This window comes from Eulemur rufifrons, chromosome 20, assembly GCF_041146395.1.
Source record: "Eulemur rufifrons isolate Redbay chromosome 20, OSU_ERuf_1, whole genome shotgun sequence".
Lineage (NCBI taxonomy): Eukaryota > Metazoa > Chordata > Mammalia > Primates > Lemuridae > Eulemur > Eulemur rufifrons.
In genome coordinates, this window is record NC_091002.1 from 42,938,955 (window position 1) to 43,151,152 (window position 212,198).

Genomic DNA, 212,198 nt, shown 5'->3' on the forward strand with positions numbered 1-212,198 from the left:
TGGGAGCTGCTTTACTGGCGTGTGGGGCTGTTTCTTTGCATCTGATGCCGGATGCTCGAGTCGGCAGGGCGACCGCGAGGAAGGAGGGGTGGACGGGACGTGAGAAAATGAGGACAAGCCGGAGCAGCTTGGGTGACAGCCTGGAAGTCCCGTGGTCTCTCGCCCCCTCCACACATCCATCTGCAATGACAGCTCAGGCGAGGTGCAGGAGAAGGTGGCATCCTTCATCACAGAGCTGGACAGGCCCCTGCACAAGACGCTGACGGAGGAGCGGCAGGAGCCGGGAGCGGCAGGCTCGGTGGCTGCCCCGCCACCCTGTGCCCCACGCCCACCTTCCAGCCCTAACGACAGCCTGGCTGCCGCACTTGCGCCTTCCAGATCTTACCCAGACCGTCTCCGGCGGCCCACACTGACCAGACACTGCAGGGAAGGGGACTCTGCGAATTCCAACCTAGCAAAGCTGACGCGATCCCTGCCACAATTATTTAGTATTACCTTAAAAAGGAAATGACAGTAATTGACTGGGGCTTTTATTAGAAATGTCACTTCCAACTGTTAGTTTAAATGTAGACATTTAAAACATCTATAGGAAAAAGTTATGGCACAGTAGGAAAGGCTTACGGGTTAGAAAAACCTACATTCCAATGACTGGCTGTGTGGCCTAGGACAAGTTACTTAACCTCCCTGAGGTGCTTCACTTGTACAACGGGGATTAAAAATACTTACTGCGAATAGATGATGCGTACAGGATTTGGCACAGTGGCTGCATACAGTAGGTGCTCCATAAATAGACAGCAATTCATCGAGGCACGTAACAACAGCGCAACACATTGTGTGGTGCCCTTTTCGGAAGGTGCCAAGCCACTGGAGTCTCCCTCTAAACTGGGAGCGCTATGAAGTCAGCGGTTATGGTTAAATGACCGACGTGAAGGAATGAATGAACCACATTCTGGGGTACTGGGCAGAATGGGTGTGATCACTGCCATTTAAATATAATAGACTGCATTTTATCGTATTAAGTGGCCAGGCCAGGGCCAGACGTCTGACCTTCCGATATCTAACCCAGTGCCTTTTCCAACACGACCTGCCCTGTCTCTCCCGCATGCACAGGTCTCCCATGGCAGAACATTCGGCGACTGTCATGAGGAAGTGGTTTTGTGTTCAGAAAGTGTTGCCTTTTCTTTTATTTCCCCAGTATCCTAAAGTTGCAGCAAACGCTCGGAATTCTTCACAGGCTGCCTGGGAGGAAACTTTGTGGAAGGGGCCACGTTTCATCGGTCTTCAGGGAGGCCCGTGCATTCTGCTTTCGCTAAGTTCCGCCTTGTCCTGTTCGGTCAGTCAGTCAGTCAACAAAGCAGATTAAGAGTTTATCATGTGCCAAGCATTGTTCTAGGAGTTGAGTGGACAGCAGCAAACAAAACAGACACAGTTCTGCTGGCATGGAACTTACGTTCTGGTGGGCTGTGGTAGCTGGCTTCCGAGATGGCCCGAGGGTCCCTGTCTCCTGGGGTTCCTGCCCTGCATAGGGATGACTGTGACCGTGACGTCAGATGCAAGGCCACGTCCACGTCGCACCTTCCACCTTGCTCCCTCTTGGCTCACTCACTGTGCGGGAAGCAGCTGCCACGTTGTGAAACACTCGAGCAGTCCTAGGGCGAGGTCCGTGTGGTGAGGAACGGAGGCCTCCTGCCAGCAGCCACGTGCAGGAGCCACCTTGGAACCAGACTGTCCTGGCCCAGCTGAGCCCCCAGGTGACCACAGCCCTTGCTGGCAGCTCGACTGCAGCTTCGTGAGACCCCGAGCCAGAGCCACCCAGCTAAGCTGCTCCCAAATTCCTGACTCACAGAAGCTGTAAGATGATGGATGTTTGTTGTTGTACGACTCTACGTTTTTGGAGTGATTTGTTATGCAGCAGTAGATAACTAATACAGGAGGAGAGACAGACAGTGCCCCAAATAAGCAAAATGTATGGCGTGCCAGGCTGTAGGGACGTGCTCTGGAGGAAAAGTAATCAGGGAAGGAGGCTGGTGAAGAGTGGGGTTGCACCCTTAAATAAGGTGCTCGGGAAGGCCTCCCTGAGAAGAGCCAGTTGAACAAAAGGCTGGAAGGAGAAGAGGGCATGAGCCGGGTGGGAAAGTCTTCCAGGCAGAGGGATGAGCAGATGCAAAGGCCCTGAGGCAGGAGCTGGAGTGTGGCAAAGGACCAGCAAAGCGGCCACTGTGGCTGGAGCAAGTGAAGGGCGTAGACAGCAAAAGATGAGGTCAGAGAGATGACAAGGGGCTGGATGACGGGGCACGTAAAACTCCGTGATGAGACAATGGTCATAGTGGCCCATGGTTCCAGGCACATCTCAGCACCAGGCATGGTCCTTCCTGTGCACTGCCACCTTCAGTCCTCACCAAAGGGGGTAGAAACTGTGACCATCCCATTTGCCAGGTGAGGAAACTGAGGCCCACAGAGTTTGAATTACTTAGCATAGGCCGCACCATGGAGTGGCAGAGCCAGGATTCAAACCCGGGTCTGAGACGCGCCGACTGGAATCCGGTGGAGTGGGGGCTCTGTCTGTTTCCCGGGGAATCATTATACCCTGCGGTGCGCTCCGTCTGAACCGGGAGCTGTGGAATCCACGTCAGAGGAGGTCAGTGCACGTAGCTCAGGCCCCGGGTGGAGCACAGACCGTAAATGACCCTGCGGGGTGGAATTCGGGTGGGCCCAAGGTCCTGGGCAGGAGCAAAGAAGCTTGGGGATGCCCAGCCCCGGGAAGGCAGGACCCGCCGAGGTCTACTTGGCAACCGAGCCCACCGGCTTCGGTCCCAGCCCCCACGGACGTGCACGGTGCATGAATCACCGGGGGCCGCACGGAGCAGCCTGCCCAGGACGCGCCGTTCTGTGGGGACCGCAGCTCCCGCTATGAGCGGGGCCTGCCAGGCAGAGTGTATGGAAAATTGCTGCGGTGGGTGCACCCTGGCACCCTGCTGCATTCTGTGCTGCCCCGAATCCGTCCGTGGCCGCCTGCCAACCAAGAGGGATTCGGTACATTGGTTTGAAAAAAAAAATGCCACTGGAGCACTTTTGGGGAAGTTGAAGGCCCAGATGTTAGATTTGACTGCTTTTCTTCCCGTAGGGTATAAAAACAGCAATATTAGGTGACACTAACTAATTATGTACCAAGTGCCAGGTGCTATACCTACACTTACGTTGTTTTGTCACATTTAACCTTCGTCAGAATCTTGTAGGGTATGCCTTTCTTATTCCCATTTTTCAAGTTGTGAAACTGAGGCACAAGAGGATAAATAATTTGAACAAGATTAAGAGGGTGGACCCTACAATGACTTCTCATACTGTGTGGTGTGGCTCTAGGGACCTCCGGGTTCTTCAGAGTCACAGTGAGGGGCACAGAGGGAAGCTGCCCCTCTAAACACACACACACACACACACACACACACACTTCAATCAGAGCACTCCCGCTTCATATTATGTATGGACCTTCTGGTGAATGGTGTAAGTGAACAAGCGAAAATTGAGAAAGATTCCTAGTTGCCCACTCGATATCCATTCTTCCCTTCTTTACAGACAGAACCCCAATGTATTGTGTCTAGCTAAAAGACCCCAATCCTAACTCTGTTTACAGCTAGAGGTAGCCAATGAGATATAAGCTGAAATTACCAGATGGAGCTTTGAAAAAGGGGCCTTATAAAAACTTTACTCAGTTACTGTCAGTTGAGCCCTTTTTGTCTTTCCTCCCTCTGCCCTGTTTCTCTTGCCTGGAACTCCAATGTGATGGCTGGAGCTCTAGCAGCCATCTTGGGCCATTCTTTCTCATTGGGCATGGAAGCTAGCTGCTGAAGCTGGTGGAGCATGAACCTGGGATATTAATGACATCATGGCACTGCTGTGCCAGCACTGAGCTGCCTTCTCTGTGCAAGGAAATGAACCAACCCCTCAACTATAAGCTGTAGTTGAGTTTCTGATGTATTCAGCTGAAGTTAGACTTACACAGCAATGTTTTCTGAGCCTTTACAATACACAGAGCTAGGAACTGTGTTTCCACTATCTCATTTAACTCCGACAACAACCTGATAAGGTAGGTGGGCTCTGGACCCAGGTAGCCTGGATTCAAATCCTTGCCTCTTTCGGCTTAGCTCTCTACGCCTCACTGCCCTTATTTCTGAAACAGGAATAGCAGCAGTTGAGTCTACCTTACCAGGTTGTTTAGAGGATTAGATGACATTATACACACAAATGCTTAGAGTAACACCTGGTACATAGTAGGTGCTCAATAAATGTCAGCTATAGTTCCTAGCATACAGATGAGGAATCTTGGGTGGATACATAAAATAACTGTCCAAGTTTCCACAGCCAGTGGGGGATCGGGGAGGGCAGGAATTTCTGTTGCTAAAGTAAAATAAGCTAGATACTCACTCTTAGATGATCTGTTTTAAATTCTGTGTGCTCTGTTATCTGTATCTATAAAATAATGAATATGGAAATAATATATGTCACTACTTTTCAGCTAATAAAAATATAGTCAATTAAAAAAATACTGAGGCCTATGTTGTGCTCAGGGCTGGCAGGGGCTGGGGACGTGGTGAAGAGTAAGCCAGTAAGATGGAGCACCCGGCCTGGTGAGCAAAGGGGCCTGTCAACAGCAGTCACACACAGCAATGTCACACGTGTCATGAGGGGAATCCCCAAGCTGTGTGAGCTCAAAGAAGGGGCTCCTAGCCCAGGAGTCAGGGAAGGCTTCCTGGAGGAGGAGACATTGGTGCTTAGTGCTGACAGGTGTGGGAGGCCACTTTGGCCATGGCCCCTAATGGTCCCTGCTCATCATGTGGTACCCACACTCTTGTGTAGCCACCTCCCCTGTGTGTGGGCTGGAACTGGTGACTTGCTTCTGAAAAATAAAATATGGCAAAATAATGGGATGTCACTTCCATCTGGTTGGGTTGGAGCACAGGCTGCAAACGTCTGCTCTCCGAGGGCAGGAGCTCTGCCTCACTGGCTGACCACCATGTCCCCAGTGCCTACAGTGTGAAGGGTGGGCATTCAGTGGTGCCAAGAAATGTGCGTGGGAGGTGCAGTCAGGGAGGCGAAGGGCAAAGGGAACCGTGAAAGGAGAGCTCGGGGCAGGTAGGGAGGCCCGTGAGCCGCGCTCGGGGCCTGCACTTGGCCCTGGGGCCGCGGAGCCTCAGCGCGCATTTCAGCAGGAGGACAGGAGGGCTGGCTGCCTGGCGAGCGTGGCCTGGACGGAGGAGCCAGAAACAAGAGGCAAACCAGAGGAGGAGGCTGTCCTGCCAGTGACAGATGGCCTGGACCAGGATGGCATGGCAGAGGGGAGACACACGCCCAGACCTTGGACGTCTGTTGGAACTAGAGCCACAGGACCTGGACAGGCCGTGGGGGCTGAGGGGAGTGGGGGCACCGAGGGACGCCTATGATCGTGGTCCGAGTGACCACGTGGAGGTGGGGCTGCTTTCGGTGATGGAAACCGTAGGGGACGGTGGACACCTTGAGCAGGTCGCTTAGCTTCTCCGTGCCTTAGTTTCCTCATCAGTAAAGTTGGGGTGAGCAAAACCTACCTAGCAGGGCCGTTGCAAAAATTACATGGGATAATTCATAAAAATACCCAAATCAGAAAAAACAAGATTTACACACACACGGTATTTGTGATTTCTATATGTGATCCATATGACAGATACAATTTCAGCATATATGATTTTTATATCTGTACCTGTATTATCTTACAGCACTGGAGAAGGTGCCACCTGGGGGGCTCTCGGGCCACCAGGAGAGGTGTTCACGTTTGCAAATTTTTTTTCCTCTCATTCTATCCGTGGGAAAAAACAAGCCACTCAAAGGAAATCAGAACCTTCTTGATGAAAACTCACTTTTGCCAGTTGTGGCAAAGGCAAATTGCATTCTGTTTTTGCTGCCATCTGCAAATGGCACCCTCCCGAGAAGCGGCCTCTGCTCAAACCAGCAAAACCTCTGAAATAGGACTCTCCCTGCAGTGACTCAGCTCAGGCCCGGCTGCGTCTCGACATCAGCGAGGGTCTGGATGTCCTGTCTCGCCACTACAGATGTATGGATTTCAGGGTTTCGAGTGCTGACGGGGGAGTGCAGCATACTTGTGGGCTGGAGTCATTTCTCAGTTTTCGGGCCCAGTGCCGCTCGCTCACGTCACTGATATTTCAGGATCTTGACATAGGTACCGGCGACTCCATGTTTCAAATATGTGCCGTGTCAGGCACTCGGATGCTGGTGCGCTCCGGCGGTTACGTGAGTTTCCGCGGGGTCATTCTGCACTCCAGACCGGCGGTTTTCCCCTGGGAGTGATTTCCACCCCAGGGGACATTTGGCAACGTCTAGAGATATTTTGGGTTGTTACAACTGGGGGGGGGGGTTGGGGGTTACTACAGGCACCTGTGGGTAGGGGCCAGGGGTGCAGCTAAACGTCCCATGGTGCACAGGACACCCCGCAACAAAGAATTACCTGTTGTCCTCAAGTGTCCATAGTACCGAGGTTGAGAAACTCTCCCTAGATTGACTTGTTTACTGAACAAATTTTGAGCACGTGTGTGTGACGTCCCGTCAGGCCCTGAAGGTGACACTGTGAATAGACCGGCAGGTTCCGCCTCTCCTGGGACTGACGTCCGGTGGAGAAGACAGACGCAGAAACTGGCGTACAGATAAAGGTTATTTCCTTAGACAATTTCAGATGATGAAAAGGGCTGTGAGGACGGAGACTGCATCTGCTTCCACTCCGTTGAAACAATCTAGGCAGAGAATGCAGGAGGGGAGTCCCCCGAAAAGACAACCAGAGCACTTTCGCCAGAGGAGCAGCCAAACAGGCCCCCTGTGCCCTCTTTTTGAGTGTAAAATCCAAGGGCTGGAGTCTTCGACTCTTTCCATCTCAACCAAATGTTTGTCTTTGACGCTGTCAGCCTGCTTTTTGGTGAGCAGACGTCAGCATGGGTGGCAGGAGATCTTGCACAGGGGACGTTAAAAGACAGAAGGTTTCAGGGAGGGTTAGCGATCTCCTTAGTACTGGCTGCTTCCTAGATACCAACCACGGACACCTCCCACCCCCGTCTCTCACCTCTGAGAGACAAACCTCTCTTCTCTGCCACCCCACGAGCAAAAAGCCCCTGGGATCCCCTCCCTCCACATCAAACTCACCTAAATTTGGAGGCAAACTCAAGAAACCAGTTTAGTAATAAAGCATCCTCAGGATTGAACCTGACTACGAACAACTTCTTTTTTAAGTGGGAGGCTTGGATATTCCTACCACTATTTTGTTGAGTTGTTTAAAAAGTTTAAATCCATTTTGTTTAGATGCTTTTAAAATTTCTTCCAACATTATCTGCTTTACAATAAGAACCTGAAGTGAAAATGACTTTCCGAACTTTCTCCTTGTTCAATTTCTAATGGGATAAATATAAAATAAAAAACATACAAAGTGTCAGGAAATAAAAACTCTTACCAGGAGGCTTAACTTCAGATAGAATCTGTGTCATTATAGTAATAGTAGCAGCTCTTGTATATTGCACGTCTACTATGAGCCAGGCATTGTTCTCATCACTGTATCAGCGTGAGCAAGGTCCCACTATTGTGCCCATTCTACAGATGACGGACAGAGAAGTGCAGTTACTTAGCTAGGGTGACCTGACTAGGAAATGACAGAACAGGGATTTGAAGCCAGCTACGGCTGGATCCCTAACCACTGACCCATACGACCTAGGAGGACCCAGCTCTCGCCCATCTCATCTTAAGAGGACCTCAGTCTTTCTAGATGGCTGAAAGGGAAGCCGCCCGACTTGAGTCTCCGGTTGGGGGTTCATTCGCCAAAGGCTGCGCTTCACGGCTGCTTGATGCTTTTGCAGTTGAGGCTGAGAACCTGTATGGATAAACGGTGGGTGCGCTCAAAGTTTCTGCCTCCTCCAGAGCTCTGTTAGCCCGCGATCCTCAAAGGCACTTCGCATATACGAACTTCAAAACCAATTACATGCAGCCTGCTGTGACCCAAGGGCCCGGCAGAGACGATGGTTGGCAATGGAGCTGTTTTTAGTGATGTTTCATTGTGATCAGACCAGAAAAATGGCACAAATACGGTTACGCAAAGGCTATTTACGAACTCCAGCTGTGGCCACTGATCTGAATCTAATTCTGCTAATCACATAAACACACGTTCGGCACACGTTCGGTCCCCACCTGTGGAACACATTTCAAGCTCATGCCCACCACCCACTTTCTCCCTGTTCCCACCCCCAGCCCCACCCCCAGCTGAGAAACCCGTTTTCTGTGCCACTCACAATTGCTGTAATTAACACTGTCCACACAGCCATACCAGGCCTGTTTCCTTTGTTGCTCCCTGTCGCAAACTGAGCCATTAAAACAGAGCTTTGACTTCTAGTGAAGTCTAAACGTTTAAAATTTATAGGACTGCATTTATAAAACACTTCAGAAGAGTCCCACTTCAGATTTCCAGTTTTAACCAGTTATATCTGTTAGGATCAAGTGGGAAAACATGTTATGGTCTAAATAAGATAGACATTTATTATTCGCTCACATAAAAATATCGTCAGAGATCTAGATGACTGTCTTTTTTTCTGCCATCCTCAGCATGTGACCTCCATCCTCAAGGTCATCTCGTGAGTCAAGGTAGCTGCTGCAGCTCCAGCCATCCCAGCCACATTCTAGGCCAGCAGCCAGAAGAAACTGAGGTAGCAAAGGGCCCTCAAAGCATCTTTTTTATAGAGCATCCACCCGGCCCCGGATTATAACATTTAAACACTGTACTGCCCCTACAAGGAAATTGAAGGTTCCGTGCAGAGGCAGAAGGTGAGGCTGCCCAGAGAGAAGCAAACAGCAGCCCGGGTTGCTAAGCCCAAGATGTCCTGACAGCCTGCCCAGCGGATCCTCTTCCCTCGTGCTACAGGAATCGCTCATCGCAATGCCACACGCTAGGTTGCTTGAGATCTGGACCATGCCTTTCTTGACCCAGATTTCTTGTTTGTTTTTGGCCTCACCGAGAAGGAATGGAAGTAGGTAGGAGGAGAGACCATTTGGATGCTTCCAGAAAGAGCAGTCTAGGCAGAGGGAAAGCAAGTATGAAGGCCACAGACAGGGGACAGACAGCCAGGGCTTGCCGTGATGCAGCTGCGAGCCAGGGAGCACCGAGGATTGTGAGAACACCGGAAGCTGGAGGGAGGCAGGACGCAGAGTCTCCCGCAGAGCCCCTCCCCCCAGGGGACCAATTCAGCCAACACCTTGATGCCAGGCTGGTGGCCTCCAGGACTGTGAGAGAATAAGCTTCTGTTGTGTTTGGCCACCCAAGTAGTGGTACCTTGTTCAGGTGGCCCTGATTAGGAAACAAATGTGACCTGGAACGATGGAGTTGCCACCAATTGAGATGGAGGCTATAGGCGGTGGCAGAGGAGGTTTGTGCAAAAGGGGGTGGGGGTGGGATCCCCAAACTCCTGCGCAGGGATGGGGCGAGGACCACAGAGGCAACTGCGTAAAGCGCTCACCACGACCTGGTCTCACCGACGACTCCTGCACCTGGCGCCTCGGCCTGGGTCTCTGCCCCACGCCCTTCCCTTCTCCTACGATGGCCCTGTGCCCCCCTGTGCCCTTCATGCCACTCTCTTCCCTCCCAGCACTTAATACTTGGACTTGGAAGTCCACGTTTTTAACAAGATCCCCACATGGTTCTCGTACGAGTGGGCTGGAGGAGGCACACGTTGGAATCCCCATCCCAGGCTGCTCCGAGAACGGCACAGAGTCCAGCATTGCAACGGAGACCCCGCCCTCCTTGGACGCTCCCGCCTGCTGGAGACGTGGCAGCTCGGGGATTGGCAAGTCACTCCGTTAACTTGAGGGTCCAGCGTTCAGACTCACATTCAGCTTTATGCCCTTGACCGAGGCCTGGCCTATCGGCGCGGGGCTGCACGCTGACACGGTGCTTCTGCACACGTCTGACTCACACGACGCCAGAGCGGGCCAGGAAGGAGCTCCCCGACAGACGCCCACTTCGGTACCAGCCCTAGGATGTGAAACTCCAGATGCCTGTGACTAACTCATGGCCCCAAGGGCGTCTCTGGGTGGGGAAGCGATGAGGTCCAGCCTCAGAATTTAAAACCAAACATCTCCAGGCTATTTATAAAAGCACGGGGGTACAGGGGGGGCGGAGTTCAGGTAAGGGCCGTGGGGGGATGGAGAGAGGGAAGGGGCCAGGAGACGTGCTTGCAAGCATGACAACTTCGGCAGCCTTAGGACAATTGACCTTCAAAACAACACTTGACCTTGGGAAAGGGATGAGTCACAGCAGCTCCAGGGCCTGGTTCCCGATGGCAGGGCTTCCAAGCTCTGTGAGTCCCGGAGCATCTCTGCCCCGAGAATGAAATTCTACTTGGCAGATGTCAGCTGCTTCTGCCAAATGCAAAGAGGCGTCTTGCCTTGCGAGCTGATCTTGCTGGGGTTGAGGGCAGCTTCCTGGGGAGGACCCTGGGCTGATAAATGGGTCTTGGCTGGTCCCAGTGGATCCTGGATCCATCCATAAGAATAAATCTTGTTGGCCCGTGGAGACAAGGCCAAGGAGAAGCAGAAGCCAGAGGGCCAGGAGGCAAGTGGGGGCCCTGTCTGTACTTCAGCTCATGCTGAGTAGTGATGGGAGCCGAGGTTTCTGGAGCAGCTGTGTGCCGGCCTCGGCCCTGAGTGCACTGCCCATGGCTCCTCTCGCTTCTCCTCAGTAGAGGAGAGGAGGGAAGAGCACTGGACAGCCCCAGCACTGGGCAGCCTAGTTGGAAAACCTAATTGTCCCTGAAGTGTTGGGGGTCCTTGGGCAACTTATGACGATAAGAATAATAACCAGCAGTGACAACAGCCCCCATTCATTGAGCACTGGGCACATGCCAGGTGCTGGGCTGAGCCCTTTCCACACATCATCTTATTTAATCCTTGTACTTCCAAAGCCAGGGGCTTTGGAACACACAAAGCTGGAGTTTAAGCAAAAGCTCTGACACTTATGAACTATTGACCTTGAACACGTCATTTAACCTTTGGGGGCTTTAAAAAAACAACCATTATTATTATTCATCATACAAATCCTCAGTCTGGACAGGGTTTGGCAGGAACAGCTTGTCTGTGACTCTACATGGTGTCAGCTAGAGTGGCTTGAGGAAAAGCTGGCAGCTGGAATCCCTGAAGGCCCGCTCTGACAGAGGATGCTGATGCTGATGCAGATGCTGATGCAGTTGCTGATGCTGATGCAGATGCTGATGCAGATTCTGATGCAGATACTGATGCAGATGATTCAGACACTGATGCAGGTGCTAATGCAGATGCTGATGCAGATTCTGATTCAGACACTGATACAGATGCTGATGCAGATACTAATGCTTATTCAGATACTGATGCAGATGTTGATGCAGATGCAGATTCTGATGCAGGTGCTGATGCTTATCCAGATCCTGATGCTTATGCAGATACTGATGCAGATGTTGATGCTGATGCAGATACTGATGCTTATTCAGATACTGGTGCTTGTTCAAACACTGATGCAGATACTGATGCTTATCCAGATACTGATGCAGATGTTGATACTGATGCTTATCCAGATACTGATGCAGATGTTGATACTGATGCAGATACTGATGCTTATTCAGATACAGATGCAGATGTTGATGCAGATCCTGATGCAGAGGCTGATGCAGATACTGATGCTTATTCAGATACTGATACAGAGGATGCTGGGTGTCCACTCAAACAGCTGGGGCTCCTCAGGCATCTCTCTCTATCTCTGGGTGATCTCCTCATGGTATGTCCAGCATGTTGGCTTCAGGACGGCCATATTTCTTAAATGGCAATTCAGGGGTTCAAAGGCATTTGTCTCAAACGAAACCCATAGAAGCCATGTGGCCTCAGACATCACTCTGGCACTTCTGCCACATTCTTTTGGCAGAGGCAGTCAAGAGTTCATATAATGTTCACATGTCATAAAATATTAGTTGTCTTTTGAGTTTTTTCAACCACTTAAAAATATGAAAACCATTGTTAGCTCATGGGTGGTACAAAAACAGGCAGTGGGCCAGATTTGGCCCTGGGGCAGTTGTTTGCTGACACCTGAACGAGATATAGATAGACAGCCTCAGGGCCTAGCCCCTGGTTTGGGGTGCAATGAGAGAGAGTGGGGACTAGCAGGCTACCCCAAAGGCCACTGCCAAGTTGGAAAATATGGAACTGTCACCTTACCCAGCCTTACTGCTCCTTCCAAAGACAACAGCCTCTGCTGCTGGGAATGGGTATGCCGGGTTGAAGACATGGGCACACATGGTCAATCCTCTATGGCCTCATGAGTAAGCCATGGCCCTAGGGTTAGGGTACCAGCTGCATTCAGAGGTCAGCATGTTGGAAGGTTCTAGGTGAGAGTTGCCCCTTGGGAAATGCAAAACTCTTCTTCAAGAAGTAGGCATCCATCAACTCACCTCACCTTACCTGTAAAGGAGGGTAGGTGGAGAATGTTTGCATTGTAGATACACTGGAAAGATTATGTGAGTTAAGATATATAAAGGGCCTTATTGAGCCCTTGGCATAGAGCGAGCACTTAAAAAACGGTAGCATTGCTATTTTGGGTAGACAAACAGTGTCAGTGTTAACAGTGTTAGCCTCACATAGTCTTGAGCTGAGCCTTGCTAACGATGTTACCCTGGGTGACTTACTTAACCTCTCTGAACCTTAGTTTCCTCATCTGCAAAATGGAGTTAATAAGACCTACCTCTTGGAATAAACTAAGTCACCTATGAGAAATGCTCAACCAGTGATTGTAAGGGAATAAGCAATAAATACATATCAATTGTTGTTAGGCTGAGTAGGGACTGCTCACCTCATTAGGCAGTGGCGAGTCATGGTGCAAGATGGTAGCATTTCTTGTTGCCATTTGTACCACTCTGTCCTCCAAGCTGAGGACCTGGTGAGATAGAGACACAGAAAGCAGTTGGGGACCAGAAAACCAGCCTCGCCCTGGCAAAGCAGCCAGAGGAAAGGCATGTCCCTTCCCACTGCAAGTCACTGTCAGGAACATGTGAGTGCCCCTTCCACATGCAGCGAGACAGCCAGAATTAGTCACGTGACCATGCCAAACCGCAGTGTGGGCGGGAAATTCGGTCCTTATTCCAGGCAGCCACATGCCCAGTAAAAATGTTCAGTTAGACCAGGCACGGTGGCTCACACCTATAGTCCCAGCACTCCGGGAGGCCGAGGTGGGAGGATCGTTTGAGCTCAGGAGTTCAATACCAGCCTGAGCAAAAGGGAGACCCTGTCTCTACAAAAAATTGAATAATTAGCTGGGCATGGTGGTGCACGCCTGTAGTCCCAGCTACTTGAGAGGCTGAGGCAGGAGGCCCACCTGAGTCCAGGAGTTGGAGGCTACAGTCAGCTACAATGATGCCACTGCACTCTACCCAGGGTGACAGAGTGAGACCCTGTATCTAAAAAAAAAATCAGTTAATTACTATGAGAGAAGAGGGGAATGAATCCGAGGTTCAACTGGCAGTCTGTCTATCCACCATACAAAAAACAAACTAATGACTGAATAGGAGAACACGTCTTGGGTCTGTGGCCGCAGTTAGGCTTCTTTCTGCTCCCCCGCCGAGTTACAATCGCCCACCAAGTTGGGCCATAGTGGCCGACCAAAGTCCCTCCCACAGGGAAAGGGAGGGAAGGGGGCAGGGGGAGGGAGAGTTCCAACAAATACTCTCGCAGGCATCGTCACTTTCAGACTTTGCCTGTCTGTGTGTCCTAATTTTTCTACGATAGACATATCATATTTGAGTTATTTGAGTATGAAAAATAAACATGTTATTGGATCAGCTTGATGGTGCGAGACCTGTGCGATTGCACACGGCCTCCTGCTCAGAAGGGCCCCGAACTCGGCGTAATACTCCACTTTTGCCATCTTGAAATGCTTAACAATTTTTTATCTTTGAACTTAGGTTTTGTAGGTGAAGTCCAACAGGACGAGGGAGCGTGTACCGGAGCAGAGAAGACAGGCACAGTACACGGTTCCTTGCCGCCCCCGTCTGCAGAGAGTGTTCCGTGTCCCCACGATTTCAGCATTCCGTGCGAGTTCAGTGGCACTCAAAGCAGGTGAAAGGTGAGTGTCACGGGCGCAACTCAAGCGCCACCGTGCTGCAAAAGCAGAAAGAAGGCGAGTGCAGAAAGAAACATGAACGACCCGGGGACCCTTCGTGCGTGTGTTGTTTCCCTGTGGCGTTCACCATCTCTGCTGCCAGGCAAGCAGGGTCCTGCTCCTCTCAGCCCTTCCGTCTTCATGGGTAGGCTGGAGGCAACGTTGGTAGCATGTGCGTGTGTCAAAAAGTGAAACAAAAGCAGTAGAGGTGGTTTTGTGCGGTGTTTCCACTATCCTGGTAACAGCAGCATAGCTCTGCGTGTACAAACTCCGGATCTGAGTTGCAAAATTTCTGTGATTCTGCTTACGGGTTAAATGCCCTGATATTTGCATTTAAGATTTGGGATTGCACAACATAAAGATGAACAGTAAAACTTCGTGCTAATAGTTTGCAATTTGTTTTTTTACTTTGAACAACATTAAACAGCAAAGGAAAAACACCACAAGACGTCAAGAGAGAGCCCATAGGAGGAAGGAAAAAATCCTCATATGTTAGTACTGTTAGCGGCACTTTTCACCATGCTTTTGCAAACAGGGGCCCTGCGCTTTCCTCTTGCAGCAGGCACCACGCGTCCTGGAGCAAGCCCTGGGTATCCACGGAAAGAAACAGGAGGAGAAAGGAGCAGGGCGCAGGCAGTGTTGGGCGGGCGGGGCTGGCTCTGAGCCCAGGCCCTGCCTCTCCCACCCAAATTTGCAGAGAGGAAGGAGCTGTGAGATTTGTTTGCACTCAATTCAGTTAATCAAGTTGCCCGGTGAGCGTCAGCAGTAACTTAGACTTTATCACAATATTTTCTTTGGCTCCTGGCCTCACCTTGAAGGTGAAGTTCGGTGGGAGGCGTAGGGGTGTGGCTGCTCTGAGCTCACTCCCTGGGGTCGTTCTGGAGGCGGGCAAGCATGGAGAAGGCTCATTTTTCTGCTCTTAAAAACAATCAGGCCCTTTCCTTCTCTTATTTATTTTTTCATTTTAAGTCCAATTTATAAAGGGCCGGGGGCCGTTACTCAGTCCTTCCTTGTGCCCCTTGGAGAGGCCGAACACGGGAGCCTGGAGCCCGGCTAATCTCCGGAGCTATATTTATGACCCGCCGCCAGGCGACCGAACCGCCGGGTTTCCTGTCGGGGCAGCCGGGAGTCGTGGCACGGGGCAACCCGAGTCCAGGTGGCCCTGAAAGGCTCCTCGGCTGCTGGAGCCAGTGGGAGGGGCTGGGGGGCCAGGGCGAGGGGTAACCGGTGGCCTTCCCAGGCCTGGACCAGGGCTGGTGCCAGCAGATGGGAGAGCCGTGTCCTGGAGGGCAGCCTTGTGCCTGGCAGCCCTCGGTGATCAGGAAGGAAGGAGCAGAGAGAGAGGGAACCCAGTCTGCCACCTCCCCAGTGGGGCCTGTAGAAGTTACCAACTGGGCCATTCCAGAACTGTCTCTAGGATGGTCGTTCACCACACAGGCAGGAGGAATTCGGGGAGGGAGCTTGGTTTTGGCGCCATTTGGATGTGAGTTTAAACACCAGTTGGGTGATGCATAGCACCTCCCTGAGCCTCAGTTTTCCTTCTCTATAAAATGGGGTCGGTAGGGGATGATGGATATAAACATACCTGGACCAGCCAATAGATATGATACACCCACTGGCCACTAACATGGGAGCCGGGATGCAGGTGGCAACATGGATGGTGACCCACTCTGGGCCAGGCGTGTGCTTGTCATTGGAGATGCAAAACTAAAGAAGCCTGGTCTGTGTCGTCTTGTTATTTGGTGTCATCTTCAAACATCACCTCCCCAGAGGGGCCTTCCCTGGTGGAACTCTCTCTGGAGCCCACCAGACCTTTGTGGCTCACCTGGTGGATTCCCTTCATACGCCTCATGGCTTCCGTGCTCTTAGGTCATGTCTTTGCCTGCTGCGCCCACCAGAGGTTTAGGAACTGGGTCCAGCTCGTTTATCTCCATGTCCTCAGTGTCTGGCAGAGTTCCTGGCACGGAGTAGGCATTTGATCGATATTCAGTTTCATTGATTGACCGACTCATGGGACCATAAGAATGTGAGAGATGTGGTCCCTGTCCTCGCAGCTGCACTGTCTTGTGTTTGCATCTTGGCCTTGCTGGGGGAGCTGCGGTTCAGAAAGCTGCCACGGACATCTTCAAAACTTCAAAAGGATCCATCTCAGCCTCTCCCACAGCGGGAACTCACCCTGTGCTTCTTTCAGCCAAATATAAACAGGAAGTGAAACTTACATGAAATACAGAGCCATGTGCAGCAGATCTCATGCACAGCATAGATTCTCCCCTCCGAGTCCCCCCAACATGGGTGCAAGTGCCGGGCTGCCACCTACTGGCTGCGTGACCTTGGGCAAGTTCTTTGAACCTCCCAGGGACTTAGTTTCCTCATCTGTAAAATGGGGACAATGGCAGCCCACCTCACAGGGTTGTCATGAGGATTAAATGAGATGTCATCTAGTTGGTGTTCAGCCATGGTGGGTGGTTGTGGGTGATTCCACATCTGTGGCCTTGGAGAGAGCCTTGGTCACCTTGCTGCCATCTCTACCTTCAAATCTGAACTTCGCCAATTACTTCCCAGCTGATGCTCGGCACGGCCCCCCACCAGCTAAATCTCAAGCCTCAGTTTCCTCTTTGGAAAATGGTGATGACATTGGGGCTCCCTGCAAGGTTTGTTGTGAGAGTTAAATGAGACGCTGAGCCTTAACTCTGTCCCCCACCCCAGGTCCTGGGACCATCCCTCTGAGTCTCAGCCTCAGAAGAAGGCAGGAAGCAGGGGAGGGACCTTGGCCCCCTCCAAGCCAGGATGGACTCCCCTTCTGACTCCTCTCGCTGGATGCGAGGCCTCTGGGGGTCCCCCTGTGCTCACAGACCAGCCCCCCACAGGTAAGTCACCCGGGCACACAAACAGCCCATGGCTGGGTTTTCACTGGAGAATCACGGCCACCCTGGTGGCCAGTGGTGTCGAGCGGGGCTCTGTCCTCCTCCCCACAGCCAGCGGGAGCCGAGCAACAGGGAGGAAACCCCACCCCACTGCCCGGTTTTTCTCCAAGGCTGCAGGGGTGGACGGTGCGGTGCTGGGACACCTCCTGAGCTCCAAGGGGAGGGTGACTTATTGAAAGGACAGTTGGGACTGTCAAAGCCCTCCGTGGCTCCTCACCTGGTCAGAGAAGTACCCAAAGTCTTCCCCACAGTCACAAGGCCCCGCACGATCACACGCTGTGGAGGACTGTCATCTGTAAGATGGAGGTGACAGAAGGGGCTGCCTCACAGGTTGTGAGGATTAAGTGGGGTCACGCAGAGGAGGCACCCAGCGCGGATGGGGCACTCTGCAAAAGTCACTTTCCTTTTCTTATGGGACACATTTTCACCAGCATGTCAGTTTCCTGTCGCTGCTGTTACAAATCACAAAACGAACAGCCTAAAACAACAACAAATTTAGTATCTTACAGTTCTGGAGGTCAGATGTCCTAAAGTCAGGGTGTGGCAGGGCTGTTCCTCTCTGGAGACTCGAGGGGACAGTCTGTTTCCTTGCCTTTGCCAGAAGGCAGCCCGACTTCTTAGCCTCTGCCCTGTCCTCCATCTTCCAAGCCAGCAGCGGGGCACCTGCAACTCTCTCTCTGTCTCTCTGCCGCCATCGTCACCTCTCCTGCTCGGATTCTCCTTCCTCCCTCTAGAGGGACCCTTGGGATGATGTTGTGCCCACCCGGGTGACCAGGGTAATCTCCCATCTCAGGGTCTGTGCTTACGCACGTCCGCCAAATTCCTTTTGCCAGATAAGGAAACACAGTCCAGGTTCCAGAGATCAGAATGTGGACATCTTCGGGAGCCGTTGCTCTGCCTTCCACACTGGTGATGGTGATTTAAAAAGGGGTGGCCTGAGAAGACATCTTAGGGTGGCTCTTTGGGCCTCATTGTTTAAGGTATTTGCAACAAAGACCCAAACAGCAGTGGCTCAAACGAGATTAAATCTTTCTCTCTCTCTCTCTCTCTCTCTCTCTCTTTCTGTCTCTCTCTGTCAGGATTGGGCTGAGGTGGCCACTCTGCTCCACAAAGTCCCCAGGACTGAGGAGGTGTCCGTCACGTTAGGTCCCCTCTCCCTCCGCCCTGCTGGTCCACCAGCCCCGGGGTGTGCAGACAGTTTCTGCCACGTGGCCTGGCCGGAGGGAAAGGTGGTGGGGGTATCACGCTCCCTCCCTTCCTGGGTACGACCCAAAGTGGGCTCCTTCGCCTCTGCCACCGTCCGGTGGGCTAGAACGTGGTCACGTGGACACACCCAGAGGCAAGGAAGGTTGGGGAATGCGGTTATTCTAGGTGGCTGTGTGCCCGGTGACAATAGCTTTCTTACTAAAAGAGCGGGAGAGAATTGGTGTCGGGGAGGAAATTAAGCCCCCACCACGGCACGGGGCTGGGCGGGGCGAGTAAGCAGCTCCTCCCGGGGGCGAAGGGTACAAAAGTGCCCCTCGAGCACACACGTAGCTTGCCCAGTATCTATTGTCCTTCTTCCTTTCCAAGGGAAACTCTAATTTGTTCAAGGTCACAAAACACTTCACTGAAATCTTGATCTCCCCGTCTCCCTTAAGACCAGGGGTTCTGCTGGGGGTTTCTGGAATAGCTTTTGGCTTCCTGACCTGTGCCCCCTCCTCACCCCCTTGCGTCCTCTTCCTACCAGAGGCTCAGGGAGAGGCTGCAGGGCTGACAACCGTCTCGTCTCTCAAGTATGGGGAGGGGGCAACGAGGAGGAGCCCGGGACCTCGCTGCTATCTCTGAGCAACCCCCCTGCCGGAGAACGGCCTCCCCCCAGGCTTCCTTCTGCCTGAGAAAAATGAACCCCATGTTGATTTAATCCTTTTTGCTTTGACAATTTGGCGTCTTCCTGGGGTCTGCCCTGTGTTCTTTCTGCCCTTGGACCCTGCAGAGGACCCTGCTGGTCAGTGTCCCTGCCCATGGATACACAGCCCGTGGCTTGTCCTGCCATTTCAGGGAGAGGCCCACTGGGGAGTGAGCCCTTCTAAGTTGCCAGAGAAGCCCATGCTACTTATAGAAACTAATCAACTTGATTATTTATTTCTAAATGTGAAAAACATTCAGGACATCGTAAGACATTTGGAGGAAAAAAACATCACAAAAGGAAAGGATCAAAGTGAATAAACTGAATACTTCACATTGGAATAATCAGAGATAATTCCGGGGAAAAGAAGAAAAAAATTGTTTTTATTCTAGTTTGTATCTTCAGGAGGATTTGAGAGACTATCACATCAACAAAATAAGAGATTATTGTAAAAGTAGTCAGAGATGAAGGAATAGTTCTTGACAATGGGAATATGATTACTTTGAAAATTTCAACGAGTGGACTGAAAAGTAAAATAGACATGGCTGATGATAAAGTTAGTAATATGGAAGATCAACTTGAAGAATATGGTGTAAATAGACAAACTAGAAAATAGAAAAGTTGAGACACAGGATAAATCCAGGAGATCCAACCTCTGTATAATGAGAATTTCAAAAGAAGAGATGAGAGAGAATGCAGGGGAAGAAATAATAGAAGAAATAAGAACATTTTATTGTACATCTTGAATCTTCAGCTCACATAGTTCCACCTGGTACGGATTGCAATGCATATCTACAGACATCAGAGAAAATTTTAAATCTTTATGAATAAAGAGGTTACCATACAGGATTTTGGAAATGATAATTTAAAAAGTGGCCAACTACAAAAAATTGAAAGTCAGACTAATGGATAATGAAGATATGTCTTCCATGTTCTGAATGTAAAATATATTCAGCTAGGATTCTTTATATAGATAAATGAATAAAGATACTCTAAGACATTCAAGAATTTGGAAATTTACAAACCATATACTCTATATGAAAAAAACTACCCAAGGTTATATGTCAGTCTCTTGAAAAGCAATCTAAGAAAGAGGATGGCATAAACATTTTTAAAAAGTGTCAGTTAATGATTATGCAGAAGAGGCAAAGGATCCTACTGGAAGATTCTAAAAGCATCTATTAAACCTGACACTTGGAAGATTCTCCTTTGAGCAGTAAAGGTTCTGTGACTCAGGATCACGTTTTCTTCTTCCGGGGTCCACTCACACTCAGTTTCTTAGACAACACTATTTACTTGGTCATGTTGTAAATGCTGTTTATTGGTTTTGAGAATCAACCCACTGACAACTCAAAGATTTCATTCTAAACTTTAGAACAGTATGATGAGAAATAATAGCTAATAGTTATTAAGATGTCATACGTCAGTCACTGTTCTTCTAAGCACTTGCCACAAATTAACACGAAATATGTTCATTCCTCATCTTCATGGCAACTTTATGAAGTAGGTACTATCATGATCTCCATTTTTACTGGTGAGGAAACTGGAACACAGAGAGGTTAAGTAAGTTCCCCAAGGTTACACAGCAAGTAAGTGGCAGAGGAAGGAATTGAATTCAGACTACGCTCAGGGTCCACAGTGTAAAATTATACAACTAACACGGATGGGGGAGTCGGGAGAATATACAGAAGTCGGAGTAACTACACTTGCTTCCTTACCTTCCAGTGGAAGGGATTGTTCAGGACCCTCTGAAGTTGATAAATCGGGAAGCAGAAGTAGATACACCGTTAAAGGTAAACGTTACCACAAGAAACAAACTAGAAAAACCAAAACCAAGAATTAGTATCACTGGGGAGTGGCTTGGGAGTCGTCTGCTTGGAGACTTCGAGTTATACTTCTCCCTATTATTGAAAACAAAATGTCTCGCCACGTGTATATATGATTGCTGTCATCTTAGAAACCAAAATGATTGTGTACATGCGGCGAGTTGTCTTGACTGTCCTGGGTGGGAGGTAAGAACACTGGCCTGACGGTCGCTGTGGGGTCCGGAGCATGCAGCGCCTGCCCCTCGGTTCTGTCTGGTCCCGTCTCCCTCCCACTGCCGGGGAAAGTCCGTCTGACAAAGAGCCTTCCAAGCCCAGGACCTGCAGACACAGCATTGCAAAGGAGCCCCGGGACTCCCGGGCAGTGGCCGTGTTTGCCCTGCCCTCCCGGAGGGAAGGGGACCTGGCTGACGGGCCCTGGGAGTATTTGGAGCAAGGATCTCTGGCACTGAGAACAGAGCCACCAGTGGATATTTGTAAAACCCGAGTCTAGGTCTGACGACATCCTCCAGGACCCGGAAGACACCATGGGGGTCCAGTTGCTGCAGCTTTGGGGGCTTTTCCTTCTCCTCACCTACTTCTCAAGTGTCCCCAGTCCTTGGGCCTCCTGGCAGCCCCGCGAGAGGGGCCGTCGCTCCTGCCGCAGGCCCTTCCTGGGGTCCCGGCTCTGCCCGCCTGGCGGTGGCTCTGTGGTTCCCGCCGTGAGTCACGGTGGCCCGGCCGTGCCGTCCTTGCTGCTATCTTGGGGAACCCGAGAGCCCCCTTAATTCCCTCCAGCTGTGTCTCTGCAGGACTGAGGTAATCTATTCTGGCGAGAGAGGAAAGCAGGGAGTTTGTTGTGTCTTTGTTTCATTCAAATGGTTTGGACGATGACTCACTCCGTTTCTTCCTTCTTTTCTTTCTAAACCAGGGCACCGTCTGGGAGTCATTCTTGATTAGAAGTTGACCTCAGAAATATGCTCACATCATTTTGAAAACATCTCCCAGCACCACAGAAATCGACTCCGAGTGAGAAGGGACACTGAGTGGAGGGTGGCCAGGCCTGGGCGTGTCCGCCCGCCTCTGCCCGGGACAAGGGCCTCCCCACTTGCCGCCCTGAGTCAGAGCGAGGACGCCGTCCTCGTCACACGTATGTATTGACCGGGCCAGCACTGCACGTGGCGCTGACCGTCGTCATCATCATCGTCAACGCTAGCCGCTGTTACCGAGTACTTATTCCCAACCTCACGGTTGCTAAGGAAGTCACATCAAGGGCCCTCATTTCATTCCTACAATGTCCTGTCAGGCAGGTGTCATTGGCATTTGAGGTCTGAGTGGTGCTGTCGGGACCACGCAGGAGCACGGAGGGTCGGCTGCGAGGCCACGCCCTTGACCCACTCGGGGCCACCCCCCAACTCACCCACCTCTAGCGGGGGCAGTCAGAGGTCTCATTATAAACACGAAGCCCCAGAGGGCTTCTCGGCCCCAAGGCAGGAGGTGCGACCCCGGTGAGGATGGGACAGGAAGGTCAGAGGTGGTGAGCTGGATGTGAGAGGGGTCAGAGGTCAGTGGTCAGCTGGCTGCACGGGGGTGGAGGGCAGCCGAGAGCCGCGGCTTGCCAAGGCCGTTACTGTCTGTTTTCACTGTTCGCTATACCACTGCTGTGTGCCCACCGGTGTGCGGGGACAGGAGCGGCATGGAGTGTCCACTTCCCAGGGAGCCCGCAGGCTGCTGGAGGAGACAAGGCCAGGAGGTAGAGAATACCCTCTACCTTGAGACAGAGAACCAGAGCGGGGAATCCACAGGGGGTGAGGGAAGCTCCTGGGGGGCGGGGGGCAGCTTTGGAGCTGGGTACAGGGGTGGCGGGGGGACTTCACACAGGAGTAACAGGGCACCTATGTGTTTGGGGAAGGGAGTCGCTCCATGTGGCCAGAGTGCGAGCTGAGGGAAGGGGCCACTAGGAAATAAGGTCTCATCCTAGGAGCAAGGACGATGCTCAGAGAGAGACGCGGCATCTCGTGCCTCGGAACGGCGAGTGGCAGACGCCCAAAAGGCAGGAAGAGCCGAGCCGGCCGCTGCCCCGGCGACAGCAGGTCATCCTCGGTGCTGGCGACTGGTGAGTATTGATAAACCTTCTGTGGTTGGTCAACGTATCCATCTCCTAGGGCTGCTGTGACAAATGTCCACAAACCAGGGGACCTAAAACAACAGAAATATATTCTCTCACAGTTCTGGGAGCCAGAAATCCCAAACTGCTATGTGGGCAGGCCGTGCCTCCCCGGAAAGGTCCACGGGGGAGTCTGCGCTGGCTTCGCCCGCTCCTGCTGGTGCCAGGGCTCCTCAGCTGTGGCAGCAGAACCGGCTCTGCTGTCTTCTCCCGTCTTATAAGGACAGTACTCGCTGGATTTAGGGCCCACCCGGATGATCCGGGATGATCTCATCTTGAGATCTTTAGCTAAATCACATCTGCAAAGACCCTTTTTCCAACTAAGGTGACATGCACAGGTTCCTAGTGGATTTGTCTTTTGTGGGGCAGGAGTGGGGGAGTTATCACTGTTCAACCCCCTACAGCCGATAAGGTCTACTCCCGCGCTGAGCGGGCGCTCCTAGAGCACAGAAAGCGTGTGTCTCGGTTCATCCCTTCACGCATTGCACTCTTGTTGATGGAACACCTGCGTGTTCCAGCCGCACCGTGGGGCCCTGGGGTGCAGGGACCAGCCCAGCAATGCTGCCCTCGCGGGGCCGACTTTGCAGCGGCGGAGGAGGCAGATCCAAGGAAAACAGAAACTCAATCAGACTCTCCGGGCCGAGCTGCAAGGAGAACAATTGAGGGGTGAGAGCAGTAGGGTTGGGGCGGCACGGGGTGGACCAGCTCTAACCAGGGAGGTCAGGGAGGGCCTCCCTGCAGGTGCAACCGGTCAGCGGAGTCCTGTGTGCTGCGAAGGAGCAGCCATGGGACAGTCCCCTTTATGTTCTGCTGTTCTCTGCACGCCAGTGCCTAGCGCGGGGCTTACACAGACGTGGGCGCTTCCCACCCCTGCGTGTGGAGAGGTCCCAAACTCAGCTGCCCACGGGGCCTGGGCAGGTGGTAAGGACGAATGAAGGGGGTCGAGGGTACTGAAACGGCGAGGGGTGGGCGGCGGCAAGTCGACCACACACGCCCCCATCAAAGGGGCCATCACTACTCAGCTCCGACTCACGGTTGCCAGGAAGGTTATGTGGCGGGTGTAGACAGATCATCTAGTTCTTCAAAAGGAAATGGAAATCTAAATGTTTTGGTGAAGAGTTCTGAATTTCAAATATTTTTTTTAAAAGAAGAAAAAAATACTGTGTTGACCAAACCAAACATGCCCGTGAGCCAAGGCCTGGCTGCGGGTTGCCGGTTGCAGCCTTGGGTCAGGGCGAGGTGGGAGGGCAGCAGCTTGGCACGGGGGGCACGGGCACTGCAGGGAGAGGAGCCGGCAGGGGTGGAGGCCTGGAGTGTGACCCTTGAAGACCTGGGAGCCACGTGGTGTGGTGGGAGCACCCTTTGAGTGTGAACCCAGAGCACGGCAGACCGTGACCAAGGGCCTTGCGCCTTGGTAGAGGGTCCTCTTCCCCAGAGGTGCAGCCCCCACGGTGCCCTCCATTCTCTGTGTGTCTAAATTCTGCCTCTTCCACGAAGTCCCCCGAGTTCCCCTCCCTGCCCCACTGAGATGGGATCTCTCCCTCCTGGGAGCCCCTGGTGCATTTTGCTTTCATTCATTCATTCATGTGTTCGCTTACTCAGCCAATAGTTACGTGCCTGCTCTGTGCCAGGCAGTGTGTGGGGGGCTCAGGGACTGGGGACACAGCAGGAGCCCAAGCAGAGTCCCTGTCTCCCTGGGGCTCAGCGACCAGCAGTGGGGAGACAGGCCACGTGATCACACAGCACATGTGAAGGCACAACTACAGTGAGTTCTGGGAGGAGAAGTGCTAAGGGGGGCGACGGGTGAGGTCAGGAGGGCTTCCTGGAGGAAGTGACGAGGGCTGAGCTCCGAGGGTGTGTTCGAGGTATCCTAAAGGTTTATATGGGCAGGCCACATACTAAAGTGTGCCCCTGGGAAGCATCGTTGTCTCAAAGGGGCTGGAGGGGCTGTTGTGGCCATCAGGTGGGACAGGGTGGGGTGGGACCACGTACAAGCAGAGAGAAGCGTGGGCAGAGTCGAGACTCAGAGGAGGCAGGAAAAACATGACCTGTCTTTGCTCCAACTCCCTGGGCTCAGAGATGGGCTCCCCTGGGTAACTCAAATCCAAAATGGAGAAATACGGCCTAACGGTTAACGACCAGACTGCTCATGTTTGAGTCGCCAAGTCTTCACTTTTTGGCTGTGTGATCTTGGGGAAGTAGCTTGATCTCTCTGTGCCTCAGTTTCCTTGTATGTGATGGTGGCAGCGACAGCAGCGCACCTTCAGGGGCGGCCTGAGGAGTCAGGGAGTGAGCTTGGAACCGCGGAGCGTGTGATGCCAGCTCACTAAGCAAGGGCCAGCCGTCATGAAAGAATACTCAAATGTTACGGCAGAGAGGAGCACCCCAAACGTTCTTGTTAATAATTTGAAGGATATTTTATTCATAAAAAATGACATCAGAGCAGTCATCACACAAAACTCTAAAGTATCCTGTACCTTTGATTTTACAGCTTAACGTTGGGTTGGTTTTGAACTGAATTGGGGGCATGGGGCACCCCAATCTCTTCAGGATTTGTGGCTTTGAGAGTCTCTGGGGGGCCTGGCAGAAGGTCCCGCGGTGTGCACCGTTGTTTTGGACGGAGCCAGCTGAGGTCCTGAGCTTCAGTCCACGGCCCAGACCTTACTTGGCAGGGTCTTGGGGTCTCCTGCAGCTTAGAAACTCAGCAGGTGGACTGGGGTCAGGGGAGGGTGGTCTGGGGAAGCTGCTCTCGCAGGGGGCGTGGGGAGAGCCCCGGCCCCAGAGCGCAGCGTCCCGCCTGGGCCTCCGGAATCGGTTCCTCTAGGGGGCAGTGGGGCTCCATGCGGAGTCCCTGCCTCCTTTGTCCTCCCTCCCGAGCCGAGCCAGGAAACGCTTCTCACCTTAGGAGGAGCCTCAGCGTTTGGTGTAAGGGGAAATCTCTGCCCACACTTCACCCGGACGATGCATCTTTCACATCCGGATGTTTGTGCAGGGAAAGCTCCTGAGGAAGGGAAGGATTTAGTGTCACAGTAACACATGATCATTTCTAAAAATGGCAGTAGGACAGCTGTGCCCACTTAGGGGGCCTTCTGGGGGCCCAGGTGACACAGAGAGAGCCACCTCCCTCCAGCCTGACCCAGGAAAGGGAGTCAGATTTCAAAGCCTTGTAACATTCACGTGGAGAAAACGTGCCTTTTCACGCTGGTGTTCTTGGCCAGAGTCAGGTTCTTAGATTCCCAATAACAAATCTCCTTGAGCAGTTTCTCCCTGGTCCTCCTCCGAGTGCTTGCTTGGCACACAAGGAAGTCCTTGCGTGCGTGTGGGCACCGAGACCCCCAAGATCTCTGAGCCCCCCGGCAGCACCCCCGGAGCCATGTGATCCCTGCTGGGGACAAGGGGAGGGGTTTCGAGCGCAGCCACCTTGGGTGCAGAGACCCAGGTTCAGGTCCTAACTCTGCCAGCTCAGCACGTGTCTCCCCTGAGCCACCCAACACCTGAGAAAGGAGGAGGAGAGACCCACCTGGCAGGGAGGCCGCGGGGCTCAGCCACAGGGTAGCGGGAAGGGCACAGCATGGCACCAGGCACATCACAAACCCTGCAAGGAACACCGCCAGCCACACGCCGCCCGCCAGGTCACTGGCCTGTGGAAGTGGCAGCACGGAGCCCTGGGCTGTCTCAGCGGTTCCTCTGCACAGAGCGGCTGGGGGCTCCACAGGGGGGGGGGCCATGGCGCGTGACAATGTCCCCGTGACGGCTGAGACCAAGGGCTCCCGAGGCACACAGGTGGACCTGGGTGTGAGTCCCTGCTTGGTGTCTTACTCGCTGGGTGGCCTTGGGAAGGTGACTTCACACCTCCAAGCCTCAGTTTCCTGTAAAGTGGAGGCGATGGCCAGCCCTCCCCACAGAGCTGCGGTGGGGACGTCACGAGCCCAGTAAAGGTGAGCTGTAACTGTGCGGGGCTCAGAGCCAAGCAAGGGAGCGTGGGTGTCAGCATAACGGCCACCCAAGACGCCCACGTCCCGGCCACCGAGCCCGTGACTTTACGCAGTGTGGCAACGGGGAATTAAGGTCGCTGACAGCTGGCCTGATGGTGGGGCGGGTGTGTTGGATGACCCAGGTGGGTCCAGTGTAACCACAGGGGTCCTCAAAAGTGGACGAGGGAGGCAGCGTGAGAAAGGCTGAGCCGGACTTCGCTGGCTCGGAGCTGGGGGAGGGGCCCCAGGCAGCGTCTCGAGGCCAGAAAAGGCAAGAAAGCAGACAGCCCCGAGAGCCTCCAGAAGGAACACAGCCTGCTGACACCGTGCCTTTAGCCCAGTGAGACTGCTGACGTCTACAACTGTGGGAAAGTAACTGTCGCTTTAAGCCAAGAGTTTGTGGCAATGCGTCACAGCAGCAGCAGGAGACTGACAGGGGAGGCTGTCACCAGCAGGCGCTGTCTAGGCCTCCCCCGAGAGCACAGAGTGATGGGGTGAGTCTCAGACCTGCCCACGGGGGCTGCACCTCACAGGATCCTGGCGCTTCGTGAATGACAGACCTTCAAGGTCCTCTGGTTCAGCCTCTCGGAGTGCGGTGCCCCAGCATTAGTCCTGAGCTCGAAGTGGCCCCGTGGGCCAATCAGTTTAGGAAACGCGGCCCCCATCAGCCCCTTTAGGTCATCGCAGTGCTCTTCATCTCAGAGGCTCTGATGCGAAAAGCAAAAAACGCTCCTAATCTGAACTTGGTACCTCCAAAGAAATTGTGTCACAAACTTCCCCCCACACTTTCCCCCTTAACACTTGCTAACAACTCACAAAACACGTGTTTGGTGGGAGGGCTAATCCAATAAAATCTATTCGTGTGACAAATGGGGGCACTGAAGCCCCAGGGGTGAGGGCACCAGGGAAGCAGTGTGGCTCAGTGGGAAGAATGTTGGTGGCATCAGAATTAAGGGGACCTGGGTTTGCCACCTGGCTCAGCCACCCGCTGTGTGACGCCAGGGAGGTCTCATCGCCTCTCAGAACCTGCGTTTCCTATTTGGAAAGACGGAGCCAAGGACAGCCCTGGCTCTGCAGAGCCCTGCGAGGGGCCAGGCGGTGCTGGCGCCACCTGGTAGGTAGTTAGGAAAAACACGTGACCATTAGTTCCCTCTTGTTGCCGTAACAATGTACCACAAACTTAATGGCTTCATCCAACACAAGTTTAGTACCTTACAGCTCTGGAGGTCAGAAGTCTTAAAATCAGGATGTCAGCAGGCTGCATTCCGCCGGCGGCCTAGCGGGGAATCTAGTTCTGGGCTTTTCCAGCTTCTAGAAGCTGCCTGAGTCCCTTGGAGCACACGGCTCTGACCTCTTTGCTATCGTCACCCTCCTCTTCTGACTCTGACCCTCCTGCCTCCCTCCTACAGGGACCCTTGCGACATCGGTCCACCTGGCTAACCCAGGATAATGTCCCCACCTCAGAGTTCTTAATCACATCTGCAAAATCCCTTTTGCCTTGCAAGGGGACATATTCACAGGTTCTGGGGATTAGGACATGGACATCTTCAGGGCCACACTACTCTCAGGGCGCCTCCTTTCCTGGCCCCGTGCCCCTCCCGCTGCCATGGGCTCGCCCTTTTGCTCTGGCCTTGACGCCAGAGGGATGACTGAGTTCTAATCTGGGTTCTGGCTGGATAAATCGCAGGGAAAGCTTGTGTCTGCTCGCACACCCTCGTGACCCCCAGACCATGCAGGTTGTAGTCAGGGGGCTTATCAGAAGGCGGGCTGCGGCCAGGCGTTCCAGAGAAAATGGCTTGTGAAGTGTCCCTACTCATTCACCAAGTGTTGCAGAGCCTGCCACGTGCCGCGGCTGCCAGTCCCTGTGGGATCCTGCACTGGCTCCACTTTCCCCTGAAGCAGAAGCAAGGGCAGCAGGAGACAGCGAGGGTGGCACGGGAGGCGCGGGCCCCCGAGCAGAAGGAGGAGGTGCGGAACAGTCCAGCACAGTTGAGAGCGGACAGAGAAGGAGAAATGGACCCCGGATGCCAGGCAGCGATAGGCGCCCACACGTCGTTGGCACCCGTGGGTGGGGAGCGTGTTCATGCTCCTCTGTGGCCATGCTGAGCTGCTGCAGGGGTGCAGGCGGAAAGGGAATGGTGTCGGATCTAACCGGCTCGGGCAAGGTGACAGTGCTTGACCCTGGGATTGAGCTGGGGAGGGGGAGAAGAGAACAGCTCAGGGCAAGGCCACAGCAGAAAGGTGGCAGAGTGGGAGCACTGTGGCCTTAGGCGGGATGTGGGATTGTCGGAGTCAGTGCTGGAGAGAGACAGAAGACAGTGTCGGCTCAGAACTGAGAAGACGGTGGGGCTGCAGAGATATGTAAGCTCCAGGTCTAGGGCAGTGGTTCTCAAAGCAGTCAGGACTGGTAGCGTGAGCATCATTTGGGCCCGGTTAGAAATGCAGATTCCTGGGCCCCTCCCCAGACCTGCAGCCTCAGAAACTCTGGGGTGGGGCCAGCGATTGGTGTTTAAACAACCCCAGGTAATTCTGATGGCCGCTAGCACGTGCGAGCCCCAGGTAGGGTGTGATGGCTGGAGCAGGAGGGCAAGTCACAGGAGGAGGCGAATTTAGGAAACTGAGAAGCTGGGATGTGGAGGGAACCTCTGACGGATGAAGAAATGGACAAAAATTCAGATAGGAGTGCAGCTGAGTGAAGTCCCCTGCCCTGGGAGCGAAGGTCACCAAGAAATGAGGACGATGGCTCGGGAAGAAGAGTCTGCAAGTGGCAAAGGGACAAGGAAGGCACCTGCCCCTCGGGGCCCAGTGGTAGCTCCTGGGAGGCGTGGTGGGCAGGACAAGGGTTCCCCCTCCCCAAAGATGCCCACGTCCTAATCCCCAGAACCTGTGGCTATGTCATCGTACACAACAGAAAGGACTTTGCAGGTGAGACTACTGATCGCGGGTGGGATGGGCAGATACTCAGGGTTGCCCAGGTGTGCCTGATGCAACCACAGGGCCCTTAGGAAGAGGCACGAGAGTCCGGCGGAGGGGGAGGGCGGGCTGGGCGCTAAGGAACGAGGGCAGCTGTGTTTATTTCCAAAGAAGCCGGGAAAGGCAAGGAAAAACAGTCTCCCCTGGAGCCTCCAGACGGAACGCAGCCTCGAGTGACGCATCTTGGATTTCTGACCTCCAGGACTGTAAGGTAGCGACTTCGTGTTGCTTTAAGTCTCTACGTTTGTGATGGTTGTCTCGAGGTCTGCAGGGGAAACAGGGCCTCAGGGTCACAGTGGGTTTCCGTTAAAACAAAAACACCCAGGCCTTGTGGGGGGAAATTGAGGCCATGGGGGTTTTGTGGGGGTTTTGTTGATGGTGGGCCTTGAGGGGGGAGTGGGGTCCCAGAGCCCCGTGGGGTTCAGAGGAGGAGACACGGGGGGCCTTGAGTCTGACATACACAGGGATAAGTGGCAGGAGAGACTTGTTCTGGAGATGAGGCCTGAGCCTTGGGAGACGGAAGCAACGGGGCCTGGGCCCCCCGCTGCCCGGCTCTCAGAGGAGGTCTGACCTCCCCTGGACAGTGCTGGACTCTCGGACAGGGGTGGTGTCCGGGGGCAGGTTCCAGGAAGGCTTTCTGCCCTCGTGTCTCTGGATCCTGGAGCCCAGGACACGGGCCGAGGTCTGTGTGGGGACCCCGGTGGCGTGCAGAGGACGCTCGGCTTATTCGCACACCTGGAGGGTAAACGAGATCATGGGCTCCCGGGAGGCCCAGGTGGAGGGCGCCCAGCCAGGCCGAGCTAGCACCGTCTGACATGGCAGGCGGCCCTGGTCGCACCTCGCTCTGCTGCAAACAGCCCCGTTATCCATCTTGTCAAACAGACGCCTCGGAGAGGTCGGTTGCACATTTGGCTTGTAAACGGCAGCTGGCCGGCTGGCCCTCCTCTTGCCTGTCCCCAAGGAGCTGTTGAGCCACAGCAGCGAGCAGTTTACAAGCGGGAGGGCCACAGGTGACTGCAGGCAGATGACTCTGGCCAGGCAGCCTCCGGGATTCCAGGGAGTCTGGTCTTTATGGCTTTCTGCAGTAAAGGCAACTGGCTCTTTCTAGAAGACAGACTGGAATACGCTCACGTGTAATTAGAAATGAATAAACCAAGCCACGTGGGACAGAAGAAAGGTCTCTCTTGAGTCAGTTGTTTGGTTTTTTAAAACGTGTTAGATGTTAGAAAGTGATTAATTTTCCATGCGTGCCAGACGAATCCATTGTTCCCAGGGCGACTTGTAGGCGGGAAAGGAACGCGCGACTGTTCATTTCACACCCGGTGCTGAGGGCTCCCGCACGCCGGGGTGCGCAGATACCGCACTGCACGGAGACGAAACTGTCCTTGCCCTGATGGCATTTACAGGGGCAAGAGACAGACAGTAAACGAGCAATGCTTGTCCAAACAGGAGGATTTGCGTGCGCCAGGGCGTGTGAGCGGGCGGTGGGGGTAGACCCCACATGACACCTGGCGGCCCCTGGGGACAAGATGCTTGGTTGGAGAGCTGAGACACAAGGAGGAGTCAGGCCATGAGAAGCAGGGCCAGGTGATTTCGGGTATTAGGAAAAGAGATAGAGGCGGGAAATGCTGAGGTCTGGGCAAGGAACGGAAGCGAGGCCGTGGCGGGAGGTGAGTGTGGATTGGTGGTGGGCAAGGAAGGTCACTGAGCATCTCGTCTGGAATTAGGATCATTCTGAGTGCAAAGAGAAGCCGTGTTGGGCTGTAAGCAGGTGCGTGATGGGACCTGAGGCTACTGTACCCGCAGGCCGGCTGCCATGTGGCTGGGGAGGCCAGGCGTGCACCCGGGAAGCAGAGGGCGGCTCTGCCGTCCAGGCAGAAGATGAGGGTGGCCCGGTGGGTCTGATGCTAGGAAGTGGGATGGGTTTTGGAAATGGACCCTCCCTCTAGGACTTCTGGTGGGTGGGAAATAGGGACAGTGAGGGTCTGGCAACTGCTTAGATGGTGTTGCCCTGAGCTAATGGGGAAGGTGGGGTGCGTGTTGCAGGGGGGCAGGGAGAGGAGACTGGGAGTCGGGAAATTTGGGGACGTGCTGAGCTGAGATGCCCCACGGTGGTCAGAGTGCAGTGGAGAAAGGCGCACAGGCAGTGGCAGGTGAGTCCGGAGTGTGTGGCGGGGCGTGTGGAAAGTCCTCTGCCAAGACTGTCCCGTGAATGCTTTCGCCCCAGGAACCGCCCCCGTGGCATTAAGGGCAGAGGGGTTTTAATCAGATGTCCTCTGACACTTTGAGAAGCAGCAGAAACTGTTGGCAATGTGTTTGGGGGGAGTCTTGTCTGGATCCCCTAGAAGGCTGGGGTGTCCTCCCTCTGCCCTAAAAAATTAAAAAAAAAAAAAAAGTTAAGGACCACTGATGTAACAAGTACAGCCCTTGGGAATCGGATGGAATTGTCATTGTACTTTGTGTCCTCAGCCCCGTGCAAAGTTTCAGAGCTTGAAATTTGTAGTAAATGAGGAACTCCTGGGTGCCCAGGGCAGGGCAGGTGCGCGGCCAGGGGTTTCCCATCTCTTCGGTGATAACTCCGCGTGGGGCCGTTTTCCAAAGTTCTGAATTTCACCAGGAGGGCGGGGGAAGAGACAGTTTAGAGTGAGAAGCCCATTTTTGTACCACAAAAATGTCATGGGGTTTATAGCAAACATGTCCCATATACCTCGTCACAGTTCCCCAGGCTGCTCCAAAGAAACGACTTCACTTTCATTTTGTGACGGTCTTGTGCATGCTGCCTGGATGCAACGCCCCCGTGTCCTCAGCGTTGTTTTACACTCGACCTGGTCCTGCCAAGAAATCGGTTTCCTTCCAATTTATGAAGCCAAAGAGGTTGCATACGGGTCAGCATTGTTAGTTTGTTCCTGTCTGACAACTATTTAAATTCCAACCTAGTAGACCAGTGTTCTCTTTCTGCTCCTTAGCATGAGACCACACCATGCTGCGTAGAGCAAGGAATGTTCTCGGGTTCACTAACTCACCCTCAGGTGTTCCTCTTTGCCACACGTTTTGAAAATTGGATAAACTCAAGTTTCTGTCTTTAATAATCTAGTTAGGAAGATTCAAACCCCATTGTCAGAGCTCTAAATGTTTTCTTCCAGATACTGGGAAAATGAGGTCCCAATAGGAGTTCAAGGCTCAATAGTAAGCCTTGGCTGAATCTGGAATCTGTTTGTTAAATGATGGTGATAGTAGATCAATTGCTAATATTTATTAAGCCCTCATGCTTGTGAGGCCGGACTCTTGTCCTCGTTTTCCATCTGGGGAAACTGAGGCACAGGCCAAATTTGTGTTTGACAAGTGTGGCTCACATACAAATGTAGAACAGACTTATCTTTTAAAACGACTGTGTAGTTTCATCCTTGTCTTCTGCCTAAGTGATTCTGGTTCTCTATTCAGAAGTAGTATAAGGTTTTCCAGAAAGTGAGTTAAAGTCAAATGAGCTGCAGCAAACATCTTAAGGGGCCAGAGTTGCCCCTACGGTGTGTAGCCCTGGGAAGACATTTCTTCATGGGGTTCCTGTCCACATAAGCAATTTGAGTCATCCCCAAGGCAGCAAGGTAGTATCATTCTGGTGGCCCAGTCTCACCTGATCCCACAAAAATCAAAATCAAAATGCTGCACCAGTCATCAGGGGCAATCTGCTCTTCTAGAGACTGGCCTGGATCCCGCAGGTGCAGGTCCTGGAGCTCTTTGGGGCATCTGAAGGGCAGGAAAGGGGACCAGCTGGTCCCAGCCACCAGAGGGAGACCAAGGACATTTAAAGGTAGGTGATTTCAGTGGCCGGGACCCATGCAATGCCCTTTCTGGGCTTGGCATACCTGCCCATATGGTACTGCTGGTTCCAGGCACTGGAAGGAGGCCTAGGAAATTCCCAGGAAGGCAGTCCAAGCACAAGGCTGTGGTGGGGTGGGGTGAGTCCCAACTGCATGGGGCCTGGGGCAGAGACCGCATCTCCCTGGGGCTGAAGGGTGGGAGAAAGTTTGAACAACATTAAGACTTTAAAAAATAGCAGTTACTCCCAAATCTCTTAGGTGCTTTAGCTACACAGTGGGGAAAGCTGTTATTAAAAAGGAAGCCAGCTAAAAAGTTCTAGTACTTACAATATCTAATCCTTTTTGTGGGTTTGAAGGTAAAAGGTGCCTTTTTTTTTTTTTTTGTAATCTTTGCATTTTGCAAGATGCTCAAAAACAGCTGTTTTTGCCTTCCAAGTGACAGGCTTAGCTCAATGGGTTGCGAATGCTCTGGGACCCTCTGAAAGTTGGTCTTAAGACAGATGGCCCCTCAAAGAGGTCCAGAGACGCAGATACAGAAGAGCTGTGTTGGGGAGACGACAAATCCAGGTTGACCTCGTGGCTCTGTCATTTTGGGCAAGTGATGTTGTAAGCACAGTGGGATGGTACCCGCCTTCTAGGGCTGAGATGAGGAGTAAAGGTACACTCGGTATGTGCACACAAAAAACGTTCCTCGCTATATGAATGCCAAACATAAGGGGGACATCTGAGCAGCCCCTCTAGAGAAGAAAAGAGAGACCAAAGTAGCTGTTGCTTTCAAACTGTTTTATTGCTAAACTATCATGATACAAGCCGTATAAAAATACTTTACATATAGCAAAAATAAACTACATTAAACTGGAGATTAAAAACATTTGCATAGGAATGTAATGTATTCAAACTCCCTTAACAGTCAGGATTTTCCAAATCTAGGTCTGCCAGCACCACACTATTGGAGAGACTTCTATTTGTTGGAGAATTATATTAGGACTGTCAACATTTTCTCCCCTCTTAGGGCTGTCGAGGCGACAGGGGTGAGTGAGGTTCTTTGACAAGATGCCCAGGATGTTGAGGGTGGGGGTCCCAACAGCCTAGCTCTGCTCAGGCCAATCGAAATGTTGTAAGTGCCTCCCCCGGTGGAAGCAGCATCATTGCTGTCCATTCCCTCTGGACCTGAACTCGGGGGAAGTTTGATCAGCCAACAGCTGCGGCATAAAGGTAGGATGTTAACCCTTTCACTTCCAGCTCCCAGGATCCCCTCTCACTTTCAGAGGGGGTTTGCTTAAGGAACATCTCTCTCACCAACCACCAGAAGAATTTGTTTTTAAACAAACTAAGTTACGATGGTGATGTTGGCTGTAAGTCAAGGAACTCATGAAGGCTGAGGGAAATTGATGTTTGCGATCAGTTTCTTAAGCATGCAGCTGGAAGGCAGAAAATCACTTGCAGTGCAATTGGCTGGTTTGGTTTCATGAGACTTAGTGCCCCAGCCCTAAGCCTGGGAGACCCAAGGTTAAGATGTGTGGGGTCCCTAAAATGCTGTCCCTCCAGAAAATGAGTTTGGGAGAGGGTGCCCCATGCGGTCAAGAACGCCACAACCCCATGCCTCTTGTAAACACAAAGTGAACAGAGTTGTTAAGTGGACCCCTGACATTCTTTCAATTCTGAACAATAGAAAGCACTCGAAAAGGTTTGGGTGTTTTTGTTTTGACATGAAAACAAATTCAGCCTCACGTTAATCCAGAGTGACTATTAAAACACATCAGCTTCTGATCTGCCTAAATGTGACAGCCTCTGTCCCAGCCAAGGTGGCTTGCAGAGATGGCCATCTTAGCTACTGATGGAAACAACAAATGCAGTATCAGCGCTTCCCCGTTCTTAGAAGGAATCGGTTCATCCTCAGCTGTATCTGTGCTGGGAAACTGCGGCTGTCCTTTGGATAATGTCACGGGGGTTATCTGCCAGGGCGTGGATTCGGTCAGCTTTGTGAATATTGACCTGCACCTGTGGTTGCGTGAATAGGAACTTTCTGAATCCCATTACAATGCAACACAGGGTTTTGGTGGTGGTGGTTTTTTAAAAATCAAAATCACCTACTAGGTCACTTATTTCATGGGGGATCTAGACACTTTACAATATAATCCTTAGTGACAAGATCCAGCCTCGGGGTGAATAAGCATCATTCAAGCAAGAAAAAGGTGGTTCCTTCTTCCACAAAGCTATCCCCCTTCTCCTCCTGGGATGCTTTCTTCTACCACATAAGTGACTAACAGGCTCTTAGGTAGGGTTTTTTTTCCCTTTTTGGGGGGTGGTGGTCGTGAGGAGTGTTTGTTTCCTGGAATGATTAACAAATTTTTCAAGAATACATTATTTCTCTTAAGAAACCAACATATATGTAAAAAGAGACACTTAAAAAGATTTCTGACCATTTATAAATATTTTCTAATTCCAACAGGGGTGCAGTATTTTGAGGATAGATAAAAAGCATAAAAATACAGTTAAGAAAATAAAATTTAATATACTAATTAATTTGGATTGCTATATATTATCAAGCAGCGGCATTTTTGTACAATATAGGAAAACTTGGGCAGACTTGCAAACTTTGGAAATATACTACATTCAGCAACATGGTATATCTGTCGAGTGCTACATATTTACATTAACTCGGACATAGCAAGTGCAAACCTTGACTAAACTGATACCTTCTGACACACGTGCAACACACCCATCTTTACTATTTAGACACCCGTACCTTCTCGTTCTCTTAGAGGATCTTATTGCCTCTTCCCATTCTGAAAATATCTCATGAGCAATTACTCTTGGCAAAATTTCCTCCTGGCATCTGTAACTGCCAAAACTTTCTTGATAGCTGTCAGTCCCAAATACACTTTCTCTTGCCCGTTTATGTCTCAAATCTAATGCTTTTGTTTCTCTTTCCTTTGCTGTTTGGTATAGTGCTTCCTCTAATATCCAGCTAAGATGTCTTAGAAAAAGAGAGGTTTATTCGTGTGTGCATTATATACGCACACACACACATATATACGTACAGGAGTTTGAGCTACCAGGAAGCCCTTCTCACTAACACGGTTAGAAGATTGATGGAAAATGCATTAGTCCTTTTTCACCCCGTGGACAATGAGGCTGTGCTAGTTTGCTACAATAGCAGGAAGGCACTTGGATAAAACATTCAGATAACTGAGGAAAGGCCAAATTCCCTCATGTGCAAAAAATGGCTCCTGGCCAGACCAAGTGAGAACAAATCACTCACCAACTACCCATAACTCTTCCATGGTGAAGTCAATTCTTTAGGTAAAGCTGCTAGTATAAGGGACTTTCTTAATGAGGAAGTGTTTAGTTTAGCATCCCAGAAGCTCTGTGGCAGAGGTCAACTTCTTACTGGCATTGTGTTTATTTAAAAGAGAATTTTGTTAAACTCTGTGCTTGGAAAATAAATACTAGGTATTGACCAAAAGGTTACACACAAGCACAAGGGCCTGAACGGGGCATTTGTCTACTCTCTGGAGTGACAACCATACCTGGCCCCAACTCGCAGGAAGGTTTTACCTCTGGGTAACCCTGACAAGAGAAAACCCCACAGGGGGCAATGAATGGCCATGACTTTCACCTTGGGCCTTCTGCCTAGCAGGCTGGACTGAGAAATCACTCTGAGTATGGTCTTTTGAAGAAGATTTTCACTTTGATTACTGAGGAAACAACCGAACGGCTGAAAATGAAGCCCCAGCTTGTCCTGGGGTGTCTGCAGTTAATGCAAACAGAAACTCTGTGTGATTAAAAACTCATCTGCCAAAGAACCTCGAGGGTTTTGTTTGCAAAAATTGCACCAACAGAGGAAGACTAATGAGGCCTATGGGTGCGTTCAGTGGAGAGAAACAGCTGGGGGAAAATCACGTCCCACTGGTCCGAGAAGAGCTCGTTCAAGCTAAGGACGCCTCGGAGTAGATGTGCTTCTATTAGAACGCGTCCGCCAGTGCAGACAGGTCTCGAGGGCCAAATCCTGAACTTGGCTTTAAACTTCAAGTTTAGGGAAAAGAGGGAATTCAGCCCTGTTCCTCTATCTTGGTAGAAACCCACTTACAGAAGCACTTTGGCTGTTTTGCTTAACAAAAATACCTATACATTTTTTACTGTTGATTTAGCTCTTCTGCCATTCCTCCCCAAAATTCAATGCACATGCTTGAGATTCCTAACTACGTTATGGGCAAGCGCTCTGGCTGTTGGGAAGAAAGCAGGGACTTTGGAAAGCACCTAGGTCCTACAGCGGCAGCAGACTGGCACTTGCTCTCTGTAGCCTGGGTCACCCTCCCCAGTCTATAGAAACCACTCAGTACGGACCCCGGCCCCAGGGGTTAAAGAGCAACTCAATCGCTAGCCGCCTTTGCCAGCCTTTTGAAGCAGAGAAAAAAGTAAAAATAACAAACGTGTACACGTCATAACTTAACGCCAAGAAGTTTTAACAGGTGATCTTGTCTGGGCAAGACAGTCTTGTTTTGGAATGAGAATTCAAAAATAAAGCTTTAGCTGTTGGCCCGGCTGTGGCATGAACTAGGTGACCGCTAAGAACCGACAGTTCAGTCTCTGTCTCTACCAAGAGGGATTGGGGTTGCTTCAGCCTACAAGCTGGACTCTTGGGCCACGTTCCTTTGGTTGCTCCGAGAACTCCTTTCCTTCCAAAGATTAGGAGCGGCATCTGTGACCTGGAAAAATGAATGCGAGGGCTGGGATTTAATCACAGCACCCACGTCTTCTGTCCCCAGCCCCCCAAGCTCCAGCCACACAGTTCTCGGGTGAGTTCCAGTGTCCTGTCCTGTGCAGAATGTGGTCTTGGTCAGCAGGCACTTAATGTTCGCATGTAAGATCAACCAGGATGCTCTTTGGGATGTACGACAAAAGCAAAGGTGTTGACAGAGCGAGGTGGCGAGCTCCCTAGCCAGGAGTCAGCTTTGTGCCCCATCCATGCATGGTTCCGCGTGTGGACTTCGGGCCGGGAGATGAGCAGAAAAGGAGACAGCGGCGGGGGCTCCAAGGGGTCGGATACGGAAGGTGTCTTGGTATAATGGCTTCTTCTACGTCTGATTTCGCGTGGGAGGCCCTGAAAACTCCTTCCTGATAATTTCATTAACTACAAAAGAAAAAGGGTGGGGAGAGAATGGAGCGCGTGAGAGGGCACCAAAAACACACATCAGGTTCACTTTCTAGAGACTTCCACCAGGCTTTTTAAAATACTTTTTTTCTTCCTTGTGATAATACGTTTGATCATTTTTAACGTAAGAAATTCCTTTCTAAGTCATGATTTTTTTTTTTTTTTGGACAATAATATTTTGTGCTACAAATCTGTTAGTGAAAATTGCTCAAATGGTAACTTTTTCAAATCTGTTGTGGCAGAAATGGATTTGGGTCATAGGACATGTGTTAAGTAACTTTCTCCTGGTCTGCATTTTATTTCATGCACATTAGGGCTATTGTGTACCAAACTATTTCTATTATGACATCTAGAAAATACCTATGCCGTGCTTAAGTCTGATAAAACACAGTTCTTCCTCGACTCATAAGAGTTCTCAAAAGAGGAGCCCCAAGAAAGAGCCAGTGGGAGTCCCACAGCCAAAGACTATTTCTTTCAGCACAGCCAGGAAGGGATCAGGTTGGCAGTCTTCAGAAGGAGAAAGTGTCCTCAGAGCGGCTCCAGTCACCTCCTCCCTCCCCCCCAAAAGCAGGTGTGGAGATCAGAGCAGGGACACGGAGTGCAGTGCCGGCCGCTTAGCTAAGGTACTAACTGCTGGAATCAGGGCAGTGGGATCCTGGAATAGCAGATCCTGCCAAAAAGGCTCCCTTCAGCGTTCTTGGAAATAGAAGCTGCTGTCAGTAGCAGTGGGGTGCACATTCCCTAACGTATGCATGGACCTTCCATTGTGCAGTTGGATTGTGGAGGCTGGTCCTGGGGCAGAAGGGGGAAGGAGTCTCGTCAAAGGCAGGTTAATCTCCCCTTTCCTAGTTCTGTCACTGAATTCCTCCCACCTCCCACAATCTCCTTATGCTTTGTTTTCTCATCTTAGCCTCATCTTGAAGCTACAGCGATGGAAAACTTGGTACCGTGGGTTAAATGTTAAGAATTGCCCAAAGTCTCCCCAAGCTCAAAGCGGGGCCCTCCTAGGTCGAGGGTGCTTTCCCCTGGAAAAACCCCTGCCAGATGGGTCTGCAGCCTCCAGGGGCTGCCAACAGCTTTAAAGAGGGTAAGCCAGGTTTGACTCTCAGCGCCCTCACCTAACTGGCCGTGTGACTTTACCTCTCTGTGCCTCAGTTTTCTCATCTGTAAAATGGGAATTGTAACAGTGCACATCTTTTAGGGCTGTTGTGAAGATGCCAAGTGTTAACATACATGACTGTGCCTGGTGAGTGGTGTCCAGTACTGTGATGGTCAGTACCATCCCCCGGCTTCACGTGGGACTCTGAACTCGGTGCTTTGTGCCAGCAGGCTTTATTTTGTGCCAGAAAGACAGGCTTAGAATCCTACCTCTGCCACTTCCTTGCTTGGTGAACCATGCCTCAGTTTCCCCATATGTAAAGTGTGTCTTAAAAATATTACCTTCCTCCTAGGGTTGCTGAGGATCGTAGATGAGATAATGCAAGTAAAGAAACGATTACGGTGCCCGGTGTGCAGCCGGTGTGGGTTTGTAGAATAGTACAGACGTACATAGGAGAATGTGATGCGTATGTTAATGAGAATGTGTGAATTAGCATAACATTTCCAAAGTGTGGGAAAGAATCCATTAGTAGGAAGTCGGATGAATTCATAGATTTGGCTAACCAGCACTAATTGCATACCGACTGTGTACCAGGTACCAGCTGCCTCCCAGGGCCCTAAACCAGAAGCTGAAGGAAGCCGGTCCCCCGGCCCCGCCCCTCTGCACCCTGCAGGGCAGAAGCCAGGGCACCCGCGGCAGCTGCAGCGAAAGCAGAGAGCCGGTGGGAGGTGGGGTCAGGCCAGCTTCATGTGAAGCTTTTCAAAGCCCGGATTCTGAAGGGCTTCCTGTTTTCTCAACCTAGGAAACCAGAGGAGTTGATCCTTAATGGAAACTTTCCACAGCCTCAGCTTTCTAAAAATAGCGGGTAGGCAGAGATGCTGGCACCGAGGCCGCACAAGAGGGTCGTTTCCTTTCTCAGAACACGGGTTCGAGGGTGGGGCGCTCCTCAAGCAGGCAGAAGCCGTTTTTCCCTCCCTTTGGATAAAAAACGTCCCTGCTTTCTGAGAGCTACTTTCAGGTAGAAGCGAAGTTGCATCTGGAAAATTCCATGCACACTCTGTATTTAGACCCTGTCGCTGTTGGGGGAGGGGGCATAAGGCAGCCCTGAAGTTTAAACCCCACCAACACCTCTTAGGTTAGGAACCAAGAACCTCTTCTTTCTGAAACCTCAGAGCTTGCTCCTCGGGCTGTGAACAGGGAGAAAGTTCTAGAGCAGAAACACTGGCTAGGTATTGACTGGAGCTATGTCAGGCTGTTCTCGGGGCGGGGAGGGGGGTTCTCAGCTGCTTCATACAGACTCCATCTCCTGCCTGCAGGGAGGTCCTAAGCTTGTAGACTTGAGTGTCTGGGTGGAGGGGAGGCCTCACTCCCTTATGAATTAATCCATGATGTCTGGCATGACATTTTTCCCTTTCCCCCTTTACAGTCCCCCCACTCTGCCCCTTTTGAGTATTCAAGGTCTCCCTTATCCAAAAATCCTGCCCTGGGCCATGCCACCCTCGCCCTCCACCACACTGGTATCCTCTGCCCTTGCTGGAGCCCCCGCCAGGACCACATTTTCCCTGGTGGCATCTGCAGGGGCCACCCAGTTGGGCTGTGTCCCCTTGTCTGCTCTATTTACCGATTCCTGGCAACTAAGTATCTGTTGCTCTGTGTGTGTTCTCATTCCCAGGGCAGTCCCAGCCCTCAGACGGTGCCTTGGGGCGTAGGAAGTACTCGGTTACACTTACTAAGGGACAAGAATATGGAAGTTGAGAAAAGGGTACAGAAACTTCAGGTCACAAGGTCAGAGTTGGGACTGACTCCAAGTCGGAATCTGAGGTCTGGGTGCTGAGCCATCTCCTCTATGGTTGCCGTCAGCATTTCATTCATCCGATAAACGTTTTGAGCATCTACCCTAGGCCAGTGACCGCACCTCTTCCCAGACTGGGCCACATGCAGTTCTCCAAATAAATCCCTTCCCCTTGTTCAAATCCTTGCTTCTCTTCCAACACCGTCTCTTCCTGGAAGCCGCCTCCACGTTCCTGCCCTGGTGCCCTCGCTCTGCTGCGTTCTCGGGTATTCCCACGCCACCAGCCGGGCACCGTGCGCCCAGCAGGTGCTTACTCATGCCTGCGTCTCGGCCCACCGCCAGGACCCTCCAGCATCAGCCTAAGTCACTGGGCTTAAGGAGGCTGACTGTCCTGTCATCCGACTGACAAAGGGGTTGCTGATCTGGAGCTTTCTTCTCTACAGAAAGATGTGAGCCACTCACATTTACTGAGGGCTGTGGCTGAGCTCTGTGCAGCACCAGGGGCTATAAAGTAATTCTCACGGCAGCCCTAGCAGTTTTTCTGGAGGGGGAAGTAGAGACGGGCAGCCTCTTACCATAGCAGGTGAAAAGGGATTGGGATTTGAACCCAGGATTTCATTAACCCATATGCTATATGGCCTACACAACCAGTAGGCGACTTTGCAATGAAGTGCAGTATTCATCAGCTTTCTTCATGTGTGTTATGTGAGACTGGGGAAAGGCCAGGCAGCCTGTCCTCAGTTAAAAGCACAGAGCGAGAGGTTGCGTGGCCAGGGGCTCAGGCAGGTGCTCTGCCTGGGAGAACATCACTTCTTGGAACAGAATCGAGGCCAGTGGTGGCGAGTCTGCCAAGCACTCTGATGGAGACTGTGTCATAACCATAGGGTGACTTCTAAGCCTCAAGCCAGAAAGGCAAAGATGGACAAATTTTTTTGAGACAGGATCTTGCTCTGTCACCTAGGCTAGCGTATAGGGAGCTGTGATCACACTACTGTGCTCCAGCCTGGGGGACAGTGTGAGACCTTGTTTCTTAAAAAAAGTTATATATATATATATATACACACACACACACACACACTTTTTAAGACTCTAAATATTTTAATAAAAATGGCTGCCGCAGGCATAAAACGAAGGTATTTTTTTCTGTAAAGGACCAGATAATATTTTCAGCTTTGTACGCTCTGTGGTCTCTCTTTCAACTACTCCTCAGTGTAGCATGAAAGCAGCCGTAGGTGATATACAAGCAAAGCCGTAGGTGATATACAAGGTGACATGGAAATGTCCCAATAAAACTTTATTTACCAAAACAGGCGGGGGGCCCAGATTTGGCCTGAGAACTGTCGTTTGCCAACCCCTGGTGTGTACCAATGGCAAAGAAGAAAAGGAAAGCAGGGTGTTCTGCCTACCTTTCGGGGGTGGCAATGCGATGCCTCTTGTAAGTATTGTTCAAGCAATTCGGGATCGATTGGGTGGTCCATTTCTAAAAACTAGACCTGACTTCTGCTAGCATCCCACTCTGCCCTGGGAATTTTCTGATGTGCTTGAAGGCCCAGACACCTGCATTCTGCCTCCCTGCTTTCCTTTAGAGAGGTTCTCAAATGTCTTCAGCTTGCAGAATGGCTGCTCAGGGTTACGCAAGACCACGGTAGTTTAGGTGCAATTTAAAGGGCCATCAAGGGTGACTTTTACTGTAGGCCCTTTCCCCGTAACTGCTGACTCTGGAACTCGGTCCCCTGGGAAAGCAGCAGGAAGGAGCGGATAGGACCAGTCCTCAAGCATGTTTTACAGAGTCTGGTGAGACCACGTGAGTGCCCACGAGAGCCTGGGCCCAGCCACAGATGCCGCAGCCAGAAGGACACTCCTCGAGCTTGGAGGGGAACCAGAGGCTGCGATCTCCGGGCCAAATCGGAGCATCTGAGAGTCCACAGGGGCTCAAGGCACTGCCCCTCATCCCCACCAGCGGCTTCCTCTCCCTGCAGCACCTTGCCAAATTCACTCCCCAAACCCCCACGCCTGGGTCAGGATGGGTGACCTGAGAGCAATGAAGTACCCTCTGGGCTTTTCTGCCATTTGTCCCAACTGGTCTGGGGGAAGCTACAGTGAAGGCCAAGAGGGAACTCCAGGGTCAAAACTTTGTTCCCGAGTGACCAGGCCTGCGTTCCCCAGGGGTGCTGGTTTGAGCCTTCCCCTAGTGATTCCTGTACCACAACTGAAAAGACGTGTTAGCGAGTGCACAGCAGAGCCTTGGGAGGGGTGTGTCCTCAGCTAAGTAACTTCCCAGCCTTTCATCCACTCCAGCTGTCTGAGCCTGCGGGAGTGCTGGGGAGGACTGGAGCCCAAAGCCGTGGCGGTGTCTGAAGCCTTCTGCAACCGAACATCCCCTTGCAGGCCTGAGCCTTCTTGCGGCGCTGCCCGGGCAGCACGTTCAAAAGGCACTTCCCTTTGACAAGCTCCCGAAGTGGCTTACACTCTCAGCACTGATACTTTACTTGCATTTTTATCATCCTAACTCCTTGGATGCAAAGCCCTTAGAAGGGATGGTGGCACGTGGTAGGTGCTTATGTTTACCAAACATGCACTGGTAGCAGCATTGCCTGTTGCCAGGTTTTGACAATCACTGTTGAAGAACGTGCTGGAGCACCACCCTCCCACTAAGGGTTCCTTCTGCTACTGGGACAGGTTGGTACATCTCAGCAGGCCCCATCCTCTGGGAAACATGGTGCTGAGATGTCAGCTAAGGGGGTTCTGTTAGTGGCATTTCACATTAGACCATCAAGGTGACGCTGCCCAGGACTCTGGACCAGGATATAACGAACCCACTTTCACGGGCAAAGGGAACATTCAGTGGCCCAGTAAGAACACTGGCCTGCCCTGTGCTCAGCCCTGAGTGTGCTGATTTATTCTGATTAGAATGTGGAAAGGGATTAAATACGAGCCACAGCGTCTAAGAAGCTGAGGCACAGAGAGGTAAAGAGACTTCTTCAGTGTCTACTCAGAAAGCCGCCTAAAACTTCCATCCTAAGGTCTGTTTCAGCTACTGGACTCTTCTGTGGAGGCCCCATTGCCAATGCCAAGCAAGGTGGATCTACTGGTTGTAGCTGGGGAGGGGCTCTAGACTCAGTTCGAAAGGCTGATTTCAAATCTGGAAACTGAGTAGCAAATTAAAGCTGTCAAAAGCACATGACAAGAAGGCACGCAGAAGGAGTTGAGGGGATCAAGGATGGAAATCAGCGAAGACCAGGTGCCCCGACTTCTATCCCACGGTGTGGTCCCCAGTGCAGAACGTGACACCCCACCACCAAAGGACGGCCCGACCAAACTGGACACAAAGCGAAGTGTACAAAACCGAGAAGGAGCAGGCTCGAGGCTCCACCAGCAGTGCCACCTTTTCCCGTGTGGGACAGTGTGACAGGGCCCCTGGGAGAGCATGCAAGTCCCCCTCTTCTCCCACCCCAACCCTGAGCTCCAACCCCAGAGAGGAGGTGGGGCCCCACCCTTCATTAAGAGCAGGAAGAGGTATCTGTGAGGGTGGTTGGAAAATGAGAAGAGAGGGCCCTTAAGGTACTATAGTAAAGTTTTGTTTTACCAAAAAAGAAAAAAAAATCCAAGTTAAGGAAACACACAGCTGGAAAACAAAAGGAGAAGCAGAAGATGTCAATTACCTTTAACTTTGATTGCTTGGATCAAAGATCACAGTCACTCTGTTTCATAATATGTTTTGTATCCAGCTAAGGTGTGTGTCTATCAGCTCTGAAAAAGATTTGTAAAACCATTTTTGAGAAGCAAAAAAAGGCACCTTTGATCTCTACTATGCTTCCAACTCATGCCAATATCATCCATTTAATGGGTATCTCTTAACTTGGAGCCACTCAGAACCCAGGAGAGAACTTAACCCTTGGCTGAACAAATTCAGCCACACCTTAGCATCTGTGCCAGAGTTAACCCCACACCAGGGAATCATCATCTGCGATGAGGGGCTTTGTGCAAAGTCAAAGTGCATCAGCACGATTCTGGGGGATCCATGTGTCAGCCAGACAGTATGTGACGGAGCTTCAGGCCAACTACAGAGGGAGAATAAAGCTGCTGCTGCTGCAGTCAAGGTCAGTGTCACGGGGGTCTATGCAAATGTCATCCCCCTTCGGGCTCCTTACATATATGAAATTTGGCCCCAGATTCCCTTTATTAGTGATAGCACCTCAATGGTTACGTAAATTCATAAAACGGCAGATTTTCTTACATTTTTTTTTCTTTTTTGGATGACCAAAAAGTAGCTCCCACCTAATCAGAGCAATGAAGACACTTAAAAATAGACCATCCAGGTCTCCTTTTCACGCCATCCTATCATGTTTTTCTCCTCAATGTTAAATAATCAGCCCCTCCTTCCATCTGTACCAGGCCTACAGCTTTCAGAACTCTGAAGGCCCGAACCCCCTCCCAATGCCTGACTTAGGCATGTTTCAATTTCCTACAGGAAATGATGCAGCACAATTAGCATCATGGTCAGGTAAACCAGGACGCTCTTGCAAGGACAAGTGTGCATGCCCCGAAATCTCGCCTTCAAGGGGAAGAACATTCGGTAAGTGAGATCTTTAGGGGTTCTGCAGGGGCAGGCCCGAATTTCCAAATGTGGGGCTCTGATAGGAATGGGTTGGTTACAGGCTGCTGCAGCCTTGGGGCAAGATAACAAACTCGTCTGTCCTCCTTAGTAGCTCTGGACTGTACATTTCGGGCCATCTCCTAAAGCAAAAATTCCAGATCCACGTGGCCCTAAGGCAGCTCCCTTCCTGCCTCCACTATAAAGTAGCTTGTTCCAAATCCAAGAGCAGAAGTCATGGTCAGATAATTCACTCTGGCCTCAAAATACCACCTGTGTACTGACAATGGAAAAATCAATATTTGTAGCCCAGAGCAGCACCCCTGAACTTCACATGTAGGTATCTAACTGCCTGCTGGGCATCTCAACCTTAGTGTGGCCAAAACCAACCTCTGGATCCGCACTACTCCCGCCATCCTTCCCTCCTCCCCAAATAACCCTGTTGTACATGTTCCCAGTGTAGGAAACACTCCCTCCTTCCGGTTGTTCAGGTCCACCTCGGTGTATTCCCTGACTCCTTGTTTAACACCCACATCCCACCCACACTTAAATGCTCTGGGTCTACTGGAAACCAGCCACCTCCACTGCTGCCACCCCGGCCTCTGTGCTAGGTCGCCCGGCCCAGTGGCAGGGTGATGCGTTTGGAACTTAAGTTAGAGCATGCCACTCCCCATCTGACTCAGTTGTTACTCCTAGAAAAAGACAGCTCCAAAGTGTTATAATGGTGAAGATGAAGTGAGCTCGGGCAATTTCACCCCAAAATATGACTGCTTGGTATAAAGAGTATTTTCAATTGAAGGCCCTTAAAAATCAACAGACTTTGGAAGGGGCTTTCTCTCTATCTGCATAAAACCAGACGTACTCATCAGAAAGAGCAACTGCCTTTCCTCCCCCTCCCTGCTGTCCTCACGACACTGCAGGAAAGAGGACCTGGCCCAACCCATTTCAAAGATAGCATCTGTCTCTCAGGTTAGTTCAGTTTCCAGAGAGACTCATTTCCAAGTCAATCTGTTTCCCCCCATCCATCCATTCTCCCTAGTAACCATTTATCGCCATTCAATAGAATTACTTACATTCCTCATCTCCCCTCTAAGATGAAATTATAAACTTTTGGACCCCATTGGGTAATCACTCTGTGATTCTCCCCCTGCACATGGTAAACAAATCTCTTATTAGAGAATTTTCCTGTCTTATCCACACAGACTCATTCCAGTAGCCCCTAGTGTAAGTATCAAGTATCACGCACAGGTCTGAGGTCACACCCTTATAGAAACAATTCAAATCCGGGTGGAACCCAGGGACCGTGCTCTTAACGCCATGGGGCCAGAACTGCGTGTTGCCTGGTGTTGGCATGGCGGGCAGGAGCACTTATTCTGCCTCAGTAGACTCAAAAATCCCGAGAAGCCCAGCCCTGCCCCCTTCTCAAAGAAACAGAAAGCATCAAGCTGCGGGTCTGCCTCAGCGTTCTGACGTGCAGCTTCCTGTTTGGTCATGGAGTTTCGGTCTTTGCTTCCTGGTGGAAGACGGGGCCTCGAGAGCCGGAGGAAGGACCTGTCTTACTTGGACTAAAGCCCCAGACCACCACCCTGCTGCACCCGAGGCTGCTCCCTGGGCCACCTTCACAGCTGCCTCGGGGGAGAGGGGTGTGAGTCCCGTTTCTCAGGTGGAGTTAGTGAGGCAGACAGAGATGGGGTGACTTGCCCGGGAACAGCCCCCGAGCATTGGGTGCCAGTCCCAGACTGGGGTTTCCCCACATCTAACAGATCACCAGGCTGCCCTGGGGGCCTTGGCCTCAGAAGCTCCTAGAACAAAGCCCCCCCTTGCCGAGGATGCGAGTCTGTGTGAGTCTCGCTGAGCCTCAGTTTCCTCAGACACGAGATGGGAATGAGAACACCCGGCGAGGTCACTGTGGGGATTACACGAGACGCCATAGCTGGGTCGTTGCCACGTGTTCACTAACTCTACAGTGTGGTTCCCTGAGGAAGGAGGGAAGAGAAAGATGTGAAAGGAGATAAAGACCAGTCCCAAAGGGGCCACTGCAGTCACCAAGAATACAGTTCCATTTTCCTACACATTGAATGGGAAGCGCCATGATCCCTGTGAATGTTCTGGTCAGTAACATGAAGAGGGTCATGGAGAGAAAAGGCAGCGCTTGGAGTTACTATGTGCTCCTTAGGTGCCACCTACAAGCCCTCCCAGAGCCCGAGAGGGGCACCTCTGCTCTTAGAATCACTGCCTGCATCTTGTGGGCTTTGATGAGGACCTGCGCAGTGGCTGTTACCGCCCAGACGTAAACTGGTGAGTTACCTCACTCATCCTGCGGTCTAGAGGGCTGATTAGCTCGATCAACCCTGCTCACTATCACGAAGGCACAACGGGTCAACACATGGCCTTCACTGACAAAAATGCAGACCTGAGAATCTGTCACCTTAATGAATTGTACAATAGCTTCCCAGACATCTGAGATCACAGGCACGGCAGGAAGCCCTTGAGCGCCTCCATGTCATGGAGCTGGCACGGATTAGGGACTGGGCTAGGGGACGTCCAGTCTCAGGGTTCTACGGTGAAATACAGACGTCCCTCTCAGCCAGTAGAGAAGATGCGACCTCCTCCTCCGTTCTCTGGAGAAACAAGTCATGACTTTCTCTAAACTAAGCTGCCCTAGAAGGAAGGCCCGCCCAACAGTGCAAACTCCCAGCCTGAGCCGAGGTTACCCCTTCTGCCCGGCTCTACTCCCCAGTTCAGCAGAATTTCTTCTGGTTACAGGCAGCTAAGCTACACCTCCCCTATCAAGCAACCACACGGCTTCTCAAGCAGCAACCGCAGGCAGGAAAGCACTCTAAACACAGGGCTGTTTGCTTCCTTGTCCTTCTGTTGGTCTATTGCCGCCTTGACCCAAAACCTCTGCTAAGCAGCATCAGCCGCAGAGCGAGCACAGCAAAATAACTTGTGTCTTCAAAGGAAAAAAAAAAAGGCGAAAGGAAAGCACTTGTTACTACATTGAGTTGAGATTTCAGGAAAGAAACAGTGATCCAAACCCGAAAATCAGCCTGCGACCACAAATGAGATGATAAAATAAATACCTAATTGTTTAGGAAGCCATCTTTCTCCTTGGGGGTTGGAGGAATTAAGCGAACATTTATTTTAAGACATTTGAGTTTACTTCTTTGCTTATCTGTGAGAGAGAGAATCAAGGCCAGAGCCACTCCAGGTGGATTAGCAGGTGGAAATAAGAAAGGTTTCCACCCTAACCCACTTTCCTCACGTCACAGAATCCCGCAAAGCTTCCTCCTCACCCAGGGACCCGGGGGGAGTTCTGAAACCCCTGGCCTGGCTTTATGAGACCTTTCCTTTCCTGGGAACGCCGGCTGCTGGGAAAGGATTCACTGGATAGCTACTGGCCCTTCCAACCCAGTCTCCATCTCTCCCGCCCATAAATTCACCATCCAGATCATTCTATGTCCTCCCATGTATGCCATGACCAGCTCACAGCACAGCCCCAACACGGGATACCCACGTACTCCCAAAGCCCAATGTAAGCCCATGTCCTGTAAGAATGTGACCACGTCACACTCCCTCCCAGAACACCTTCTGATCTGTCTTGCATATTTCAAGTCTTGAATTTACTGCAAAAGATCTCAACCACGTCCGCCTCCCTCCCCATCTTCCTGACTCACAGGCAAGAGAAGCCACGAGCGGCCTGGAACAAAATTCCTCAGGGTCAGAGCAGGGAGCAGACTCTGTCTTAAATTTCTCTAAGTGAGACAGGCCCGGTCCAATCAACTCAAAGGCCACCTTGAGTGACCAGCAAGGACCATGTGTGTGTGTGTGTGTGTGTGTGTGTGTGTGTGTGACATTGCACCAGGTGTCTCTAAGAGACAGGAATTCCCCCAGGACACACCAACAGAACCTTAACTCCTGATTCACTCCCTGCTATGGGCTGAGTTGTGTCTCCCCCAAAGTCATATGTTGATGCCCTAACCCCTAATGTGGTGGCTTTTGGAGATGGGGCCTTTGGCAGATAATTAGGGTCAGACAAGGTCATGAAGATGGGAGGCCTCCTGGTGGGATTAGTGCCCTTAGGAGGAGAGTCAGTCTCTGTCTCTCTCATGGTGAAAAGGTGGCTGGCTGCAAGCCGGGAAGAGGGCCCTCACTGGGACCTGTTCTTGTCACCCTGTGTCAGACTTCCAGTCTCCAGAGTTATGAGAACGTCAGTTTCCACTGTTTAAGTTACCCAGTCTATGGCATTTTGTTATGCAGCCCAAGCTGACCGATACAGTTCCTAAACACATTCGTCTTTAAAGTCTCAGCCTATGCGCACGTGGCAGGCATCAGCCAGCAAAGTCATGAGGTTAAGTGACTTGCCCAGCGTCTCACAGCTGGTCCACGGCAGGGCTGAACAAGGAGCAGATCCCGATGTCCCCACAGCCACACCTTTGTGCATCCTGGCTCCACACCTGGGGGTTGGCGGGGAGGTGGCTCCCTTCTCAGCATCCGAATCCTGCTGCTCTGCCTGCAGCCGGCCTCAAGTCTCCCCCCGGTTCCTCTGGCCAACAGCCCCTCTCCCTCCTTAGCTCTCTGCTGCTCTCACAGACTCAGCCTCTATGTTTCTGTCAGGTTGTTATTCTCTGAGGTGGGGGCTTGGGAGAGGGGCCACGCCCCGGGGATGAGTCGCAGGGAAACACAGACTGCTTATCTCCAAACCCCAGCTCTGCCATGTCCTTTCGTGGGACTTGAGGCGAATCCTCCAGCTCTCCGTGCCACCTCTGTAAAAGCTGGGCAATGATTGTTCCAAACTTTTAAAGCTTTTAGGTGGAGCCAGTGAGTCTACACATGCTTCAAACACGCAAGGCATGAGGTAAGATCTCTGTCTGTAATTACTCATCGAGGGGATGGGAGCCAATCTTTATGTCCTTGAACTTCAGTTTCCTTGTCTGTGATATGGGAATGCATCTACTTGGCCCAACGCCAAGCTAAAGCTAACCAGAGTGTTAGCAGCTGTTCCTGTCACCATCAGTAACACGTCCTCGCCCACCGCAGAGACAATCTGCTGAGCAAACTGATGCGCCGGCCAGTCCACCTCTCCTACCAAAGCACTTTCACCCCGGTCGCCACCTCTGCATTTTCAGGGTGGGTGTGCGCGAGGTCGCTGCGCTCTCAGAGATGCCTTTTCACATCCTGCCGAGAGGGGCCCTCCCAGCCCTCGCTGCACCCAGCCAGCGACACAGAACAGCACTCTGAGTCACCAACACGCTCTGCACACCAGAGGCCTCCGGAAGCCAGCCCAGGCAGCAGACCCGCACGGCACCCAGCTGCCAGACGGCTTATGAGCAAGGCCTCGGGGCTTACGAGAAAGATGCCACGCCACATCCCAAACTGTCCCCAGTTCTCAGGATGAGTAAACATGGCAGTTCTGAGACTCTGGTTTCAAGAAAGAGGCAAAGGTGATAACTGAGAGGACAGCACGTCAATCGGCACATGGGTGGGACAGACCAGCTTGTAGCTGAGAAGGCACCAAAGCCCTGAGGTGACAAGAGGAGCCGCCTGCCTCCAGGAAGAGACGCTCATCCTACTCTGGTCAAGCAACACGAGACAAGCCATGTCCCCAAAATCAGATCCCTAGGGCCTTAATCCCAGCATCCTCCTTGTCCCTAACTTCCCTAGGACCACCCTCCACCACTGGATTTCAATGATGCCTCTGAGAACCCCAAATCCACGTGCAGTGTGACTCCACCAGGGGCCGAGGGAGCAGCACCAGGGGAGGAGACACTGCCAGACAGACGGATGCAGGTGGCCAAGGTCACCTCCAGAGTTCCCAAGAACCGTGGGTGTGCAGGTCCCAGGATGTCACCTGTATCATCTCACTGTGCCCACATAGAAGCCTGGCGTTAGACGGGGCGGAGTGAGCCCTGCAGACACGCTTTTGGGAGCATAGCCTCTCAGCTGTGCAAGGTCAGCATGGCAACGAGTCCTGGTTTCTTGGGAGACGGTAGCACGGCTCAGACCCCAGGACGGGGTACCTGGAAGCCTGTGACATGTTAACGCCAACCCCTCACTGGGTTGTACTGGCCTCATAAAGGCAGGGACCTCGTCTCTCCCTTCCACTGATGTACCCCGGCACCTAGGACAGAGCCCAGCATACAGCAGGTGCCCAGTACAAATTTCAGGGAGGGATAATTGAGTGAAAGAATAAAACCCACCTCCACATTGATTGGATTTCACCAGAATTTTCCCTGCCTCCGAGAGCTGGTCTGAAACCTGGCGGGAACCTTGGTGGCCGAGCCCGAGGTGGTTGGACCGGGGCTGATGTGGCCGAATGGCAGTGAGGCAGCCCCGCAATGCCAGCCAGTGGCCAGAACTGCCCTCCAGAGCGTGTCCTCCACTCGCCCTCCACAAGCTCCTCGGCCAGCCTGGTTCCCGGCCCCTCAGGCCACAGAGGCAGGACACCAAGCAGAATGAACACGACCAGACAGGGGGCTGGGGGGAGGGGGAGGGTGGGCAACAGAGGCTAATAGACAATGTGGGTGAGACAAAGGAAGAGACTGGGGGTGCTGGGCAGTTGTGGGTGCCAGGGAATGGGGGGAGGAGGCACAGGCTTTGTGGGGGGGGGGCTTACTGTTACTATGGCAACCACTGCCCAAGAGCCCTTTCCTTCCTAGCAGACCCCAGGACCGAGGCCACCCACACCAACAACTTGCTTCTAAGCCTCTTTGCAGCCGGGACGGGCATAGTGTGCAGTGCTGACGGGCGAGACAGCAGAGTGTGCAGGGCGCACGCTGGTGAGAGAGGGGACGGGGAGAGCTGCCTGCACTGCCTCTGGTGTTGGCGAGTGAGGGGTGACGCTCGGGACTACAGTGGCCACCGGGTGTCCATGTGGACAGGTGCTGTCGTCACTCAGCAGAGGCAGGGGAAGAGACGGGAGCATCCTGGGAGACGGGACATGGCTGATCAGCTGTACCAGCCTAGAACCCTCCCCCCAGCCTCACCTCTTGTGACGTCTGATGTAACAAGCCCCTTTTGTCAGGTGTTCTATTAGTTACAGATGAAACCTCCTGATATAGAATAATAAGCATTATTTTGTTAACTTATGTGGTACTTTCTATAAAACATTTTACATTTATTTAATCTTCATGGTAATCCCATGAAGTAGGTATCAACTGTCCCCATTTTACAGATGAGAAAACTGAGCCTCAGAGAGATTAAGTAACAAACCCAGGCTATCCAGCTTGAGCAGTCTGGCTTAAGCTACCTGAAGCAAGAAATTCTTCTCTAATTACCACCTGGCAACCAGCATGTGATTCTTTGAATGCGACTCTGCACAAAGACTGGTCCTCGGGAGACCCCATAGTTTTTTTTCTGAGAAATCACCCCTATAGCACATGAGGAAAAACAGGTGCACTAATATATATGTTGTTAGCCCTGGTTAACCCAGAGGAGGGGATGAGATTTAAGAAGCAAAGTGTGGCGTGGCCCAGGGTGCACCTCTCAAAGGGGAGAAGGTGCTAGTATGTCACAAGAGTTAAGTAAAGCCAAGGCCTGGGCCCCAAGAGGAGTGACGGGAGACCTCCCGGCTTGCTTCTATTGGCTGCGTTCTCCAGCAGAAGAGGAAAATTTAAGCTCGCTGCCCCCAAGCCCACCAGCACCTTGTGTTTCTAGACCTAACAGAGCCCGAACCTTCCAGCGGTATCATCTGATTCTGGCTTTGGGCTCGGGTGGCTGTCTAAAGAGCACAAAAGTCACCCTCTCTCCAGAGAGGGTGTCACCACCTCAGCTCCACAGCTGGAGGCCAGATAGGGTAGTCCAGGTTGCTCCAGAGGGTGACAGGAGTGAGTGGCCTTCACAGCAGGGCCTGGGTGTCATGAACACCCACTGGCCTCATCAGAATCCCATTTTGGCTGGCTCTACCTCACTCCCTGCCAGCACTAAGCCACTGCCAGGACCCAGGGATGCCACGTGGCCTTGGGAGAGGCCACTCCTTTAAAATTGAAGATCACAGCCCTCTCTCTCTTGTCCCTTCTGTAGTGCACTCTGAACACGCCAAGCGTGCTCACGCCTCGGGCCCCTCACACTCGCTGTTCTCTCTCCCTAGAATGCACTTTCCTTAGACATTTGCACGGCTCTCTCATTGAGATCCCAGCTCAGGTATCGCCTCCTCTGAGATGCTTCCCGTGCGGGCCTCCCCAGCACAGGCCGGCCTGCTTTCGCTTCTCACAGAGCACTTGGCGCCACCTGGATTTATCATTTGTATGTCCACACTGCACGTTCTACGTGGGCAGTGACTTTCAGCCCTTTGTTCGCTGTGCCACCCCCAGCAGTGAACGTTGGGGGAGTGAATGATTGAACAAAAGAACGAACAAACTACGGCTTCCGGTACTGGCCCAGCACTGGCTTCGTTGTGCCAACTGTGGACTCCGGTGATGCTCGCCTTCGCAGAGCAGATGCCAAGAGAAATAGTGAGAAGTCGTGCTTCGTGGTCCCAAAGGAGAGGACGGGGACTCTGAGCTTTTGGTCACGTGGTCCTCCTGCCTGGCACACCGGCTCCTCCTCTGACTAGCGAAGTTCTGGCCTGAAGGCTCCACGAGGCCCGCATGGCCCAGAGCGCCTGGCGCCACGCATGGTGCCCGGAAAGACCGTTAAACCACACAGCAAGGCCGGGCGCGGTGGCTCACGCCTGTAATCCTAGCACTCTGGGAGGCCGAGGCGGGTGCATCGCTCGAGGTCAGGAGTTCAAGACCAGCCTTAGCAAGAGCGAGACCCCGTTTCTACCAAAAAATAGAAAGAAATTATCTGGCCAACTAAAAATATACATAGAAAAAATTAGCCGGGCATGGTGGCACATGCCTGTAGTCCCAGCTACTCGGGAGGCTGAGGCAGTAGGATCGCTTGAGCCCAGGAGTTTGAGGTTGCTGTGAGCTAGGCTGACGCTGCGGCACTCACTCTAGCCTGGGCAACAGAGCGAGACTCTGTCAAAAAAAAAAAAAAAAAAACAAACACACCACCTAGCAAACGGGTAGGACGAGCACCGTGGAGTCTGGAACCCTAAACCTTCACTTTCCACTCAGGAGGAGAAAGTGTTTCTCCGTCTGTGAACCTCTCTGTCTCGAGCCTATTTCATAGGCCAACTGGGACACGGCTAGAAACCGTGTTGAGACCGGGCGGGAAGCAGGTTTTAAGAGCCTCGGATCCTCAGGAAACCGGAGCTGCCAGGGGTGGGAGGGTCGGCGTCCCAGCGGAAGCCCCCACGGCCCTCGTCATCCTGACCCTACGGCTGAGGCCGCCCAGCCTCCGGGGGAGGGGAAGACAGGCTGCAGGGCCACCGCCAGCGCCAGCTTGCAGGTGTCTCCCAGCCCACTCGGCAGGGCGGGTGGCTGGGAATGGCAGTGAGCCCCTGCGAGAGGTGGTCCTTTATTTCTGTCATGAAAGACAACCTTGAGCGGGCTGTGGACAAACCCCACAAAAACCCAACACTGTACAATGTCCCTTTGTCCCTAATTGAGCCAGAGATCTAACTGGTCTAAAGTTGATCTAAAATTCAGTGCCATTTGTAGAGCCTGGCAAGCTGCCTCTGACGCGGACACGGAAAAGGCCACGAACAGCCGGGACACTTGTGAGGAGCCCAAACTGTGGCTGGGTCTGCCAGAAACCAAGCGTTTCTGCAAAGCTGCCGCAATACAGGCAGTGTGCACTGCGCCCCCGGAAACACGGACAATGATTTGTCAATTTTTTAAAAAGGCAGTTGTGTTACCGGCTGGACACAGACAAACCGACCTATGGAACAGAGCCCGGAGCCCAGGAGGAAGCCCACGCCCATGTGGGGTTATAGGCCGCAGGGCAAGGATGGACTTTGCAATAGGTGGCCCTTGACAAGTAGTTACCTAGACGGAAACAGTGAAATTAGAACATCCCCCACACTGGATCACAAACTCAAGTCGGCAAGGCAAGACTGCAACATGTTTGGAGGACAAAATAGAAGCTCTTCGTGACATCGGGGTAGAGAAAGATTTCCTAAACTAGTACTCTAAACTGCAGTGTGCCTCAGAATCAGCTGGAAGGCTTGTCAAAGCACAGACTGGTGGCCTCACACCCCCAGTGTTTCTGATTCAGCAGGTCTGGGGTGGGACCAAGAATTTGCATTTCTTTTTTTTTTTTTTTTTGGAGACAGAGTCTTGCTCTTGTTGCCCACCCCAGAGTAGACTGCAGTGGCATCATCATAGCTCACAGCAATCTCAAACTCCTGGGCTCAAGCAAACCTCCTGCCTCACCCTTCTGAGTAGCTAGGACTATAGGCACATGCCACCACACCTAGCTAATTTTTTCTATTTTAGTAGAGACAGGGTCTTGCTCTTGCTCAGGCTGGTCTCGGACTCCTGACCTCGTGCAATCCTCCCGCCTCGGCCTCCCAGAGTGCTAGGATCACAGGTGTGGGCCACAGCACAGGCCTAAGAATTTGCATTTCTAATAAGTTCCCCAGAGACATGACGACGACACACTTTGGGTGGCACCATCATAAACTATACTCAAAAAACTCACACCTTTCAGAAAATAAATTTAACTATATTAAAAGTTTCTGTTCATGAAAAGATACTATTTTACATACACCCACTAAGCCAAAAACTTAAACCACCTGACAGTACCGAATGCTGTGAGGACGCAGAGCAGTGAATTGCTCATGTGTTTCTGATGGGAGTGTAAACCTGTATAACTGCTGCAGAGGACAATTCGGCGCTGTCTGTTGAGGTGGGATCAAGCGACTGCACTTGTCGGCATAACCCTGCAGACATGGCCCTGTGTGCACACACCAGGACACAGAGAAAGAGCACTGCAGACAGCACCGTCAGTAACAGCAAAGAGGAAAAACCTGGAAACAACCAAACGTCCCCCTCATCAGCAGAAGGGATAGATAAGCACAATGGAATACTATGCGGCAGAGAAAAGGAAAGAATTATAAATACAGCAAAGACAATGAGTGCATTTCAAGAACACAGTGTTGAAGGAAAAAGCAAGTTACAGAACACTACTTGCAGAATGACTACATTTACATAAAGTTCTCAAGCATGCAAAGCTAAGTGTATTGTGTAGGCAACACACAATGTGGTAAAACTATAAGGAAAAGACAGTGACAAACACAAAAGGCAGGGTAGCGATTACTCTAAGCTGGGAGTGAAGAAGGTATGTTTGAAATCACACGCTGAGTCCGGGTCTCGAGCATCAGGGCTGTGAACGTCAGAGACAAGACCCCCAGACCCCACGTGCCTCCCGATGGAGACACTCCGCTGATGCGGTGATCTTGCCCAAAGCATCAAGGCTGAATCTGATCCAGCCTCCAGATCCAACTGCGGATTTACAGGAAATACGAGGACAGAGCAACAGGTTAGCGGACACCATGGAACTACAATCTGCAAAAACCCAGACTATGGGACATTCCACAGGACAAATCACCTGGCTTTGTCGGCACCCAGATGCCAGGGGAGAAAAGATGAATGGGGTCTGGACAGATGAAAGAAACTGAAGAGACATTTCAAATAGTCATAATATCTGGTCCCTCCCTAGATCCAGAGTCAAGCAAACTGGAAAAAAAAAAAAGAAAAGAAAAGAAAAAAGAAAAAAATGAAGGCACCTATGAGGCAACTGGAAATTTGAGCATTGAGTTTTACCATATGTAAGAATTCTTCATTTTTAGTGTGATCATGCTACGGGGAGAGTTTTTTTTTTTTTTAAGTCATCTTTCAGAGAAACATAACTGAAAGGTTTCTGTGCATGGTAACAGTTTTGAAAAAGACAGGCAGCTCCAAGGTAAGGGTTACCCTATTCTTCTTTAAACTTGGAGGTGGGGTAGGTACACAGTATGTATTCTTGTTGTTATGTGTGTGTGTATTGTTAACATATTTATGTTTAATAAAAGCAACTTAGTATTTAAAGGAAGGGCAGAAGGAAGAAAGGGAGAAAGAGGAGGAGGAAGCGGCAGAGGAAGGGAGAAGGAAGGAGGGAAGGAGCCAGGGAGGAAGTGGGGAGAGGAAGAGCACAGAAGGAGACAGATCACCTTCGTGCCTACCATACAAGAACTGGTGTTCTAGCACCCTCGGGGCAGGAGAAGGTCACCTCCCTGGTGCCCTGTCTGATGTCTTCTCCCCCCAGCACCCTGTGTCTTTTCTTCACAGCATGTCTCAGCCCCTGAAATACATTTCTTTGTGGCATTTCTTCTTCTTCCTCACTGGACTGTAAGTAAGATCCAGAGGGCAGGGACCTCACCTCATTTACGCAGCACCCATCAATTTATCTGGTGGTGGCAGGTGTCGATAAATGATGGTGGTGGTGCTGGTGGCAGCTGGTACAACACAGCACTTACTCCGTGCCAGGCCTATTCTGAGAAACCTACGTGTACTAACCCATTCAGTGATCACAACGTCCCGTGAGGGAGGTGGTGTTGTTATTCCCATTTTGCAGTTCAGTAAATCAAGGCTCAGAGAGGTGAAGGGACTTGATCCGAGTTACACAGCTAGCAGGTGGCCACGCCACGATTTAAACCCAGGCAGTCTGATTCTGGAACCTACCCTGGACTCCTGCCTCCCTAATAAAGGTTCGTCTAATATTAATAGTAAAGACAAGCTTTTTGTTCAGGCCTAAAATGATCCGGGTTAACTACTGAAGTTCAAGGATGACCTGATTAAGCCAACTTATTTCTCCTGCCCAGACTGGCCCCTGGGCTGTTTCTTTGCACACATACGTGGTATAACTACACCTGGCCGTACTACAATCACAGTGCACGTTACTAAATTGATGCTCTCTGACTTGTCTTTTGCCTGGTACTCTAAGTAGAACTGACTAAAGCACAAGAATTTGGGGCCAGGATGCAAAACTTCCCAAACTAGAGGTGGCCAACCTCAGTGAGAAACAGCCCCATCTGTGCGAATGAGCCCCTCTTGGAAATCCAAAGCCCCCACAGGAGGGGACATCCATCCGGGCAGGAATTGCTGCAAACAGGTGGCTTTCTTTTCAGCCCCACTGCCAACGCCAGCCTTACAGAGGGGACCTTGACCATCTAAGGACTCTGGTCAGTAAGAAACCAAGGGCTGTGAGATCTGGGGATTGAATTTAGCGAAGTCTTCCCAGGGTGGGCCTGTCCCAGACACCAGCACGCTCTGGCATCGCACTGCAGGGTGGAGTAGACGGGGGGAGGGGCCAGAGACCAAAGTAGAGCAAAGCCCACTGCATTCCAAGTCAAAAGAACATTCTCAGAACCTTCTCCCTCATCGGAACAGGAACAGGAAACCAGCAAGGAGGGAGCTGGTGTCCCCTTCTGCGAAGGGGCCAGGGGGCGGGCAGGAGAAGGGAGTTCCAGTTCCTGGGCCGAAGCATGAGTTTCTCAGAACCCTGGCAGCCTGGAAAACACAGAGCTGGTTTCTGTTTTCCACCCCCAGAAACGGCCTGTAACCACAGCAAGAGGAAGGCCCCGCTGGCCGGGTCGGGAGAGCCCTGGCGGGGCCAGGGCTGCGAACACTGCTGCTGTTTACAGAGGGAAGCCCTGGCCGGCTCGGACGCTCAGTTCCTGGGCGCCTGTGGCTACCTCCTGCCTTCTGCCAGATGGGCCCACACGCCATCTTCTTCAGGAGGAGCAGGGAGCTGGGGCGCAGCAGTGGGAATGGGGTGTGCGTGCCAGCTGGGCTGGCCTCTTGGCACGCACGGGGGCATGATCTTGCGGGTCTCCCTGCAAAAGGAGCGCTTCAGCATCCAAAGCGAGCCAGCGCCAAGCTCAACAGAGTAACGGAGGGGATGGGGGAGAAACGCACGAGGAAGCCTCCCACCCAGTGCACAGAGCCGAGCGCGGTACCCCGCTCTCCAGGCAGCCGATCCTTCCTGTGGCCCTGGCTTTGCTGTCACGACACTGCAGATGGCCTGGCGCCACTGGAGGCGAGAAGTTGATTTTCTAGTGGGCCCAGTGGCCGGCACATTTTTGAGGACCTGCCCCGGCCTGGATGGTGGAGGCCCCCAAGCGCCTGCCTCTGTTGATCCATGGCCCACTCCCGGCGTTGAGAGGGCCCCAGACTCCAAAGCTGTCCTGCTGGGTGGAGCTAAAAGCCTGATTCTGGGCCAGGACACAGGCGATCTCCCCAGGTGTTATATGCTGTTCAGCCCTGCTAGTGGATGCTACAGTTTTTCATTTGCACTGAACTCCCAGGGAAAACAGGTGGCATCTTTTCTCAAAAAACCTAAAGAACAAGTGCGAAGGTACTCCCTCGCTATGTGACTTGGACCGGTTCCTTAACCTCCCTGAGCTACAGCTTCCTCACCTATAAGATGGGGATAATGACAGCGCTGGCCTCGCGGGGCTGTCGTGGGGGTTAAATGAGTTAATGCAGCAAAGCCCTAGAAGAGTGTCTGGTAAACAGTAAGTGCCATCTCAGTACTGGCTGCTATTATTATTGTTCTACGACAAACAGTTTTAAATCATTTAAAACTATTTTAATTGTTTTATAGATCATACATGGGCAGCGTGTGACCTCCACAGCATTCCTGGATATCCATCAATTCCACAAACACCTGGAAGCACCTCACGCGCAGAGCCGTGAGTAAACGTCGTCAAGGGCTCACTCTGTGCGCAGCCAGCCCAGGGGCGGTCGGGGTAGACAGATCAGAGACATCAGTCCTCCGAGTGAGGGGGGAAAATAAAAAAAAAGGAAACACCTGAATGGGCTTATGTGTGTCCCCAGGACTCAGAAGCAAGAGAGAAACCCTCCAGCTGTGGAGAAAGAAGACCTTCTCAGGGCCTTGAAATGTTGGTGGGACTTCAAAAGGCACAGGAGAGCGGGGACAGCATTCCAGGCAGAGGGCATGGCAAAGGCGAAGGTTCAGAGGCAAGAAAGCCTCAGCAGGGCCACATGTCACCCTCTACCCAAAGCTGAGGGGGGTGGCTGAGAGGAACAATTATGCATCCAGACACTGGGAGACACGCCCCTAAGCGGAAGTAAAAGCTTTCTGTTTCTAAATCCCCACCGTTCACACTGGCCTCTGGGGTTATTTTTAGGGCCGGAAATCTGCCCCTTTCTTTTTAAAAAAATTTCTTCTAAGTGATACATACCTATTAAAGAAGAAAAGAGAATCCAAAAGAAAACCACAAACAGGAAAATGTCCCCCTTCTACTTTGGTTCAATGGCCCCTTCCTGTGACTGCATCTTATTAGCGAAACTACGTAGGCTGTTTTCTGGTCTTCTGCAGCTACAGACAAGGCTGCAATCAGCATCCCACATGCCACGCTCAGCGGGGCGTCCACATGGACCCTGCTGGGGTCCCTGAAGACACCTGAGGTTCATTATGGTGCCCGAGTAGGTGGCCTCAACCCATCTCCTGTGATCCAGGAAAACCTGGGGCTCTGTAGTCACAAAGCATCTTGCCAGAGGACTCTGTGCAGGGCTGGGGACCACAGATGTGTAATAAACAAGCCAGCCCAGCCCACAGATGTGCCAGAACATCTGAAGATAAACAGCTAGCAGTGGGGTACTCTGGGTTGCAGGATGTGTGTGTGCCAAACTTGGGTTGATTTTGCCAAACCACCCTCCAAGAGGTTCTACCAATGTAGATGCCCACCAGTAACGTCTGAGAGGGCATTTTCACACCACCTCTCCAGTGCCACGCTTCACCAACCTCCCTTCCCCTTCTTCCTTCCCTGCCCAGCTTCCTTCCTTTCTTGCCAGTGTTGCCCATCTCATGGAAGGAAAAAATGCCCCAGTCTGGACTGGTTCTACACCAAGCACAGAAAATGATATTCAGAAAACAGGAGTCAGAGGGAAAGAACAGAGCAGGAGTTTAGACAATCACAGGGACAGCGAGGGACTTGGTTCTGAAATGTCCAGACAGTAGTGGGGGCCGGGCCAGGATCCTTGGGCCCCAGAGGACCTGCCAGCTGAGCCCGGGTAGGGCCCTGTTTCAGTCGAGACTTCCCAAGTGCCCCCTCTTGGCTTCTACCTCCATCTGGCGGGAGGAGCTGTTCCCCCACCTCTCAGCCCACCAAAGCCGGCGGTCATGGTGAAGGGGTTTCATGTCTCTCTGTAATAAAGGGCCTGTTCAACTCTGGAAGAGGCTTCTTGGGAACCATGTGAGAGGATATTAAAGAAGGGTTTGCACACCCAAATGCAGAGACTAACATGCTTCCACAGCCCTGGGCAGATGACCGCGATGATGAGGATGATGATGAAGCTGACAGCTCCTGTCTGTGGAGCACTTACCCGGTGGCTGACTCTGTTATACTCACTTTCCATGTATCATTTCATTTAAACTTCAAGCACTGCTATTACCCCTATTTTACAGATGGGGAAACTGAGGTCACACCCCCAAATTCCTTAGGCAACCGAACAGATTTTGGGGGATGGGATCTGAGCAGGGTGGGGTAGGGGTCACAGCAGAAATTCACTTTACCACCAGCCGAGTCTGCCGTTCCCTCAGGGTGTCCTCGTGGAGGGGTCCAGGAGGCGGCCAGAGATCAGTAGGTCTGGAGCAAAAGCCAATTTTCTGGAGTCTCATCAGATGGGGGAGTGAACAGGCAAGGGGACCAGGACAAATGCTCCATTCTCTCCACAAACTGACTCGACACCATTCCTCACCCTCGTGTGCCTCTAACCACACCTCCTCTGAGCCTCTGGCTTTGTGACCTCAGACACATCCCTCCCTCTCTTCGCACCTGATTTCACATCTGTGATGCAGAGATGATAACTAGTCCCCGCCTTTGCCAGGTGCTCCTTAAGTGGGAAGGATTGTTGGTATCGTTATAATTATTTCCTGTACTTGCCAGGCTGGCACACGAACACCCCAACCTACAACCTCCCACCTGCCGGTAGCTTCCCTTTCCTCCCAGAATAAAATCCAGACCTCTCACCCTGTGAGGCCCTCCACGGTCTGGTCCACCCTCAAAGGTCCCTTTCACGTATGCCCGGGTCACAGCTCTCAGGGACATCAGGCCTCTTTCTGTTAAACCATGTTTCTTCCCAGCTCTGCACTTCTTGCTTGCTGTTCCCTCTGTCTGGAATTCCCTTCCCTCACCTTCTCCTCCAGGTCTCAAATCAAGTCACCTCTGCAGAGAGGCCGTCCCTGACCACCCCACCCACCTGAAGTCACTCCCTCCTCCCTTGTCATCTTGTTCATTTTATTCAGAGCACTCAGTCCCCCCATCTGAAATTCTCATTATTTATGGGTTGACTTCTGATTAACAGCTTTCCCTTTACAGAGCAAGCTTTGTCGGGGGAGGGTTCACTGCTGGGTCCCAGCACCCGGCACAAAGCCCAGCCCACAGGAGGTACGCAGTGAATATCTGTTCAAGGAAAGAGAAAGAGAAAGGGGGCAAGGGGAGAATGAATGTGCACCAGTTGATAAGAAGCAAACCAAAGCCAAATGCTCAAACAAAATGCCTCCTCAGTAGCTCCCGTGGCAGCCAGCCCGCCAACCCAGTGCCTGCACGGCAGGACTCGGCCCTCCCCGTGTTTGTGGGGCAGCTGGCAGTCTTTAAATCGCGCTTCACACATGCCTCGCCCAAGGCCACAGGCAAGGAAGGGGCAAAGGGCTCCCAGTCAGCTTCCTTTGACAACAACTACTCCCTGACAGCTTCCGACCCTGAAGCCACTGTCCTGGGCGCCACACCAGGGGGTACACTGTGCCATAGTGAGATACCAGTTCCTGGTGGCTTCTCACGCTCAGAGAGTTCCAAGAATCCTCTAGTCGACCAATAACAAGACTCTCGGACACTGCTTTCCCAAAACACACATGGTTTGGTCAACATTCCACATTATAAAGCTGTTGCTGGCACCAGAATTGGGCACTAAATCCTTCAGATGGTAATTCTTAAATCGAGGACAATTCCCCCCGCCCCTCTCGATACCCCCAAGGGATACTTGGCAATATCTGGAGACATTTTCAGTTGTCACAACTGGGGAAGTGGGGTCCTACTGGCATCTGGTAGGTAGAGGCCAGGGATACTGCTGAACACCCTACGATGCATGGGACAGCCCCCAGCACAGAGAATTATCCAGTCTAAAATGCTAATGTGCTGTGCTGAAGTTGAAAATTTTGCTTCAGGCAAAAAGATAATAAAATTTTTTGAGATTCCTGGACTGACTCTTAGGAGAGGAGCTTCCTGAATTTGGGGAAAATCTGCAATAACTGGACACTTAAGGCCTCTTCCTCATTCTATTTTAGATTTTTCTTCACAGTACTTATTATTACTGCCTGCCATTATATACTTATTTCACCGTTTCCCCAACTAGGAGGTAAGCTCTGTGCTACTGTGTTCCCAGGGCCTAAGAATTGCACGGACATGTAGGAGGCATTCAATAAATACATGTGGAACAGATGAAGAAACCGCTAAGAATATTAAAGAATATAAAATATCCAACCTCCTTTTATAGCTATTTTCCCATTATGATCATGCATCCTGCACAGAGACCCAAAATCCACTCTCCCTGTCTTCTGTAGTAACAGGTTTTAGCTGTGCACACGATCGGGTAGTGTAAATTAAAGACTACATTTCCCAGCTTCCTTTGTGGCTGTGGACACATGACAAGGCTCTGGCCAATGAGGTGTTAGCTGAAGGGATAAATGCAATTTGGGGGTCACGCCCTTAAGGGAAGGGGCATGCCCTCCTTCCCCTTTCTCCCACCCTCTCCTCCCCTCCAGGAGCCACGCTGGAGTGTGCAGATGAGGGCACCCCCCTAAGAACTGTGAACAATAAGACAGAAAGAGCCTGGGTTCCTGGCACCATGGGGCCCGCACACCCGCCATGGACTGCTTAGGCCTGTGCTGTTACATGAGAAAGAAACATCTATCTTGTTAAAGCCTTTGTAACTTTGGGTTTCAGTTATAGCAGCTCTCTACATCCTAATCAGTACTCTCTAATAACCCTCCTAATACCCCTCCTCTGCAATGCAAACTCAAACTGCTCTCAAATCACACTTAGAGACTCCATGATGCTGCAGGGAGTATCTCAGCCAGCTGCCATTCAGGAGCTGTCCTATGATTTCCCCTTCGTACGTGCAGGGGCTCCGACCCTAAGTCTACATGGGGACACTTTCCTGCCTCCAGCCTTAGAATATCTGAGCACATTGCTAAGCCAGAGGAAGAAAGGAGAGGAAGTCATACTATTTAGATTCCTCAAATGATAAAGCCAAAAGGAACTACCGGAAAGAAAAAAAAAAAAGCCTGTTAAAATCTTAAAACATCAATTATGCTCAAGTCCATGAGTTCACAGTGGTACAAAATTTCTTTACGAAACCCAACAACTCTAACTGATCATCACCGGGGGATGTTAATGAACCAGCCTATTATTTTAAAAGCTGGTAAATAAAGGGAAAGAATTGAGCATTCATCCTGCCTTTTCTATATGAATTCTACCATTGTTGAGGAAGGGAAGTTTCCCTTTATAGAAGTTTTCCAGCTAACAGGAGAGGAAGGAAGGGATGGCAGAATTAGAATAGAATATCACCACTCTGTAATAAATGCATCATTGAATTAATGGAGCCGGGCATTGAGTCAACAGCTACTAACATCATGAGAGAGGCAACCTGGCATCATGTACCTCCCGACAGAAATACATGTCACCACCTAAGAAGCAATCGTGCCCAAAACAATTGAATCTGAATCAATCAATCCTCCCAAATTGACAGCTCATTTACAGGACATATAGAGGAACATGCTTAAAATCTCACCACAAAGCTGTAACTGGCAAAAACCAGACTGTGAGAAATTGCACAGGATAAACCACCTTGTTTTGCCAAAATAAATAAATAAACAAATAAATCACAAAATAATACTAATGATAAAATCAAAAAAGGTCTTACCTATTTAATCTAAAGGAGGAGCCTCTAAGATTAAAACAGGCTTAAAAACCAAGGCATCCACTTGTAATGCCCGGTCTGAATCCTGATGCAAACAATCCATAAAATAATAAAAACAGAACAAAGAAGAAAAACCTTTTATGGTATTTAGGAGACAACTGGCAGTTTAAACACTAGATATCTCATAAGATTAAGGAAGTATTACTAATTTTCATGTGAGCTAGTGGTCTTGTATTTTCCGAGTCCTTTTAGAGATACATAATATTTATACACGAAGTGATATAATGTCTAGGATTTGCTTCAAAATACGTGTAGCCAGACATAGTAGCTGTAGTGCCAGCCACTCGGCAGGCTGAGGCAGGAGGACACTTGAGTTCAGGAGTTCGAGGCCAGCCTGAGCAACAAAGCAAGACCTCCATCTCTAAAACAAACAAACAAACAAACAACAACAAAAAACAAAAAAAAAGAAAGAAAATTACCACATCATGGAGACAACAGAGATGAGGTACAGAAGAAACCAGACTGGCCGTGAGCTGATAACAGCTGAAGCTGAGCAGTGGTATGTAGGGGTGCATTGTTCTATTCTATATTTACATATGCTCCAAATATTTCATAATAAAAAGTTTCAAAGATCTTTTTATTTTAAAATAAAACTTAAAACATTTCAAAGTTTTAAATTTAAAAATCTTCCCCAGCCACAAGCAGGAGGAGGAGGAAAGACCAAGGGCGCTCACAGTCCCAAAGCCCCCGTGTGCAGGTCCGGTTCGGCAGCCTTGGATACGGTGGCAATTCCGTAACAGGGACCAGGGTTCAAAGCCTAATGGGTCCAGATGGGAACCCTGACTGAGTGAGCCTGGTCAAATGTTCGAGGAACACCAGAACAAGCATGAAGGTAAGTTCCATCTGCCGTCAGGAGGCAGGAGGGCGCGGCGGGGCTGTGGACAAGGGCAAGTGCGTGCTCTAAGGGAGGTGGTCTCCACTCAGGGCCAGCTTGGCTTTGAAGCCAGGTAGCCACCGTGCAGAAGGTGGGGCCCACGGTGGCCAGATCCTTGAATTTTCTAAGGAAAGCTGGAAATCTGTATTTTTATGTACAATCCCCTGGTTTTTAAATGTTGGCACTTAATCCAAGTATTTTTTTAAATACTGTGTGGGCCAAACAAAATATCTGCGGGCCATGCAACACCAGTTGGCCACCCCTTTCCCAAGTGCTAAAGCACACCACAACTCAATCCATCTGTGAGAAGTGGAAGAGGGACTTTAATCAATCTGGGGTCAGTTCATTTTTAGGCATTTAATAAAGCTGAGAACTCGAAAGACACCATCGACTTCCAGAAATCTATAAGAACCGGCTGCCGAATGCTGCAAAGGCATCCTCCACATCGCCGGCTTATGCAATAGAACCTCCACTTTGCCCAGAGTTTTGGAAATTAACAACCAGGGAGTGTCCTTTCAGCTTTCTTGGGATAGTGGAACTAACAGGCTTCAGATGAAACCCATTTGCTGGTTTGCAAAATGCCCGGGACTGAAGTCCAAGCTGCCTGCAACAGACAATTCCGTCATAAAACCAAGTTGGGGTGAGCAAGGCCCGTCGTAAAATGACCAGGGAGCTCCTCACTTTGGTCGTTTTGCCAGAGATCTGATTTCACGGCTATTTAAAGGGATGAGACAGACATCATCATCCCCAAACCTGAAAGTAGCAGGATCCATTACTGAGGCTTGCAACAGATGTCTTCAAATGCGACTCTCGCTTTGTCTCTGACTTCCCCTAGAGAAAGACTCTTGACACCCTGGATGAGCAAAACAGGCCTCGGCCCTCACTTCACACACACAGTCGCAACTTGACCAGATCCCCGGATCAATAAAAAATTAAAGAGGTGTCAAAAATGCAGTGGAGGACGGCCAGATAAATGGTTTCATCATTCCCCAAGAACAAAGCCCCTCTTTTTTTCCTCTCTGAAAGGGTGGAAAGTAAAAGAAAACTGTAGCTAAAATAAAGTTGAACCGGTCCAGGGCAAGAAGAGAGCCCAGAATTATACTTAAAGGCAACAAAAACCAAAACACACCCAAATCTCAAGTCTAGCGAAGGAAGGAAAACCATGGCTGCATCATAAAAAAGAGTTGTGTTCCTTTATTTATTTATTTATTTAGTAGGTTTTTTCCCCTGGGAAAACAAAGCTTCGCCATTTATCCAAAATGGGTTTATCAACGGGGGAGAAGTTACGAAGTACAGAGAAAAATCTAGCATATAAGAAGATCTGACTAACTGCCATCTACCTAATTCATAGCCTCAAATAACTAAATTGTTTCTCAAGTTCTACTTTTCTAGAGAGAAACAGGCTACAGGTAGGGCTGATACTGGGAAGTTTTATATATATATATGTGTATATAAACATACATTTAATATTAAAAAATTCTGGATTATCTTGAGTTATCATGGGATGAGTGAAGACCCATCACAACCTGCAGTCCTGCATGTAACGATGTTCAAAATCATCACCCTGAGTCTCTGCACTGATCTGAAATTAGCAAGGTCTCTGGCTGGTCCAGCACATCACACTCCCCGTGGCAGGGAAGTGAGTCTCAGCCCTTCTGCTCTGTGTTCTAGTAAGTACAGAGAAGGGCCTTTAAAATTTTTTATGAACGCTGACCTACCCATAAATCTTGCTTAACTTAGCACCTTCCTCCTTCACAAGGATATTCACTTGCTACTACAACAGAATAGCCCCATTCGGAGGTGGAAATTAAAAGTAGCACAAATGACTCAGAGCAATGAAAAGTGCTGGTCCCAGTGGATGACCATGAGGCCACCGGACAACACTGGGGATGTCTCTCTCGGTCCTCTTTCTTAGGAGCCATCTGCTCTTTGTGGGTCAGATGCTGCTCTGGAACGCAGGCTGGGTGGACAGCAAGTCTGGGAATGGACTTTCTTGTGGTTTGGTGGCTTCTGACCTCCAAATGCAAGCACACATTCCTTTGGAAACATCTGCTTTGCAGAATTTCAGAAAGATGGCTGAGCATTTCTGGATCCGGAGTCAGCTGGAAGGTACCTCTCTTATGTAAGTTGGCAATACACAGTACACATCATTTGGGATGAAAGGACAGCTAAGTGGCATGGCTATAAATTTGAGGTTCTTAGAAGAGGAGGGGGACATGCCTGGGGACAGACACCTCTATGCTGTTTACTCTCCTAGGAGAGGGACAGGGACCTGCTCCCAGCCCAATCACATGATCTTAAACAGCAGCTTTTGCAGATGGTGTCAGCTCATTTGTAGGCAAGCAGAGTTCTCTGGATTCTGAAATTTTCTAATAAGACTAACTATCCTTCTCTGAATCAATAAGAGGTAGCCTGGCTGGATACTGAGAATTCAGGCCATGAGTCAGCCTCGAAGCTCTTCCTCAAAGCCCAGCTCTGCCCCTTCCACCTGCTAGAGGAGGAGGAGGAGGAGGAGGAGGAGGAAATTGTTGGGGGTGGGGAGGAAAAGCCCATTAACAACTCTTGGGCTCACCATGCATGTCCGGCACTGGGTAAAGTGCTTTAAGGATGCTCTCGTTTGCATTCTTACAAAACTCTGAGAGTTGGGGACCATTATTCTAAGTGACTTGCCCGAGGTTACAAAAGGGTGGTGGCGAGACCAGACTGGAAGCCAGGCGGGACAACCACAGAAACCCTACGCCCAGCAGGCCCAGGGCTGAGGCTGGACCCTGGAACCAGCCATCCCACTCCTGAGAACAGGCTTCCATGTGCCACATGAGGGGGTATGGTACAATCTGCATCTTCGTAACAGCAAGTGACATCAAAGTTCCCATCCACAGGTGATTTGTGTGTATATTTTGTTACCTTTTGTAGAAGAAAAGGGAAAAATAAGAATACGTACATATTTGCATCTGCTCCTGATTACACACAGACGCTCTAAAACACACATTCTCAAGGTGATGATATTACCCTACCTGGGATTAAAAACTGGTTCTTTCCGGATGGGGGACCGAAAAAAATCTTACATATTACAACGCTGTGTGGCCCTGCCACCGGCCGACATCAACAGACACACTGAGTATCTATCAGATTGACATTTCATGGGGTGGTGATTGGGGAAAAATTTGTCTAAAAAGGCCCCTGGATTGTGGGGGGGAGTGACAATAATGAAAAATAGGTTGAGAAACACTGTTCCGGAAGGCTAGAGAAAAACCGGTATCAGATGGCACAGCTGAAGTGCGAACAAGACTTTTGCTGGGAATCTTTTTTATATTGTTCTTGCCGAACCTATGAACATATTGCCCATATAAAATATGTTTTAAGTACAGTTTAAAATGAACATAACAAAGAATGCTGGCAAAAGCCCTCAGCAGGGGCCTGGCACTTTGTTGGTGCCCATTACAGGTGGCCGCGTAAATTTAAGTTGGCACTGGTAGTTTCTAGTGGTTTCTGGCACACATGCAAGCCCACACTGGGACACCCAAATCAGGCTGTCCAGGGGCCGCTCAGCACCTTGCTGGGTTCTCATCAGAATGGACAAGCCCCGAGTTTCACCCTCTGGGAGCACCAACGCAGCGGCCGGCTCTCCGTGGGCCCAGCATGCCTCACCCAACAGGGGCCGCGTTGTCACAGGCTTGCTGTGGGTCCTGCGGCCCCAGTGAAAGATCCCTGACCTGCTGAGCAAAATGCGGCCAGTCACAAAATGCTTTTCCATCTTTCTGCTTCCTGCGCTCTGGAGAGTGCGTCTCTGCTCACTCCTTCCTTGCCTGTTTCTCACGCAGGGACAAGTCCAGCTTCCGGGGAAAGAACCTTGTCAAGGGACACCTTTGGCCCCTCTGCCAGTGGCATAACTAGCAGGACTTGGGCCTCTGGTCCACACTCCACGGGGGAGCCCACAGCAGGGGCCACACGAATGAGTTCTCGGCAGCCCCGGAAGGAGGGCAACATCTCCCTCCTGCAGACACCTGAGGTCTCCGGGAGGGGGCTGGGGGTGGGCGCCTCAGGCCACGCCCTGGCCTTTGCCCACACTTCTACCCACGTGGCAGAGGCAGGGCACGAGGGCCAGTGAGCCCATCTCCAAAGACCAGAATAGCCAAACTTTTTTCCTCCTATACAAATGTATTTTAAAAATTTAATACAAGAAACCAAGGCCATCAAATTCATAAACAAATAAAGACAACAGCTAACATTCATCGAGGATTCCTTTGTGCCAAGTACAAGGCATATGACATGCATTAACTCATTTCATTCTCAGTGAAGGGAGGAACTATGACCATCTCTGCTTTACAGATGGGGAAACTGAGGCACAAGGAGGCTAATAACTTGCACAAGGTCACATCGTCCGTGGTGGAGCCAATGCTCAATGCTAGCATCTTAGGTCTGATCGAGACATACTGAGTAAGTACTGAGAATTGGGAACAAGGCAAGGGGGAGATAAAAACAAAACCAAACAGAAAAAAGATAATGCATCGGGGCCGGCCATTACATCACACACGTCTACGCAGCCGGGCTGAATCTGCCTGGCTGCCCAAGGCAGTCGCCTCCCTGGAGGAGGCGTTGTGCTCAGCTCTTCCAAATGCACCCCGCTGCCAAGGGTAGAGAGAAAGCTATTCTTGCCACCTGACCTTTGTGTGTGAAGTGACACTTGGGACTGTTTTTCCCCAAGGTGAACAGATACCCGGATTGCTTCTTTGCTGCCCGCAAACCCGTCCCTGTGCGTTGCAGATCAGCTCTTTCTCTGGAGATTTTCCCCTGTTTTTCACATACTCTTGTCAAACAGACAAGGCCAAAAGGTTTAAGTGGCCAAAATAAAGTAACACTATAGAGGACACCACAGGAAACACTGCGGGAAGCAGGGCTACGGCCATCATCGTGTCACATCACCAAGGGTGGAAAGATTAACTGCTCAGCATCTCTTACGTCCTTTGCCGGCAACCCGAAATCCAGCTCTTGACGCATCTTTAGCCATTGTGGGAGCATCTAAGCAGGAGGTAACGGTCTTCGTGGGTGAGAAAACAGAGCTCTGAGAGTTTAAGTAGCTGATCCAAGCCCGGGTCGGGGCAGGTGGCACCCAGACATCTCGCTCCCCGAGTCTGTGGCTCAGATCCCTCGTAACCGGACACACCATGAGCTGTGAGCGGCTGGACCCAAGCTCGGAAGATAGAAAAGGAACAACACTTAAAACAAACTGGCACAACCGCTTTGGAATACTGTCCGGCAGGGGCTCCACTCGCTCAACAGAAATTTGTTCTATGGGCACCAAAAGAAGAGCTCAAGAAAGTACACAAAGCTTGATTCGTAAAACTGGAAACAACCCACATGTCCATCCACAGGAACAAAGATAAAGAGATTGTAGGATATTCCTTCAGTGGAATGATCCACTACCATGAAAATGAATGAACCTCGACCACACCCGACAATATGGATGAACCTTACAAACTTGTGGTTGACACAAAAGGGCACCACGGTATGACTCGTGTTTGGATGAAGAGACAAAATGACTCTCTGGGGTTAGAAGGCAGGACAGTGGTCACCTTTCTGGAAAGCACAGAAGGACATACGGGGCTTCTGGAGTGAACCAGGTGGTAATTACGTGGTGACCCACTTATGAAATACAGCGTGCACTACTGAATTCCGAATGTGCGGACGGTTCCGTATTTAAACATAGAGAAAAACACTCAAAGTCACTCTATCAACATGTTTCAATAAATAATTTTTACGCACTTTGCACGAAGAAGAGAGCCGGAGCAGATGTGCCCACGAGCAGACTGGCGTGTGCTTTTCCTGCACACGTCAGTGACCTCTGACCTACACACACGCATCTGCTGTCCTCGCAAGCCACCGCCAGGGGCTCCAGCTATCAGTGAGACCACATCCTTTCTCCCCTGGATGTTTCCAGAACGGGGTCAAAGATCTCCTTTGAGCCCTGGGCCACACCCCTGCCCCTGCCCCTGCCCCCAGGGTCCTCTCGTCTGTGGCTGTCTCGAGGCTGCTGGGGTGAGCTCGCTCCCCCAAGGCCATGGTGGATTTCGTGGTGAGATGGCCCCCAGTGAACTCTGAAGGTGGCTGAGGATGTGTCACCAAAGGCCCTTGGTGAAAGTCACGTCTGAGTCCACTTTCCCCAGCACCTCTCACGCTCACCGTGCCCTGGGCAGTGAGACGCCGCCGCCCTTCGTTTCATGCCGCGGAAGTGGTGAGAACTACTTGCGTACTAATCGCACTTTGGCAACTGTAGTTGCATTTTAAATAACCACACTCGTGAAAGGACACACACAGGCACACCTACTGTAAAATGCGCCACCCTCCACCATGTTCCTGCCGTGGGAGTCACTCCCCTGGAGCCGGCTTTGTCTAAAACACAGTAAACCTCTTGCTGCCCTAAAACAGCAAATTAACTCTCCTCCCTCCTTCCAAGTCCTGCCTCCCTACAGTCCATGTTCCAAAGGCAGCCCCACAGGGTCTTTCCAAAACACAAATCACACCGCACTGCTGCTGAAAACCTGCCAGTGCTAGGCCACCTCGGTGACCTCACGGCCTCTGCCACCTGCTGTTCCCTCTCCCTCAAACACCCTTCCTGCAGATCTTCCCAAGGCTGGCTCCATCCCTGATCTGAGGGGGCTAACATTGCCCCCATCCGGCCACACTCTAGCTCCTAGTCTTGCGGAATGTTCCACGTGGCTTTCACCACTGTCTGAAATTCGCTTGCTTACTTATTGCCTTCAATGCTAATTCCTGGACTCAAAAAAAATGCTCCATGAGAGCAAGGATTCCATTTGGTTTGTTCACTGGTGTATCCATAAGTCCCAGAACAGTGCCTAGCACAGAGCAGGTAGCCAGAAACTACTTGTGGGTGAGACATGGGGAGGTTGGGGAGGGAGAGAAGGAAGGTCAAGGACAGAGAGGTCAAGGGTCAAGGGCAGAGAAGGGTGCAATGAGGTAGAATTTGGTCACAGGATCAATACGGCCAGGAGTGGTTGGGGGCTCCCCAGGCACAATCTGGAGCATCAGAACAAGAGACTAGTCACAGAAGGGGGACGGGAGAGCAGAGAGAAGACAAGAGACAGTGTGCAAATCCTATTCCCAAAGAACTGTAAGAAAGTGCCTGAGTTGGGGCGGACGGAGCAGCATGAGGCTTGGGGATGGGGATGCACCGTGCCCTGGAATAGCACTTACTTTGCTATTTCCAAGATACTTTTTGAAAATGGCTCAAGTCCTTGGAGCGGAAAGCAGCAGCAGCAGTGTGGAGTTCCAAGACAGAACGGGGCGAGCCAGACGGCGTCTGTGTACAGGAATGCAGGCGGGGAAGGAGGACAGGCGCTTGGGACAGAGCAGGGTGGGATGCCCTGACCACTGGCCAAGGTGCAGGAACCGATAACCAGGTGCTGGGGGCTGCCCGGGGCCCAGGGCCAACTTCAAAGGGGATTTGTTTGCACTTGTGCAAGACAGGGAAGGACCCATGTCCGCTGGTGACCGCTTCCTTTTCCAGCCACAGAACTTTCCCTCGACCCTCGAAACACATAAGCCGAGTTCTCACGAAGTTTCCGAGGAAAGCCTACTTTGGCAACATCCCAAGGCAAATAAATACATGGCAAATCAGAAATGCCCTGACGCCAGGGCTTAGCATGGGCTTCAGGCAGCCAAATGTGCACCCTCGGGGAGAGACCCCCTCAGAATAATAAATCAAAGGGACAGAAAAGGATCTTAAAGACCCAGGACGTCTCCCAACCAGACATCAGAGAAACGAACCAGGGGTTTTCCAGTTTACTCGTCCGTAATAAACACAAGACAACAAACCGAGAAGTCCGAATCTCCCGTGCACAGAGCTGACGGTGGCACGTGGATGCACAGGCCAGAAGGCCCCTTCGGAGGGTCTGACATCCCAGCAGTGGGGGACAGAGCTATACCCACATCTTCCAGGTGGCTACAGCAGTGACGCAGTTTGGGGTGTACCATGGGGCACTACAGGCCAGGAGGGACATCCCCATCGGACCAAGCCTTGGGGACAAGGCCAGTCGAGCACTGATAACCATCAGCACAACGCTGCCTTTTGGGGGCCACATGGGTAGAAATTATTCGACTGCTCTATCATGGACATGAAGCCCAAGAACTGAGAAGCCTGGATGAATGTGGCATATGGGACCGGGCAGTGCTGGGCTCTAGAACTAAGTTTCCTTTGTGTTATTTCTCCCAAATATTAGAAAAGGGGCTTCCAGGCCAGCCCTGTTGCACCGTCCCAGGGCTCCACCAGCACAGAGTGCAGTAAAACACAACGGGGAGAGCACCCCCTGGAGGGTGCAACAAAGCACTCTCCTGTCTCTGATCAAGTCATTCTGGGAAGTGCTACCCTCCCTCCATTTAGAGATTTACAATGTCCACTAGCACAGTAAAGGCTCTGAGAAGTCCTGCACCAATTTTTATAAAAACTTGGTATAATCTAGTTTGTTTGTTTTTATTTTTGTTTTTACCTTTTTAAGTCATAAAACCTTCCCTTTCAGAGAACAGCTCCTAAAATCCCATGGGCTGGGGTCATGAAGAATGTACTTAAACTTTACCACGTTCAGTTCTCTGAGACATCCTTAGAGCTGACTCATGTTTTGACCCCACCCAGAGCTCACTGTCACCACAACTTTGAATCTGCCTGTGTTCAGAAAGGGCTTCAGGAGCCCAAAAGATCTCCACACTTGGCTCTGTAACTTAAGCTTCTATGGAAACAGCGAACACATCTGTGGGTCTGGGGCTATGGCAGACGGTCATGACCAACTGCGGCCACTGGCACATTGGTTCTCTAACCAGGGCACTCATCGTCCACCGTTAGCACACAATGAGGGCGGGGTGGGCGGTACCAGAGCACTTCTTGCTCTGCACACCAAACCAGGCCGGGCGGAGTCGGCTGGGGAAAGCCACCTGCCCCCGCGCCAGCACTCATTTATTTATAAAGCACCTGGTCTCTAATGCAACCCCCAAGCCCTCACGGGGACAGGAGTCCGGTTACAGCCACAGGCCGCTGCTCCGCCGCCACTGGCGTTCTGCAGTCGTTAGTGCTCTACGCGATAACCCCCTTTAAAACAAGCACCAGCACTTTAGCTTAACCATTCTGGGTACAAGTTGTTCGAGGATGGACTGCAGGAACACGCAGGTCTCCCTTTTAAAACACAGCAGTGACCCCAACTCAACCTGTGTTTGATTATTCAGGATCGGACAGATCAATTATTCACACAAAATACCCTGCGGGCAGCCCTGTAGGGCAGGATGACCCTACAGTAAGTAGTTCCAGAGACCGTTGCTGGATGAGTTTAGGGGGCGTTTTTGATTGGCAGTCTCACCAGAGAGACGGCACGGAAACTACCAGAAGTCGCAGAACCCCCAGATAACCTGGCTTGTCAAGATTTTGTGTAAAGTAAAAATCCACAGTCTCTGAGAAAGCAGCAAGGGCTTTTCCTGGCACTGAAGGGTCGGAAACTTAGTACCTGGTCTTTACGAAAACTACTGTGGCCGATTTGGAGCTTTTGCCTTACTTCCTACTCCTTGGCTGGGTTCCTGAGAGTTAATTTTCCTAAAATCATTGAGATTTCAGGGTATATCAGATGCTACTGCCCGTAAAATGTGAGCCTAGAGCTGGCGATAACCGCCAGAGATTTAGGTTTTCCTTCTCCTACTAAGAAACTCCAACCACCTGTTTTCTGTTTCCTGGGGCTCCATGGGGGAGGCTGCTCTGCCTGCCCCACCCTCTCTGACCTTCAGCTGCACTCGGCTGGTCCCAGGTGAGTCTCAGCAACACAACTGGTCCTTCCTCCCTGAGCTCCCAGACCAACCCCGCATCACAGCTGCCACCACGCCCACCCTCCAGCCGGGCCCTCTGCCAGCAGACCCGGGCACCAACAGACGCGCACAAAGCCCCCTCCTCATCCCTGCTCCGGCCCAAGCACCCCATCAGCTGGGCTCACCACAGCGGAACCCCACTGTTCCCTCCCATCAATGTGCATCTCTGTTCTGCGGCCCTGGCGGAGGAACGCCCGCAGCCCGCCCGCAAGTGCTTCTGACCAAGCCACCCTTCAATGAGCCGCCTCTTCCCTTTCTCCATCCCCCTCTCCCAGACACAAAAGAGGGCTGATAAAGTCGGGTTTTTCTGTACAGGAATGAAAGGAGGTTGGCTTTCTTTCCTTTCTGTTTTCTTGGCCTTGGTCTAAATCTGGCAATTATAAAGCAAGTGGAACCATTTAAACGGACCCAGTTCATGACCTGGGAGACATGCCGTGGCCAGAATCGCCCTCGTTTGCTTTTTTCACCGGGGTGGTTGTGGGGAGGGCACTAAACCTGTCACTGCTCACCCCCAAACTCCTGCTGGGAAGTAATTCTTGCACAGAGCTGGGGCAGGCCCTCAAGGTCAGATTCAACTCCCTTAAGTTAAAACGGGGACACTAAGGCCCAGGGAGGCTAAGGAATCCACCCCAGGCCATATAGTGAACGTCCCGGGGGATGCGCCAGGGACCCATCCTCACAGCACGGAGAGAATTCAGCATCTTACCGTCATCCAGGTAGGTCTGGTCCAAGTTCTGCTCCTGTTTAATCGTCACTCCCGCAGGTAACACTTCCTTTTGGTCACTGACCGGGGGTCCGTTTTTGGCGGCTCTTTGGCTTGTGGCGTTCTGCTGCTGAATGACTGTGGGGTAGGAACCTGGGCTCAGCCTCTGACCTTGACTGACCGGGGGCGGGCCGGGCCTGGGGGTGCCGGGTGCGAAGTTCTCGCAGTACATGATGTGCTGGAACTCCTGGTGGCTTCCGCAGCGCAGCTGCTGGTTGGTGGGCGAGTAGTGGATCACCGGCGAGGCCTGCTGGTTGGCTGGAGAGGAGTGCAGCAGGGCCGAACTCTGGCCCTGGGAGCCCGCGTGCACCAGCACAGAGCGGTGGGCGTCCGCAAGGGACAGTGGTGCCGCCATGAGGGCTGGCTGCTGGTAGCCCAGCAGGCTGGGGCTCAGGCTCTTGCTCCGCTGGTAGAGGACGGCCGCCGGGTTCTGCTGCTGGTAGCGGGCGTCAGGGGATGAGAGCCCCGAGCGGAATTGCTGGCAGGGAGCCATGGTGGCCACGAGGCAGGAGGGGGACTCGGCCACCATCGGGTGCTGTGGGTAATAAGGCTGACTCCCCGGGCCCCCGTGGGCAGGGCTGCAGATCAGAGTGGGGTCGTACTCGTCGGTGGGCTCCGTCTTTATGGCTGGGACTGCGAGGAGAGAGAAGCACACAGGCGCACCCATCGCAGTGAGCCGGGGACGTGCACAGAGGATTTGCACACAGCGGTGGGCTTTGGGAGTCCAACTGGGTGGGGCCAAACAGCTGGGCCCTGTCACTTATTAGCCTTGGGCAAAAAGGTCCCTGTACAACTGTCTTAGGTCAGAAATGCCACCCTGGCGATGCTCATCTTGAATTAGGGGTTTTCCAACATCGGAAAGGTGGCTGGCAGGGCTGAGCCCTGGGTCACTGACAGCCTATTTCTCCAAGGTGAGAGCTCAGAGAAAGAAGTTTTATTTGAGACCATACCTCCCACCTCCCCCTTCCCTGGCAGCTCTCACGGCCTGTCCCTGCGTGTTTCCATTACACCACTCGCACCCTTCCGAAATACTGCATATGTTTTAGGTGCTTATTTACTATTTATAACACCCACCCTCAAAAGGTCAGTTTCTTTTAAAGGGAGGACTTTTGTCTGGTTTTTGTTCCTCTGCGACCAAAGCAGCAGCTGGTACGTAATGGGCACTCAAATACTTTCCAGACAAAGGAAGGACCAAGTAGTGGCTGTCCCCTTCCTCAGTTCTGTAGTACTGTGCGGGAACGAGAACTGCTGGCTCAGGCCTCAGTTTCCCCATCTGTTACCTGGCGGTAATAATCATACCCTCTGGGGTCATTGGGAGGATTAAATAAGATGCGTGTACAAAGCACTTAGCACAGTGCCTGGCATATAGTAAGTGCTCAATGCCTGCTGTTGCTGTTATTACCTTACTATCATTTTACTACTATTCGTGTGCTCACTGTTGCCGTTCCTCTCTCCCCACCCAGTACTAATCGCTAAAATGGGTCCTTCCCCAATATCTTCACATGAGCTTTACCGGCCCCAGGAGTTGAGGAATGAATTTCCTACTCGCTGGAGTAAGTGAATCGGCAGCGGGACTATAACCGAGGGCACGGGAGCTCCAAGTGGTGGGCGTCGGAGGAGGCAAGGAGGCCTAGCAGGTCGGACTCCAACCACAGAAATCATTTCTTGAGATGCCATTCAAAGGCCATCATCTCAGTCCCTGGACCAGCCAGGGGACAGAGGGCCTGCTCGGGCTCAGTTACATAAACAGCCAGGGCCAAGCCACAAATGAGGGGACAGTGCGCCACAAAACGTCACTGAAAACCTCTCCGTTCAAAGGTTATCCTTGAGCGGCAGTCTAGAACTTCTTAGCAATTTCCTCCTAGTTTTGGGTCCTGCCAGGCCTGAGGGACCCGATCACTGCCCCCAACAGCGTCTTACGTAAGGCCCAGCACGGTGGCGCCCGTGCAGGGGCCAACACAGCCTGCGGACGCAGTCCCCTGAAGCCAAGCCCACCGGGGCCAGGCCACCCAGACATCCCCTCGGTTTAATGCTTCCAGCAGCCCACAGGCTATGCGTGAAACTGTCATAGGATGGAAATTATACCCTGGGTGACGTTCTCGAATTACAGGTTTCCAATTTGGAAAGGTGGCTAGCAAGTCTTTCTCAGCCTGGGAAATCTGTAGTCTGTTTCCCAAGGGAGCACTCAAAGAAGCATTTTTTAACTTAAAATTATACCTCCCCCTGGCTATTCCTGTCTACCTTTTCTGCAGCCCTAATCATAATCCAATATACCAATAATAATATCAGTACTATTCCTTCTGCTAGAATGTCAGTTCCCTGTGGGCAGGGAGTTTTAACCTGTTGTGTTCACTGCCGTGTCTACAAGCCAAGAACAGGGCCTGGCACTCAAATATTATCCGGACAAATGAATGAATGAAAAACAGTACTCATCACTCTTCTAGGGGCTGTATGACTTTTCGAGAATGAGCCCTCCAGGCTGCTGTCCACCACTCACTCCACTTGGCCACCACCCGAGCCACTGTGGAGTTGACTGTAGATTCTGCAGGTTTGGGGGCATAGCTACTTTTTACTCCCACCATGATCAAATCTAAGACATGGTTGGGAGTCACCTGCTTAGTGGCTTAACACCCTTCTGTTGCAAATGCCCACACACGCCTTTCTCCTATTCCGCTGCCCCACAGAGGAAAATATTAATGGTAATAATAATGGCTAATATCACTGACATCAGCTTGCTATGCACTGTGCTAAGTATTTTATGTGCATTTCTGTATCTCTTAAAAAGAAGATGCCATCGTACAGATGAGGAAACTGAGGCTCAGAGAGACTGAGTCACCTGCCCAAGGGTGCCCAGCGAGGGGCAGACCTCGGGAGTCCTAAGCCCCACACCCAGGCTGCCTCTCAACATCAAAGAGGCAGTCAGGGAAACCCCTTACCTGGGTGGTAGGTAAAGTGCTGAGGCTGACTTCGTTTTCTTTTCCCATTGATGACGTAGAAGTTCACCTTCACGGATGTGCGGATGTGCTTGTTCCGATATTCAGGGATCTCAACAAAAAGCATGTTCTGGAAAGAAGGAGTTGTCATGAAGTTAACTGCAATCGTGTCTAGATTCCTACTCAGACCCTAAGCACATCCAGTCAGCCCGTCTAGTGGGAATCTTGACCCATTCCATGGGCTTATAGGTGAAATTCAATTTAGGGGAATTTAAACTTTTTAGCAACAGCAAAGAAAGCCGCTCTATCAAAGTTATTAAGATGTCACAGTTACAAATCACAGGGCCTGGTGCTCAGTAAATGTTTAGTTCACTCATCAATTCGATAAGTACTTAGGGAGCACCTGTTAGATCCTCAACCAGGAGGACTGTGACGAAGGAAGGAAGAAAAGAGGGACAGAGAGCATGAAGGAACGGTGACAGGGGTCACAGACACTCAGCTGACAGTTGTCCTGTCTGTGTGCTTACAGGCTGGCTCTTGTCTTTGTCCACCGTGGCTTCCATCTCCCAAATTTGCTGCCCATCTGGAAAAATTAAAAAATGACAGACTTTGAAGGAACTATTAGAAACCAAAGATTTAAGGACAAAAACTCACCAACTTATATTTATCTCGGCTTACGTATTGTGTCATTTCAGTAAGGTATGTCTGTGCCTATATGGGCATGTGTATATTTATATTATTTGTATTTTTATACAGAAGAATATTTCTTTTCCCCAAAGGAAGGCATGTTGACAGTAGAAAACTAAGCAACAATGGAAAAACAAGAAAAAAAATAGAAATTGCCTGTAATTCTATCACTGTTATCCTTTTTCTGTGTCTGAATGTCTACATATCTTTTTTTCTTAAAAAAAGAAGTATTGAAAGTATTGTTGTACATTATACTTTATTATATGTTTTGTTCAACCAAAGGCTGTTTCCAAAAGGTCCTGCATATGCCAAGACTGCTACAAGGGTCCTGTTACGGGGTCTCTGACGGTCTCAGACATGCCTTCTTGACTGTCTGAGAACACAGGTGGCTCAAATATTCTGCCCAAGTCAGGAGGGAGCCCAGTCTCTTAGCCGGTGTGCTGGCTGGTGAGTCACTGGAGGACAGGGAAACACAGGAGCTCACCCTCCACCTTTCCGTCCACAGCCAGCCGGGATCTCGTGTGAGTCATGACAAGGGATGAAAAGGTTTTGCTCAATAGTAAACTCTCCTTCCCGGGAGCAGAGCACTATTTCCCCACTTTGGGGCCAAGAATTTGGGCCAAATAAAACTCCGCATTTGCAAATAATTGATTTCTCTAGTTGACCACCTACATTGGCCACTGGGTAGTTTTCAGCTGAAACAAATCATTTCCACAAGTATTTCCAGGGTGTTTTGTGGAACACTGATTCTGAAGGATATTAAATGGTTTTATGAAAAAGGGAAAATTCTACAAACTAATGAGTCTTCGGAAATTGCTGAGTCAAAGTCAAATGGGTTTCTGTACTGCAGGACTTCTCAGAGGCTTTAATAGGCACACGTGCAGAGTAACCCTGCAAAGGCAGGCTAGAGTTTGTAGCATGTTCCAACATTTGACCAAAGAACCCCTCCCCACTTTTTAAGCACAGCTATTAACTGTTTTCAGATTGGAAACCCATATAATCTTTTTTTTTTTTTTTTTTTTGAAACAGAGTTTCAGTCTGCCGCCCAGGCTAGATTGCAGTGGCGTCATCATAGCTCACTGGAACCTCAAACTCCTGGGCTCAAGTGATCCTCCTGCCTAAGCCCCCCAAATAGCTGGGACTACAGGCACGTACCACTCACCACACCCAGTTAATTTTTCTATTTTTCATAGAGAAAATCTTGCTCTTGTTCAGGTTGGTCTTGAACTCCTGACCTCAAGCAATCCTCCCACCTTGGCCTCCCAAAGTGCTAGGATTATAGGTGTGAGCCACCACGCCTGGCCTTTAACCCATATAGTCTTGGCTCTTAAGATTCACTGGAAGAAATCCAGGCTTCAAGCATTACTGGAACTAACTAGCATAGAATGTATTTCTCCCCTCAAAAAAAAAAAAAAAATTAACAAGAAGTCTTGTGATTGCTACCAAAGCTCAGGCCATCTAGATGACCTTAACAAGGAACAAGCAATGACCAAGCCAGAGCCTGCAAGTCTTGACCTGATGGTTCTATTAGGTGCAATCCCTGAAATGACTAAGGAAGTCAAAGGGAAGAGGAAATGTAGTTAACGCGCCAACTCTCACTATGGTGTGAGATCCTTGTGAGAGTGACCTAGTTACACCATCTCCATCATTCCCTAACTGCAAAGTGAGCTCTGAGCGAGAAGATCACGTAAGACATTAACAGAGGAGACGATAACACGTTGCTGTTTGGTTTGTTAACTCTCTCCCTTAGCCTTTCCTTAGCTGAATTGAAGTCTGCCGCTGACAGCATTTCTGCTTGTACGAGCATCACTGCTTTGCAAAGAAAGGACCATTTTCAGAAGCTCACCACTGGGAGGAAAGGACCTGGAAAAGTGGCCGGGAAGTGTTAAGCGGGATCCGTACAGCTCCATACCCAGCTCCCCTCCTTGACTTGCGCCAGGAGGTGGCAGATGAAGCACAGAGAATATGAAATGATGGTGTAACGTAAAGGGTGTCCAAGAGGAGAGTTCAGAGTCTCCTCTCCAGGGATAGGGACCCAAGAGAAACGGGAAGGAGACCTTTGCCCCATCTCTGGTGGGCGTACGTAGTAAACAGAACTCCATCCACCCGTGGCCATAGAATTCCAGTGCACAGATACTTAGAGTACTCTTAGACATCAGTCGGCCTGATCCAGGTGCGGTAACTCACACCTGTGATCCCAGCAACTCGGATTCAGCCCAGGAGCTTGAGGCCAGTCTGGGCAACATAGCAAGACCCTGTCTCTACAAAAAATAAAAAAATTAGCCAGGCATGGTGGTGTGCGCCTGTAGTTCCAGCTACTTGGGAAGCTGAGGCAGGAGGATCACTTGTGCCCAGGAGTTTGAGGCTGCTGTGAGCTATGATGACACCACTGCACTCCAGCCTGGGTGACAGAGAGAGATCCTGTCTCAAAAAAAAAAAAAAAAATCAGCCAGCCCACCACCATCAGATGAGGAAACTGAGGCTCAGAGAAAGAAGGGGGTTGTGCTAAGACACACAGTAGACAGTCATTAAATTATCGCCTTTAAGCAAGAACTGATACAATCCAATAATGAAAATGTTTTCGAAGACGTAAGTTCAAGGTTATCACAGAGATAAGAGTACCCACTTCCTGAGAGGCCAGAGAAAGATCCCACATGGGTAGGATCCTTGCAGGGTCACACCCACCACAGAGATTCACACGGAGCTTCCCAAACCCTTCCCTGCTTCCCTGTGCCCTTAAGATGCCACTGAAGCTCCACCGTGGCCTTCATGGCTCCTGCCCTCGTTCCAGCCTCCCCAGGCACCGTTCCTACCCCTCACTCTTGTGAGCACGCTACATGCTGAGCACCCCTCTAAGCCCCTCCCAGATAAGGACTTGTCCATGCTGCAGCCCTGGGAGGCAGGTCTCCTCACCTAGGCACAGAGAGAGAGGAGAGTACTGGTCAAGGTCACAGAGCGAGGAGGTGGGGAAGTCAGACTCGAACCCAGGCAGCCCGGCTTCAGAGCCTGCACTCCTCACGCGGTTTCACATCCCTGCGCCCGTGTGGCTCTTCGCCCAGTTCCTCTCCCCAGCGCCAGCCTGAGCAAACAGGGCCTGCGGGCGGCACTTCCTCAGGATGTCCCTGCAGTAGGCAGCGGGGCCACGTCCCGCAGCCGCCCAGAGCTCAGTCAGTTTGGGTCGGGGAAGCAGCCCTCGGGCTGGAGGAGGACATGCCTGCCTGCTCCAGCGTTCCATCAGGCCTCGCATGACACGCTGACTGTAACCCCGAGCCTTCTCGGGCACGTCCTGCAGCCAGAACCAACTTCCCCTCTCTGTTCCTCAACACTCTGCCATTTTATTCCTGTGTACCCCAAACCCCAAGCAGGCAGACCCTGCTTCAAATCCCTGATGTCCCCCAATTGTCTGTGCAACCTCAGATAAGAAACTACACCTCTCTCTGCCTTTTATCCAAAACACAGAGATAATCACAGCCCCTGTACCTCCCCAGGCTGCTCTGAGGACTGAATACGGTAACAGGCACACGTAGCGTATAAACGCTAGACCGATGTCGGTGACGGTTATTATCATGGTTAGTGGCCACAGATTATTTAAACACTGTTTTGTGGGATTTTTTGCATATATTCTACAGTATGTTAATTAAAAAAAAAAAACGCAAACATGTTTAATCAGAAAATAATAAACATCCTCCGATTGCAGTTATTAATATTGCTGCCTGCAGGTACACGCTGCAGGGAATTTACAAAGGGACGATGTCTGTTATGTGAGATGGTGGCATGTTCCTGTTTTTCTTTCCTTTCAAAAATGGGTCTTTTCACCGTTAACTTGAAAGAAAGTGAGAGGGCGGGGAGAGAGCGAGCGCTCATAAGAATGAGGAATCAAACTAACCCAAGAGTCCAAGAGTCTGTCTCCTTTCTCTTGCACTCTTAGGTATCAGAGGCTCAAAGGACGGCTTCAGGAATCCAACCTGGCTGTACACTCTCACGTAGGGTCTGCACTCAGTTCTGGACAAACAAGCCCCCAACGGGAAGTGAAAGCCCACATCCGCTGTCCTTCCCCACTGCACGCAGCACGTGGAAGACACACTCCAGGAGGCTGGTGTCTACGGGAAGTGTGCGCTTTGCAAAGTACCTCGGGGCCATTTTCCCGGGCTCCTCCCTCCCTCCGCCCTGTAGGGTGCTCATGCTCAGGGCTCAGGGCTTCGCTGGGAGGACACACTAATCCCACCCTCTGAGCCATGCTCCCACGAGGCTGTGGAATTCAAAATAAATGCTGGTGGGGTGCTCTCAACCTGACGTCACTCTGTCCAGGTTCAAGTCCTGTCCTTGCCATTTATTAGCGGTGTGGCCTCTGAGTGGTAGCTTAGCCTGTCTGTGCCTCAGTTTCCTCATAGGCAAAACGGTAAAGTTAGTATCACTGACCTCAAAGAATCACGGTGAGAATTAAGATAGACAGCATTTGTGAAATGCTTAGCAAAATGCCCAGCCCATAGTTATCATAATTATTATTTTAGAACTTGGAGTTTCACACTGGTTCAACTCTAGGAAAAATGAACTGGCCGGCCAACCGGACCCAGGTGTTCTCGTGGGTATCAGAGTTTTTTGTTTCATTTCATTGCATTACGTTTCTCATTGCAAATGAATAAAATGGCCACAGAAAGTATTCACCGATAGGGGTTTAGTTGAATTAGTTATGGGCCACCCCTCATCAGCATGGAATATCAGATATATTACAGATAAGAATACTAGGCAGCCCTTAAAATAAAGTAGATCTGTGTTCTCTGCCCTGGAAACATGTCCCTATTAAAAAGCAGATTTTATTTAAAGTGCTGAAGACCAGTTGCAGAGCCTGATGCCACTTTAAAGTAATAGTCATTGGAAATCAAGCAGGGGGGAGTGGGGAGGGGAAGGGCAAAAACCCACCTAACAGGCACAATGAACACTATTCAGGTGATGGGCACACTTATGGCCCTGATTCAAGCCATGGATCAAAAAAATCTGTACCTCCTTAATACTTTGAAATGAAAAAAAATTCTTAAAACAGAGAGACTATAAATAAGTCTGCTGGAATGTGGGGCACCTGTGCCCCAACTACTGTGGTCACACCCCCGGGGCGGGGCCTGGGCAGGTGAGGCGAGACCTTCATGTCTCCCTTCACTGATTCAACAAACATACAGCATGTTGGGTGACTTTAATTTGTTTGCATTTTTATTTATTTTTTTAATAAACGTTTTTTTCCATAAGAACACGGTATATCGCACTGCCTATTTACTGGCCTGTCTCTTGCTCAGGATGGAGCTGGGCACGGACCCCCGGCTCTGATTCCGTTCCCACCGCACAGAGGGCCCCCTGCAGGTTGTGGGGGCCGGGGGACGAACCACACACGCCTTCCCACCCTCAAGGGGCCTCCAGATAGGGAGGCAGGGCCCGACATTAAAGGCTCAAGGGGCTCAAGAGAGACGTGGACTCAAGAGTCCTCACTTCCCCTGGGATGGGGACCCTGCCCCCAGCCCCAGCTTCCTCCCCCAGCTGGGCCTAACCACACTGGCCTTCTCTACCCCTCCAGCAGCCACGCCTGCCTGTCTCCCAGCCTCGGAACTCGCTGTTTCTGCCTCCTGAGATGTTCTCTCTAAACGTCCCGTGACCAGTCCCTTCCCATCCTTCAGCTCCGGCTCAGAGAGATCCCACTGAATGACCACTGTAATTTCTAGCCCTCCCTCCCCACTCTCCTGCACCATTCTGGCTACCTCCTGTTTGCTACCCCCCACCACCCAGGCTGTGAGCGCCCCAAGAGCAGGGCCGTGCCTATCCCATTCTCTGCTTTATCTCTGGCACTTCGGTGTCTGCCTCGTAGTAGTTGCTCAATAAATACTGGCTGCATAAATGAACAGACTCACCTCAGGATTCCCCAGTGTGCGGCCCACAGCCAGGGCCGCTGAGCTTTCCAGCGAAGGGACCCTGGGAAGAGGAATCACCCGGCCCTTACTGAGGACACTGAGGAATCCTCTTTGGGAACAATGTGATGAGGAAGGAGCTGGGAATGTGGGTGCAGATGAGGAATCAAACAACCAGAGCAACTCAGCCCAGAGGGCATTTTCAATGCCGTGGACCAGGAGTCCTGTAGAACCCACCTCCCAACCCACACCCCAGGTCTGGGGCTCTGGGCAGACCCGCCCACGGAATAGGACCAAGAAGACCAAGTGTGCTTCTACTGCCCTGGGCAGAGATGAAATAAAGGACTTCGGTCTTTTCAGTAGATGTTCAGGCAAACTTCCCCCATCCAAAATTAACAGGGACTGGCAGCCAGCACGAAACAGACCCTTCCAAGTCTTAGTCAGAGGGGAAGAGAAAGGAGCCAACGGCTTTAGGCGAAGGGTTGGGCCTAGGAGAAGACTTAGCAAGATTCTGCAAGACAAAAAAAATGGGGTGGGGGCATGGCTAAATGAACATTATAACCTTCGCTTTGACTTCACTGAAGGGCCGACTCAAGAAGACCCCACCGGCACGCACAAAGAATGTGCATCAACAGCTAGCGCCTTTGCTAACGGTTTGAGGGTTTCTCTGTGCAGGCAGCTCTATAACTCTGCCACAGAACAAGGCACACAGGAGGCAGGAGGGTTGGCCTGGGGTCTGGATGCGCCGTGGGCTCATGTCAGCACTCCAGGAGAAACGAGCGAGCTCTCGGAAGGAGAGAGGCAAAGCCACGCTCACTTGGGCCGTGAGCATGCCACTGGGCTCAAGGCAAACGGGGAGGAAATCAAAGTGTCAGCTTGTGTTAGGAAACCGTGAGTGAGGCTTCCCAGTCCTGGCCCTGCTTCTAGAAATTAGCCAAATAAAAATGGTTGAAGTCATTTCAGTCTGCTCTTTACAACTGCTAACTAGCAGAAAAAGGCGTCCTCCTGGGAGTGTGGGCTTCATGAGGTCAGCCGCTGCGGGGGGCTCAGGAATGTCCCCTCAGCTTAGGATCTCACCTGTCCAACTTGGTGACACCGCCCAAATGGACTGACGTGGACCTGGAGAGGAGTCCCTTGATCCCCAGTCCTGCCTCTCCCGCCCCGCCGCTTCCTCCTCGGTGGGCTTAGCCAGCCCTCCCACGCCCGGACAACTGCAGCAGCTGCTCACTCACCTCCCGGCGCCCACTGGTGCCACCCCCCACCAAGCCCATTCCCCATCCTGATCGCCAGAGCTCTTAAACACAGCCATCGGATCACGCCGCGCCCCTGCCTGGAAACCTCCAACAACTACACGCGGCCATGGGAATAAAAGCCGCACTCCCCGACGTGCCTACAGGGCCCGGCACAGCCTGCCCACCCCTGCACCTCTCCAGGCTCAGCTGGCGTCACACTCCCCCACTCACAACGCCCGGCTGCCCGGGTCGCCTTTCGGTTCCTCAAACGTCCTCAGCTCACCTCCGTGCTGGGGCCCTGGCACCAGGCGGTTCCTTCTGCCTCCAACGCTCTCCCGGCAGTCCCTCGCGGCCAGCTCTTTCCCAGCGTTAGGGCTCTGCTCAAAGCCACCTCCTTGGGGAAGTCCTCCCTGACCTCCCTACCCAGGGTCACCAGATTTAACCAATAAAAACACAAGACATCCCGTTAAATTTGAATTTCAGAATGATTACTTTTTTACTACAAGTGTGTCCCAAGCTCCTTGCCATTGAAGAAACTGTTTGAGATTCGAATTTAAGTGAGCATCCCATATTCTGCCCCCCACAACTCCATATCCTTTGCTCTCTCTCTCCTATGACCTGGTTTCACTGTCTTTGCAGCATTTTCCCACATCTGAAAGTGTCCTGCTTATAAACGAGTTTGAGACTGTCCACCCTCAAGGGCAGGGATCGCATCTGCCATGTGTCCTCAGGGCCTGACATGGTACTGCACATAGTAGGTGTTCAACAAACATCTGACTGGGTGGAGCAAGGCCAAAAGAGCATGCACGGAGGCTTGGTCAAGGTCAACTTTGCACAGAGGCTGGATCTCAGCTCCTCTCTGGTCCCAGCCCAGGTGGGACTCCTCTCGGTGCTCAGCCAGTATCTACAATGTTCCCCACACCACACGTGTCAGAGAGCCAGTCGCTCTGGGAACCAGGAAATTGGGGTTTCAGGCCCAGCCCTCCACTGACGAGCTCTGTCACCTCAAGGAAGTCTGCCAACCGCACCGTGTGACTCAGCTTCCCCATCTGTAAAATGGGGGAGGGAGGAGCAGGCCATTAGTCAAGCTCCCTCCAGCTGTCAGGCCAGGAGTCCAGGAGCCCGTGGGCCAGGGGTGAGGAGAGAGATTCACCTGTGCCCGGAAGGACTCTTCTCCCAGACAAGCCACCAACATGACTCTGCCTTGCAGACCCCGTGTGAAGTAAACCGAGGTTCCAGTGTACACGTAGAAGGGCAACTGGCGTTTCCTGAGCACCTACTACGTGCCTGACACTTTCAGTTTCCTGATCTCTTTTTATTGCTAAAATGCCAACAACTCCATTTTAGAGATGGGGGAAACCGAGTCCCAAGGTACACAGTATGAGGCGGATCCAGGTTTCAGGCCACGTCTGTCGGAGAATCCAAAATCCAGCCTGCGAACTGGGAATTACACAAAGGCCTCTGGCAACAGGAACAATTTCTGATGGTGGAAACGCCTGGATCCAATGTGTTTTCTAATTAGAAAACTCATTTCTCTGTGGCCTCTTTCAACTGCATCCAAACAAAATGAACTGCAGGGTTCTCTGACTTGGAAGTCTGTTCTTAAATGCAATGGGACTCAAGTGGAGGCAAATATTTAGCTCTCTGAAAATGAGACCATTTTCTCTATCCCCAGTGGGACGTCGGAGTTGCAGTCTGGCCTGTCTTGGGAGGGAGCTTCGTGTCCTCGCCAGGCTGTGGGTAAGGGGTGGGCTCCAGCCCAGGGGGCCGATGACACAGGGGACCTGAGTCACCAAGGGCAAAGGTCCACGGAGTCTTAGTCATTCCCCGGCCCAGCCTGGAGTCTGACATTTCCCAGAGGGAAGCCCCATCCAGAGAGACTCCCATACCAGCTCTGTTGTTCCCGAGACCACCGCAGCAGGCACCGCCAGACCCAGCGAGAGAGACAGGTGGGAGGAGGTGGGGTAGCTTCTCTAAGGTGGTTCCAATTTTTCCAGGATACTAATTCATGGAAAAATACTTAATTTAGCAAAAAAAAAAAAAAAAAATTATTTTAAGCACATGCACTTATATTTATTAAACAAAGCTCAAAATACAACCTTTGGGGACCTCCAAGTAATAAAATGACTCAGATCAGGATATGATGACTCAGTGGGAAAGAGGGAATTCCACCGCCCACGCCTCCTTTCTAAAAAATCAATTTGCCCTCTCGACAGGTGATGGGAGCCTCTGCCATCAGGCTGTTCCAAGAAAATCATCCAACAAAACAAAACAAAAATTCTCTTCAAACAATTTAAGTTTCGAAGCTGAGTAATCTGACGCAGGCCGGTTTCCAACCTACGCCCCCGCGGGACACAGAGAGCCAGGGAGCTGCTTGGCCGAGGCCGGGGCCTGCATTAAGGAGGATTTACCAGCTGAAAAATTCCAAAACCCTGTGTCATGTGGAGGAACCTTCCAAAACATTGGATCCCACCCAGGCGCAGCGAGTCGCTCAAAGCCATGGCAACCCCGTTTCCGCTGCCACACCACTTTTATTTTTGTGTCCTTAGATTTTTTCCTGTTTTGCAATGTTTTGCTGGGACCCCCCGACTCCGCCTGTGGCCGGGGGCCAGGGTTCCCACTGAAGTCAGGAACAGCCTGGACTTCCCAGAGTGAACTGTGCCTGCAGGGTTACACATTTTTTAAATTTCAGACAACATATAAATGGCTTTTCAGCAATTACTGAGATTGATAAATAGGGACGATCCTAATTGTTCTGTTTGGTTTCTCTTTGTCCTCTTTGACACGACTAGCACATTATTCTAGAGCTGGTGAGAAATGCTGCCTTGGGACTCCAGCTCTGTCACCAGCCACCAGCTGTGCACTGACCTGGGGTCCACGACTTGAAGTCTATGAGCCTCAGTTCCTACACCTGTAAAATGGAGATAATGCCACCTCCCTCCCAGGGCTGGAGTGACAACTGAAGGAGATGACACATTCATTCAATAATATGAATGACAGCAAGGCATGGTGGCTCACACCTGTAACCCTAGCAGTTTGGGAAGCTGAGGTGGGAGGATCACTTGAGGCCACGAGTTCAAGACCAGCCTGGGCAACATAGTGAGACCCTCATCTCTAAAAATTAAAAAAAAAAAAAAAAAAAACCATGAATGAGCAACCTACTATGTGCCAGGGACCATTCTAGATGCCGAGGACACAGCAGCACACTGCTGTCAAGGAACTAAGAGACTAGCATGGGAGACCAGATGATAACTGAGTAAACAGACAAGATGATCTCAGGAGTGCTAAGTGCTAGCAAGAAGGCAGAGCAGGGCAATGGGACAGAGGTGACAAGGCACAGGGGAGGCGGATGGTGAAAGCGGGCCCCGCTGGGAAAGTGACTCTGAGCTGAGACTGGAATAGGAGGAGGCAGCCTGGTAAAGCAAGAACATTCTAAGAGCGAATAGCAAGAGCAAAGGTCCTGCGACAGAAGTGAGCTTGGGGTGTTCAAGGACAGAATGAAGCCAGGGGTTGCCACGGCCAAGCGAGGGCGAGGGAAGAGTCCTACAGGCTGAGATCAGAGAGGTGGGCAAGGGCCAGATCACACAGGCCCTTGCAACTCACAAAAATAAGTAAAAATAGCAATACAAATAGTATAATAATTATTATTATTACCGCTGCTATAAATAAGACGCCATTTTTCCAAAACACCGAGCTTTTCTAACTTAAGAAACACCGCGGGGCCCTCTCCTACTGTTTTTCCACCGTGCTCCAATCTGTCATCTTGCTGGAGTGGAAACTGCCAGTTCCATTTTAGTCGACGGCTATAAAAAGAACTTTGGAGCCGCTGGTGCCGATGACCAAACGCAGGCTAAGATTAGCCCAGGAGGCTGTCACCTTTCCTTAATGCAAGAAACAGCTGGGATTCCCCTTCCTTGGAAAACTTCAACTGTTCCGCCCCGCCCCGCAGCGCCCTTGCTGGCCAAACTGTCCATGGAGATGGGAACGGGGATAAGTTTTGGAAAAAAGAAGTTGAGCAACAGGGATTCCCCCTGCAGAAGGCGGCCCAGGCTGGGAGGTGAGCTCTCGGGGTCAAGAGAGGAGGACCGGCTCCCTGCAGACGCACGGCGAGCCCCCCCGGTCAGAGCTGCGAGAGCCGGGCGTCCCCTGCAGAGACCACTGCTTCTCCGGGGTGTCAGAGGCGTCTCAGATGCCCCTGCTGGTCTCTCGCCATCAGTCCAGAAACCGCATTCACCCGGGATTCTTACGTTAGGCACAAAAGGGTCAGAAATGGGTCTTCCCCGTGCCAGAGACCCACTGCCGAACTCAAGGGTCTCTGTCACCACAAAATGGTTCAAGTCCACAGCTTAGGGCCAACGGAGGGTCTTCAGGCAAATTTATATGATTCTAAGCTTTTTAAAAGTAGAACAGTTCATGGTTCAAGGTGAGGACTCTGGAGCCAGGCTGCCTGGGGTCAAATCTTATCGCTGCCCTTTACCAGCTGTGTGATCTTCATTAAGTTACTTAACCTCTCTGTGCTCAGTTTCTCATTGGTAATACTGGGAGAACAGGAGGCTACCTTGTAGGGCTGTTATGAGGAATCATATCACATGCTTAGAACAAGACCTGGCACATAGTTTTTATTATTACTTATTATTGAGTTTTTTTTAATGTCTTTAATTGTTTTGTCTTTGGTTCCATGAGATAAAATCTTACTCATCTTTGTCCTCTCACAGCCAAAATGTAATGATAATAATAATAAAAGCTAACATTTAATGAATATTTTCAATGTGCCAAGCCCTATGCAAAGAACCTAATCTATATGATCTCATTTAACCTTCTTACCTCCCAAGAGAAATAAATCATCCTCTGTATTTTACAAAAGAGAAAGTGTTGGCTCAGAGAAGTAAAGTGACTTACCCAGGACAACACAGCTATTAAATGCAGATCATGGATTAGAACCCAGGCCATCTGCCCTCAGAGGCTGTGCTTGTAACTGCTACAGCCACGGCCCCCCAGAGCTTGCCCAGCCCCGCCCAGCCCCCGGGGCAGTATGTGTCAATGAAAGGATGACTGTGGCCTGAGCAATGACAATGTTGGGACACCCAAAAACAACACGGTCGTTCAGTGAGCACTCACTATGTACTAAGTGCACACTGCTCACTTATGTGCTCAACTCTAAGACGGAAGGACTTGTTTTACAGAAAGGGAAACCAAGGCCCAGGGAGGCTGAACAACAGGACACTGCTGGATATTGTCTACGGATGAGTCTCCTGATTCTCCAAGCTTATCTGGGTGCCTGCTGGCCGTGCCGGTGTGGCTGAGACAACACACGCCAATGGCAGGCCAAGGGCCGCCCACAGCCTGTGTCCCCTGATGGGAGCTATGACTGTTACTCTTTTTAACACTCGACTGTTCAAAGTTGAAACAGGCTCTGTGTTTTCCTCCCCTCAAGAGGTGAAATTTCTTCCGAAATCAAGAGAATGAAAGCTAGACAGTAAATGCCGTTCATCTGTTCATTCCTTCAACAAATGCTTAATTGATGCCCTTGGGTGGCTTCAAAGTAATTAAGCTCCCAGAACACTTGAAAGCCGGCTGGCTCCTAACTCCATGAGGAACTTGGTGGGTTTCAGCCTCAAACCCTTCCCCAGTTCCATCAGCACCCTGCAGAGGCTCTGTCAACAAATGAGTAACAAATATCTATACCTTATCAGCCTTTTCCCCTCTGCCAGTAAGGTGCTTGGAAGCCGTTTGTTTCTTGTCAAAGTCAGCACAAGGCCAGCAGGATGGGTTCCTGCTACTGGAGGAGCATCAAAGCTGTAGAAGCTACGCTTACGTGGTCATTTACATTTCATGCCACTCCCCTGCTCAAGAACCTACTATGACTCCCTATTACCTTACCCAGAACCAGACCAAACCGAGGCCGTGTCTCTCCCTGGCACTGGGAAAATGCTCTCTTCTAGCCTCTGCATACTCATCCAAATATATTTCCCAGTGTTAACCAGCCTCCGCTCTAGCCACATCAGTTCGCTCTCTGATTTACAAGAGCCTAGCCACTTCTTGCTACACAGAGTATTTTATGCTGGCCCACCACCACCTACAAAATAAGCCTCCCCAAAAGTACATCATATACTTTTAAAAATCTATACATGCCTCTTGAATCCATGACACCACACAAAATCCTGAACCCCAGGCAACAGCAACGACAAACAGTATTAGCTAACACCTACTGAACTGCGTGCTAACTTACTGAACTGCGTGCTAACTTACTGTTATAACACTAACTTGTTGTTTTAAGTACTTAACACATACGAAGTCTTAATCTCATGACCACCCTGTGAGGTAGGACTGTCATCATCCACATCATACAGATGAAGAAACTGCAGCCCAGAAAGGTTGAAGAACCTGCCCAAGGTCACACAGCTAGAGTCGTGGTGCTGGGTTCTGAACCCAAGCAGCCTGACCCGAGAGCAGGAGCGGTCACCTAGCTGACGAAAGGATCACAGAGGACGTTCGTCACTGAGCTGCTAGGATAGCGAGCATAAGGTTGGAAGCAGCCTGGCGTCCAATACAAAGAGAATGGTTAAGTAAAGTGCGGCCAGACCGTACGATGGAATGCAATACATCGTGTAAAGTCAGGTTCTCAAAGAGCATTAAATACCTGAATGCATGATGTATTGCTATTTAAAAAACAAGATTAAAAGTATATATACAAAAATATTTCAGTATAAACAGGGACACTCAGGCAACTGAGCCCTGTGCCTGCTGGGCCGGCCCCCCAGGGCAAAGGGGGCAGAGCCCGGTCCTCCGACAGCTCCCCCTCTGCAGGGCCGCTGTGGGGGAGATGCACAGGCATCCGACAAGCACAAGCTGCACCTCCCCAGCTGAGAAACACACGCTGGGGGTTTAAGATGAGCCTGATTCTGATTCATCCTTATACTCTTCTGATCTCGCCTTGTCTTCCGCAGTAACTTCTAAACTGCAGACCAGTGGTTCTTGACCCGGGCGGTTTTGCCCCCCCCAGGGCCCATCTGGCAAAATTTGGAGACATTCTTGGTCATTATAACTTGGGTGGTGCTACGAGCATCTAAGTGGGGAGAGGGTCAGGGGTGCTGCCAAACAACCTACAGTGCACAGGGCAGCCCTCCCCGCCCCCGTAATCATCCAGGCCGAAATGTCAATAGCGCCGAGGCTGAGAACGCAGCCATGGGCTCTGCTTGCCTGGTGTAGACTCTCCATCCATCACCGCCCATCTCTCAGCCAACAATACTCCTCCACCCACTGGCACCTGGGTGGGGTGTTATTCAAACCACCCAGGGCCCCATCACTCCTTGGTCTCTCAGGCCACTGACCTCAGGTTTTTTGGCCTCTGCGGCATTTGCCTCTGGCGGCAGAGCACAGCTGGCCCCAGGGTCTGCACTCCTTGCCCCTCGCTACCCCCCCCACACCCCATACACCCCATCAAACCCTCAGTGATCAACCACGTCTGCCTTCTAAACCACTCCCCACTGCCATGGCCTTCCCTAATGTCCTGTTTTAGTTCTTTTTTGCAATGCCTTCGTCAAACCTCTTTAAAATAAATTCTGCCTCCCATCATGCTTTCAAAGTATGGGCACAGGGCCAGCCCATTCCAAAAGTCAGCTTTGTGTGAGTTGGAAAGCAGCACCCCTTCCCCAAGACACTCTGCTTCCACCTCTCAGGAGCTGTCTTAGTAACATATAGACCCATGATGTATCCAGTTCGAATGGCAGCCCTCGAAGGAGGCACCCTTGTGCAGTGCACAATCCCCACAACTGGACAACCTGCCTGTTACAGTCTCTGGATCATCCTAAGGACAATAAGCAAATAAATCAGCAAACATCAACACCCCTTAGAATTAACCTACTGAAATCATGCCTGTTAAGAAAAAAAATTAGGTCTAGCATCCAAAAATACCCCAAGTTATTTGAGTTAATTTCCTTCTAACAACACGTTTCAATACTCGCTTAACTTGGTATTTTCCGACTTCAGATCTGTATCTTTTTACCACATCCCCGCTGGAAAAAGACATTAACAGACAGGACACCAAAGAAAGAATACACACGGCCAAAAACATTAAACCTCCCATATAGCAAAGAAGTGCAAAGTACAAAGAAATACTAATCCCACAATGATATTTTTAATTTCAAAAATACCATATCTGGGATGGGGTGAAAGTGTTACCGACATGGTAGAAGTTTCAATTTATAGATTTCTCGAAGGTAATTTAGTAATGGGTATTTAAAGCCCTCAAAATGACTATACAAAATTCCACTGCTAGGAATAAACCCTAAATAAATAAAAACGATACACCGATGCATGTATAAGAAGATCAAGCAATCCTAAAAGTATAAGATGATTAATTGCAGTGCTACTTATAATAAAAATATAAGTAGCCAATGTTTATTGGCCTATGCTATACTTGGTGCTGTTACAATTACTTAACATGTATCAACTCATTTAATCTTCATGACAACCCTATGGGGTAAGAACTCTTGTTATTACTACATATATGAAAAAATCAAGACACAGAAAGGTTAGGCAATTTGCCTAAGATCACAGAGCAAGCAAGTAGCAAAATCAGGATTTGAACCCAGGATTTCCAGGGCCAGAGCTTGCATGCTTAATCCTCACACTGTTTGGCCTCCCTTCTTGTGATAGGAAAATGGTTTAAAAGTTTGTCTCTCTGTGTGAAGAAAATAATTAAAAAAAAAAAGAGTTAAGGGTGGGGGATAATCAAGACAACCTAAAATCAGTTAAAATACAGCATGGCACGTTCATGCAACGGTGAACAGCACGGCCTTTGTAATCTCTGAAGACACAGAGAGTAAAAAGAGCAGGGTATGAAACTCTGCATGGTGGGCTCTATCCCCCAAATCCACGTGGTGTAGAAGAGAGAGACGGTTCCGCACGGCCGCTGCAAACCCACTGACCTGTGGTCTTCTCGGTAAACACGACTTTGGACTCGGCCGTGAAGTTCTGCCCCGTGAGGATCATTTGCTGGCCCCCGTAGACCAGGCAGCTGTCGATGTCTTGTCTTTCCACCATGGGCAGCTCGTGGGCGGATCGCTGGGCTGAGGGCGAGAGAGAGAGAAGTCACTATGACTGTGACAAGGGGAGATGTCTGCTTGAAAGAGGTGGTCTGACTTCATGGTCATGAGATACAACCCACACGTGTCACCTGTTGTCATCAAAAAGTGGAACCATCACTCCTGACGACCAATGACCTTAAAAATGTTAATGTCCTCATAAAAGTGCCCTAAGTCATTTGAGCTAATTTCCTTCTAACAACATGCTTTTGTGTTTAAGAATCAAGAAACAGATGCCTGTTCTCCTAGGGAAGACAGGAGAATGAGAATTTGACATTTTATTTTTTATAAAAGGACTGGCAAATCCATTTTTTCCTAAGAGGTTTCCTTTGTGAAGTGTACCTTCTTCCTTACGTATTTGATGTCAGCCAAAAGCTGAGGGCATCACACAGGCCAAACTTAGCACCCGGTTCCTGGAGGGTTTAGATGTGTTCACTTTGGAATTCACTCCTGATCCTTCACAGGGTCTTGAGACAACCCTGATCGACCCCCATGACCTCATTTTCTAGAACTCTCCCTCACTCGCTCTGCTCCAGCCACGCTTCTAGAACATCCTCGCTGTCTCTCAAACACACTCAGCACACGCCTCCCTCTGAGCGTTGGCACGAGCCAGCGCCTCTCCTTGCCAGCTACCTGCACAGCTGCCTTCCTCACTTCCTGCAGTTTCTACTAGATGTCACCTCCTCTGAGAGGCCTCCTTCACCCACAGTGAAAAAACCAGTACCGGCCCTGTCTGTCTCTGTCTTCCTGTCACCTTTATCCTACTTTATTCTGCTTTGCTCTTCTCCATAGACACTTTCAGATACATGACAGGGGAGCTCTTATTGGTTCTCTTCTCTCATCTCTCCACCCGCCAGAATGCAAACCCCGGGAGGGCGGCGCTTTGCGTTGTGCACTGCTACAAGCCGGTGGCGGGAACAGCATCCAGGACTTAGAAGGAAGACTCGGCAGTGGTGGGCGGACGAGTGGATTGGACGTATCTCAATGTACCTACTTATCTACCTCTGTATCCTCCTCTGTGTCTATAAAGAATGAAAGGCAGAGGGACAGGCCGGTGCTAAACACTAAACCGGAATGCTATGCTTAAATGCTCACAGCAACCCTCAGAGGAAGGAAGTATTAAAATTATTCACATCTGACTGGGGAGAAAACTAAAGCTAAGAGAAGTCAGGTCAGCACTTGGCCAAGGGTATACGGTGAAGCTTAGATTTGAGCCTCTAGCTCCAGAGCCCAGTCCCTTAGCCAATCCAGCGGACCAGCGACTGTTCTAGAGGGTAGGCTGCAGGAAAGAAAGAAGACCCCCTCCAGCTGCCCTCCCTGGGCAGGTGACAAACGGCACAGGCGCAGCCGCAGCCGGGCCCCGCCTCCCCAGCGTCCCCAGCCTCGCCTTCCAGCGCGGGCCAAGAGGCCGGGCCCTCCCCCGTGAGTCAGTCCGAGCTCCTGGCACGCCTCCCGGAGCCCAGAGAGCCGGGCGGAGGGCCAGCCCTTTCCATGCCAGGGGCCTGCGGACCTCCTCATCCGGGAGCCGAGGCAGCAGCCGCGTGAGGCCCGAGGCCCAATCCGAACCCTTTCCTCCCGCCCTGCCTGGGCCTCCGTGTGCTGGGGCCACGTGGACGGGGAAAGGATGCACTTGGCAGCATCTCAGGAGTCTACGGAGCACCAGCCAGACGCTCGGAGACACTTCACCTTGAAAGCACAACCTAGCAACTCGCAACAATCCCCCTGACGGGCTCCCCTCCCAGCTGGGCAGGGCTCGCCCTGTTCCCAGAGACCCGCCTGCCAGCGCTGATCCGCGGGGCTGCCAGCCACAAGCGTACACTAAAAAGGCCTCTCCGCAGAAGCTGCTAATTTCTCCCACATGGGCTGGGTTATTAATCCTTTCTTTCAATATTGGAGCTTTGTGATGACTTCCTAATTGAGCTGCCACAAATGGAGATTTATTAGCAGCGAAAACAGCAGCTGCAGGTCCCGGCTTTTAAGATCTGCCTTTGATGAAGGTGAGGAGCTTCTGGGGGCTTCTGGCCCTGGGAATGGGTGGGGAGGTGGCAAGAGCCATCCCGCCCATTTTACAGGTGGAAAGCCTGAGTCATCACTACTGGCCCAGCTGGCCAAGGGCCCGCAGCCAGCAGGGCCCCGGCTGGAGGCTGGAGGCTGGCTGGGCTGGCCGCCCCGTGCACCGCTGCGCACACAACTCCTCTCTTTCCCAGAGAACCTCCCTGCTTCCCCGTTCAAAGCCTCAGTCTCCAGCAACCCACTGATTCTACCTTTGTCAGGTTTGCACTCCCTACTCTTTACCTGAAGGAAAATTTTATGTAAATGAAAATTTCAGGAGACAGAAAAGAGAGAAATCAGAGAGTCCAGCCCAGCTGCCTGCAAGCCTTTGTCCACATTGCAGTCTTAGAACTCAAAGCGTGGGCCGGGGGTGTCAGTGTCACTGGGGAGTTTGTCAGAACTGCAGCACCTCAGGCCCCGCGGCCTGCAGCTACCGAGCCCGAATCTGCAGTTTAACGAGGAATCCGGGGGATTCTGTCCTGTCAAGTTGGGGAAGCACAGCTCAGCCTTGGCTGCACACCGAGGATCAGCCGGGGAGCTAAAAAAGAGGCCGACATCCAGGTCCTAACTCTAAAGCAAGGTTTCTCAACTCCCTCGCTGCTGACAACTCCTTGTCGCGGGGGCCATCCTGTGCAGCGCACCGTTTACAGCACTCCTGGCTTCTGCCCACAAGATGCCAGGCGCACCCCATGCCCTAGTCGAGACAATGAAAATCATCTCCAGACACGGCTGGACGTCCCCTGGAGAAGAGGGTGCACGATCATCCCTGGTTGAGAAGCGCGGTTCTAGAGATATGACTTAAACGGTCTGGGAGTAAGACCCCAGTATAGTGTAGCTTTGTTTTTTTTAAAACCATCTTCAGAGAATTCCAATGGAATCAGTGGCACCATCACTGCAGCACCATGCAAGGCCCTGAGAGCCGAGGGACGAGCGTCCAGGGCTAACTGCTGCTCGGGCTCCAGGGTCAGAAAACCATAGTTTGAGTCCTGCATCTGCCACCTCCCTGCTGTGTGACCTTGGGCAAGTCACTTCACCTCTCTGAGTCACCAAGGCTTCCCCTGTAAAATCTTAATAGTACCTGCCCTCATGGGTGTACTGCAAGCAGTCCAAGAAATCCTACGTATAAACACGTGGATGTGGTCAGTATGTAGCTGGTGAAGTATCAACCCAAAGCTCCACCAGTGGACAAATGGGCAAATACACGGGGTACTCATATGGAATGTTACTCAGCCATGAAAAGGAATGAAGTGCTGATTCCGTGCCTGGAGAGGGACGAACCTTGGGAACATCATGCTAAGTGAAAGGAGCCAGATGCAAAAAGACAAATAGTATATGGTCTCATGGATATGAAACATCCAGAATAGGCAAACGCACAGAAACAGAAAGCAGACGGGCGCTTCCAGGGGCCGGGGAAGGAGATTGAGCAGTGACTGCTCATGGGTGCAGGGTTATGTTTTTACGGTGACAAAAAACTTCTGTAACTACAGGGTGGTGGCAGGTGTATAATATTGTGAAGGTACTTAATGCACTGACTTGTACACTTTAAAATGGTTACAATGACAAATTTTGTGTTGTGTGCATTTTCCCACAATAAAATATCCAATATAAGACAATACTGAGCCCACGCCTAGCACACAGTAACTGCCCAAGAAGCTACAGTGTTTACTCTCACTGACTTTCAAAATGCCACTCTTTTCCTCGCTTAGTCATTTTCAAACATTTTTCTTGTTATCTTTTTAAACCGTTAAATCACAGCCCTACAGTAGTAGCAAGGAAGACACCATGAGGCCCATCGTACAGAGAAAACAGGGGCTCAGAACGCAGATGTGGCTCTCAGACCCTCAGCGAAGGCAGCTCCTGCCCCTGGTAAAGCTGCAGTGTTGGACACTGCACTGGGAGATCCATGTAAGAGTTTTCACAGCTCTGAGCCTCAGTTTTCCATCTGTAAAATGGGGCTAACGGTCTCACTTCACAGGTTGTTGTGAGGATTAGATGGGTGAGTTCACGAAAAGCACATTCGGCTCAATAAATATTGGTCAGCAAGGTTAACAACACTAAAAGCCTCAGCTTGTTGAGGAATTGCCACGTGCCAGCCACAGGATCAACACTGTTGTCTTACAATAGACCTTTGACCAAACGTGAGCAGACCACATCTGCACGCTTACACAGACCGCCTCCGCCGTCACGGCTGTCCTTGGTGGACCCCGACGGCCAGCATCTCTCAAGGTGTGGCTCCCAGGGCACCTGCAGGGAATCCTCTGGTTGGGGGAGGGCTTAACAGGAATGCAGAAGCCCAGGCCACACCCCCACCCCAGAGCCCCAGTCTATTAGGCAGAGGCCAGATTTGCATTTTAACAATCTTTCCAGGTGACTTGTTACACACACTTGTTTCAGAGCCAAGTTCCACACTGAAGAGGCCACCTGAGGACAGGGGAAGTCCTCCAGAGCAGGCCCCAGTCCTCAGAGGAGCAGCAAACGGAATCCAATTAGCTCCTGAAAGAGGAACTGAGGTGGCAAACAGCAGCCCACATCACCCCAGGCTCCGGTTCTCTGCTGCTCTCTGATGCGACCTCAGTCACCTATGGCTGCTAATTGGGGTGACTCCTCCAGGGCCAGCGGGGGGGCTCTCAGGAAGCCCAGGGGGCCTCCCAGGCCGAGACCCACCAACACCCGTTGGGCTTTGCATTCATTTCAAGATTGCAGACAAAATCCCAAACCCACAGCTGCAGTTTTCTAACCAAACCAGGGGCCTCTGTTTTAAAGCCATTCTGGAGGGCCTGAGTCTGGCCTGGGGGTGACGCCTTGACCTCTGCTCCAGCTTAAGCTCCAAGACGGCCCCTGCAACGCGATTCCCCCTCCTGCCCCCGGATTCTGGCACGTCATAAAGTGGCCCGGGGCTTCTGTATTTTTACGAGCTCTGAATCAACAGGGCGCTGTTGGTTTAACCAGTTTGGGTGTTTACTTTCACCAGCACCGGTGCTGATGTGCCGCAGAGCAGGGGCCTCTGCAAAGGCTCAGGGAGGGAAATTCACACCAGCACGGGGTCCCCCAGGTTAGCCTGAGCAGGCCTGGAAATGGGATTGTACTGCCTGGCCGCGACTGGCCCTGTTGTAGAATTGGGTGGCCAAGAAGGACGATCTCTACTGAGCGCGTCAGGAGAGAGGCAGGAGAGGCCAGAGGGAATTCATCTCTGCGGAAGGGGCAGGTTCTGTCGACAGCAGGGAACAACTACAGATGCCACAGAGAGCGTGGGTCCCAGGCACGTCGCGTACACGTTTCTGTTTATGTCATAAAACACCCACATCGTGAGGCGATTTAGGGCCGCGGGTAAAAGTAAGGATGCTGCAGGGTGACTGCCCGAGTTCAAAGCCCAGCTCGGTGACAGCTTTGGGAGTTGGGGCAAGTCGCTTAATCTCTTTGCCTCCATTTTCTCATCTATAAAATGGGGATAATGGTGGCCCCAGCCTCACTGGGCTGTTTGCAGATTAAATGAGCTACTGCAGGGATGTGCGAGGCACCTCGTCCCGACTCGATGAGTGCTAGTTATGTTTATTGTTCAACTCCGCGAGACCACAAAGCAAGAATCACTCGCGCAGTGGAGCTGAGCCTCCCAGGGAGAAGGGCTATGCCCGAGAGTTCACAGCTGAGTAAGCGGACTGGCAGGATCTGGACCCAGACTGTGGGACTCCACTACCGCAAGGACCCCGTAGGAAAGCCACCGGGCGTCCTCGGCAGGAGGAGCCCTCTGTCCTCCCATCGGTCTAGGTGCTCCAGCTGCTGCACACACGCTCTCCTCATCTCTACGGCAGGTCTGGCCCAGCCGGGCCGGCGTGGACTAGAACAGGCGCTGACTCACGTGGCGCCTGGGAGAGGCAGGCAGGGCCAGCAGACAGGCCCCTCGGCTTCCACTCGGGCCCTGCCTGGGTCTCCCCTGGGAAGTGGGAAGGTGGCACGGCGGGACCCAGTTCTCCCTCAGCGTGGGCCCCGCCTCCGTGCAACAATCACAGCACGGGAGTGGCTCTGACGTGCGCATAGACATAGGATCTGGGGTGCCTGGGACCAACTACTAGCTCTGGACCTCAAGGGCCTCAGCTTCCTCATACAGAGCACAGAGCGCCGGCACCCACCCTGGGAGACCCACGTCTCCTCTCACCCTACCCCGTCCACACGGCAGCAGCTGCAGAGTAGGAGTTGGCGTCTCCCCCTCCTGATCAGATCGTCACTCTGCCACCCCGGTGTACTACCAGGTGCTCCTTCAGAATATTCCCAGAGATCTCCCCAGAACAAGACCCTCCCCTGGGGCTCCAAGAATCCCCAGTGGCCGAGGGCCCTGGCAGCCTGGACCGAGAACAGAGCCTGGCTGCAACCCCAGCTCTGCCCTGTGCCTCGCCAGCCGTGTGACTGCAGCAAGCCTTGCCCCTCGGAAGCCCAGCCAGGTAGCCACACGCTCCGCGAGGGCAGCATCTCGTGCCTCAGTCCCTGGCACACGTCAGTGCGGTGTTTCGGAATGAATGAGTTGAGCAAGTCTTTAAGATGGGCCTCCTGGGGTCACGAGGAGGATGGAAACGAGTCAAGTGCGTCTGTGGGCGCATGGTAGGTGTTCACAAGGGCAATCTGCCTTCCCTGCTCCTACATAACCAGCCCAGCAAAGGGCCAGACAGGTAACCGTATCAGTCAGCAGAGAAGCCACCCCAATCCCAGGCTCTCAGAGAAACCAACTTTCCTGCAATCCCCCACCCACCCGGCCCACTCCACCGGCCAGATAAGCATCTGCGTTCCTTCCTGCAGCAGGGTGTGTTGCCTGCTGCCGGCTCACCTGAAACAATGCGTGTTTGCTAACCTCCCACACCTGCCTACTGCTGCCTGGGCTGTGGTCTCCCTGCAGGGACAGGGTGGCAGCCAGAGGTATGGGAAGTCTCCTCTGCAGAGCCATGGGAGGGCTGCAGGCGAGACCATGAGATATGTCCAGACTGGGCCACCACAAAGGAGGTACTTGGGTTACCTTGTGTGATCACAACTAGTACTTCCTTCGTGAGATGCACACATGCTCATTTAATCCCTGCAACGAGGTAGGTAGCATTATCTCCCCATTTTACAGATGAGGAAACTAAGGCACAAAATGTTAATTTCCCTAGGACTAAGCAGCAGAGGCAGGGTTTGAACCCAAGCTGCTGGCTCCAGAGTCCATACTCCTTCCCACCACTCTGAACCCTTTCTCCCAGCATGGAGCTTGCTGGTGTTTCTGACACGTGGCTCCGTGGTCACTGCTTGGAGAACAAAGGCTAACAAAGGCCTGGCCAACATGCACTCTGCCCAAAGCCCAGATTTCACCCAAGATTTATGCTACAGGATCTTGAGGGAGACAATCCAGTGCTATGTGGCATGGGGGTGTCCACAGCCCCCTGGCTGGTCTCTGATTTATAAGATGAAGCCACCCTTTGGGTTTCTGGCCCAAATTAATCTTGTCACTTGAGATGTAGCTCAACGTCATTGCCCTGGGGTTCAGTAGGATGTGGATGTCACAGCTGGCTTCGCCTCCTACCAGCTGGGTGGCTGCCAGCAGTTTCCCTTCTCTGTGCTTCGGTTCCCTGTGGTGTCCCTGCGCTGATTCAGCCACATATAGAAAGCGACCAACACACAGTAGGCGACTGGTCATTGCTCATTTTCCTTCGCCTCTTCCCTCTTCTGTCTCTCCCATCTCCTTTCTTCCTTCATTTGGTCTTCAAGAATTTATTAAGACCGACTGTGTGCTAGGCTCAGTGCTAAAAGAGTAACACAGAGTTTCAAGATATAAATCATATGTCAGTCCCCTACTTGGAACCCAAGGCTTCCCACTTCACTCATAATAAAATCCAGAGTCTCCAGCTGGGGTCCTCACCTCCAGTCACACCACACAGTCTCCCCGGCTGCCTTTCTGTTCCCTGGAGACCCCAAGCTCATCCCTGCCCCAGGGCCTTTGCACTTGCTGCACCCTCCACCTGGATCAGTCATTTGGGTCCGGTTAATATGCCACCTCCTCAGAGGGGCCTTCCCTGATCAGCATGACCAGTGTCACTGCTCCCCAACCCCCACACATCAACTTGAGATGGGTCATTTCCCTAAACATGAAAGCCAGAACCCAAAAGTTTCTAGAAAGAAACATAAGTGGATATCTTTGTTACCTTTGATAGGCAGAGATTACCTGGGGTAATAAAAAAGGCACCAAGCCCAAAAGAGAAGAAAATGACAAATTAGGCTTCATCAAAATAAAATACTGATGTTCATAAAAAGATGTCACACAGAAAGTGAACAGGCAAGCCACAGGCTGGGGAAAAATACTCATAATACATATATCTGATAAAGGACTCGTGTCCAGAACGTATAAAGAATGCTGCATATTAACAATAAAAATATGAGTGACCGAATAAAAAATAGGCAAATAACTCGAACAGACACTCCACCAGAGAAAATACATAGGTAGCCAACAAGTGCTTGAACAGGGGCTGGAGATCGCTAGGCATTGGAGAATTGCAAATTAAAACCGTGATGAGGTCCCAATTTACATCATCAGAATGGCTAAAATGATCAAGACTGAAAATACCACACGCTGGTGAGGACGTAGAGCAACTGTAAGTCTCACGCACTCTTGTACGGAGTGCAAAGTGACACCGAGAATAATTAAGTCACTACATACACACACAATTCCAGTCCTAGGTATTTGCCCAAGAGAAACGAAAGCATTTGTCCACAAAGGACTTGAACAGGAACATTCATAGCAGCCCTATCTATAATACCCAAGCCCTGGGAACGGCTCAAACATCTGTCACACGGTAAATAAGCAATTGTTGCATCCATACCATTGAATACTGCCCAGCAATGAGCAGGAGTGAACTACCAAATCCCACGGCAGCAGCGACAGGTCTCAAAAACAACATGCTGAGCAAGAACAGTCGGACCCCAAAGAGTACAGACTGTGTAATTCCATTCTATGAAGTTCTAGAACAAGGAGTACGCAATGGCTACAGAGATCACAACAGCGGCTGCCTCTGTGGGGCCTGGGGGGGCGGCACTGACTGGAGGGGCACGGGGAGGGACACCTTGTTCCCAGTGGCGGTTACGTGGGTGCGTGCGATTGTCAAAAACCACTGACCTGAGCGCTTACAATCTGTGCAGTCTCCTGTATCTCAATTACACCTCAGTAAAAAATACACACGTCAGAGAGAGAGAGAAGCACGTGAGAAAATCCATTTTCTAACCCACACCCCATACCCACCCCCCACCCTCCTGCAAAACGAGCACAGTGAATTTATATTCCGTGCTCTGAGCAGGCAGGGGCAGGGCTAGGTGTGAAATGACTTTAGGTGTTTTCTGAAATCCCAACAGAGGCACCAGTCTGCAGGGCAGCGAGAAAGCCCTCCGGCCTTGGGCAGAGCCGCTGCGAGTCATGGCTGGAGAGGCGCCGGAAAGTTGTCACGGTACCAGGTATCTGCGCCTGCAGACATCCACCGTCTCACTGCAGCCTCTTTCTCCCCACGAGGCTGTGTGGAAATCCTTGTTGTCCTCTCTCATTTTTACAACACTCTGGAGAGCGTCATTATGCGCCAGGCCCTGGCAAACATGGGCTGGGCTGCTCCTTATAGGAGAGAGACTAACAGGCAGACTTGGCTGTCAGAGCACAGAGAGGGGACCCGTACCTGCGGGGCTGCTTCCTGTGCCCGGAGCTGTCTACACAGGGGCCTTGGATAAGTAGCAGTTTGCCAGGCAACTGAGGACGGGGGCAGGACAGGGCTCTAGGTCAGCGGTTCTCAAACTCTGCCGAACATTTTTCTACTAAAAAAATAGAAATTAGCTGGACAACTAAAAATATAGAAAAAAATTAGCCAGGCATGGTGGCACATGCCTGTAGTCCCAGCTACTTGGGAGGCTGAGGCAGGAGGATCACTTGAGCTCAGGAGCATGAGGTTGCTGTGAGTGAGGCTGACGCCACGGCACTCACTCTAGCCTGGGCAACAGAGTGAGACTCTGTCTCAAAAAAAAAACGAAGTGCAGTTGCAAAGGTGTAGCAGGGTGCTATAATGATTAGCATCCCCTGAAACTTCCTGTTCACCTGGAACCTCAGTGCGTACCGTATCTGGAAATAAGATCTTTGCAGATACAATTAAGGTAAAGATAGAGATGGGATCGCCCTGGAAGGGGGTTTAGATCCAATGATGTGTGTCCTCACCAGCTACCGAAAGGGACACACACACACAGATGCAGAGAAGGGAGGATGCAGCCAGCAGCCACCAGCACTGGAGAAAGGCACAGGGTGGTTTTTCCCTCGTGGCCTCCAGCAGGAACCAACCCTGCTGGCCCCTTGATTTCGGACTTCTGGTCTCCAGAACTGTGAGAGAATAAGTTTCTGTTGTTTGGAGCCACCCAGTTTGTGGTGACTGCTCTGACAGCCTGTGGAACTAGCACGGAAGGGCCGGGGAGGCAGGGGCTGGGCCCCCCCCAGGCAGGGAGGCTGAGCAGGGCGGGGAACTGCTCCACCCCAAGTGGACGGGGCAGGAGGGAGGGCTGCAGGCAGCTGCCAGCCGTGGGTGGCTTGTTGTTGGGGAAGACGAGGGTGTTCCCTTCTGACCTCGTCCTGTTCCCAGAGAAGTGGGAGGTGCGGTTATCTGCCTGGAGTGGGAAGGCGGTGGGGGCGGCGTTCAGAGGTTGGAAGACTGGAGAAGGTTCAAAACAGCCTTCCCCGAGAACAAGGGAAAGAGCAGTGGTGGAAACTAGAAGGATCTCCTTGGCAACACTGAAGACCTAGCGGAAACAGGAGACCAGAAACACGTGGGGCGCCGTCTGTACAAAAGTGAGACTAGACCTCTGGCAAGCTGGTATTATTAATAAATAAGTAGAAGGAATCTGCATTTTTTAGCAAACCACTCCACGTTCCAAAGAGTGGCCTCTGGTGGTTTGTTCATGTGTTTTCTACTAAAAGTTCTAAGAACTTACCCTTGATCCCTAAGACGGCACATAAAGGCACCTCCAAAGTAAATAAGTTAGCCTTGCAAATAAGTACCAGCCCACGAAGTGTTTTTCTTACCAACGCACCCTCCCCAAAGGGTATATACTAAGTCATTAGTCAATAAATATTTATTTTACACATCTTTGCTAATGCATATTATTGACTAACTGTCAACAGATGCTTATTGAACATCTCCCTACAGATTACACAGTAAGTCAAGACGTCCAATATTTATGGAACTAACAGGCACTGGTCTAGGGGAACAGAACAAAGAAGCAAAAAAAAAAAAAAAAAAAAAATGACAGAAGATTATGGGTGAGAGGCAGAGAAGACAACTGGTAGCTCAGTTTGGCCCTGCAAGAAAGGGTGGGTTACGGAAACCAAAAGAAGGTATTTCATAGAACCAGGAAGTTGGAGACTCTGGCTTTGCTATCTACTAAGTAAAAATGGGTCAATCACTCTCCCAAGAAAGTCTCAGTTTCCTTATCTGTCAAAACAAGGTAGGTGAATCAGTCAAATACTTTAAAAGAAAAGAAAAAAAAATTTTTCAAGGTTCAGAGAACTTTCTAACACCCTGAAGATCTTGCTGGAGGTACCTGCGGTTCAGTGATGATCCTTAAAGTCTCAGATGCACAAAGATAAGTTGCCTTGAGGAACCTAGAGACAGAGAGGAGCATGGCCTCCCGGTCCTCACCTTGCTACAAACCACAGCCCCATGCTAGAGAGCACGTCACTTGCCAGAAAGGGGAGACCTTATCTGCTCAAAATCCCCCAAATCACTGAGGAAGAGCCCAAGTTTCCTTCCAAAAACATCGTGAGGTGTTCAAAACCGAGCTGGGGTGGGGCAGCCGCCATGACCAGCGTTTGGGGGATGGGGTGGGGTCTGCCGGGCAGAGTAGGGGAATTCCGATATTTCTACAAAGATGTGGTTTCAACACTTGTTCTCCCTTCTTATCTGCTATTTGGTCTTTCTCTTCTCCAACATCAGAGTACAAATTCAACACCAGTTCAGCCTGAACTGCATCTTCACTTGCAAGGCTGGAAGAAGTCAGAGGTCTCCTTCATTTGTTGCCAAAGATCACTCAAGACCAAGTTCGGGCTACTCTCCCAAAGAAAAGTCCACCCTTCTTTCCTTGTGGGCTTCTAATCCTGAGGGCCATCGTGTTTTGCATAAAATATTCATGCTTCCCCTTTGCTTATCAGTATCTTAAGACCACCTCTGATTAACAGAAGCCACAGGCAGACTTTGACCTACAGAGTATTTTGAATTTGTTGCCATATTTTTTTAAATCAGGAGATTTTGGGTTTCTATTTAAAAAGTCAGAAGATGTGGCTACACTGAGTCTGCACTCCCCTGTGGAAACAATGGCTGTAGTTAAGTAACAGAAGCCCGTTTAGGTGGGGAATGTGCCATCCTGGCCCCCAATCTCCACTACTCCCTAATGTCTGCCACCCAACCCACTCCATTCATTTTCACAACTTCCCAGGCCTCTGTAGGAAATTGATTTTGTGACACCCAGTTATGGTAAAATGTCCAATACAAAGGCAAAAAAAATCCTGAAATAATTTAATATGGAACACGATCATAACAACATAAAAGAAAATATTCTTAGAAGAGACTAAAAAAAAATAATATAAGCAGTTTTTGTTTCTGGAACAATGTTTACTTTTCTTCTTTATACCTTTTAAAGTAAGTTCTAAACTTTCAAACACTGAGCAGACAGTAAGCTTTGTCATGCCTGATTGTAAAAACTAACAAAACTTCTAGAAAGTGCCTAAGGATGAGCACAAAGCTACTTCTTTTGAAACCTGGTAGAAATGAGCCAGGTTTCTGCTCAGTATCTTTCCAAGTGGCAGATCTTGGCCACTTCATACTAGTTCTAAAAATCTTCTGCAACTTTACAACCGTCTGTTCGGGTGTCCTTGTCCTCACCAGACCATAAGCTCACTGAGGACAGAGAGAGCATCTTGCCCATCTGGGGACCCCAAGCACCTGGCACGGTGCTGGACACAAACACACCTCAGTCGCAGGGCTGGGCTGCAGGGGCTGGGCTGGGCGTGGCTCCTGCGTGCAAAGCGCCGGTTCCAATCCCACCCCTGCCAGTCTTGGTTGTATGCACAGGTTACTCGCCCCCTCGGGTCTCTCCCTTCTCATTTATACAATGGGCACAGTGACAGCAGCTAGTGCCAAGGACTGCTGTGAATATTAAATGACCCATCGCATGCTGAGTGCTGGGCACTGTGACCAGCAGAGTCAAAGCCTAACAAGACTCACTGTGATATTGTTGTTCACACTGAAAGGAGAGAGGAGGGAAAGAAAAAACGGACACGCTGTACAATGGACTCACTGCAAACGCATCTACCCTTTTTCAGACCAGAATAATATTTACACATTCTGAATCTTCTAAACACAGCTGTAGGCTGCTCACTAGCCGGACTATTTCATTTCCCGGGAGGCCACGAAACCCTCCGGAAGCAAATAGAAGCAGAGGGAAACCCTTAAATATGCTCTGTCTCTGGCCCCTTTGGTCTTTTTGGGCCAACACACCCTTGTAGGTCCTGCACATTCCTGCGGCCACGCTGGGTACCTTCCCCCGGGTACACCGCCCAGGGTGGAAGCCCACTTTCCGAAGAAAGACCCTGCCCCAGAGCCCAACTTACAGCACTCGATGGGGTTGGATGCGGTCTGCAAGGAGACAATCCTGGTGCTGGACTCTGGGATGTGAACCCGGAAAACCAGCCTCACACGTGTGTTCTTCCTCCCGATGTCCGTCTCGCCTTTCCGCAGCTCGATGTCTGCGTTTCTCAGCTTCAGGATCCCCGCACAGTCGATGCTGCCGGGAGGTGAAGAAGCCCATTCGTAACCGACCATTTCCATAAATGAAAAACCATGCATAAAACCCCCTGAATTTATCCCGTAGCCAGCCACAGGGCTTAACTTCAAAGCCCTCATAAGCATTTCGGCCAGGAATTTATACCAAGATAGAGGAATAAATAAATAAATAAATAAAAATAAGTAATTAAATTCCCCAGTGGAAATTACTTCTCTGGGGAGATTTTTCATGTCAGTGCTTCTATTCTCAAAAGCACCTGAAAAATTCTACACAACTAGTGAGTACTGATTACAGACTGACTATTCAGTAGCTCAGGGAAGTGATGGACACTAAATCTCTTGAATGCGATAAATGTACCACTGTTATGTAAGAGCACATCCTTGTTCTCAGGAAATGCACCCTGAAGTATTTAAGAGGAAAAGAGCCTAATGCCTGCAACTAGCTCTCAGGTTCGGGAAGGGGGTGAGGAAGGAAGTATAAAGCAAATGTGAAAAATATTACCAACTGGTAAATCTGAGCTATCGGATTACAGCACTCAGGAGCTCTCTGAACGTTTCTTGCAGTTTTTCTGTAAGTCTGAATTTATTTTCTCATAAAAAGGTTTTCAGTCCCAAAATATGTGTGCAGTGTTCCCCAAATTTTAGCCATAGGCACAGACAGACATATTTAGCTACAGATGTATTAGCACTGTGCATTTGAACCTCCCTGTATTGTTATTTCCATGGGTCAAATCAATTTTTTCACTGTAAATAAATTTAACCTCATCCCAAGCAACATAATTCAAAAATTCATGAGTATTCTTTCTCTCAAGACACATGAAAATAGTCACAGACTGAGAACTGCCATCAACGGCTGCTTCCGTCAACTCCGAAGAGTCCCCTCTCCCAAATCCCTGCCACTGACCCTGCTCGCCGCCCCCTCAGGACTCTCAGCCCTCAGCCCCCCGCTCTTACGTTGCCCTCATGTTGTTTTTTGGCTCCAGGGGGATCTCCAGGACTTTGGTGTTGCCCACAATCTTCTCGTAGCTGGTGGTGGTGACAGTTTTCCCCGTGATGCGGTGCACCTGGTAGAAGGCGTGCGGCTTGAGGATCCGCTCGTCGGCCGTCCCGATGAAGATCTGAAGCCCCAGAGGCTTATTTTCCATGTAGCCATGGAGCTGCGGGGAGAAAACAAAATCATCAACATCCAGGCTGCAGTGGCTCCAGTCCAGCAAACAAAAAAGATCAGAGAACGTTCGAGCAGTAGGAAGAGGACGAGACTGCCGCGTTGCCTAGAAGAACGTAGAACCGGGAGCAACCCTGATCTCCAGCCAGAGGGGACGGCTGGGACAAAGTACAGAGATCCCCCCTAAAATGGAGCATTAAGCGGCCAGGAGAAAGAACTGCATTTATGGAGAGCAGATCAGAATTGCATTTATGGAGAAACAGTCAGAAACTATGCTTAACTGATGACTGTGGTTGGAGGGTGTGTTGTACAGTGGTGAGGACAGAAAATAATCTGAAAGGACAGACACAGAGATCTTGATGACAGTTGCCTGGGAAGACCAGAAAAATTTCACTTTCTACGTGACTATATTCCAATGAACAAAGTTTGATTTTGTAATTAAAAAAAAGACTGGGACAAAAGCATCATCATGTAAGTCAAAGGACAGTTAAAAACTGGAAGAAAATCGGGGCAACCTGTATCAGTAACAGGCAAAAGATTAGCACATAGAATATATAAAGAATGCCTCCAAGTGAGTAAGTAAAAGACAAGATTTCCTGGACCTCCTACTTAAAAGTGAGTCCCACCCCAAAGGCTTTCCCTGTCTCCTCCTCCTCCTCCTTTTTATCCAACCTAACACACTGTATGTTTTCTTGATTTCTTTTGCCTAGGTCTTTCTCTCAGAACTAAACTGTCACCTCCTTGAGGGCAGAAAAGTTTGTCTATTTAATTTGCCACAAAATCCCTAGCACCTGGAATATTGCTTAGCACATAGTAAGCATTCTAGTACATATTTGCTGAATAAATTAATTAATAAAGCCATCCAACAGAAAAAAAAATTGGGCAAGATATTTGACCAGGAAGTTCACAGAAAAACAAATGGCCATTAACATAGAACAGATGTTCAATTTGACTTGGAAACAGAAAAATGCAAATTAAACAACCATGAGATACCATTTTTCACCCATTAGATTGGCATGCATGTAGATATTTGTTAATATGAAGTATTTTGGAGACTGTAGGGGAACGGGCACTCTTATGTAGCTGATAGAAATATAAACTGGTGTAACTATTTTAAAGAGTACTGGAGCAGTAGCTCTAATAAAAACAGACATAAATAAATTAGTACTCTCTGACTCAGTAATTCCACCTCTCGGTATGCGCCACAAAGAAACACTGTGCATACAGTAGATACGTACAAAAATGTTTGCTATAACAAATGTGATAATGAACAATGAGTTATATCAATAGCCTGATGACTAATGTGGCATGCTATGAAATACTAAGCAGTGTTAAAAAAAAATAATAAGGTACAGGTCCATAAATTGATCCAGAAAGATCTAGAACAGACTGTTAAAAAAGAAAATCAATGTGTAGAAAACTACATACAACATGATAAAACTAAAACAATGAAGAATGTTTTCCATCCATCCACGTATATGCACGTAAATGCAAAGGAAAAGGTGTGGAAGGATGTGCTCCAAACTGACCGTACCACGATCGCCTCTAGAAACGGAGGAGGAGTTCAAGATTGAGAAAGTAGTCAAAGAGGACTCTGACTCCATACACCATGTTACAGGAAGAATGTATTCCTGAAAACCTGTGAAATTTAATACTGGTTTAAAACATATACATAACAATAAAAGACAAAAGGACACTGAGCTGAGAGCTTGATGATGAGTTTCTGTCTTGCCACTCCTCAGCAAAGAAACACTAGGCAAGTCATTTAATCTTTCTGTGCCTCTGTTCCTTTCCTACAAACTGAAGGAGGCTATGACAAGTGACAACTCACTAAGATCCCACCCTTCTCTGAAGTTCTACAAAAAGTCAGTAGGATCTTCCATCACTTGCCAAAAAGCAAAGAAAGGCTCCAGAGTGAAAGATGATGCCACGTGGTCTAGCATTATGCTGTCCAATGCGGGAGCCACTAGCCATACATGTACGTTAATCACAATTAAATAAAATTGAAGATTCAGTTTCTCAGTCGCACTAGCCACATTTCAGGTGCTTATAAGCCACACTGGCTAGTGGCTACCATAATGAACAGCACAGATATAGAACATTCTCATCAGCACAGAAAGTTCTATTGGACAATACTGGTCCAGAAAGATGGAATTCTCGTGTCCCCTTCTAAAAACTATACAGGCAGACAGGCTGGGAGTGGAACAGAGCTAGATGATAACCTTTTTCATAACCTGCCAGACGTTTGCATAAGTGCCTGATACACACTAAGAGGCGGCCTTGGGACAAGGTGGAAATCCAAGTCAGAAGCCTCTTACCTGAGGGACAGGTACTGTTCTCAGAGACAAAAATCCAGAGGAGGAAGGGCAGCATTGAGAAGGGATTTTGGTTTTGTTGTTTTTGCTTTGCATTTGGGCCCAAGACAAATATATTTCCTCATCTCCTCTCCTGGATTATCAGGAGGTGGCATCGAGAAGAAAGGTAGGTAGGATGGATTTGAGCCCGGATGGTCTGAGTGTGAGGCCACTTCCTCCTCTGATGACAGAAGAGCAGAAATCTCATGCTGGGTGTACTCAAGGTAAACAGCCAGGAACACCTGGAGATAAAATCTGTCACGTCCCCACGGCTCTATCTGAATCTAGACACTTCTGTCCTCCCTGCTGTTGGCACACCCGCTGGAGCTGTCGCCCGGCTAGCACTGCTCAACATGCCTCGTGCTGGTCTTTCATAGAACGGCTCAATGATTTTTTTTTTTTTTTTGACAGAGTCTCACTCTGTTGCCCGGGCTAGAGTGCCGTGGCATCAGCCTAGCTCACAGCAACCTCAGACTCCTGGGTTTAAGCGATCCTTCTGCCTCAGCCTCCCAAGCAGCTGGGATTACAGGCATACGCCACCATGCCTGGCTAATTTTTCTACATACATTTTCAGTTGAGCCGCTAATTTCTTTCTATTTTTTTAGTAGAAACGGGGTCTCTTGCTCTTGCTCAGGCTGGTATCAAACTCCTGACCTCGATCCACCCGCCTCGGCTTTCCAGAGTGCTCGGATTACAGGCGTGAGCCACCGCACCGGGTCTCAATGATCTTTCAAAAATGCAAATCAGATCTAGATACTCCTCGGCCTACAACCCTCCAAAGACTTCCTGTGGCCTTAAAATAAAATCCCAACTCAGTGCTATGGTCTACTAGGCTTCCAAAAGCCAAGCCCTTGCCCTTTCTGCCACCCAGTCAGGCTCCTGCCGACAGCAGCCATCCTCCCGTTCCCTGAACACACCAACCCCTTTTTGACCCCGGGGCCTTTGCACAAGCTATTTTCTCTGCCTGGAATACTCTTCCACTGGTACATTTGTTTTTCATATCCTCAGATTTTTCCTGAATCACATTATTTACATACACCCAATGCTGAAGCCAGTTCTTTTGACCTTGTAAGAACCAACTGTTAAATTTTTAGGAATTTTAAGAGCCAGTTGACACCACTTTCGTATGTACATTCCCAGCCATGGTGGGAATATTTACACCACAAAAATTGGCAAATACTATAAATCAGGGTTGTTTTTTTTTTTCCTGGAAAATCAGATGTTAAGCAATTATTGGCCCACCATTGGAATATTTAATTCATTACCTTCAAACCCCTTGTTCAGTTAGTTGTTTCTTTGTTTATGAGTATCTCCCTCTCCCACCTGAACTCAAGTTCCACAGAAGGAGGAATCTTGTTTGTTTTGTTAAGTATGGTCAACAAACATTGTTGACTGAACGGTCGCCATCAACAATGATGTAGCAGCGAACAGCATCTGCTTCCCTCGCACCAAACGTACATGAATCACAACAAAACTATGCAGGATGGGCATATTGTTGCCTGCATCTTGCAGATGAGGAAATTGAGGTTTGCTGAAGTCAAGCAACTTGCTCCAGTCAACGCGGTAAGTATAGGGCAGAGTCAGAATTCGAACTCCGGACTCTTGGGCTCCCAGCCCACCCCTTTTCCTGCTACACTGCCCGTCCCCTTGGAATCTGGTGGATTCCCAGCTGTCCCCTCACCTATGACTACAGGTCAGAAAGTGCACGTCCTCAAAGGAAATATGAGCAAGAGCTGAATTAGAAGATCAACAGTGTTCTTCCTGCCAAACAGGAGGGCCAGAGCTGGGGGAGACAGAAAGGAAGACAGAGGCAGATTTGGGGTGGGGGGGAGTAGAGAAAGAAACAAACAGCAACTAAAACAAATAAAAATGGCTGCTCCTTAAGAGAAAAACCTACTCCCTTAGAAAAGCCAAGAACAATCTCTTGTCTCAGCCCCTCGGTTGAGCTGGGCTAGCTCGTACAACACGAGTGGACGGAGCCCATCCCACGCCGGGTGACGGTCCCCTTCTCCAAGTTAACATCAGAAAAGGGTGTGATACAGCAGAAGGAATGAAGGTTTTCACTTTGCGTCAGACATAGCTCAGCTTCAACCGTAGCTCTGCTCCGTAACAGCTGGGAGACCTTGAAGCCATTGCTCTACTCTCGTGAGTTTCCACGTTCCAATCAAAGAGGGACGTCACCTCCCACTCCCCCGGCCTCTTTCAAAAGACTAAATAGGATGACCTTTGCTGGGTGCCAAAGCACAGCACACAGTAGGAGCCCACAAAACAAGAATTGTCCTTGTCATCGGAGGATGATGCGAATCGAAACAGGGAGCTGACTACAGAGCGGAATGGGAGGGCGAAGAGCGAACGTGAACGACTCACAAAGTGAGAAACGACCCGAATCAGCCCCTGTGTGGAAAAGCCCAGGGACTACTAATTCCAGTCTTCCCCGTGGGCGGGCTAAGCAGTCGCTGACTTGGAGCGCTGGGAGGAGGAGGGCGCGGGCAGAGCAACCTTGCCACCCTGCGTGAAAAGGGCACTTCCCACCCGCCCCCCAGAAGGTGGACAACGTGCCCAGAGCTCTGACTGTTCAGGTTCATTCCGGAAGAGCCTTCCTTGCCAGCCATGCAAGGCTTTTACTACTAGCTATTTACTGGCTTCTCCAAAAACTGAGTGATTTGGGTTTTGCAAATAGAACCTGATGTCTTGAGATGACATCATCTGCCCTCAAGGTCCCAAACTCCCTGTCGTCCCCATTTTAGCACGACCTTGGTCAGGAGACTTCGATGTGGCCCTCCCAGGCTTCTCCGAAGGTGAGGTCTTCCCGCTGGCCGGGCAAGCAAGATCACCTGCAGGCAGAACAGACACCCGCTGCAATGCAGCCGGCCTCCAAAGCACAGCAGGCTCTACTTCCTGCAGCCAAGGTGAGAGCGAAAGTTTTCTGCTTCTTGTAATTTCCCAGGCAGTTGAAAAGTTTCCAGGAAGACGGCGTGTTTCTAGAGCACACCGTGAAGAGCTGAATCCACGTGCAGGGAGCGTCCGTGGCGTGCGTGGGGGTGGGGGCCTGTGCTGCAGCTCGACGTGACTTCCACATGCAAACTGCAGGCTTGGGGACATCTACTGTGTCCCCTTGCCAGCTCAGCTACTTGAAAATCAGATCTAAGGAAGATCAAGTGATTTGTGATTTAAACAGCTTCCCCAAACATCCAACCTCGTCACACGGAAAACTTTGCATCCTCCATAGGTGAAGACTTTTCTATGAAGTATATTCTGATTGCTGGCAAGCACAGCTAATTTAATCTCCACGTGAGGCTCAGAGGAAAGCAGTGTTATCCCTTTTTAGATGAGAAAACCAAGGCTCAGCCAGGTGAAGTAACCTGCTCGCCATCCTACAGCTCGTAAGTGATCGCACGGCGACAGCCTCCACCAGCCCTGCCTGCGTCCTCTGTCTCGTGGCTGACTTCTGATTCAGAAAGAGGCGAAGCTCCCCATGAGTCCGGACTCTGCACTTTGAGACAGGCAGGTCCATCCTACAGGCTCGGCAAAAGCAATCGGATGCAAACGAGCATGGTCTGCACATCTCAAAGAGCCACGATGTCCCAGAGAAGGCCAGTCGGACTCATCCTCATCCCCAAAGTCAAGCTCCACCCACTCTTAGCACCTGTTTATTAGTAACTGTTCTGACACAAAGATAAAAGGGCATCGACATTTGTTGATTCTTGCTTTTGCTTTTTCTTGTTATAAAGTAATAAGGGTTGATTCATCGCAGGGAAAGGAGACAAATCATAAAGAAGATGCCCTCCACAAAATAAGCACTTCAGTGTACATCCTTCCAAACTTTTTTTTTCATTCACGATTGTTTTACTGTTCATTTTATGTTTCTTACTTTTAATTGACAAATAGTAACTGTGTATATTATATATTTATGGGGCACAGTGTGTGATGTTTTGATCCGTATTTACATTGTGGCATGATTGTTAACGCGCAAATCCATCACCTTACATACTTTTCATTTTTTTTGTGGTGAAAACATTTCCGATCTACTTTTAGCAATTTTGAAATATGCAATGCGTTAATATTTACTCTAGTCACCATTCTGCGTAATAGATCACTAAAGTGTATTCCTCCCTGTCAAACTAAAATTATCTACCCTTTCAAACTTTTTTTCCAGGCACACAGATAAACATTTTTGGCATTCTATTTTACGTATCATTTCCACTTACGAGTATAGTGACTATTTGCTCTTGTCATTAAATCCTGTTTTATGAGATAATCTCAAATGACTGCACAGTATTTTGCCCAGGGCTCAGACTAGCCCAGGGCCAGTGAGGTGCCCTGGGCACAGGACTCAGGGGTGTCACTCTCAGGGCCAGGCTAATGCCTCACGTCCCCCACCCGGCCCCGGCCCCAGCCCTAGCGTTTCCATCCTACCTGCGGCCCACAGCTTTAATTAACCCCTACAGGTAGCGGCGCGTTTAGGTGGCTCCCAACTGTCCCCCATCAGAAACACTGCAGAGAGAACTCTTGCAAGTGGCACTTCTTGAAAATGACTCTTCTATCAACTCTGCTCAGAGCTTTTTAAATACTCTCAGCTGGACGACTCAGATCCCAAATGTGGGACTGATTTCCAAAATGGCAACTGGCCAAGCAAACTGTTTTGAGTTTTACCAAAATAAAACATTAACGACGTTAAGTAGCATTTTTGTTGAATTTTGAATATTAGGAAATTGCTGTCATCCTCAAAGATTTCTCTCTGAAAGTAGGGAAAGGCCCACAGGGGGAGGCGGGTATTGCAATTCCCCACGGCCACGCAGCACGTGGGGAGGAGAGGTCTATAAACACACAGGATTCCAAATTCTGCATTTATTTTTGGATGCCAAAGTTGCAGCACTTATCTGCCACCCTGTCCCCCCAACACACACAGACCAGGCACACTTAGTCCCTGACTTGACTCAGTCATGCCAACGAGCATCTCCTATCTGGCTCGTGAGCATGTAACAACCACTCCAGTAAAGACCCTAATTCCTGATACCTCCCTCTGCCTCAATCCCATATTGGGTCCATCTCAAAGTCCTGAAAATTTGTCCCTAAATCCCACTCCAGTCTGTCCCCCTTGCCTCCTCCACCTCTTCCATCCCAGTGCCATGGTCAGGGGGGCCTGGTCTCTGGCTTCCACCCCTGCCCATCCCATCCCCACCCCCATAGTCTCCTCTACGCAGCAGCTAGAAAGATCTTTGAAACTGTAACTTAGAGCTTGTGGCTGCTCTGCTCAAATGCCCCCAACAGCAAACATCTTACTTGCACCAAAAAGCCAAAGTCCTTAATAAGACTCAGAATATCCCATAAGACCTGGCCCCGTTCTCCCTCCCCTCTCCCTCCACGACAGCCAAGCTGGCCTTGTCGCCCTCAAGCGAGCCGGGCACCCACCAGGCAGGCACCCACCAGGCAGGCACCCACCAGGCAGGCATCTGCCTCAGAGTCTCGATATTTATCTTGCCCTCTGCTTGGAACTCTCTGCCCGCCACCCACAGGGCCCACCTCTCTTCATTCACACCCACCTTCATGTGACCCCCTCATCAAAGAAGGCCTCCCGGACCACCCCACCCCACAGGACGCCCCACACCCTTCTCACTCTTTATCCACACACCTAGCTTTACGTTGTGTCACCACCTGACACCTCCCACCCCGACACTGCACAATGCAGTCATTTGATCATTGCTGCCTCCCCTACTAGGACGTCAGCCCCCGAGGGCTGCGCCTTGTCCGTCCTGTCCACTGGGCAGCCTCAGTGCCCAGAGCACCACGCAGGTGCCTGGCCCACGAGCGAGGCTGCTCGGGAGGGGCCGGAGCAGCTGCGGTCTCCCCAGACCCTCCCCCTTCCCGTGACAAAGAGCCATTACGCCGCCCACACCAACTGCTCTCCAGCTTGGGCAATTGTGTCACAGAGCCTTGTCCTGCTGGGTGTGGGTAGGTCTCGGCTGGCTGGACAACTGGTACCTGACCTGGGCTGCCCTGTTCCAAACAGGGGTGACAGCACCTCCAAGTGTGATGCAGAGGGAGCCCCACGTCTGCTTTCTGACCCAGCTGGGACCCCCCCCCCCCCGGCCAGATGTGTCTCCAGGCCAGCAGGAGACCACGGTGACCAGCCGCCCCGCTGAGAGTGGCGCATTTGGAAATCACGTGAGGCACCGCAAGCAGGGAATTAGACATTCTGGACGGGCTCGAAAACCAAACCAGTCAGTCTCTCTCCGTGTTCTAAATTAAGAATCGAGTCATTCTGTATTTCTCACATCACTGGAAATTAAAAACAGACATATCTACCGCATAGCAAGCACGCTCACTCGAGAGGCTTGATGGCCCGAAACATGCTAGATTTGTTTCCAATTACCATGTCCACATTTGAAAGCCTGAGGAAGCCTAGAAACCAGTGTGGAGAGATGAGAGGCAAGGCACATTAGCCTAATGGGAATCAGGACCCATCCCCTCCACCCACAGCCCCGGGGGGTCTTTGGGTAAAGAGCTTAGACCACGTTGCCCCCTCCCCCAGAGGCTGCAGACATTAACTTTCCCTTCTCCGCTCTGGCCCACCCCTCACCACCCTCAACCTCCAGCTTCTGGTCCACTCAACAGAAACGTCAACTCAGCCCCAGGCGCCCACCAGCAATCCCATCCTGACCCACTGTGTCTCTGGGCCAAAGAGTGACTGAGTCATAGAGGAGATGAGCCTGGAAGCACTGGGTTAAAATACGCAAGCCTAAAATATGTGGGTAGAACTGGCTGTTTTGTTTTAAGATGCCAAACAAGTACTTTTCACATCTCCTTTCTGTTGGCCTCTTGAGTAGAGCCGGCCTAACATTGAGACCAACAGCCTGAGCCATGGGGTCCGACTCTCTGGGTTTATGTCCTGGCGGCAGCTCGCACTGTGTCGTGGTGGGGAAGTTGGATTACACCTCCAGGCCTCAGTTTCTTCCTCTGCAAATAGGGCTGATGACAGCGCATGTCTCATCAGGCTGCTGGGAGGACTGAGTGCGTCGTGTCTAAAGCATGTAACACACACTCGATAAGGTTAACTTCCATTCATCTTCTTTCATCTATGGCTGGGTGACTTTTGGCAATTAAATTCCTCTAGTCTGGTCTCAGTTCTCGGAAGAAATAATCTTGAAGGCTGTCTTGTCTTTCAGCTCTAAGATGGAATAATCCTCAGGTGTATTTAGAATAAAATCCAAACTCCTCATTGCGGCCTCCAAAGCCCTGCATGATCTGTCCCTGGCCCACATCGCCAACTTCATGTCCCCCATTCTGGTCCAGCCACGCAGGCCTCCTTGCTGCTCCCTAACAGACTGAGTTTGTTCCTACCTCGGGGCCTTTGCACATGCAATGCCCTCAGCCTAGAACATTCGTCTTCCCACAGCTGGTTGCCCTTGACTTCAGGTTTCCGCCTAAATGCAGGACCTTCTCTGAGCAGCCCGGCTGACGTAGAACTTCCCCCAACATCACTCTGTCACACCTTCCTGTTTATTTCCTGCCTGACAGTGATAAGTGCTATTTTACGCATTTGCTTATTGTCTGTCCCCGCCCACACACACACTAAAACGTAAGCTTGTCCCAGCACCTTGAACGGTACCTGGCATCTAGTAGGTGTCCAACAAATATTTGCTGAATAAATAAATGAACAGATTGATGCTGGGTTCCTATGTGGATCAAAATATTGCCAAGTGATTCATCCTCCAGTGACTCGGAGAAAGGAGGCTTATTCATGTCTGGAAGAGAATCCCCAGCGTTTGGAGTCTGCGTAAAGTCACTACCCTTTGAGCCAGTCTGCAGGAATGTGTCTCACCGTGAAAGAGACATATTATCCCAGGCCAACTACACTGGAAGTCAGGAGAGGAGACAAACTTGGGGTGGAAAAATGAAGTTTATAATCTCAAGACTGAGTCGAAAGTACAGCGACCTGGCAGCCCCGTGGAGACAGGGAGGGAAAAGAGAGGCCCAGGCAATGCTCCCTGCTGCCCCTGCGCTCACGCAGAGATCAGACGAGGGGGAAGCACCCTGCAAAAACATTTCCCCAGAGTTTCTTACTCGGGGCACTGGCCTGACATTAAGGAACAAGGTGTCTACTGCTTGCAGGGGCCTGTGCTCTGGGAGAAGCAGGGGCTGGGAGGGGACTAAATGCCCAGGAGGGGTACCTGGCGCACTGTGGATGCCCCAGGGCTGCTGGGAGGGGAATCCCACAGTGCCAGCCCTGGTGGCAGCTGTCAGAACACACAGATACAACACCCAAGGAAACTGCAGTTCAGCTTCATGTAAATGTTCTGCCCAAGACACGGATGTCTGCACTAGGCATAAGCTCTGGCCCCCCCTCCCCCACTACAGCCAAAAGCTGCAAAGAGACCCCCGACATGGCAGAGTAGCAAAAGTCGGGACTTGGGAAATGCAAGGCAGCAGGCTGAGCCAGCTCAGGCATGAAAAAGGTGAGTTATTCCCAATCAAATTATACCCCTGCCCCCACGCCGAAGGCTCTGCAGGTCTCTCTGGATCCAGACCAAAAATTCTGAGTCACTTTTGCCACAAGGGGGAAAAAAAAAAGGAGAAGGCAGACGTGATGTGTACCTTTCCGCACTCTATTTTGGGATTCTGAGATCCAGTTTCTTTCGTTTCAACGGGTGGGTTTTTGGAGGGCTCTGTGCATAACTCTTGCACTGTGCGCTCGGCGAGACGGCGCTGAGACAGGCTCGTCGGTGACCTGGGAGAGGCGGGGCTCCCTGGCAGATCAACAAACGCATCATTCAGGAACAAGGAGCCCGTTCTTGTGTGCAGCGGGGCCTGGCTCCCACAAACACGGCGGAAGCCTGTGGGCCGACCCAGTCTGACTCACCTCGCCGGCAGGCCGCGGCCAAGTTCGCTCGCTCCTTCGTTTAGTCATTCATTCATTCAGCAGACAGAGCACGCTCCGGGCAGGGATGTGAAGCCGAAAGCTGCTCTCCAAAACAATGAATACACATCCCTTTGGTGAAGAATCGGGTACCCTCTGGATGGACGCTCATATTTGGGATTATCCTTATCCCACAATTTCTTTAAGATACGGGGGCAGAAAACTAGTAAATCAGGATTTCTCTACCTCAGTATGACTGACCACGGCTGACTATTGATTGGGGCCAGATAATCTGTTTTCGGCGAGGCTGCCCTGTGCATTGGAGGATGTTTATTAGCATTCCTGGCCTCTCCCCATGAGGTGCATATATGCACCCCCTCCCCAGCTGTGATGCAAAAATTGTCCCCTGGGGGACAAAATCACCCCCATTGAGAACCACTCTTAAATTAAACTAACATTTGCAGGAAGAGGGCTTTTATGCAGAACATCTGTGTTGAAATACGACCCCTAGTCCAACACAACATGCTGTCAGTAGCACCTTCAGAGAACGCCCCGTTTCCCACCCTCTCTTCCACCGCCCCCAGGTCCCAGCCCCACGTCTTTCATCTGGACCACTGTATCCACCCCCTAATCTCCACCTCTCCTCTTGTCCCCATCCTAAATAGAGTCTCCTGAGCCAGGCAGAGGGATCTTTCAAAAGCAAATAGGACTGCGTCACTTCCCTACTTAAAACCCAACAATGGCTTCTTGGTACATAAAGAATTAAATCCAAATTGCATGCCCTGCAAAGTCCTGCATCATCTGATTCTTTCTTCTCTCTCCAGCTTTGAGTTCTACCTTCTCTCCCTTGTCCACTGCAGGCAGCCACACAAGTATCCTTATTATTTCTCAAACAGCCAAACTCACTCTGCCCCAGGGCCTTTGCACTTGCTGTTCCATCTGGAATGACCTTTCCCTAATTCTCACCTGCCTGGTTCCTTATCATTATTCAAATATTGACTGAAATGAACTCACCTCTGGAGAGGATCCTCCCCAGTACCCCAATATAAAATAAACCCCCTCCCCAGGCATTCTCTGATATTATCCATTGTTTCCTTTCAAAATGCTTCACCACAATCTAAAATGATTCTGTTTATGGTTTAACCTGCTCAATGTCTGTTCCCTCATTGGAATGAACACTCCGTGGGGGCTAAGAGCCTGGCATATAGGGGCCTAAATTATGAATAGTCTGTATTTTCTAAATATTCCACAATGAGCATATATTACTGTTACTATAATTTTTAAAAACTTATTAAATAAGTAAAAATAGCCATGCCTTGCCCAGCACTTCGAGCACTGACTTTCTCTGCGGCCAAGAACATGCCCTGTCTACAAAGACCGCAAGGACAACAGTGCTCATTTGGATCTTATAGATGAGAAAACCCAGGCTCAGATTCACTTATTCTTTGACTGTGGATAAAGCACCTACAATGTGCCGCTTGGAGTCGTGGGCACTGGAAACTCAGCACTGAAAAGGACAGACGGGGCTCGGACTTCTGGGTACAAGCTCACAAAAGAGAATCTCAAAGGTCCCTGGGGACCGTCTAGCACCAGAGACCTCTCCTGTCCCACCATCCTCCAGAGGCCTCTTCCAAAGCCCTGTCATGACTACAAGTTTAATACTCACCTCCCTAGACCACAGGCTATGGGAAATCAGATAATAAACAACACACCACATCTCCCAAAACTTTAAAATTTTACTATAAAAACAGCATTACAGTATCTTTTTTAAAGTTATCTGTTGTGGCAGAGACCACTCACTCTCACTCATTATCCAATCTCCCTTCCTCGGTAACAGGACCCTGATTATCTCAGGTGGCAATGAGCCCAGCTCAGAGTCTACCTACACATCTTGGTGTCCTTGCAGATGAGCATGGCCACATTACTAGATTTGCCTGATGCGATGTAAGCAGAAGTGTGCAAGGGATTCACAGAACTGTTCCTGGGAGGAAGCTCACCAAGCTGGCGAGTGGGCCCCTCTTGCCCTGTCTCCTTTCCTCCTTGAAATTCCACTAGTTGGAACGCGGATGCAATGGCTGGAGTTCCAGCAATCATTCTAGACCAGGAGGTAACCTTGAGTTTAACAGGAGGAGAGAAGGAACCTGGATTTCTGATGACGTCATAGCACTTTGGACTACCCACCTCTAAACCTGTAGACTTTCTACATTAGAAAATAAATTCTTGGGTGGACAGAAAATCTGGGATTTTCTGTTAGATGCAACTAAACCTAAGTCTAACTGAAAGATCCATCATCCCATCACCATAATATCAAGTCCTCGAGGCCTTCATGGTCTCCTCAACTGCATTTCCATGAGAATAAGACAACCATACTTAGGTGAGCCTCAGTTTAAACAAACTCAAGGTACAAATAGCAGATGTATCAGTGTACAAGTCTCCTTTACAAAAGGCTTCATAAAAAAACGATTTGTCTAAAAAGCTATGCTGAAAGTGAATCTGAAAGAAACTGCCATGTAAAAAAAGTCAAACGATCCTACACTGAGAAATGCACCCAGTAACGACACCCCAGTCAGTCTGGGAGTCTTCTGGGCTTCTTACTCATAGTCCGAATGAGTATCTAGAAAGGTATTCCCAAAAGAGGAGGTGAAGTGGGGCAAGGACAACTGTCTGACACATGTAGGGATGACGATGGTGCTCACTAGAAATAAAATCGCTGCTTACTTTCTGTCTGGTTTCCGAATTGCTTTTTCCTGGTTGAGAGGTGCCAGGCCTGGCAGCTTCTAAAAATTTTAAATTCAATTCAAGTCAACAAGTATTTGTTGAGCACCGTCTATTCACAAAAAGAGCCACGCTAGGGAAAATCTGTATAATGGAGATGCTATAATTAATCATAATAGCAATGCTAGCAGCAGCTAATAATGTATCGAGTGCTTGCTAAATATCAGGCATTGTTCTAAGTGCTGACTGATACCTATCAATCTTCATCCCATACTGAGGAGAGATGCACGATAGTTTTATAAAAGAGGGAACTGAGGCACAGAGAGGTTAGCCAATTTGCTCAAGGTCACACAGCCAGGAAGACAGAAGCCAGGATTCTAATCCAGCAGGTCTAGCTCCATGGCCCATTCTCTTGACAACTATATGATATTCTGTTCCTGTTCCCTCTGAAGGGGCAAGAAAGCATAGCCACAAATGGCCATAACACTGTTCCCCACGCCTGAGTCATTCTCCAGCCACATTCCTCATCTTTTACTGAACTATGAGTTACTCGATCTTTCTCTTTGAAATCTAATTCCCATCTTTACTTACAGAAATTTAAGAGCAACTTCACATCACTACTATAAACAGGAAACCAGGGGCACCAGTTGGAAATCGAAGGTGTACACAAATACACAACAAAAGAAAGGTACCACTGACATAATCACACATGCTAAAAATGCTAAGTAGCACAAAATTAACCAACATGGTCCTCTCCCCAGGGTACCAGTTTGCAGAACACCGGACTAGCATACAAAGTACATCAGAACAGGTGCCAGACACAAGCAGAACCAGGGTGGGGAAGCCCCAGGGTGGGTAGTTTCCAAAGCCAGTAAATCATCAATAAAGCTGTTAAGAAAAGGTGTCAGTGCCCAGACATCTTTCCAAAAGGACTCGAGAAGGTAAGACCCTTCACTGGGAGAAGAACAAGTACCACGGCCTTGCCATGTGCTAGGAGATGGTCCTGTGTTCACAGAAGCAAGTAGAAAATCAACTGATGTGTAAAAATGGGATGTATTCTCCTGAAACTAAAAGTGGCATTTGTTCAGAGAGCCTTTCCGACTGTCTCTCTCATCTTCCTTGCTCATGTGTGCTCATTCAACTGAAGGGTCTACAATGGTGGGCCCGTAAATGTTTAAACAACCAGTTCTCCAGGGAAAAAAGCTTGGTTTGTCGTGTTTACCAGCCACGGCCGTGGCGTAAATCCTCCCACGATGGCCGACTTCCAGCTACCGACGTGACATGGCTGCACATGGAGCTGGGATGACACGTGCGGTCGCGTCATCACGTGCTATCTCCCCCGCACGGACGCAAGGGACGTCGGTCACCTCAGGAGCACCGATTACAGTAAAATGCAGAAGTCCTGAAATGTGAACGATCAGCTCTCCTGAGCCGGTACAAACCGGCCAGGGACACCCTGGGCGCACACAGGTCCCTATGCACATCCGTTTGTGTGCGCGTCTACTCGGGTGTCAGTCTGCACATCTCTCACCCTCTTTTTTTCCCCACTGAATTTCACATTTACCAGTTGAGAATATTCCCCACCCCACCCCCATCAGCCCCCCACACACGCACACACACACTCCTTGCACCAGCCCTACTCCCTGTGCAGGGGCCTAAGGATCTTGCTATGGCCTGGCGCCTTTCCACTCCACTGGCACGCACCTACTGCCCCCAGCCGTGCCATGGACGCCCTCGTTCACCCCTCGGGCCCGGGGCAAGCCGCAGCCCTGCGCATCCCAGACACGGGCACACACCACCGACCAAACCACCTCGGCCCCAGTGCTCCCGGCTGCTTCTCACCCAGCAGGAGCGAGAGCCTCATCTTTAAATCCAATCACACATCTTCCTGTCTAGACGAGGCCCGGGCTGCCAGGGCCCCTGCATGAGCGAATTCACAGCCCTCCACACCCTGGCACCACTGCCCCTGGCTTCCAGAAGAGCCGCAGAGGAGACTGCACCATCGCGGGGCGTGAGTGCGGTGTGGCACGGCGAGCCACCCCCAGGGAACCCGGCCCCCGCCTCGCCTGGAGTCATCCATCATCCTTTCGCTGAAAAGTGGGAAAACAAACAACAAACACCCCGCCCGGCCTCATTTACTGTGAAGCGAATACAAAAGCCGCAGGAGAAAGCCCTTCCTCCTGGCGCTTCCCTTTTCCGGCCGACAGCACGCAGGGGCCGAGATAAGGGGCCGTGCGCGGCCATCGGGGTGGTTTCAAAGGGCTGGCACCCACCGCCCGGGCCCTCCACCGCCACCGCGCTCCCCCCACCGAGCCCGGGGGGAGCAGAGGGCCGCGGCTCCGCGCCAGGCCGCTTGGAAGGGGTTTAAGGCTCACGCACAGAAGGGAGGAAGCGCGGCCTGTCAAGCGGGTGATAAAGCGTCTCCTTATCGGGCGCTTTCCTTTCAACCGCCGCCAAGTGCGCGCCGGGGCTGGACCCCGCCAAGGCCGAGCGTGTTCCTTTCATGTCGCCTTGTGTCCCCTGGTCAGCGATGCGTCCACGTGCGCACGGCACCGTAGCACCCGCGTAGGAGCTCGGGCTTGGGGCCGGAGTGTCAAGGAGGGGCGATAATACGTCTCCCAGCCTGGGCCTCTGGCTAACCATGCGGCAGCTGCGAAGTCACCAAAACCATCTGGGTCCTGGTTTTGCCATCAGGAAGCCAGAAGAGGAGATTCCGAAGCAGCAGAACCCGCTGGGGGCTTGGGAGTTGGCCAAGCCAAGGTCAAGTCCCAGCTGCTGGACTGGCTGGCTGCTGCCCTCGGGCAGGTCACTCGGACCCTCCAAAAGTGCTTTTGCACCCGTGCAAGACGGAAAGAGCACCCACCTATTTCCCAGTTACCAGGATTAAACGACTTGGTACATGTGCAGCTCTAGAGCCGATGTCAGCACACAGTAAGTGCTCAGGTGACACTGTCCTTCAACGGCACTGCTGTGGTTCTCACTGTTTTCTCCCGCGGCTGCTGTGGGCATGGAATGAGGGTAGGTGGCATTCGGTCACATCTGAGCAATGTGAAGTCGATGACATACTAGAGACACGGTGTTGATCCTACAGACAGTTCCACTCACCTTCCCATTCGTGGGGGAAGAGTCCCCAATGGACACGGAGAGTCTACTGTCCTCTCGGGGCAGAACACCTCTCATTCCTTGGGCATCTCTCACCCCAAGTGTGAGTCTCATTCACCAGGGCCCTGAGCGCAGCCAGCAACTCCACCTGAAGCTCCTCTACAGCGGCAGCAACCTGGCCTGATGCCACCACGGGAAAAGACTGGGCCGACTCCCTGAGAAGTAGGGGTGCGCTCAGAGTCCAGGGGATCCATGGCAACTGAGTCCATGCATGCTTCTCTCATCCGTGCCGACTTCAGCACCAGGTCCCCGTGCAGACACTGCCCACTGTGACGCGTACAAGACACCCAGCAAAGAGCCAGCCCAGAACATGGTGCCCGTGACCAACTGCTTTCTCACGTCTCAGATCCAGGACTCGTCAGCGCTGTAGAACACCAGCCACACCTCCAAGCCCCCGCGTGTACAAAGGGAATAACAATAAAGCCCCACCTCATGGTGGTGAGGACCAGATGACAGAATACACGAAAAGTGCTTAGAACAGCACCTAAGACACAGCAAGTGCCCAGTAAATGTCAGCAGTTACCATCATCACCACCATCGTCATCCATTGCAAACTGCCTCCCAGCTATCTCCACGTCGCCATTAGTTTGTTTGGTTATTAGTTTTCCCTGGAATATGGACACAGAGGAAAGACAAGGCCCTGGCGCCCTGCTCCTCCCCCATGCCGAGTTCTGTGCCGGCCACTGTTTCCATATATTAGCTCAGAGAGGGTAAGTAAGCTGCCTACGGTGCCCAGCTCAGACGGGGCACAACTAGGAATTAAAAGCAAGCCTGGCTGGTTGCTTTTCTGCTACACCTGCTCCTCCCATTTCCTCCATGTTGAAACATTTTCCTTTTACTTTCAAGTGGAAAGGTATTAATAGCACACATCAGTAACTCACGCACACTTCACTCTGCAGAGTTTGTGGCTCCATCCCCCAAACTTTATTTAATGCCCAAAAGCCCTTTTCCTCTGCTACTATTTTCAGATTTTTGTTCCTAGCGTCTGCAGCCTGCCCTGGTGAAGAGGAGAATCCAGCTGCATCCTGAACCCTGAGGCTGAGGACCTGCGAGGCTGGGGGCTGGAACCTGGCTGCCACCGAGCAGGCCCCCGCCAGGCCCTTCACAGTGGGGAGGTCTCACCCCCCAACAGCATGGAAGTGACAGGCTGAGAGGCCACACTCTGCCAGGAAGAACACTTTGATGGAAAGGGAAAAGAAGTTTGTCGCAAGAAGGAAAAGCTCACTCTAACTCCTTAAGGATTATCGAGGCCTGCGTCCAACTCTGGGCTCAAACTCTGAAGTCCTCTGTCAACTGAGAAAAACTGTCACCAGGAGGACAGCCACGAACTGTCCTGAACGTGACTGCAAATGGGCGTGCCCACCTCCTGCAAGTCATCCACACTTGGAAACGAGGCCAGCACAGCTCCCAAATGGACGCTCAGTCACCGGACAGGCCTTGTGCTATTGGGAAGGGCCTCCAGAGGGGCGAAGTAAGACCCAGCCCAACTCTGTGGGGCCCGAATCCCAGCCGGCCCCAAAGCCTCCTGTCTTAAAGGGATCTGAGCGCGACCACAGATTCACCTCAACGAGGACGCAGCTTCTCCATAATTTAAAGGGCAGGGGAAGTGGACAAATTCCATCTTCAACGCCCGAGATGAGGCTTGGTGCTGTGTAAGTCCACACACATCGGCTCTCTGTCTGGGGATCCGTCTTACCCAGTTGGGAAGCAGGGTTTCCTCTGCTGACTGGCAGGATGCAAACAGATTCCATGGCACTCGCTTTTCAGCAAGCGTGGCATTTGGGGGGACCAAGGAAAACTGACTTGCTCCCTCGTATAAATTCGTGGAGTTCTATCCCATTACCTTCTGTGTTTGAAGCCAGCAACAAAGGCACCCCATCCCCACGCCCGGGTGTGAGAGCGCACAACTGCCCCGGCCAGGTCCACGCGGGAGTGCCGTCTACAGGGGAACTTAATTCAGCCCTCGATGGTCCCCCCGTGGCGCCTGCGGGAAATCCGTGGGTCAGAACGCATTCCCATGCTTCGTCAAAGGCGGCCACCACGTGCGGCGACCGGCTCTGCAGCCGCAAGTGCCCTTCCCGCAGGAAACAGGCTTCTGAGCGAACACCGGGCAGCGACGTCAGCAAGGTCTGGGTTCATTTTTCTAAGCTCTTCCCAAAGGGGCTTCTAACCCCCTGCCCAGGGGTCACCACTGAGCTGCCCAGAGGAGCCAGGCGACGAGTCAACTGGGCCTGTCGGTGCCGAGGACGCCAGGGAGCCCAGGCCCTGTCTAAAGGGAGGGCCACCACCCAGCTGCCCACACCTGCCATGCGGGACACAGGCCCAGTGTGGCCAGATCCTCTGTGCTTGAAATCCAACTTTGTAGGAGAAATCTCCCAATTGTAAACGTGGGTCACCAGTGTCAACTGCTGTGGAAAGCCCTGAGCGAGTCAAAATCCACCTGTGGACAGACTCGGGCCCTGAGCTCTCAGACTGATCTCTCGTCCCTGCACAAAAGCAGCGGTTCCTGCCGCCTGCGCCATTCATTCTTGCTTTACATCCTGTAACCACCCTCACTCCACCGTCACCTCCTCCAGGAAGCTGCCCCCAGATTCCCTGGGCCTCACTACCCCCTCTCTCTAGTATATAGCCCTTTTCTGTCTGTCATGGCTCTTATCTCTACAAACAAGTAAGAACAGCTAACATTTATCCAACGTCAGGCCCTCTGCCTAATGCTTTAGGGTCATCTCTTTTTTGAGTACTATCATCATCCCACTTTATAGGCACAGAGAGGTTAAGTAACTTGTCCAGTGTCACACAGCAAGTAAGTGATGGAACCAGGATTTGAACCAAGGCTGTCTGGCTTCATCCCTCTGCTATGAATCTCTTTGTTCAGTTGCCTGCCTGGTGACCTCCCTTATTCCCTTAGCTGTCTCTCCCAGCAGACTGCATCCTCCCTGAAGGCAGGGACTGAGCTCATTTCTCCCTCTATCCAGGATGCACAGCTGACACTGGTAAATAGCTGTTGACCGAATGAATGACGTTGCCCACCCTGACCTCCTAGAAGGCCCCAGGGCGGTGGGCGTGAGGGTTAGAATCCACTCTGTTCTCAACAGCTCAGCTGGGTTTTTGCAGATGGGTTCAAGAGGTGATGAAATGTTACTCTCATACTGGCCCTGACAGGGGACTGGGGGCTGGCCACACGTGAGGACTCACACCCAGGTCCCCAACAAGTCACAGCTTCCCCAAGTCCCACTTCCACCTGATGATGCGTTTCCAAGGCGGTGCCCTTGTCCAGGGAGAGGAAAGCAACACTCCTGTCACAACTGCAGCTGCCAGGTCCACAGCCAATCCTGCTCCTGGGCAAGAAAAATAACAAATCCACCAAAAAATAAACGCGAAAAGAAAAAGCGAGTGAGGACAAAGGCACGCAAGTGTGCAAGGAAGAGCAAGAGCACATACCAGAGAGAATCTGCTCTAGAGACACACGCGCAGGGTGGCGTTGGGGCCACGGTCTGAACTTAGGAAGATCCCATTTTTGTACAACACTTGGCTGCATTTTTTCTCCCCAAGATTACTTGGGTGCGACCCCTGGTGCAACCCCTAAACCACCTGTGTTCAATCCCCGCACACGAGCCCACGTTAGGGTGGGCACGGCTTGGCCCACCGCACCTCGTGATGGACGTCGTGCAAGTCCCGTCTCTGCAGCTCCCGTCTCCCACCCGACAGACCCCGCCCCCCCTTTGCTCACGGAGGGCTGAGGGACAGCCGGGAGGACAGGCAGGACGGCCAGGGAGGGGGCGACTCGGAAAAGGAAGAAGATGGGGCGAGATCTGGGAGGCACGCTTTGGACACAATAAACAAGCCTACTGCCTTGTTCCGAGATAGAGCTGGGACCCCCAATCCCAGCACAGCCCTGAAAGCGTCAGTTCAAAGTTAAAGTTAGACACACGCAAGCTGAAGCCCCAGGGGGAACTCAGAGCTCAAAAACAATACTCTCTTTGACTGAAAAACCACAAGGGAACACCCACAGCATACTTCTTGATTAAAAAAGGAAAGTGAAAAATAAGGGTTTTTTTTTTTCTTCTTCTTAATCATCATAAAACTTGTGCCTATTCCATCAAGTCACGACTTCTGTTTGCCCCAGGCGGGCCCCAGTCACGCTGGCCACAGACACGAGGGCCAGGGGGAGCTTGGGCACGTCCCAGTGAACTGAACGGGTCCTTCTGAATCGCTGTCACTTCCTTCCTCAGCTCCCTCTGGCACAGGAAGGCCACCGTGGAGCCGCCTGTGTCAGCACACCCACCACCTGACTCCCGAGGGGCGAGGCACGCTGGGACCCCCTGATGCCTCCAAGAAACAGCGGGGACACTCCCTCAGTCACCGTTCACGCAACAGGTCCAGCGCCTACTGTGCAGCAGGCCCTGGGCTTGAGGCTGGGCTGGAGGAATGGAGGAGGGATGATGGACGGATGAGAGCATGGGCGGCAGGGAGGGAAGAGAGAACTTACCAGACTAACAGGGAAAGAAAATAACCCACCCAAGTAGAAGGACAGAGGTTGGCAAAGAAAAGGAATCTGTTTTGATAGAAGAATCAGAGGAAGCTTCTTTGAGGAGGTGACGATTGAGCTGAGACCTGAATGAAGCACAGACAGGAGGCATGTGGAGTCGGAAGCGCTGTGAACAGCATGTGCAAAGGCCCTGAGGCAGGAGCCCACTTGGAGCATTTGAAGAACAGCACAGAGGCCACTAAGGGTGGGAGAGGAGTGAGTGAGGAAGAGAGGCAGGCAGGGACCAGGTGACATAGGGCTTTGTCTGTGCTGAGTGAGGGGAGACACAGGAAGGGTCAGGGGAGGGGTATGGACTCAGTTACATTCTGAACAGATCCTCTGGTAGCTGTGTGGGGTACAGACTGGATGAGGGGCACAAGTGGAGGCTGAGAGACCACTTAGGACTCTGTGCCTGTCACCCAGACAAGGGAGGATGACAGCTGGGTCTCAGATGGCAGAGAGGAGGAGGTGAGAAATGGTTGAGCCAAAGGCCACCAAAGTACCAACACCCCCCTATACACACCTGGGCACAGATGAACAGACCTGTAGCAGATGCCAACACGTAAAGAAGATGCACATAAAGTTCACATGGCAAAGAGAAGTAGATGAGGAGGAGAAAGAGATTAGAAATCCGAAATGGCTCCACTTCCTACAGGCCTTACCTTGGGCAAGTCACACTTCTTTGGGGCTTAGTTTCTCATTTGTAAGATAACATGACCCAATTGATAACATCACAATGGGTAAGTTAGTGTATAGAGAATGTCTGACCTGTTGTGCATACCCAGTAAGTAACACATTCCTAACCCCTGCTCTCTATGATCTGAGTCGTGGCTTTGCCAATTTAGTCACTGTGCAATCTTTATAATTCACATCTCTATTTGGTCACTCGCAAACTGATGATGACAATACCTACACCTCAAGCACTCAGTATGAGACAACTTTAGCTTATGACAAGGTCTGGCACATAGGAATCCCTCAGTGAAATGGTAGCTGCAGCTCTCATTAAAGTGATGTATGAATCAGACATACCAATCATTCAACTAGATGCTTTCTAAGTCTCCTTCTAGCTTAATCATCCTCAAACTCAAAACAATAGCTTCAAGTCCCCAAATGAATCCACCTGGACTACAAGTTAAGGCAAGCCAAGTCGAAGAGAAGCTGGAACTCCCACCTCAAAGTGAGCAAAACTAAACCTAGGCACCTCTGCTCAGGTGATACCTGTTATTCTGAGTCACACAATCGAGTCAGTCTAGAGGCAGGAGAGCTTCCAGAGCACCGCCCACTCGGTTTGGAGCTGAGGCTCCCACAGCTCAGAGAGAAGTGTGTGGGCTGAGGTTGCACAGCAGGGCACAGGCAGAGGAGGAAGCCAACAGTGCTTCCCCCCCCCCCACTCCTCCCACCCCAGGCAGTCTGGTTGGTTGGAGGGTGGGAAGGAGAAAGCAGCAAAAACCCCCACCCAAAATAAAGAAAATTATGGCACAGCAATGCCTTTGAGCCTGCCCAAAACACCGTTCCCGCTAGCGAGAGCTAAACCCAACCGCCTTAGGGGCCAGGCAGGTAATGTAAATGTGCCAAGCAACCAGTGCAAAGACTAAGTTCCTAACCAAAAACCATTCAAACACAGACTTTCTTCTCTTTTAAAGAATTTGATCACCAGGGTCACTGCTAGCTTGTCTGGTACTTTTGTGCAGATGAGCAAAAGACATCTCCTTCCTCTGTGCCTTTAGCAGGTATGTGTCAGAATACTGTCTTAATAAATATGCAAATGTGAATGGCACCCTCATGACATGCTGTGCCTTTGTACAGTGCACAGCCTGTGCAACCGCACCCAGTGACATGCAGAAGAGTTCCCCAAGTTCCTACCTCTGTACTGATGCCCAAGGTGGACACCAAGCAAGATTCTACTTTAGGGCCTTAGCACTGGCTATTCCCTTTCCCGTAACACTTTCCGCCAAGATAATGACACAGCTGACTCCCTCACTATACTCAAAATTCTGTTTAAATGTCACCTCTTCAGGAAGTTCTTCTATAAATAGCATCCTCACCACCTCCCAGTCATCTTCTATCCGCCATTCCTGCCTTATTTTTCTTATCTTCTTATTGGTTTTTCTGTTTTGTTTTTTAACCATTTGACAGGTTGTAGATGTGTTTATGTCTCCTTCCACCTGAATGGCAGCTCTGTAAGAGCAGGGGATTTTGTCTGTTCTGTTCACTACTCTTAACTTCCTCTCTCGTCAATAAACTTTTTCTGTATAGGACAAAAATATAAAGATTTTAGGCTCTGCAGGCCATAAAGCCACTGTTGCAAGGACTCACCTCTGCTGTGGTAGTACAAAAGCAGCCATAGACAATATGTAAATAAATGAGGGTGGGTGTGTGCCAATAAAACTTTATTTAGAACAGTCAAGTGGTGGGCCAGATTTGTCTGTCATCGTTTGATGACTCCTGTCCTAGAATAATATGTCTCAGACTCTAATGTGCACACAAACCACCTCGGGACCCCTGCAATGCAGATTCTGACTCAGTGGGTTGCAGTGGGGCCTGAGGGTCTGTATTTTTCACAAGCTCCCAGGGGGTGTCTGTGCTGTTGATCCTTGGACCAAACTGAGCAGGGAGCACCTAGCACAGAGCCTGGCATATGGTAGAAGCTCAATCAATATTTGTTGAATAAATAAAAAATAAGAAGAACATCACTCATAATCCTAAGTCAACACTTTTATTGCTATATTTTAACCATGGCACCATTCTTTTGTGGACACTATCTATTGCTCAGATTTAATCTTTACTGTGTCACTTTTCTGAGGGATGGAGGAGGGAGAGATGGGTACGTGAGGGACAAAGCAAGTTTATGCTGATGGTTTCTTTTGTCACTAAGCCCAGGGTGGAAAAATCCAAGGTTTAATAAACATCCACCTGATGCAGTTTCCAAAAATTGCATTCATTAGAACAGCATTTACAACTTTAATAAATGTCAAATAGGAAGGTGGGATTCACGTAGCAGAAATGGGGAATGGTCTATTTGGTTAAGTAAGTAATTCCAAGAAGATCGATTCAGCATCACATTCTGTTTGGAAAATCGAAATGCAAAGCCTTTTCAAGTTCAATAGTAACAACTGCCTTGATCATTTACTGGGAATTTAAAACGTACTGAGCAGTCTGCCAAGTACTGCATAAATTATAACGCTGATAATCATGGCAACGAGGACAATGAACACAACCCCAAGAACAAGCACAGACTCCCTCTGGAAGGATGTCCAAGAAACCGGTGGCACCGGGGCCTCAGAAAGAGGAGACAGCCGCGGGGGTACAAGGAGAGATCTTGCCCTGTGCACCGCTTGCACCTTTCAAATTCTGCAACATGTGGATGTATTTCCTCCCCAAAAATTAATCTATAAAAGAAACCAGAGCAGTTTGTGCTTAGTACTGTGCTAAGTAGTATTTTATGCATTGTCATTTACTCCTGTAGAAATCCTAAAAAGAACATTCTCTCCAATTAGCTGGGGGGGAAACTGAGGCCCTGGGAGGTCAAAGCATCCTTGCTCAGAGTCCTGGCATTAGTATGCTGAGAACTCAGGCTGCAGGGCGAGGATGGGCAGGTGGGTCCCAGGACCATCTGAATGTCTCACCGTCTGCACCTGGGAGTTCCTCCTCCTGGAGGATGCAGACACCTTGGAGGCCAAGGGCGGCCACCCCGGCCTCCCGGCTTCTCCTCTCAGACGCTTCCAGCCCCAGCTGTGCTGGCTCAGGGCCCTCACACCAGGCCACGCTTGACAGTGTCAACAGAAGCCGACAGCCCACAGGGAGCTGCACCTGCCCCACAAACCAGCTATTGTCCTGCCTGTGCCTGGGAGGGGCCTTCTGGCTGCTGTGGCCATACACAGGGACACCGGTGGGTGGCACGAGCCTAAGCAACCTGACAGGGAAAAAATATGGCTTGACCAGACTAGATTTATTTTGTGAATTTTTAAAAATACTTAAGCAACAATAAGAGCCCCTGGGAGCAACCTAGAAATTATCTCAGGGTCATTAAAGATTTCGATTTCTTCTTTGTGGCCTATGCAATTAAGAATGTTGGCTCTTGGCCGGGCGCGGTGGCTCACGCCTGTAATCCTAGCACTCTGGGAGGCCGAGGTGGGCGGATCGTTTGAGCTCAGGAGTTCGAGACCAGCCTGAGCAAGAGCGAGACCCCATCTCTACTAAAAATAGAAAGAAATTATATGGACAGCTAAAAATATATATAGAAAAAATTAGCCGGGCATGGTGGTGCATGCCTGTAGTCCCAGCTACTCGGGAGGCTGAGATAGGAGGATCGCTCAAGCTCAGGAGTTTGAGGTTGCTGTGAGCTAGGCTGATGCCACGGCACTCACTCTAGCCTGGGCAACAGAGTGAGACTCTGTCTCAAAAAAAAAAAAATAAATAAATAAATAAAAAAAATAAAAAAAAAAAAAAAAAAGAATGTTGGCTCTTGAGCTAGACTGGGTTCATTTTCTGCTTCACCCAATTCCTGGGTGACCTCAGGCAAGTTACTTAGCCTCTCTGTGTCTCTAAGAACTGCCTAGAAATATTGGGAGGATTACATCCATTTGTATGTGGAAAGCCCTGCAAACAATTTCTAACTTTACCCAGTAACCGCCATCCACTCCTCTAGCATCATCGAAATAACCTGACACAGACTCCACTATGCAAGGACGGCAGGAGCCGGGTGCTGTGAGCTTTGGTGTGGAGGCACAGGGAAAAAAGATCAGAAAGAAAAATGCCAAGCAATAACAGTAGTTCATTCCAGGCAATGATGGGGAATTTTTAGTTTCTTTTTTATATTTTTGTATATTTTTTAAACCATGAGTACATATTAAAGAACAAAAAAAGTAGAATAAATAATTTAATAAAACTGCAGGGGCACAGATGCACATGTGTGTATATACTTCTTGCGTGTGTGTATATATATCTTGTGCATACACACATAGTGTGTATTTATATATTAAGGAATGTATAATTTACAGATGTGTGTTTCTATGTGTCTGTGTGTGTATATGCAACACACGCACACACAATTCCGCACACCTGTGTCAGTATTCAGACTCAGCCACCCCTAAGCGGGGGGCTTGAGGACCCCACAGTGCAGCAGAAACGGTTTGGCCTCGGGGCCCAGCAGACACGCATTTAAACGCATCTCCACCACGTCCCGGCTGCTTACCCTTGACCAAGTCCTTTGACCTCACGAGGCTCATGGTCACCGCACCGTGTCCCAGTGTCCTATGAGGACCAGAGCCATGCACAGAGCACGTTCTCAATAAATGACGAGCGCAAATGTCTGCATCACACGTCACCAGCATCCAACTCACACCGATCCTGGCTCGGGCGTTGTGGCATGAAATCAGAACCTCCACGTGAGAACATACGCTCCCTTTCGTTATCCTAACTGGATGGTTCGGAGGAAGAATAAATAATAATACAAAACAACAGCAACAAGCACATCCTGAGCACTTATTACGTACAGGGCCCTGTTCTAGGCACCTGACCGTGTTAACGCATTTAATCTTCGCAGTGACCCCGGGAGGCAGGCATTAGTATCATCCTCTCTGAAGAACTTACGGCCCTGAAAAAGCCACTTGGGTTTTGTAAGCCTCAGTTTGTTCATCTATGAATGGGGTTAATATTAATAATAGCACCACTATCTCCTGAAGCTGGCACACAGGACAAGCTGGGGCAGGGTCAGACTGTTTGTCACTGGTGGTAATGTGCTCCTTGGGGAAGTCACTCTGGGCCTCAAAGCCTCAGTTTCCTCATGCACAGAGCAGGGACCACAGGCCTGATTCTGTGTGACGTGCATGTCACATAGTAAGTGCTCAATAAACAGAACGATCACTGCCAGAGGCAGTTCAGAACAAACATCCACACTGTCTCCCAGCATCCAGAGGGAACGGGGCCCCGTGAGAGGCGACTGCCCCCCATATTCCCGCCCACCCCCTCACGGTCCAGTTAATGACTTTGTTGTCAATGGAGCTGGCGCCTTCCGAGGCGGTTTGCAGACTCATTCATGGGACCAAATTAGACAATGCTGAGTGTTTGATAAAGAGGTCTTGGCCCCCACACCCGCTAGACCCACAGGGCACCCGGAAGGGCGGCAGGGCCAGCTAGGGACACAGGAGCTCCTTGTGCACGCCAGCCCCGACCTGCGGACGGGTCACAGCGGGATGGCTCGGGGCCTCTGGAGGGGTCTCAGGCGTGGTCACAGTCCCCTCTCTTCTGGCACGCTGTAGCTGACAGGCCCTTACAAAGCCACCTCACGCAGATGCTTCCTTTCCCACGGGACGAGAAAAAGTTGGCTTGGCCTGAGGTCCCTTGGTGGAGAGGGTGGCAGCAAGGGCAGGGCCCGAATGCCCAGCTCTGGGTCAGTGCTCAGATCATGCAGCCAGCAAGCACTTCTCTAACGCCTGTCCCGTCCCACCCTCATGCCCACCCTCCGCCCCTCCAGCTGGAGGGCCCTGCCTGCACCCAGACGCACCCTACCTGCACCCTACGCTCTGCGCCCAGGGCTCAATGCACGGCTGGCTGCCAGCAGGCAGACGGGTGAATGAACGGGTGAGTAGAAAGATAAGGACCCAGAAGTTAAAAGCCAAGGTCAGGGCCCCATTGCTGACCGGCTGCCTGCCTTTAGGTAAGGGATGTTCACGTCCCTGTGTCTCTGCCTTCATCTGCCAAACAGGAATACCAGTGCCCCAACTCACTGTGTGGTCGCAAGGGTAAAGTGAGATCATGCATGTAACACACTACATAAGCGACTCTCCACATGCTCTCCATATCATAGCTCAGTCTCAGATCTGGCTAAATCAATCAGAAAAAGCTGGGCCAGGCGCGATGGCTCATGTCTGTAATCCTAGCACTCTGGGAGGCTGGGGCGGGAGGATCACTTGAGCCCAAGCGTGTGAGGCTACAGTGAGCTATGAAGATGCCACTGCACTCCAGCCTGGGCAACCGTGAGACCTGTCTCTTAAAAGAAAAATAAAAACAAAAAGCTGAAACAGGCACAGGAATCTAACGCTAATCTGAGTTCAAAAGATCCCAGATCCACGTATCAATATTGCCTTCTCTCCCCCAAAGAGAACAGTGGGCTAAATGAGTCCTCAGTGCCAAAGATCACCCTGGGCACTTTTGTTTAGCATCCTGAGTACTCTTGACAAAAACAAAACAAACAGCCTGAAAAACATAGGTCTTCATCACTTTATAATTGAAGAAACTACAGTCCAGGGAGTCACCCAGAGTCCCAAAGCTACGGACACTAGAGCTGCCTTGCTCCAAACAACCTGCCCTGTCTGCTTCCCAGGAGCAGCGCTGGTGTTAACAGCGTGGACTCCGGCTGCAGACCACCTGTGCCCAAATCAAGCGCCACCATGCACAAGCCGGGGGCTGCCTTAAGGCAAGTTGCTTCTCTGTGTCCCAGTTTCCTCGTCTGTAAAACGAACATAGGAATCCTACCACCTTCACTCCACGGCAGCGCTGCAAAGATTAAGTAGGTCACACTAGGCAAGCACAGCTCTCGTCGCTACACCACGCTGCCCAGCACCTAGTAGGGCCCCCAAAAATTGCTTGTAGGACAAATGAAGTTGCTTTTATATGGTCTCACTGGTTGGCAGAAGTATTGCATGTTTCAGACTTAATCTCTCTTTGAGGAACGACTATTTCTCCAAGATTCTAGAAGCTGCTTTCTGCCTACATTTGGGGGCAATGTTACTGAGGCTCCTTCGTGACAGTTTATGCACGGAAAGCACCACTCGCCTGATCTCAGTGTGTCCTTGGTGGGGAGGTGCATCAGCACGCGGGTAGCCACCGCCTGATCACACCACACCTGCGCACACCTCTCTGCTCCACCTGCTGGCTGGGGGGCCAGCACCTTGGTCTCAATCCTTCCACATGCCCATCGGTGACCATGCCAGGCTCCGACCAAGGCCACACTCAGGAGGCCACACTTAGTCCTCGGATGTACTTGGTTTGGACTGTCCTCTTTTGCAACTTTTTAAATTGAATCTCCAGCGTTATAATCAAGAGACTGGTACAAACACAGGGTGCCGAGGACGCCTCCTCCTGACGTTGGCATCAAGATGCCCAATCTGCACAACCCGGTGGGCACCCCACCCCCCCATCCTCCAGTGAGGGGCTGGATGTCGTCACCTCTACGAGATTCCTTCCCTTCAACAATAGGAGTCAGCTCAGTGGGGGATGGCAGGGTCACCCCACTCTAAGGACCCCGGCCTTTCCCGAGGCCACAGCCTCATACAGACAGGCGACCACCCCCCTAGCACAGCCAATCTCAAGAAGTCCAGTTGGCCGGACTTGGAGAGCATACTGGCGTGCAGCCCCTCCTCATGCCCACGCGCCCCACCCTGGTCCAGCCACCATCCTCTGGGCCTCTGCAGCAGCTCACTGTCCCCAGCCCTGCCCCTTTCCTGTGGAGCCCGTTCTCATCGCCTGGCAGCCAGAGGGCTCCTGCTGAAACCTGAGTCGGGCCCGGCTCTGTGGTGCCTCCCTCACTCAGAGTCTCGTCCTCTGGTGCCCTGCGAGGTCCAGGATCGCCCTCCCTGCCGAGACCACCTGGCTCGGCCCCGCCGCTCCAGATCCCCACGCCACCGTCTGCCACCGTGTCTCCTTCCTGGGAGGCCTGTCCCACCACTCCCAGTTCTCCTTGCCCAGGGCGTTTCCCCATAGGCCCTATTTGGTTTTCCCATTTATCAGCCCCGTACTGCTCATCTCCCCGGCTCCACGGGGCGGGGATTTTCATCTGTTCTGTGCACTGCCATGTTCCCAGTGCCTGGCACACAGTAGGCGCTGGGTAAATAGTTTGAATAAATGAGCAAATGAACCCCCAGTGATCTCAGAACACTCTCCTCCTCCAACGCTTCCCGAAGCCAGAGCCACGTGGTCACCCTGTCGTTCCTCTCCCCTTCCTCTCCGCAGAAGGTCTGACTGAACCTCCTGCAGACGCCAACACAGCAGCCCGATCAAGACAAATTAGCATGAGCAAGACCTGCTTCCTGTCTCCTGTCTTATAAGTGGAGGAGTTGGGGAGCGGGAGGGCTGGGGGCCAGGGGGCTTCACCAAGCACAAGATTTTATTAGACAGAGAGAAGCCAACGTGCCCAGCCAACTGCCGAAGGAGGGCTGCTCACTGTCACGACTCCAGCCTCGCCTGGAAAGGAGAAAGCCCCAGCTGGCTTCTTTTTTCCCTTTCTTAGATATCACTGAAAGGGAGTCGCAGACAGCACAAAAGCTGAAATCCTACAGAATGAGCATCAGTGCCCCGTAATCCGTTTTATGACCTGGAAGCCTGGAGACTCACCCGGTTTCCTCCGGCCTGGGGGGAGGCGACCTGGACAGGTGCACTGCGGGCCCCACCCTCCAGCCTGCACTGTTGCCCAGGACGAAACGCTGATCGGATTCCTGCATCTGGAAGGAATTCCGCCTAAAGGAGCTCCCCGTGTTCTTCTCCGTATGTCTGAACATCCGTCTCAAAGACTCGAGAGCACTGTCTCTGGAGGTGAGTGCTGTGTGGCTCCACATTCTCGTATTTTCATTGCTCTCTAACTAAAAGGACGGCCCCTGATCATTCTTTCAGTGGAAAACGTGTCCCAGAGGGTGGGAAGAATAATGTGTTTTGAAAGCCCCAGCTGAAAGATGGACGAGGAACATAACAGAGTACCCTCTCCCAGGAACTTCTGTGCAGAATATGGCCAAAGGGTGTGGAAGCAGCCAGGCAAGGAATAAATGACAATGGCGTTATACAGACCGCTCTCGACAGGGGTATTATTAGATCTCATACGCTGAAGACCTATGGAAACACTCAAAGCCCAACCTTGCAAAGCTGCTCTGAATGGGAGATTTGTCCACCAAAGGACCACTGCATCCTGTCCTGAAACAGAATGAGGAAACGATGGCAGGGTTCCACCAAAAGGCGTGTGGCTCTTTCGAGATGAATCAAGTGTTTCCCTCTTTCATCTGATACCTACAGACCAAAGTCAGGCCAATGATTAAGATTTCTTGGTCCCTCTGAAAGAGCCCTAGGCTCGTTCAACACCAATGAGATTTAGAGCCTTACAGGAGAAACACAGTGCTCCTTCCCTAACTGGACAATTGTTTGAAACCATGTAAACATGACCTCCCTCTTATCTCCTTCCTATTTGGTGTACACTGAGGTAGCACGGTGCTTATTTACTCCAGAGGATACGACCTGAAGGATATTTGCCTTGAGCCAAATCTAATTTAAAGTTTGATTCAGTGGTCAAAAACTTAAAAATCAAACTTCACATAAAAATTCAGACTCCTAGCTTCTCTTGGAAAAAAACAAATTGTAAAACCTGGCAACACTGGACCCATGTCACGACCTATAGGGACTGAACAGTGCCTGCCTCCTTGGGACAAGGCACATGTGTTGCTGCGCCCTGCTCCCCACCACTCCCTATTGCTCCTTGACACTTGGCCAATTCAGTCATTGGCTTTCATTGCCCAGCTTGTCATGAGCTTATCAGTTTGTGATTCTGTTTACAGTCTCTTCTTTGGTTCTCTCCTTAGTCCACTGCTAATAGAGAGGGGAAGGTGGTTGTTGAGGGGCGGTAAATACGTCCTTGCAAGTGGATGCTTCCCGAGGCCTCGTCCGGGAGGGAGCGTGTGGTCCTGTGGCAGTCCGCAGGCCCGAGAGTTAGAAAGTTCAAGACTTTGCACCTGAGCTCCAGACTCGTACATCCAACTGCCTACTTGACACCTTGGCGTGGATGCCTCAGAAGCCCTTCATGCCTTCCATGCTCCAAATTGAACTCATCATCTTCACCCAAGAAAACTTTTTCTTCCTCAAGTCTTTCCCCACCATCCAGCCAAGTGAACCATCCACCGTGTTGCTCCTTCACCTCTCATGCCCAAATCCTGAAGATCACAGCAGAGAAGCCATCTCTCCCCTACCCGCTGCCACCTTCCCATCCTCACCATCGCCTTGATCTTTCCCTGGCACCGCCACAGCCTGAGGAACCCATCTCCCCACTCCCTCCCTAACTCCTTCTCATCTAGTCCCCAGAGAGAAGCCTGGGTGAAATGTTAAATTAGGATTACATTCCTCCCTTACTCTAAACCCCTTCCCTTCCCCCTTGCCCTGGAATAAAACCCTAGCTCCTCACCTTGGCTTATAAGCCCTGCACAGTCTGGCCCTGTCAACCATCACCCTCCGAGCTAAACTTGAACGACACCAGCCCTCCTTCAGTTCCTCAGACACATAGAATTCTTCTCTGCCTCAGGGCCTTTGCACATGCTGTGCTCTATAAATGGAACACTCTCCCACCAGCACCAAAAGAAAGAGAGAGACAGAGAGGGGAAGATATCATTCATCTCTTTGCTGACTCTATCACCTCTTCCAGGTTCCAGCTGGTAAGTCACCTCCTCAGCAAAACCCTCCCTCTAAAGCAGGTCTTCCAAGTGCCATCTCTTGACGTGGTATGTCTTGCTGGAACAGTTGTCCCAGTTGGTCAACCCAATGGACAAGCTCCTAATCAGCCATTGCATCTCACCTCACGTCCAGGTGTCAGCCCACACACCCATTCCAAAGGGCCGTCATCTGGCCACTCAGCTACCCACATCTCGGCCACAGTCACTGCAAACTGCCCTGGTCCACCCGTCACCTCTGGCAGGCCCTGCGCTCCCTGGGGGCAGGAACTGTGCCAATCGCACCAGCACGGCATTATCAGCACCTAGCACAGGGCCTGACACACACGGGTGCTCAGCCAAGCACTGGCCGAATGAACGAGCCACGAGGTCTGAAAAGCACTGAAGGTTTTGGAACAAACTTTCTTCTAAGACCAAGTGACATTCCAAAAAAAAAAAAAAGGAAAAAAAAAAAAGAACAGCTGAACATGGCATATGTTTAAGATTTTAATTTTACATTTAAGGAGAGAAAATGAGATGGTCTTGTACTCATTTTCTTTTTATATTGAGATGCTTAAAACCACTAAGCATGCAAAAAAAAAAAAAAAAATGAAGTTCTATAGTGTGGCAAAGAAAAGAGAAAAGGGTAGGACACCGAATCATCGAGAGGAGAAAAGAGGCTGCGCAGTCCAGAAACAGAAACACACGCAGACATAAAGGGGAAGACAGGTCAAGAGAGGAGCTGCTAGAAACATTTAGGCAAGGTACACGCAGGGCTATGTCACTGCTCAGGGGCTTCTTGGGGACAGAAAGGCCAGCCCCCTCCAGATCTCTGAAGGGGTTTTGCACCCACTGAAAGGTTAAGAGCAGCCACCATCCTAAAGACCCCTTTTTTCTTCACTTTTCAAAGAATATTTTTTTTAAAAAAAACTGACTTCCTATGCTAAAAATCAGAGATTTGCAGGTTTTGTTTTGGAAAAGAAACGCATAATCTATTCAAATGATTTTTTTTAAATACTCCACTTTTTGTCTTTCAAGGATATGGCTGCAAATTTTTAAATCGTAACACTTGGTTTTCAAAGTTACAGGCAGGAAGAGGGATGAGTCCTTGGAAGCTGCCGGAGGGAGGGGCACAAACCTCAGGTGCTGTAAAGCAGGTGTCTTTTGGACTGTGCACGCGGCCCGTTCCCTTCTCCGGAGCTTTCCACGGCTCCAGTCCCCAGTGCACGGGTGAGCTGAGCCTAGCTCCTCGGACGGCCCGAGCTCGCTGGCCACAGCCAACTGGACCAGTGGGCGGCAGCCTCCCGAAACAGAGCCAATCGGCATTTCTGAGAATTTGGACCCCATGAGCTGGTGACCAGGCTCCAGCTAGGATGGCGTGTAAAACTGCAGGGAAGGGAGTGGTCAGCAGGCAGCCTGGCATTTTTCCACCAGGCTTTCTCTGCACGAGCAAAAAGGAAGGAAAAGCTGGTCCGCAAAGACACACGGACGATCAGATCTACTGTGCAGCAGGTGGAGCCTGCAGTGTCTGAAGCCCAGCTCCACCACTTACCAGCTACGACCTTGAACAAGCTCCTTGGCCTCTCCTGGACCTAAATGTAACCTGCTTTATGGGGCTCTTTTGAGGATTAAATAAGTTAACATGTGTATAGCACTTGGAACAGGGTCTCACACGCGGTAAATGTTAAGTGCTTATCACCTTGCAAAAATGTAAGCTCATGAGGACACTGACTAAATGATCATGCCAGTGGTAGAATTCCAAGCCGTGGCAAGTGGCAGGAAGGAAAACCGGATGGAGCTCTGAGCACGCAAGACAGAAGAGTTAACGTAGATGGGGAGGAAGTCAGCCAAGATTCCTCCGAGGAGGGGACTGAGCCTCGGGCTGCACAGGGGGAAGAGTGTGAGCAAATGCCCAGAGGAAGGACCACAACCTCTCTCTTATCCTTCACTGTATTTCAGCATCAAATACAACACACAGCACAAACACAGCCGGTGCTCAACAAATGCCTGCAGAATGAATCCACCTGTTGAATGGATTGACCACACCCACAAATCCTGGACCCTGACTTCCCAAGTCCAGGTACTCAAGCTGAATCTCCTGCTCCTACAATCCCCTCCCTTCTAATCTGCTTTGAATGAGTTTCTCTCTGTTACTACCAAAAGTTCTGACTCAAACATACAGTCTCACAGCAACCTCACGGCAAGCCAGGAGGTTCCCATCCTAAGCTAGACACGCCTAGAAGATCATAATGATACGAAGACTTTCTTTTACAAAAAGCAATTTTCAGGGGTGACAGAGTAACTGTAACGGACTAGCCCTGCCACTATAAAGACTGTGAACCAGGACACAGCACATAAGGCAACTGCCTTCGGGCTTCGGGTGCTGGAGAGCAGCCTCACGGTCTCACGGTGTATTTTATCAGGTACATAAATACACAGTCATGGAGATTGTCAAGTTTATGAATAGAAAAAAGACAACAGGTAATATATCAAAATACTAATATAGCTATTTTAGGTAATTTGATTATGTACAGTTGTAATTTTTCTTATTTTTCTGTATTTTACAAGAGCATATTGATTTTCTTCAATGGACACTCATCTGAAACTTAAGATGATGGCTTCAGAAACCTTCCGTCAACACACAAACTTCTGCAAAACTCTAGCAGTTTCTCAATCAGAAGAGAAGGGAAGAAGTATCTTGACACATGAATATCATTTCTATCCTCTCACCCAGCTCAAGATGACTTTCTCCTCTGGCTTCTGAGTGGCTGGATTAGCTTCTGATCCTGATTCAATCTCAAATGTCTCGTCCCTCAAAGGAGTAAGAGGCTGAAACACACACCTCAGCCTCACAAGCACGCAACGGTGGCTCAGCAGAGGTGAGTGGCCTAGTGACAAACGCCAGCCATGAAAGGAAGAGAATCCTAGTCCATACCTGAACAACAGGGTGACCTCCGGTCGGAGCTTTGACAGCCCCTCTGCTGCCTTCCGTCTCGTAGTGGGCCCGGTGGTGCGGTTTGGGCTGCACCTCGATCCGCAGCTCGTAAGAACCCGACTGGCTGGAGAGCGGCCACTCGAGCGGGGGGAGAGATGCAGTCACCGGGATGCTGGAGGAGAAACGGAGTCCGTCATGTGCACAAGAAACCAGGACCCATCAACCTGTGCAATAATCGTAAATGGCCCCTTCTCTGAAAATTGTGGCTACAGTCATATGCTGCTTAACAGCGGAGAACCATTTTGAGAAACGGGTCATTATGTGAACACCGTGGAATGTACTCACACAAACCCGGATGGTGTGGCCTGCTGCACACCTGGGCTGTGTGGCACAGCCTGTTGCCCCCAAGCTACACACCTGCACAGCACGTTACTGTACTGAACACCGTAGGCAACTGCAACACAATGGTAAGTGTTTGTGTAAACATCTACACATAGAAAAATACAGTTTTACAATCTTACAGGACCACCATCATATATGTGGTCCGTCGTTGACCAAAATGTCATCATGCAGCACGTGACCATATAGGAACAAAATGCTAGATGCTGTGCAGACACCTAGTTCTCAGACGTGACAGCCAGTGCTGGTCACAGGGTGGAGATCTTTTTCTTTGTTTTTTCATCTTGATGAGGACAGTGTGACCCAATTCTCAACTTACGAAGCTAATTTCACTATATGTTAGTTCCAGTATGTTTCTAACTATTGTAACTCCTTTTCCTCTGGGAAAAGTGGCAATCGGGGACCCCCACATGTGCCGTCACTGCCATGTGACTTTAAGCAAGCAACGTCACCCCTCCTGTCCACAGTCTTACAACCACATGGAAGATGGACCAGATGGCAGTTACGGCTATTACAGCTCTTATTCCTATGTCTGATGATCTCAACTACAGGTACATTTGGGGGAGAGGTCACTGCCAGTCACATCATTATGTAGCAGGTCAAGTGTTGAACACGTAGGCACAGGGAAGTGTCTAGCTGGGGTGTGAATCCAGCATATACAACAGGTACTTGATACGTGGCTAGAATTATGTCATTTAAGAGGTGACCGAGGTCTGAAGATCTGTCCAGACCACTCCTTCTGCACCTCAGAGAACATGAATTCATTTCCCCAACATCACAGAGCAGATGCAGCAAGGCTCCGACTATGTCTCTTGACTCCAAATCCAGAGCACCATTCCCATCTCCATAGCGCCTCTTATCTCATTAACCAATTTATCTAAAATAGGTCCAAGAAAATATCTCATTTATGGACTGATCCTAGAACCATGCCTATTTGATAGGTTCTCATTAAATATTCTGTGGGTGGATGGATGAATGAACGAATGAGCAGCTTGGATATTCCAAGTAACTCTGAAGTTGCAAATGCACAGATTTGTATCACTGTGTCCTGATTTTTCACATATGGCAGAAATCATTAATCCAATCAGAGTGTTCTTTCCCTCTTGGCTCGGGGCTGCTAGGATATGACACTATCAACTGGACTTAATTAAGCATCTGCAATAAAGCCAACTCTCTCTCTTCTCTATCGTAGCAGTACCAAGGGGAGAATGGCAGGGCAGGGGGCGGTAGTACCTCCATAAACTTTATCAGTGCCAGAGTCCAATGTAAACACACAATCCCCCTGAAAATTATGTCCTCACTATACAAACAAATCTCCACCCCTTCTTCCCAACCAGATTGCCTCCTGAAGCCCTCTCCCCTGTAGTCTTAGGGTGTCCAAAGTACCTTTATTTCTACCTTAGTTACAGTGCTAAGATGCCTTCAAGCTTCCCCTGCAGCCACCGTGCCACGTGTCAAATACTCTTATCCATCTCATGTATGAAATTATAAAATTTTTTAAAAGTTTGCAAAAAGACTCATTTTTTTTTTTTTTTTGGTTGAGACAGAGTCTCACTTTGTTGCCCAGGCTAGAGTGAGTGCCGTGGCGTCAGCCTAGCTCACAGCAACCTCAGACTCCTCGGCTTAAGCGATCCTCCTGTCTCAGCCTCCCGAGTAGCTGGGACTACAGGCATGCGCCACCATGCCCGGCTAATTTTTTTTTATATAGATTTTTAGTTGTCCATATAATGTCTTTCTATTTTTAGTAGAGACGGGGTCTCGCTCAGGCTGGTCTCGAACTCCTGACCTTGAGCAATCCACCCGCCTCGGCCTCCCAGAGTGCTAGGATTACAGGCGTGAGCCACCGCGCCCGGCCAAGACTCATTTTTTTTAAAAAATGCACTTCATCCTGTATTAATTATCTTTTGAAGTCTGAAAAAATGTAGTGAGTAGAAGATTCCATGGGATATCCCCAAGTTTCAAGTTATAATTTTGTTTGGTTCTTAAATAGGTTTTTGACACTGAAATAGAATCTTAAGAATTAGACCATCAGAGCCAGCCTGAAATTCTGCATTTGAATTCCAGCCCTCTGCTGAGTGTCCATATGCCCTGGGAGAAAGGTTATCAAGAGACTTTCCCGAATACTCTATCCCCTTAATCTTATAGGAAATTCTTGCAAATGTATCATTGGCTGGCACAGATTGGCACTTGCTAAGGACTAAAAGACTCAAACTCAGAAACTCTTAGATCAAGATACAGAGTGGATTGGGAAGTATTTTATAAATAACAGTCTCAGATAAATTTATCACAATCATATTTTTATATCAATGCTCCTCCCCACTCTTAGTTATTATTAATAGATAAAATCATGGTTTGAAGACTGATCTGTATATGTAGCAGAAAGAATGAGGAGTCAGAAATCCCAGATTCTAGTTTCCAATTTGGTCATTCACTAGCTGGTGATTGTGAGCTTGTCACTTCATCTCTCTGAACCCAAATCTGTACCAGGGGTTGGTCTTGATCAGCATTTCCTAAGGTGTCTTGGTGACACTTCAGTCACAGAACTCAGAATGCTGTAGCCAAATGACCTTTGAAATCACTGTACATTCTGTCCACATTAAAGGCTCTGAGAAGGCCTGCACAAGGGCACCTATTTAACTCTGTTAAATCCAGAAACTCTTTCATTAAGAAACACCAAATGGAATTTCTCCTGGGGGATTTTTGTTGATAACAAAGATTTGGGAAGTCAAAAAAACAAAAAAAAAAAAAAAAAGAAGAAGAAGAAGAAGAAGAAGAAACACCAATTGACCTACTGTGGCACCAGTGTTCTCAGCACCTACTTTGGAGGAAATGCCAGACTGGATGCCCCCTGCGGTCCATTTTGGTCTGGTGTGGAGGTAAACAGAGCTTACTGGGCAGGGTCCTTGGCCACCCTCATCCCTACAGCAATCGAAATGGCTCTATCTTTATGTATTTTCTCAATTTAACATTTTATTTGGAAAATAAAGGCTTCCATTCATTAAAAGATAAAACAATTTGAAAACCATAGGGATAATGATATCAGCATAAGCCTTCCAATTCTTCATCTAACAGAACAGATAGAATAATATCTGCCCTTCGCCTTTGTATACCTCCTTTTTCTTATCAAAATAAAGATAAAACTAAAACCAAACCAGGTTTACAGAGAATTAAATGAAATAATATACACAGAGTACAGTCAGCCCTCTGTATCTGTGGGTTCCACATCCATGGATTCAACCAACCAAGGATGGAAAATATTCAGAAAAAAAATCCCACAAAGTTTCAAAAAGCAAAATTTGGATTTGCTGTGCTCTAAGTACTATGCTGAATCCACATGAAGTCATGTGTAGGCACTATAGTAGGCAACACAAGTAGTCTAGAGGTGATTTAAAGTATACAGAAGGATGTGTGTAGGTTATACACAAATACTACGCGGTTTTTCATATAGGACTTGAGCACCTGAGGATTTTGTTGGATGGATACTTAGGAATGACTGTACTTAGAATCGTGCCTGGCACTAGGAAGCATCCTTAAATGTTTGTGGTTATTACTGTCACTGTCACTACCCTAAAAGCTATTCTAAGCTCAATCTCCTAGCATAAGGCTTGTCAATGAGGAAGCACTTTTTAAAGTACTTCCCTTTTATAAGACTCCCCTATAGTGACAGCAGCTAACCCTTCTTTGAGCCTTTATTCTGTGCAGGCTCTGTGCCAAGAGTTTAACATATTTCATCTCACCTAATCCCTGGGGGGGGGAAGCCATAAGGTAGGTACCATTATTATCCTAACCTCACAGGGAATGAACCAAGGCCAGAAAGATGCCCAGTAAAAATGGAGAATCTTGACTGATTAATGATGTCTGCCCCGGCCCCAGCATCAAAAAGGTGCTGGATGAGAAAGAGGGTCCCAGTTGATTAGCAATGTCTGACACAAGTGCAGAAGCAGGACACTAGCACCAGACAGACACGACCACACCGGCAGTGAGCGGCAAAGCTGGGGCTCAGATCCGGTCCTGAGAGCCCCCCAAGCCTATACGCTATTATCTATGTGCATCTCTTCAGCTTGTCATGATTTTTAAGCTTCTTGAGGTTTATGGCTTTCGCATTTTATTTTTTTTTAGGGCCTCCATATAAGCAAGTGCTATACTGAGGCACATAGTAGACGCCAACAAACATCAATTCCTCTTAAAATGAGATGGTAGATTTGACATATTAAGGCTTGCTTTGGGCTTCCTAGAATGTCAGCTCCATGAAGGAGAAATTTTTGCCTGTTACGTTCACCACTGTCTCTCCAGTACCTGTATTACAGAATCTGGCACATAGATGTCTGATAAAACTTATTGAGTGAGTGAATGAGCGAGGTGCCGTATGAGCAATCGCGTTTATCCTGTGACTGCATCCACATAACCACCACCTGGTGAGCCAGGTACACTAGCTATACCCATTTTACAGATAAGAAAACTGTGGCTCAGGGTCTCGTAGCCAGCAGGTGGCAAAGCCAGTATTTAAATCCAGTCTACTTGGCTCTGCATCCCATGCTTATAACCAGAAGGCCACCCCTTAAGGCTAAACCACGCAATAAACCGTTCCCGAAGGCCCGCTCACCTGCAGATGGGAATGGCAGGCATCAGCTGCTTGGGCCAAGTGGGCGGGACCAGCAAGATGGACTCGGGGGCCGAGTTTCTCCGCTCCTCCTGCTCGCAGGGCCCCAGGAACTCCACGGCCGGGTAGAGGTGGCGGGGCAGGCCGGCCTTGGGCGGGGCGGCAGACACGGGTGACGGGTCGGGGCTGGTCTTCCACATCTTGGGGGGGATCCCACAAGGCGAGTCCGCGGCGAGGCTGTTCAGGGCATCCATGAGGACGGCAGAGCCAGCCGCGGGGGGGTACCCGGCCGGGGCGCCGTCGTCCTGGGCTGCCGCGTGAGACGAGGGCTGCGGCGAGGGGCTCCGGGAGCGCTGGGGTGAGGCTCCGGGCAGCGGGGCAACCAAGGCCTCGGCACACGAATGCCTCCGCTTGGCACCAGGCGACGAGGAGCGGGAGGCCGGACGGGGCACGGGCGAGTGGCGGCCCAGGCAGCTGTCCTCGGCGAGGCTGGTTCGAGGTGACATTATTGGCGAGGTTCTGGGGGAATAATGAGCAGGGATGTTTTGAAACTGGGGACACAGGTCGTCGGGCCCGCCGTTATTGGGCGAGACGCAGGGCGAGGTGTAGGGGGAGAAGGTGTCGGAAATGAAGCTGGCAGAGGAGCCGCTGCTAGCGGGGCTCAAGCAAAGCGGCTCGCGGTAGCCCTCGAAGCCGGGCACGGGCAGCGTGAACCTCGGGCTGGCGGCCACCCCCGGCGGGGGCGGCTGCTCCACCAGGAGGCCAGCGTCTCTCACGCGGGGGGGCCCCCCTGCCTGCATCAGTTCGTGGGACGGAGTGATCTCGATCCGAGGGCTCAGGCCGGAGGCCCCCGCTGGCTTGGCCGGGCTCAGAAAGTTCTGGGGCCCTACCCTATCCGGCTCTCCGAATCGGCCGGGGGGCTCGCCAGAGAGATTGACAAGGGGGCTGTATGGCTTGAGGCCATAGTCCAGGACAACATCGGGGTATGCGAATCCGGAGGGTGGGCTGGCGACCTTATGTGCATTCGGCTCTTCTGGAAAGAGAAGGGGGGAGGGGGGTCTTTTTAAGCCTCTAAAACAGAACTCCCAACGCAGTGCAATCACAGGCTGGGCTTAGACTCCTGTTATTTTTTTCAAATCCCCACCGCCAAACCCCACGCTGGAACCTCTGCCCTTACCCAGGAGGAAACCGAGGCTGCTTTGTCCCAGATCCCTTGAAAAGAGAGACTGAAGTGGAACAAGTTTAGGGGCAGTGCTCCGAGCACCGCTGATCCCAGCTGGTCCTTGAAGACTGCTGGGCGAATGGCCTCAAACTTGGGTTTAAACGGAACCCTCAGGAGAAATGCATTTTATCTCACAGCCCAGCCCCCACCCCCTGCACCCACAATACTTACCCTGCTACAGAGGACGCCTCTGACCTTTCCTCTTATCTGGAGTTAATTTGTTTCAACACTGCTCACAACCCATTGCATGGATTTCCTAGCCCACCAGTGGGTCATGACCCATGGTTTGAAAAACACTGCCTAGGCCTGTCTTCCTGCTCTGTGCATGCAATACAGCCCAGGACGCAGAGGGGGCGCTGCACAGGCTCTGCACAGTGCTCTGGGCTGGAATCCCGGACATTCACACCCACGTTTAACAAGGGGCTTAATGACTCATATCTCAACTGTGCCATTTTACAGATGAGGAAACTAAGGCCCAGCAAGGGGAAGAGATTCACCCAAAGACACAGAATTAGCAGGCTCAGAAATCTCACAGACAAAAGGCAGGGTCACGGCTACAGAATCCCCCAAACTATTAAAGCCAGAGGATGCAGAATGACCTAATCTTTTATTAGTGGCTGCCTACCTCTGCTGCCACCTTGACGGGACCTACTGGAGAATGGTGTTCAACCATATTATTCTGTGTCAACTGCACAGGCACCACCCTTGCCCTCTGTCATTTACTCTCTGCCTGACCCCTCGTTGGCAGACACCCCACCTCGCTGCACAGTCCAGGCACACAGGCCACGTGGGAGATTCCTGCGGAGTTAGCCAGGGAACTGACTTCCTTCCCACCACCCCTCACCCCACTCTGCCTCCAGGCAACCCCACCTCGGCAGGGGCCCCTCCACCTCCCCATCAGCCATGCAGGTCGGCCTTGACTCTCACTAACCCCAACTGCTCCACCGTCAAGACCTGAGCCAAATTCCCTGTCTCCCCAGCCCGTCGTGTCCAGCCAGACACCCTCTCCCACCCGGACTGTTACTCTTCCCTCCCCTCTGGTTTCCCCATTTCTACCCTTGCAGCCTCCTTCTGTCTTCCATGTAGCAGCCTTTGAAATGTCCCTTCTCAACCCACTGTAAAGGCTGCCCAACACTTTAGGAGGTCCTGCAGTGTCTAACACAGCATGTCCGCCAGCCCTGGTCTGTCTCGTCGCCCGCCCCCTCCTCTCCCTTCCCCAGGCTAGCCCAGCAACAGCCCCCGACACCTCGACACCTCGCAGTGCTTCAGGCAGCCCCTTAACTCCTCCTGCATCTGCTCTGCCTGCACCTCCTTACACTGGCCCATTAAAAAGATCACCTTCACCCCTTTTCCCTGTCATCTTTTCTCCATTGACACCTGTCAGCAGCTCACATCACAGCGGATATTTATCTGTTTAGGGAATCTCATCCTGCTCAGCCCCGGGCAGGCACACTGCAGGTGGGTGTGTTCACAAATTAGAACACAGCCACACCTGTTTGTTTACCTAGGGTGGACAAAGCAAGCTACCGCTGGTGTTTGCACTTCAGCTGCAGTTGTGACAGAGACTGCAAGGCTCACAAAGCCTAAAATGTTTGCTATCTGGCCCTTTACAGAAGTTCACAGCTCGGCACTAGACTCTAAGCTCCACCAAGGTGGAGCCACGTCTGTCGTGGTTCCGCACTGTTTGCCAAGTGCCTACCACAGTGCCTGGCACTTGCAGGCCCTCCGAAAACGTTTGTTGAGTGGCTGAGTGACTAAGTAAATGAAAGAATCACATCCAAGGGCCTGCCAGCCAGAAACAGGACGTCTTCCTGCAGTTGTATGACCAGCTCCTGCCTTGAGGGGCCAGGGGACCACTCAGGCAAGTCTCGACCTCTCTGTGCCCTTTCAGGCTAGCTGAGTACTGGGTCGAGCTCGTAGGGTCCAGATGGTGCCCCCACTCCTGGTGAGTGCCCCCAAATGGCTTCCACAACTCTTAGGGTAAAGATAAATGACCTCAATTAGGCCAGCCTGGCCAGGCCCTGCCTACCCACCCCCGCTCCGTCTACTCTCTCCCCTCCCTCTCTCTGGACTACAGGCAAAGTGGAGGTTTCAGAAAGCACCTAGCTCCTTCCTGCCTCAGGACCTTTGCACTTGCTGTTCCCTCTGCCTCTACAGCTCCTCCCCCACCAACACCCAGGTCCCCTCTTCTACAGGACTAAAGCCCACTCATGCCCACAAGTTTGGCTGAGGAGCCACGTGCTCCTGGAAGGCCCCTGACCCCCTTGACTAGCTCAGGCCTCACTCACAGGTCCCTGCTCTGCTCACATTTCATCATCCCAATTAAGTAACAGTGGCGTTATCCACTCATTGTCTGCCTCTCCCAACCTCCAGCCCCACCCCCACCCATCAGTAAATGCCATGAGGTATCCCCACCCCTGGATGGCACCTGCCACAAAGCAGATCTTCAAAAAAGACTTGTTGGCTGGCTGAGTGAATGAATGATGGACATTCAGAAAAGTGTACGTGGAGTATTTAAATTATGACTCAAAGATGCTAATATCCAAACCAAGAGGTAGAAGGATGTAACCTCTAGAGACGGCAATTTGGCAGTATCTATCAAAATTCCAAACACATGTGCCCTTGGAACCAAGTGATGCTACTTTTAGAAATTTATCCTGCAGACAAACTCTCATCTGTGCAAAATGCAGTGTGCAGAAGATCAGTTACTGCAGTCCTGTTTGTGATCCCAAAGACTGGAAGCAACAGGAAGGCCATCAATTTGGAAGGGGTTAAATCGTGGCTCATTCATACAATAGGAGACACTACAGCTATAAAAAGGCTTGAAAAAGTGCTTTCTGCATTGATATGGAATGACCACTAGATTTAGTAGTAACAGAGAAAAGCAAGCCGTATACAATGTCTATAGTATTTTAAAAAAAAAAAGAAAAGTGAGAGAATGTAAACACACACACACACACACACACACACACACAAAGCTAGCTGCTGGCTTTCTCTGAAAGGCACAGGTAACAGTGACTTCCTCCAGCAGGGGAACTAAGGAATTAGGAACAGTGGCATGGCAGAAAGGAGACTTTTTGATTTCTATAATTATGTAGAGAAAACAAACAATTCCCAAAAGAAACATTTGCAATTTTATTTCATAGGTGGCAGGTGACATAAATGATACATAGTAATGAAACTCTGGTTTACAAAGCAGGAAATTGAGACTCTAGTCCTACTCTGCCACTAATTGTGTGACTCTGGAAAAATCCCCCACCCACTTGAGGGCTCAACCCCTCCTCATTTAGAACAGTATTAAACTGAATCAGTCTCCTCAGTTGTTTCTGGCTCTGAAATCCTTTGATTTTTTTCTAGCTAGCGTCTGTGGGGTCTGGAGTTCTGGTGAAGCTGCAGTTCAATGCCAGTTTGTATTTGAACCCGCATGTACTCACGCACTCACACACACACGCACATCTTCCTAGCAGGTAACAGAGCACAGGCTTTTAATCTAGGAAAAGATCGATGTCAAATCCATGTCCGACAACATTCTGAGAATTCACTGCCCTTTGAACCAGAAAAACAAAACACAAATTCTCTTAGCAAAACTCCCAGCGTTATCAGGAAAACTGCATTGCATCTTATCAGAAACACACCCTCAGGGCTGATGTGAACAGTCCACAGAAATGCGGTCATGAAAAAACACATCACTCACACTCCCTGCGAACACTGAAAAATAGAAAGCTCCAGTTTGCTGAGCAAAAACATTTAAAAGCATTTACATTGGTTTTAATTAATCCAAGCACCAGTTTTTCTTCCTTTTTTTCCCCCCTCTCCCCAGGACTGAATGTTTAACAGCAAACAAAGAATGTGAAGATAGTTAATAATAATTCTCAGTCCTCTGGCTATTTGACGGTAAGTTTCATAAATGGTGCATCATTAAAATATTTAAGTAGCTGAGATTCCTTGCCATCTCTCCTCGAACAACTGCCACCCTCGCACACAGCTCTCTGATACTCACTGCAACGCCCACACAGCACTGGGTGAAGTTAGTTTCACTCAGAACCACCAAATTTTCTCAGGAGGGTTTCCAAAAATCTTGCTTTTCTTACTATGGGCATGATCTTTGCGCCATCCATGTACACCAGTAAATATTATTTACTTAATATTTCTAGTATTTAAATTCACTCATTAATTTTTATTTTAAAGGGAAACTTTACGCCACGACCACAGATGGAAAATCAGTGTCACCTCCATACATAGAAGGCAGGGTAAAGATACAACACAAATAACAGTTACAGAATTCAAGTGAGACATAGTGGCTGGCCAAAGGCTCTGAGCCTGAGGCTTACCCCCTCCGTAGGCATAGTGTATACACAGATGTTGAGTGTACAGTTTAATGAGTGTTGTCAAATGTTATCCACCCTTGTTACCACGACCACAGTCAAGATATGGAATGTTTTTTCATGACCCCAGAGAGTCTACCTATGTTCAGGCCTGGAGATACGGGGGAGAGAATACCAAGTGTTAGAAAGAAAGGTGTCCAAGACACAGTAGTCCCTTACTGAGACCCCACTCCTGACTCATTCAAAGACAAAACAGCACTGAAAAGAAGATTAGCTCTCATTATATGCAATGTAGTCAGTGGTGGACCAACTAAAACCATCTCACCTGCCATGGGAGGCACCTGGCCTGCACCCGAGGCATCAGCACCAGAAGGGAGTAAGAAGGTGGAAACTGTGGTGGTGGATTCAGAGGTCACTGCTCTAGGTCCTCTGTGCCTCAGTGCCTTTGCACATGCTGTTCCCTTTGTCCTGCATGCTCTTCCGTACCTCCTGACCTCACCTCTGCTAACAAGCTACTATTTGTGCATCATGATTTAACTTGAGCCACCTCTTCCTGGAGGCCCTCCCTGATTCCCCAGGCTGGATCAGGCAGCTCTTCTGTGCTCCCAGATCCCACAGAATCCCATACTGAAGTCTATCTGTAGATTCATTTTCTGTCTACCCCTAGACTATGACCTCTTTGAAGGCAGATGGGGGTGAGGTGGGTCTTAGATCAATAGTAATAATAAACGGTGCACCAAAAGCAGCTAAAATTTATTGAGAACTCACATGCCAGACACTGTTGTAAGCACATTTCAGGTAGTAAATTATTTAATTCTCACAGCAATCTACAAGGTGGGCACTGTTTACTCTCCTTTCATAGATGAGGAAACTGAGACACGCAGAGGTGAACTCACGTGCCTGAAGCCCCGCAGCTCTTACCCAGGCAGACCTGAGTGCATCGTCAACCACTGGCCCGGGATCCTCAACCTCGGAACAACTGGCACTTGGGGCTGGAGGATTCCTTGTTGCAGGGGCTTGTGCGGTATCTGGCAGCATCCCCGGCTCTGCCCACCAGATGCCAGTAGTAGCATCCCTGCCCCTCTCCCAGCTGTGGCAACCAAAACTGTCTCCAGGCACTGCCAACCGTCTCCTGCCAGGCAGAACTGCCCCCAGCTGAGCACCGAGGCTCTGTGCCGCACAGCCCCAGCACAGCACACAAGGCCTGCACACAGCCGGGGCCCAAGGACCGCTGGAAGCATCCGCCCATGAGTCATGCCCTCAAACCTGAACTGATTCAGAAATGAGACATCTGCTCACCACCCGCCCTGGCAGGTAACACTCATCTCGGCAGCAGACGTCTGAAAACCCTCATTATCACCCCTCCTGTCGCCATGTTCCTGGGTTCTGGCCCAAAAGCTAGGCCTCATGAATATGTGGGGAGATCTCCAGGAACTGCAGGACAGAATTGCTGGCGAGGCCAGCCCCGCCCCCATGTGGGGGTCTGCACCGAGACCCAAGTCTCAGGCAACAGAGCAGCACATTGTCAGGGGACCCAGCTCCACTCCCAGCCCTGGCTTAAGACTTGGGGAAACTCCAGGTCCTCACATGGAACGTGAGGGTGACGATGTGGGTGGTGACACCAACCTGACAGTTCATCTAATCCACACGAAGCCCAAAACTCACAGAATACTCAATAAATGGGGCCCATTGGGTTATTATTATTATTGAAAGAATGATCTTTTAAGTGCAAATTCTGCCCTTTCTCTGATATAGTTGCTCTATTTTACAACTTGAAAAGTGTGACACGCACTAGCCCCCAGGCCCCTTCAAAAGCTTTAAAAACAAGAAAAAAGGAAGAAATTTTTATAAAAATAAAATGGATTGGTCAGCACTTCGAGAATTCTCTTCTTCATCACAGACTCTGCTGACCTTCCGAAAATGCGTGAAGTAGATAAAGAATGACTCCTATGCCCCCTCCATCCCATGCTTTGTACCCACCCCCAGGCTACCTGGGAATGGATCACCTAAATCTTACTAAAGTGTTAGTGACTCAGTGAACAACATGTCATAATGAAAATGGTAACAGCTAACACATCTATCCCATGTACTTAATACCAAGAATGCATCTAACATATATTAATGTTTGTCCCACGAGAAACCGGTGAAGAGTATGATATGGTTTCCCCCACTTTATAAATGGGGAAAATGAGGCTCAGAGAGGGTGAACAATTTGCCCAAGGTCACACTTCTTTCAGAGTGGCAGAGCCGGGACCCAAGTCTCCAGCAACCTGGCTCTTCTACCTGCCTGACCATTGCTCTACCCCACTTCTTATAAACGGGGACCCCTTAACCCGGCACCTGGAATGAGGTTGCCACTGGAATAGGAACCTCTGAGGGCCCCACTGTCTCACTCAAGAAGTAGACTGCCCCCGACAACTGAAGACACAGATTCCTTTCTTCTGGAATGTTCACAATCCCTCTATTTGCCCCAGGATTGAGTCAAGGATTATTTTAAAAATCGCAGTCAGGCCACACAGCGGTCTCCGCCAGAGCCTCTCCTCCTCTTGCTCACCCCCACAGACGGACACACAGCCAAGTCTGAGGTGGCCACTCAGTGCCAACCCACCAGCCAACAGATCACTTTTGAAAAAAGGAACAGCAAGAGAACATCTTCTCTGCCGAAAGCTACAGGCGGGTGGAATTTTCGGGAAGCAGAATAGAATGACCAAAATAGAAACCGAGCTAGGGAACCTACAAGAGGCGGCCGTCCTGCGGGGGAGGAGGGTGCAGAGTTAAATGGTGCTTTCAGGTTTGAATGACTTGCAGGAGAGGAGCCAGGGCCTGGCCTTGGGGCTGGACGCCCCTCAGACGGTCAACAGGGCCACAGAGCCACGGCCCATCCCCGGCCAAGGTGATCCAATGCCCCGCGCCATGAGCTCACCCCTGAGGTGGTGCGAGTCCCAGGCCCAGGTTTGAGACATCACAGTCTGTCGCCACGGCAGCACTTAGGATGTCACAACCTGGCACGGAAGATCTGCAGCCAGAGGGAAGGGGTGCCGATGGACAGACCAATCCTGCCTCCTGCCCCGATGACTCTCACGACTTCCTGCCTGTTAGGGGCTGCGAGGAATTTGCAAAACGGAGCAGGAAGGTGGATGGATTTTGCATCTGGCCAGCTTGCACCACCTATAGGAAAGAACCTCTTTGAAAAGCAACCAATTGCCTTCAAGTAATAAAATCAACACTCAGCAAACTTTCCGATAAGCCGCCAGACCCCTGCTCTCCCCCGTCATGAGCGCAGGCACAACAGCAATTGGATTCTTCATCAATGAATCATGTGTGTTAATAATGACGAGAGTCAGGTTGTCACACCCTTCATTCAGAGGTGACACATACAGACGCGGGCCCTGAAAGTCGAGAAATTCCATCCGGATAAATCAGGTCCAGAAATGCCAGAAAGGACGTTTACCACCCTGTCTCGTCCACGTGGAACCACTGGAAAAAGCCACCTTGAAGCTATGGTCTTTGCTGACCTTGCCCCAGCTAAAGACAGCTGTCTGCCTTCACCAGACAGGGCCGAAAAAGGCCCAGCAGTGCTTCCCAGGCAGGCTGCCATGAAGGCCAGGCGCCCGAGACACAGGACCGGGACGACCCGCGAGCAATGAGGCTCACAGACCGGCTGCTGGCACGGCCGTTTGCAAAAACACATACGCCCGCACGCTGACACGTCTTGCTTTTGGAGAGGCGTGGAGAATGTATGGAATCTGCAACCCGCAGGCCTCAAGGTCACCTTTGGGATGGGGGCAGCAGGGCCCAGGCATGTGGCAGACACAAGGACTCATCTCCAGCCTCAAATTTGGATGGGAAGAGCTGCCTCTTGCTGGTTTAGAGGGGCCCTCTGCCTTGCAGAATTCCAGAGATACTCCTGTTTTTATCCATTCTAATAGCTGATGTTCGCTGTGTCTTGAACTTTCACATGTGCTATCTCTGCAGCTTACAGCCACCCTGGGAGGTAGGCAATCACAACACTTCTGTGTTAAAGATGGGGAAACTGAGGCTCTGGGTGCAGGAGAACTTCAAAGTTCACAAAGATAGTTGGGACAGAGCTGGGATTCAAATTGAAGCATCACTTACGTGCAGTAAAATGAATATTTAATGTACATCTCGTGCCTTTTTATGTACGTACACACACTCAAGACACTGCACACTTCCAGTCTTCCCAGAAGGCTCCCTGTGTCCCCCTCGCCCAGGGGGAACCACTCACTGACTTCTCTTACCATAGACTGGGTTTGACTGTTCTTGAGCAACACATAACTAAAATCACACAGTCTCATACATGGACACGTCTTACTTCTTTTGCTCCACATTGTCTGAGCTCCATTCACATTGTGTGCAATGAGTCATTTCTTTTTTACGGCCATGTAGCATTTCACCGTATGAATGCACCGTACTTTATTTGTCCAATCCCCTTGCCATACTCCCTCCGTTTTTAAAGACAGCCATTTGAGATTAAACTTGTGATTTAGAGAGGTTTGTTTCTAACAGCATAGACCACAGTGCACAACAGAGAGCAGGAGTCGGGGTGGCTTCCTCACCAAAAGGAGAAGGAAAAGTCTGGTCAGAAGAATTAACCAGAAATAGACTTCAGATAATCCTCCTGCAGAAACAGGGCTCGCCGCAGCTAGACCCACCCGCTCCATCAAAGGCCCGCAGAAGGGGACACGGGTGGGAGAACATCCCTTCTTTATCCTCTAACCAACTTGGCAAGGGGCCCTCACCCTCACCCCAGGGAGCTGCGTCCCCAGCTGATCCCCACATCCCCCGGCATAGCCTGAAAAGCTGATTTCCACTTTTCTTTCAGCCAACGTAAGAGCCAAGTGGAAACTTCCCCTTGAAGACAGCGGGGCCCGTGTAACCCTTGGCCAGGGGCAGAGATTTAAAATTAATACCTTATTGACTGACAGGTTCTTTATTTATACTTTTCCCCAGGAGCTTTCATTTCAGTGCCATGTTCCCGGGGGTGGGCACACTTAATCAGCGGCCCCTGCCAACCCCTGGTTATTAAGACATTCTTCCCTGCTCCATGGCAACAGAGGTGATGTCACCCGTTGCAGATTTCAGACCTGTAGCCCACCTTCTTAGGATTATACAGGTAAACAGCCCCTCTCTGTAGCCTTTAAAATAATGTCTGCAGGCATTTCAGACTTAAAGGGGTTTTTCTTTCCCCCTCATTTAACATTCCCGCTTTTGCAGGCATGCCCAAGCAGGTCTGTTTTGATAAGGACCTTTATAAATCCTGAGCTTTGCAGGCCATTTTCTTCCCTTCAGAAAGTTCACCCAGGCATGGCTCAATTAAAATTCACATGAGAAGTACTGGCTTTTAGAAATGCACTTTATTAACTAAAATAGGACCAGCTGAAAAAATGCTCTTTCCCAAAACCTCAGATTTGAAGGTAGGGAGGGTCCCAAATGCCAACTCAGGAAAAGCAATATCCCTGCTCTGTGCATAGCTTATAGTCTGCCTTTGGTATACTTCTTTTGCAGAGGGGGAAAAAAAACATTAAAGATCCAAGGCACAGGGCTTTAGATCTAAATGCCAGTTTATAGGAAATGCAGGGGACAGAGGAACATATTAAAAGACACTACAGGGGTGCGACCGGCAAAATCCAAAGTGTGGAAAACTGCACAGGAAAAATGACCTTGTTCCTTGAACAAATAAATGGCAAGAAAATAGACTAGTGGTAGTTTTGTACAGAATAAAAGAGACAATGGTCATGTCAACCAAATACTACACAAGGATCATGTTTGGTTCAAACCAATTAACTATAAAAAGACACCTGTGAGGCAAGCAGGAAAATCTGAACACTGGATGTTTGATACTAAGTCATTTTTTTAGGTGTATTAATGGTATTTGATTTTTCTCAAGAGTCCTTATCTTTGAGAGATACATACTAATCTGTTCATTAATGAAATGACATCTGGAATTGGACTGAAAGCAGTCAGGGGTGAGGGTGGGGAGGATATGCTGGGATGGGAGGAGTGGAGAAAGCCTGGCCTCATTATCAACAGTAAGATTCTGAAGCTGAGATGGCCTTTTAGAAACATGAAAAAGCAATCATCGTTGAAGCTGGGTGCTGGGAACATGGGAGTTAATTATACCATCATCTCCACTTTTGCATACATATTTTGGGAAAAGTTTATAATAAACCTTCAGGGAAAAAGTCAAAGGCAGTTCCTCTTGGTCTTGGAAACTTGCATCAAGCTCTGCTCCGGGCAGGGAAGCGGACAGCCCCTGGCCTATCCCAGGAAGAGCCCCAGGCTCGAGGTCTTGCCCTATTCCCTGAGCTCAGTTTGAGAACGATCAGCAGAAACCTAACCTTGCATCAGCCCAGGGAAGCCCAGTATGGCTGGAGCTCTGCAGAGCTTGTGGCTATTTCCTGTGTGGGGGAGGGAGGAAGGAGGAAGTCCCTCCTTGGGGGGAAGCCACAGTGCATCCATCATGCCGCATTTTCAGGGCTACTCCTTCCTGGCACTGGCTCAGGCAGTCCCATGGGGCCAGGCATGATGCCTGGGGAGATCCTGCATCCCTGACACAGGCAGCCACAGGGGACTCTCCCAGCCACGGAATCTGGACAGTTGAGGAAGCTTCTGCAGCCAGCCAAGTTCCAGGGCTGAGGCAGGGACAGAGGAGAGTGTTTAAAGTCAGAACTGAACATGCATGAGAGTTAGATAATTTGCTGTAGCGCCAGACTCAAGCCCAGCAGCCCGAATTACCAAACGGCATGCGCCTTCACTTGCTGTCCACTTCTCTTAAAGTTCAGGATTCCTCAAAGTCCAAAGCCAACGCCCTCAAGAATTCAGGAGAGCTAGAAGATTTCCCAGAGCCCATCACCATGCGCGCCACCTCTGTCATCCTGTGCTTGAATACACCGGCTCTCTGAAGCCTCACGTCAGCCCCACACACACACTGTAGGAACACACACCCACAACACACGCACACACCACGCATGCGCATGTGTGTGTGTAGGATCTGTGTCCATGAGCACTGTCATAGCCAGCTGCATTTCACAGATGAGAAAATGCAAGCCCAAAGAACGAAAATCACCTGCCCTCTGGCATAATCCTAATCAGGAACTCTGAAGCTTTTCATCCATTTATTCGGCAAACATTGATCGCATGCTTGCTACATACCAGCGCTTCTGCTTCATCGAGGTCACCCAGCCACATGGCAGCTAAGGCAGCATCTTAAGCTAGGATTTTCTGATTTTAGACCTGGTGCTCAGACTTGCTGAGCCAGTGGCATCCAGGTCTGGAAGGAACGAAGGCACAGGCACCCCAGGAGGCATGAAGCACCATCCACGGGGATGTAGAAAGAAACATAAAAATAGCAGAACTCCCATTTCTAGCCTGCCCTTTTCCATTTCTATTTTTGCCAGTTTCATGATGAGCATAATCCCATTAGGACAGCAGTAAACATGCAGGTTATAATGACATAAGTATCAACCATAAGGGGTGGATGTGCACATATGCTACCCAACCTGGGCCACGTGCGACAAAGCTGGAGAACGCAGCTCTACATGGGGTCCCACTGCTCTCGGGGGCCATACTCTAGCTATGAGCTCTAGTGCTGAGAGCAGGAACTCAGGGCCCCAGGTGCTCAGGTTCAAGGCCCGCCCTGCCATTTGCCTGGTGCACGACTCTCAGCAAAGTGAACTTACCCCCAAAGAGTCTGACCTCATTGATCCAGGGAGATTCTACTGCACAGCCAGGACTAAGAACCACGCACCACTCACGCTGCATTTTTCAGGTTTATTTAACCTGCCACCTTACATGGCTAGAGTGCCTTGGGAACCAACTTGAATAACACTGCTTTAAGGTTTTAAGAGTCTCTACTCCTGATCAAAAAATCTAAGGCCCCCTAAAGAACAGAGGGCCTTTAATTTGGAAGCCAGGATGACATGTGTTCAGTAGTAAAGAATGATGGAGGCAACTTTACCCCCATTTCCTTTGCGTCCCTGACAAGGCCACTACTCAATTCTAGCCCTCGGTTCACCTTTCCAGCTGCACCTGGAGACATTATTTGTCCAAAGCAGGCTTATTAAGGCCTGTCCTTAACACAGACGGCAATGTCTCTGAATGTCACATGTGTTTAGCGAACCTGCTTGCTTAGCGTAGAACTCTATTTTTAGTAAGCACCAAAAACAAAACCCAGATACTGTATCCCAGCACCTCATTTGTCCCTATTTGTTTACCAGGCTGTGTCCCATAATAGCCAGCGGGCAGGCAAGGGCAGGGACCACGTCTAATTTGTCTCTATACCCCCACAGGGCCTGGCACAACACCAGCATTCAGTGTGTTTGCTGAACGAATGAGGTTTTAATTGTCCCTGTGAATAGGTTGAGAGCAGGTGTTCCTAAGTTGAAGTGTAAGCGACAGGAGCGAATGGGCCACAGAAGGGTCTGTGACTCCCCCTGAGAATGTGTAGAGGAGGGAATGTGCAGAGGAGTGGGGGTTGCAGTGGGGGACATGGGGGAGCGGTGTGCCGGGGGAAGGGATGCACGTGTGTAGTGTGCACATGCATGGACCACGTGTCTGTGTAGGGCCTGTGGCTTTCATCGTCTTTTCAAAGGGCTGTGACCCCAAAAGTTTAAGAATCTCAGGAGTGGACTTTACAAAGCAATCAGCAGTGATAGGGGAGTCTGCTTCCCTTTCCAAAAAGTCAAAGTTGGTGCTATATGCTGCAGCTTACCAGGAACCAAAGGAGGGACGCCCCAGACCTACTGAGGCAAACCAGACACATGCACCGCCCCCCCCCCCCCCGACATGTCTGTCTCCAAAGCAGGACACTGGAAATCTGGCACCTCTGCGGGTGACCAGAGATTCCCTGTACCCACCTGCCTCTCCCAATGCATTACAAGTTGGGAGGAGTGAGGGTCCACTGAATTCACACACTCACAAGGGAATCCGGCTTCTGAACTGTCTGCTGACAGCACATCTTCCCCGTCCAAGCTGGGCTCGGTGGCCCCCCTGCTCAGGACCCCACATCCCTGCCCCCAGTCTATCTATTACTGTGTACTTGGCTGTCTCCTCTACTAGAAAAAAATAAGTCTACTTTGCACATCTCTGGAAAATAAATTTGAAACCTAGGCAGATGAAATGGATAATTTCTTAGAAAGATACCGTTCACCAAAATTGACTCCAGTAGAAATAGAAAGTGTAAACAGACCAATTTCTACAAACACAATGGAGAAAGCCATCAAGAAACAACTCCACAAAAAAATACCAGGCCTGTAAGTGTTCAGAGATAGCGTCACAGAGGAATTCTATCACACCTTTAGAAACCAGAGAGCACATACATTGGTCCCAAGCATAGAAAAGGAAAGAAAAAAAACCTGATAGCATACCAAAAAAGCCCATTACAGACAAATATCACTCACGAATACTGCTGGAAAAAATCTTAAACAAAACATTACCAAACAGATGCCACCACCACCACAAAAAAATAATACACAGTGGCCAAGTGGGATACATCCCAGGAATGTTTCAATATTAGGAAATCTATAATCTATTAAGAAAGCCAACATATTTTAATAGGTCTAAGAAGAATAAAATTTTATTTTTCCATGGATGCCAAAAAGCCTTTCATATAATTCAATTCCCATTTCTAACAAAAACTCTCAAGGAAATAGGAATGAATGCGTACTTGCTTAACATGATAAGATACACACACTTCCACCTAAAGCCAACCCTAGAGGTGCTCTTGCTAGGTTCAAGATCAAGGCGAGGAGGCCTGCCATTCCCACTAGGATGTAACATCCTACTGGAGGTATTCGTTAGCGCAATTAAACAAGGGAAAACAACAGAGGCACAGTCAGAGACACCAGCTCTGTGAGGGCTGGGACTGGGTCTTGGTCCCCATTGTTTCCCCAGGGCCTAACACAATAGCTGCTCCATAGCAGGGCAAGTAAATAAACAATGGCTCGTATTAACTGAACACCTCTAGTAACAAAAGCAAAGGTTTAATAAAATGCTGGTCACAGATCACACCCTGTGTTAGCTGACTTAAATGGGTTAACCCATTCAAAGTGGACAACCCTTTGAGGTAAGTACTATTATTTCAGCCGTTTTATAGATAAGCAAACTGAGGTCCAGAGACATTCAAGGACTTGCTCAAGATCACCCTGTCGGTAAATGCTTTAAACTCCAGCCCTGCTATGGTCCCAGGCCCCTTGCTAACTGCTCTACAGGTGTCTCTCACCACAGGAGGGAATGAGGAACCCTCCACGGAGGTGCAGAGCCCAGGCCCTGCAGTGGGCCCCCAGTATCACGTCTCAGCTCTGCCATTTCCAGCTCTGCTTTCCTGGGAAAATTGCTCCTCCTCTCTGTGCCGCAGTGGCCTCCTCCATCAAATGGCGGTGATAATAGTGCCTGCCTGCTAGGGTTGGAGGGGTATTACGTGGTGCTAATCAACACCTGCTACATGCTAACGCTCCAGAAAATGAGCATCCCACTTCCCCAAACCTCGACCAATTCTAACAGTGATGTCTGTCCCACTAGCAGGCCTTTCCCTTCCTTGGTTTTCGCCAAGCCCATGCCCACGGTTAGGGTAACACTTCACTCACATCACCAATATGTTGTCATCTGGGGCAAAGCCTAATAACAACACAAAGGCTGGTGTTGGCCCTTGGGGAGTTCCACCATGCACAGAGAGGTGACTGCTCGTGGCATCTGGGACAGCTCACACTGGCCTCTCAAAGCACACCATGTCCCTACACTTCCTGGGTGCTGACTCTTCTGTGCTGCCTACCTCTCAGCAAGGAGTCATTATTTTACAGATTCCAGAGCATAGCTCCCCATCCCTTAAGGGTGGGCTTCGCATACTAACTCCTTCCAGAGCACAGTCTGGGACGGAGTTACTGTGCGGCGGAGAAACTTGACCAGTGCTACCTTGACCGGGTGGTCAAGGTTGACACCAGCAGGATAAACTGTGTTGACAGCATGTACCCTTGATGTGATGCGATGAGGAGGGCACTCTACCTCTGTGGTCTTCCTTCCAAAAACCCGTAGCCCATTCTAATCATGAGAAAAATATCCAAAAACCCTTCTAGAGGGACAGTCTGTAATACTCTACAACCAGTGCTCCTCAAAACTGTTGAGGTCATAAAAAACAAAGATATTCTGAATCTAAATAAAGTATAAACTTTAGTTAACAATAATGTGTCAATATCGCTTCCTAAATTATAACAAATGCACCATACTAATGTAAGATGTTAATAATATGAGGGAATAGGGTGTTGGGCATATGGGAACTCTGCTATCTTTGCAATTCTTCTATAAATCTGCAACTGTTCCAAAACATAAAGTTTATCAAAAAAAAAAAAAAAATTCCAGGGCTTTCTCTGGAATTTAGATACCCATCTGGTGGCCACCAGGCACCACTTGCCAAGAAAAACTATGAAAAGCACCTCCCTTCAGATTTGGCCTGGAAACTATTTCCCTGGAAATCCCCCCACCCCACACACACAAAAATAAAAGTTAGCTGATTGTGCATCTGGGAGGGGTGTTAGCTCCCTGCAAACATGACTTTAATCTCAATGAACAGAAAGACCACTGATGTTAGCATGGGCTCCTCTGCAGATTCTTAACTGTATCTTTTCAAAGCAAAGGATGTCCTCCAGATTGCCACTCTAGGAGACTGGTCTCTTTTGCTGATTATTTCCATCTCCAGCCAAAACACAAAATTACTAACCACCATCTCCAAGGTATCCAAGCGAAAGTGATAGCCAAAGTCAAAGCAAACTCCTCACTCAAAGTGGCCCATGAGGACACTGGAGAAAGGAAAATGAAAACTTCTCCACTCATCTGCCTAACCCAGCGCTGTGGGAAACAGTGAGGCGCCAAGCACCCCGGCAGGCTTCCCACATGAGCCAGCGAGCACAAGCCCGTCCTACGCACCAGATGCAGGCAGGCTCAGAGCGCGTCTGGAAGTTACCAACAGGCTTGCCCCGAGCCTTCAACAAGCATTGGCTGGGCTGGGCTGGGCTGTCAAAATCAGGAAGCCTAGTTGGGTTTTTTTTGTTTTTTCCAAGACAACCTGCTAACCAGAAAAATACAGTGAGGTTGGGCGTATGACCTCCTCCTTCTCCTCCTCCTCCTTCTGACGAGTGCTCCTGTTAAACACGTGAAATGACAGATGTGATCTCCGCCCAGCCTGGGGAAGTCCCCAGCCCCCAGCGATGGAGGGCAGCTGAAGGTACAGACCGACCGAGTTTGGGCAGAAATAGCTGCTGTCCTCCCGAATCCACTCCAGCTTCCCCTGGACCCCCTCGCTCCCAGTCCATTACAGCCGAGGGGTAGAAGACCACTTAACAAAGCTCAGACTGACCCACTGGGGGCCGCGCACACGCAGCAGCAGCAGCAGGGAGGAAATGGGCCGGCCTCGTACCACAAAGTCAAACCACCCTCCAGCACCAGACACAGACACCCTCTTCCTCAGTTCAACACAAAGTCCCCAACAGCCGCTGCTCACACGAGGTGGTGGGGACAGCGCCGGCTCACTCAAGTGCCTGGAGGGAAGGAGCAGCGTCCAGCCCTGATAATTCCGTGCAGGGACACCCCCTTTGTGCATGGGCCCCTCCCTACTAACTCATTCTTTGCTTCCTCACCTCCTCCCTCCAAAGGCAAATAAATCACTTCCATTGCCCTCTGACACACGCAGTCCCAGGAAGGGGCCAGCAGACCCCAACCCCAGCCTTGGGACCTGCTGCCTTTTGCTTTGCCAGCAGTGGCCCTCAAGGACAAGTCACAAGTGACTGGAAACTGACTCCCCTACGAGGCGAGTGAGCCGACCGCCCCCTAAGGGTGGCAGCGGTCACTGACGCCACCTCCTCTCCCTCTCACCTGGGTAGGGGCCCCCTCCCCTCCAGGCCCCCGAGGGAGTGGGCCCCGCGGAGCATGGAGGAGCTCTGTGCCCACTCCCCAGGCCCCAGCCCCTGCCCGGGCTCGGGGGCCAGCCCGGGGGGAGCCTCCACCGACCTTCGATGGGCAAATAGTCATAGTCGAAGAGGATGGAGAAGTCGAACTCATCTTGGGGGCTGCCCCCTGGCTCATGGCCTGGGGCGTCCCCGCCGTCGGGGTCGGGCGGCTGCTGCTCCGGGGCGTCCATGGCGCTCCAGGCGGCGGGAGGGCTGCGGGGCCGGGGGCGAGGGCAGGCGCGGCTTTCTCCGGGGCCCCTCGCCCGGGAAGGCGAAGGCGGCTGCACGCCGGGCGGGGAGGCGGCTGGAGCGGCGGGGTCACTTCCCTCGTGGGGACGCACGCCGGGTCCGGGGACGGCGCGCCTGGCGCAGCGGGTCCTGGACGCGCCGGGGGAGCTGCGCGGCGGCGGCGCGAGCTTCCTGCTCCGGGAGGCACCTGTTGCAGCCCGAGGAGGGGGGGCGGGGAGGCGGGGACAGGGCGGCCAGGCCAGCGGGGGCGGGGCCGCCACCGGGGCCGGGGGGAGGGGCGCGCGCCCGGGCTGGCCGGCGCCCGGGAGGAAGGAGGCGGCCCGCGGGCCCTGCCCGGGCGCCGCGCTTAGCAAGGGGCCCATGCCACCGCCGGGCGCTCGTTGCCTCCCACCCTTCTCGGGGTGAGCGTGGCGCGTCCTGCCCGACCCAAGGTCTAGACAAGAAAGCTGCTGCCACTGCTGCTTTTGCCCCAGGGAACCCACTGCTCCCACCCTTTTCCCTGCTTTTCTCCTCCAACGTGGGTGGGGGCACCCACTCCCTTCTATTGCAGACCTGTGTCTCCAGGAGCCTGCGTGTGCTGACAGCTGTGGCATGATTTCCCCTGACACTTCAGACACCTGCATGCCCCCCGCCCCCAACTCAATTCCCCAGGGCCTGGGAAGAAATCACAGATACTCTGAGAGCACAGGTCCCACCCTTACAGCTACACTGCTTGGCCACCCGTCACATGCCAGGTGCTGGATGAACCAGACACTGTTGCTCTGGGAATCTCAGCTTCTGGCAGGGGAAAATAAACGGGGCAAGGAGCATCTCCTTCAGGTGCCAGGAGAGAGAGCGAGCGAGCTCACCAGGGGTAAAGCCTGGGGCTGGGAGGCTGTAGTCCCTTGATGGTCAGGGAGGGGTCCTGGGAGGTGACATTTGGAGGAACCTGATTGCTGGGAAGAGGTGGTGGAAGTATGTTCTGGCAATGAGAACCAAGAGAAAGAGCCAGAGCTCCAAAGGGCTGAGCATGTTGGAGGCAGAGGGAGGAGTTCAGTGCTGATGGAGAGGTTGGCAGGTAACAAGCACACCTGATGCTTGTTGAAAACACAACTCCTAGGCCCCTCCCTGGCGCTCCTGATTCCTTAAGTCTGGAGTACAGGCTCAGGAATGTGTTTATTTCTTTAATTACTTTTTGGAGATAGGGTCTCACTCTATTGCCTGGGCTAGAGTACAGTGAATGGATCACAGCTCATTGCAACTGCAAACTCCTGGGCTCAAGCGATCCTCCTGGCTCAGCCTCCCGAGTAGCTGGGACTAACTACAGGGGCATGCCACCACACCCAGCTCATTTTTCTTATATTTTGCAGAGACAGGGTCTGGATATGTTGCCCAGGCTGGTCCTGAACTCCTAGCCTCAAGTGATTCTCTCACCTCAGCCTTCCAAAGTGCTGAGATTACAGTTGTGAGCCACCGTGCTCAGCCAGGTATGTGTATTTTTAATCAAGCACCCAAAGTTAGTGTTATGAACAGGCACATTTGACAACTACTATGTAAGAACCCAGTATCACCCCCCAAGAAAACACTTCCAGGGATCTCAGCCAAGTTAGCTTAAGTCAGAAAACAGACTCACAGAGGTAGAAAAGGAAATCAGTACCGTGGTCTTCAGCCCTCACAGCACTAGAATCATCTGGGACACCTTTTTAAATGCGTGGGCTCTGGCAGCAGTCTCAACCCACTGAACCAGAATGTCCGAAGATATTTTTTAAAAAGATTTCAGGTTACTCTAAAGGGCAGTGTTGAGGATCAGATTAGGTGGGAGAAGTCCTAAGATCCCCGTGAGAACTGCAACTTGACCTCAAGAGACCAGGCTCCTTCCCCATGTGCCAGGAAGAACGGAGGATGTGCACTCTTCAGGGGAGCCACCTCTGTGCCATTAAGGGGACTTGTGCGAAGCTGTCAATCATTCAGCCCACAATATTTACTGAGCACGTGCTAGGCACCTGGCACTGCTGCAGGTGTTGGGGATGCAGCCATCAACAAGACACAGTCTCTACCCTAATCAACCTCACGACCTGCAAGCAAAGCAGCACAGCAATGAATAGGGTTATCCAAATTACACTGAGACCAGTGGTTCTTAACCAAACTTCACATTAGAATCACCTGGAGAGCTGTTTAAACTTCAAATACCTGGGCCCCACCAGACATCAATTTAATCAGAATGTCTGGGGGTGGGCTCAGGCATCAGTATTTTGTAAAAGGTTGTCAGATGCTTACAATTTAGTGGACAAAAGTGAGAACCACTTGTTTAGACTCAAACTCCATTGCAGTCCTGGGCCTAGCTCAGGACTCATTTCAGAGTCTTGGGAAGCACTTTCTAGTTGTCAGATCATAAAGAAATTCCTTTCTTTGTTTCCTAACCATAAGCACAGCTATACTGTGTGTATCCAACAAGCATCTTAGGGGGTGGCTGATATATTTAGGTGGAGAAGGGAAGAGTGATGACTCCAGTTAGGATACTTATAGCCAAGTATCTGGAAGGAAATGGATTCCCTTGGGTCCTTATGACAGGGACCCAAGGTCCAGATGCTGAAATTTGGTCAGGGATAAACAAGGGAACCAGCCTTCCCTTGTGCTGTAGAAAAGGAGAAAAGCTGGTGACCCTCCCACAACACTCACATCTGTTCCCTTTCCTCCACCCCATAATGATCACATGCCTCTAATCTAGTACATATCTTCTGATTGTGCCTACACAGAATCATTCCTTCCTTCTTCTCATAACAGCACCCCGGTGTGTTCCTTTGGGAAACTAAATATAATCTTGGTAGAGCTACCATCCCCATTGCCCCACCTTCCCCTGGCAAAGAAGTGGACAAATGACCTAGACTGGGCCAATCAGAGAATTTTATCTCCACTAGCCTATGAGATCCACTAAGGCAGGGGCCACGACCACCTCATTCACAGCTTTATGTACAATGGATGTGTGGGTGAATGGATGATGGATGGGTAGATGGATGGACGGACAAGTGAATGCATGGATGGATGGATTGCTCCATGGATGGAAGAGTAGATGTTTGCATGGATAAATGGAAGAGTGAATGTTTGCATGGATGAATGGATCAATTGATCAATGGAAGAGTAGATATCTATGGGATTCGATGGGTGGATGGAGTTTGACTCCCCTTGTGTGTACAAGATCCTTAGATTTCTCTTTAAGAGTCTACTTCCCTGAGGCATACCCGGGCCACACAACTGCTAGGGCAAGAACCTAAATTCTTGCCCCCAATTGGACATCTTCTTCAGATAGCCAATAATAAAATGAAATAATAAAGAGAAGATTACTTTACAGCTCATCAAGTGCTGTAAAAACTTCAGCCTTAGGAAGGATGGTTCAGGACATTCTAAGTAAGACCTGAACTGCCGCAGTGGTCCCTCTGAACACTGGATATATTTTCAAAGCTTCTGTGATTTGAAGTCTGCACCAGAGCAGTCAGAGTTCTTTACAGGGAAGGGGTTCAGACTAGGCCCCAACCCATGGAGGGTTTCCGCTGGAACAGTGAGGAGTAAGAGGGTTTTCTCCTCTAAAGGCCACCTTGATGAGTGGGGGTTTGGGTTGAGGGAAAGGCACATTTTAAATTCCAAAATAAATAAATTGTGTTCTTAGAAGCAAGGGCCAGGAGCAGAATGCATGACTTTTGTGCATCTAGAGGCCACCCCAGGTGGTGGGGGGTGGGCGGGGGGGTGGAGGTCTTGCCAGGACAGCTCTGTCAACCTTCTCTCTGCCCTGCAGCTGACCCACTTGTGGGGCCCCTGACTTTTGAGTTTTTCCCCAATGTCTCCAGCCAAAGTGCAATGGGAAGCTGGTGAAGCCACTGAGAGTTTGAAACTTCTAGCACACACTGGTACCATTTGACCCTGGCCCAGGAACTCAGCTCACTTCAACAAGCATTTACCGCAAAGTATAATTACAAACGGAGATACATGCATGAAAGGAAAGCAGAATGTGTCACAGAAACCTGATGTAGACAGGGAGTTCAGGGAAGGCTTCCTCAGGGCAGTGGTGTTTAGGCTGGGGCTGGAATGTTGGGTAGAAATTAGCCAGGGAATGGTGAGGGGAAGAACTAACAGACAGAGGGGGAAGTGTGTGCAACGGCCCTGAGGCAGGAGGAAGAATGAAGTGCTGGAGGACCTGAAAGAAGACTGGAGTGGCAGGTGCTCAGGGATGGATGAGAAGATGGCGTAAGGTAAGGCCCAGGTGGTAAGTGGGGCCTGGGGGACCGTCTTGAGAATTTTGGACCTGAGAGTGGTGGGGAACGACTGAAGAGCCTTAGGTAGTGCATGATGAGATCACATCTGAGTTTATAAACAATTGCTCTGGGCTCTGTGTGGGGAAGAAACAGCAGGTGGCAAGGGTTGAAGCAGGAAGTTCAACTGGAGGCTCCTGCAGCCATCCAGGCAATGATAATGGTGGCAGCAACAGAGGGAAGGAAATGAGGAAGGACACAAAAGACACAGACTCCCATCTTTTGGTCCCTCTGTGAGTTCTCTCTGCTTGTTCTAGGCTACCCCTTAAAAAGGAGCATAACTTGGTTCCACTGAATAGAAATACTCAAGCAGCACTGACTCCTGGGCTCCCCCAGCACCCCAGGAGGCTCCGAGTCCCCAGGCTCCTTCAAGGTGCCCCTGGAGGCATGCACCACCCACAGCTCTGCCCTCCTTTCCACCTTCTGGTAGGAAACTCATTTTCATCTATAACCGGAGCTCTCCCCAGAAATCCGGGCTCATATGTCCAACTGCCAACCCAACATCTCCATTCGGGTATCTAACAGGCATCTCAAAATGAACTCATCCAAAACCAAACCCTACATCCTCTGAATCGCTCCTCCCCCCGTTCCCCGACTCATATATTACCCTCTCGCTAATCCAGGCCTCCCATCGAACACCGACGAGTGCTCCTCGATTCCTCTCCTGTTCTCACACCCACATGCAAACCCTCCGCAAATGTGGGCAGTGCTACCTTCAAAATGCAACCCAAACCCAACCATTTCTCCCAGCGTCACCGCTCCTCCTCCCACCCCAACAACCCAAGCCCCGGTCATCTCTGGCCTGGGTGACTGTAGTAGCCACCTCTCTGGACCTGCTGCTCACTTTTGCCCCTACACGGAGCCGCCAGTGGGATCCTTTAAGAATATACATCTGATAAACCTTCCAGCGGCTTCCCATTAAATTTACATACACAGCTTCAAGGCCCTATGTAGGGTATTGTCACCTGCCATTCCCTCCTTCTCTACTTCCTCTGCCACCTGTTCTTTGAAAACGCCCAGCAAGACCCTACCCCGGGGCCTTTGCTCTGACTGTCCCTCTGATATTCCCTGGCCACTGCCTTGCTCTATTCATTTCTCAGCTCAAATGTCACCTCCTTGAGACACCCTCCCTACTGATCCCAATAAAAATGGCATCTCCTGGCATCGCTGTCCGCTGTGTTCCTCACAGCCCTTATCACTATGGTGTGTTTTATTCATATGTATATTTGGTTATGTTTGTCCCCTGTTTGTCTCACTTGTGTGGAAGCTGCACAGGGCAGGGATATTTGCCTGTTTTCTTCTAGAACATCTAGGATTGTCAGGGTTAGCAAATAAAAATACAGGATATCCAGTTCAATTTGAATTTTAGACAACGAATGCTTTTTTTTTAAAGTACAAGTATGTCCCAAGTAGTGTGTGGGACAGGCTTAAACTAAAAAAAACTATTCATTGTCTGCCTGAATTCAAATTTAACTAGGCATCTTGTACTTGTGTACGGCAACCCTGGCTGTATAGTACCCAGCTCGTGGCAGGTACTTACTAGAAAGTAGGCAAAGGAAGGAATGGAAGAACAGTGCCCCACAGAGCTCCCCGCTGAGAGATCCATCGGTAAATGAAACTGCATAGGAGAACCCAAGTAACTCTAAAAAAAAAAAAATCTCTTATAAACTCTAAGAGAGAGACAGAGACAGAGAGGAAAAGAGACAAGACTGTTCTCCAAAAAGGAAAATGTTCTGTTACAGAAAATATGTTCTTGGGGTCATGACAAGACAGGTAGATGTGATCCCACCCCTTCCAAGCCGACCTTCCTGAAGGTCAGTGGCACTCACGGGCATGAAGACATAAACATGTGGCAGGGGCTGGGCTGCTCTTGTGGTATAATAAGGAAAAGCCCAGAACTGGGAGGCCCAGGATCCAACCTGAGTTCTTCCTCTCACCCAGTCTGTAGCCCGTAAGCAAGACACCTGACTTCTGTGCCTCAGTTTCTCCTGTAAAACAGGAGGGGTGAATCAGATAATATCTGAGTTACCATTCCAGACCTAACACTCATTTAACAGGAATAGGGAAAACCACACTAACGTGAGTAGCAATCAGGGCTAGCTTCAGGGGTATGGCGTGCGGAGCTCCACGGCGCCCAACACTTGGAAGAGCCCGAGCTTGGAAGGACCCTGCACTTCAGTCTGCTCCGCTGTCATCATCGTAAAATGCTTAATTTTTGAACAAAGGGCCATGCATTTTCATTTTGCACTGCACCCTAAAAATTATGCAGCCAATTCTGATAACAGTGGACAGATGCTCTTCAACTTACAACAGGGTTACATCCCTATAAACCCATCGTAAATTAAAAATGTCTTGTCAAAAATGCATTTAATACACTGAACCTAACAAACCTCATAGCCTAGCCTAGCCTGCCTTAAACATGCTCAGAACACTTACATTAGCCTGCAGGTGGGCAAAATCGTCTAACACAAAGCCTACGTTATAATACAGTGTTGCATACCTCATGTAATTTATCGAATACTGCACTGAAAGTGAAAAACAGCATGGTTGTATGGACACTCGAGGTAGGGTTTCCACTGGATGTGTATCGCTTTCCCACCATCAGAAAGTCAAAAAATCGTAAGTCAAACCATCACAAGCCAGAGACCATCTGTGTAACGAATAAATCACAAATCCTCATCGTGAGCCCCACATCCTGACAACCACCCATTATAATAAAACACTGCCTATAACAGGCAGGCACTGAAACGTTTCAAGTCTGATTCAAAAAATAAAAACATTCTTTACCAGATTCCAGAAATGATCTCCGCCCCCGTTAAAGCACACCCAGGACTCGTTGTTACTCCGGTGTTAATATTATAAATTTGTAGACAGAGGCATTTGACGCCTACAGGGCTGGCCCTAGGGTAGAAGCCACAGAAGCAAACTTCAAGAGGACACCAAAAAAAATCAGTAATCAAATAAATTATGTGTTTGCACAATGTTTTACAACATCAAAATGAACAACATAAAAAAATCCTTGGTGAACAAACGATTAGAATTTTAACAAAGACAGGATCGGTAACAGTGCTGTAAGAGTCATACTGCTCCTGTCTTTATTTAAACTTTTTATATTTTTGGTTATCATGGATTTTTGGCATTGATTTTGATTTTTAAAATATTATATTAAAATATGGTTTGTTATAATCACTGAGATTTTTTACACCCCCCCTTAAATTTTGTTCCCCCAAAAGCCTCACTCGCCTCCCCACACTCTTGCAAAGCCATTTTCAGAAAGGAGCTCCTCATAGATTGGAGCAAGAAGACTTTTCAAACCTGGCTTTCACTCCAATCTGTCATCACCGACATCATCTTCTAAAGCTGGAACAGGACCTCTCTGCTGCGAGAAAATGATTTTCCAGGAGGGGATTGTAGCAAAGGCACTTGGTTGAAATCAACCGCCCACCTGCCGGGCGGGCATTGCCGGTCAAGGGTTCTACGCAAAGCCAGAACCCAGATCGAGGTGTGGAATAGAAGAAGATGTCCCTTTTGACAGCAGCAGAAGTCACAGGTCTGCAGTCGTTCTACCAGCTCCATCCTGCAGGTGTATTACGTTTGGCTTGCCCAATAATTTCTTTTTAATCTGAACTAACTTTTTTTTTTTTTTTTTTTTGAGACAGAGTCTCACTCTGTTGCCCAGGCTAGAGTGCCGTGGCGTCAACCTACCTCACAGCAACCTCAAACTCCCAGGCTTAAGCGATCCTCCTGCCTCAGCCTCCCGAATAGCTGGGACTACAGGCATGTGCCACCATGCCTGGCTAATTTTTTTTTCTATATATATTTTTAGTTGGCCAGATAATTTCTTTCTATTTTTAGTAGAGACGGGGTCTCGCTCTTCCTCAGGCTGGTATCGAACTTCTGACCTCGAGCGATCCACCCACCTCAGCCTCCCAGAGTGCTAGGATTACAGGCGTGAGCCACCGCGCCCAGCCTGAACTAACATTTTTAAATTGGGAGATTTCACATAAAATTCCAAATTTCCAATTTCTCCTAAAAAAAAAAAATGGGCAGATCTGGCCACCCTGGGCCCATATGCCTGTATGAACCAATCAGCCTCAGGTGAGTAAAGGCCACCCCCTTGGGATGATTCTGGTGCCCTCGGTTCAACACACCCTACCTGCTTCCTCATTCATTTGTGCCACCTGCCGGCTCTGGGGAGCACGTGAGCCTGAAAGCCTGGTCTCCAGTTCTGCCCTGCCCCTGCACACACAGCTGCTTTGCTCTGGTTTTGTGCCTCTTCTTTGTTCCTTGCTTCGTAGCACGTTTCCCTCTGCCTTATGGGACAATGCTCAGCAGGAGAGCATCTTCGCCAAACTCGCCTTTCCCTTCAGCTGTAGTCCTTGCCCTTCACTGAACAGGAGATGCCACCAATCTCTGCCGGAGAGGCTCCATCTGCTTCTACGTCAGTACCTCGAGGGGCAGGTTGTGGGGGGGTTTGGTTAGTCTCTGCCCACTCCCATGCCACTTCTCAACCGGTCTACCTGTCACTCTTGGCCCACAGTCCCTGCTCTGTCACCTAGGCCGTCTTCCTAGATGACTGTAACCCCTGGGATTGTGTTTCTCCTCTCCATACTCTCTCCTGCCAGATGCTCTGCAGACTCGAACATCTGTGTCGATTTCATAATCTTTGAAGTCAGGGAGGGATGAGGACAGGCAAGCTGACTCCAAGCTGCCCATCAGCGGCTCCCATCGGCCAGGCCAAACCCTGAGTGTGTTCCTCTCCACTCCCTGCACAAAAGCACAGGGCATCCGCTTCTCTCTCTCTGTCTCTGTCTCTCTCTGTCTCTCTCTCTCATCCCTCCATCAGCACAATCACTAGGCTTCACCTAAACTTTAAGTTACTTAGCTTGGGAATGACTTCACACGACTGCACCTTCTCTAACTACACAAAGCGATCTTTCTCTGACTCTCAGACGCAAACCAGCCGGTCTCATGCATCTTGGCCAGTGCCCGCGCCGCCCAGCCAAGAGCTCTCCCTGCTAGACTCTCCATAGACACCTCCGGCTCGTCGGCTGAGCCGTGGAAGGGAAGCATCCAGAGCCCACAGAAAAGACCCCTGAGGTTTGGTAGAAAATGGATTTGTCCCCTTCAGGGACTCTTATAAGATTATTGGGCTGAAGGAAAGTAATAAATTGAATTTAAAACAATAAAATAATAGTAAAAAAAAAAAAGGCAGCTAACAGGAGCTGACGACTTTGCCTACATGGAGAACTTCATGGACACAATCTCCTTTGAGCCTCAAAGCACCTCCCATGAGTAAGGATTCCTGTTACCGCGTGCACACACACACACACTCACACACACACTCACACACACACACTATTCAGTTAAGGAAACTAAGGCATAGAGCAGGTTGTGATGTGACTTGCACACTCACACGTGCCACCATAGAAATGGTTTTGTCCCACACGAGTCTGATACTCATTACTGAGGCTCACTATTCCTGGGTAGTTAGCTAGGGGTGGATTTGCCGAGGGGCATTTGTGGATCAAGATGAAACACGGAAGAAAAGTCTATGACTGCCAGTGATAGCGGAGGGTGACGAAGGAGCGGATGTGGAGAATCTGGGCCAGGCCGAGCGGAATGGACATTGGAAGTAGCGTCTTCCCTCAGGTGCCAAAGCCGGGGACCATCCCTGGGGCATCCCAGGGCTCAAAGGAACCCAGTTTGAGAACCCCAAAGGAGAAAGCTGTTTGGGCTGAGAGGCGCTGCTTCTGACCCGACACTGGCCCCAGCCACTGTCACCTCCTGCCCGGGCCACTGCAGTAGCCTCCACCTGCTTCCCCGGCATCTGCTCTCTGCTGGCATGAGGCCGATCTCCACCCAAGGGCCAGTGTGACTCTGGAAAGATTCGTGAGACCACACATACTGCTGCTGAGAATTGCCCCGTGGCCCGCCATTATCCTGAGAATGAATTCCCAGCTTCTCATGAGATCCCACCTAGTGCCGCCCGGCCTGCTTCCGTGAGCTCGCCCCCATCACACACCCTCCACCTTTCCTGACCCACCATGCTGGGGGCCCTACTGTCCGTCCAGCAACCCAAGCACACGCCTCTCCTCTGGGCCTCTGCACTCCCAGTTCCTTCCGCCTGGAATGTTCTTCCCCTTGACACTTTATAGGCACTCAACGACAAAAGGACGTCTTAGAAAGGAAGGAGCCATTCAGTCTGAATTAGCACTGCTACGGCTGTGGGTTGAGTTGTCCCTCCAGCAAAAAATTATATTCAATTCTTAACTCCAGATACCTGTGAATGGGGCCTTATTTGGAAATCGGGTCTTTGCAGATGTAATCAAATTAGACGAGGTCATACTAGACCAATGGCGCCCAGTGCAGTGGCCGCTGTCCTTGTACAAAGTGGAGTAAACACACAAGCATACAAGGAAGAAGGCCACGTGGAGACGGAGATAGAAATCAGAGTGATGCACCTACAACCCATGGAATGCCAAGGACTTCCGGAAGCCACTAGAAGCTGGACGAGACAGGGAAGGATTCTCTCCTAGAGCCTTCAGAGAGAATGTGGCCCCGCAACACCTTGATTCCAGAATTCTGGCCTCCAGAACCGTGAGAGAATAAATTTCTGTTGTTTTAAGACATCCAGTTTGTGTTCTATTGTTAGGGCAGCCGAATTAATACAGGAAACTATTAATAATACACTTGCCCACAACACACAACACACACACACACACACACACACACACATGTCATTCACAGCTCCATTCTCCTGTTTGAGTCCCTGGCATTTAACACTCTCTGAAGTCACCTTGGATGTCTCGTAGCTCACCTGGCCCACAGTGGGAGCCTCACGCTGGCAGGTGCCTCCTCTGCCCTGCTCGAGCTCTAGCCCAGCATCTTGGACAGCACCTGGCACAGGGCACATGCTCTAATACTGTGGATGAAACCAATTAAATGGTCAAGGGGGCACCTAAGAGGAGATGGGAACTGGGCTGGGCCTTCGAGAAAGATGTGAAGAAAAGGAGAGGAAAGCCCCAGAGGGAAGATGGCAGGAGGGAGGGCATGGGGGCTGCCAGAGCCACTGCGTGGCACAGAAGGTCAAGCGGGAGGGAAGGGAAGATGCTCACACTTCAAACTTTGGCGGGCAGCCTTCAGGGGCTGGGCCCTCCTCTCCAGCCCACCGTCCTGGCTGGGCGGTCCTACTGCAGGAAGCGGGAGAGGCAGGACCGTTGGGCCCTTAGAAACCAAGCGTTTGGCGTCAGCTGGGCCTGGTGCTGCCCTTGAAATGCGGTGACTGCTCCCCGTCTTGGTTTTCCTCCTCTCTAAAAGGAGGATCACATCCAACGCCAAACTCTCAGGGGTTTTTGGTGGGAATTCAATGAGATAATATCCATAAAGTGGTTAGCTATATAGTTTATGTCCCATAGGGAAAATATTACCTTGTTGTCTTTATTATTGTTGTATAATTATAATTATTATTCAGCACGACAGGGAGCAGCAGGGTAGTGTGGGTTTGGATCCAAGTGCCACAACTTACTAGGGATGGACCCCTGGGGGAGAGGCCATATCTCTCTGTGCAAAATGGGGATCATAACTGCAGGGCCAGTGAGAGGACAAATGAGGTGGCACATGGAAAGCCCTTAGAATGGTGCCTGGCACTCAATAAGTGGTGGCTGCCATAATCATTGTCGCTGTTGTTTGTGGCTTGCTGTTTTTGTTGTTCCAGACAACAACGTGAAGGTGTGTGCCAGCTGGATGGTCCAGGAGGAGTCCTGCTGAGGTCAGCAGCCCCAGGTGGGAAGATGTGGGAGTCTAAAGGCCACGGTCATTGTTAAAAGGAAGCAGAAGAGAGTGAGCCAAAAAGATGGCACAGGGCTTCAGAGTTTGTCTTATTCTATGGCCTTAACAAGTCACGGCACCCCTACTGTACATCATTCATTCATAACTCATTCATCCCTCCGTGCATCTGTTTAACAAAAAAAATCACGGAGCATCCACTAAGTGCCAGGCATACTTCCGGCAACAGGGCTACAGTGGTGAGCAAGAGAGGTGTGGTCTCTGGTTCCTGGAGTGCATACCTGGTGAGGACATGGATAAATGGTCAGATAATTACCATCAGCATGACCAGCAGGATGGGGCAGCACAGGGCGGGGGCCTGGAAGCCCAGAGGAGGCCTCCAGGCCAGGCTGGTCAAATTACTGTTCTAGCAAAGGGACAAAAGTAGGAACCTGACTGGCTTCTTCCAGGTAAGATGGAAATGCTCAATCACTCATTTATGTACTAAATGAGCTATCTAATTTAAAAATGCATGAGAAAACCCTTGGTAATTTGTTTGGGGGGTTGTTTTTTGAGGGGGGAAGGACAGATGTTGGTTAAATTAATGAATTATACAATAATGACAGCAATTATTTATTGCATGGGTACTTTGAGGGTTATATTGTTAATCAAAAGATGGAAAACTTCCATAGATTGTTAAATAATTGCTGTCCCCCCTACTTCTCTCTGCCCTCCAAGGACTTTTACTGTCTGGGACCCTCCCCACAATTCAGCAAATAAAGGGTTAAAGATTGGTCCAACAGGAGAGTGTCTTGGGACCCTGCTCCTACTGTTCTGATTGGTTTATACCCAGGTGCTGCATTTATTAAATATTACTCTTAGTCATATTACTATAATTATTTTATAGATGGGGAAACTGAGGCACGAAAAAGTGCAGTTACTTATACAAGGCCATGCCCAGTTAGAAGTGACAGAGTCAGGATTTGAACCTCTGGCTCAGAGCTCAAGCTATTAACCTTTTGGGTAGTAGAAAGGTGACCTGCGACCCACTGCAGACTCACAGAAATAGGAGACCTGGCCCCTGACCTCAGGGGCTTTCAATCAAACTAAGAAAAGTTCTTAACAAGATGGTTGGAGGCACCTCTGGGAAACAAGTGGTTCTCTCTGGAGTTCTGAGAAGAGACCAGGCCTGTGGCTGGAAGAGCTTGCTGAAGGAGGGGCCGTCTGGGTGACAAGCGAAGGACCAGCCAGGAAGACGGGTCCCTGGGAAGGGCTCCTAGTCTCGTGAGCATCGAAAACAGCGTTGGCCTTGGAGCCTCCTCGGTGGCTGGCTGGGGACTTTCTCCCTCTGGTGGAAGCGGAAACATTGTGCTTTCCTTTCCCGAGGCCAGTCGAAGCAAGGAGCCCCCACCACCGCCCCCGCCGACTCACAAATCAGCTGCTGCCTCGATTTCCCCACCTGTAACAATGAGGCTTATACCCTCTGCGTCCTCCCACATGTCTCTTTTTCTTCCGGGATATGGTAAGAAACAACCTGGTGATGAGGGGAGGACAGAACCAGGATCTGTTCCCACCTCAGTGACCTCATCTGTCAAACGGTATTACAAAAAATTATGAAAATGTTAAGAGAGTTTCAGAGACAGCAGAGCACATGGTCAAGAGCCTGAGTTCAAGTTAAGGCTCTACCACTTCCTTGCTGGGTATCACTTGACCACTTACTGTACCTCTCTGTGCCCCACTCTCCTCCTCCATAAAGGAGACAAGGATTGCTGTACTTATCACATACAGTGTGATAAGTATGTCACACTGTATATGACAGATAATTAAAATTAAAATACAATTAAAAGACTTAATATTTGTAAAGCACTTGGCCCCAAGCCAGAGTCAATGCTCAACATGTTTGCTCTCGTCATCTCGGACAGAACTGAGCCCTCACTGTGTGCCAGGCACTGTGCTAGGAATCGGCTGCATGGCCTTGGGCAAAGCCAAGTCTCACCGTCTCAACTGCCAGGTGATAATGACATTTGGTGTGTGTCTACTGCATGGTAAGCACAGCGACAAGTGTTTTTCATGTGTGATGCTCGAGACAACCTTATGAGAGTGATGCTGACATTATTCCTTTTTCGCAAATGAGGAAATTGAGGCTTCAGAAACCACAGTTATAACCCTATCTGAGTCACTGTAAAGTTCCAGTAAACTAAAAAGTACCTTGATAGGTATAAAGTACTGCATCTCTTCAAAGAATTTTTGCTGCAAAAGCCAGTTTCTCTACAACATCAGTTATTATTTTGCATCTTTAATACAATAAGAATTGCAGCTAACATTTATAGAGCATTGACTATAAGCAAGATACCGTTTTAGGTGCTTTCCCTTGGTACCTCACTGACTCTCATAACAACTCTACAAGGGAGGCATAATCATTGGCTCCATTTCACAGATGAGAAGAGTAAGGCACAGAGAGCTCAAGTCACTTGCCCAAGATCATGCAGTGGTGAGGTGGCCAAGCAGAAATCCTGATGCAAGCAGAAAGCAGGGAGTTTGGGTCTGGGAGTGAACAAAGCTCACCCTGGGTTTGTTTATTCCTGAAATACTTTCCATCATCTCACTTCAGATAAAACTGAACACACCTCTTTCAGATCTTCAGTTTTTCCCAGGGCCTCAGCCCAAAGCTGCACAGAAAGTTCTGAATTTTTTTTTTACCATGCAAATATTTCTATTCTCTATTTAATGACTCCACCCATCTGCAAGCACACTGTAGGTCTGTCTCTGATCAGGCTGGTGTCTTGAGTTTAAAGGGGCACTGGGCGTTCCCTCAAGAGACCCCTATGCAGGGCACAGTTGAAGCATTTAGATCACCCTATTTCAAGCCAGCTGTCTTTGATGCCTGGAATTGCACTCTGTGTGCCCAGTTGCCTTGGCATGCCGAGTGTGGTTCACCCGGAACAATCTGGTGCCCTTGTCTCCCACATGTACACACGCACTGGCATGTACATACCCACAATCCCTGCACACGTGAACGTGGACTGGAGAGGGTAACCAATGCGCACACACATACAAAACTTCGAAACCTTCACAGAGGAGCAAGCTCACACACCTGGAGCAGAGATTTAGCAGTCCCAATAAAATCTGAGGCTCGTGTTAGATCACACAGTAAAACAGCAGCCCAATTCCTCTTCTAAGTTCTCTCTCTTTCTTTCCAAATAGAGCTAAATTTGGCCTAAGTCTGTCTCCCCCACCCCCATCATCAGAACATCAAACACTTGGTTTCCGTATTTATGGCAGTAAAAACCATTGTGTGTCCTTAATATGTCTGAGAGCATCACTTTTACAGACGATACAGTATTAGTAAAATTTTTGCCATTATGTCATAGGTTTGACCACTAGCAGAGGACGGGATAAACTGGTACCAGTTAAAACAGTCAAAGTGTTGGCAGGGTCTTTGCTTTCAAAAGCGCGACTCAGCTAAAAATATGTATCATTGAGGTCTCCTGCGGCAAAGCACACCATTTACCTAACCCAAGGCATTTGGCTTCAATCTAGTTTTCAAAAAAAAGCCCCTCAGGTTTATTTACTGAAATTGTCATTTCTTCCCCCCCAACCCCAGAACTTTAATCAGCCACGCAGAGCACAAAACCTACATTCAACTCTGATTTTATGACACGAGGCTAACTCCTCCTACGCGAATTTATTTCACTTAACTCTTGCAGCCCTTCCCACTTGGCAGTGCCCCCGGCCCCCAGCGCAGGGCCAGCTCTGAAAAACACAGCGTGGCCGGTTTCCACTTTTCAAGACCGATTAATTATTGCACAGCCGAAACCCCTCCGCAATCCCGACCAGATGGGATATCTTCATATCATATTCTTCTTATAACGTTAACCCCCTCCCAGAAGATCCGAGTAGCATGATTGCAGGGCTAAACCCAAGAGGAAGGGGAAAGAAGCAGCAACAGGGACAGCAGAGTGTAATCAGATCGCAGAGCAAACTGATGGTACATTGCACTTTAAAGGGGGAGCTGGAGGATTTTATCCATCAGGCGCATCAAAAAAAGGGAAGAAAATCGTTTAAACGTCCCAGCGCATCTGCTGCTGTAACTGTTAGAAAGCAAAGTCTTCCTTACTATATTTACCATAGAGTAAAATGTCAAGCCTGTTCTCTTAAAAGGAAAAAAAAAGAAAAAGAAAAAGAAAAAGAAAAGGCTAAATACTATTACTACTAATAATATTAATAATGCAGCAGAATGGCATTTGCTGTCAAAAGCCGAGCGCTGAAACGGTTAAGCAGCCAGCGGTTAGCAGCGGGAATGCGCCCCGATGTCCCGCGGAGGGGAAAAGCCTCCCGACAGACCGGCCCGGGGAATCCCGCCTTGGGACACTTCCCTGCCCCCGCGCGGCCGTCTAGCCGGCTCCCCGGCTCCCCCTCCCTGGCCAGGGCGCGGGCGCCTGTCCCCCGGCCGGCCGCGCTACCTGTGTGCCCGGGAAAGCGGGCTCCCCGGGCCGCCCGCCCCGACCTCCGCCCGGGGCTGGAAGGGCTGCCGGGCCGGGAGCAGAGGGAAAGGGCTGGGGCGCGCGCGGGAAAGGCTGGAGGGGATGGGAGTCGGTTACCTTGGTCCACAGACCCCATGATGCGAAGGGGATGGCAGTGCCCCAGTCTGAACGCAGCCTCTCTCTGCATCTGGAGGGGCCGGGGGCTTGGCGCGTGTTTGCAAAGGGGGGTCTGCTTTTATGGCCCGGCGGCCGAGGGGGCGCCGTCTCCTGCGCCGCGTGCCCGCGGGGCTGCCCTGGCCCAGGAGCCTCGGAGCGGCCCGGGGGCTGCGCGCCTCCCGGCTCCCGGCGCGGCGGAGTCGGCGCGGCTCCGCGATCCGCCTTACTCCAGAGGCAACGCGACTTCCTTCCCCGCGCTCCGTGTTTATAGGATTTCAATGCAGTAAAATAACGGGATTCCCTCACTGTTTCCTCCTGTTTATCCAGCGCCATGGAAACCGCTGGATCCCGTCCATCTCCAAAACTAAGGGCTTTCCTGCAAACTTCACACTCAGGAATCCATGACGTCGCCTCCTCCGCGGCCAGCCAGCTCCGTGGCTCCTTCGGCCGCCAGCACAAGTCCCTGATTGTTCGGGAGAAAAGTCAGGGAGAGGGAGCGAAGCGGGCGACGGCGAGCAGAGGGGGTGGGGGCGCGCGAGTGTCCAAGTCGGCGCTGCAGGAGCTGCAGGCGGCTGCTCCGAGCTGCCCGGCCGCGGCCCTCCCCAGCCCCAGCCCGCTGCAGCTTTGGGGCAATCGCGCCCCAGCCTCCCGAGCCCCCCGGGTGCCAAGCGGGCGCCTCTCGGAGAAAGCTGCCCAGCGTTCACACCAACAGCCCAGGTTGTCCAAGGCCCTGGCCCCTTGCCCGGGGGCCCTTCCCAGTCCCTCACGGCCTCTGGCAGCGCAGGGCTGTGTGTGTGTGCAGGGATGGTGGGGAGGAGGAAGAGGAGAAGGAGGAGGAAGGAAAAGAAATAAATAACGGTGCCTTATGTCAACTCTCCAACTTCAAGATTTTTTTTTCAAAGAGTTTATTTTTAGATTCATTTAGAAAATCCAAGGTTTCCAGTGATGCTCAGAGGCTCCAGCAATCATGAAATGGCCAAAGAGACGCTGAAACCAGGCAACCCATGTGTTTACACATGCTCTGAATAAACAGGAAAATAAAGGGAAGGGATGGCATGAACTTTGTGGAGGTCCGTGGGATGCCCCGCGGGGTTCACAACCGCATCAATAGGCAGTGGACACTGAGAAGGCCAGTGGGCACAGGGACAGGGGGAGGGGCAGCTGTCAGGACGCCTTTTCTGGACTTTGACTAGGTTTGCATTTTCACCTGCATGCAGAGTGGGAAATTCTGAGCCCAAAGATAAAGCTGGTTTGAAAATGGACATTTCAGATACTATTGTGAGCTCTGATAAAACTGTGAGTAGAACTGAGGCTGGTGACTCATCACCTCCCCCCTTACCACCCCCCCAGAGAGACTTGAACTTAAAGAGGCATTGAGAAGGAGCTGGCTCCATCCGTGGGACCACTCAGTTTTCCAGCATTGGCCCACAATAGCCTCACTGGGCAGCGCTCAGACATAACCACTCCTGCTGGAGTTGCTGGCCCCCAGAGAGCAACTGGAACTGGGCCTGAGAAAGCCCCACCCCCAGCCCCACCCAGGGGTCTCTCTACCAAGCCTGTCTCAGCCAGGGTGGCCCCCAGCAGTGGAGCTTAAGTAATGCTGTTCCCCCAAGAGCAGACATTGTGCCCCTACTGTGTGCCAAGGGATTCAAGGTGAGGAAGTCTCATTGCCTCGCTAGTAAGTCCAAACTCAGAGCCACTGAATTCCTTGCAACCACCCTGCAAACAGAGGATCTTCTCTCCCACTTTTCAAAAGGGAAACTGAGGCACATAGCAGGCAGGCGTCGTGCCTGTTAGTTTACTTGGCAAATCCGGGCATGCAGCCTATAAGGCCAGTGGAATGAGGAAGCCCCCTTCCTTGAGTCCTCTTTGTCCAGTCTTCTGAAGCAAGAACAGGGTGACCAACTGCCCTGGTTTGTCTGGGATTGAGGGGGTTCCTGGAACAGGAGACTTTCAGTTTTAATGCCAAGAAAGTTCCAGACAAGTTGAGACAAGTTAGTTGGTCATTCTGGGCATGAATAAAACTCAACCTTCTTTTGCCACTATCTAGACACCAAGAAAGCCAGCAAACCATTGTCTTCTGAAGACAGTTACTGCAATACTTAGAAATACTATGATGAGCAACCCTTAACTCAGCACCTACTATGTGCCAGGCCCTGAGCTAGAGTCATGTAAATTCCCCCTGCAAAGTAATATACTGAAGCTGGGAGGGGTGAGCCCTGCGCTGTCCAATATGGTAGCCGCTAGCCACATGTGGCCATTAAAATTCAAAGTAATGAACAAATAAATAAAATGTAAAACTCAGTTCTTCAGTTGCAGAAGCCACATTTCAAGTGCTCAAAAGCCACAAATGAATGGTGGCTACCAAATTGGACCGCCCAGAATAGAACATTTCCATCACTGTAGAAAGTTCTCCTGGGCAGCCCTGGGTTGGACAACCTACGAGGCAACATAAAACTCAATCTCCTGAATCAGACTCTTGGCTCTGCCTCGTAACGGGGACTTACCACTCTGTAAAATGGGGACACCCAGTAATGCCTTCCTTGCAGTGTTCCTGTAAGGATTAAACAAATTTATCTAATCAAAGTGCTGGGAACAGTCAGGCATATAATAAATGCCAACAATTGATATTTTTTAAAGAAGAAGACCTTCCCACCGTCAGGGAATGAGTAGGGATTAAACCCGGAAGGACTGAGATTGTGTGACTCCGTGTTCATGCCCGTCCCCTCCAGACCTCCCTTCCTTAAACTACTGCCACATCCCAGGCGTGAAACAAGCTCTTGGTTCCTTTTACCCTCCCACGGAGCTTGATGTTGTGAGCCCCATTTGCAGATGAGCAAACTGAGGCTCCATGAGGCGGTGCTCACACAGCCAGTAAATGGCCGGCCCAGGGTTGAACCCAACCCTGTTTGGCAACAAAGCCCGTGTTCTTGGCACGGCGTCCCCAGCCTCCCAGAGGCCTCCCTCGGATAGAGATCTGAGAGGCCAGAAGCGAGGCAGGAAACAAGCTCGCTGGGCCCTCCTCTGGCAGACTCGTTACTGGGGATAATTTTAGACTGGGTCCCACCCTAGCTCAGGCCTCTGAGGCGAGTCCCCATCTGCACAGGTGCCTGCACGGCCTAGCGGGCGGGGGGCGGGGGGTGCCTTCTGGAACTGGGGAGGGGCAGCATTAGCCACGTTTTTACAGAGCCCACTCTCTGTCCCCGCTAAGCGTTTTTCCCTTTCAAAGCTCATTAATACTACGAGGGCTGGAGCCGGGGAGCTGCGGCTGAATCACCTAATTTGCCCTTCTGGGCTGCAGCTTTCGGCTTCTTAGTTTAGCTGTTCTTCGGTTCCTCAGACAATTTCTTTCCTCTCCCAGTGCCAGGGCAAGAAATATTTTGTCCTTTTGAACTGAACCACCCACTGTTTTTCACTTCTCTCGAGCACTCTCCCTTTTTTAAGGGATGCTCCAAGGAGGGGGGTGGGTGGGAAGCTTCCGCCCACTAAATTATCCATGAAAACTCCCAAAAATAGCAGCCCTCAGCTGGGGTGGGAATACACCAGCGTGTGAGGGAAAAGCAGAAGAGAAGCGGAATCAAAGCAAATAGACGGCGTCCAGGTGGCCCTGGGGGGACTGTCCAGGGAAGCTGCAGAGACATCTGGGTTGAAGGAGACCTTGAATCACCGGGGAAGCCTTTTATTAGATCCTCTTCCCTCCGACAACCTCATAAATCAGAAACGCAGGTACTTCTGCTGAGACGCCGCTTACTGCTGCTGCCCAAACAACTGATTCCACACCGGGGATATTGGAAAGGACTTGGGCGGCCCAGATGAGATGAGGTCCCCTCAGTGCGTAGCCCAGGTGCCATCTCTGTGCCTGCCGGTCCCTTGACTGTCAACCCTTTCCTGGCTGACATGCAGACGACAGTCGACAACGGGTCTGGATTTCTGCATGTTTCAAACATAGAAAGTGGGACAACACAGGTATCTGAAAACCAGAATTGCGAGGTTTATTGACCTTTCTAAGTAACAATGAACATTTATAGAGCACTTGCTATGTGGCAGGCATGAACTCATCGAATCCTCCCAGCAGCCCTGTGAGGATCATTTTACAGAGGAGGAAACTGCAGCACAGAGAGGTTATGCAGCTTGCCCAAGATTGCACAGCCAGTGAGTGGCAAAGGGGGGATTTGAACCTCAGCCACCTAGCTCTAGCGGTCATGTTCTTGCCCGTGAGACTACACTGCCTCTCAGGTGTTTTCTCAATTGCTCTGAGAAGCTCCCCATTAATATTTATTTGTTCACCAGGCTTACTCCATGGTCCTTGCCTTCAACTTGGTTGACAAGGACACTGTGATGCCAAGGGAGCAACAGTGAATGTCGGGAACTGTCCACGTGGCTATAAATGCTGGAGACGTTCACGGAGGGTGGTCGGTGCAGCTGGTGAGTTCAGACCAGCCGCCTCCGCCCTCCCGGGTGCCTCAGCCAGGACCCTGGCGGTCGCCATCCGTGACTCCTTCCTCCCCTCCACTGCCACGTCCTACACATCTCCCCGCTCTGAGCATCTTCCCCCCTACAAATCTCTTGAATCCATCCACCGTCTTCCTCTCCACATCACCGGCCTTGCCAGGACCCCCGTATGTCCCTCCTGGTGACTTCGCAGCCTCCTCACCACTCTCCTCTCCTCTCCCGTCTCCCCTGAGGTCTGCACGACCAACTTGATCTTTTCTAAGCTTTAAAATCCAAAGGGGGGATCTGATCATGTCATCCCCCCTGCTTGAAACCCTCCATTGGATTACAGGTGCCTTCAGGATAAAGTCCAAAGTCCCCTCTGTGGCCAGCAGAGACCTATAAACTCTAGCCCACTCCCTCCAGCCTCGCCTTCCCCCTACTCCCTTGAACTCCACGTTCCTGCCCTGCTGCAATACTCAGAGCCCCACAAATTCTCCATGTCCTCCCTCACTTCTGGGCCTTCCACAAGGCTGTTCCTTATCTCTTCCTGCCCCTAATCTCCTCTCTGAAATTGGGTGATGCTACTGGCCTCCCTGCCTTGCCTTGGATAACATGCTTTCAGGGGAAGTCTCAGCTTTCCCATCTGTGAAATGGAGCTGTACCCCTTAGGGAGTCATGAAGATCTGATGCCAACGTGTCTAATGAAGCAATAAGTACAGTGCCTAGTACACACTAAGTGCTCAATAATGGTAGCTGGACTCACTATCATCTTGCCACTACATCCAGCGGTCCTGCTGTAACACGCAGATCAACCAAATATACCATTTCGGAGGGATCCCGTCCCTCTCAGAACAAAATCCAGTTCCTCACCGTGGCTGACATAGCCAGCCTCCAAGAAGGCCTGGTGGCACCCCCTCGGTATTCCCGCTCCTGCGCCGTCCCCTCCCGGCTGTGCGACACAGAGCTATGGCAGAAATGAGGGCGTGTGACTTCTGAGGCTGGGTCATAAAAGGTACGTGGCTCTGCCTTGCTCTCTTGGATCACTCACTTTGGAGGAAGCCAGCCGCCGTGTCGTGAGGACACCAAGGCCGCCCTTTGGAGAGGTCTGTGCGGGGGAAACTGAGGCCCCGTGCCAACAGCCAATCTTGAGCACCCGGGTCAAGCCTTCGTACGACTGCAGCCACAGCCAACGGCTCAGCTCAGGAAAGACTGAAGCACCCAGCCAAGCTGTTCCTGACCCGTAGGAACTGTGAGATAATAAACACTTGCTCCTTTACGCCACGAAGTTTGGGGGAAGCAACAGACAATGAATATAAGGGCCCCCAAAGCCCGGCCCTACCCACCTGACTAATCTCCCATCCACGCCCCTGCTCCAGACACCTCACGGCCTTTGCACGTCCTTACCCCTCCGCCTGGAACCCTCTGTCCCCAGATCTCTGTGGCTGGCTGCTTTCCTCTTTTCAGCCTCAGCTCAAATGCCACCCTATGAAAGCATTCTTCCATGAGCCTCATCTCCGAAACAGTCTCCCCAGCCCGCAACTCAACCCCACCCCACAGATCTGCATCGCAGCAGCCTGCTGTGTTTCTTAACAGCTTTTGTAACTTGCCACAAATAGGTTACATATTCAGTGACGTGTTATATGTCTCCCCTGCCTCCCAGCTAAAACATCAACTCTATGAGGGCAGGAACTTTTTTCACTGCTGTGTCCCTGGCACCTAGAATGATGCCTGGTGTATGGTCGGACCTCGAAAATGTCGAGTGAATGGCACAATATGAAATTGTCTCATCTGTTTGTTTAGTCAATTATGACTCATCTCCCCACTAGACTAGGGGCATGTCTGTCTTACCCGGGGCCTGGTGCAGCATCTGGAACGGGTGGGTACTCAGTAAACAATCCTTTCTAACGTCTACGGAGCGGGGACCATGTGACAGAGTCTCTCCCGAGTCTTCCATGTGTATGAACTCCGTTTGGCCTCGTAACAACTCTCTGAGATGACTGCTACTGTTAGCCCCATTTTGCAGGTGAGGGAAGCTGAGGCACAGAGGGCCAAGGTCACCAAACAGTAAGCGACAGGCAGAGTGCGAATCCGGACAGTGGTGGCCTGGCCCCAGAGCCACACTCCTATATCCTGTCAACGTCTGCTGAATGAATGAGTGACAGGCAGCCGTGACCGCCAGGCCACCTGCTCAGCTGGCTGGGGAGGACCCTCACTCCAGCACGTGGCCGAGGAGGTGGCCGAGGTGCTCAGCTGGCTTGGCAGAGGGGAAGGAACGGGGCGGCGGCTGGCAGCTGGGGAGGCCTTCCCCGTTTCCGAAGGATGGAAACGTTCACCTCATCGGGAAAGAACTCCCCGTTCAGTGGCTATGGCAGGGGCCGAGGTGTCTCCCCGGCCTGGTTCGCTTCAAAATACATTGTCTTGCTTTTAATAACCTCGGCGATCTGCTATTGGAGATTCTCATGACTGACTGTTCCCGAAATAATACCCAGAGCCGCTTTTTCCAACTCAGAAGTGCTGAATCTCGCTACCTCTCAACAGCCGCTGGCTGCTGCGGGGAGCCGTGGTAATCCCAGGGTCCCCCAAGACGGAATGTGACCCAACAGGGAGGTTTCCAAGGCATTTGGAGAGAACCCTGCCGCTCCGGCCAGCTCACAGGCTGCTGACGGCAAGTTTCCAGGGAGAGCCTGCCCCTCCGCGGGGCTCCCTCCTGCTCCGGCCTCCTGCCCCGGGGCGTGACAGCAGGCCCGCGGCAGCCCTCGGAATGCCCGGGCCCTCAGAGATGGGGAAGATTTTCCTAGAAGCTGGAGAGCTGACGTGGAGTGAGAGGGAATTGGCTTCTGGCCCTGGAGGCTGCAGCCGGCTGGGCTTGCCCTTCTCCCTCTGCGGGCAGAAGGAAGGGGACACGGGGGTGGAATCTCATTTGCATTTTTTGAGAGTGAAGCTTGAAACATCAAGCCTCTCTTTTGTGAAAGGGAAGGACTGAGGTGCATATAACTGGACTTTTTCTCCTCATATTTAAAAAATCAAATGAGCTATCTTGGTCCTTTGTTTATTCATTCAACAAACATTGTCGAATACCTGCAACATTCTGGGCATTAGGGACGCAGGCGTGAGCAAAACAGGCAGATGCTGCCCTTATGGGGCTTTCAGTCCAGGGGAGAGACCGACGGCGAACGCACAACGTAGACAACACCGCCAAGTGGTGACACGTGCCCAGAAAACACATGAAACAGAGCAGGCAGGTAAAGAGGAAAGGAGCCCGTTTTAGCCACGGTGGTCTGGAAGGCTTAGCTGAGGAGGTGACATTGCAGAAATGAATGATGTGAGGGGACCAGCCCGGCTACAGCCAGGGAAACACATTGCAAGCAGAGAACGGCACGTGCAAAGGCCCTGAGGAAGCATCCTGTAAGGTAGTGGGCCTGCTGTCCGCAGAAATATTCATTCCTTCATGCATTTGACAAGTTTTCTGGGTGCCCACTATGTGGCCCTGAACTTGATGCTGGGGACACAGTGAGAAAACAAGACAGACAGGGCACATCTTCAGGGAGCTCTCCAGGCAGGGGGAGCCAAGAGAGGTCAACAGACAATACAAAAGCAGGGAGCCAGGAAGTACGTGGGAGGGCACGTAACCTGGGCAGGGGGCGGGTTGGGGAGGCCTTCAAGAGCAGTGACATCTGAACAAAGTCAATGATAATAATAGTCACTAAAATTTGTTGAGTAGTCACACTGCAGTTTGCCCTGTTCCAAGTGTTTGACATGTATTTACTCATCTAATCCTCATAGCCTCTGAAAGAAGTTTGAATATTTTCCCCTTTCACAGATGACGGAAGAGGCTAAATGACTGACCCTAGGCCACATGGTGGAGGAGGCTGAAATCAAACCCTTAAAGAGATGAGACATATTATCCACTTCCCCTTCTCCCTTTCTTGCTAAAATGGGGGTTTGATGGTAGGTGCCCAAGCAGCTATTATGGGCCAAGAGGTAGAAACTGTGTTAAGAAAGACAGAGCTGCCAGATAGAAGGAGCTCAGGTCCCTAATGATGATGGAGCCTCCATGGCAACCCTAGATCTCCCACCCAGATTCTTTTGTGAGCGAGAGAAATAAATAGCTAACTTATGTAAGCAACTGTTATTTGGGAATCTGTAGTACAACAGCTAAACCTGCATTTTCACCAATATGGATTTGATTTTAGGAGTAAGAAAGGGCCATCAAGTATGCAGACATTGAGTGACATTATCAGATATGCACTTTAGAAAGACGGCCATACCTGGGGTTAAGAGTCAGGGTCCAGGGCCGGCTGGCCTGAGTTCAAATCCTAGCTCTGACTCTTCCTAGCTTTGTGGTCTGGGGCAAGTTGCTTAACCTCTCTGTGCCTTGGCTTCCTCATCTGTAAAATGGAAGTAATATTACCCAATTGGAGAGCTGTTGTGAGGATTAGAGTTAGCACGTGTAAGGATGCCTAAAATAGTATCTGGCACGTACTGAGAGCCTCAGGCTCCGTGAGTGCAGCTGGAAGACACCCCTCACCTGAGCCCTTTGGTCTTGACGCACAGCCACCCACTCCCGGTAGGTACTGGTGGGCACCTGGGCCACAGCGAGCCCTGACGGATGTCGGAGGAGTTGCAAGTCTTCGTTTGCACTCAGGGAGAACACCTGGATGGGGCAGAGACCCAGAATAAGGCCACTGGGCCCTGGGGAGCTGTACCGCAGTGGGGCATAGGCTGGGACGAGGCCACATTGCAGAAAGCCACCTCAGCACAATCCAGCCCAGGAAGCCGTGCCTGGGAGCCCCGTGCAGAAACGGGCCGTCGCTGTGCCGGGAGAAGCCGCTGCACTTTCCCCGCCGGGCTCCCTGGAAGATAAGAAACCCAAGCTTCCTGAGGATGTGCTCTGAACCCTCCCGCTGGCTCCTCTGGGCTTGTCAAAATATTTCTTTGTGGAGCCATCCCTGTTTTTCCATGAATAAAAGTATTTTTGGGCTCCTGGCAACAATGAGGGAGTGTTACAAAAGAGGCCGGGCCTTCCAAGGTAAACAGAGCTCATCCCCAGCCCTGGCCGGTGGCTCTGGGCCGCAGAGCAGGGGAGCAGTTGTTCTTATTCTGGGGCCCTCTGCATTCTGCACCGTGACCCGGCCCAGGGAGGGCAGGCTCTGGGACTGCCCACCCTGCCCAGAGCAGAGGGATCCGCTGGGCTGGCACATGCCAAGGACACCACAGACGTGGAACAGGTAAATGCACAGGTGCTGTGGTTCCTCCCTGGACACAGCTGGGGCAGAGGGGAGAGAGGCACACAGTGCAGCAGTGAACACTGTGGGCTACGGGCTCACACCAGGATCTGCCACCTACTGGTCATGGGATTGTGGGCAAGTGACTCAACCTTTTAGAGAGTCGGTCTCCTCATCTGCAAAATGGGTATGCTAATTAAATTTAATATAAGGAGAATGCTTAGAAGAAACTGTACACAGTGCAGAAGTGTTAGCTATGAAATCATTGTTCAAAAAATCAATATTTATTGAATGCATGCATGCATGAATGAATGAATGCATGAGAAAGTAGATGGATGGATGGATGACAGAGTCAGTGTGTCAGTGGCTCTATTAGTAATCTCTTGCTGCATAATAAATCACTCCAAAACTTAGCATCTTAAAGCAACAATAAACATTTATTATTTCTCATGGTTTCAGTGAGTCAGAAATACAAGAGCTGCTTAGTTGGGCTCCAGCCCTTTATCGTGTTGAAGTCAAGATGTCAGCCAGGGCTGCAGTCATCTGAAGGCTTGACTGGGGCTGAAGGACCGACTTCTTCCAAGGTGGCTCCTCACACGGCTGGCTGTCAGCAGGAGGCCTCAGCTCCTCTCCGCGGGACTGCTCGAGTGTGTGCTCACAGCATGCAGCCGGCCTTCCCAGAGTGAGTGGTTGAAGAGAAAGAGAAGCAGGCAGAGCCAGAGGCTGTGACCAGTTGTAGAAGTCACACACTGTCACTTTCACCACACTCTGTTCCTTAAAATCATCAAGTCACTAAATCCAGCCCGCATTCAAGGGTGAAGGAATTAGGCTCTACTTTTGCCTTTTGAAGGGTGGAGTGTCAAATAACTTAACTACAAGTGTAGTTTAAAATCAGAACAGAGACCAAGCAGATTCCCCGAACAGACCAGCAGGGCCTCAAACACTAGCGTCCCCAGACCACGAGAGCACACACTAAGGGGTCCACTTACGCGAAACTCTGGAGCAGCGCAAACCAGTCTGCAGGACGGCAGTCAGAGCCGTAGCTGGCCAGGCCGGCCTGGGTGACCAGCTGCAAAAGGCAATGGAGATGTTCTGTATTTTGACCGGGGTGCTGGTCAAAACTGATTGAACTGTACCCTTAAAAAGTACATTTCATTGTATCGGAATTATTTAATATAATTTAGTAAAGTTGATTTTTAAGAATACCAGCTTCCTGGCTTGGGGTACTAACCATTCCTGTAATCTCTTCGGTCTAGGTCAGAGGTTGACAAACTTTTACCAAATCTGGCCCATTGCCTGTTTTTGTAAATAAAGTTTTATTGGAATGCAGCCATGCATGTCGGTTTACGGATCGTCTGTGGATGTTTTCACACGATGATGGCAGAGAGACACAGGTGAGTGGTTGCAACACAGACCCTATGGCCTGCAAAGCTGAAAACATTTACTATTTTAATATCTGACCTTTCACAAAAAAAAAAGTTCGCTGATCCCAGCTCTAGAGGAGAGAACTAGGAGCTTTTTTGGTTTGTTTTTGAGACAGAGTCTTGCTCTGTCACCCCAGGTAGAGTGCAGTGGTGTCATCATAGCTCACTGTAACCTTGAACTCCTAGGCTCAAGCAATCCTCCTGCCTCAGCCTCCTGAGTAGCTGGGACTACAGGCGCGCACCACCACACCCAGCTAATTTTTCTATATTTTGTAGAGATGGGATCTCACTCTTGCTGAGGCTGCTCTCGAACTCCTGAGCTAAAGCAATCCTCCCATATCGGCCTCCCAGAGTGCTGGGACTACAGGCAAGAGCCGCTCCCGGCCTAGAACTAGGAAGAAGCTTAATGCTACTTTAGATGCATCTGTCTTCTGGGCCAAATGGATGCCAACTTTTTGATCTTTTTACCCAAAAACTGCTGCAGTCCCCAGATCACGTGTGTGCACAGCAACTTCTCCCAGCAGCAGACAGTCGTGCAGAGATCCCAGTCTTCCCAGAAGATCCCATGATTTGCCCTCATTTGGGAGGCGCTGGACATTTCCTTAGGAGCACGTTCTGCAGCGCACCCGCTAGGGTCCGGGAAGCCTGGGTGAGCTGGGCAATCAACAAGGGGGACCTAAACCAGAACCCGGCCCAGGAGCAGGAGACAGTGGCAGCACTTTGAGGGGAGGGTCTACATTCCATGAATTATGTTTATTTACATTCAATCTTTTTTCCTTTCTTCCTTCTTCCTTTTTCCCTTCCTTTATGCAAAGACATGTAGGCCACCAGATTGGTCATGTGGCCAGAGTCTCTCAAAGTGATGCTTTTCGTGATGCTGACTCAATTTGCAGGCGGGCAATAGAAAATTGCACTGTCATCAATTTTAAGAGCAAAACTAATTAAAAACCAAGATGGAAACTAAAAATGAAAGGCCACAAGGAGGGCAGCTGCCTGCCACCAGCCTCTCTGCTAAACCCAAACAGTCAGAGCATGAATAGCAGGAGAGAGTCTCAGGGTCTCAATCTTGGCAGACCATGAACCCAGGCTGGGAAGGAGAGGCCTAGGGGGAGAGAGGCCTTATGCCATGGCCCACCTGCTGGAAGGCCCCTCTAAATAGTCACTGGTTTTGCCCCAGCCCCTTCCCTTTACTTCTGGAAATGCTGCCCCAATTTTCTCTGTGGGATCAGACCTTTCTGAGTCTCAGTTCACGCAGTTCAGGAGGGGCCGACTCCACCCCAGCTCTCGGGACGGGCATGCGAGGGGATGGGCATTAGGTCCAGCTAATCGGTATCCAGAGTGTCCGGCTCAGGCCAGTGACAATCAGCCTTGGGACACTAGTTTGAACTGCTAAAAAAGAACCTCACTCACACATACGTTCTCTCTCTTTCTTCCTGAGATACGAGGATCTAAGCCTGGAATCGCTCTCAGCCATTGTGGTGCATTGCACCCTACACAGCAAGACGACATAGAATGTAACCAGCACAGAGGTAGCAGGGTCAAGAGACAGAAAGAGACTAAGTGCTGCTGACAACATTTGAGCCCCTGAATCCAGCCATACCTGAAGTCACCGGAAACTTCATGTAGCTTCTCACTGATATGAAAACATTTCTTTTTCACTTAAGCGACTTTGAATGGGATGTTCTCACTTGCAACATCTCCTATTTGGTCCACAGGGGTTTGAGATATGGAGATCTGGCCAATCGGAGCCCTAGCGGGTGACAGCAGCCACCTCGCCACCACGCAGCAAGCCAGCCTGAAGACACGGCCAACGCACAGAGGGGAGCAAACTGAGGGAGCCGCACAGCTTTGATCATGCTATTCCTGAAACCCACCTTCCCCTTGAAGTTCCTGAGAACGAGACGATACAGTTCCTTAAGGTTTAGGGCAGTCTGAGTCAGGTTTTACATTACTTGTGGCCAAAAACATTCCAAGTGACACACTCCGTTTTTTTCTGAGTAACACAGAAATAATCGCATTTATCTCAATAGTGGCTCCGAGGACTAGAGACCAGGTGTGCAAAGGCTCCTGCCCGTGGCCCGACAGACAGCAGGGGCTCCATAGATGTGTTCCCGTTGCTTCTCTGACTTATTTTCTCTTCCTTTCTCATGGCTGGTCCAACACGGGGCAGGCTGAGGGCTGTGTCGTCACTGAGTTAGGCCAGGTAGGATGGGGCTGCAGGTGAGTGGCCACTGGTCCCTCAGATGAAAACACGTGTCAGGGCACGAGGGCTTCACCCAGGCCCAGGTAGTGCATGCAGCTCCCCCTCCTTCTGATAAAGCAGCTCTCTGATTTCCCGCAGCAGCCCATCCCTTCCCACCTGTGCACTTGGAGGGGGCTTCATGCTCAGTTGCAAGTTGGGTCACATGGCCGAGGGCTAAGCCAATCAGCATATGAATTCCCCTGACCACAGCCACTGGTGCAGGGACAGCATGAGCTGGGGGGCTGGGGGGGCTCTGGACAGACTCTCAGTCTTTCCTCCTGGAGGTGAAGCTGGGGGAGTGTGGCTACCAGGACACTGGAGGGGGAAGCTAGGGTAGAGCCGGTACGGCAGAAGCGGAGCCGAGAGATGCGAGAGAACCCAAATCCTAGTCACAGCTCGAACCCCTGGATCCCTGCCAGCGTGAGGCCCATCCTTGGACTTTGCAATAATAAGCTCCCTCTTTTACTGCGATCAGTTTGCAAGGTTGCTAAACTTAGCAAATAAAAACACATGATGTGGGTTAAATTTGAATTTCGGATGAACAACAATATGTTTAGTATAAGTATATCCCATGCAATATTTGAGACATACTTATGCTAAAAATTTACTGTTCATCTGAAATCCTAATTTCACTGGGTGTCTTGTTGCTTTACCCAGCGACCCTGCTAGTTTGGGCCTGGTTCCTGATTACAGAGGTACCCACGGACCCTGCCTCCCTCCACAGCCCAGGAGCCCCCACTGCCCAACCGCAGGAATCTGCACCACCCCCTCCAACGGCCTCCTTTGGACCACGATTTCTCCTGTTAGCATGGACACTAGCCACGACCAAGAGCCGTGGCCGAGGCTCCCGTTGGGAATGCCTACCTACCGCGTCTCAGGGCGGGACCTGCCTGCACTCCCCCCCTACAGCACTGCTCCAGGTGGCGGCAAACTCCAGCCCTCGCTTTACAGAGGCATGAACGAAGGCTCAGGGCTTTGTGACTCACCCAGGGACACAAGGCTAATAGGAGGCAGAGCCATGTTTCCTCCCAAGCCCAGGTTCTAGGAATGACACTTCTAGGCAGGAAGGACCAGGGAAGTAGCTGCCTCCCCACGGATCCCTCGGAAGAAGCCCTGTGGCCGCCTCTGGATAGAGGCAGGAGGCTGGGGAGGTCTGAGTCACCAAGTGGCTGCGGAGGGAGGGTGCTGGGATCAGCACGAAACCCGGCAGCCTCCGTCCAGAGGGTTTTAAAGGGCCTGGGCCCAGGCACAGGGAAAGGGGAAGGACGTGGAATAAGCCATCCTCAGACAGCCAGGGGAGCAAAGGAAGCCCGTGGGTCACCTGGGGGCAGGTGCCCCTCCCACTTCCTCCGGCCGCTCTCCTGAAGGGCTCCCCCCTCTCCACTTCTGCTTTGCTTTGTTTTTTGATTGTTTTTTTTTTTTTCCCTTTGTTGTTACTACTTAAAAAAATAAATAAAGCAAACCAACAAAGCAAACATCTGGAAAGCTTTGCGGAAAATGGCATCTTGCTCTGAGGACCCGCCCTCCCTGGAGTCAGAACGCGAGTGCCCATGGGATTCGCAACTGGCCCCCAAATGCTCCGAGGAGAGGAGAGGCCCCTCTGTTCTCCTACCAAAGCCCTGTCTTCCCCTGAAGGCCACGTCCTTCCAAAATCAGCACCACCTCCAGGGGCAGGGCTCCCAGCTCCCGTTCTGCATCCCTCACCAAGTGTCTCCACCCCACCCCACCAATTCCCTCCCACTCGGGTCTCTCTTTTCCACTCTGGCAGCCAATGCCCTATCCTGGACTTACATCTCATCTCTCCTGGCCCATCATAAAAGCCTCTTCTCCTCTCATCTCACCTCTTCTCCTTCCACTCTAGCTGACACCTCCCCACCACCACCACTGCTAAGGGTATCTTCCTAAAGAACAGTCCAGATCATAATACCACTCCCCGCTCAACAACCTTCTATGGCTCCCACTGACTCCTGAAATAAATACCAACTCCTCACAGTGATATTAAACCTTCCTGTGACAGACGTCTGTTGTTTTTGTTTTTCCAGCATTCCTTTTCTCTTCCTTTTGGTAACTCCACCCTCAGTGGTTTTCTCAGGGGGCCGGGAAATTGTACCTCCCCAACTTTGAGTTCAAGTGGTTTGGGGGCTACCCACAATTCCAGGTCCAGGAGGAGGGTGTGTGAGCCAGGCTGGGCTGCTGAGTGTGCAACATTCCCCTGAGCAAGGAGTCAGTTTAGGGTTGGCCACGTGACCCAAGTCAGGACATCCACAGCTAACCCTAGGTCCCTGGCTGGAACTAAGGAGAAAGAGGGTCTCTCTCCCTCTCTCTCTCTCCACCCCACCCCCCACTGTTGTTGCCAGGCTGAAAAGATGCAGGTGAGGAATTGCTGAGGGTCCTCTTGCCCCCACAAGGGGAGAGTCAACACAGGGGGAAGCAGAACCATGACCTCAAGAAAGAACTGGTATTTAGAACATCTTTAAGTCTCTGGATACATCTGTGCCTGAAGCCAGTGCTACCCACCCACTACATCTCTATTTCTTTAGCTTTCAACTAGTTTGAGATGAGTTTCTGTCACTGGCAGCCAAAGGCATTCTAATTAATATAGCAACCAACAACGGGTTCCAACTTCTTCTAGCTTTCCTCCGACTCTTTTTCTACATGTCTCTCTGCTTCTGAGAAAACGGCCTGTTGAGCCGTTGGTGAAACATGCCCCACATTCCAGCCTCTGCCTCTGGTCCTGCCGTTTCCTTGACCTGAAACGCCCTCTTCACGTTACTGCCTCCTGAAACTCCACTCCTTCCTTAAGGCCTTTCTCGGGCAGGTCTCTCTTCCATGACAATGTCATAGCTGTCATTTCTTTACTTTCTGTCCTTGCAATACTCTCAAAGAACTTATTGCCCTTCCTTGAATTCTGGTCATTTGTGTATCGCCTTTCCCTTCTCAGAGACAGGGACTCAGGGGACAAGGAGACGTTCGTGTTTGGCTCTTCCTAAGCACAAGGCATGGCACAGGACAGAAACTCAGTAAAGTCGTCTTGGTGCTCATGGTAAGCACTCCAAGATTCACTCACCTGAGGCCTTACCTTTGGGACCCGTGTTCTACTTGCCCTGTGTCCATTATCCCATCTCTTCATAGCAGCACCCACCCCGGTTTTCCTTTGGGGGAACACTCCATTCTCATTCTCGTTCTTCAGACTTAGGCGAGCTCATCCCCACCTCTCTCTGGCTCTGCAGATGGCTGTGACCAGATCTGGCCAACCAGGGCACTGCACACGAACACTGCTAACCATAGTGCTTCTCTAGGGGTTGGATATGTGACAAAGGCCAATGTGATTCAAACCTAGAACTTTTGCGGGAACTATTGAGGAGACACTCCATTGCCCAGGATTGGAAAACCAGTGGAATGTGTCTGCACAGCTGAGGCCACCGGGAAGAGAGGTTCTGCCTGGCATAAGAAGCAAACATAAACAAGACAGAGGCAGAGATAGAGGCAGATGCCTCATATCATTTGCATCCTGGATCCAGCCATGCCTGAAGCCAGACCTACTCTGTACTTTTTAGATGCATGAACCAATAAATTCCCAGTGAATTGAGCTTCTGTCACCTGCAACCATGAGTCTCCACTGATACAAATTCCAAGTCTTTCTCCCCATGCGTATGCCTACTCCAGAGCAAGCACATCAGGTGGTCTTTACCTATTTAGCCATCAAGTAACTGAGGGCAGGGCTTGTTCTCCACCATGTCACCACCCCTTCTCCCATCCCTGCACACCCTCAACTCTTACTTCAGCTAAGATCCACCCATCCCTCACATCTCAGCTTAACTATTACTCCCAGAAAGACCTTTCCTGATACTCCCATAAAAAAAAAAAAAATTAAGTCTCCCCCTAACACCTGGGCCTCACAACACCTCAGGTTTTCCTTCATAGCACTTCTCACAGTTGGCAAGTGCATAATCATTGGTGAAATTAAGTTTTCTATGTCTGTCTCCGCCCAAAACTGCAAACTGCACTAGACCAGACATTGGCTCATTTGCCACTGAACTCTCGGGGCCCAGCACAGAGCCTGGCAGGGTAGGCGCTCAGTTAAATGGCCACTGAATTAATAAATCTACCGACACAACTCAGGAAACGACTGCAAGACTATGTCTCCCATAATTCGCAACTTGAACGAAAATGGTGGAACCACATCTCTTATGAGTGCCCGGTGCATTAAAGGAGTGTTCCAGAGAGAACTGGCCTTGGAAAGGCTTGAAGAGAAATTGCCTCTGTGTGCAACTCCACAGGGGTATTAGCATATTGAGCTTGATCAGAAAGCCCAACATAATTTGTGATTCATTACTGGAGACCCTAGCCACGCCCTGAAGCAAATGTCAAATTTCACACATTTAATGAACTCCATACTTGAAATATGTGGCCTGTAAAATCTGATTTACACTGCTGTTAAAATCCTTGGTGCCTACAAAGGAATGTGAAAAGTATGTATTTGTGCTTAGAGAAGGGGCTTTTTTCCCCTTAAGATATTAATTCACTCCAAGGCATACAAACGTTCCCTAAAGCATTATTTCAACTGCAATATTTCTTTCAGCACCTCAAATTTAGTTACCAACTTTTGCGAAGAGTGGCTGTGTTAGGTTACATGCGGGTGGAAAAGTGCCACCATGTAATTGTCAACTCTCTGCAAGGTAAGCTGAGTTGACAGCTGGGCTGGGGACAGCCCCAAACAGGCAGAGCAGAGCTTACCTGGCACTATAATTAAGACCTGCCTTAAGTCAACACCGACTCGGCCCACGGTGCCCGGCAAGATGGATTTGGTTTTTCAAGTCAACCACAGCCGTATGCATTTACTGGATGCTAACACCTGGTGTTTCTTTCGTTACCGCGGGGAGGTTGAGCTGCCGGCGGGGTGACAGAGGGCCTCCGTCTGAGGAACTCCAGGGAGCGGAGGCGACACACAGCAACATTCTAGAACATCTTCCTGAGGGAAAAAGGAACCTTGACCCCCGTTTTCGCGCTTTACGGGCGGGGAGAGCTCCGTCGGGATCCCAGCGAGCGCGAAAGCATGGCAGCCGCCGCCCCCTCGCTCCGCTTCCGGAAAACTAGGGCTCAGCTCCGATTGGTCTTTGCCCACGCCTCTCTCGCCAATGATTGGTTGATGGGTGGGCGTGTATCCTAGCACTGGCCAGTGAATTGTAAGAGGACTTCCGGGGGAAGTTTTCATAGCTGATCAAGAGAGATGGCCTGAAAGAGAATGTCCTCATTTTCCTAAAGTTCCACCCGAGATCCCGAGGGTCACGCTGGTGTGGAACTGAGCGCCTTCATTTGACAGAGTAGGAAGGGAAGCCTGCAGAGGTGACAGTCTTGACCAGAGAGTTCAGTAGGAAAGCCAAAATTACTACGGTAGGGGACATGTGTTATTCTTTGACCCCCAAGTGTCCATTTGCCTTTTCTCCTGGGGAAAACAAAAACAATCCTTTTGGGGAATTATTTCTTCCCCATAGCAGACCGTCTTGGAGAAACTGTCTATCAAAATACCGGCTGGATGTGGTGGTGGCTCACGCCTGAAATCCCAGCACTTTGGGAGGCCGAGGTGGGAGGATCATTTGAGACCAGGAGTTCCAGACCAACCTGGGCAATGTAGCAAGACCCTGTCTCTACAAAAAAATTTTTTTTTAAATTAGCCAGTTGTGGTGGTGTGTGCCGATAGTCCCAGCTACTTGGGAGGCTGAGGCAGGAAGGATCACTTGGGCCCAGGAGGTCAAAGCTGCAATGAGCTACCACCACTGCACTCTAGCCTGGGTGACAGCGAGACCCTGTCTCAATTAAAAAAAAACAAAATACTTTGCTATGTGACCCCACCTTGGCCCATCAGAATCTCACACGAGGACTGGGACTCTTGAGTGAAGCAAGGTGGGGATGGTGGGGCAAAAGAGCTGGAGATCAGAAAACAAGTTGCAAATGCTGTAACAAAATGCCAGCCATAATAAAAAAAAAAGAGAGAGAGAACAAACAAGTTGCAGGGACCTGGCTGCATGGTGCATTAGCTCCTGCCACCTGTATCCCCAGTGTATCAAAATCAAAGTTCCAGTCTGTGAGCCATGCCACAAGCTGGAAAAAAATCTCCCCTTCCCCTTTCTTGGCTTAACTTTGCCAGTGCTGATTTCTGTTGTGTGCAACCACAGAGCTGTAACTGGGTAAAAAGTTCATGCACCGTGCTAGGCATGTCACATACTTCACCACATTTATCTCTCCCACCAAATATCATATCAATTGGGAGGGGACGGGGGGGCACGTGCACAAGACATGTACCTATTTTACAGATGAAAATCTCAGGCTCAGAGTGCAATGTTTGCCCTGCATTTCACAGTTAATAAATTGCCAGGGGTGGAATTTAAGTGTATCTTGTTCTCCTTGTCTGTCAGATGAGTTGAATTCCACTTAGCCCACAAGATTGTAGTGAAGATTCAACAAGTTAATACGGGTGCAAGTGCCTGGAACCCAGCATCCACACACACATTTGGAAGATGCATGGCCCTCAGAGTCTCTTTCTTTAAGAGGCATTCCCTGGGCCCAGGGGAGAGTCTCTTAAGAATTAAAAGAGCTTTCTCATGATTGACCCAGCTACCAAAAGCCACAGCCATGGACTTGGAGAAAGAAACCAGTTGTACTTGGAGTAAGTGATGTGGTCTGGGGTATGAGCCATATCCTTGACGTCTATGGCTATGGGAATCCATGATCCTGGGATCTGGAGTCTCTCAACATGACACACAGCAGGTCCACTCTGCATACTTACCTCCAAGGGCCAGAGGGCAGCTCACTGCCTGGCGTGGTGGGCACAGACCCAGGGGTAAACAGATGCCTTCCTACTGGGCAACAATATCTACCTCCTGCCACTCCTCAGCAACAGCTGCCATTACTCTTCTTTCTGTTCCTAAATACTCTGAACCCTTCCTGCGACAGGGCATTTTCATGTGCTATTTCCTCTCCCCTGGAACCCTGTTTCCATATATCCATGAATGCTGGCTTCTCTCAACTTTCAGATTTCAGCTTGAAAGCCACCTCCTCAAGGAGGCCCTCCCAGATCACCATGTCTAAAATACGTTTGTACATTCCCCATCCCCCGACCTCCCCTCCCCACTCCAGTCAGTCTCCCTAACGGCATCCCAATTTAATTTCATCATAGTATTTGTCGCTGTACAAAGCAATTACCTTATTTGTTTACTTTACTTACTCAATTCACATTTATTGAACACCCACGATGAGCCACCTTTTTCTAGGCACCCAGAATAGCAAATAATTAAAAGCCCCTGACCTCAGAGAGCTCACATTTTAGCAAATGAGACCAAGGCTAAATGCCTGAGGACAAATACAGAAATATAAGGGGCTAGGAAGTGACAGGGCTGCAATGTCAGATAGGGAGGTGAAGGAAAGCCTCTCTGAGAAGGGACATGTGAACAAAAACCTGAAGGAGGCCTGTTTGTTTCTGTCCTGCCTGAGACAGACATTCCATAAGAAACCAGGGCCCGTGAATGTCTAGATCATGGCATCCCGGGTGCCTAGAAGTTGCCTGACCCCCAGGAGGTACTCAACAGATAAGCAGGCAGTGGATGTCGAATGGGGCCTCCAGACAGCTTGGGGCTCTCTTCCCCCCGGGTGATGACATCCCCCCAGTGACTCATGGTTCAAGGCCTCTACCCCATCCTGAGGTTGCCTCTGCTCTTAATTAGAAAGTGGGAGCAGCCACAATGACAGCGGGTAGTGAATGTGGCAATTCCCTGGGAACTGCTACGTCAGGGATGAAGGTGAGGATGGTCCTTGGGAATGACGGGAGCCAGATAAATGGGACATTCATTCGTCACCAGCTTTGGCATTTCTCAACCTCCTGTGACATGCCATGAAAGAATGTAGCTTGTGGGAGAGAAGAGAGGCTGTTGCTTTTACCAGGAGCCTTGAAGTTGAATCGATTACAGCTCAAAAGAGGCGGCAGCCACCTCTGAGCCAACAGACCTGTGCACCAGTCCTGGCTCCGCCTCTTACAAGCTGTCTGACCTTGAGCAAGTCGCCACATTTCTTAAAGCCTCCTCCATAGAAAAGATAATGAAAGTTTCCCTCTTCGAAAAGAGTGTGTAGGTAAGGCATTTGGCACATAGCCATAGCTGCTGTTGAACCAAGACCCCACAGATCAGACGAAGACATGATTTGATGCAAATTAAAACCACACTGACATGCCACAACACACTGCTGGAAGGGCGACAATTTAAACCATTAACAGAGAGACAGTCAAAGATAATGAAAAGGCAAGCTGTAAGCGGGGCAAAATTTTTGCAAATCACTTATCCAGCAACATACTTGTACCCAGAAATATATAAAAGACTCCCAAAACTCAACAGTAAGACAACAATCTAATTTTTAAAAATAAGCGAAAGACATGAAGGTTTCACCAAAGAAGATGTGTGGATGGCAAACAAGCACCTGAAAAGATGTTTAATATTGTTAGCCATTAGGGAAATGCAATTTAAAGAGATACCACTGCACACCTATTAGAATGGCTAAAACAAACAATACTGACAATGCCAAGTGCAGACGAGGATGTAAGACAACTGGAACTCTCGAACTTGGCTGGTGTGAAATGCAGTACAGCCACTCTGGAAAACTATTTGGCAGGGTTTTAACAGCTTCTTGAGATATAAGTTACATACCATAAAATCACCCATTTAAAGTATATAATTCAATGTTTTTTAGTAAATCTACACAGTTGTGCAACCCTCCCCACAATCTAATTTTGTAATATTTTTATCGCCCAAAGAGAAACTCAGTACCCATTAGCAGTCACCCCTTAGTCCTCCTGTCCTCCTCAGACCCTGGCAGCCACTGATCCACTTTGTCTCTCTGGATTCGCCTGTGCTAGACATTTCATAAGTGGGATCACACGCATGCGGTCTTTGGTGTCTGGCTTCTTTCACTTCGCATGGTGTTTTCAAGGGTCACCCACGCTGTAGCACGTGTCAGTAGTTTGTTCCTTTCTGTGGGTGAATAACACTCCATTGTATGACTATACCATATTTTATTTGTCCATTTATTAGTTGATGGAGATCTGGGGTGCTTCCACTTTTTGCTCTTATGACTATTGCTGCCATAAACATTTATGTACAATTTTTTGTGTGGACATGTTTTCATCCCCCTTGGGTGCATGCCTAGGAGTGGAATTGCTGGGTTATATGGAAACTCTGTATTTAACCGCTTGAGGAACTGCCACACTGTTTTCTGAAGCCATCACACCACGGTACATTCCCACCAGAAGTGTATGAGGTTTCTGATTTTCTACATCCTTGCCAAAACTTAAGTCTTTTTTATTATAACCAGCCCAGTGAGTATGAAGTGGCATCTCACTGCGAGTTTGTTAGTAGTTTCTTACACAGTGAAGCAGACACTCCCCATGTGGTCTCAGTGGAGCTCTCGTGGGTGTAACCTATGTAAAAATTCAACTATGCATTTAATATTAGCCTACTAAATACACTCTGCTGTATGTATGCTACACTTCATTTTTAAAAATGAAAAGACAATGTAAGATGAAAAACTAAAGGATTCAAAGAAAATGAAGATGGATGAAATAAGGAATGCAAAAAAAGGGAGACGAATGAAAGAAATAATGTGCCTTTGGCCAGATGGTGCCTTGTGTTCACAACTATGGCTCTCATCAGAGGGTGAGTTCACACCTCGCACCTGCTCACAGCACCTCTGGCATCCAATTAACTTTAAGTGGATGGTAAGTGAATGGCGTAATGTAAGCGGAAGGGCTCCTTGTTACCGCACATCTTTCTCCTATTTCTCCCCTCCTGCCTCAGAAACAGAACTGTGGGTTTCAGCAGGGTTCTCAGTAAAA

At 50.5% G+C, this 212,198-nt stretch overlaps 1 protein-coding gene across 1 annotated transcript; it reads right to left on the reverse strand.

The window, feature by feature from the left end:
- Positions 1-28,752: 28,752 nt before the first annotated feature.
- Positions 28,753-172,248, reverse strand: NFATC2 (nuclear factor of activated T cells 2). The gene is made up of 16 exons (XM_069495783.1): positions 172,119-172,248; positions 153,558-154,587; positions 148,556-148,727; positions 112,395-112,597; positions 111,269-111,441; positions 97,420-97,560; positions 81,207-81,262; positions 80,683-80,809; positions 77,690-78,379; positions 33,780-33,894; positions 33,583-33,660; positions 30,652-30,880; positions 30,488-30,600; positions 30,113-30,181; positions 29,006-29,135; positions 28,753-28,836 (listed from the first exon to the last, which is right to left on the reverse strand). The coding sequence occupies exons 1-16, from the start codon at positions 172,246-172,248 to the stop codon at positions 28,753-28,755; spliced, it is 3,540 nt and encodes a 1,179-aa protein (XP_069351884.1).
- Positions 172,249-212,198: the final 39,950 nt, after the last annotated feature.

Bases quoted from the DNA above. Each gene is read 5' to 3' on its own strand.
- NFATC2 (XM_069495783.1), bottom strand. From the start codon at position 172,248: ATGGACGCCCCGGAGCAGCAGCCGCCCGACCCCGACGGCGGGGACGCC. The intron at 148,728-153,557 runs GTGAGCGGGCCT...TTTCTCCTCCAG, and splicing joins CCTGCCATTCCCATCTGCAG to CATCCCGGTGACTGCATCTC. The intron at 80,810-81,206 runs GTAAGCACACAG...CCTTCTTTCCAG, and splicing joins ACAAAGACAAGAGCCAGCCT to AACATGCTTTTTGTTGAGAT.